General features: G+C 39.4%; 6 protein-coding genes across 16 annotated transcripts in view; 5 read left to right on the forward strand and 1 right to left on the reverse strand.

The window, feature by feature from the left end:
- Window positions 1–21,202: 21,202 nt before the first annotated feature.
- Window positions 21,203–68,527, forward strand: RANBP3L (RAN binding protein 3 like). Of its 5 annotated transcripts, none has more exons than XM_082835134.1 (15): window positions 21,203–21,549; window positions 43,829–43,887; window positions 44,985–45,024; window positions 45,526–45,603; window positions 46,447–46,521; window positions 50,675–50,746; window positions 51,086–51,225; window positions 54,487–54,590; window positions 55,681–55,765; window positions 58,335–58,437; window positions 58,785–58,915; window positions 60,513–60,633; window positions 62,257–62,399; window positions 65,383–65,572; window positions 67,858–68,527. In XM_082835134.1, the coding sequence occupies exons 1-15, from the start codon at window positions 21,459–21,461 to the stop codon at window positions 67,899–67,901; spliced, it is 1,476 nt and encodes a 491-aa protein (XP_082691260.1). In that variant the 5' UTR covers window positions 21,203–21,458; the 3' UTR covers window positions 67,902–68,527. The 5 variants fall into 5 exon arrangements, with proteins under 5 accessions (XP_082691260.1, XP_082691262.1, XP_082691261.1 ...); XM_082835136.1 differs by having other exon boundaries at window positions 45,586–45,603; XM_082835135.1 differs by lacking the exon at window positions 46,447–46,521.
- A 6,978-nt stretch (window positions 68,528–75,505) lies between these two features.
- On the forward strand, window positions 75,506–121,867 carry NADK2 (NAD kinase 2, mitochondrial). 3 transcript variants are annotated; one of them, XM_082837016.1, is made up of 13 exons: window positions 75,506–75,943; window positions 91,066–91,154; window positions 92,052–92,140; window positions 93,226–93,307; window positions 98,513–98,596; window positions 100,409–100,545; window positions 105,416–105,494; window positions 108,447–108,512; window positions 109,863–109,958; window positions 114,854–114,909; window positions 115,039–115,092; window positions 117,251–117,374; window positions 119,565–121,867. In XM_082837016.1, the coding sequence occupies exons 1-13, from the start codon at window positions 75,644–75,646 to the stop codon at window positions 119,701–119,703; spliced, it is 1,395 nt and encodes a 464-aa protein (XP_082693142.1). In that variant the 5' UTR covers window positions 75,506–75,643; the 3' UTR covers window positions 119,704–121,867. The 3 variants fall into 3 exon arrangements, with proteins under 3 accessions (XP_082693142.1, XP_082693143.1, XP_082693144.1); XM_082837017.1 differs by lacking the exon at window positions 108,447–108,512 and having other exon boundaries at window positions 119,565–121,866; XM_082837018.1 differs by lacking the exons at window positions 75,506–75,943; window positions 91,066–91,154 and having other exon boundaries at window positions 92,086–92,157; window positions 119,565–121,866.
- A 6,154-nt stretch (window positions 121,868–128,021) lies between these two features.
- Window positions 128,022–160,291, reverse strand: SKP2 (S-phase kinase associated protein 2). Its single transcript, XM_082837021.1, has 10 exons — window positions 160,158–160,291; window positions 159,378–159,649; window positions 148,361–148,472; window positions 146,061–146,204; window positions 144,967–145,101; window positions 143,392–143,490; window positions 142,066–142,196; window positions 135,910–135,961; window positions 135,630–135,737; window positions 128,022–129,841 (listed from the first exon to the last, which is right to left on the reverse strand). The coding sequence occupies exons 1-10, from the start codon at window positions 160,199–160,201 to the stop codon at window positions 129,628–129,630; spliced, it is 1,311 nt and encodes a 436-aa protein (XP_082693147.1). The 5' UTR covers window positions 160,202–160,291; the 3' UTR covers window positions 128,022–129,627.
- A 219-nt stretch (window positions 160,292–160,510) lies between these two features.
- Window positions 160,511–211,142, forward strand: LMBRD2 (LMBR1 domain containing 2). 5 transcript variants are annotated; one of them, XM_082836916.1, is made up of 19 exons: window positions 160,511–160,610; window positions 161,021–161,212; window positions 169,813–170,049; window positions 170,307–170,404; window positions 171,930–172,025; window positions 174,890–175,057; window positions 175,972–176,182; window positions 182,274–182,348; window positions 185,015–185,128; window positions 185,494–185,677; window positions 188,783–188,964; window positions 189,524–189,657; window positions 191,054–191,159; window positions 191,822–191,919; window positions 194,796–194,899; window positions 196,114–196,160; window positions 204,594–204,699; window positions 209,068–209,197; window positions 210,130–211,142. In XM_082836916.1, exons 3-19 carry the CDS (start codon window positions 169,876–169,878, stop codon window positions 210,188–210,190), a joined length of 2,088 nt encoding a protein of 695 aa, XP_082693042.1. In that variant the 5' UTR covers window positions 160,511–160,610; window positions 161,021–161,212; window positions 169,813–169,875; the 3' UTR covers window positions 210,191–211,142. The 5 variants fall into 5 exon arrangements, with proteins under 5 accessions (XP_082693042.1, XP_082693041.1, XP_082693040.1 ...); XM_082836915.1 differs by having other exon boundaries at window positions 160,519–160,717; window positions 160,991–161,212; XM_082836914.1 differs by having other exon boundaries at window positions 160,519–160,717.
- Window positions 211,143–225,806: 14,664 nt separating this feature from the next.
- LOC309958955 (UDP-glucuronosyltransferase 3A1-like) lies at window positions 225,807–240,931 on the forward strand (the record flags this gene model as incomplete). Its single annotated transcript, XM_082835064.1, is given in 5 exon segments — window positions 225,807–225,927; window positions 228,352–228,453; window positions 233,839–233,953; window positions 240,653–240,894; window positions 240,897–240,931. Coding segments are annotated over 5 exon segments (588 nt in total). The 5' UTR covers window positions 225,807–225,833.
- Window positions 240,932–272,629: 31,698 nt separating this feature from the next.
- The window catches only part of CAPSL (calcyphosine like), a gene marked incomplete at both ends in the record, with an annotated part of 16,263 nt that continues 534 nt past the window's right edge, over window positions 272,630–288,358 (forward strand). The window contains 4 exons of the mRNA XM_082835065.1: window positions 272,630–272,698; window positions 274,229–274,326; window positions 284,649–284,826; window positions 285,116–285,325. Coding sequence (XP_082691191.1) covers window positions 272,630–272,698; window positions 274,229–274,326; window positions 284,649–284,826; window positions 285,116–285,325 — 555 coding nt within the window. The remainder of the gene's footprint in view (window positions 272,699–274,228; window positions 274,327–284,648; window positions 284,827–285,115; window positions 285,326–288,358) is intronic.

Here is a 288,358-nt window from a genome sequence, read left to right on the forward strand (position 1 = left end):
CATTGTATATATGTACCACAACTTCTTTATCCATTCCTCTGTCAATAGACATTTAGGTTGCTTCCATGTCTTGGCTATCGTAAGTAGTGCTGCAATGAACATTGGGGTACATGTATCTTTTTGAATTATGGTTTTCTCAGGGTATATGCCCAGTAGTGGGATTGCTGGATCATATGGTAGTTCTATTTTTTAGTTTTTTAAGGAACCTCCATACTGTTCTCCATAGTAGCTGCACCAATTGACATTCCCATCAACAGTGTAGGAGGGTTTCCTTTCTCCACACCCTCTCCAGCATTTATTGTTTGTAGACTTTTTGATGATCGCCATTTTGACCAGTGTGAGGTGATACTTCATTGTAGTTTTGATTTGCATTTCTCTAATAATCAGCGATGTTGAGCATTTTTTCATGTGATTCTCAGACATCTGTATGTCTTCTTTGTAGAAATGTCTGTTTAGGTCTTCTGCCCGTTTTTTGATTGGGTTGTTAGTTTTTTTGATATTGAGCTGCATGAGCTGTTTATATTTTGGAAATCAACCCCTTGTTGGTCGCATCATTTGCAAATATTTTCTCCCATTCTGTGGGTTGTCTTTTCGTTTTGTTTATGGTTTCCTTTGTTGTGCAAAATCTTTTAAGTTTAATTAGGTACCATTTGTTTATTTTTCTTTTTATTTCCATTACTCAAGGAGGTGGATCCAAAAAGATATTGCTGCAATTTATGACAAAGAATGTTCTGCCTATATTTTGCTCTAGTAGTTTTATAGTATCTGGTCTTTCATTTAGGTCTATAATCCATTTTGAGTTTATTTTTGTGTATGGTATCAACCACTCACTTCTTTACAGTCATCTAATCTACTTTTCCCAAACAATTTTTCTAGAAAATTTGGATGCAATTTCTTCCACTTGGTTTCTTAACCATGGATGGAGAAGAAATTTTCCCAATTTGGGGAATAATCTGCTAGGATCTAAACACTTGGCAGGTTGGTTATTTCATCGTGGTCTCATCGAGGAAAAAGAAAGAAACCATAACATTTTTCCTTCTTTCCTTCCTCTTCCCTTCCCTCCCTTCTTCTTTTCTTTCTTATTGGCTCCTTTCCTTTCTTCTATTTATTTCTAATTTAAAAGCACCATATAGGGACTTCCCTGGTGGTCCAGTGGTTAAGACTCCATGCTCCCAATGCAGGGGACATGGGTTCGATCCCTGGTCGGGGAACTAGATCCCACATGCTGCAACTAAAAAATCCCACATGCTGCAACTAAAGATCCCGCATGCTGCAACTAAGACCCGAGCAGCCAAATAAATAAATATATTTAAATAAATAAATAAATAATAAAAGCACCATATATTGGGCTTCCCTGGTGGCGCAGTGGTTGAGAGTCCGCCTACCGATGCAGGGGACACAGGTTCGTGCCCCGGTCCGGGAGGATCCCATGTGCCGTGGAGCAGGAGGATCCCATGTGCCGTGGAGCGGTTGGGTCCGTGAGCCATGGCCGCTGAGCCTGTGCGTCCAGAGCCTGTGCGTCCAGAGCCTGTGCTCCGCAACGGGAGAGGCCACAACAGTGAGAGGCCCACGTACCGCAAAAACCAAAAACAAAACAAAAGCACCATAATTAAGCCCAATGCACTCCTATCTTACTGAGAAGAAACATATACGTACAGGTAATTATCAGGAAATACAATATGTACAATGACAGAAATATATTCAAAATATAGTTCCAGACTAGAAGAGGGTGTGATTAACTCTGTCCTGAAGAGGGTGGTGCCGAAGAATGAATTGAAGAAGTGTTGAAGAATGAATAGGCAAGAGAAAGGGCATTTCAGGGACAGCACAGAGTATGAAAAGCCCAGGGGCATCTTTGTTGGGTACAGATTCCTATACCAGTGACTACTACATGCAATAATAAGAGGAATGGAGATGTAGAAAGGTCAGAGCTAAACAAGTATTGTATTGATATTGGCAAAGTGTGTGCTGTTTCCAAAGACAAGGGTCCTGCTGCTCTCAGCATTGTTATAGTGAAAGGTGAAGCAGCTGCAGGGATGGCTCCAAGCCAGTCCATGTTGATGGAATGACTTTTCTCTCCTGGAAATTATGATACTAAATGTTTAATTTTTATCAGTATCATTTCTATTCATCATAAAAGCTATTTGACATGGTACAAATTAGAGCCAGGCTGTATTCAAAGCATTTATTTTCTCACAAATATTTAGTGCAAGGAGAATGGGATCTTCATGATGAGTCAGAATAATCCCTGATGATGGGGATGAGGCCTAGCTCCCCAGAAGCACATGGCTGCACAAGATCAGAGTTCTGTCAACAAGGGGAGAGGAGGAAATGGCTGTTGGGCAGGCATTCAACAATGTCCACTACAGAGTGAATAAGAATATGAAGGTACTATCAGGTTAACATTTGCAGTTAGTACAAATGAGGTACCTGTGTTCTAATGAAGACAGAGCATTGCATATTTTCTCTCTTCTTTAGCACCATGCAGGTCATTATAGGTCACATGTAATGCTTTGCAGAGGATTTTTTATTGGTTTTCACTTTGTTTTACTATATCTTTATCTATAATCTTCAAAACAGTACTTTATAAATATTAGTGCTTTTAAATTTCTATTTGTCATCTGCAAGATGCAGGAGATGTAAATTTGCCTCAATTTATTCAATATCTGAATATCTGCAGGAGGCAAAAAATTTGTTTTTTGGTGTAGGTAGTCATTTCTTTAATCAAAAAAGTTAAATAAAAATGTTTCTTTTGGAACAAAATATTAGAAGCCACCAGGGTTCGTGGAGGACCTCAGATAGAGCCACCTATTCAGTTTGGATCACCTGCTCATCTCTGGACTATTATGTGAGAAAGAAAGAAATTTCTATCTTCTTTGAGGGACTATATTTTAGAGTCTATTTATTACAATAGCCTGCCTTAATTAGCAGACTTGTTGCTTTTTTGGAAGGTGGGGGGCAAATATTCCAATTCTGTCATAAGAAACTACAATTTAGAATTTTGGACAATATCTACAAGTCTTTTAAAAGAAAGGTTGATTGTTAATTCAGTATTATTTGAAGCTCTGTTTAGGCCAAAACCACATGTCAGTGGATTACCACTGCCTGTTTTGGCATTGACTCTTGTCTCTGAGATTTCTTGGCTGTATGACTAGATGCTTCTATGTTTGTGCCTTATGTTTTCCCTCTACCACAGGCACCACACAATTTGCAGGGAGGCAGAGAGAGAATCCCTGGCTAACCTTTGAAAGGAGGGGTGAAATGTAGCTTGTGGACTCTCTATGTCACTTAATTGGTATTTTATAAAGAGACTAATTTATTAGGTGAAAGTACTACAGAGCATCCAGCTCCTCAAATCAAGGGTGTAGTAGATCATGGCAGATAGAAAGATATCCTACAGATAGAGGAATGCTGAGTGGATGAGATGAGTTAATATGTATAAGGACTTAGTACTGGCAAACAGTAAATGCACATTTAAGGTTGGATATTAGTAACGTGCAGCTTGCCCAAGGTCACAACTAGTAAGTGGAGGAGTAGATGAACCTCCTACACTGAACTTCCATGTTTCAGTTTGTTTACACATTTTGTCTGCCTTTTTGCTCTGCACACCTTTGAGATTTCCTTTATTTTTACCTTCTATTCGACTAATTCTATCTTTAATTATGTTTATTACTCAAGTCGGTTTTTAGTAATTAAAAATATTTTGACAATCATATTTTTAATTTCAAATAATTTTTATATTGTCATAATAGCTCATTCTTTTCATGGTGACCTATTCTTGTATTATGGATGTAATATCCTTTCTCTCTCTGAGGACACTAAATAAAATTATTTTTTTAAAGTTCTCTTTGGTTTTCTGCATTATTTCTATTTTTTCCAGAGTAATCGGTTCTGTTTTCTTAACCCTTTGCTTAATCCTGGTCCTTTTCCTTTCTTCTACTGGTTTTTCTCAAATATCTGATGATGCTGCATTAGCCATTCATATTTATGAGTAAAAATTTAGGTCACTGCTTTGGGAGTTAGCATCACTTTTCTCTGCAGTTGCATGGGTATTTTCCCCCAGCAGGACTTCTCCTGAGGGCTGACTGCATACTTTGTGTCAGTGTGCTAGTTGTGTTGACAGACTTCACTTTGGGGTTCATGGATACAGAGCAGACAGACATCCTCCCATTACTGCAAAGGAGGAGTGACTGCAAAGAAGTGGAAGCCTTTAGTGTACTTCTTTCCTGAACAGATCTACTTTCTTCTCCAGTCTCTCTCCATATCGTTTCCAGCCAGAAGGTGAGAGAGGGTGGTCCTAGGGCATTTCCAGCTCTCCTTCTCTTTCTGGTCCCAGCTTAAAAGCTTTTCCCAGGCAGATAACGCACATTCTTAAAGGACAACTGTCATTAATCCATTTTGAGCTTATTTTTGTGTATGGTGTTAGGGAGTGTTCTAATCTCATACTTTTACATGTACCTGTCCAGTTTTCCCAGCACCACTTATTGAAGAGGCTGTCCTTTCCCACTGTATATTCCTGCCTCCTTTATCAAAGATAAGGTGACCATATGTGTGTGGGTTTATCTCTGGGCTTTCTATCCTGTTCCATTGATCTATCTTTCTGTTTTTGTGCCAGTACCATACTGTCTTGATTACTGTAGCTTTGTAGTATAGTCTGAAGTCAGGGAGCCTGATTCCTCCAGCTCCGTTTTTCGTTCTCAAGATTGCTTTGGCTATTCGGGATCTTTTGCGTTTCCATACAAGTTGTGAAAATTTTTTTCTATTTCTGTGAAAAATGCCAGTGGTAGTTTGATAGGAACTGCATTGAATCTGTAGATTGCTTTGGGAGTATAGTCATTTTCACAATGTTGATTCTTCCAATCCAAGAACATGGTATATCTCTCCATCTATTTGTGTCATCTTTAATTTCTTTCATCAAGACCTAAATGTAAGGCCAGAAACTATCAAACTCTTAGAGGAAAACATAGGCAGAACACTCTATGACATAAATCACAGCAAGATCCTTTTTGACCCACCTCCTAGAGAAATGGAAATAAAACCAAAAATAAACAAATGGGACCTAATGAAACTTCAAAGCTTTTGCACAGCAAAGGAAACCATAAACAAGACCAAAAGACAACCCTCAGAATGGGAGAAAATATTTGCAAATGAAGCAACTGACAAAGGATTAATCTCCAAAATTTACAAGCAGCTCATGCAGCTCAATAACAAAAAAACAAACAACCCAATCCAAAAATGGGCAGAAGACCTAAATAGACATTTCTCCAAAGAAGATATACAGACTGCCAACAAACACATGAAAGAATGCTCAACATCATTAATCATTAGAGAAATGCAAATCAAAACTACAATGAGATATCACCTCACACCTGTCAGAATGGCCATCATCAAAAAATCTAGAAACAATAAATGCTGGAGAAGGTGTGGAGAAAAGGGAACACTCTTGCACTGCTGGTAGGAATGTGAATTGGTACAGCCACTATGGAGAACAGTATGGAGGTTCCTTAAAAAACTACAAATAGAACTACCATATGACCCAGCAATCCCACTACTGGGCATATACCCTGAGAAAACCATAATTCAAAAAGAGTCATGTACCAAAATGTTCATTGCAGCTCTATTTACAATAGCCAGGAGATGGAAGCAACTTAAGTGTCCATCATCAGATGAATGGATAAAGAAGATGTTGCACATATATACAATGGAATATTACTCAGCCATAAAAAGAAAAGAAGTTATTTGTAGTGAGGTGGATGGACCTAGAGTCTGTCATACACAGTGAAGTAAGTCAGAAAGAGAAAGACAAATACCGTATGCTAACACATATATATGGAATCTAAGAAAAAAGAATGTCATGAAGAACCTAGGGGTAAGACGGGAATAAAGACACAGACCTACTAGAGAATGGACTTGAGGATATGGGGAGGCGGAAGGGTAAGCTGTGACAAAGCGAGAGAGTGGCATGGACATATATACACTGCCAAACGTAAAATAGATAGCTAGTGGGAAGCAGCTGCATAGCACAGGGAGATCAGCTCGGTGCTTTGTGGCCACCTAGAGGGGTGGGATAGGGAGAGTGGGAGGGAGGGAGACTCAAGAGGGAAGAGATATGGGAACATATGTATATGTATAGCTGATTCACTTTGTTATAAAGCAGAAACTAACACACCATTGTAAAGCAATTATACTCCGATAAAGATGTTTAAAAAAAAAAAAAAAAGGACAACTGTCAGCATTTATCCTGTGGCTAAATGCCTCTGTTCCACACTCAGTTTTTTCATTAATATGTGATGATTGCCCATGTTACCTATATTTATTGACCCCAAGCTTCCTCTCTACCGTGCTTGACTCCACTCTTATTGTTTAGATTCCTTCTCTTTTTTATCTTCTTGTGAGTCCTCATAGTTTCTTGTCCAATTATGGCAGATACATGAAGATAACTTTCTAATGTATAACATCTATATTTTAAACATCTATGTTTAAAATTTTTCTCTTTGTACAATTTTTAATCATTTGAATGGATTTGGAAGTGTGTGCTTGGCCTGTTATTTTGATTAGTCTTTCCTACAAGTAATTTTAAAATATCTGTTCTCTATTGCCTTCTTAAAGTTTCTGTTTAGGATTGACTGTCTACACAGGTTTACTTCAAAAAGGTGACAGTGAAGAAGTATGTTTGCTGAGGTAACTGATATGTGTAATATACAGAAAAACGTGCTAGTAGTTTCACCTAATTGTGCCAATAACACGTAAATCCAGGTTTCGGAGTTCCTGGGAGAGCTTCAAGCTCCCATCAAATCGAGAAATAATCAAATGATCAGATGTGGAAGGCTGATTCTTTCTTGATTTACCCTCTACCACTCTCATATGGTTACCCCACTGGATCTCTGAGACAATGAGAGGGATCCTATATTCTGATCCTTCCATCTTCTTCAAGCCCAGCCACTCTGGGTCCTCATGAGAAATTAGGGAGTGGTTTCAATGGCCCTGGTACTGATGCAAATGTTCAGGGAGCCCCGAAACTGGTCTAGGATTTCCCACCTGCAGCTCACTAGGAGCTGTTGTTATTTAAAGCTGAAGATCAAAGTCTGAGCTACAACACCTGATTGTCACATGCCAGTTGTGAATGCCAGGGGGATAAGGGGCATACGTGTGTGTGTGTGTGTGTGCTCACACACTCATAGATCTGTCTGTTGGGAGGCAAGAAGTATTTGTAGTTCTACAGCAAGAAGTTAGTTAATATTCATTGAATATTGTGGGCAGGCCTCTGAAGTCATGTATGTGGGAATACAAAAAGCACGTAGATGTTTTTTCCTCAATGCCTCATTAAGGAGCTGAATTTGGATGAAAACTCTCTTCCATCTTTGCAAATACAATCTGTTATGGACTGAATATTTGTGTTCTCCCAAATTCATATGTTGTAATCCCCCCAATGTGATGCTGATAGGAAGTAGGCCCTGTGGGGAGTGATTAGGTCATGAGGGAGCCCTCATGAATGGGATTAGTGCCCTTATAAAAGAGACCCCAGACAGCTCCCTCACCCTCTTTCCACTGTGTGAGGACAGTGAGAAGTCAGCAGTCTGCAACCTGGAAGAGGATTCTCACAAGAACCTATCATGCTAGTACCCTGATCTCGGAAGTCTACCTTCCAGAACTGTGACAAGAGATTTCTGTTGTGTATAAGCCACTAGTCTATGATATTTTGTATAGCAGCCCAAACTAAGACACAATCTAATTGTATTTTTAGAAATAGAAATAGCGGGAAGATGGCGGAAGAGTAAGACGCGGAGATCACCTTCCTCCCCACAGATACACCAGAAATACATCTACGCGTGGAACAACTCCTACGGAGCACCTACTGAATGCTGGCAGAAGACCTCAGACCTCCCAAAAGGCAAGGAACCCCCCACGTACCTGGTTAGGGCAAAAGAAAAAACTAAACAGAGACAAAAGGATAGGGACGGGTCCTGCACCAGCGGGAGCTCTGAAGGAGGAAAAGTGTCCACACACTAGGAGCCCCTTCGCGGGTGGAGACTTCGGGAGGCGGAGTCGGGGAGCTTGGGAGCCGCGGAGGAGAGCACAGCAACAGGGGTGCGGAGGGCAAAGCGGACAGATTCCAGCGCAGAGGATCGGGCCGACCGGACCTCACCAGCCGAGAGGCTTGTCTGCTCCCCCGCCGGGGCGGGCGGGGCTGGGAGCCGAGGCTCCGGCTTTTGTCGGAGCGCCGGGAGAGGACTGAGGTTGGCGGCATGAACACAGCCTGCAGGGGGTTAGTGCACCACGGCTAGCCGGGAGAGAGTCCGGGGAAAAGTCTGGAGCTGCCGAAGAGGCAAGAGACTTTTACGTCCCTCTTTGTTTCCTGGTGCACGAGGAGGGGGGATTGGGAACGCTGCTTGAGAGAGCTCCAGGGACGGGCGCGAGCCGCGGCTAAAAGTGCGGAGCCCAGAGACAGACATGAGACGCTAAGGCCGCTGCTGCCGCCACCAGGAGGCCTGTGTGCGAACACAGGTCACTAGCCACACGCCCTTCCGGGGAGCCTGTGCAGCCCGCCACTGCCAGGGTCCCGGGATCCAGGGACAACTCCCCCGGGAGAACGCACGGCTCGCCTCAGGCTGCAACGTCACGCCGGCCTCTGCCGCCGCAGGCCCGCCCCACACTCCGTGACCCTCCCTACCCCCCGGCCTGAGTGAGCCAGAGCCTCCGAATCAGCGGCTCCTTTAACCCCGTCCTGTCTGAGCAAAGAACAGACGCCCTCCGGCGACCTACACGCACAGGCGGGGCCAAATCCAAAGCTGAGCCCCGGGAGCTGTGAGAACAAAGAAGAGAAAGGGAAATCTCTCCCAGCAGCCTCAGAAGCAGCGGATTAAAGCTCCACAATCAACTTGATATACCCTGCATCTGTGGAATACCTGAATAGACAACGAATCATCCCAAATTAAGGAGCCCTGTGGATGAAAGGCTCTTGGTGCTGCAGCCAGGAGTCAGTGCTGTGCCTCTGAGGTGGGAGAGCCAACTTCAGGACACTGGTCCACAAGAGGCCTCCCAGCTGCACATAATATCAAACAGCAAAAATCTCCGAGAGATCTCCATCTCAACGCCAGCACCCAGCTTCACTCAACGACCAGCAAGCTACAGTGCTGGACATCCTATGCCAAAAAACTAGCAAGACAGGAACACAACCCCACCCATTAGCAGAGAGGCTGCCCAAAATCATAATAAGTCTACAGACACCCCAAAACACACCACCAGACGTAGACCTGCCCACCAGAAAGACAAGATCCAGCCTCATCCACCAGAACACAGGCACTAGTACCCTCCACCAGGAAGCCTACACAACCCACTGAACCAACCTTAGCCACTGGGGACAGACACAAAAAACAACAGGAACTACGAACCTTCAGCCTGCAAAAAAGGAGACCCCAAACACAGTAAGATAAGCAAAATGAAAAGACAGAAAAACACACAGCAGATGAAGGAGCAAGATAAAAACCCACCAGACCTAACAAATGAAGAGGAAATAGGCAGTCTACCTGAAAAAGAATTCAGAATAATGATAGTAAGGTTGATCCGAAATCTTGGAGATAGAATGGACAATAGAATGGACAAAATGCAAGAATCAGTTAACAAGGACCTAGAAGAACTAAAGATGAAACAAGCAATGATGAACAACACAATAAATGAAATTAAAAGTACTCTAGATGGGATCAATAGCAGAATAACTGAGGCAGAAGAACGGATAAGTGACCTGGAAGATAAAATAGTGGAAATAACTACTGCAGAGCAGAATAAAGAAAAAAGAATGAAAAGAACTGAGGACAGTCTCAGAGACCTCTGGGACAACATTAAACGCACCAACATTCGAATTATAGGGGTTCCAGAAGAAGAAGAGAAAAAGAAAGGGACTGAGAAAATATTTGAAGAGATTATAGTTGAAAACTTCCCTAATATGGGAAAGGAAATAGTTAATCAAGTCCAGGAAGCACAGAGAGTCCCATACAGGATAAATCCAAGGAGAAATATGCCAAGACACATATTAATCAAACTGTCAAAAATTAAATACAAAGAAAACATATTAAAAGCAGCAAGGGAAAAACAACAAATAACACACAAGGGAATCCCCATAAGGTTAACAGCTGATCTTTCAGCAGAAACTCTGCAAGCCAGAAGGGAGTGGCAGGACATATTGAAAGTGTTGAAGGAGAAAAACCTGCAACCAAGATTACTCTACCCAGCAAGGATCTCATTCAGATTTGATGGAGAAATTAAAACCTTTACAGACAAGCGAAAGCTGAGAGAGTTCAGCACCACCAAACCAGCTCTACAACAACTGCTAAAGGAACTTCTCTAGGCAAGAAACACAAAAGAAGGAAAAGACCTACAATAACGAACCCAAAACAATTAAGAAAATGGGAATGGGAACACACATATCGATAATTACCTTAAATGTAAATGGACTAAATGCTCCCACCAAAAGACACAGATTGGCTGAATGGATACAAAAACAAGACCCATATATTTGCTGTCTACAAGAGACCCACTTCAGACCTAGAGACACATACAGACTGAAATTAAGGGGATGGAAAAAGGTATTTCATGCAAATGGAAACCAAAAGAAAGCTGGAGTAGCAATTCTCATATCAGACAAAATAGACTTTAAAACAAAGACTAATAGAAGAGACAAAGAAGGACACTACATAATGATCAAGGGATCGATCCAAGAGGAAGATATAACAATTGTAAATATTTATGCACCCAACATAGGTGCACCTCAATACATAAGGCAAATACTGACAACCATAAAAGGGGAAATCGACAGTAACACATTCATAGTAGGGGACTTTAACACCCCACTTTCACCAATGGACTGATCATCCAAAATGAAAATAAATAAGGAAACACAAGCTTTAAATGATACATTAAACGAGATGGAGTTAATTGATATTTATAGGACATTCCATCCAAAAACAACAGAATACACATTTTTCTCAAGTGTTCATGGAACATTCTCCAGGATAGATCATATCTTGGGTCACAAATCAAGCCTTGGTAAATTTAAGAAAATTGAAATTGTATCAAGTATCTTTTCCGACCACAATGCTATGAGACTCGATATCAATTACAGGAGAAGATCTGTAAAAAATACAAACACATGGAGGCTAAACAATGCACTACTTAATAACGAAGTGATCACTGAAGAAATCAAAGAGGAAATCAAAAAATACCTAGAAACAAATGACAATGGAGACACAACGACTCAAAATCTATGGGATGCAGCAAAAGCAGTTCTAAGAGGGAAGTTTATAGCAATACAATCTTACCTTAAGAAACAGGAAACATCTCGAATAAACAACCTAACCTTGCACCTAAAGCAATTAGAGAAAGAAGAACAAAAAAACCCCGAAGTTAGCAGGAGGAAAGAAATCATAAAGATCAGATCAGAAATAAATGAAAAAGAAATGAAGGAAACGATAGCAAAGTTCAATAAAACTAAAAGCTGGTTCTTTGAAAGGATAAACAAAATTGATAAACCATTAGCCAGACTCATCAAGAAAAAAAGGGAGAAGACTCAAATCAATAGAATTAGAAATGAAAAAGGAGAAGTAACAACTGACACTGCAGAAATACAAAAGATCATGAGAGATTACTACAAGCAACTCTATGCCAATAAAATGGACAACCTGGAAGAAATGGACAAATTCTTAGAAAGGCACAACCTGCCAAGACTGAATCAGGAAGAAATAGAAAATATGAACAGACCAATCACAAGCACTGAAATTGAAACTGTGATTAAAAATCTTCCAACAAGCAAAAGCCCAGGACCAGATGGCTTCACAGGCGAATTCTATCAAACATTTAGAGAAGAGCTATCACCTATCCTTCTCAGACTCTTCCAAAATATAGCAGAGGGAGGAACACTCCCCAACTCATTCTACGAGGCCACCATCACCCTGATACCAAAACCAGACAAAGATGTCACAAAGAAAGAAAACTACAGGCCAATATCACTGATGAACATAGATGCAAAGATCCTCAACAAAATACTAGCAAACAGAATCCAACAGCACATTAAACGGATCATACACCATGATCAAGTGGGGTTTATTCCAGGAATGCAAGGATTCTTCAATATACGCAAATCAATCAACGTGATACACCATATTAACAAATTGAAGGAGAAAAACCATATGATCATCTCAATAGATGCAGAGAAAGCTTTTGACAAAATTCAACACCCATTTATGATAAAAACCCTGCAGAAAGTAGGCATAGAGGGAACTTTCCTCAACATAATAAAGGCCATATATGACAAACGCACAGCCAACATCGTCCTCAATGGTGAAAAACTGAAAGCATTTCCACTAAGATCAGGAACAAGACAAGGTTGCCCACTCTCACCACTCTTATTCAACATAGTTTTGGAAGTTTTAGCCAAGCAATCAGAGAAGAAAAGGAAATAAAAGGAATCCAAATCGGAAAAGAAGAAGTAAAGCTGTCACTGTTTGCAGATGACATGATACTATACATAGAGAATCCTAAAGATGCTACCAGAAAACTACTAGAGCTAATCAATGAATTTGGTAAAGTAGCAGGATACAAAATTAATGCACAGAAATCTCTGGCATTCCTATACACTAAGGATGAAAAATCTGAAAGTGAAATCAAGAAAACACTCCCATTTACCATTGCAACAAAAAGAATAAAATACCTAGGAATAAACCTACCTAAGGAGACAAAAGACCTGTATGCAGAAAATTATAAGACACTGATGAAAGAAATTAAAGATGATACAAATAGATGGAGAGATATACCATGTTCTTGGATTGGAAGAATCAACATTGTGAAAATGACTCTACTACCCAAAGCAATCTACAGATTCAATGCAATCCCTATGAAACTACCACTGGCATTTTTCACAGAACTAGAACAAAAAATTTCACAATTTGTATGGAAACACAAAAGACCCCGAATAGCCAAAGCAATCTTGAGAACGAAAAATGGAGCTGGAGGAATCAGGCTTCCTGACTTCAGACTATACTACAAAGCTACAGTAATCAAGACAGTATGGTACTGGCACAAAAACAGAAATATAGATCAATGTAACAGGATAGAAAGCCCAGAGATAAACCCACGCACATATGGTCACCTTATCTTTGCCAAAGGAGGCAGAAATGTACAGTGGAGAAAGGACAGCCTATTCAATAAGTGGTGCTGGGAAAACTGGACAGCTACATGTAAAAGTATGAGATTAGATCACTCCCTAACACCATACACAAAAATAAGCTCAAAATGGATTAAAGACCTAAATGTAAGGCCAGAAACTATCAAACTCTTAGAGGAAAACATAGGCAGAACACTCTATGACATAAATCGCAGCAAGGTCCTTTTTGACCCACCTCCTAGAGAAATGGAAATAAAAACAAAAGTAAACAAATGGGACCTAATGAAACTGCAAAGCTGTTGCACAGCAAAGGAAACCATAAACAAGACCAAAAGACAACCCTCAGAATGGGAGAAAATATTTGCAAATGAAGCAACTGACAAAGGATTAATCTCCAAAATTTATAAGCAGCTCATGCAGCTTAATAACAAAAAAACAAACAACCCAATCCAAAAATGGGCAGAAGACCTAAATAGACATTTCTCCAAAGAAGATATACAGAGTGCCAACAAACACATGAAAGAATGCTCAACATCACTAATCATTAGAGAAATGCAAATCAAAACTACAATGAGATATCATCTCACACCAGTCAGAATGGCCATCATCAAAAAATCTAGAAACAATAAATGCTGGAGAGGGTGTGGAGAAAAGGGAACCCTCTTACACTGTTGGTGGGAATGTAAATTGATACAGCCACTGTGGAGAACAGTATGGAGGTTCCTTAAAAAGCTACAAATAGAATTACCATATGACCCAGCAATCCCACTACTGGGCATATACCCTGAGAAAACCATAATTCAAAAAGAGTCATGTACCAAAATGTTCATTGCAGCTCTATTTACAATAGCCCAGAGATGGAAACAACCTAAGTGTCCATCATCAGATGAATGGATAAAGAAGATGTGGCACATATATACAACGGAATATTACTCAGCCTAAAAAAGAGACGAAATTGAGCTATTTGTAATGAGGTGGATAGACCTAGAGTCTGTCATACAGAGTGAAGTAAGTCAGAAAGAGAGAGACAAATACCATATGCTAACACATATATATGGAATTTAAGAAAAAAAAATGTCATGAAAAACCTAGGGGTGAAACAGGAATAAAGACACAGACTTACTAGAGAATGGACTTGAGGCTATGGAGAGGGGGAAGGGTAAACGGTGACAAAGCGATAAAGAGGCATGGACATATATACACTACCAAACGTAAGGTAGATAGCTAGTGGGAAGCAGCCACATAGCACAGGGAGATCAGCTCGGTGCTTTGTGACCGCCTGGAGGGGTGGGATAGGGAGGGTGGGAGGGAGGGAGACGCAAGCGGGAAGAGATATGGAAAAAAAAAAAAATCCTGCTGCAAAAAAAAAAAAAAAAAAAAGAAATAGAAATAAGAAAATAAGAAAAATGGTATAGAAGAGAACATCTGTACAGTTGAGAAGTAATGAGTAAAATGACTGTTTGTTTCTCTTTAAATGACAGTGTCATTTTCACATACGTCCAGCCTTCTTTCTCTGCCACAGAGGTTTCTGAATTTGATGATTATGGCCCAGATATTTAAGAATGTACCCCAGTGTGGTTTCCTTTGTTTATTTATAAATTGTATTCTTACACTACTACATGAATACATTATGAATATTAACATTTCCTATATTTGTATATGTTTTATAATATGTGGAGTAAAAAATGGGAAATTTGAAGAGTTTCTCTCCACATCCTAATAAATTTAGCACATTGCCTATTTCTTGTACAATTTCAATTAGATTCACTGAGTAATTATAAAACTTTTTATAGTGGAAATGTTAAAAAAAAAGTAGACATGAAAGTATAATAAATCCCATGTACCCATCCCTTAGTTTTAATAATTATCAATTTATGACCAATGTTATTTCATCTATACCCCTCATATCTTTCATTTAAATTATTTTTGAAACAAATCCCAGATATAGAATAATTAAATTAATTTATTATATATTATATTCCACCTAGCTAACATAAAAGAAATGAGTGAAAGAAGAAACAGAGAAAGAAAAAAAGAGAGAAAATGAATAAATGAAGGAAGAAAGGAAGGAAGGAGGGAGGGAGAGGATGAGGAACATAGTTTAGTTATTATTTTATTCTTATAAACGTAAACTCAAATGAAGTAACAAGAGTTTGATCTGGTGCAAGTTAGTTTGCTTTATTTTGGAAATGATCCCAGTTAATGAGTATTTACCTTCAGAGATTTCAGTTCTTCTGCAAACCTGCTGACCCTGATTCCTGGGTACTTCAAACACTTTTAGATGGAATTCAGACTCTGCAGGAACATTTGCTCTTACCCAGATGGTGGACATTATGGAACCAGAACCACTGTACTCTGTGTTTCCTTGCCACTGAAAACAAACGAACGAGCAAATTAAAACTCGGTATTTTTATGATCTTTGGCTTTATTTTGTTGTGTTTTCACTTTGGCTAAAAGACTTCAGTAAAGATAGGGAAATGTAAAGCTACAGAGATTAAATATCGGAACATAGCAATGATCAAATCACACCCATAATCAGGTAACTTTCCTACAATCTCACATAAAGATAATCATTTCCTAAGCTCACAAATATAAGACCCCATTCTTGTGGGTGCTGGATGAAAAAACATGGGTTTATCCTGAGGCCAAGGCTATTTTATTAACTGACCTTGGACTCTGCTGACCTCCAGAGGGAGCCCTATGGTAGCCATATCTGAGGCTGCCGTGAAAGATCTAAAATTAGTTTGAACTGCCAAGGCAATGTTCATGGAGTGTGGCAATATTTCTGATAACCAAAACTCAAATGTTGGCATTCAATGGTAGCAATTTCAGAATGGTGAGCAACTTTGATAAATAAGCAATTTGGTGCTATGCCAGTGTAGCCTCCTGAATCTATTGACAGGAGTAAGTATTCAAGCAAAACAATCTCTAATACAACCATCTGCATCTCTTTTGTTTCTACAAATAGCAATCATGGGAGTCCAGCTAACTGTACTACTTCGGAAATTCTTTGAGCTAATAACATACAGTAACTTAGAGTAACACAACTCTGAACAGCTTCAAAAGCCTGCCTTGATGGTACTTTGTGATATACATGTTACGTGAGTCATTGTGAGATTTTGAAACTCAACATTCTCATCTATAATGTCTTAGGTGGAAGGAAGAGGATTTCAAACAAAAAAAATCTACCACTGGCTGATACAGAGGAGCAAGGGATCTGTTATTTAAAATCAATAGAAAATCTAAAGTCTTAACACTAGTTCACCAGTCTTGAACTGCAATAACCATTTAATAATTCCTGCAGTGCTTTGGGCTCAGCCCAGGGCCTCATAGTTTTGTGTTTGGATTCTATTAAGGGTCTTTTATCTTATGCTCTAGGAATGAGAGTGATGAATGCAATACTACTGCTTTGTATATATATAATACTTGTCATTCAAAACAGTCTTAAGACCCTCAAAGAGTAGGTAAACCTGTCAACTAGGTATCATACATACTTTTGAAACAAGGCAAGTTATTATTAAACAAGTAACTCACTTGTGAACTAATGTACAATGCATGTGTAACATACAATACTTTTTAAACATGGTTCAATTGAACAAAGAAAATTCTTCTATAAACCGAGAACCATTTAGATTATAAAACTGATATCTTATGATTAGAATTCATAGCTTTCTGAGAATTCTAATAATCAAATATCAATTTTTCCAGTATCACTCCAAAAGCATCAGCTGATAAGATCAACTGTTTACCTGTGACATGCCATTCTACTCTACTCTTGTGGGAGTACAAAGACACAGGTTAAGCGGAAAGGATATGGAAGGGAAGGAAGAACCTAGACAAGGAAACTGGTGGCATCGTTTTGGCATCAGAGAGAGCTGATAAGGGAGAAAGCTTGGCTTTCAGAGGATTCTAACTCATTTTTAAACGAACTGCAAGCAAAGATATTATTCACCTGTTTCTTGACCCAGGCAGACTTCACCTTTTGTATTCTGAATTTTTGCTTTTATTTACAAGCAAAAAGCAAAGTATAACATGCCCATTGTGTACTACTAACTTGGTGGTGTGTCTGAAAAGTAACGGCTATGGCTTATTATAGCTGATACTTACTATGGTTGATACATCTGATGTTATTTCACATACAGTACTCCTATAACATACTGCTTTCAGCTACACTGGCTTATTTCCAATAGAAACTGGTGAGTCAAAACAGAGAGGCCTCTGAGAGCAGAAGTGTAACTGAACATGCAGTATAAGAGCCTGCTCTTGACTCAGTCACAGGGTCACTGCCCAGGGCTCACTCAATGATACACAACAGCGGGACATGGAGGAACCAGGCAGCAAGCTTTCCCCGGTACTGTGTCTATACTCTTAGGTCGTGGACTGGAAACTACTATGTTTAGGGAGTGTTTGTTTGGTTTCATCAGTCCTCAGGAAAGATATAATGAATGAAGTAGTGGAGCAAACCAGATCTGTTTAAGCAGGTTATGCTTGTTTACTTTGATAAGAGGACTTTACACTGATGCCATCTAAAAAAAGCCAAACTCTGAGAAACAGAATAGAGTGGCGGTTGCCAGGGGTTATCGAGTATCATTGGTCAAGGAGTACAAACTTCCGGTTATAAGATTAACAAGTTTGAGGATCTAATGTACAGCATGGTGACTATAGCTAATAGTGCTATATCATATACTTGAATATTGCTAGGACAGAGTAAATCTTAAAAGTTCCCACCACAAAAAAGAAATGGTAACTGTGTGACAAGATAGCGATGGTAGCTAATGCTGTGGTGATAATCATTTTGCAATATAAAAAATGCGTCAAATCAACACGTGTACCACCTTAAACTTACACAGTGTTATGTGTCAATTGCATCTCAATAATGCTGGCATTGGGGGGTGGGAGTTATGTAAAAAAAATACATATATAGATTTTTACTATATATATACCCCATACCCCAGACTCTGAAATTGGGGCTCAAAACTCTCTAACTTTACCATATTCCCTCGATAATTATGGTTGTCAGCCAAGTTTGAGACTTGAAGGCCTAGATTTTCAAATACACTCCCAAATTCTACTCAGATTCTCAGTTTTAAATCTATTTTTTCTTCTCAGGCTTTAGCCAAAGATAAAACAGGATACCCCTTCCCTTTCCAGGCCTTCATATCGACAGAGCAAGTGTTGAATACTTTCTTGCATTGCTTACTAAACATTTGTTTCATTTGACAAATGAAGACACAAACTCAGAGATGTTAAGTTCCTAGTTCAAGGTTACACAGTACACTAGTGGGAGTGCTGGGGTTAGAAAGCTGGCTCTATGGTCAGCTGACCATTCCTTTCCTTCTCTTTTTTCCCAGCTTTACATTCATTTGTGAGTAAGAAAAATGGAGGCATCTAGGGGAATTCTTTGAAACACTAGACCCTGCATTAGGTAAATGTAGACGTTAATTTTCAAGCAACATTTCCTCTCAGAGAGAAACCTACAGAATAAAAAAGACTTAAAGAGACATAGTGGGCTTCCCTGGTGGCTCAGTGGTTGAGAATCTGCCTGCTAATGCAGGGGACATGGGTTCGAGCCCTGGTCTGGGAAGATCCCACATGACGCGGGGCAACTAGGCCTGTGAGCCACAACTACTGAGTCTGCGTGTCTGGAGCCTGTGCTCCGCAACAAAAGAGGCCGCGATAGTGAAGAGGCCCGCGCACCGCGATGAAGAGCGGCCCCCGCTTGCCACAACTAGAGAAAGCCCTCACATAGAAACGAAGACCCAACACAGCAAAAATAAATATATACATAAATAAATAAAAGATTACTATTAAAAAAAAAAAGAGAGACATAGCAACCAAATACAATGTGTGGACTTTTGGGTCCCAATTTGAGCAAAATACCACCTGGATATTTAATCACATTAAGGAATCATGCTTAATTTTTAAAAAGGTGACACTCTTATTATGGTTCTATTTTTCAAAGTCCTTGCATTTTAGAAATACATATTGAAATATTTATGAATGCAATTATGTCTGGGATGCTTCAAATGCAGTGGAGGAGAGAGGGGGAAAAGTGGTTGTGATGAAACACACATTAGAAACAAGATTATCCATGAGCTAATAATGACTAAACCCAAGTGATGGGTGCATAGGGCTTATTATGCTATTCTCTCTTCATATATATATATATATATATATATATATATATATTTTTTTTTTTTTTTTCTCATTGTAAAACACTTTTTAAAACATTCATTTCTCTCAAGGCCTGGCTTACAGTTTTGTGGGTTATCTGATTTACCTACATGATAATACGTTTAGTGAGGTCCACAGCTAGGTAGAATATATATATATTTTTAATATAGAGCACAATTATTTTATTTCACTAATGAATCAGAAGACATTTTTGATACTATAATAAGCGTTCCAATGAAAACAAACCCAATAAGTTATACGAATACTTTTTAATGTTGTTAGATTCTGTGATACCAACAAATGTGGGGAACACATAGTGTTGGTGCCCTCTTTCACTCTTACTTAATGCCAAAATAAGCATCTTCTTTTTTCTTTTATATTTAAAATATCTTTTTAATTTTTCAATTTTTTTTATTTTTAACAACTTTATTGGAGTAGAATTGCTTTAGATAGCATATTGATAGCTTTATGTAATTCAGCAAGAAAATACCTCAGCCTCCTACCATGACCATTGTGAAGCAGGAGATAAATACCAGCCATTTAAAGCAGAAACTATGGTTCTCTAGTAACAGGAATCTCTTTCAATGTAGCCAAACACTTCTATAACCTGTTACACTCTGAGGGACCTAAAAAACTGCAATAGGTAAACTATTTATTAAAATAGTAAAAGCAGTTTGACAAAAATCATAAGAATTATGAAACAGCACTTACATTCCATAAGAGTTTTCATAGCTCAGAGTATGCTTGGGGAACCGTTAATTGCCTCAAAGTGAAATGAGGGTGCCCACCAGGATCCGGCTAGGAGGTAAATTTCTAGTTAGGGTGTCGAGCTCAGCACCAGTTTCCAAATGTGCACAGGAAGCTGCAGGTTCCAGATTTTGAAGCTAAACAGCTCTGCCTTCCTCCTTGTCCTTGCCCACCACCTCATCTCTGAATCTACAAGAGCTGTGAATCTTGAAGGGTAGGATCTACCAGCATTCATTACAACTTCAGAGGTAGCAGGTTCCTAAGTTCAATGAAAGGTGTTTGTCTTGAAGCAGTAATGAAATACGTTATTATTTCAAAGAAATATAAACGATTTTCAGTATTTCAATGAAGTATGCTATTTCAGCACAAGAAAACACTGGAAATAGCTTTGTCTTATGACCTAGAAGTAGTAATAGATAATCTAAGGGGAAACAGATATAGATCTCTGGAAAGATAATGTTTTGTGTTTTTTTCTTCCAGAACTCCAAATAATTGCCTTGACAGCAGTCTGCTCTAAAACGGTCCCCTTCTGAAGACTCAAAGGTGTTTACAGAAACTGAAAGTTCCAGCAGTAGATTTCCATGAGCTCATTAGCAGTTCCTTTAGATGTCGGGTTTACACATCAATATCCATGCGGTATAAACTCCTGCTGTGAGCCTTCGTTTTAATTACAAACAAAGTAGCAGAAGTCAGATATGTGATGACTGCAACGTTGGGGCATCTTTTTAGAATGACTGCAACGTTGGGGCATCTTTTTAGAATCCCTGCTTTGGTCACTATTATTCAAAGCAACTCCAACGCCATTTCTTGCCTGCCTCTATATGCTAATCAGCCTAGCCCACTCGGCTCCTCCCCCTTCCAGCCTCCTTTAAGAACCGTTCACTTTCAGCTGTCACGGAGGGTAACTCAGACCAGGCTTAGAAATCACTTGATTTAACTCGGCAGCACTTTTTTTTTTTCCCCCTTTGGGTATGTATTACTCTAGCAGTCGTCTCTAAATACTGGAGCCATTAGACTTCATGTCAGCAGAAGGAGTCATCATTGCAAAACTGTTAGAAATAGTTACTTTACTGGATTTTACACTATAAGGGGGGAAGTTTCAATGTGCTTTGAAATGAAAGAAGAATTAAGTTGTGTTTTTATCCAAATGAATTGGCATCTTTATATGTAGGAGAAGCTACAAGTTGGTAAATACTTATTTCAAGAGTCATGACTAGGAAACACTTGGAAGTTTATTAGAGAAGTAAATGTTTTTCCATGCAAGGACAGCATCTGCCTGTACCTCTGTGGTTCTGGGTATCGTGTGAAGACCATTCTAGGTGACTGGCCAAGGGAAGGAATACCCTACTGATACTGGAGCCACAGCCGTACTGCCAGTACCATGTCTACCATACAAAGAAAGGGCAGCAGCCACCTGTTCAACAGTTTGCGCACCTGTAGACTGAAGATTCCAGAGGACCAGCAACATCAAGGTGAGTCAGTCAGGCTAATGGGTTGTGTGTTCTGTGACCTCCTGTCCATTTGCATTTCCGGAAGGATGGTGGGCTGGGGAATCTCTGCTGTGAAATGCTTTGCAATCTTCCATTTTTAAACTCTGAGAATAGACATAATAGTGATGTATAAGGGTGAGTTAACTTGCATTCACTATTGGTTTTTAAAGGACTATAGAAGACTATCGAGAATGGAGTTGTCATTCTGAAACTTATGTGCTTACACTTCTAGCCACTGTCATTTTCCCAGAGTACTCTGGATTTTGTGTAATTCAAAACACCCGTCTAGCCAAGGCTGAATCTGCTACAGGGGAAATTTGCTGAGAGTGGCTTTAAGTTAGTCTGCAATGTTCTCCCTTGTCCTACCACTAATGGTATCATCTTGGACTTAAAGTTTAAGCCTAAATTTGTCTGGATCTCTGGCTCATTCATTTGTGGGAGAAATAAATATATTCTAGGCTCTTTCTCTTTTATGGTTCTGGAACAGATGGAGACAGACAGGGCAAAGTGTCACATTTCACATGATGGGCACTCATTCAGACTGAACTATCTACCTTGCAGCCATTTTCACCATCAGTCTTAAAATTTCAAATCCACTACTCAGCCAGCTGCATCAATTAGCGGCAGATGGTTGACATGAATAGACAGGACGATCCCTCCAATCTATTCTGTCAGGGACACCAAGGACACTTATAGAGAAGGCTGGGTGTCAGGGATGACATCACCCCCAAGAGGTTAAGGATTCACCCCAAACATTTCTAACTTCTCCTCAATACCCTCAATAGACAGATGGATCTGTCTATGTATGGATCTAGACTACAAGCTCTTTATTTTTCCATAGACACCGTTTTAGATTTCAGTGGTATGAGGAGTGTTGGCTGAAGGGCTGAAACCTCCCATTTCCAAGGTGGCATCTGTGTGCTAACATTTGTGTGAATGTGTCAGGCCACCTCCCTGCTTCAGTTCCTGGACTTCATGCTGTACAAGGCTTAGCAGAGTGTGGGTATAAAATACTTCCTATTAAGTGAAAACAGCAAAAACTACTAAGACCCTTCTGTACCATCAGGGCTCATATAAATTATTTTGAACTAACTGCCTTAGAATGTAAAGTCCTAGAATGTGCCAGGGTTTAATCACAGCACTGTCAAATGTACTTGCTTCTCTATTAATAGACAATCTAATTCATCATAGGGTTTTTGTTTGCTGTTCATTTTGTTTGAAATGTTTAAAGCTACCTTCCCTCTCCCACAATTGTTGATGTAATATTTATTATAGTAACCTTGCTAGGGGGAGCATAAAGGAGATGGTAAAAATCACCTGTAAAAATCACCACCCAAAGATAGTTGCTATTAACATCTTAATGTATAGCCTTCTAGCCTTTTCTTATATGCACATGTACAAATTATTCTTTTGCTTGATTTTTTAAAGTAAATATAGACTTATTTTGTACATAGAGTTTGCAAACTGCTTTTTAACTCAACAATAGATTATGAACAAATTCCCTTGTCATTATATATTCTTCTACAACCTTATTTTTAACAGTTGTATACTATTCCTTCATATGGATGTAGCAAAATTCTTTTAGGCAATTTACTGTGGCTGGACATTTCATTGATTTCTAATTTTTCACTATTACAAGCAACACTGTGTTTAACGTACACTAAAGGATAAATCATTGCCGAGATAAGATTATTTTCTTGCAATACATTCTTAGAGGTGGAATTGTGGAGTCAAAGGATACGCATGTTTTTAAAGATTTTTCAGGGTGGGGGAGGCAGATGGTCCTCTAATCAGCAGTGTAGAGATATAGAGTCTCAGTAATACTGGGTATTATTAAAATTGTTTTTTTCTAATTTTATAAGTGGAAAATAGTATACCACTGTTGCTTTAATTTAAGGCAGGCCGTGTTGATGGTCTCTGCCTTACTGGCCATATCCAGAACAGCCTGGAAATATCATTGTGATGACATACTTCCCAAAATATCAACAAGATTAGAAGTCTGGTCTCCTCTTGCAGACCAAAGCTTTTGCCTAGAATGTTTTGAAAGCAACCATATTCTTCCACAACTGAGTCTCAAAATATCTGCCCACATAAACCACAGTCCATAAAGTTGTGAAGCATGCTAATGCAATCCAGACTGGCCACTGACTGCTACGAGAGATGTCATCTAGAGATGTGAGTTGACAAGTGACACTGGGCAGTGTTTGCATTCCAGTTACTGTCCCAGAGTTTAAAAGTATTCATTCAGTGCAATGGTTCTGAGTTTTCCACCAAGCTATATTTGTACCTTGTTATTATGCAAAGTTCAGCAAAGGTCCAAGGAAGCAAAGCCATTTGTTTCAGAGTGAGGGCTGGCTGTGGATTTATTCACTGAGATACTCTGAGTTTGTGGCTTTGGCCTACCACCAGCCAGACTAAGAGTCCAGCATACAGGTCAGGATTAATTGACATTTAACTCTTCTGAGGCATAACCAGGTTCAACACATGCGTACTTTCCAGTCCTCCATGCTAGATGCTAAAGTGCTTTATGTTAAGTCTGAGGTATTTAACTCTTTCCACCTAGTCACTCACAAAATGTGCTTTTTGGGTGACCACATAGATAAAAGTCACTTATTCTTCAGCAATTAGCTGTACAATGACTATGCAAAACACTGTGCCAGATGCTGGGTATGTACGCTGAACTAAGCCAGCCAAGCCACATGCTTTCCTGTCCACATAGACTTTACACTCTATGGCAACAGGTGCTATACTAGTCCAGAACAGAAGTCCAGAAGGCTAATCTTTCTACTGTTGCTTCTTTTGTGGTATTTCAAATCCATCTGTCTATAACCTTGATCTGAGACCACATTTGTACACATTAATTTATATGTCTATGAATACTCAGCACAAATTTCAGTACACATTACATGTACTGGGCAGATTTAATGATCCTTACATTTTACAGTGCTTTGAAGTTCACAAAGTAGTTTCACAGACATTATCTTATTTACTTATACAGATGTGTATACACATATACATGTGTATACATGTATGTGTCTACATACATGTAGGTATGTATGCCTGTGTGTACACATGTATGTATACATCCTATTGTTCTCTTTCTCTGCAGAAACTTGATTAATACACTACTTCACCTGGTTGTTATGAGAATTAAATAAGATAATGTATGTGAGACTACTTTGTTAACCTCAAAGCATGTACATACATACATACTCTATATGTATATACGTGTGTGTGTATATTGAAATATACAGATACATATAGATAAAGAGAGAGGGAGAGAGGTTATTTTAAGGGACTGAACACATGATTATGGAAGCTAGCAAGTCCAAAGTCTGTTGTGTGGGGCAGCAGGTTGGAGACCCACGTGAAGATCCTACCGATGTGACAGCTGAAGTCCAAAGGTTGTCTGCTGGCAGAATTCCGTCTTCCTCGGGAGAGGTCAATCTTTTGTTCTAGTCAGGCTTTCAACTGACTGGATGAGGCCCACCAACATTATGGAGGGCAATCTACTTTACTCAAAGTTCACCAATTTAATGTAAATCTCATTCAAAACACTCTCATAGAAACATCCAGAATAATGTGTGACCAAGTATCTGGCACTGTGGTGCAGCCTAGTTGACACATAAAATTAACTATTACAGGTAAGCATCATTAGCCTCATTTTTAAAGATGTGGACACTAGGAATCTTCAAGGTCAAGTGATTTTTCCAAGGTTACATAGTTATTAAAATCTACATTCAAGGCATTTTCTGTTATATACAGCTGTCTCATAAAATCCACGATTCTTAGTGTTACCATGATTAATTTTCTTCATTGGTCCATATTAGAAAACCTCTGCAGACCCAAGATGCATTGGGATTCCTCCTGATTTTCTTTGTGTGTTCTGACACCAATTTTTTGACACCAACTGGGTGTCCTACAATTCAATTCAATTCTAACACTACTTAGAGTTAGCAAGGACCCCAAAAGTTAAGGGCTCAGTCTCACAAGACTGCCCCCCTTCAAATGCCAGTTACAACTTTCAGATGTCTCCAAGATACCTACATTTCTGCCTGGATAACTACAAATTCAAGGCTTCTCACAACCCTCTCAGGTTTTAAAATTTGCTAGAACATTCACAGAACTCAAGAAAGCTCACAACTGCCATTTTATTATAAAGGATACAAATGAACAACCAGACGAAGGGATACATAGGGCAAGGTCTAGGCAAGTCCCGAGCACAGGAGCTTCTGTCCCCATGGAGTCTGGGTGCACCACTCTCCCAGTACATCAATGAGCTCACCGACCAGGAAGCTCCACTGAGCTTGGTGTCTGGAGTTTTTATATGGGATTTCATACTATGTGGGCATGATTGATTAAATTGTTGACCATTATTAAACTCAATCTCCAGAAGACCTACACGCACTTCTGTTTTTCTTTCACCAAAAGGGAGCTTCAAAGAGATAGTTTTGTTCTATTTGCAAAGCATTTAAAGTCACAGGTTGGTAGAAACAAATATAGATCATTTAAAAATTATTAGAAAGGGGAGAACTCATATTCTATTCACTTATCGTGTTCAACCTCACACTCAGGACAGGAATCCTTTCCATAATAAGCCTTCCTAATGGATGGCACATATGTGAGGATTTGGAAAATTAATGTAATTATTTAAACTTCACTTTCCCACCTTATACTTGTTAGGATGGTTACTATTAAAAAAAAGAAAACAGAAAATAACAAGTGTTGATAAGAGAGCGGAGAAATTAGAACCCTTGTGTTTTGTTGGTGGGAAAGTAAAATCATGCATCTGCTGTGGAAAATAGTATGGTAGTTCCTTACTATTTAAAATTTTAAAATAGTATTATTCTATGAACCAGATATTCTACTTCTGGGTATATACCTCCAAAGAAGAGAAAGCAGGGACTCAAACAGATACTTGCACACACAAGAGCCAAAAAGGGTGGGCAACCTATGTGTTCATCAACAAATGAATGGATAAACAGAATACATAACTGGATTATTATTCAGCTTTAAAAAGGAAGGAAATTCTGATACAGGCTACAACGTGGATGATTCTTAAGGATATTATGTTAAGTGAAATAAGCCAGTCACAAAAGACAAATACTGCATGATTCCACTAATATGAGATGTAGAACTGTTAAATTCATAGAGACAGAAAGTAGAATGGGAATTTCCAGAGGCTTGGGCAGGGGCAGGAAGAAGGGTGAGTGGGTAGTCATTGTTTAATGGTATACAGTTTCAGTTTTACAAGGTGAAAGAGTTCTGGAGATTGATTGAACAACAATGTGAGCAAAGTGAACACTACTGTGCTGTACACTTAAACATGGTTAACATGGTACATTTTATGGTATGTGTATTTTACCACAATTTTTTTTACAGCTATGGCTGTCAAAGCCATCCCTAATTACATTTCTGGAGTTAGACTTAAAACAACAAAAATGAAAGTAAAAATAAACAAAAAAACTCTTTCATTTTCCTACTTCTAAAACCAAAGCTAGGAGGAAATATTCTACTCATCCCTGATTCCCAAAAGCTATTTCTTTGAAAACATTAATAAAATTAATAAAATCCTAACTAGATTTATCAATAAAAAAGAGACAAAACAGGGACTTCCCTGGTGGTCCAGTGGTTAAGATGCTGTGCTTCCACTGCTCCACTGCAGGGGGCATGGGTTTGATCCCTGGTCGAGGAACTAAGATCCTGCATGCTGCACAGTGCAGCCAAAAAAAAGAGAGAGAGAGAGAGAGAGAGAGAGAGAGAGAGAGAGAGAGAGAGAGAGACAAAACACATAATCCATTATCAGGAGTGATATAGAGTGCCATTATAGATCCTTCAAATATTAGAAGGATAACAAGGGAATATTATAAACAACACTGTGCCAGAAAGTGCAGAAAAAAACAAACAAAATTCCACATTCAGTCATGAAAAATTTTAAAAGGATTAGCGATGGAAAGGAAATTACTCAACCTGATAAAGAACTTTACAAAACACAGCGTCTAACATCGTACTTTCAGTATCAATTGAAAGGCTGAACACTTTCCTGCTAAGATCAGAAGATAACAAAGATGTTCGCTGTAATTCCTTCTACTCAGCATCATACTGGAGGTCCTAGCCAGTGTACTAAGTTAAGAAAAAGAAAACAAAAGGCTTATGTATTGGAAAGAAAGAGATAAAACTGTTTTTATTCACAGACAAGTGATAGTCTATGTAGAAAAATCCTTAGGAATCTACGTCCACTGCCCCAAACACTAGAACTAATAATAATAAATAATGAAATATGTGCAAGACCTGTACACTTAAAACAGACATTGCAGAGAGAAGCTAAAGAAGATGGAACTAAATACATGAATTGGAAGCCTCAATATTATTAAGGTATCAATCCTCCTCAATTGATCTAGAGAGTCAAGGCCATCCCAATCAAAATTCTAGCAGACTTTTTTTTTTGGACAAGATGATTTAAAATGTATAAGGAAATGCAAAGGATCTAGAATAGTTCATCAATCTTGAGAAAGAAATACACAGTTGACAACTTATACTTTGGATTTTAAGCTATAATAATCAAGGTGGTATAATAATGGTGTAAGGATAGAAAATCAACCATTGCAACAGAAGAGGGAGCCAGGAAATTGAACTATTATTCATATGTGGTCAATTGATTTTTGACAAAGATACCAAGATAATTTGAAAGAGAAAAAGATAGTCTTTTCTGTAATAATCCTGGAACAAATAGATAAACATATTACTAAAAATGAACCTTAATAACTACCTCATACAAAAATTAACTTGAGATGAAATATACTAAAATGCAAAAGCAAATCTATAAAGCTTCTAAAAGAAAACAGAAAACTATCTTCACAAAGTTGGAATAGGCAGGTTTTAGACAGACAGAAAAAGTGCTAACCATAAAAATTAGACAAATCAGACCATCAACACTAAATGTATCTGCTCTTTAAAGGATAACATTAGGAAAAGAAAAGAGAAGACTGGGAGAAAATATTTGTAAAAAATGTACCTGAAAAAGGACTTGTAATCAGAATATATAAAGAACTCAATGTAAAGAATTTGATTAAAAAACGGAAAAATGATCTTGCAGGCACTTCAGAAAGAATATACAAATGGCCAGTAAGCACATCAAAAGCTGCTCAACATAACGAGTCATCAGGAACATGCAACTAAAATCACTGTGAGGTATTGTTTCACATTCGCTAGAAGGGCTAAAATTAAAAACACTGTTGACACTATGTGTTGGGGAGAATGTGGAGAAACAAGACTCCTAATCATTGCCGTGAAGTGGTATAACAACTTTGGAAAACAGTTTGTCAGTTTCTTATATACTTAAATCTACACCTACCCTATGATCTAGCAATTATATTCTTAGGCATTGTCCCCAAGAGAAATGAAAATAATGCGTCCACAGAAAGCTTGAGCAAGAATGTTCATAGCAGATTTTATTCCTGTGAGCTTCAACATGAGAACAACCCAAGTGTATATAAGCAAGGTAAATGGATAAGCAAATTGTGGTATATTCATACACTGGATACCTACACAGTAGTAGCAAGAAATGAATTACTGATACATGTACCACAGAGATGAATCTCAAATGTGTATAACAGCCTGGGGGTAAAAACAGGAGGCTGACCCTGTGGGATGAAGGACCAAGATCTTGGCACACATGTTAGCGCATACACCAGAATGCTGCCACACGTGCTGGGAACCTCGGGCAACAGGATACCTTTTTTTTTTTTTTTTTTTTTTTGCGGTACGCGGGCCCCTCACTGTTGTGGTCTTTCCCGTTGCGGAGCACAGGCTCCGGACGCGCAGGCTCAGCGGCCATGGCTCACGAGCCCAGCCGCTCCGCGGCATGTGGGATCTTCCTGGACCGGGGCACGAACCCGCGTCCCCTGCATCGGCAGGCAGACTCTCAACCACTGTGCCACCAGAGAAGCCCAACAGGATACCTTTTAACACTTATTGATATGCCATGTTATGGAAGGCCATCTTCTGAGGATGCTCTAGACACCTTAGATGGTGAGTTCCACTAGGGGACCTATAGGACCCCTTTCAAAACTAAGATTCTATGATTTGTCCATAATTATTTCATTCATGTTGATGTTGTCTCCTTAACTGTGTTGTACAAGTTCTTTGAGAGCAGTAAACTGAAGTTATACCCTGGACTACACCACAGTGCTAATATGTCACTTATAAACAAATCACATTTACGGAGTGCTTGTCATAGGCCAGACACTGTTTTAAGCGCTTGTCATGTGTTTGCTCGTTTCTCTGCAAAAGCCTCATGAGATAGGTAATGGCCAAGACCTCACAGCAGGGGTGTAGAGGCAAGATCCTAACCCAAGAACCCTGACTCCAGAGCCTTTGCTTTAATCCATGCTCACTGCCTCTTATCGGGCACAAAAATAGATGCTGAGCTAAGCACTTATGAAGGGCCTGAGTGATGGCTGGCCCTTGAACTCAATTTGTGGTTCAGTTGTTCAAAATGTGTTGTTTTTGAAGTCACCGGTTAATTTCTATATAAATTACTAACCACATCCAACTGTCTCAGAAGTGGGTATTTGTCCCTAAGAGAAAGAGGTGAGAAAATGCAGCTGTATCAATGCAAATTCATCAGCCCAGAGAAAGTGACCTGCTTGCTGGGCTAGCAGTTTTCTTTTAAACAACAGCACAGTCCGTATCTCTCACAGTGCATGAAGTGTGAAAGAGAGCAATGCACTGTTTTTGGAACTGGACTGCTATGGCCTTGGAGAAATCCTTCGTACTTCTGACAAAATAAACAAGCAGTGTCCAAAACTCCAAATTAAAAAGGGCTAAATAATAGTCATTGCTATAATTCACTTTTTATTTAAATTGAGGATTCTATTTAAAAAGTGCTGGCTCAACCATTATATTAAATCATTAACTTGACTTGAAATCTTAAACAACATTTCGGCAAGGTAAGTTTCACACCTGCGTTGCTTTTTAATGAAGCCTGTTGGCAAATCTAGTACAATATCCAAAAGTCAGGATTTAATATGCAATCAATACCTGTATTCAGTAGGAAGCTGCATTCCTTCTACCCAAATGTCAGACAGCTCACCCCCTGTGGATGGCAATAAACAAGCAAGGCAGAAGTCATAGGTATAAGATCTGGACTGCTAACAAGTGATGATGGTCTGAAGATATATTTTGAAACTAACTAAAGTAACATCAAAAGAGCATAAAACATACATGTGTGAGCTGAGCCAGAAAGAGGACAGGGGTTAAATTGGAACTGAGGAGATGGGACCTGATCTCACAGGAGAGAGAAGGAAGAAATTTTTTAAATGGCCTATATCACCACAAAATGGGTTCAGGTCCTAAAAGAATGTAATGCTGACAGGACATAAATTCTTTTCCCTTAGCAGATCCAGAGAAACTACCAGACCTCCAGAAACTACAACTTAGTAACTTGATCATGCCTCTAGAGTAGCGATGCACCTAAGTGAAAAAACCATACTTCAGATCTATATAATGACTGGCTTAAGTAACTGGCACCAAATCCTTTCTCCTCCTGATGAAAGGAGGTAATTTGTAACATAGAGGGATGCTGCCATCTAGAGAGAGACTGTAAAGTAAGGAGAAAGTTTTTGAATGTTGGAAATGGACTATTTTGGTCTAAGGTTGGCTGTGTTAAACTTTAGTTATCTGCAGAGAAGTGAAATTGCAGATAAAGATTTGTGTGCCTGTGTGTTTTTATAAGCTGAGCATGGGTAAGACATATACCGGTGCTACAGATGATGAGGTTCTGTTTGTTCAACAAGCCCAACTTTGTCATAAGGAGCTTCATTTTCAAGCTTCGGTGTTATTTGCCATTTTTCTTTTTGAAAATTGAGTAAGCTAAAATTAATTAGTAGAAGTGATTGTTTTGTTAGTGGGATGAAGCAAAGTAGGTTTAGAGGGATTTGTAGAGAACAACTAGCTACAAATTTAGAGATAAGAAAAAACCAAAAAGATAGAGAAAACAAATCTTCAAAAAAAACCCCACCATAGGGACCACCCTGGTGGTCCAGTGGGTAAGACTTCACGCTCCCAACGCAGGGGGCCTGGGTTTGATCCCTGGTTGGGGAACTAGATCCTGCACGCATGCCGCAACTAAGAGTCTGCATGCCAGAACTAAGAAGTCCCCATGCTGCAACTAAAGATCCCACATGCTGCAACTAAGACCTGGTGCAGTCAAAAATAAATAAATAAATATTAAAAAAAATCCCCACCATAATAGATGTGCCAAACTTCTTTCTATCTTTGTGAACGTTTGTCACATTTTAAGGCTTAAACTCAAGATATTGTTCATTATCTTGCTCATAGCATGCAATTAACACTTACCAAATAAATCAATATTTTTCTTCCCCAAAATTTCCTCCGAGTGATTGAATGTTGGGGCTTCAAAGATCACGTAGTACAACTGAATTTACATATTAGAAAACTGAAACCAGAGAAGCTAAGTCATCTACTCAAAGTTAGTAGTTAGTGCAGAAAGCTGGGACTATGTGTCCATCTACATCTATCTAAGAATTTTATGATATGAGGACCATCATTATTAAAAGTATATAACATAGTTAAAAAATTAAGATGAGATAAACTTGAGTTTTACCTCATTAAAAAAATACCCATAAGAAGAGTACTTGGTATGTAATATTAATACATATTAAGCATGTAGAGAAAATGATAAGTATGTCAGGGAGGGAGGAAGGAGTAACGGGAGGAGTAGAGGGAGGGAAACGTGTAGGGAGACAAGGAAGGTGGGTGTTAGAGAGAAATATGGAGCCAAAGGGAAGCAAAGAAAGGAGGAGGAGACAAATGAGGGAAAGCTGATTTTAAAAAAAGATCCAAAATGTGGTATACACGTACAATGGACTATTACTCAGCCTTTACAAGGAATACAATTCTAACATATGCAACAACACAGATGGACCTTGAAGACATTATGCTAAGTGAAATAAGTCAGGCCCCAAAAGACAAATATTGTCTGACCCCACTTACGTTAGGTACCTAGTCAGAGTCATAGAATCGGAAAGTAGAACAGTGGTTACCAAGGGCTGGGGGGAGAGTGGAATGGGGAGTTCGTGTTTAGTAGGTATAGCATATCGGTTTGGAATGATGAAAAATTTCTCGAGATGGATGGTGTTGATAGTTATGTATTGTGAAAATACCTAATAACACTGAACTGTATTTAAAATGGTTAAAATGGTAAAATTTATGTTATTTTCACACAATAAAAAATGCTTTAGAAAAAGATATCACATAATTACAATATCTCCTCTGATCCTTTCATCTTGACTTGTCATAATAGTTCAATGATCATAAAAGCTTGAAGGAAAGAAAATGAATAAATATAAAGGATTGTTCTCAGGTTTTGGGGGTTCTTTTGAGACTTTTTCAAGTCATATACATTTGAAAACTGATCAGTTTTTATCCTGTAATCTTCTTTAGCATGGTGAACAAATGTTTCTGGTAAGGTTTACAAGTTGCTACCTGGCCTTTACTTCTCTCAAACTAGTTCTAATGCAGAGCAGTGAGACGTGTGTGCAGAACCATCTGCAGCAGGCGGCACAGTACCCGCGCCCCCGCCCCCCCCCCACCCCGCTCCATTTCTGTGCCCCGAGGGCAAGCAGGGCATTTCAGTCCTCACACACGTAAGGTGAGAGTGAATGTTGACCTCCGGGGGCTTCCGCGAGTTCCCGAGAGGAGAACGGGGTCCAGGCCTTCCGGGCTTGTGAGGGCCTTGGGTGGCAGCCCTGCTCCTTTCTTCCTGCCTAGGCCTCCGAGGTCTTGTTCTCAGTGGAATAACATGCATTTACTCCTGTGAAATGGGAAAACAAGGAGCCTTTTCTCCTGCCTGCTCAAAGGCTCAGGCCAAAGAGGAGTGAGTTTAAGGAAGAGAGTTTGGGAATTGCAAGAAGTTGCAATCAAGCTTCTCTATCCGGCCTTGGAATCCATGAGGGAATTTAAAAATAGTGCCCTTCTTTACTGACGAGGAAGAGCTTAAATGTATCTGGATTCAATATATGAAGCAGCATTTCAGCCATATCTAATAGTCTTTGTGAAGAGTGATTTAATTATTACTAATATGATATTTTGTGTCAAAATCACCTTTTTAATTTTAGCAGTGCAGAAAACGCTAGGGAATTACTTAAAATTAACAGATACCATTTTAAACCTGTACAATACTTATCTTCAACATGCCATGAAGCCTAGACTATATTTCCATCCCCTCCTCCCTCAGCAAAATGGAGAGACCCACTTCTAACATATGGAAGCATTTTCACACTGCAAGTTATTCTGAGGGGAGAATATGTGATTTATAAATGCTGTCAAATGAAATATGTATTTCCAAATGGTACCGAGTGGACCAGGCACATCACAAGACACGTTCTGCATCTTTACTACCCCATGGGCATAAACGAAGGAATGGTGTCAAGAAAGAGCAAACAGCTCTTTCTGGCATTATTAATGCAGAGGGCCCACACTTGCTGCTGACAAACATATTCAAGTAATTAAAGATTACAGGTAACCTTATCACAAAAGCATACAATAGTTTATATTCCATAAACTATAAAGGTCTATAATACTTATAGGTAAAATAACACCTTCAAATTTTGGAGAAATGGGTATGCTTTGTCAAAAGTAATACATTCTTCTGAGTCATTTTTGCCAGTGGCTGAAAATAAATATTGACATAGAGGTTTTAAACTGCTAGGCTCACCACGCCATTTGCCTGCCAACATTCTCAAACAAACCTTTTGAAAGTCAAAATACGAACAGAAAATGGTAAGAATAAGTGAAGCATCTTGCATGTTTACGGATGGCAAAACAAAAGTGCAGGAACACTCACACAGTCTGGGATGACATCTCAACTAGGCTCGTACAGACCACAAAGGCAGAAGGGCTATCACAGCTCAGGTACATCACAGCTTCATAAGAAAAGAAGCTGTAAAACAGGCATTTAACTAAGCCAAGAGGGAGCCTTTCTTAGAGGAAAACACATGAGATTCGGAGTCAGCTCTCATGTGTTTTAGTCCCAGATCTCTAAGTACGAGCTGCGTGACCTTGCACACATCTTGTAATTCTGGAGGCTTCGTTGTCTCATGATCCAAGGGTTTAATAACTTACCTCTTGAGGATCGTATCATGTAGTAAGAGCCGCGGTTTACCGAGCATTTCTCATATGCCAGGTACTGTGCTTAGCATTTTATCTACGTTACCTCGCTAAATCCTTACAACTTTGTGAAGTATGTCTTACTATTCCCATTTTACAGATGAGTAAACGTGGCCTCAGAGGGATCAAGTGATCTGCCCTAGCTCACAAAGTTAGTGAATTGAAGAGACGGAATTTGAATCCAGTCTCGTTTTTGCCAAAGTTTAGGTTTATAAAACCCTGCATTCTGGCTCGTGGTAGTCATTTACTTAGTCACCAAAGATTAATATACTTAGACACGTTTTATAATAGATGAAGTATGATACAAATATACATTTTCACATTACACATGTGCATAAAAGAAGCATCATGGGAGATCAGCGAGGTCTAACTTTTAGGTCATATGAAGTTAAACATTTCAAAAGGCAAAAGGTTAAAGAGTAGTCATGACATGCATAAGCATGTCATATGGTACTGTTTTAAGAAGAAAGAAAAAGAAATAATTCAAAGAGTCATGTTTTGACACTGAAAACAATAGTAAAATTTAATGGAGTATGCTGTGTTGGCTGTTGAAAAAGGTCTCTTGGAAAACAAGAAGGTCTTCATGAAACCGTTCAACTCACTGAACATCCCCAAATGTAAAGCACACTGCACATGACGACCATGTCCTTTGGGATACATTACAGAACACTCTCAAAAATATAAAGCCAGTTTCTTCCTTCATCACTGTATTTTGATCTGCAGAGTGATTTTGCCAGATGTTCTGTATCAAATGACTTAATGAAAGTTTTCTGTTCTTTAAAATCTGTGAAGTTCCCTATTTATAATGACATCAGTGAAGTACATGACTTTAAGAAATGAGAGAAGAATTTTTCTTCAATTGAACTGCCACAAATCTCCAGATTCTAAAATGCAAACGAAATCAAGTCGCTGGCCATAGCCCACCACCACATATGACCGGATTATAAACTAAGCAGCATGGTTTGGTGTTGAGGTTGGGGTGAGAATGCATTAAACACAGAGTTTTCAGGGGCTTGGTCCAACCTCCAGAAGGGTAGCAAGGTCTGTGTGTGACACAACCTCTAGTTCTAGCTCACATCAGACACTTTAATTATTTTTATGTCTTGGTTTTTTGAAATTGATCTGTGTCTAGATGGAGACCAATATACAAACCAGTTGAGAAAAGAGTCTAAAGTCTTTGGAACTTACAATGAATGGATCTCTTGAAGACTAGCAGCATAAGAAGCAGATGAGTTCAGAAAATCGGATGGATTAGACAAAGTTCCCAGTGGTAACGGCTGTATTCAGTGGGTTGCGAGATACTTTTCTCATCTTCTTCTCCAATGTCCCATTCTGAAAATGAGTAATTTCTTTATCAGCATGGTATTTATGAGAAAAGGGATAGCTTCCTTTGTTTTATTCTAATATTGATTCTTTTTTTTCTCAAGTATGTGCTCACATTGAATCAAAACCAAGAAATTCTAGATTTCTTAGAGCAGGCAGTTTATAATTCCATTTCCAACAAAAATTTACAGCAGTTCAAAAAATGCAGAACTGGGTTGAAAAGTGTTTTCTCCTTTTACTTCCTATAATGTATGTATTACAACACACTTGTGTTCATAGTACACAATTGGTTATAACTTCAGCAGGGACCACAAGGCTGGAATTGTTCCAGCAGGGTCCATTTATCTTGTGTCTCAAGTTGAGCTGGTGCTTTGTGAGTTCAGCCTGGCAATTTCCTATGTAAATAGGAAATTGTATGTGAATGTAAATGGGAAGTTTCCCTCTGGGGTCCTGGTTATTTTACCTTCAAGTCAGTCAGTACAAAACATCTGATAAAGTAAAATCAAGAGTGTCCCATTATAGTTAGTAACGACTCTGTGGCCCTACCACCTCCTTCTGTAAAGACATAGTTCTTAATATTTTGGTGGGTAATTTGTTGTTTAGTTCATTCCTTTTGCATTTTTACAGAATTCCTCCATAGATGGCTAGAAATGAGTACAGAATGTCTTATGCCTATAGTTCCTTCATGAATTGGCACAGATTCACTTCTGGGGCAACAATTTGTCATTTCTTAAAACTATCTTAAAATATTTTAACATAGATTTGAGGGCTTTTTTTAAAAAAAATCAAATTGTGATTCAGACCCTCTACATCCCCTCTTCCTGGGTCTCCTGCTATGATTGATCTTTTTTTCTACAGAAGATGTCATTTTTTATAGTTGAGACTTTAGATGTTTTAAATTCCTGTTGAAAAATCTTTGAACTATGACAAATGCTTTTGATGTAGTTTATGCTTTCAGGCTAAATTTTCGCTTTGCAGAAATAAACATTTTAACTGACATTTAATAATCCCAAGCAAAGATATTTTCTAAAAAAATTTCCATTACTCAGATTTCAGACATACTATTAAAACAGAAGACTCCTTGCATCGGAGAGGAAATCACTGTTTTAAGCAGAATATCTGAATGACTGATTTCAATATCAGTATCGATATTTCAATGTCCTAACTACAGGCATTTCTTTTTAGGTCTTCAGAGTAGCCCTGGACTTCACCTTACATTGAATCACAATAATCATAGTGTGTGGTTTGAGTTGTAATTCTTTTCTCATTAACTGTCAGGTTACTCAGAACGTCTGGAGATTTAGTCATTAACTCCAAGGGTCTCCACTGCCATCTTCCTAGATTTGGTCTCAGTGGGCAGACACCTGGAGGTGCTCTAGAGGACCGGTCCTCAAACACGTATACAGACCACCTGGGGATCTTGTAAAATGCAGATTCTGCTGCAGTAGGTCTGGGGTGAGGCCTGAGAGTCTGCATTTCTAACAAGTCCCTGGTCAATGCTGCTAGTCTGTCTGAACCACACTTTGAGGGGCAAGGATCTCTAAAACTATCAATGGGCCATGGGCCTGAATTCAGAAACTTCCTGATATTAAATAAGAAAAAGAAAGATAGGAGTAAAACAAGGAAAAGTGAGAAGAGAACCAGGGATAAGAATAAGGTAATGAGTGAAAGGAAAAAGAAAGACCTTTGAGGAACAATTAAGAAGTTTCCCCAGAGCTAACAGGGTAGCTAGGTGATGGCAATAACATAGGACTGGAGGAGAGGAGGGAGGGAAGCTAACTTTTATTGAGTGTCTTCTGTGCAACCTGTGCTCTGACATATTGCCATGTGTTTAGGCATGTATATGTAAATGGATATACATGGATATATATATCTGTGTATATATGGAGGATGGATCGATAGAGAGAAAGATATTCTGCCTTGTTCCAAAAAGGTTTGAAGAAGCTGTACCAGGTGCTCTTACACGCACACATTTCTTCTATCCTCATAACAACCCTTTTAAAATATATATCGAGAGAGACGAGAAAGCTAAGCCTTGCAGTAATTTTTTTTAAAGCACAGCTCTAGGATTATCTAACTTCAGAGCTCCAAAATCCATGCTTTGACCAGTCAGAGAGCCAGACACGAGTGAAAGAGGTGAAGAGGACAGTTTTGGAACGTGAGAAGAAATGAGGAAAGAGGACGTGGCAGAGACACATGGAAAAATCCAGGAAGAAAGAGAGAGGAAAATGCAGGGCATGCCAGGGCTGCAGTCCAAGTGGATAATTCTAGTCCTAGTAGCAATTAGAGGCGACCCATTTGGCAGTGTCCGCTCCTCTGCAGGAGGGTTGTTGCCACCATCTTTCCTGCCAAGAGTGTTTCCACAACCTTTGTGGCCCTGGTTGGAGTAGCCTGGTTCTATCCAGTGTGGAGAACTCAGTTTTCACCTTAATCACCCTAAACTACCAAGCAGGATGAAGCAGTCTGCCAGACTCTCGGTGGGAGAAGCCATGTAGCAGAAATGTGGGACCCCTAGGGCTTCCTGCCCCCATGCCCACTGGGACTCCATTCTCAGTCTCTTCCTCCTCTTCCGGATCTGCTTTTGGCTCAGTAGACACTCTTAAACCTTCTCCTTGGAGATGACTGAAAATCCTCCAGTTACTTTCCTACATGAAACAGGTTTGTCAGAGACTGAGTGCCAATAAAATATATTGAAAACAAAAAGGTAGGAACAAGACCTTACAACTCACCCAAAATTTGGGGGGAAAATTATGGTACATATTAGAATAGGGAGAAAAGAAGTGTATATTTACTGTTAACACTGACCATTACACTACCTTAGAATCCTGAAGAACAAAGCTCTTACATTATGCATAATGTTCTAGCTGAATTCTTGTCTGGAGATGTGAAGGAGTATTTTGAATGAAGGTGAAGGACAAGAACATAAAATGCCTTTCAGTAGATTAGACGGCATTATAAAGAGCAGATCTTTAGTTATTCAGAAGCGTGTTATTGCACTCTGAATTCAGTGAATCCATCTTGCCCACACATCTATTTCCATACATCTCTAAGCAAAGAACAGGTAGGCCAAAGAAATAAGATAATGGGTACTTGTTAAGCAGTATAATTCAATAAGAAGTCTGTCGTTGGCCAGGAGCATGAGAATTGTCCTTTGATCATGAGTGTCTGACACTACGGTAGAAAAGAAATTATTTTCAAATTTGGTTTTTATTTTTTCAAAGTTACGTATATTCATGTGGTTTAAGGGATCAAATGGTCCTACAAGACTTTTCTGGAAAAAAGTAGCAATCTCCTCCTGGCCCCCTTCCTCTGCTTTCTTTTTTCTTGGTCCCCAGAGGTAACAGCATCCAACTCACAGCTGTTTCTTTTGTATTAACCACCATATAACCAAATACCAGGCATTTAGGGCTACTTCTCTATATTTATGTTTAGGTGCTACTGGTTTGCAACTATGGAAGAATTTAGGTCCCTTTCACAGATTTTTCTGACCCCTTCAACCCACTACCACCATACACATGAATGCTTTCCATTCCCCCATCTTCCCCAAATCACTGCATCAGAAGTCTGATTAGATCAATATTCAGTATTCACATCGTCATGATTATGTAATATATTTTGATTACTTTTGTTTTCCTGCCCAACTTTTTGTTTTCTCTGGATTTAATAATTGTGTCATATTTTTGTTTTGTTTTGTTTTCTTAGTTCTCTACGTACTAGTTACCAGTCAACCCCCAAAGTCTCTCCCAATTATCTAAGTATGCTTTCAAAGTATTCAGTTACTTGAGATATTCAACTGTTTTTAGTTCCATCCTTTTGGAGACTTCTTTCCTGGAGTCTCCTCAGGGACCTCCCCCATTGTGGACTGGTTATTCTCTGCAATTGGTTTACTGCTATCGTTCTGGGCTATCCGCTCACCATCATCCTGGAGGCTGCCTTCACCTCTTCTGAGTCGGTGCCCCTGTTTCTTGGCTACTTGGTTTACTAGCTCTTTTGGTAGAGCACTTCCTTTAGAAGCATCCTGAGAATGAGTGCATGTGGGATACATACTTTGAGAGCTTACAGTTGGAAATGTTTTTATCATGTCTTTACACTTAATCGGTACATTATATTAGCATATAATTCTAGATTGGAAATCATTTCCTTTCAGTGTTAAAAGCATTGCTCCTTTGACTTCTAACTTACAGGATTGTTGTTGTGAAACCTAAAGCCATTCCGATCCCTGACCCTTCATATGTGACTTTTTTTTTAACCCCCTTTTCCATGCCAATAGGACCTTTTCTTAGTGGTGTTCTAAGATTTCATGATGTGCATTGGTACGGTTCTATTTTCATGTATTGTTGTGAGTATTGGATTGGCTCTTTCAAACTGGACACATATGTCTTTTGATTTGGGGAATTTTAATGATCTATTTGTTGATAATTTCAAGCCCTCTTTTTCCTGTATTCTCTTTCTCTATAGCTTCTATTAGTCAGGCATTGAAGTGACTCTTGGACTGATCATCTGAGTTTTCTTATCTCTTCTCACATTTTTCATTTCTGTTCTTTTGCTCTGCTATGTGGACTATTTACTCAATTTTATTCTCTAAATCTTCTATTGATGTTTTTAAGGCAACATTGATTCTACTACCATATTTTAAAGTCCAAATTTCTAAAAGCTTATTCTTGTTCTGTGTTACTCTTTTTAAAAAATAGTATTCTGTTTTTGCTTCATGGATGTTTCATATCTGTGAGGATATTAATTATATACATATTAGATATATAAAATATATATGTATGAAAATAAATTATTTGTATATAATTTTAGAAAATATATACTAAACTCTCTGCACAGTCTTTTCCCTCCAGTTTACTTTCCTTCTGTTTACTCATTCAATCACTGAATTTTATGTCTGGTGACCCTTGATTGCCTGCTTATATTTAAGAAACAGGCACTCACGAAAAAGCTCATCGGCAGCTACGTGCACTTGCACCAGGTTCTCATCATCTGGTTTGACCATTCGCTGAGAAATTTGTTTGCCAATATCTTTTGTTCTTTCCTTTCGGGTTGCTCAGACTCTCCAGAGAAAAATCTTATAATTTCCTGCCTGGAGGAAATAAACCTGGCTGCCAGCATTCTGTGAACTGAGTAGAGAGTGCTCAGACTGAACCTCAATATTTTGTATGAGTGGTAGGCAGTATAACAGCTCCCTAAAGATGTCCGTATCCTAATGCTCAGAACCTGTAAATATGTACCTTATGTGGCAAAAGAAACCCAGTAGATGTGATTAAGTTAAGGATCTTGAGACAGGAAGATTATTTTAGATAATCCAACGTCATCTTCAGCCTCATCTTATACCACTGTCCTCTCCCTCTTACCTTGCAGAGTGACTTGTATACGGTCACCCCTCAATACATATTTGTTGAATAAGTGGATTGATCAACAAATATATTAGAAAGAAGAAGGGATACATTTTAAAATATATCATTTTAAGGACCGTGATCTTATTTTCAAGTTTTCCTACTGGGTCAGGTTAGAAAACTGCTATGAACCCAATGGCTTGATAAATGTTTACTTTTGACTTTGGAGCCAAAGGACTGGTTTGAGAAAGGGAGAGAGAATCTAGATGGAAGAGGAGGTAAGGAGGTCATCTGTTTTCCAGCTAATGAGCTGGGCAGTGTCAGGGAGAGGAGGTGGCTGCACTGAGGCTAATATACCTTCAATCAAACAATGTATACCTAGATCCTAGCACAGTGGCTGGCACAAAAAGATACTCAATAAATATTTGTTGAATTGATGAAAAAAAATGGCCTTCCTACTTTACCACATGCCCTCCAAGCTACAAGTAACCCTTTATGATTTCCTGCTTAACGTTGCCCTTGAAGATCACTTCTGCCCAGTTTTAGCTCTATGTTTTGAAAGAGGAAAAGTCAACATGCTATTTGTCTATGGTTCGGTCAAGTCATACTATTTTAAGGACAACTATCCTAAGTCCAATTTAGAAGAGGCCCATTTATTATTCCACTTCATAAGTATTCCACTGCACATTCACAAAGACTATGTCCTTTCAAAGTCATTAGAGATCTCATATCTTAAATCTAATGTAATTGCCGAAAAAGGAGCTTGTTCTAAGAAAGAACAAAGAATTGAGCTACAGTTGAATAGGGATGGCAATGCAAATATATTGTTGAGCATTTTCTGCTGTGGTTCACTTGGCTCCAAGGGCAGACAGCACAGTAAGCACTTGCATAAAAAAATGAAGCTTATCTTGCTGGACCGAAAGAAGGTACCCGAGTTCACAGGGCCCCAGGAGCTTGGCAAAGGGTGGTCTGGCAGAGTTTTGACACGCTATTATGGGATAAGATTGTGGGTAACTGGAAAACCCCTTTCTGGCATATAAAAGATGTAATTATCTGGTAGTTCCTTGAAATTCTTCAGCTAGACTTATTTATTTAACCAGTGATGGCAAATTACCTCAGCTTCTATGCCGGCATGATACATCGGCAGTGGCTGCTAGAAGCCTATAATGATAAAAGTTCTGAGGAAATATTGGGGCTCATCAAGAAAGTGTTGTCATAGATTAGCAATGTCAGCTATGAGTTTTGGAATAGAGATTGGTGTCACGCCACATATTTAATATCCTTTCAGGCTTTTTTTTGGTCTTATTAAAATCTAAGTAATTATATCTAAAAATCCACATAATTTTCACATAAATTCTGTAAAGTAAGTACTGTTATAGTCTTCATTTTTTTTTTCGGATGAAGAAACTTAAGGTACAGACATATTGTTTCCAAAAGTATATTGCCAATTAGCGGTGGAACTTATATTTGAACACATGCCTCTCTAACTCCAGAGCCCCTCCAAGCTTTTAACAACCACATAATCTTCCCTAAGAATTCTAGAGTGCTGATATTTAATGCTGTTATCACTCATTTATACCCTAGAGTGAATGAGTTCCTTTCTATCCTTACCTAAGAGAGGAAAATATAAAAGATTAATAAGGTTGGCAGAGCTGAAGACAAACTACCTTCTTTACAATACTGTTTAAGACTGATTCTTAGTCTAAATATTGAAAACATGACTTAGTATATGACTAGTCAAGGAAATATGAATTATTCCTGGATTATTTAAGTACATCTGTACCATTTATATTTTGAGATCCAAACCAAGTACAAGTATTACTCTCAGATGAGATTTTTTTTTTTTTGCGGTACGCGGGCCTCTCACTGTTGTGGCCTCTCCCGTTGCGGAGCACAGGCTCCGGACGCGCAGGCTCAGCGGCCATGGCTCACGGGCCCAGCCGCTCCGCGGCATGTGGGATCTTCCCAGACCGGGGCACGAACCCGTGTCCCCTGCATCGGCAGGCGGACTCTCAAACACTCCGCCACCAGGGAAGCCCTCAGATGAGATTTTTCATCCTTTGAAATGTTTTATTCTAAAAGTAAGGATGTTAATCACTACGTCACGATGAGTTTCCAAATGCAGGTAATTGTACTTTGTTTTCCTTAAACATTTAAAGGTTGTTCTTTTAATGGGATGATCTCTCTATTTATGGAAACATATTACTATCACTTTCCCCGAATATTTATTTCTCTAATTAATTGTTAAAATCATTTGTAAATATGCGATTTACAGCATTCATGTAAAACAGTTTGGATTTTACCCAAAGGCAGGGAAAAATACAAACCCAAAAAATCTTCAAATATTTGTAGTTGGTGTTAGAAATGTCAGAGTATTGTTTGATTTCTTGCATGTTCTTTTACTTTTACAGAAAAATCTGTCATTGCTCAACCAATATTTGTTTTTGAAAAGAGAAAACAAACTTTTAAGGTAAGATCAAGTCACTTTTCTTTGATTTTTTTTTTTGAGGTATTTATTTATTTTGGCTGCGTTGGGTCTTCTTTGCTGTGCGCGGGCTTTCTCTAGTTGCAGTGAGCAGGGCCTACTCTTCGTTGCAGTGCGCGGGCTTCTCTGCGGTGGCTTCTCTTGTTGAGGAGCACCGGCTCTAGGCATGTGGGTTTCAGTAGTTGCAGCGCGTTGGCTCAGTAGTTGTGGCTCACAGGGTCTAGAGCGCAGGCTCAGTAGTTATGGTGCACGGGCTTAGTTGCTCCGCAGCTTGTGGGATCTTCTCGGAGCAGGGATTGAACCCGTGTCCCCTGCATTGGCAGGTGGATTCTTAACCACTGCACCACCAGGGAAGTCCCTCTTTGATTTTTATTTTGACAAGATTGTATTTCGAGAAGCTAGCTATACTAAATGATACCACTGCTGCATAAATTTATCCTCTGTTCTTCACTTAGAGGAGTAGTAACTCCAGCATATTTACATCATAGGGATTTACTGACAGCAATTTGGCTGAAATGGGAAGCCAGAGGCCTTATCTTGAAACTATGGATAACATGCCATTTTTACCAAATTATCTGGTTTTTTTTTTTGGAGTGACTGGGAAAGGGGAGGGGCTGAAGGAGATTAGGAGGGCTAAGGCTCATCATGTAGTCCCCACCACTGACCTAGCTTAAAACTGGATATAAAATAAGTTCTAAACTGCAATGTATGATTCAAAAGAAATCTTGAGGACTCTATTTGCTTTTTCAGCATCATACTAAAATCACTTGCCTTGAAAGACAAACGATAGCATTAGTAGCATTCTCACTTTAGCCTAACTAGTATTTTCTTGTTATTCATTCTTACTTATGGAGTAAGTTACCTAAGTAGTAGGGTAAGATACCTAGGTAAGTATCTTACCCTACTACCCACAAAACTAACTAAAGAAAAACTCAGCTCCTAGTGAGTAAAGGTGAGCAGCTTTTCCTAGCCTAGCTGAATAGACCTGGCTTCTGAGAATTCTCTTATAAAGTGACAGGGTGAAAGTCTGATTTGAAAACAGCAAACACTCAGCTCTCACTGGTAGCTTTGTTTCCTTCCAGAGACCTGCAGAAGACACCCTGTATGAAGCAGCAGAACATGGTAATGATTTGTATCCTGTATTTCAAAAGCAATCTTTATACAAAGAGATAAGTAGGCACGAGCATTTTGGCATGTGGCACAGACAATGTAAAATCGAATGGTTTTTCTTGTTTTTAAGCATGCAAGCAGACTGGCTCTTGTTTTGAAAGATGACATGTAGGTCTTTGAGAACACTGATGTTAACAACGCTAAAATCCCATGATTCTCCACTGCCTGTACTTCAACCTTCCAAAAGCATTCTCTATACAATCTCAGAATGTGTACGCAACTCCTTGCCAAGGCCACTTGTTTCTAATTGTTTCATAGTAGGATGATATGCCTATCGGTTTATAATCACCAAGTTATTAACCCCAATATCTAACACTGGGCTTCAGGAATTAACACATTGTCAAACGATGATATATCTAGAGAAAAGGAAATTCTGTTTCTCCTCTCATATCATGGATTGAGGCTAATTTGTTACTGCAATCAGTTTTACCCTTCACATTGAATTTCTTACAGAGTGTAATGATTCTTCAAGAAAGCGTGTCCGGTCTTCGTCTTTTACTTTGCATACTACAGATTCTCAGTCCCAAGGAGGTAGGTATAGCCTTGACTGTTGAGTGTTCACTGTTACGTTTACTCTGAGTGTGACACTACTAAGGGACTTTTCAAACACATAATGTTTAAAAATCTACCCATTGATAGTGTTTATAATATATTGTTGTATGAAGATAGCAGTTTATAAATGAATTGCACAGTGAGTTATTATTTAAAAATTCAATTGATCAACATTGGAAAAAAGACTGAAAGGATATAAACCACAGTGTTATCTTAGGTAATGGGATTACAAGTGATTTGGTTCCCTTGTCCATCCCCCCCACCCCCCACCCCCAGCCCACTCCACCCCCCCACTCCGACCTTTGTATTTTGCTGTGTTCACAAAGTTTCTGCATTAAGCATGTATTAGCTTTACAATTAGGAGAAACTGCTATTTCCTCCTAATTAAACTTCTACTTAAATAAACAGATGTCTGCTTTAAAAAAACACTTTATTCTAAGAACTTTATCATATGCTGTGTTTTGAATAAACCATTAACTTAGTTTACCTCTCTCCTACACTCAAAGCACTCTGGTGACTTCTTTTATGATAGATCACACTGCCCTCTGCTGCGTCATCCAGCTATTTATGTATATGTCTGTCTCCTCCACTGAGAGTTCCTTGAGGTCATCTTCACGCCTGATAGAGTGTCTAACACACGATGATCATGTAAATATTTACTGAATAATTCTCACCAGAGGCACTCTTTATTTTTAATCGATAAAAATACAAAGATTTTTCTAATCTGGTGATAAAGAAAATTTTCCAGAACAGCAAAAATCCAAATCAAAAGAAAAACAAAACTCACTTCCTTATTGACTCCAGTTTGCAATCTGCTTTTAGCGTCAACCTTGTCCCAGAAGCGACTAAGATCGTCATCCTTCACGGATCTCCCGACCTTCCCCCCTTCTGGGCCAGGTAATAAAGAACTTCTTAGAACCTCAAGCCTGACACTCTGACTTTTCCAAATCCATTCTTATTCATGACGAGCTTTCTTTTTCAGCTACTATAAAACTCTGACATTTTAGTGGCAAATAAAATAGGGGCCTTAGCAAAGTATGCATGGAAGACTACCTTCTGAATTCCAGCCCCACAAATCTAGACAGTATATCTGTTTATTTTTGGTAGAAAGTTTAAGCTTGATGACATTTTTTAGGATTTCATGTTTATGACAGTATTATTTTATGTAAGGTAGCCCTATAAAATACAGTAACTTGCTTTATTTTCCTTATTATTGTCCATCTGTACAGTTTATAATATATGCAGTACTCAAAATATACAACTATGTGTAGATTCTCAAAGTTTATGCTTTAAATTTATATTCTAAAGTTTAGAATATGATTCCTTTTGAATTTTTCACTAATTAAAACATTACCTCTTTTTATTTGAAATTTGTAGTACTTTGCTAAGTAAAACTATTTTCTCATAATAAAATATTTGAAATGGTTGAAACATGCTCTACATCAAGATTATGATTTGTAGTCTTGTATATTTTTGTTTCTACTGAACAACCAACTGCCTTTTCCGAGTTAAGCTTACCACAAGAAACAGAAAATACCAACTATTCACTTCCTTTTAGCGGATTCTACCCAGGAACCACAGAGTTTTCAAACTAATGAATTTATATTCTTATTAACAATTCCAAGCGTGACTGAGCAACAATATGGTCAGACACCTTTCACATACAGAAGAGACAGGTTCTAGTTCAATTAGCTCCATCTATATGTGCCTGGCAAGTTACGGACATTAAGAGGAATAGGGGTCTTAATCCCAGAGGATTTGTTTTATTGTATTTGTGCATAAAGTAAAGGGATGGCTTTAAATTATCTGGAAGACTGCTTCAATTCATTTTCTAAAAATCAGACACACATACAAAAAGAATGAATAAAAAAACCACTGATATTACCAAGCACATCCCATTTTATGTTGTGCAGAATCTTGGCGCTGTTGGAATGGAGACAAATAGTACAATTTTAAATGGCCCATTCAGTGTTACTTTTTAATAATAAAGATCATAAAAACCATGTAATTGAACTTTGAATTAGAGAAGCTATTCTACCCCAACATTTATAATACTTCGAAGAAGCAATCCTTATTCTTTTCTCATCTCCTTTAATCCAACACTCAAAGGTTGCTATTTCTGCAATTTGCAACCAAAAGGTGATCTCTGAGATGTGTAGTACAGACATACCTCGTTTTAGTGAACTTCACAGATATTGCATTTTTTACAAATTGAAAGTTTGTGGCAACCATACCTCAAGGAAGTCTATGGGTGCCACTTTTCCAACAGCATTTGCTTGCCTTGGGCCTCTGTGTCATATTTTGGTAATTCTCACAATATTTCAAACATTTTCATTATTATTATACCTGTTATGGTGATCTGTGATCAGTGATCTTAGATGTTACTACTGTAATAGTAATTTTGGGGGGGCACTTAAACCACGACCATATAAGTCATGATGGCCAACTTAATAAATGTGCATGTTGACTGCTCCACCAACCAGCCTGCTCCCCCATCCCTCTCCCTCTTCTCAGGCCTCCCTATTTCCTGAGATACAGCAATATTGAAATTAGGCCAGTTAATAACCTTATAGTGGCCTCTAAGTGTTTGAGTGAAAGGAAGAGTCAGATGTCTCTCACTTTAATTCAAAAGTTAGAAATGATTAAGTTTAGTGAGAAAGGCATGTCTAAAGCCAAGATAGGCCAAAAACTAGGCCTCTTGCACCAAACGGTTAGCAAATATGTGACTGTGAAGGAAAAGTTCCTGAAGGAAATTGAAAGTGCTACTCCACTGAACACATGAATGATAAGAAAGTGAAACAGACTTATTGCTGATATGGAGAAAGTTCTAGTGGTCTGGAGAGAAGATCAAACCAGCCGCAATATTCCTTCAAGCCAAAGCTTAATCAAGAACAAGGCCCTGACTCTTTCCAGTTCTGTAAAGGCTGAGAGAGTTGAGGAAGCTGCAAAAGAAAAGTCTGAAGCCAGCAGATGTTGGTTCATGAGGTTGTAGGAAAGAAGCCATCTCCATAACCTAAGTGTGCAAGGTGAAGCAGCAAGTGCTGATGCAGAAGCTGCAGCAAGTTATCCAGAAGATCTAGCCCATATCATTAATGAAGGTGGCTATGCTAAACAACAGATTTTCAGTGTAGATGAAACAGCCTTATACTGGAAGAAGATGCCATCTAGGACTTTTCATAGCTAGAGAGGAGAAGTCAATGCCTGGCCTCAAAGTTTCAAAGGACAGGCTGACAATCTTGTTAGGGGTTAATGCAGCTGGAGACTTTAAATAGAAGCCAGTACTTATTTAGCATTCTGAAAATTTAGGGCCCTTAAGAATTATGATGAATCTACTCTGCCTGTGTCCTATAAATGGGACAACAAAGCCTGGATGATGGCACACCTCTTTACAACATGGTTTGCTGAATATTTTAAGCCCACTGTTGTGACCTACTGCTCAGAAAAAGATTCCTTTCAAAATATTCCTGTTCAGTGACAATATATCTGGTCACTCAAGAGCTCTGACGGAGATGTAAAACAAGATTAATGTCATTCATGCCTGCTAACACAACATCCACTTTTCACACCATGGATCAAGGAGTCATTTTGACATTCAAGTCTTATTATTTAAGAAGTACATTTTGTAAGGCTATAGCTGCCATAGGTAGTGATTCCTCTGATGGATCTGGACAAAGGCATTTGCAAACCTTCTGGAAAGGATTCACCATTCTAGCTGCCATTAAGAACATTTGTAATTCATGGGAAGAGGTCAAAATATCAACATTCACAGGAGTTTGGAAGAAGCTGATTCCAACCCTAATGGATGACTTTGAGGGGTTCCAGACTTCAGTGGAGGAAATAAGTACAGATGTGGTAGAAATAGCAAGAGAACTAGAATTAGACGTGGAGCCTGAAGATGTAGCTGAATTGCTGCAATCTGATGATAAAACTTGAACAGATGAGGAGTTGCTTCTCATGGATGAGCAAAGAAAGTGGTTTCCTGCTCATCTAGTCCTGGTGAAGATGCTGCAAAGGTTGTTGAAATGACAATAAAGGATTTAGAATAAACTTAGTTGGGGGTTTGAGGGGACTGACTCCAATTTTGAAAGAAGTTCTGTGAGTAAAATGTTATCAAACAGCATTGTATGCTACAGAGAAATCATTCGTGAAAGGAAAAGTCAACTGATGCTGCAAACTTCATTGTTGTCTTATGTTAAGACATTGCCACGGTCACCCCAGCCTTCAGCAACCACCAGCCTGATCAGTCAGCAGCCATAGACACTGAGGCAAGACCCTCCACCAGCCAAAAGATTATGACTCTCTGAAGGCTCACATGATGGTTAGCATTTTTTTAGCAATAAAGTATTTTTAAATTAAGATAGGTATATTGTTTTTCATAGCAATAAAGTATTTTTAAATTAAGATACATATATTGCTATTGCACACTTAACAGACTACAGTATAGTGTAAATGTAACTTTTATATGCACTGGGAAACCAAAGAATTTGTGTGACTCACTTTATTGTGATACTCATTTTATTGCAGTGGTCTGGATCCCAATCAGCAATATCTCTTTGGTATGCCTACAATTCTGTTCTTGCAGCCAAGACCACAGTCTTATGCCATCAATTCACTTCACAGAAAAATGGCCTAGAATAATGGTCATCTTTACTTCTCTCTTCGGGTATCATTAAAGAGTGCGGAAGGGGCAGAATTTGCTAACAGTTTTATAATATTCTATAAGAAATATATACTAATGCACACAGATGGTTCACTACCAATTCAGAGTTTATAATCTGTAGAATTTCTCTCAGTATTCAATTTCATGATTCTAAAGAAAACTCTCTATTTCACTTGCGACCTAATTTTCACTTATTTTTCTGAGTAAAAAGACTGTAGCGAAACTCACCTTGCCATCACACTTTTTTAGCAGAATCAGCGCTCTCATGAGCACCGCCTATTACTCTGTTAGTGCCAACAGCGACATCTACTGGTGAGTTCAGTGCAAGACCGTTAAAACAGTAGAAACTGACTATAGGTTTAAAAATTTTTGTAAACATGTTTTTTACAGTGAAGAAAAACAATGTTTTTATGACATCAACTTTTGTGCAAAGGAATGTTGATATGAACAGTGCAGAACAAGGTATGTAGCTTCTCTTTATTACAAGAACCTCAGAAATTTTGTTTTACCATCCATATCTTAATCTCTGTGTGTGTGTATGGTGGTATGGTGGTTGAGTGACAAAACATGAAGGAAAGCATTTGGTAAGCTAAGTCCCATGATCAAAATGAATAGTTACTGGGTTAAAAGTAGGCAGGAAGAAAGTACCAGGCAGCTCACTGGCTATTTTGACTTTGATTAGTTAACATTAACCCCTCGTTTAATCATGACTTTAGAAAAGTAGCATTAAATTAGTAAAAAAATAGAGAGGAAAAGTATTTCACTGAAGATATATTGACCCTTTCATTCTGTTCTTTTAAGGTCCTGTGAAACATTCTGAACATGTTCTAAGACCTGCTATCTTGCAGCCACCTCAAGCTCAAAAGTGTATAAAAGTAAGAAAAGCATTTGGACACGATGTGCTGGAATCCTGCAAGAGTAGAGAAAAAAACAAAAACAAGGTAAGAAAACCTCCTATTGTAGGAATGACCTCAATTCCCCATCCTTCTTTTGGTAGATTGTTGTGGGCCCCCATATCCGGAATTAGGGGCTGCCTGACCTTTGTTCTGTTGCTGAAGCAGCTACCAGGCTGGAAAAACAGCTGGACAAGATAGCCAAAAGCCCTCAGTAACCTTATTAAACTTGTCCTCTTAAACTGGAGGTTGCTCCCGGGAACAAGTCTTGCGTTATCTCCTAAGCTGTAAAGCTGAGTCCTGTGTAGTGGGGACCTTTGAGGGTCTTGTCCTGGTGCATTGATCCCATGTGAGAATAAGGGAGCAATGCGGTGGCAGGGGCCAGGAGTCAGATGTCAAAAAAAGGAAAGGGATTTTTTTTGTATCTTCAACTGGTGGACATGCTAGTGTGGCTTCCCTTCCAGGCCCACCTTCATGGAAACAGGAGTAACGAACTACCTCCACAGTGTAATTGGGAGGGCTTGGGAAGCCTCTGGAGATAGAAACAAATTCTCTCTTCCAACTGAATCACTTGCTGTGGGCCTTTCTAAGGAGATATTCATTTTACTCAGGCCATGCAGATATGGGCTTGGGGATATTCTGTTGCTATAGTTCTATCTGTGTCTTCCAGAAGCAGACACTTGAGAGGAAGGGAACACAGGATCAACAGGGTGGAATTTGAGAGTTATTCCATCAGTCATTTGCTTCCAGCTAAACTACTGAGGGTTGATCACCTGGTTTTGGTTTTTTTCCCAGACTGAACATGAGGACAGTGACACATGCAAGTGTTAAAATACCAATCATTTAATCAATTCAGTGAAAATAATCCAATTGGTACTAATCCTACCTTTACTGCTATCTAACTGTGTTTTCATTGACACATTTAAGTGTTAAAATACCTATCATTTAATCAATTCAGTGAAAATAATCCGATTGGTACTAATCCTACCTTTACTGCTATCTAACTGTGTTTGCATTCTTAGACAAAGCACCCAACCTTCTCTTTTTTATCAGTGAAGTGAGGGAGTTGAACTTGGTCAGCATTTACCACCTTTTTTTTTTTTTTTTTGCGGTACGCGGGCCTCTCACTGTTGTGGCCTCTCCCGTTGCGGAGCACAGGCTCCGGACGCGCAGGCTCAGCGGCCATGGCTCACGGGCCTAGCCGCTCCGCGGCATGTGGGATCTTCCCAGACCGGGGCATGAACCCATGTTCCCTGCATCGGCAGGCGGACTCTCAATCACTGCGCCCCCAGGGAAGCCCTACCATCATTTTTATATTTCCAAATCTTTTTCTTTGTTAAGACATGATTTAATGAGACCCATTATGAATTTTAAAAATCATTTCATCATTTATGCATGATATATGATGTGACTTTTAGGTATAACATATTTTAAATTTCAAATCAGTATTTTATTAAACATTTTCACTTAAATATAATCATCACTATATTACATAAATTCTTTACCTATTTAAGGAGTGATACATGTTGTTTAATTTGTTTTAAAGTATGTAAGAAAAAGTATTATGTGTTAACTACTTTCTAAAATGTTATTACATTGCTTTTGATTTTGGAATGGCATGTTCTATAAATTATAGATTAAAATTTTTATTGCACATTATGTCAAAAGTTGATCAATATTTATTTTTGCCATGATTTTTTGAAATCCTGCATTGCATGTATTTAAAATAAAATTTGTAACAAAATAAAAATAAAGGGGGCTTCCCTGGTGGTGCAGTGGTTGAGAGTCCGCCTGCTGGTGCAGGGGACGCGGGTTCGCGCCCCGGTCCGGGAGGATCCCACATGCCGCGGAGCGGCTAGGCCTGTGAGCCATGGCCGCTGAGCCTGCGCGTCCGGAGCCTGTGCTCCGCAACGGGAGAGGCCACAACAGTGAGAGGCCCGCATAATGCAAAAATAAATAAATAAATAAAAATAAAGCATAAGATAAATTTTCAGGCTATTGTTTATAAGCATTTCTTCTTGAATAACTTAGTAAGGGCATAAATAGAACTTATTCCTAATAAGTGAAAAGCCTAATTGGATATGCCCATCATTGAATTTTCTCCATTGAATGATGATTTTTGAAGATCTAAAGACAAACTATATATAAGATGCTATGTCAAATGGATAATATGAACCTGCTGTATAAGAAAATAAAATAAAATTAAAAAATTAAAAAAAAAAGATGCTATGTCAGAATTCTGACACAATGTTATAATTTATAGATCTAGTAAGAATTATCTGTAGGTGAATTTTATAGAACACTTATTTTTATGATCTTTATTAACTTGTATATCAAAATTAGAGCAATTTTCATTCATCCTGTCATTAGTTTTGGTCACTTATTGCATGTAATTCAAATAATATATGCCTAATAACAACTATCTCAACCAACATAGAGTTAAAAACTACCATTTTGGCTGAGATAAATCATCTGAGTGACTGAGTCAATAAGCATGGACTTTGATCTTTGCTAACCAACGGCACATACTCTCTTGACACGTATTTCTCAGCTCTCAAATTCTGTTACAAAGGGAAAAATACTCAAAATTATTTTTATTGATTGATATAAAGTTAAAGTGGAAACAGACCCCATTTACCTTTAAAGATAGGAAGTCCCTGCAACATCTTTGAAAATCCCTGGTGGAGGAAGGGATGTGTCCACAAAACACTGAGGACACTAGAGTAGATAACAGATAGGGGCTCCTTCCAGATCAAAACCTGCTCACTCCTTCATTTATACATTAATGCAGGTAAGGTGCATATGTATATACTTATCAGATGGAGTAACTAACTGATTTAGTTACCAGTCGGAAGTTTCTAGAGGAAGAGATGGAGTTTTCTCTCACACTGGGTGGCCATGATGGTGAAGCTCTTAGGGTGTTTCCAGGGATTAAATAGTCCTGAAAGATATTTACTAATCTAGAAATGAGAATTAACTCCACTTGGCTAAAGGGGTAAAAGTAACAAAAGGAGGTGGGATTTCTGAATGTTCGCGCTCAGTCTGGTGTCAGGCAGACCCAGGCTCGAATATCAGTCCCCTTTCCTTGTTGCCCAGGCCTGCCCCCATTATTTAAGCTTGTTAGGTCAGTTTACTTACCTGTAAAATGTGTTTAATAGAATACAAAGTGTATAGAGTTGTTCTGAGGAGCGTATGAAATAATGTATATAAAATGTTTAGGGTAGTACTTGAACAAAGTAAGTTTTTAACACATTTATATATCTAGTAAGGCAGTTTAAATGAACTTTTTGATGGATTTTTTTCTTTCAGATTTCTGAGGAGAACTCCTATTTGCTAAGTGAAAATTTACCAAGTGCCAGAATTTCAGTCCAGCTGTCTACTAACCAGAATTTTTTAGGTCCTCCATCAGTAGGGTAAGTTAGTGATGGGGAAACAGGTGGTGTTCTTTCATTCTTGCTTTCTTTTATCATTATAACCATTTCCGGGAAAAAAGTTTCTGACATTGTACAGATAAAATGCCAAGATTTCTGTTTGAAAGGAGATTTTATAAATATACAAATTTAAAATGTTTTTTAAAACATCTCTAATATTTAAATATTATCATATTGATACTGGATCATCTCTATTGTCTTGTTGACTTGGGTAAGTATGTTTCAAATAGGTACAGCTAAATTTTTATTTAGTTAGGCATTAATTATTGGCTAATAGATTAGCCTTTCCATGGCATTCTTTCTTTCCCCTCTTTTAAATTATTGCTGGCATTATTATTTATTAACATAGGTTGGATAGACAACAAAGAAAGCAGTAGAAATATGCAAAGTGAAAGTTAATATTTCCTAGCATCACCAGTGATGAGGGCATGTTTGATCTGAGAGAAGATTACAACTAGCCGTGGACATTCTGGACTCGCGATTAGGGCCCACGCAGGTACCTCAGCCCCTACCTACTGTGCACATTGGGGATGTAATAGGGATCCCGGAGTCCATCTGTCAACAAACAGAGGGCTGCATGTCTTTGAGTTTCTCATTATGCAAAACACTAAAAAAAAGTTTCTGGGAGGGAAAAACCAAATTAAACCACTGCACACTCAAGTATAACTGAGAAGATAGATTGGCTTTGCTTTTGCCCTGAGATCTTGGATCGCTAAAAGCATTGGCCAGTTGGGGAAAAGGAGAGTGGAGACTGGAGACTGGAGACGAGTCAGTGCTGGAAAAGCAAAAAGATAAGGGCTGGGCAGCTCCCCTGTTGATCACACAGCCCGTTTGGACTGGTCTTGGCCAGTGCTGTAACAGCCGTCAAATATTTTGAATAGCATGCCTGGAAGTACCTATCTCAATTTTTCCTTCATTTCTTATTAACTTCAGATAAACAAAAGTTAGCAGATGTTTTTATGCTTTACATATATCTATTCAATCATCTGATTATTTCATGTGCTAAGGTTTAAAATGGCTATATTCACTGCTACTATATTTAAAATAGCAAATGCTTATTTCTTTTCCTTAGATGTCAACCAAATGAAGATAAGTATTCTTTTAAAAGTTGCAGTTCTGATTTCGTTTTTGGAGAAAACATGGTAGAAAGAGTTTTGGTAAGATTTTGGCAAATGTTTCTATTATTATATAGATAGCTGTCACTTCAAATTTCTGAAGGCAAATTAATTAAGACAATGTTAAATTGGAGCATACTTTTTAACTCCTGAGTTCAAAGGCACATTTCCTGTCTTTAACTGGAAAGGTTCTCCTGGGAAGCAAGTTCTAGTTGTTAAAATAATAGACAAGAACCACAGAGGAAGGGAATTGTATAATTATAACATTATTACTGATAAGAAATACTAAATACTTCTTTGACTTGCATTAAACCAGAGGTACCCAAGGAAATCCCAGAACTGTCTGCAATAGTTAGATAAACTCAACTGGTCATGATATTTTAATACAGTTTTTCAATAGCATTTTTTATAACAAGATGCATTTAAAATCATTTGCCAAATTTTTCTCATTAACCACAACTTCCCCCTTCAAGATTTTACACTGAAAAGCATTATTATAACTTTTTTCTCTAGCTGTAAGAGGAAAATCATAGTCTTTCACTTGCCTAGGAGAATGTACTTGCCAAGTGGAACCCCCTGATTATTATTACCATCATCCTTAATTAATACTGAGCATCCTCCTACGTGAGGCAGTTGCTGCTCTGTCCTCCACAGGGCACGTTTCTAAAACAGAGCATGATCTACAGTGGGGAATTATACAGCCAAGTGGAAGCTGTGCAGCAAATGTGCCCATGGTTTTATCTGGTCCAACACATCTTTATACTCTTTCCACTTTCACCCAGACCAGAATCTTGGCTGAGACAAGACAAGGAAGCTAGCTTGTCTCAGGGCTATTACATGAAGAATCCCACGGAGGATGTACAGATTTTAAAACCTGTGCAAGGGCTCAGAATAACAAAAGGACCACCAACTCATGAGGCCTGTTTGTTCCAAAATTTGAAGGGCTTTCACAAATCAGTTACTTTTAAGATCTAGCTTATTCTACACCTGCCTCAGGCTTAACCCCAATTCCAAGAGAAGTATCACAGCTTCTCAGCTTTGAGGCACCCTTCTGCCACTCCCAAGATGGTCAGCTCCAGCAATCCTAGAGCTGTTGACCTACACCTTTGGATGTGAACCAGAATGGACCAACTTCCAGGCAATATATTTAGGCACATTTATTCTAGATTAGTCGCAGCTTCTGTAAGATGTCACAGACACAAATAAAATACTCTTCAAACCTCATGGGATCAACTTTAACATTCAACTCATTTAACAGACATGGATTGTGTTCTTATGATATATAAAGCATTGGCATTGGTCTCAAGTTTGGTGGCATATTACAATCATCTGGTGAGCCTTCAGAGGACTTATGCCTGGCCATCTCCCCTAACCAATTAGATCAGGATCTCCGTGGGTGAGGCCAGGTGTCAGGAGATTTGAATATACAGCCAGGATTGAAAACCACCTGGGTAAGTGGTTATGCAAAGCTAAAGAAGACCCTGTCCTCTAGAGATGTTTATAGTCCAGTAAGGGAAAGAGAGAGATACCTATACAAATGAACTACAGTGGGAATTACAGATTTGGTGTGAGGAGGTAGGTACCTGTGTGCATTTCCTATGGGCGCTTCAACTTTGACTTACAAAGGAACCTGAGCTTCCTGTCTCCTTAAGCTGATAACATGCTAGGATAGCAGGAGCTGTAGAGATCACCTGTGTTTGTCCTCTAGTTGATCCTGTAATCCTGTGGCTGTGTGATTTGGGGGCCAGGATGCCCTCTTGATTTGTTTGCTGACCATGTGCTTTTAAGAGTGAGTCATTAAACTTTCTGTGCTTTAGTTTCTGTTTTCTTAAAATGGAAATAGTTACACCCATCTCTACCAATTTTAACAGATTATCTTGATGTCCAGTTAAATAATGTGAAAGAATCTTGAATTAGTAAGGGAAAAGATATAAACCCAAGTTCTGAAGTATTGTCCAATTCTCCCTGTTCTGCAGGGAGCTATGCAGGGGGCTGTACAGGAGGTTATAAATGGCATGGAAATTACTTGGTCTTTTTTCACACAGGCATTGATTACAACACATGTGCGAATCCCCAGGTACGCAGCCTTAAAAAGTGATTGTTGGCAAAAATTGTCTTAGAGGAGAAGTTAGGATTCCTTCTGTAGTGATGATGTGAGACAGCTAGTGGGTTCTTTGGATAACTTTTTAATTTTTTAAATGAACTGGAGAAAGAGTAGACTGTTGAGAATACTGAAATACCTTGAAAAAGTGACAACAGCTGCATCTCCCTCTAGGCGTCAGGTTGGTGTGGTGGTAGCATGGGACAGCTACTACCTCCTTTTGGGTCTCGAAAAGCTTTCCCATTGCCCCTGGAACTAGATGCCACCTGAAGTAGGCTGGTGGTAACTATATTGTTTGCTGAGATCAGAACCAAGGTCTTCTAATAATGGGGAGGAAAACCAAGGTCTTCTAATAATGGGGAGGAATTCTCTGTTCAGCACAAAAGGAGCCCAAAACAAAAACAGAGCTTTTGGGTTTGTTTGCCACCCTGAGAAGAACAAAAGTATCTCTTGGCTTACTGCAAATATATGGGGATAAAATTAAGTAATACATCTTTTTCCCCCACTTAGGGTACTCAAAAACTCACTCAGCCTCAACCTGAAAATGATTCATACATCAAGGAAAAACCATTCAAATTCACTTTAAAATTTCCTACCAACACTCCAAACTCAAGTAAGAATTATTTCATTTGTAAAACATCTGATTCAACTGGTGTACTTCCTGTTTTTCCATGTCATTTGTTTAATATCTATAAAATACAAAAACAATAGCCCTGTGTTTTAAAATGTTTGGTGAAGATTAAAGCATATAAACATGATATATAAGCTTTAATAATTGTTTGACTTAATGATATGTGGGATCATTAAAGAGATCTGCCTCAACTCAAGCAGTTTGATTTTTTGGGAACACTCATGTTATAAAAAGCTAAGCCTAAATGCATGTTAACAGGAGCAAGAAAGAACTTTCACAGTAGGGAAAATGGGGCATTTTATGTGTTCTTTCCCCCTATTTTCTCTCAGGAACAGACTCTCTTAAGAATATACCCCTAACTGAATCAGCTGCTGCTTTCTCTTCTAAACCATCACCAAAATGTTTGCTGGAGAAAATTGATGTCATAACCGGGGAGGAGACAGAACACAGTGTGTTAAAGGTCTGTGCCTCATGTATTGCTCTTCCTGGCCGCACCTCCATGTGTGGAATAAGCTACCCTTAGCAGAGACAGCTTGAAAAATAAAGGCAGAAGTATACTTTTCAGAAAGACTGAGATGCTTAAATAAAAATGTTACAGGCTTCCAAGGATTATACCAATATTTTGTTGTATTCTTACATTTATATGTGTAATTTGCAGGAAAATGGATTGCTGTCTTTACAACCATGCCCGTTAGTCCCTTAGAAAGAAGACAACCAAGGACCCTGCCTTAAAACAACCTATATTTTACACTTTTCATGTCAGCTTTTATAATTTGTTGTTATCGTATGATTTAAAATTCTATTTACACTGAAAGTTAAAAATGCAGATAAGATGAATTGATTTCAGTTCAAGATAATAAAAAGGTTTTTTGTTTTCCTTTAAAAGTTCCTTTTTTTAAATTGAAGTAGGGCTGATTTACAATGTTGTGTTAATTTCTGCTGTACAGCAAAGTGACTCAGTTATACATATATATACATTCTTTTTTAGATTCTTTTTCATTGTGGTTTATCTCAGAATATTGAATATAGCTCCCTGTGCTATGCAGTAGGACCTTGTTGTTTATCCTAAAGGTTCTTTTAAATAAGTTTTGAATTTCACATGAATCAAGAATTTCACAGATGTAGTATATAGTATCACACCTAGGATTCAAATGTTGAGTGGTATAGCTGTCAATCTAGGCATATAAAATGTAATTACTACAACTTAATCATTTTCAACAAAGCACAGATTTCCCTTAGCCTTTCTCCATCTGTTTTACCCCAAACTCTCTTCATTCCTATTTTCTTCCCCCTTGATCTACTGATACACTTACTGTACAGGTGTGTCTCACAGCATAACTCTCAGATCAGATTACTCCCAGATTCACTGAAGTAATCACTAGGGGTGAGGCCCTGACATGCTATATTTTTAGCAAGTCATCTAGGTGATTCTTGTACATAGTAGTATTTGAGAACCACTGGTAAGCATTAAATTATAGTATGGTACTCTGTGGTATCACATGCTAGTTCGGATGCTGTATTTGCTAAAATTTTTAAAGCATACAAATAATTCCATGATTCCTTAACTTTCAGATAAAGTACATAATTCAAATAACATTGTTTAATTTATAAGTTGGTATATACAGATATATTGTTAAGTGAAAAAGAAAGATGTGGAAAGTATTTATGGTATTCTACCATATGGTATTCTATTTTTATAGAAAAAGTAGGAGAAAAATATATACATATTGGCATGTATATACATACAAATATCTCTAGAAGGATAAACAAAATATTAGCAACAGTGATTACCTGTTGTAGGGGGTGAAAACTGGTAGATGGGGAACTAGTGTTGGTGGGGTTACTTTTCACTTTGTACATCTTTTTGCTTTTTAATGTTTGAACTATTCAAAAACTGTATTGTTTCAGAAGCTAAGTAAAATTTTAAAGCTGGCTTAGAAATCATTAACAAAGGTTATTCTGGTAAAGTATCAGACAAATAAAAGTGTTATAGCATAGGAAAGAAATCACTTTGAAAAGTTTTCTATATTTTGACATTTTAAAAAATTGTCCTTTAGATCAACTGCAAGCTTTTTATATTCAACAAAACAACACAGTCCTGGATTGAAAGGGGCAGAGGAGCTTTGAGACTGAATGACACAGCAAGCAGTGATTGTGGAACATTCCAGTCAAGACTAAGTAAGGAATCATTTTGTAAAGCGAGTCAGTATTTCTCAGGGAAATTTTTCCAATATAAGTACACATCATTTTCTGGAGATGTGTTATGTGTCAATAAATTAGACTGCTGTCAGTAAATTAAACAATATTATTTTTAATGTACTATAGGAGCTTCCTATTTAAAGTAGGCTCTGATGTCAGACTATACAGGTTCTAGTTCTGGCTCCATTACTAACTGGTGACCTTGGACAAATTACTTACTCTCCTTCTGCCCCAGTTGCATCACTTTAACGTGGAAATAATAGAAGTCCATGACTTAGTGAGTGTGAAAATTCAGTGAGATAATGCACGTAAAGCACCTATGACCGAGCCCAGCAAACACCTAAATAGTAATCATTATTATTTAAAGGAATGTGATGAATTTATTTTTGAAGTGGAATCGTTTTTCTAAAAGAGAATATTTGCCCTGTAATTTATTCTTGGCATTCTAAACACAGTGTGTGGGTTGGGATGAGAGGTCAATTTCCAAGTAAATAAAGGTGTGTGGTTATTGAATCCTTCAGGCAGAGTGTTGGTCAGAATTTGGTCAGCCAAACCAAAAGCCTGAGGAGGTTTCTGGCATCCAAAAGACACACTGGGCATTGTTCAGAGGTCCAAACTGAAAGTAAGCACAGGCAGAGATCTGGGCCGGGGTGGATGGGTTTACTGGTCAATATCGGGTGGTCAAATCTTGTGGAGGAGACCACAAGTAGAAGCTGGTAAATGGATATCTGGTGAGTTTCAGATATCAATCTCAAGAAGTGAGTAAGGAATAGAATTCAGACTGAGAGTTAGGAGCACTGGCAAACAGGTTTCTAAATAACCTGACTATCATTCCCAAGGCAGGTATTAGCTGTTTTCTACTCTGGTTTAATTTCACTACTTGCCAAAAAAATGCACAAAACAACTTTTCTTTTAATTAGACAGGTAATACATGTCCATTACAGAAGATGGAAAATATGGATCGACAAGAAGAAAAAAAATTAAATTACTCATAGGCCTATCTTCCTGTAGTAGCTAGCTTCTGTCAATAAAATATATTCTTAAGGACTTTGTATACAATAAATGTATACAATACATTGAAAAATTTGTGATAAATGGTGTCTATAGTACTTTGTAACCTGATTTTTTTTCTTTTGCATAGTATGCCATGGTCACCTTTCTACATTAATAATTATCTTTCTTTAGTATTCTTAATGAGTTCATAATATCCTCAATAGCTGTACCATCATTTATTTAACTGATTCCATTTTTTGAATGCTTAAAGTTTTCGTTTCAGTTTTCTCCATTATAAACAATTCTTGGGTAAATATTCTTCAGACCATTATGTCCTCAAAGGAATTCTAAAATTTAACCATTTTTTAATATTATAGTAAAAAAAATATAGCATTTTTAGCATTTAAGCTAATAAAAAGGTCCTCCAACATAATAAAGCCCAATTTGGAAACCAAATTATAATCTAGTCAATTAAATTACAATTTAGTAGTGACAATAGAGTCTGAAAAACAACTACCAGATTTATTTGCTTTCCAAAATGGCAAATTCCTCTGAAAGGCTAAGGAATCAACTGTTCTGAAGTCTGATAAATTCATCTTCCTATTTTAGTTATGCACAATCAAGGCAGCCTGAGGCTGATTCTCAATAGTAAACTCTGGGCTCAAATGGAGATTCAAAAAGCAAACCACAAAAATTTACGAATAACAGCTACTGATTTAGAAGACTATAACATCAAAGTGTTTTTAATTCAGGTAAGTGACAAACTTCAGTGATAGAGGATTATCCTACTATATTTATAGATCTCTGCAGTCACATTTGTTTTTTTCATTTTATTAAAATAACCTATACCATTAGCAAAAATTCAGCCATTTATTACGGTTGTTTACACTCTAATATAAGACCTAAATTTTGCATGAAATTTAGAGATTAACAACAGTTCAAAGCAGTCAATTGGTACTGGTCCCAAGACATTTGTATTGGTACATGCTGTCAAACCCCTACATTTTTCTTTACTATTAAAATTATGTCAACCATCTTACTAAATTCCAGAGAGACTACTGTCAGGATAGGCTCCTAGGAGGCCAGCAGAATCCACACCCTGATGCTTACACTGCGTGCTGAAATTGAGGCTTTGAAATCACTGGAAAGGAACCAGTGAGAAATGGAAAAACACAGGGCTAGCAAGTTAAAACAACCAGTCCAATAGCAAATTCCAATTCTGGATATGAGTCAGTCTCCAAGGTAACAGGATGGGAGCACAGCTTTAGCTGTTCCGGCAGCAGGAATGCTTGACCTCAAATACAAGATCCAGGCAAAAAAGACAGAGATGACATGAATCAGGCGAGAAAAAAGGCTGGATTTCCCCCATAGGCCGAGTCTCAGAAGACTTGAGAAGACTGAATATCTAAGCAACTCAGGTAGAAGATGACAATACAAGTAAATTGGCTTCCATATAATAATGAAAAAACAAAAGTTGGCAAGAGCCCACTGATGAAAAACCAAAGGTTTTATTAACTACCTGTAGGTGTACTGTTAGGTATAAGTGATGTTGAGTGTTAAAATCTTAGAGTAAGATGTCTAAACCCTGTTTACCATTTAGGGAGATAATACTGGATACTCTGCTAGGCCAGATGCCTCTGTCTTTGAGTGGGTAAAGCAGCCTGTCTGAGATTGAGACTATGATTAGATTCGATTAGATTTAACTATGACTAGATTCTGTGGCTCAATATCTGGCCCATGCTGACTTTTTAAACTGTAGGATAATTTTTGGAGATTAGCAAACAAAATGCAAGAAGAATCACCCAAAATTCCACTCCCAGAGATGGTCACTATTAACATTTTGGTCTTATACTACATTTTAGTATATACATGTATGTGTGGGTACATATATACATGTGTACCATACTGTACATACTGCATGACTTTCAGGCAAGTTATTTAGCCCTCCTAAACCTGATTTTACTCATCTGCCAATGGAAGACAATAATAATATACTTTATAAAGTGATTGAGAAGATTAAATAGCTAACATTTGATTGTGAAATACACATATGTAACCTTTTCACTTATCAATGAAAATGAGTGTTTTCTGTTATTAAATAATTCATTCTTCAAGAATTCTTTTATAGGTGAAAATAAATTCTGTTCTATTATGTACCATAATTTATTCCATTAATCCCGTTTTGTTAAATACTTAGGCAATTTACTATGTTCATTATTATAAATTCTGCAAGGAATTCTCTATGTACATACATGTTAATTCTCTTGGGAAAAGGTTTTGACTTGTCTTGACACGTTTATCTCCAGAAAGACTGAGCCAATTTTCATTCTCACCGGCATTTTCTTATGGTACTTCCTGGAAATTATTTTTAAGCATTGCAAATTTGTTGTCCAAAAAAATATATATATTATTGTGCTTTTACTTCTTGTTCTGAATTTGTTGAATGAAAATATCTGAATGAATTTGGCTATATATATATATATATATATATATATATACACACACACACACACACACACACACTAGTGAAAGGCATATTTAAAATTTAATGTAAAAAAGTCAAGGCAGCAGAACTGTATTTATATTTCAATTACATATATTTTCAGTATTTGTTATTAATTAACCTACTGAAGAAAAATTACACCCTTGTACTTAATATAAAAATTAAATTGGTCAAGAGTCAACAAATATTTACTCAACATCTGCTATGTAATATCTAACATAATATGAGAAACAAAAATATTTTATTTAATGTGTATTTTCTTCCCTAAAAATAATTAAGGTAACTTAATAACATACAAAAGAAAAACCATATTTTAAGACCCTTCTCCCCAAAAGTTGGCATGTAGTTGATTCAACCCTCAGTTCTTGGTTTTGAAATATTTGGTAGCTCTCTGAAGGATTAACAAAGAGAAAAATTTTCCCAGATTTTCTTTGAAATTGTGAAAAGATACAAAAATGTAAGCCACTGACATGTTACCTTAAAGAACACTGACTTTGATGACAAAAACGAAGTCCCAGCCAATCTGTCAACTAGCTGTTTAAATGCAGACAAGCTGTGCCTTTCTGAGCCATAATTTTCTCATCTGTAAAGGGAAGCGGAAACAAGTATTTACTGAATACCTGCACTATGTGCTTTTGCTAACATAAATGGAATAAACAACCTAAAATTTTATTATAAGGATTGAAAAAATAAAAGGATATTATAACAGCAAATGTTATACCAATGTTCTTGTTACCATCATTTTTATATTAATAGCAACTGTAAAAATAGAAAAGTACTGAAAGCAAGGACTTCTGATGTGTTTATGGTACAACATCATAGACTATTCAAATGAGCTCTGCTTTTCTACAGAGCTATGCAGCTTGCAGGGATGTCTAAGCAAGTGATGTAAAGGAAATGAAAGTCTTTTTCCCCCAACCCTAAAATTTTCTACAGTATAACACAGTGAAGGAAGGATGGTCTTAACAAACAAATTCAAATAGAAAATTTAAATCACAAAATTTCATTTTCTCAGTTTAAAATGCACAAATTGGGACCTCATAAAATTATCTGCTCTAGGATTCAATTTGGTTCAAGATGAATTGGCTCTTTACCCTTTAGTTTCTAGGATTATTTATATTCTAGATTTATGTCATATAATTCCTTCCTTATTAATAGTGAAAGGTTACAAATGTGTAAAGTGTGGCTATTATTAAGTTACTTATATTAACAACTTAATTTTCCTCTTGCAGGCCAGTGCCAAAGATACAGGATGTATGCATGCAGCAATACATCACCGTCTTGTTGCACTTCGAAGCTTCTATAAGCAGAAAGATGCAAATCAAGCTGAAAGCCAGTCAGAAACAGTCCTCCAACAATTTAACTGCGATAGCTGTGATGAGGATGAGGATGATTTTATCCAAGTCACTAAAACTAGATCAGGTAAAGAACTTTTTTTTTGTTAGTTCAGAGGTTTAAGAAAGAAATCTTATTCACAACCCTTTTATATGAAATAGATTTTTAAAAAGTGGAACTTGGGCTTCCCCAGTGGCGCAGTGGTTGGGAGTCCGCCTGCCAATGCAGGGGACACGGGTTCGTGGCCCGGTCCGGGAGGATCCCACGTGCTGCGGGGCGGCTGGGCCCGTGAACTATGGCCGCTGGGCCTGTGCGTCCGGAGCCTGTGCTTGGCGGCGGGAGGGGCCGAGGCAGTGGGAGGCCCGCGGACCGCAAAACAAAACGTGGAACTTGTCTGTTCAAAGTGGGCAGGGGTTAGAGCCCTAGATGTTTGCATCTGAGAGGTGGGTTTGAAAATCACTGTCTTCTGCATGTGGCCTTCATTGGGATTTCACCAAAAGTCAGCCTTATTGTAATACCTGCACATCATTTGCATATACATTTCATAAAAGACCATATTTACAATGTAAAGTATTAATTGCTACACTGAAACTAACCAATTATTAATATTTCTCTTCACTTGTTCTCATTCTCCGATTATTGGCCATAATAGAAGAAATTATAAATACTTGTAATGGAACCAGCAGGCAAATCTGGCTTATTCCCTTTTTGTAATTTGACTGTTTTATTTTCAAAGACCTTCTTTACCTGGGGCAAAAGGCGCTATTTCTTTTATTACATCCGGATTCATGAATTGAACAAGGTTGCAGTGGAACCACTGGTTAATGGATTTCTAGGTTTTAGTGCTTGTCCTGATGAGTGAATTTAAAACTAAAATTCATCATTATTTTTGGAGAAAACCATTGTCAAGGAAATAATAAGCCCAGCTTTGTGGGTTTTTAAAATAATTTTTGTTGGAGTATCGTTGCTTTACAATGTTGTTAGTTTCTACTGTACAGCAAAGTGAATCAGCTATACGTATACATATATTCCCTCTTTTTTGGATTTCCTTCCCATTTAGGTCACTATGGAGCACTAAGTAGAGTTCCCTGAGCTATACAGGTTTTCATTAGTTATCTATTTTATACATAGTATCAATAGTGTATATATGTCAATCCCAATCTCCCAATTCATCCCACCCCCCTTTCCCCCCTTGGTGTCCATACATTTGTTCTCTACATCTGTGTCTCTATTTCTGTTTTGCAAGTGAGATCATCTATACCATTTTTATAGATTCCACATATATATGCGTTAATATACGATATTTGTTTTTCTCTTTCTGACTTAACTTCACTCTGTATGACAGTCTCTAGCTCCAGCCACATCTCTGCAAATGACCCAATTTTGTTCCTTTTTACGGCTGAGTAATCCAGCTTTTTCATACAGATGTAGCTATTCCAATAAGTCGTCCAAGTATTTTCAGTAATATTTTCATTTAGCTCTGAATTCTGCTCTACGGAGGACTGACAAAGGACTTACAAAAATAGTGTGTTAGCAGGCATTTTCCCAATTTTTAATCATTTTAAATCTTAAAGCTCTTTTAATCATACATAATTTAGGAATCTATCAAACAACATGTGCAGAACTTGATGAAATAGCTTCCTTGGCCTAATACTAAAAGTGTAGTCAAGAGGAAAGATGCACAGAACATGCAGAGCAGGATCATAAACTGCTAGACTCAGTGAGCCAGAGAACTAAGCGAATATGATTCTTCTTGTTACTATTAAACAAGAGGTTTAATTTTTTTTAAATGTATGAAATGTATAAATAAAAATTATTATAATGTTTATATTGTCACAATAAAATGGGATCTATTAGAAAATGGGTTGGTATCCATGAAAAATGTTAACTTGCAGTTAGGATTAAATGGCAAAATTATTTCATCAACAAATGACACGTTTATGAATAGAATCTATATTCTACCATATTCCATTTTAGGAAAGGGGTGATATGCAACTATCTTCATACAACATGAGAAACAATGGAAATAAGGCCAAGTAAATGCCAATCTTATGAACCCATCCTCTCCCCTCCTTACTTAGTACTTTCTCTAGGAAGTGTTACACACAAATGCTAAATGTTATGGAAGCAATAAAATGTCTGACTTTTTAAACTTTGTTGCCCAGGAATTAAGGAAAGGTTTAATTATCTGAAAATGTCACATTTAAAATTAGGAACATTTCCAAACGTTACTTAAAAATATGCAGATTCTATATATATTTTATTTCCTTGCTAGTAAGCATATTCATGAATATTCATGTTCAGTTGTATTCAATATTAATCCTAAATGAATACAATATTGTACAATAAATTATTTTAAATTTATATCACAGATTCTTCTAGGTGGACCCACAGACAGTCGGTTGCCTGTTCATGAGTGCTACCTACTATAAACATGAAAACATCTACAAAAAGATCGCCTTACTGAAAAAATCTAAGCCAACCTAATAACTAAATGAGAAGATCCTATTCATTCCTGGAACAGTTTTTATAGAAAGGTCCAAGAAATATAATTTGTTGCAATTAAAATGTTTCTCTGTGTAGTATACTAATTCTGAGGTTTTATATTTTGATTATTGTGGAGAAAATGGCAGAATTTAAGAGACACATGGCCTTTGGAAGTTCAAAATTTTTCATTTTTGAAGAAGTTAATTTAGAATAAGATTTGGTAACTAATTTGGACTATTCATCACATTGATGGATACAATAGTTAAAATTATAAATTGCTGGATTTGATAAATATCTAAGATATTTATTTTTTCAGTCATATATTGTCTGGCCATAAAACAAATATTTTACAAAACTTCCAGAGTCATTTCTTTGAAAAATGTTATAACTGCACGTTAACATGTTATTAAATCATGTTTTTCTTCTGGGAAATGTGTATTTTCATTTAACCTTTGGACTTCCTAATTCTATAATATTATATATTCATGGTATGAACTCCTTTAAAGAGAATATCTGTTCTTGCACTTGTATCTATCGCACCTTCTATATGCTTGACTCACGTCAGTATCCAATATTTGTTGAAGGAATGAACAAAATACATTACCTATGTATCAAAACAGTAACTATACAAAAAGTGAAATATGTTAACTTGTTCTTTGCTTTATTTATGTAATTAAATTGTCATTAATATTCTAGTAGGTGAGGCTGTACAGAGACCTTTTATAGCCAAATGACCTTTTTTTCTTAAATGCCATTATTAAGGTAAAACACAGTAATTTCAACAATTGTGCAACAGAATTTTGATGTTCCTCTTTTGAGATTTGTTTCAGAGACACTTCAGGAGTTACACAAGTAGGGGCCACCACCTCACTGTGTGCTCACATGACCTCTTTCTTGTGGGAGCACGGGGAGGCGGTAGGGAGAAAAAGACAGCAGGTTCTCTGGTGTCTCTTTTTGTAAGGACATTAATCCCATCAGACCAGGGCCCTCATAACCTCATCCAGCCCTAATTACCTCCCAAAGCCCCATCTCCAAATACCATCACATTGTGGGGTAGACTTCAACATATGAATTTTGGGAGAACATAAACATTCAGTCCATAATAAGGAATAATTCACAGTACAAAATGATTTCTGAAAACGTTCTGAACAGTGACAACATATTTGGGATAAGAGTATAGCTTCATTTCTACTTTGAAGAACAATATTCACATGGAAGTATACATGTGAATACATATTTTTAAAAAGTTACATTACTTTATTATAGTATATACCATAGATAATAGTAAAAGCAATTATATATATGCATTTATTGTCAAATCTAATGCTTGAAAGTTTAGCATATGAAAGTTGAATTACTCTTTTAGACTATAATTTAGCTAGTATGTTATAATTGATGAAAGTTTTGCTTTCCCTATCACTAACTATAACTTAGTAAAATTTAGCTACTGAGTATTTAACTTTCATTAATTCTTCTAGTGACTCCAGAAGAAATACAGTAAATAAAATCCTTTACTTCTAAATTAAGCAATGACTCAGGAAGTGGAGAAGAAAAGTTAATGAAAGAGAGGAAGAGAGAAAAGGTTGAGAGAAGGAAAAAAAAAACAGTAAAGAAGAGCTCTAACATGAAAGGAAGAATAAAAAGAATGGAAAATCAGAAGTTTTAAGTGTTTTCTTTTTAATTCTATAAGAGTGACTCTGATGCAGAACAAACTCGGAGGAAAATTTTCATTAGAAGCATAATATAAACAGGGAGACATCTGGAGAAGATATTAAAGAATTGGTTCTCTTATAAGATCTTAGCTGATATGGGAACATTGGGATTATGCTAAATTGCTAAAGTAAAGCAGAGAAACAGAGATTTTCCTTATCTTCCTGACATGTTCATTCTTGACCCCTCTTTAGTTGTGGAGATGAATTTTCTCAATGCCTCAAACATTTTATTTAGGGATTATGACATGGCTACTAACAGCAGAAACATGATATTTAGCTTATGACTTTCAACCCATTTCCACTCTGCTATTCCTTCTTATACTCTTTATGCATATATTTAGTAATATTGTGGGGGGTAATAGAAATAGAAACATCTTATAGTTTCTCCTTGTCCTATATCTTCATCTAGCATTCTCCTTTTTGGCTTTTCTATATCCTTTGCCCCCCCCCCCTTTAGTGTGAAGTGATCAATCATATAATGACATTCATTTTCACAAGTTACTAGGTGGGTGATTTCAAAGCATACATCTTCTTCCATAGAAGCTGATTTTAAATAAATATATTTATTTATTTATTTTTGGTTGCATTGGGTCTTCGTTGCTGTGCGTGGGCTTTCTCTAGTTGTGCGAGCAGGGGTTACTTTCCATTGCGGTGTGTGGGCTTCTCATTGTGGTGGCTTCTCTTGTTGCAGAGCTCAGGCTCTAGGCGCACAGGCTTCAGTAGTTGTGGCACATGGGCTCAGTAGTTGTGGCTTGCGGGCTCTAGAGCGCAGGTTCAGTAGTTGTGGCGCATGGGCTTAGTTGCTCCACGGCATGTGGGATCTTCCCAGACCAAGGCTCAAACTCGTGTCCCCTGCATTGGCAGGCGGATTCTTAACCACTGGGCCACCAGGGAAGTCCCAGAAGCTGCTTTTATTAAAAGTTACTTAGATAAATATTCCCCAAATACACAAGATACACAAGATATATTTAATATGATATCCGATTATATATTATGATAATCTAAACATTCTTTTCTATCAACAGTACTTTTATACAAAGTTATTCGGCTTAATTGTAAACCAGCAAAATGTTCTCTCTTAAAATATTTTACAACCATTACTGCCAAAGCCAGGAGCCCTTAGTTGTCAGGGCCTAATATCCTATACAGGCCTTAGAGCACGTGCATGTCATTTTTTAAAAAGCCAGGGAGGGTGGGGCTTCCCGGTCCGGGAAGATCCCACATGCCGCGGAGCGGCTGGGCCCTTGAGCCATGGTTGCTGAGCCTGCGCGGCTGGAGCCTGTACTCCGCAACGGGAGAGGCCACAACAGTGAGAGGCCCGCATACCGCAAAAAAAAAAAAAAAAAAAAAAAGCCAGGGGCTGGTCGTATATATCTTTCAGAATCAGAACGTACATGAAGTGAGCTGGAGGGGGTTATAGGGATTGGAAAGGATAGATTGTAACCTTTGTAAATCTTCAAGTTGTGAATATCACAGTGATATATAATTTCTTCCCCATAAAATGTTGAGAACAATTAAGCTTGCTTGAGATGTGGCTACTGGGTAGGCTTGTTCACTAGGAAAGAACACCAGCCTTGTCATAGGCGGGGTTTGAGTTTGAAATTCAATAATACTACAGATTGGGGGCTTCCCTGGTGGTGCAGTGGTTGAGAATCTGCCTGCTAATGCTGGGGACACAGGTTCGAGCCCTGGTCTGGGAAGATCCCACATGCCACGAAGCAACTAGGCCCGTGAGCCACAACTACTGAGCCTGCGTGTCTGGAGCCTGTGCTCCGCAACAAGAGAGGCCACGACAGTGAGAGGCCCGCGTACCGCGATGAAGAGTGGTCCCCGCTTGCCACAACTAGAGAAAGCCCTCGCGCAGAAACGAAGACCCAACACAGCAAAAATAAAAATAAAATTAAAATACTACTACAGATTATTTTAGTTGTTTGACGGTAGTTGAAACTGATATTAAATCCATGAATGCCAACACTTTGGTTTGTTTCGCAATGGCCAGATTATACCCACAGTACTGAGTAATTTTTGACATCATACTTGGAATTGACTAACTCGAATACTTGAACATAGTTGAAATTTCTAAGATAATATTTAGAAACTATGGCATTGGAGGAGTTATTGAAATAACTGGCAAATGTTTAGCCTAATAAATACTTGACGATATAATAATTTTCAAACAATTAGAGGATTACCAATATTTCTTAATTTCTGCCAATCTAGTGGATGTAAAAGACTACTTCACTATTAGCTTAATTTGTATTTTTCTGATTTCTAATAAGGTTGAGGATCTTTTAGATATGTATTCACTGCTTGTGTTTCTTCTAAGAAATTTCTGTTCATAATTTTTGCAAAGCTAACCATGTCATTCTCTCCTTTCAGTGGCTTCCTAGCATATACAGGATAAAAGCCAAGTTCCTAAGCATGGATATAACACTTCATGTCTTTCTCCCTGTCAACCTCTCTAGCCTCACCTCCCACTGTTGCCTGCCTCTCTCTAAATGTTCTAGGATTTCAGAACTGCTATTTTATTACTCCATATCTTTGCTCATACTGTTTCCTCTGTGGAATTCCTTTCTTACTCTTGCTGATTCTGGCTAATACCTAACTCACTCTTTAAGGTTTAGCTTGAGACATTTCCAGAAAGCTTTCCCTAACTCCACTTAGGCTGAATGAAGATTTGTTCCTCCAAATTCCTATAGCACTCTGTGAATAATTTTATCATTGCACAGACTGTATGTTCTTCAAGGGGAGAGACTACTTATTTATTTCCCATTTTATCTCCAACACCTAGCAGGGTGCTTCGCCCACAGCAGGCAATCAAATATAATTTGATATCCATTGACGTGTTGTATACATAAGACTCAAGAGGTGTTATCCAACAGGAAGCTAGAAATAAGGATGTAAATCTCCGGAGATAGTCTGGGCTAAAGACACTGGTAGTAGCTGAAGTCAGGGAAGGGGAAAGGGACTAATATTTGCCAAGTGTATACTTTGTAATGAGCATGTGGCTAGGCATTTGTACATATATTTACAGCTTTATAAGTAAGCTATTACATTTTGTAAATGAAGAAGTAGGCTCAGAAAGATTAAGGGAACAGTCCAAGGTTGACAAAGGTAATAAATGGTAAAGCTGGGATTTGAACCAAGGTCTTTTTAAATCCCAAACCCAAGCTCTTTTCATTACACAAGAGTAGATAAGCTCATGCAGAAGAGTGCAGAGAGAAAGAGACAGAGAGAGAGAGAGAGCCAGAGAGAGAGAGAGAGACACAGAGAGAAAGAGAGAGACAGACAGACAGAGAGACAGAGAGAAGGGACGGCAAGGATAGGGAAGGATAGATCCCAAATATAAGCTTAGGAAGAATCCAGAAAAGGGACAGAAAGATGGGAGGACCACCATTAGGGACTGGTGTGCTGTGAACCAGAGTAAAAAATTTCAAAAGGAAATGATAACCATTTCAAATGCTGCAGGAAGACCAAGTCAGTTAAGGGCTGATAAATGTCTTCTGAGTTTACAATCACATCCTTGGTCACCACGGAAATAGCAGTAATTAGTAAAGTAGCACGGAGAAACTAGATTACAACAGGTTGACAGATGAATAGGCAGCAGGGATGTTGACCAATGATGAACCAACTACTCTTTCAAGAATCTTAGCTGTAAAGAGAAAACAAGCAATATATAAAAGCTAGGGCATAAAAGGTTTTTTGTTTTTTTTTTTAATTTAAAGATGTCATAGACATGAGCATGTTTAAACAGTGAAGAGGAAAGTCCAATAGAGAGGGATAATTAAAGGTATATTAAAGGTGATAACCTGACGGAGCAATATTTCTGAGCAGGTGGAAGGAGATGGGATCCCAAAATAACAATGGACAAAGAGATATACCAAATGAGAAGATGTCAGTGTAGACAAGTTTGTAGCTGGAAACGGGGGAGATCCAAAAATTTGAGTACTTATCTGTGAAATGGGAAGAAAAGGGGTCTGAAATTTTGCATATGCATAACAGAATTCATAGACTTTGATCCAGAACAGGTTTTCTAAATTCATTTTTTCTGTCAAATGGATCAACTGACATTCTCCTAGCCACCAAGCTTCAAAGCTCAGTGTCATCTGTGACTTCTCCCTTTTCTTCCTTCCTAGTATCTAAGGAATTATAAAGTGTTGAACTAGTAAGACTAGAAAGGACCTTGAGGATGTTCAAAGTTACAAATGAGTAACTCACATCTCACAGAAGTTAAGAGGTGTGCTTTAGGGTGCACTACGAGTCACTGTTAGCAGCTCCTGTGAGGCAAAGTTCCTGGCCAGAAGGGGTCAGTGACCTACTAAAAGCAAACATCTATCAGACTGCACTGTGTATTTCCCAGTCTAATATACTACCTGGCACATAGTAGGGACTCAGTAAATATTCAGTGAACCCAAGAGTGAATGCTGGCATTGGTGGCTAGCTGAAAAGTAAGTCACAGATTTGGAATCAATTTGGGCTTGGCAGAACCTTGGAATCACTCTAGTTCAACTCCCTCACTTTATAGATGAGGAATCTGAGGCCCAGAAAGGTGAAGCAACCTGCCCAAAGTCCAAAAGCTAGTTATTGATAGTGCTCGGACTACAAAGAAGCAAAGAGAGTGCCAAAGCAAAAGGATCTAAAGAGCAGGAGGGATAAACATTAGGATGTGCACTGCCATTTGATTCTCCTCTTGTAACAGGAGCATTTTCTTCTATTTCCATTACTTTTACTCTAGCTTCGATCCAAGAGTAACTATTCCAACAGTGCCCAAGTCTCCCTCCCTCCTCCTGCCTCCCAATTTGTTCCACATTCGAAAACCAGATCAAGTCATCAAACATTGCTCTCAGGACTCATTTCATTCCAGTTAAAAGCCTTCAAAAGGCTAACTACTGCCTACAGGATAAGGTCCAAATTATTAACATTCTCTACCCTTCACTCTTTTCCTATCTACTTTTTCAACCATAGCTTCCCATCTAGAAATTTTCCATTTGGCCAGACTCGTCTATCCATCATCCTCTAACTTTCTCAAAGGCTAACACCTCCCCTCCACCCCAATAGTTTTTTGGAGGTTAGCAGATGTACCACCTGCGCAATCCCACAGGGTACCATGCTTAAATGAGCCCGGTGCTCGGCTTACTGCTGTCTATCCCTCTTGCAATTCTTAGCAATTTCTGAACAAGGGACTGCGTTTTCATTTTGCACTAGGCCCCGCAAATTGTGCAGCTGGTCCTGAGTCCGTCTCCTCAAACCCTGGCCCAGAGCTGGACATATCAGCCATCCAATACGAGGTGGCTGAATGAACGAACAAAGGGTCTAGTCTTATGTGCAATAATAAAAGAGTCTAGTCTTACGTGCAATAACGAAAAAAAGGACTGACCCCGAGCAAGAAGCTGCGGCCTCACACACGTTCCCGCCAAGCCCTTAAAACCGCACTCGCACGGCCGGCGCAGCCTCAGACCAGTTCCAGCTGGGTTTAGCTCCAACACCAAATAGAATTCCAGCCCTTCCCCCGGCCGCAGCCAATCCCTGAAGCTCCTCAGCCTCCGAAACCGCTGCGGGTTCTGATTGGCTGGAAGCGGTGGCCTGGGGGAGGGTGGAGACCGCGGGGGGAAAGGGGTGGAGCTGGAGGTCGGTCCCCGGGCGGGGGAAGCGGCTACTGCGCAGGCGTCAATGGAAAAGGCTCCCCAAACAAACACAACCCACCACCTGGAGGCCTCCAGCTTTTCCCCGCCCACCTTTCCCCTCTCGAGGGCTCTCCCGGCTCCCAATCGCCCGGCTTTCCCCGCCCCCGTCAACGTCTGGGCACGTCCCCTTTGCGGCGCCGGCCACGCACGGCTGTGCACTTAACCTCTGCCCGCCCGGCTGGAACGTAGCGGCCGCGGCGGCGCGAGCGGCGCGCACTGCTGGCGGCTGGAAGCGGAGGCGGGAGCCCGGGCCTTGAGCTGCTGCCGGGCCGACGATGACTTGTTACCGAGGCTTCCTGCTGGGCAGCTGTCGTCGCGTGGCGGGCGGCCGGGCAGCGGCGCTGAGGGGGCCAGGGGCGGGAGGCCCCGCCGCGCGGCCGCGGCTCGGCGGTGACGGCGGCGGCCGGCGGCACCTGGGGCAGGGGCAGCCGCGCGAGCTGGCGGGCTGTGGCAGCCGCCCCGACGGCGGCTTCCGCCCGTCCCGGGTGGTGGTGGTGGCCAAAACCACCCGGTACGAGTTCGAGCAGCAGCGGTACCGTTACGCGGAGCTCTCTGAGGAGGACCTGAAGCAGTTGGTGGGTCCCGGCGGCCCCCGCCCTTGTGCCTCGGCCCGGCGCTGGTTCGCTCACTGGCTCGGCCGTGACTTTGGGGGTGCGGTTCTGGGAATCGCTCCGCAGGCCGCCCCGGGGGAAAGGGAGCCCCTGGGCGCCGCTATAGGCAGCGGAAAAGAAGCCATGGTACCGCAGACACACCCCCTTTTAGTGGGCAGGACTGCCAGGCCTGGGCACTCCGGGGAGCCGGTCTGGTTGAGCCTTTTCCGCGCTGGAACGTGGTTCTCAGACAAGGTTCCAGGAGTTTGTATCAAAAGCTCACGTGTCTCCAGTGCTGGGCAGAGCAGCGGGGAAAATTTGAATGTATGTTGTTAAGTAGCAAAGTCCAGACAAAAGGCAGGTAAACAGGGTAATTATGAAATACAGCGTCTAGGTCTATATAATATAGTAGTGCCTCCACAACAGACTATATTTGGTATAGATATTTACTAATATCTTTGCAAAGTATATAAATACACCTAAGGGGGGGGAACCCTGAATATTATCTGCCTTCACTCTTATTCTTGGAACTTCTGATCCCATGTCCCCACCCACTTTAAGGAAACGAGAGTGATGATGCTACCATGAGCAGTATGTCCAGAAAAATCTCCACTGGAAATCTCTAATTGTTGACACTGCACCAAAAGGCTTTGGAATAAATTGCCTGTAACCATAATCCTGTAGAATTCTGTGCAAGAGTAGACAGCCTGTTCTGAACTTCTGGTTCGTAATCATCAGCAATCTTTTGGTAATATTTTGTGGAGGTATCAGAATGAAATTGTAAATCATCCTTGTTTAAGTACTGACTGTTTTCAGCATTTAACTTCTTGACTGTTTAATGAGTTAATTGAGGAGGGCCCCTGTATTCATCGGGTGGCCATGCTAGGTGCAGGTTTCTCTCCTTTTCCCTAGTGTTTGAAGGTAGCAATTTATAGAAAACATTTGCATCATTTAAAGAGTAAATCAGCAAACAGTTGGAGCAGGAGGTCGGAGTAGTTGAGCTTGTGTTAGGGAGTGAAGTTGAGGGTGAGGTAGGGAATAAAATTGGAGCAAGCGTTTCTGATTTGGGAAAGAGGTGTGCCATATGGGTTGTACTCCTAATTTTGCAGACCTACTTTTTAGAAGTTGTCGGATGCCATATACCCCTAAATATGTTCTTCATACAATTTTATGGAAGCCTCTCACGACAAGTAAAAATAGTGTACTTGATTGGCATGTTCAGAGTGTGGGATTTGGGGTCAGGAGCTTGGAGCCAGGCCCAGGTTCTCTGTGGTTAACTTCCTTTTAACTTCTGTGGGCCTCCTTGGTGACAGCGATACTTTTTGTGTTGTGCTGTCGTTTTCAAAGTGCTTTCACCTAGTTCAGTGTGTGAAATACTAGGATTGGACTAGGTAGCCTCCAAGGCCCTTTCTGGTATTTTAAAACTGAAGAACTTTTACAAGGCCTCAAGAATATGAGTGGCATCTGAATTAGATTAATTCTTGGACCTCTGAACTAGATTGACACTAATCAAAACTTTTTAAACGTAAGGCAAATCAAGTCTTTAAAAATCGAACTACCTAGTACACCCACTCTGAGTATCTGAAGAGAAATCTGTAATAGGTAAATATTTGCCTATTGCTAAGTATGCTGTTTGGAATAAGAAAACTTTTGAAGTAAAACTTCTGGACTGTAGAACACAGTTTTGAAATAGTTGTTGTTGCTATCATTTCAATTAAATTTTACTGGATTTGTTTCTTACTGATTTGAGTTTTATCATTTATGTTAAGGCCAGTATTCAGAATGGCATAGTATTAGGTGGAGCCCGGACCAGAGATCAGGAACAGACCAAATAATACTAGAGTGTGTGAAGTTGTTCTAAAATGGGATTCCGTAATAGGAATGACACGATGATTAATACTGTTTGCTGTTTTCCTAGGGTAAAAGATACTAAGGTATATGAATCATGTGAATTGGATATAAAAGAAAGTGGCCAAGTGCTTACTTGAGTCTTCTGGCACCGTGGCTGGCTATGTGTGTGGTGTCCTGGTAACCTGAAGTTTTGTACCAGAGGGTTCTCTTTTGCTGTGGTGGTGGTGATTGTTTTGTGGCAAAATAGATCTCTATTAGGTCACTTGTTAAAATGCAAATGGAAGAAGAGGGATGGAGTGCTAGTATAATTTCATACCCTGAAGCCTTGCGGTTCTCTAACTTTGTAGAAACTTAAACAATTAGAGGAAATACTTCTTAGCTGATAAAGCATGTACAGACTGGATGAAAGTCTGACTTTCATTTGCTCTTTCATATTGGTTTTACATTGGTTTATTTTTAATTCTTGCATTTCCCTTCCGCCTAACCTGTCAGTGACTTTTCTTGTGAATAGAGGATTTCTACTCAGTGATTTTACATCTACTGGCTCAAGACTTGGCAAGGGCTAATTGAACTATTATTACAGTTTACCTGCATCATAAGTGATGTAGCTGTTGGTGGATGTGGAGCTTATATTAACAGAGTTGATGACACTCACAAACTAGACCTTTAGGTGACTCAAAGCTGATTGGAAAGGGTTTTGACGTCGTTAACCATGCCTTATTGGCCAAAGAGAATGTTTCATTTCAAAATATTTTAATATATACCAAATAAAAAATGAGCAGTTTCCACCCTTCTCTGCCCTGACTCCAAGTCTTACAACCCCAGAAGCAACCCCCTTTAATGGTTTCCATTTTTAGTTTTTTTTAAAAAATTAATTTCCTGGGCTTCCCTGGTGGCGCAGTGGTTCAGAGTCCACCTGCCAATGCAGGGGACATGGGTTCGTGCCCCGGTGCGGGAAGATCCCACATGCCACGGAGCCTGCACGTCGGGAGGCTGTGCTCCGCAATGGGAGAGGCCACAACAGTGAGAGGCCCGCGTACCGCAAAAAAAAAAAAAAAAAAAAAAAATTAATTTCCTAATGGGGTGGAATAATTTCATGTAGTGGTCCCTCTATTATTGGTTTACATTCTTCCTAGTTATTGCCTTCTTAGCAGATTTGGGAGTTGCTGTGCCTTGGATTTTGTTTCCATTACTCAGTTTCCTTAAAACACTGGTGTAGCTTAGGTTGTAGTTCTTGGGTAGATAATATTTTTGCCACATGTGCCATGAGTGTAGTGTATGCAATATGAGTATTTATCAAATTAAAGAACATGATCTGGAGTACTGCCAGAGAGCCTTCTAACGGAGCCTCACTCCTTTCAAATCTTCGAGACACAGGAACCAAAACGGTCTATCCAAAGTGAACATCTGGCCACTTTACTCCTCTGCTTAAAACCCCTCAGAAGCTCCCTATAACCTATAGAGTCACCCAGGGAATTTGTTAGAATGCAGGTACCTGAACCTTATTCTCATCTCCCTCAATATAAAGATTCAGTTTGTGGAGAACTCTCAGACTCTGCCTCTTTGAACCATACCCTTAAGCTTGCTGATGCTTTGTCCAGGGCTTTGCATTTTTAACAAGCTCTCCACGTTTGCAAGTGGTCCCCAGATCAGACTTCGAGAAACATTATTGTAGGTGAACCTTTATTATCCTTAGTGTGCTAGAACAGGCCTTTCATGAATTGACTCCTGTCTACCTCTTGAGCTTCATTTCTAATCAGTTCTTGTCTAGAACTTCATTTTCCATTGATTTCAAACTGCTTTAATTTCCATGAGATGTTGTGCTTATTTAATTAACTTATTTATGGATCAGTAGCATGTTAAAATGGTTCAAAATGTAAACGATACAGAGGAGTATGCAATGAAAAGTCTTTTTCTTATTCCTGTCACCAGGCACTCAGTTTTTGTCCCTGGAAGTAACCAATGCTAATCAATTTCTTGTTTTTCTTTCCAGAAATAATATATACATACAAATCAACAGAGGGAAATATTCTTTTTCTTTATCCCATCCCTTTTTACTCAATGATAACATATTATTTAAGCTATTCTTCACCTTGTTCTTTTTTTAATAGTATGTATGTAGCACTTACTGTGTGCAGATGCTTTAGTTTATTAAAATACACTGTAATGAATAATATTTGTGTTAATCAAACACTAAAATATTAAAACTGGACTTGCTGAGTCAGGAAGTATATAGATTTGAAATTTTAATAGGTATTGCCAAATTGCTTCCCTTAGAGGCTGTGCCAGTGTATACCTTCACCAGCAATATATGAAGGTGCTTGTTTTTTCATAAACAGTTTAGCATACTTTGGGGTCTTTGCCAACCTGGTAGGTGAAAAATGGTATTTCAGGGTAGTTTGATTTGCATCCATCACTGTCTTTACCTTTGTAGCCCCTTTTGCTTTGAATGCTCCTCCATCCTTTAGCCAATTCCTGTTCTTGCTGTGAGGTGAAGCTTACACATTACTCTCACAGGAAGCCATCCTTGGTAACCTTGCTGGGCCTCTCTCTGGCCACCAAGGTTATGTTAGGTATTCTTCATTGTATTTTCATAATATGATTTTGAGCTTTCCTTTTTAGTGTATTATCTGTGGTTATTTTCTTCTCTGGAGTTGAGGGCAAGGACTGTATCTTACACATCATGCTCTCTGCCTTTCCATCCCCACTAGTTAAAGGTGGTGAAATGTTTCTGAATTTAAAAAAAAACATTTTTAGTTCTTTCACCCTGAGGCTGCCAGTCCAGGGCCTTATTTCCAGCTGTCAGGCTTCCAAAAGATGTTAGTTGCTAAAAACTTAAGGTAGAGATTACTGATGTGAGTGCCCTGAAAGAGGTTAAATATGTTTGATAAACATGAGCCTAAACAAAAGATGATTTTTATTTGACTATGAGTTTTTTTTTGGGGGGGTGCATAAAATGTTTTTAATTCTGTGGAACACAACTTGGAAAATAGAGGCTTAAGGTATACTCCCGTAAATATTTGCAGTTAAATAGGAGACTCATAAAGATGTAAAAGGACTGAATATCACAGTAGATGGAATTAACCATTAACAGAATCATTGATCAATATGTTTTAGAGCCCTGATTTTCAGCCTGCACTATGTATCAGGCTTACCTGGGGGAGCCTGTAGCCAGCCATGAAATTGTAAATAACATGATTTATGTTTACGGTGATCACTTTTTCTATATTTTTAATTATATGGCTTAAGCTCTGAGTTAAGATATTATGCACATTAATATCTTCTCAGCTAGTAAAGTATAAGTTGACTTTATTTTAATATTGTTTTGTATCTTTAAAAAGTTACATCAGTAATATCATATTCTTTAGAATGTGTCTAGTTTTTAGAAATTTTCTTATTCACTATTGGTTTTGAAATTTATCTGTGTTTATATATGTTAATTCATTTTAACTGCTGTATAGTATTCCATTGTTTGGATAATTAGGTTGTTTCCAGTTTTTCCACTATTAAAAAAAAATGCTGCAATTAAAAATACAAATAATTTTTCCATAAGCATTGAATAACTCCCTGATTCCCAGTGTTCTCATGGGCACTTGGTAGACTTTAACATTTTTGCCAATGTGATGAGGGTGAAATTGTATCTTTTAATTTTAAGATAATTAAATATTAAAGAATAAGGAAGAATTTATAGGTGAAGGAGAGAGAGAACAGTACTAGTAAGACAGTGGGAAAGGTCATCTTTTTGCCAGTAAAAAGAACTCAAACATTGGTGACTTTAATTCACAGTCAGAAAAATCTTACATCATGATGTACTCATATTTGAAATAGAAGGTAACATGAACCAGTTTACCCTTGTTACATGTAGTATAGTTTATTTATAATGCTGGTTGTGCCCCATTCTAAGGGCAATTTGAAAATCATTGCTCAAGAGGAAGTACTATTGAGGCTAAACAGGTAAGTGGGCCTTATAAAGTTGTTAAATGCCATGGTTTTATCTCCTAGTGGTTTTCAGTCTTTTAGCAGCAGAACACAACTCTTGCTCAGCCCTACTCTCTTCCCCACAGGAGTGGAGGGATGGGTAAGTTTTCTGAGACGTCAGCATTCTGGGACTAGTATGAAAGCAGGCTTCGGGTGGGAGTGGTTAGATGACGAGGGGAATAGGAAATACTTTTTAAGGAAGAAACTCATTTAGAAATTCCAGAGGCAAGCTGTTGCATGAGACCAGATAAGAGTTGATGTTGCCCAGAACTCAAGCAGTGGCAGCATGAACGTAAAGAACAGATTGGAGAAACAGTTTGCAGGTATAATTATTGGACTTCGCCACTGGCCGGCTATGGAGACTGAGTGTGAAGGGAGAATTAAAGGTGACACCTGGGGTTTACTTTGTTGACTAGGTAAATGGAAGTATTATTAACTGTTATATGGGATTCAGAAGAGCAAATTAGAACGGGGAATATATAATCAGATTTAGATGGTTTTGGGGAGAGGTACTTGATCTACATGTGGGTGAATATAAAGGTAGGCATTTGAAAATTTGAGCCTGTAGCTCAAGAAACAAGCTTGCCCTAAAGTTTAATTTCATAGGTACTGGTGTGTACTTGGAAGATCAAGTCCCTAGAGTGGGGAGAAAATGAAAATGAAGTGAGAACGGATAAGAATGCCAAGGAAGGTAACTTGAGCAATCCCAACATATAAGGGAGTAAGTAAACAGAATTAAGGGGAATGCAGAAGTAGGAATAAAACAATGGGGAAAGTAAAGGTGAGAGTCTGAGATAAAGAATAAATGGAATAGAAATGATCCAAGATAAATACCAAATATAGCTGAAGAAATATTTAGGGTTCCCTGCACCTGGCCTGACCATACTAGGTAAGTAGTTTCCTTTAGCTGTCAGTTAGGTACCACTAATCCTTTTAAGGCAATTTTGAATGGTGCTTCGTGTACCATTTAGTTAAGCGTATTCTTCTAAGAGTGCTTAAATTATGCCTAGTGAGTTTACATACCAAACTGTCATTGTGTCACGAGTTGGTGAAACAGTGTGTTAAATTTAAAAAGACATATTTCCTTCCCTTACTGGAGTACAAAATAGTAACGCTCAGCTGACTAGTAAAACAAGTTTAAAAAATTTGTAATAGATTCAGTTTTGGTCAAGTAAAAATGTCTGTGATACTTTAATAAAAGTGTTTGGGCCGCTTAGAAAATAGCCTATCACCTCTGACTTTAAGGTGTGGTGAATTTCTGTCCCTTCAGAACCCTCTTTTTTTTCCTTTCATGCTGTGTTGTGTTTTAACCTCTGAGCCGCATGGGGAGAAGTGATGTTGGCTTTTGGAGATTTTATAAGAAAATTCTTTTGCTAATACTGAGTGTGTCTGCCTGTAGAGATTTTAGATTCACACTGCTTTCTCCAAGTATCCTAGTGAATAATCATAAAAGAAAGGTTTTTGTTTGTTTGTTTTTTGCTTTTTAATGCTGATAGGAACTAACAAGCTTTTGGGGGAAAAAAAGGAAGAAAATATTAAGAACTTTGTTACTAATACCTAAGGTGTAGCATTGCATAATTGAGAATGTATTCTAAATTTCAGTAATTTCTCTAATCTCTTAATTGTAAGACATTTTACAGAGAATTCATGTGTTCTTGTTTTTGTCTGATTGAAGTATGTTTTTAAATCTTTGAAGTGTTGTTATTTTCTGAGGGGGTAGCTAGAAATTCTTACTAGCCTTTGAATATTAAAAAAAAACTTTAAAAAATATGAGCCAGTTGAATAGTGATTTAAGACTTTCTAATTGATGCTTTTTATTAAAAAAAAAGCATGCTTTTTATTAAGGCATTAAAAATGCCTTATCTCTTAGCTGCCTAGTTAGCCAGTACATGTTAATGCAGCTTACTAGCCCAACCAACTAGATTGTTTATGAAAGTAATTAAAGAACTTGTATTCTCTAAATAAATGTATCGAGCATGAGTTGTTAAATAATTAGTTCACAAGAAGAAATGTGAGTGGGAATAAGAATTTATGAAGTGACATTTCTGCTCCAATATTAAGTATTCTAATGCTAAATGAACTTTGTCTTTAGATTTGGAACTTCAGTGTTGCTAACAAAACATATTAAAATCGTGGAAAACTTAGTTTTCTATTAGTTCTTTATAATTTTTCCCCTGCAAATTCAGACCTCCTTCACCATGTCAAATTGAAGTTTCATAAAACTCAGCTGCTGAGTAATCTTAATTTTCTGGAGTTTGCTGAGAGCCAGGAAGTAAGCACCAAAGCTCCTGAACCACCAGATTAGAATTAATAGTACCGATATGTAGGATTTATGTCCTTTATTCCTGGGTATATGTTCTATATTGTGGAAGCCAAAAATGGGAACATAAGATAAAAATCTGGACAGTGAATTGAACTCTGAAGGCCAGTTACCCTTAAGTTTTATTTATAGCAGGTTAGAAGCAGTAAATTTGATGAAAATATTTTAATAGACTTTTCTACCTTTGAATGGGTTCTCACTGAGTTTTCAGTGCTGCATTTAATGCATTTGATTGAGCTCAGCTAATGTTTAACTGAACACAGTAGTAGGCACTCACATATCTGAATGAATAAATTCAATTTTTTAGAGCTTAATTTCTAGCTATTCAGTGTTTACTCTTGAAATGGCTTCTTGAGAGGTAATTATTGTAAAAAAATAATATAACGTGGTAACTTATCTGCTAGAAAATCAGGGGCTTGATATTGAAGCAGGTTAGTTTGAGATGCCTGTTAGATATCCAGAGAAAGACGTCAGAGACGCAGTTGGGTACCTTCACCTGGAGCCCTAAAGATAGGCCAGGATTAGAGATTGCAATTAGGAGTCACCAGCATCAGCATACAAGATCTCTTTTAAAGCCTTGAAACTAGAGATCCCCAGGGAGAGAGCAGAAAAGAAAATCACTGTGATCCATATTTACTGAAAGGTGGTTAGTGCAGTTTTAGTTAATCTGTGGCTGGGTAATGGAAGTAATAATCTGAATATTAATGCTATGTTCATCCATATTTAGAAATGATACTCTTAGAATAGTTTTTCAACCCTTATTTACATTGATTTGTTGATCAAAGTAAATGAACGATTATCTAATTATTACCTTGCTTGCTGCTTTCCTTTAGAGAAAATATTCTTAACATTGGTTTGCTCTGTCTAAATATAATGAGGTTTATATCTAGGCATTAAACTGTTGTACAGGCTGTCTCATTTAGTATATGCGAGTTAACATCTATGGATTAATTTTTTTTTTCTGTGTGGAATTCAGTTTATTTTTATTTTCCCTTTTTAAAATTTTTATTGACGTATAGTTGATTTACAATGTGTTAATTTCAGGTGTACAGCTAAGTGATTCAGTTATATATATATACACACATATATTTATATACATATATATATAAAACATTTTTAGATTCTTTTCCATTATAGGTTATTACAAGATATTTTGAGTATAGTTCCCTGTACTGTACAGTAGGTCCTTGTTGGTTATCTGTTTTAGATATAGTATTGTGTATATTTTAATTCCAACCTCCTAATTTATCCCTCCCCACCCCTTTCCCCTTTGGTAACTATAAGTTTGTCTTCTGTGTCTGAGAGTTATTTCTATTTCATAAATAAGTTTACTTGTATCATTTTAATTTTAGATTCCACATATAACTGACATCATATATTTGTCTTCCTCTGTCTGACTTAGTTCACTTAGTATGATAATCTCTAGGTCCATCCATGTTGCTGCAAATGGCATTATTTCATTCTTTTTTATGGCTGAGTAATCTTCCACTGTGTATATATACCACATCTCCCTTATCCATTCATCTGTTGATGGACACTTAGGTTGCTTCCATGTCTTGGCTGCTGTAGATAGTGCTGCTATGAACATTGGAGTGCATTTGTCTTTTCAAATTATAGTTTTCTCTGCATATATGTCCAGGAGTGGAATCGCTGGTTCATATGATAACTCTATTTTTAGTTTTTTAAGGAACCTCCATACCGTTCTCTATAGTGGCTGCCCCAATTTATGTTCCCACCAACAGTGTAGAAGGATTCCCTTTTCTCCACACCGTCTCCAGCATTTATTATTTGTAGATGGACTAATTTTCAAATAGCCAAATATGTCCTCAGCTTCTCTTCTGAAAAGCATGTTTCCCTGTAGATTATAGAGTGAGGACAACACTATTTTAAAAGTCTTAACCCGGGCTTCCCTGGTGGCGCAGTGGTTGAGAGTCCACCTGCTGAAGCAGGGGACACGGGTTCGTGCCCCGGTCCGGGAAGATCCCACATGCTGCGGAGCGGCTGAGCCCTTGAGCCATGGCCGCTGAGCTTGCGGCCTGCTGAGCCTGTGCTCCGCAACGGGAGAGGCCACAACAGTGAGAGGCCCGCGTACCGCGAAAAAAAAAAAAAAAAAGTCTTAACCCATTATTCATAAACAAGATTGGGAAGGTAGGTATCAAAATATTCACACTAATTATCCCAAGGTAATAAGATTATATGTAGTTTTAATTTTTCATGACTGTGTCTTCCATGTTGTGTTGTTTTTATAACCTTTTTAAAAAGAAAAATACATATTATTAAAATACTATCTAAAATTGGTTTTACTTTATAATTCAGTAAGTAATGATTTAAAACAAAAGAATATAAGACTGTATTTTGGACAGGTACTTGAAAAACAGATTTTGTGTCATAAAGAGTCAAGCGTAAGGGAATTTGGAAAAGGAAAGAAAATAACATGCTTTTTTTTTCCTTCCAGTTTTATTGAGATGTAATTAATACACAGCACTGAATAAGTTTAAGGTGTACAGCATAATGATTTGACATACATACATCATGAAATGATTATCACAATAAGTTTAGTGAACATCTGTCATCTCATATAGACATAAAATGAAGGAAATAGAAAATTGTTTTTTCTTGTAATGAGACCTCTTAGGATTTGCTCTCTTAACAACTTTCATATATAACATAGAGCAGTGCTAATTATAATTACCATGTTGTCCATTACATCTCTAATACTTATTTATCTTAAAACTTTGTACCTTTTGACTGCCTTCATCCAACTCCACGTCCCTCCATCCCCTGCTTCTAGTAACCACAAATCTTACTTCTTTTTCTATGAGTGAGTTTGTTTTTGAAGTATAATTGACCTACAATGCTATGTTAGTTCCTGTTACAGAACACAGTGATTGGTATTTCTGTACATTTCAAAATGGTCACCACGTGATCATTTCATACCTGTGACCCATTTATTTTGCAACTGTAAGTTTGTACCTCTTAATCTCCCTCACCTATTCTTTCCTTTCCCCACCCCTCTCCCCTCTGGCAATCACCTGTTTGTTCTCTGTATCTGTTTCTGTTTTGTTATGTTCTTTTTTTTTTTTGATACCGCATATAAGTAAAATATAGTATTTGTCTTTCTCTGTCTGACTTAATTGGCTTAGCATAATAATACCCTCTAGGTTCATCCATGCTGTCACAAATGGCAAGATTTCATTCTTTTTTTTTCAAGGCTGGGTAGTATTCCGTTGTGTATATATAGGCAGCATAGATATGGGTCTTGTTTTTGTATCCATTCAGCCACTCTGTGTCTTTTGATTGGAGCATTTAGTCCATTTACATTTAAAATAATTATGGATAGGTGTGTACTTACTGCCATTTTGTTAATTTGGGGGGGTTGTTTTGTAGTTCTTTTTTATTCTTTTCCTTTGTGATTTGATGACTATCTTTAGTATTATCTTTGGATTCCTTTCTGTTTTGTTCATGTGAATCTATTGTTGATTTTTGGTTTGTGTTTACTGTGAGGTTTATATCTTGCAATCTGTATATACATGTGACTGTTTTAAGTTCCTGATCTCTTAAGTTCAAACTCATTTTTGCTCCTTCCTCTCATGTTTACTGTTGGGCATCATGTTTTACATCACTTTGCATATCTCTTACCTACTTATTGTGGATATAGATGATTTTACTATTTTTGTCTTTTAACCTTTTTACTAGCTTTGTACATGGTTGATTTACTACTTTTACTGTATATTTGCTTTTACCAATGAGCTTTTTCCTTTTGTAATTTTCATATTTCTAGTTGTGGCCTTTTTTTCCCCCTCTGCTTTGAGAAGTCCCTTTAACATTTGTTGTAAAACTGTCTTAGAGGTGCTGGATTCTTTTAGCTTTTGCTTGTCTGTAAAACTTTTGATCTCTCCATCAAATCTGAATGAAAGCCCTCCTGTGTAGAGTATTTTTGGTTGTGGGTTTTCCCTTTCTTAACTTTAAATATATCATGCCACTCCCTTCTGGCCCACAGAGTATCTGCTGAAAAGTCAGCTGATAGCCTTATGGGAGTTCCCTTGTTCGTAACTTGTTGTTTTTCCTCTGCTGCTTTTAATATTCTCTCTTTATCTTTAATTTTTTCCATTTTAATTACTGTGTGTCTTGGTGTGGTCCTCTTTGGGTTAATCCTGTTTGGGACTCTCTGTGCTTCCTGGACCTGGATGTCTATCCTTTCCCATGTTAGGGAAGTTTTTAGCTGTTATGTCTACAAATATGTTCTCTGCCCCTTTCTCTCTCTTTTCTTTCTGGGACCCCTATAATGTGAATGTTAGTATGCTTGATGTTGTCCCAGAGGTCTCGTAAACTATCCTCATTTCTTTTTATTTATTTTTTCTCTTTTTCTGTTCAGCTTCAGTGATTTCCACTACTATATCTTTCATCTTTCTGATCCATTCCTTTATGTCATCTAATTTAACGTTGATTCCTTCTAGTGTATTTTTCATTTCAGTTATTGTGTTCTTTTCTGTTCGGTTCATCTTTATATTTTCTAACTCTTTGTTAAAAACTTCTGACTTCTCACCCTTTTCATTTCATCTTCTCCAGAGTTCTTTGAACAACTTTATGATCATTACCTTGATCTCTTTATCAGGTTTAGATTGCCTATCTCCACTTCACTTAGTTCTTCTGGGGTTTTATCTTGTTCATTAATTCGGTACATATTCCTCTGTTGCTTCGTTGTTCCTAATTTGCAGTTTCTTTTTCTATGTATTTGGTAGGTTGGTTATGTTTTTCCAACCTGGGAGAAGCAGCCTTTTATAGGAGATGTCCTTTGCATGCCAGCAGCACACTCTGCTCTGGTCACCGGACCTGTGTGCTCTAGGGGTGCCCCCTGTGTGGGCTGTATGGGCCCTCCTGTGATGGGCTGACTACTGTGGGTGGTCTGGAAGGCGTGGCTGGTCCCGGGTCTGGTTGGTTGTCAGGCCCTGCCTTGCGTGGTGGCTGCCAGCTGCCGTTGGGTGGGGCTGGGTCACGAGGCTGCTGGCTGTGGGGCCCTGGGGCTCCTTGCGTTGGTGGGCAGAGCTGGGTTCTGGAGTAGGTGGTTGCGGGGCCAAGGGCCCTGGGTCTAGTCTTGGCCTGCCGATGGGTGGGGCTGGTTCTTGACATGACTGTCTATGGGGTCGGGGGTGTCTCAAAGCTGGTGGGAGGGGCCGGATCCTGTGGCAGTTGGTTGAGAGGTCCAAGGTGCCCCAGAGCTGGTGTTGGCCCACTGATGGGTGGGGCTGGGGTCAAGAGGATCCCCAGGCTGGTGCCTTCCCACTGGTGGGTGAGGCCAGGTCCTGGGGTTAGTGCCATCACACTGGTGGATGCAGGCGGTCCTGGAGTCTCTGGCTGCACGGCCCTGGAGGTCTTGGAGTCGGTATTTCAGCCCACCGGTGGCCAGGGCCCGGGCCCAGGGGGTCCTGGGGCTGGTGCCTACCCACTGGTGGGTGAGGCTGGCCCCCAGACTGTTGCAGGCCCACTGGTGGGCAGAGCCAGGTCCTGGGGTCTCTGATTGCAGGGCCCCGGGGGTCCCATGGCTAGTGTGAGCGTACTGGTGTGTGAGCTGTGTCTTGGGCCCTCTGGTGGACAGGGCTGGGTCCTGGGATATCTGTGGCCTCGGGGTCTTAAGGCAGCAGACCTGTGGGTTCACATCCTGGCAGTAAAAAGCTAGAAGGAGGATTCCAAAATGGTGCTTGCCGTCACCAGCATTCTCGTGGTAGAACGAGCTTCCCGAAATGACTGTTACCAGTGTCTGTGTCCCCAGGGCGAGCTCTAGTTGCCTCTTGTCTCTTCAGGAGCCTCTCCAGGATCAGCAGATGGGTCTGGCCCAGGCTTTTTTCAAATTACTGCTTCTGCCCTGGGTCCTGGAGCGTGTGAGATTTTGTGTGTGCCCTTTAGGAGTGGAACCCCAAAGCCCCGGCTCTCCTGAAAGTAAGCCCTGCTGGCCTTCAAAGCCAAATGTTCTGGAGACTTGTCTTCCCAATGCAGAGCCACTGGGCTGGGGAGCCAGTGTGGGGCTCCGACCCCTTGCTCCTTGGGAGGAACCTCTGCAATTGTAAATTATTTCCCCCCGTTTGTGGGTTGCCCACCCAGGGGTATGGGTATTGACTATACTGCATCTCCGAACCTCTTACCTGTCTTGTTGTGGTTCTCTTTTATATCTTCAGTTGTAGGTGATCTTTTCTGCCAGTCTTCTGGTTTTTTTTCTTGAATAGTTTCTCTGTAAGTAAGTAGTTTTGTAAGTAATTTTGTTGTATGCTGAAAATAACATGTTTTTTAATTCTAGCATTCACTCTAGTGGACATATTTCCTACTTGATGATTAAATGGATGTTTCTAAACTTCTCTCTCAACATTTTACTTTACAGATTATTCAGAAGACATATACTTTAAAAGAATATTAATGATAAGATAGTGACATTATAAAATATTCTAAATGACTAGGAAAAATAATCCTTGAAGTCTATATGTCTTTATATCTAAAAGTTACCCATTCTCAAGCAGCTAACAAGCCCTTTGTTTGGATTGTGTAAATTCCAAATAGAGTTCATAAATCTGAATACAAGAGAGCTGAAAATCCAAGTAGAACAAAGGTCATCTAACTGCCTTCCAAAATATTAGTTCATCTTTGGTCTTCAGTAGCCATATGCAGTATGTTAAAAATCCATTTAGGAAGAAAAGCACTCAAGCTGTAAAACATGAGATTTTTGAGATCCCGTTGACCACATGATTCAGGAAACTTACTGCTGTGTTTGGTATTAAAACCAAGTTATGATTTTCTGGAACCAGACTTTCTAATTAAGTTTATACTTGTAGGTTTCACATATAGTCATTAAAATGTATCTCCCCCCCCCAAAAAAAACCCCATTCTGCTTTATATAGGGCTTTTTAAAGAAATATAATATGTAATATATATTATGTAATAAGGCAAAACTTGTTTTATTTTGATATAGCTTGCATTGAAAGGCTCTAGCTACAGTGGACTGCTTGAACGACATCATATTCACACCCAAAATGTAGAGCACATTCTTGATAGTTTACGGTAAGTCTGTGGGATCAGGTCTTGAGTGGGACTTTCAATTTTTATTTTTACTAGCAGCTAATACTTAGATTTTTAGTAAAGATGGCCATTATAGAATCATTTTAAGAAAATTATATCATGGCTAATGGACCTGATATTATAGTGTTTTTAAGGAAATTTTTATTGTACTCTGAAAACTTCACAGATTTTCAGTTATTATTTGGTCTGCCCAAGAAGTGCCTTTTCTACAAAGAGTTAATTTTGTACACAGCAGGCTTCAACTGTAGTGCAGAATAGTGGATTATGTAGGTGTTCATTATAATAGTCTTTGAATGTCTAAAAATTACAAGTACAGAAACTTCAGTTAATTAGGGGCTAAGTGAGTCAGCAAATAAGTTTCTGTGTATGCAAGAGAATCAGTGTGAGAACACGCAAATTAGAAAGTATTTTAGTCACTTTCAGTGTCTGGCACTCAATATTCGTTGAATTTAAAATAACAGCTATTCACTTTTTTTTTTTTTTGCTATTCACTTTTATAATTTAAAAAATTGTCAATCGAGGTGTTAGTCTTCTGGGCCGTTTTGTATTCATGAATTTTAGCACCAGAAAGAGTAGAGAAAAGGAAATGCAATTCTAATTAATCAATATTGCTATTCGTCAAGGGCCTTAAAAGATGTTTTTAAAGCACATGGCGATTTGGGATAGTCAGTTTATACATATGCTTCCTATAGTTAATAGTTAATTGGTTGTTGTGGGTAAGTGAAAATGAAGCTGACATTACAAAGCTAAACATAAATTTGTTTATAAAACAAACTTGTTTATTTATTTTAAATCTCTCTTGTAATAATCTGCCTCTCAAAAAACATACTCCTTTATGTTACTGGAAATTTTATACACACTTTACTTTTTTTATCTTAGGAATGAGGGGATTGAGGTTCGTCTCGTAAAGAGGAGAGAATATGATGAAGAAACTGTTCGATGGGCAGATGCTGTCATAGCTGCAGGAGGTAATAGTTTTGCAGAGGTAAAGGTGCTGGAATATGGAAATGCTCTTTAATAATCATATTGCCAAATACCGTGTGGTCTAGCTGTGATGAAGCTTTCAGAGTCCTACCATAAGACGAATTTTTGGATTTTTAGGATCAGGTTTTAAAAGACGTGCTTTATACAACATTTTACTTTTCTAGTGAACGATGTTACTGTAAGGTTCTGTGCGTGTATTTCTGTGTGTATATTTAAAGTGTGTATTTAAGTATGATTCAAAGGATTATTTATAACTATTTTGGTTTAGTTATGCCAGTCTTTAAAAAAAAGTTGAGTTTAAGAGTTTAATGAGGGCTTCCCTGGTGGCGCAGTGGTTGAGAGTCCGCCTGCCGATGCAGGGGACACGGGTTTGTGCCCCAGTCCGGGAAGATCCCACATGCCACGGAGCCTGTGCGTCTGGAGCCTGCGCGTCCGGAGCCTGTGCTCCGCAACGGGAGAGGCCACAACAGTGAGAGGCCCGCGTACCGCATAAAAAAAAAAAAAAAAAAAAAGAGTTTAATGAGATTAGATAAATTCCATCCCTCTTTGGCCCCAGTATACTTACACTTACACTTGTTTTTTCCTGAGCTTTATTATTATGTTAGTGACTGTTCTTTATAAACCTTTACATTTTTTTTGGAGAGAAAAATCCAAATCTGGACACTTTTGTTGGATGTATTCTCATCAAAATAATTTATGAATTGGGACTGATGTTATGTGAGAGGGAAAGAGGATTGGTTAATAGAAGTGATAGAGTTAGAATAGCGGTTCCCAGCTGGAGGCTACTGCTGGCATGCAGTGGGTGGCCAGGGATACTGCTCGCCACCCTACAAAGTTCAGGACAGCCCTCACAACAAAGAATTATTTGGCCTGAAGTGTTCATCTTGCCACTGTTGAGAAATTCTGGATTAGAGTGGGAGAGATAATACAGAGGGATAGTGGGTAGAAAGGAGTAGACTGTGGCAGCCAACAGGATGGGGTGCGGGTGGGATTATTAAAAGAACTAGTGTTCAAAATGTTGTTAAAAACTAGTTTTGTAACAAGTCTGGTTATGTCTTATGTCCTTTAGGTGATGGCACAATGCTTTTGGCAGCAAGTAAAGTCCTGGACAGACTTAAACCAGTTATTGGAGTAAACACTGACCCAGAACGGTAAGGAAAAACTTTTTTGTGCTTTGCTTTGCATAGTACCTGTTTATGATAAATCTTAAATTTGGAAGCTCCTTATCCTATTGGTACAGGGTGTTTACTATGGTGCATGCTGTGTAAGTGGAAACATCACCGTTGCTGGCTATCGTGAATGTTAGAACCATGTTCCAAAATCATTTCAGTGATGAAATTTAGGCATGTAGAATTGACCTCTACCTTTAGTAGATTTCTCTTCTTTGTCGTTATTTTCAAGGACATAGCTCTGTTTTTTAGCTTAGGCATGAGAAATATATACACATTTCGCTGGCGTTGGTGGTAGAAAATTATGATATGGGATGGACAAGTTCTCACATTTGACTTCCCAGGTAGTTTGGGAGTAATATCTGTGGGAGGATAGACTTGAGCCCTTGACCCAGGTGAGTACTGGTGACTTTGGTGTTGCTGAAGATGGATGAGTTAATGATGTTCCATCTTCTACCCTTCCTTCTGGCTCTCATCTACATTCCTGAACATGCCTCCACTGATTTCCTGGGTGACTTCGTTGACTTAATAAATAGACCAAACCCTATTATCACTTTGTTTTCCTTTCCTTAGCTTCACTGACATTTATCCTCATTCTGTTCCAGCCACCCACAGCCATGATCATACTTGGACTTTGTCATCACCTAGAATTTCCCCACCTCTCAAATCACTCTGACCATAGCCGCCTACCTTAATAGCAGTCCTACTTCCTCAATTCTAGTAAATCTGCCCTTTGACTTTCAGTGTGTTTATCCCTCTATTTTTTTTCTTAATTCTCCCTTACTTCATTCACTTTCCTGACAAATTTCTTATATATTTTGTACCATTATCTTTCTGCTCAATCATGGATGAGTCTTTTCTACTCCACTCTGTACTGTCTCCAGAATAACTGATTAACATCTGTCGTTTTAACTTAGATGCTGGTGACTCCAGAATCTGTATATCCAACACTGATCTTGCTTCTACTCTTACCTTATAGTCTCTTCTCCCCACTGCAGCCACAGTGATTGTTTTGTAAAAGTTTGATATATTCTGTGACCTCTGCTCAAAGTCTTACTGTGGTTCCCCATCTAACTCAGAATAAAATCTAATTTTTACCGTGGCTGGGGTGACCAGCTCATCCTCATCCTGGTTTTCTTGGGACTTTCTCAGTTTAGCACCGGAAGTCCTATGTCCTGGGAAAATTGTCAGTCTCAGGCAAACTGGGACAGTTGGTCCCCTTCACTGTGACATTCAAGACTCTACATTATCTGGCCCCTGACTGTTCTGTGTCCTTATGTCCTATTATTTTCCCTTTCTTCATGCTATTCTAGCCATACTGGCCTCCACTTGCATGTATCCGGTGGCATTAAAAATGTAACATGTCTACAGATGAACTTATCTCCTTCCCTCCACCCATACTTGATAAATGAAATCATAATGGGTGCTGAAGCTGTGATGACCCATCCCTCACCACCTTCCCTCACTCCCTTCGTTGTATTGGTCTAGGGATTTAGTTCTAAGTTTTAGGGATCTTACCTTTGAGTCCATCTCTTCCCCTCCTCACTGAATTTAAACATAGCTTTATAGTTTGTGGTTTAAATTACTGTAGTAACTTCCAGTCTTGCTCTTTCCAACCCATTCTTTATACTTTGCCTTAATGGTCTTTCTAAAGTACAAATTTGATTGTATCCACTCCTTAATTAAAGTCTTTCAGGGTTTCCTTATGACCTTCAGGTTATATTGCAAATTCCGTAGCATAATATATATGATCTTTCACCATCTGTTGCCTATTTGCTTTTCTAGTTTCATCTACCCTCATTTACCTGTAGGCACTATACATTTTTCAGCTTAAAAAAAAAGACTGATGCCTCTCTAGGAATATTCTAGGATCCTTCCTAAAGTCTGTTCTTTGGGGGTTTTTGTTTTTTGTTGTTTGGTTTTTTTTTTGCGCTACACGGGCCTGTCACTGCCATGGCCTCTCCTGTTGCGGAGCACAGGCTCCAGACACGCAGGCTCAGCGGCCATGGCTCACGGGCCCAGCCGCTCTGCGGCATGTGGGATCTTCCCAGACCGGGGCACAAACCCGTGTCCCCTGCATCGGCAGGCGGACTCTCAACCGCTGTGCCACCAGGGAAGCCCAGGGGTTTTTTTTTAATTGTATTTTTTTCGCAGTTTTATTGAGATATAATTGACATACAGCACTGTATAAGTTTAAGGTGTACAGCATAATGACTTGACTTACACGTGTTGTGATATGATTACCACAATAAGTTTAGTTAACATCTGTCAACTCATATAGCTGGAAAAAAAAAAAGGAGGGGAAAGTTTTTTTCCTTATGATAAGAACTCTTAGGATCTACTCTTTTCATAACTTTCAAATATACCGTACACCAGTGTTAACGATAGCCATCATGTGGTACATTACATCCCCAGTACTTATCTTATAGATGGAACTTTATACCTTTTGACCACATTCATTCAGTCCCCTCTCCCCTAGCCTCTGAAGGTTGTTCTTAAGTGCAGTGTAATGTATGAGCATCCTAATGTCATGATTGAAGGCTCGCATATGGGAGTTTTTGCTCTGGTGAGGAGCTTTGTTGATATCAAGAAAGAGTTTGAAAGAGTAAGTGAAAGAGTTCTCCAGATGTCCATGTGCTTTTCATGCCTTTGTTTGTGCTTTTGCCTAGAGTGCCCTTACGACACTTACTCAATTGTGTAGTTCTTTTTCATTCAAGACTGGTACCTCTCCTGGGCTCTGACTATGATTCCTTGTACAGAGAGCACTTATCTCTTCCTATTATTTTCTGCTTGATTGTCTCTTCCATTAGACTATAAATTCCTTGAGTATAGGACTTAATTTCTCTATTGCTAGCATTTTAATTGCCTTTAGTATTCGTGCACATGTATTTTAGAACTTTGCAATGACATATTTTTACATCATTAAAGTAGGAGATTCTTTACTGATCATATTTTATACAGTTTGTTGAAATATATTTTCCTTTAAAAGCTGGCTTAATACTCATTAGCCTGTGGGGATTTTGAAACTGGTAAGCAACAGGTGTTGCTTCTCTAATTTCTGCCTAAAATGATGTGTTCTAGAAGTCCTCTGGTTTTTCTTTTTGCCCCCAGGCAGAAATGTATTAAGCCCCTGGCTTGTTGCATAATTCAGGTTGCCTGAATTTTTTTTCTTAAGCACAGAGGTGTCTCACAATCCTTAAATAAGCCCAGAAGTTAATGTTCAACTTAAGTTTCTTCTTTTCTGTAGTAGTTGTTAAATGCAGCATAACAGATCATCCCAAAACTTAGAGGCTTAAAGCAATAATAATCATTTATTATCTCTCATGGTTTCTGTGTGTCAGGAATCCAGGAAGAGCTTGGCCAGGTGGTTTTAACTTGGGATCTCTCATGACGTTATAGTCAGATGTCAGCTGGGGCTGCAGGCATCCGAAGGTTTGACTTGGGTTGGAGGATCTACTTCTAAGATGGCTCACTTGAGGACTCATCTAAATTAAATATACAATTTTGGTTTTCTCTTTTGTATTCTGTACTCACTCTACTGACCCCTGTACATAATTATGACATTTAAATGCTTAATGATCAAAATGGGATAGAGGGCATGTGATAGCCAACCTCCAAGATAGCCTCCTAGTATTTACACCTTTATGTGGTTCCCTTCCCACTTCTGTATCCAATCAGGGCCGGCGTGTGGGACCAGTAGAATATGGAATAACAGTGTGTGAATTCCAAGGCTAGGTGATAAATGGTATTGCAACTTCTGTATTGGTCTCTTGGATTGCTCATTCTGGAGTAAGTCGGCCACGGTGATGTGAGGATACCAGAGCCGCCCTGTGGGGAGGCTCACATGGAGAGAGACTTGAGGCCTCTTGCCAACAGCTAGCACCAGTGAGTGAGCCACAATGAAAGTGAATCCTCCAGGTCAGGTCTAGATTCTTCTCTCTAGAGTGTTTTAGACCTGCAGTTGACCTCCATAAGTATTCTATCAAATGTTGATTATCTTTTATAATCTTAGCACTGTAGAGAAGTATTGCAGTAAATATAAAAATTTTAAAAATTTAGTCCCCTGCCTAAGTTCTTAACCACAGTGTTGACCCTCTCAGGTAAATTGATTAGTCACAACTTTGTAAAAGCCTTTTTCTCTGCTCTTCACGTTTATGTTAATTTACAGTTATTATTAAGGTTTTGTTTTGCCAGGCCTACTCTCAACCTTTCCTTCAAGATTGCAGCATCATATAAATGATGATGATTGAACTTTCTGGACACCTTTCCTCACGTTAGGTGCCATATCCTCTCATCTTCCTGTGTCAACCTATAGGCAATCTTAACACTTTGTAATTTGCATTTAAAAAAAAATTTGTCTTCCACATAAAGTTGTTAACTCCTTGAAGGAGCTCATCCATATATATATATATAATTTATTTATTTATTGTTATTTATTTATTTATTTATTTATTTTGTGGTACGTGGGCCTCTCACTGTTGTGGCCTCTCCCCTTGCGGAGCACAGGCTCCGGACACGCAGGCTCAAAGGCCATGGCTCACTGGCCCAGCTGCTCCGTGGCATGTGGGATCTTCCCGGACTTGGGCACGAACCCGTGTCCCCTGCATTGGCAGGCAGACTCTCAACCACTGCACCACCAGGGAAGCCCCTTTATATATTTTTTGAATAAATGAAGGGTTACATTAGATTAAGCTGTGAGTTCTCTTTTGGTTAAAAGAACATCTTAAATGACATTTAAAAGGGATTTATGGTTCAAAAAACTTTCACATAAATAGTTTGATTCCTCATAATAACCTTTTAGATTGGTGGTTTTATGGCCCTTTTAGAGATGAGGAAGCTGATGCTAAAGTGACTTGCCCAAAGTTATAGTTAAATAATTTAAAGGTAAGATGCAAACACCACTATACCATTAGATAATTTTACAGGGAAATCAATCAGTGGCAAATTCGGTTTTATTTTTAGTTTTACTGTAATGTGGAAACTTAAGTTGTATTATGGCATTAAACCTGTATTTAAAGTACTATTTCGTTTTTTTTTTTTGTTCTTGTTGAAAGTATAGACAATTTGTGGCAAAATGAATTACAGAAGTAGAAATTCAAAAAATTTCATATCTGATTTTTGTAGTTTAGTTAAGTACTTTTTTTTTCTTCTTCCCTTTACACCACGCAAATTCCTTTTAAAATAAAGGTCTGAGGGTCATTTATGTCTTCCTGTTCGATACACACATTCCTTCCCAGAAGCCTTACAGAAGTTCTACCGTGGTGAGTTCAGGTAGGAATTTCTTACTATTGCTTTATCATTATCTTATTAAAATAGTATTATTATTATATAATTATATTATTAATGTGTGCCATTAAAAATGCTGTTAAACAGAACAAATTAGATAATATTTGGATTAGTCCATAGGTGTAACAGTAGCCATAAAAAATAATACATTAGCTGAGTCACAACCACATCTAACTTCCCTTCTTCCAGCCTGACTGGAGCTGTATGGAGAAACCCTGCCAAGTGCCACTTGGCCTATAATGTAATTGCAAGTAGAGGTTTTTCTCCTTCAGTGAGATAGAGGCCATGTCTCTACTCTAACCTCGTTACACGTTTTTAGCAGTTTGGTAGAAAGATGATTAAAACTGTTGGTGAAAAATTAAATGTTCAAATTCTCTGAGATTTTTTATTTTTTATCCTCATCTTCTCCCATCCAGAATGACTGAGGGTTAGATTTTCTCTAACCATGCTGAGATTCCTGGTATCTCTGCCTTACATGTTAAGTATTTCTTAAGCAGTGGAGATGTTTTTTCATATTTCTCTCACTTAATTTGTTCAGTGGTCAGACTGCCCTGAAAAGAGAAGGGTGGAAGGAGGAGCTGAGTTGAGGTTGGACGATTAATTAGAGCCAAGTTGGACTACTTTTCTTTCCCTGACTTAGCCTAGATTTTATAGAGAGAGAAAAAAGTTTTTGAGAAAACTTTTTTTCTCTAGGTATTTGTGAAATTGTATTAAATTTTCTTGACTTCTGGAATCATTTTTTTAAAATTTATTTATTTTATTTATCTTTGGCTGTGTTGGGTCTTCATTGCTGCACGCAGGCTTTCTCTAGTTGCAGCGAGCAGGGGCTACTCTTCGCTGTGGTGCGCAGGCTTCTCATTGCGGTGGCTTCTCTTGTTGCGGAGCACCAGCTCTAGGCGTGTGGGCTTCAGTAGTTGTGGCACACGTGCTCAGTAGTTGTGACATGCGGGCTGTAGAGCGCAGGCTCAGTAGTTGAAGCGCACAGGCTTAGTTGCTCCACGGCATGAGGAATATTCCTGGACCAGGGCTCGAATCCATGTCCCCTGTATTGGCAGGCGGATTCTTAACCACTGCACCACCAGGGAAGTCCCTGGAATCATTGTTTTTAGTAACGATTCCAGTTTCTAGTCATTTCAGAAATTTAGCACCTTCACAGATGACTAATATACTCCAGGCAGGAGTATATTTTTGTATACTTACCTAGTAGAATCTGTCCCACTGGCTTTTTCATATGTTAGTTTTTGATTTTGACATTAAACCTGATTCTTGTTTTCTTCACTTTTACCAAAAAGTCATTTAAGTTTTAGGTTTAATCTTAAGTGTTATAATATTTGTTATTGAACTCTTATTGTAAAAAACAGAAAAACAATATTTTTTTAGGGAAGGGAATTTTAGGGAAGGGATTTTTATCTAATCTGACCACCTTAACATAATAGTGTTTTAATTTCAGAATGCTTTCTTTTTTATATATGTGTTATACAATGAGCAAAACACAACTATTATCTAAGTATATAGGATTTAATGAATACTTGATAAAGAGTTTGACTTTAATTCAAGTTATTTGGGAGGTTTTATACAAGTACATTAGATATTGCCATTATAATAGAAAAGAGAAATAAACATCTAAATCTGTCTTTGATCAGGAACCTGTGGGTTTTAGGTGTTTCTAGTATAATAAGTTCATGGAATAACTAGTTTTTTATTATGAATTTTTTAATTTTGAGAAATTATAATGTCTAATCCTTTGTTTAATTTATTCTATTTTAATATAATTTGCTTTTCCTTCACTCTTCTAAGGTGGTTGTGGAGGCAGCGAATCAGGTTATACCTTGAAGGGACTGGCATCAACCCTGTTCCTGTGGACCTTCACGAACAGCAGCTAAGTTTGAATCAGCATAGTAGAGCCTTCAACATTGAGAGAGTTCATGATGAAAGTAGGTAGATTGGGAATTAAGTGTGTTTGGGGCAATATGTAATTTATAGTTCCTTTGATCTCTAATTTCTAGAAGTAATAATTTATAATTAACTTATTTGGGGATTTCAGTGCCACTGACAACACTTAAGGAAGTGCAATGAACTACTTGAGTTGCAAAATTTATTATGATTAGATTCTGAAATAACAAATATAGCATATTTCCATGTGAAATTTTTTTCTAGGGTGGATTTGAAAACTCATTGATTAGGGAAGGACTGTAAAATGTCCAGGAGGATAGTTGATATTTAGGGAAAGATTCTTGGCCTTAATCTTTGAAATGTCAGAAAGGAAGAAGAAAATGGTAGAAAGAAAATGAACTAATCTGTGAAAGATTTCATAATAATTATACATTTATATACTTACATTTAATTATATTTACCGTGGTTCTAGTTATTGATTAGAATCTCTCTGTTAGGAAATTTTCGCATCCCAGCTTTAAGATTTGCATTTCAAATACTTGTGTAAGATGCTAAGAGAATATTAGCATAAGGTGATATGCAGGTTTTTTGTTGTGTTAAGATGAATGCTCAGTTTTGAGCTAATTTGTGGATTATAATTTAGCAATATTTTCCCACTTTTTCCAGTAACTGTAAGACTTTTATGATGCAAGAAGATCCCAAGAGATATCCTAAATGTCTGTGGACTGTATAAAAGGATATTTTTTCCTCCTGCATTTCATTTCTTGGCTAAACTTATCAGCAAAAGCTGTCTTTACATATCTGCTTTCTGTCTTTGTTTCTGTCTTGTCATGGTATCTTGATGTTTACTTATGTTTATTTTTTTTCAGAGTTTTTCATCGTGATTTATAGCTTTATAGGTTAACATGTTCCTAAACTGAGTTAATGCCATGTTTTAAAGATGCTTCTTCTTCCCCGGGAAAAAAAATCATTTGATTTTTAGAAAGTTTTTAATTATTTTTAAAAAATCTAGACATCTTGCAAGTAATTCATAAGCATATGATTTCTTATTATCATTTTTGAAAGATTGCAGTAAATATTAAAATTTTTTTTTTAAGATATTAAAATCTTAGCTAGAAATTTTACTTTATACCTCACCAAAAGAAGTTATTGCTGTCTCCAAAAGGTGTTCAGGATTTGGTTTTTTTCACCAACAGCATTACAGGGAAGATGTAGCTTGGTATTTAAAGATTCATTGCTCAGATTCCTATCTCAGATTCACTGTTTTTAGTTTATAAGCTAAATTAATGTATATGAAACAAAATTACACATAAACTTAGTAATATTCAGGATGTTCCTATCTCATTAGTGTTAGTTCTAGAAAAAGAACAGAAAATGTTTGAAATAAAAAAAAATATATAAGAAAATTCCTAAAAACTTAGGCACCAGTTTTTGAATGTAAGGACCCACAAAGTACTTAATATAGTCAGTGGTAAGAGGTCCCACACCAAGGTATGTCAGAATACTAGGGATAAAGCAAACCTCTTGCAAGCTTCCAGAAAGGAAGTGATGGTGGTGTTGGTGGTGATTGTGGTTGGAACAGGTTTTTTGATATATAAAGAATCTGGAATCACAGTAGTTTCAGATTTTTCAATAATAACCCTGGAAATTACTTTACTTATATTAATTATTAATATTGTTATTAGCAATTATATAACATTTACAATGTCTAGGCACTATTTTAGTGGGCTTGTTAGAGGGTTTTTTGGGGGTTTTTTTTGATAAAAGAGCTTTATTTTCTGAGAAAAATTTAGAAGGATTTCAAGGATATCTCATATTTGCTATTTAAATTCTCTTCAAGTTGGCAGGGAACATTTTCTAAGAAGCTGCCATTTGGGATTTTTGAATATAGAAGTAGGTTTGAGATTATAAATATACCACCATGTTTGATCCCTGATCGCTTTCTAATTTAGAACAAAAGATTACAGAGAAAAACAATCCTAGTTTTTTTTTTTAAAACTTCAGCTTGCAAAAGGGATGATTTAACTTTTAAGCAAATAAAATTTTCTATCTAGTGTTATCTGTCATTAACTAGGTTATATTTGTATACAAGTTAATGAAGAAGAATTCATTTTTATTACCTTTATACCTTCAAGGGAAGGTAGGGTTGATTATTTTTTAAAAAACTTTTAATCACATAAACTAGTAACTTTCTTATTTGAAAGCCTGGTTGTGTTAATTTGGATAAGTGAATTGATTTGATAAACAATCCCATAATCTCAGTGGCTTAACATACTGAAGGTTTATTTAGAGCTCAGCTCACTGTCCAAGGGGTGTTCAGGCAACCTCTGAACAATGGCTCCTACCATCTTCTAAGGCCTCTGAGTCTTCTGTAGCTTGTGGGGAGAAGACGACAGTGAGAGCATGGAGGATCCTTAGGGAAGTTTTAGGAGCCAGGCCTTTTCACTACTTTTGCTCATATTCTATTGGCCATTACTAGTCCCATAGGTATACCCAATGTGAGTAGACCTGGAAGCATAGTCTAACAGTCTGACAGTGTGAGGGAATTGCACAGGGTTGCAGTCTCTGTCACTAGTATAACAATTCTGTACTTAAAAATACAAATTAATAATTAATTTTGTAATGCATTCTCTTGGATAGAAAATTGTTAATTGGTATTGAGTCCATCTTATCATGTCCTGCTGAAGCAAGTTGTAAATGAACAGTTCATGATTAGATAATGTTTGGTAGTCAATTAGCATGAAAGAAAATATAAGCAGAATTAAGATGATTAATGAGACTCAAAGCAATTTTACGTTTTCTCTTCCTTCTTTGATAAAAGATTTCAAGTGAAATTCAGCAAGCACACATAATAAAAGTGCAATACAGAAAGGAAAATTAGGATGAGGAAAAAGGGGTCTAGAGGTTAAAAAGTCAAGACCATATAAAATAAAAAGATATGGTTACAGTTTGATGGTGAGATTTCAGACTTATTAGTAATATTTAGTGAGTACTTACTGTTAGTTGAGCATTTGCAGAAAATCTGTGGGGAGATGTAAAACATTCCATTAGTGATTTACCCTATGCAAAGAAAAATAATTTAAACAATAAATTTTAACTTTTTACATCGGTAAAACTTGTCAGATGTGAAAATGTGAATATATCTAGTACCAAATTAAGAGTTTCAAGAGTTAGGTTTTGCAGTCTAAAGTACAATCAAATTCGATTAAACACAGCAAATTTTCTATATACCTTTTTGTGTCACATTCTTTCTACTATATTAATGAGATTTAGCTGATAATGTTAACCCATTACACAATTTAGTCAAATAAGTTTTAAAAGGTTCCTTGGTATTGTAACAACAGCTTATAATCGAAAGAATAGTTGGGCCACTTTAAGCAGTTATAATCCAAAAGATATGAGATACATGTAATTAATATTCAATAAACATAAATAGGCTGCAAGTCAGAGGAGAATAATAGATTGGTGGTTGTGTTGGTGACAGTGGTGGAAAGTTTTATTAGTGTATTAAGTGTCTAATGTGTATTAGATATCTATACACATTACCCTGAAACATAGAATCTTAAAATGTAACAAATTACCCCAGAATTGAGCATCTTAAAACAAAATATTTATGATTTCACAGACGTTGTGAAGGTCAAGAATCCAAGAGTGGCTTAGCTTGTTAGTTTGAGTTTAGGGTCTCTCAGGAGGTGACGGTCAAGCTGTTGGCCGGGACAGCAGTATCTGAAGACAAGATTGTGCTGGAAGATATGCGTCACAACTCATCACATGGCTGTTAGCTTCAGTTCCTCACTATGTTGGCTTCTCCATTGGACTGCTTATGAAATATCTTCCCCCAGAGCAAGTGATCTGAGAGAGAGAGTGACCAAGTAGAAGCCAGGGTGTCTTTTTTAACCAAATCTCAGAAGTGACGTACTGTCACTTCTGCCATACGTTGGTCACATAGACTAATCCTGGTGTGATGTGAGAGGGAGAGGTGTACAAGAATGTGAATACCAGGAGGCAGGAATCACTGGAGACCATCTTAGAGGCTAGCTGCTGCCACAGCTGAGGTGGACTTTTAAGCTTTGACTAAGGAAAAAGATGTGGAGGAGACAGAAAAGGGAACTTGTTCCATAGTGCTTGCCCACCAGGAGATACTTGGGTGCAATGAATCTGCTACTGGTGACATTGAGAGGAAGGGCCTGGCATTTCCATTTGGAGACTGGTAAAAGATAAAAAGTAAGAGAGACCATTTGAAGGTGACAATCACAAGTTTGATCCAGAAAGCAGTGGGAATTCTTTGGAGGATTTTGCATGATGGAGTGATGTTTAAGTAATCATCAAGGAAGATCACTTAAGCTGTGCATACAACCTTATAGAGTAAAAAATAGATGACATTTTTTTAGGAGTCATAAGAAGAGATGTGGCTCTGTTCCTCCAGTGCTGCCATTGCTAAAAATCACTCCTGAGGTTTTCTATTTGAAAAAGTAATCTGAGTTTTAACATAACTGGTTTGGTTTCCTATATGAGCCATTCATGTAATTTGATGCTTAAATCCAGAATGGCTCTCCTTTGGAAGTACTTGATCGTCTCTACTTCTGAAGCTTCCAGAGTAAAACTAAGTCAAGTGCGACCACATGAATCTTATGCTATGGATAAATATATTTTATCACTCTTGAAAAATTGTTTCACGAAGACCTAAGGTATATTTTGGAGAGACAGGGGCTTCATTGCTTCATAATGTTTAGATGATTTTGTGGGTCTGTATTATGAATACTTTAAATATGATTTAATTTATCTGTTAATAGTGTTAAGGTATAGACACTACAAAGACAAATATGAATATATTAATATTTTATAAATTTTATATGATAAAATTTCTAAAATTTAAGGAGCTGTCTTGGATTTTTCTTTCATTACCTTCAGGGTTTGAGGCTTCTGGACCCCAGCTCTTGCCAGTGAGAGCACTAAATGAAGTCTTCATTGGGGAGAGTCTGTCATCCAGGTACTTTTCAACCTGTGATCTTGAGTTTGAAATTTTAATATTTTAGTAATTTTTAAGCTATTTATTTCTACAACCTAAGATTTGTGAATGATTGATACTGTATAAGTAAGAGAAATGAATTATTTAATGAAATATTTCCAGACCTTTGTACATGTTAATACATGTTAAGAGGAAAGAAGGTGTTATTACTAAAAACGTTTGTGAAACCCTAGGTTAAACAAAGTTATTCAGATTTCTTTACTGCAGTATTTCTCAGAGCCTTTAATCTATCATATACGTGCTTTATAAATGTTTAAGAGAATGATATATAGGTGTATATTTGCAACTGATAAAAAACATTGATCTTATAGACAGTCCATATTAAAATTGCCCTACTGACTGTCATAATGTTTTTTAATGCTGATTTATTTGTTTGCTTGCTTTGGTCCAGGATGCAGGTAAGGAGAACGCATTTGGCTATCATGGCCCTTTAGATTTAAGCAAGAACAGTTCCTAGCCCCACCCCTGTTTTGTCATCTATGATTTTAACATTTTTGAATGGTCTAAGCCAATTGGTTTGTAGAATATTCCCTTTTTAGATTTGTATGATTTTTTTTTCTTCTCTGCATGGTAAGATTCAGAATGAGCATTTTTGGCAAGTATACTACATAGATAATAGTGATCCTTCTTAGTGCAACATCATAAAGCAAGTGTATCGACAGCTTAAGATTTGTAACCATCACTACCAAGAGTTAAGGTTAGTGAAGCTCTTTACTAGGAATATAAAAATATAGTATTTTATTACTGATAAAATCTATTTTGTGAGTGTTGAATATAATTTAGGCTTAAATTGTCAGTAGAATTTTTTTGCAAAAATTTTTTTGTGTGACACCAGTTACCAGTTATAAAGTGACTGCCATAATATAAAGTTAATTTAACTCTTGGTAGTATGTTAGAACTTTCCTTCTCATTTTTGTTGATGTAAGTGAATTAGGGGTGGAAGATAGAGATGAATCTGTATCCTACCTTCCTGCTTCCAGAACCATGTGACCCTTTGAAGGTCACATAATTGATTCCCTAGTTTACCGAGAGTTTCATATATTCTGAAATTCTCTTTATTATAAGTCATATCCTTTTATAGGAAGTTTAATTATGATAAGAGAAATTTGTCTTAAAAAAGCCACATTTTAGCCAATACCTTAACTGAGATAGGTAGTACTGAAGAGAGCAAAGCCTTGATTCAACAGAATGATTTGAATGATCTTTTTGAGTTGTAATTATTTTATTAATATAATTTTAAACGTATGCAATAAAATACATTGTGCACCCACTAGGGATATAAAGATGAATAAGGTAAAGATAGTGGTATCTCACATAAAGGTAGTAAAATACATAATTTAAAAATTATTAAAAGTACTCTTCAAAGAAATCAAATATATTACTTAAAGAACTTTAAAATATGGTAAAATGTAAAGATGTATTTAATATAGTAAGACTTACGCAGCAACAGAAAAACTTTGTATATAGCATATCAAGTTTGAAACAACATGGAAATGAGTAATGGATACATTTGTGTCATAAGAGAGAAGGAAGAGAATGTAACTCTAATTAGTGATATAATCTAGTCATTATTGCTAAAGAGGCAGAAGAGAACAACTTCAAAATGAGATTGGAGGAGGTCTGCATTAAAATAAATAGACGACAAAGGTAAAGATGTTTTGTGAGTTTATGCTTAATTCTAGGGAAGCCATTTAATGGCTTACATTATTCTGTTTGTATATTTTAAAAGTCATAACTTCTGAGAGCTTCTACTAGTGTTGCTTTATGATTTGTACGTACTAAAAAATAACTTATAAAAGGAGGAAAATTGGGGTCAATTGATAGATTTTTTGGAAATTCAGTGAAGTCCCATTAGGAGGTTTTAGACTGAATGCTTTTATTTTTTGTGGTGGTCGTGATTTGGTTGGTTTACCCCTGATGTCTGATGCTTGTTCTTTTTGTGATCTTAGATGCCTCACCTGATATCTTTACTAAGATAAGGGCAGCAGTGGGTTGGCTTCTGATGCTCCTGAAAAAGATTTAACTACTGGAAATGTTAGAACTTATTTTTAAAGATTCTATGACATAGAGCCTTAGGCAGAAAGGAAATGAACACTTATTGGATGCCTGCTATGTGTCAGGCACTGTGCATGTTGTGTAAGTTGTCACATGTATGCTCATAGCAGCTCTGTGAGAAAAGTAGTTGTATTGATCAGTGAAAAATTGAGCTTTGGAGAATTCAAATAACTTGCCCAAGGTCATATATTTAGTTAATTAGCATCAGAACCATCATGTAAACCCAGAATTTCTGATTCCAGATCCTGTATTGAGTTGTCATGAAAACTTGTGAAGTATTGCCAATTTTTGGACTGCCCCTGCCTGTCCACGCCTTCCTACTGGCAGTGCTATCTAAAGGTCATCTTGTATTATTTCTTATATAGCATCTTGTTTACTGCTTAAAGCAGAAAACAGCACTCTAAATAGTTGGTAATTATTATTTACTTTAAAATTTCTGACCTACCTACTAGAATATAAACGTCAAGAAGATCGTGTCTATTATGTTTGCCATTAAATCCCCAGTACCAACACAGTGCTTATTAAAACATAATAGGCACTTAATAATGTTTATGGAGTGAATAAATATTGAGTCCTGCCAAATGTTTTCATTATCTCCATTTTATAGGGAAGTCTGTGGCTCAGAGAAGTGAAATAAATTGCCCCAAATCACACAATTAATAAATAACGGAGCCAGGGTAAGCCTGTGCTCTTCTTCAGTGTATACAATAGAACTGTGGTCTTCCTGAAAACTGAAGTGCTTTGCTTGGAAAATACGAAGTGCAGCAATATTATTCCTGCCTCATTTATAATGTTCTTAGACTTAAGAACATTTTAAAAGCCCAATTTTTTTCTTTTCTCCTATTTGTTCTAACCTAGAATGTCTTATTCTTGGGCTGTAGCAGTGGACAATTTAAGAAGAAGTATACCCACTCTAAAGGGACTGTGAGTTTTATTGCTGCCTTAAAAAAATAATCTCCCTGAAGCCAAAATTCTCTGAGTTGACTAATCTTGATAAACCTGCATGTGGGAATGACACTAAATTTGTTCATTGTTTTGGGCTCAACGTCTCTCACCTGACTATACTTTCCTTCTCTTCACCTCTGCTTCTCTTCTATCCTCACTTACCTGTAATATTTGGCTCTATGTGATTCTGGCATAATAGCAGCCATTCCTATGGATTCAGATGGCTTGTCTGTGTATAATAGGCTCCTAATGTACCTAAAATTCCTAATTTTCTAGGAAGATATAACAAAGCTGTGAAATAGATTAAATGTGAATATTAGGCTTGCTATCTTTTATTTTTGTAGAGAATGCTGACTTTAGAGAAAAAATGACATGGAGTTATATCATGTAAAATGTTCACAAACCAAGAGCTTGGTAGGAGAAATGAAAGGGTTAGAATAAGAGATAAATTAGCCATTGAATGTTAGTATTTGCAGGCATGTCTAATAATTGTCATTATTTTGAAAAGCTGTATTTTGTTAAGGGTTTATTTTAACTTTTTTATTTGCTGGAGAAAAGTAACCCATTGTTGACCAGTGACATCATTATTTTAAGACATAGTTCACAAAATAAGCTTTTACGTGTTTCAAAAGCTCTTTGAATAGTTGCAAATCATTTATACATTCATGCAGTTAAAGAATAGTGTCATTATTGCTGGTGGGAGAAGACTCAGTTGATTCCATATTTATTAAATACACTAAGAAATATAAATCTTTTAAAAAATTACAGTTCTTGTTCCCTAGTTTCGTCCAGTGATCCAGGACTGGTTGAGATTTTTCTTTAGAACTTCATTATCTCTGCTAGCTTTACTATCAATTCAAAAGGCATATTAGTATGTAACTTAAGAAACAAGAGTTTAGCAGAAACTATTGGTAACTTGAAGGATTAGATGCAGACTTAGATGTAACAAGGACTAGCTACCAAGAATGAAACTCTCCTAGGAATGGTATTTTCTTTTTGAATTCTGAAATAAGGTTCTGTATGTTTCCATAAAAGCAGTAGCAGCAATGCTAGGTAAAAATTTACAAGAAGCTCCTGTTTGAAATGTTAAAGTATTGATAGAAAGGAGGCGCATATAGATCAGAGAGGGATGCAGACATGCAGATATTTTAAAATTTTTTTCACTTAATTAGTATTGAAATTAGCATCATGATGTGTGTGCCAACTAAGTCAGGTATGTCTGAGTCAAGCTGGCCTACTTAGATTTCATCAGCGCTGAAAGACTATGCTTATCTTATTTACCATGAGACATAAGTTCAGCCAATCCACTTTTATATTCTCAATTCACAGGGCTTCCTACTACGAGATTTCAGTTGATGATGGTCCATGGGAAAAACAGAAGAGTTCAGGGCTCAATTTGTGTACTGGAACAGGATCAAAGGCCTGGTGAGTAACTTGAGATGTTGCTTATCAACTTTTGTGAAATACTTTAAGTAATGTAATTTAGTTGCTATCTCATATTGGTGTATCTAAGGCCTCTAATATGCAAGAGGTAGCTAGCCTGGTGTTATTATATCGGTTGGCTCAGTTTAGCTACACTCATTGATTGGGTCCAGGAGTCCGGCTTTGACTTCTTAAGATTATAGCGCAGCCTGGATCTGGTCATTCTTTAGCTTCCCATACTAGGTTTGTAAAGAGAAAAAAGAAAATGAGAAATGTTTTGAGGGATTATATATTTTTAAAAATGAACATTTCAAGTAATAGTAAAGAAATGAAAACAAAGTACAGTACCAAAAAATATGCTGGAGGTTTGTGCATTCAAGGCCTCACTGGAGATAACCGGGGACATCCTGCAACTTGTTTACCCTGTGACCTCTCTGGGAAGTCTCTTCTACTTCTTAGTACACACATGCACATGCCTCCCAGACCTTTATCTGTAGCTGTCTTCTCTCTTGAGTATAAACTCATATTGTAAACCTACTTACTACATAGGATTTCAATAGTATTTCAAATTCAACACATTTAAAACTGAATTTATTGTCTTCAGTTGTCCTCCCCATGTTCCCTGTCTTGCTTAATAGTATCACCCTTAACCTTGACATCATATTCTCAGGAAAACACATTATTCCTTAAAACCTTGCTCTTATCTTTGAGTCTCCCTTTTCTCCCCTATCAGTCTCTAAATCCTGTCAGATATAATTCAGAAGCCCTAGCCCCCTTTTTCAGTTTCTATTGCTATTTCTTTGGTATAGGGCCCCATCTTTTCGGTGAATATTCTTTGTGTCTCACCCTTTATTCTTCAGGCTGTCATTCATACTACTACCACAGAGTAATATTTCTAAAATATAGGTATCTCTCCCTATTTCCTTCTGTGCTTTAAAACTTTCATTGACTCCTATGTTCACATTGCTCAGACTGTCATATAAGGCCCTTTAAGTATGACCTCCTTGCCAGCCTACTCCTGCCTGACCCTAACCCATCACACTGGAGACACTGCAAGCTACTTGCAATTCTTAGCACAAGCCACGTTCTCTCTGGGCTTTTTGTGTTTGCTCAATGCACCTTCTTCCTGCATTGAATGCCTGAACACTCTCCCCTTTCCATCCACTGGCTGAAAATTCCAATGTTCAAATGTCATTTTCTGTAGGAAACCTTTACTTAAGACCTAGTTCCTTTCATAAGCCTAATTAATTGATCCCTTTTTTTGCCCTTACCCAGCACTTTTTCCTCATCACACTGTTATAGCACTTAGCACATTATTAGTTTCTGATAAGCTCATACCCAGTTAGTTTGAGCAACTTGAGGCACATGGGATGGTGACTAGTGTTTTTTTTTCCTGCTTAATTTTTTGTGTGCATAGCACAGTACTTAATACAAAGTCACTTAAATACTTTTTGAATAAATGACTACATGCTCACAAATACAGCTAAAACAGTGCTTATCAAACTGACTTTAAGTTTGGATGCTTTAAAATTGAGTTTTATTTCCCCTACCACACACTTTATAGTTGAGTCCTGTGTTGATGTTGCATTTAAATAAGTATGGCTGAGACTAGAAGTTCAGTCTTCTCTGTGTTGCTTATTAAAGTCTGCTTTGTCTCCCATGCTCTAGTGTAGAACCAACTCTGTCTCTCTAACTATATCCTGTCCCTGCCACCTTGGTTAACTCAGTCCCTTTTCTTCTCTACTCAGCCCTATGTAGCTTACTTGCTTCTAACATGTTCTACTCTCCTCCCTGTCATAACTGATAACATTTCTTTTGTTACGATTGCATTTCCCATGTATCTTTTGATCCTTTTTCTCTTCAGAAAGTAGGGGGAGAAAAGAGAAGCCTAGGGGCCAGAGGGACTGAGGGAAAGTTATATGTTCTATATGTTAATTTCAACTTACTGCAGTACCATCTTTGAGCACTTTCTTTGTCCCAAGTAAGTATATTGTCTTATTTAAATTCTCAAAAATACTCTGGAATTAAGTGATTTTATTTTCATTAATAGAGTTTAAAAAGTCTCAGAAGTTGGCTGACTTGCCCAAAGCCATGTGGCTAATAAATGGTGGAGGCAGGACTTAAATTCTGGACTTAACTATAAGGTGTAGACCTCATGAGCCACAGAAGGAGGAAAAGCATGGACGGTTCCCTGTGGGAGGTTGTGAGACATGCTTAGAAGTGTTGCCCATGATAGCCACGCTTGTTCCTTTAGCTAGAGCTTAGTTACATGCTATGTGGCAAGAGGGGGTGGGAAATATAGCCTAATCATGTGTCCGGGGTCGGGGGGGAAGAGAGTTCAGGGATTAGCTATCCCATCTTTGCATTTCCAAAAATTCTTGCACAAGACATAGGATGTAATGGTTATGTTGCATAGCAAGTGTCTCTGCATTGTTGCATTCTCATCTCAGTCCTCTTCCCAGTGTGGGATGTGATCTCTAGCACACACTAGGAGAAGTTCCACAGAGCGGGATTATTTATGTTTCCATGAGTTCTTAAGACTGTTGCCAGTCCTCCTCCATACATTCTGCCCTAGCAGACTTAATTAAGGGTGAGGAGCTGTTCTTAAGAGAAAGTTTTACTAGCTGATGAAGATATGAGACTCTTTGTCTTTCAATTTGGTTGTCTTTAGTAGAAGTTATGTCCAGTTTCAAATCAGAACTCTTAGAATGGTGAAGGTTGAAGATCGAAGGAAAAAGTTGTGTGCTAGCTAACACCTGCTTTGGCATATAGTTTGTCTTTGATATAGAATGTAAACCACTCCTAAAGGTAGAGTGAATTGGCTGAGATTTAGATTACAACCACAGGAAATTAGTTTTAATTTAACCCCAATTCAGAGAACTTAGTTTGTGTTGATTTGTGGTATCTCTAATAAGTCATAGTTCTAGGAACGTTAGAGCATGTCTTACAAGACTTCCGTTCTCTTAAACTAAGTCTTAACTACAATAAGGAGATATAAGTCATTAATATCTTTTGCCCTAAACATATTTTAATTCAGTGGCACCCTAATAAATAGCTTATTTTTATGTGACTTTTAATTTAAAGTATAATTCCAAAACAGTATCTTTCAGTAATGCGTATATTCAGAGGAATTAGAGTATAACTCATACATATTCCTTACATTTGACATTTTCATTCAGTGTTGAGTTCTTCCTGTGAGCCAGGTAGTGCCTAAAGTGCCTTATGTCTTGTAGTGTGTGACAGTAATGCGAATGAGATAGGTTTTGTGAACCTCATAGTAAACAATAAGAAAGTCAGAACACTCGAAGTATTTTGCTTTATACCACATAGTGAGTATGAGCAAAGGTACAGAGGCGAGAATGAGCCTGGGGTGTTTGGAATGTGAAATTGGAGGACAGATTATGGTGAAAAATAGGAAAGGCAAGGGCCAGATTTTAGATTTTTTAGGAATTGTGTGACTATGCAACATTGTGCCTGTTCGTGTGGATTATCTACTGAGAAGAGTAAGAAGAGTTAGAGGCAGAATTCCAAATTACCTGGAAGAGTTTTTTTTCTAAAAACCTTTCCTTAACCATCTTTTTAGACCCCAGCACAGAGCTTCTTTTAAAAGTTATTGAGGGACTTGCCTGGTGGCACAGTGGTTAAGAATCCGCCTGCCAGTGCAGGGGACACGGGTTCGAGCCCTAGTCCGGGAAGATCCCACATGACGCAGAACAACTAAGCCTGTACGCCACAACTACTGAGCCTATGTGCCACAACTACTGAAGCCCGTGCATGTAGAGCCCGTGCTTCTCAACAAAGACAAGCCACCCCAATGAGAAGCCTGCGCACCACAGTGAAGAGTAGCCCAGCTCGCCGCAACTAGAGAAAGCCCACGCGCAGCAACTAGAGAAAGCCCACGCGCAGCAATGAAGACCCAACGCAGCCAAAAATAAATAAATTAATTAATTAATTAAAAAAAAAAGTTATCCATGTTTGTGTTAATGTTTGTTCCTAAGTGGTTAAGCAAGCCATCATGCTAGTAAAAGATTTCTCATCTTCAGAAACTATTTTATAATTTGAAGAAATACACATTTTAAAATACGTTAAATAATACAGAGTATACAACAAAAAGTTAGTCTCTTTCACTTCATATCTCTAGTACTAATCTCCAGATATAACCACTCTGTACATGCATATATTTTTTTAATATAAGTAAAACAGGTTAAGTTTTATGTATATATGCACACATACATACCATATAATGCTTTTGGTTTTTTAACTTAACATATCGTTATCTTTCCATTATCAGTACATATAGTTGTATTTTAGCCTTTTTAATATTTACATAGTATTCTACTGAGTGGCTATAATATAATTTATTTACCCAGCTTCCTATGGTTTTGCTATTATGTGCTTCCCAGTTGTTTTGCTATTATAAATAATGCTTCAGTAAATATCCTTGTATTTGTCTTTGTGTATTATATGTACAAATATATTTTAGGATAAACTACTAGGTTGAAGAATATGTTCATTTTAAATCTTAATAGAGCAGAATTGCCCTCCAATTGCAATCTCTATAATTCCATTAGTATATGAGAACACTTCTTTTCTCATACCCATGTCAATACATTGTCAGTTTTTAATCTTTAAAATCTGAGAAAAATCTTGTTTTAATATGTATTTCCTCAAGTATGAGTAAGATTGAACATTTTTTTCATATAGACCCATGAACTATTTGCCCATATACTTTGCCCACTTTTTAAAACTGTATAAGGTGGCTGTTGTCTTTTGGTCATTTTTTTTTTTCCTGATAATTTCTAAGAGTTTTCTGTACATTAAGTAGATTATTCCTTTTTCATTTTTCGTATGTTTTTAGAACTAAAATAAGAAAAGATGTATATGGTGTTTGTTTCTAGGTCATTCAATATTAACAGGGTTGCACCTCAGGCTGTGGAAGATGTTCTAAATATTGGTGAGTACCAAATAGCTCTTATATGTTATATTATAATATGCTAAATATATTTTATTGTATGTTAGCTGTATTGTACATTATAAAATATTTTATTTAATCAAGATATTTCCCCTTTTCCTTTTTCAATAGCAAAACGACAAGGAAATTTAAGTCTTCCATTGAACAGAGAATTTGTAGAGAAAGGTCAGTGACCAATGATCATAACTACTAACACTTTCAGTTAAGTTCTGTACATATTTTGAGGATGTTATTGTGAGGTGTACTTGTCTAATTAAGCAAAGCGTAGTGCTTTTTTGACTCAAACATGCTCTTAATATAATACCCCTTAAAATATATTTTAAACAATAAAAAGTTTAAAGCTGGAATTTTATATTATGATTTTTGTCAACCATGGAAATATAACCTCTGTGTCAAAACAGTGTGACTGCAAACATGTCCTGGGGGATAGGAAAATGTAGAAAAATACACATCTGGAAATTAGGAAATGCACACCTAAACTCAGTGTGCCATTAATATCCTCTAAATGAGAAGGAATTCACTGAACTCTGATTGCTTACCTTCACATTCACTAAAATGTTCTCTTTAACCTTCTCCTATATGTCCCTGCCCAGTTATTTCAGGGTTCCTTTAAGAGAACCAGCACAGTTGGAGGAAGGATACTGATCAGCGAATTTGAAGACTAGGTTCCAATCCCAGACTAGCCAGTCACTCACTGTGAAACGATGGGCAAGACTGTTTCTTTGCTCCTCTGCTTCCTCAACTGTGGAATGAGAGAGTGGACGTAGATTGCTGGGACATAGGAATTTTTCAAATTTATTTGTTAAATTTTATTTTTTTTAAATATTTAAATTCGTAAACTGAAAACCACATTCATTTGATTTGCATATGAAATTTTAACACAGTAAAGTCTACTCATCAGCTAGGATCATTTTCAAAAGTATGGACCTCAAACTAAAGCTAAATCATGCTGTCTCTGTTTAATTGAAGAGTATTCTAAGATTTCCAGGTAAATTATTTTTAGAAAAACAACAAAAAATCCAAACTTGTTTATAGTTGCATCTATTTACCTATGCTGCAACTGTCATCCATAAACATTTGAGTTTGAGAGTTATCAGAACAAACATGTTCTTACTGGTCGCTTTTAAAATGATTTACGATACATGATGGAGTATATTAACAGTGTGAGTTCATTTTATTTATATATTTTGGATTCTCGTAAGACTTTCTTTGTTGGGGAGATAGTTTGTCTTTAAAATATAGTTTGTAAACAGGACTAAATCTCTGCGGTTACTTTCAACTCTCTAAAATGGACTGTTTTCTCCCTCTCTCTATTTGAGACCTAAAAGATAATTTTAATCATGGCTTTGAGCTAGAATTAGTGTTAAATCTGCATCAAAGAAAGGAAAATTAGGCATTTATAGTAATTGATTCTTCATTATATAATTTAACTTAAAGCATAACGTGTATAAAACAACTGAAATTTATATCAGGTATACAAATTAAGGGTATATATAAAATACAGTGATTGATTTTTCTTTTAATAAACATACTGCTTTACTGAATTAATATTATTCCTTTGAAGATTTGACTATCTTCAGAAGCAATAGTGAATGACAATGGTGCAGTAACTGTTACAGACACTTCATTTAATTCAAATGAAATTTTGGTGTATAAGGTAGATTATCTAATAGTCTTGCAATGTCTTTTAATGTGGTGCTCAACTAAATGTTCTTTCAAGCCCAGTTTCTTTGTACAGTTGTTTTTAACCAGTTTGTGCTCTGCATGCCAACTCTTGTGTGCCTCTTGGTTAGAGAGAAAGCAGATCCGAAAGACTTCTAGAAATATCTTGAGTAATAGCAGTTTCATTAGAGAAAGCATATTGCCTGCCATTGTTTGAGACTGAATTTTATATCAAGACTATTAACTTATACTTATGAACTCTTTGGCGTGGTATTTTGTAAAGGAACTTATTAGCAAGAGATTATGGCAACTTAAGGTCCATTTTCGAGTGCCTCAAGCTAGTTTCTCTTTTTTTTGTTTGATTACTAGCTTTATAGGTACCCCCCGACCCCAGCCAAATGTACCTATTTCTGCTATATTGTGGGTGATGTAGGCTTCTGTGGGCTAATCTTGGAACATACTCCTCATTTATAAGCGTTTTTTTGTTGGTTTCTTTTTTTAATGGAATGTGTTGTGAGTTCCAAGAAACTTGCTGCCAACCAGACCTTTGGAATAGAACTGTGCTTGTAAATTGGGGATGGCATCCATTTTCATTTTGCACTTCTCAGAAGTGACTGTCTTTCATCGAATGTGCTAATATTTGTTTTTTTTTTCTTTATAGTAACAAATGAATATAATGAATCGCTGCTCTACAGTCCAGAAGAACCAAAAATACTTTTCAGTATTCGAGAACCAATAGCAAACAGAGTTTTCTCAAGCAGTCGTCAGCGTTGTTTCACCTCCAAGTAAGCTTCCAAAGTTGTCTTGTGGCTGTTTTCCTCCCTTGTAATTATAAAGCACAGTTGGCTTTAAAAGTGTTCAATTTCATTAAATTCACTCCTTCAAACTTAATCTCGCAGGGAAAGTAGAACCTGTAGAACTAAAGAGGTGTCATGCTAACCTGGCTAAAGTAATATTTTGTCTAACACTTAGGGTTCCATTTTAGAGAAACTAAAGTTTAAGTTAATAGAAAGGAGAACATAGTTATTTAATTGGGTGATGTGGGCTGTTTGTTTACTCTAGTAAGACACAGTAAGATCAAATTATCACTTCTAAAGAAGCTGACTGGAAAGCAACTTTTTTTTCACATGCTGTGGCATAAAAGCAGGACCTGCATTCATACAAAGTCATACAAAGTCTAATATAACTTCAGAGTAGGATTCATCGCTTTCAGCTTTTCCCTGAAAGTGAATCCCCCCCTCCCCACATCTATTAAATTTGCCTTGGATTGTTTTTTGAGGGGAAGAGGATATACAGAAATGTTTGTAATTTCTTATTTTGTAAAGGTTGCCCAGTTTTCCAAACTAACAAGGAAACCTACTATAATTCTGAAAAACTGTCATCTATCTCATGGCAAGCAAAGAACAGTTTAATTACAAATTGCTGCTTATAGTGTGTATATAGTTGTTTGAAAATACACAACTGAATTTTTCCAGGAAAGACACAAAAAAGGAAACTCGTCATACTTAAAAATCACTTTATCATTTGAGAGTTAATTTTGATTAATCAACGAATCTATACTCAGTTTGGGTGAAACTGTAAAGATTCATTTAAATGTTTGCTCATATAAGTAGGAGAATAGCTTTATGACTTCGGTGGTTGGAAAATATTTCTTAGCAACAAGATTGATAAATTGAACTACATTAGAGTTAAGAACTTTTGTTAATCAAGGCACCATTAAGAAAATAAAAAGGCAAGCCACAGAGTGAGATAGTCTAGCAATGGACTCATATCCAGAATATATTTTAAAAATTCCTACAAGTCAATAAGAAAAAGACAGGCAGCCCAGTAGAAAAATGGCCAAAAGTCACGGACAGGCATTTCACAAAAGAGAATATCCAAATGGCTGATAAGTATATGGAAAAATATCCTTGACCTTATTATTCATCTGAGAAATATAAATTAAAACTACATAATATGATACCACACACACCAGAATAGTAAAATACCAGTTGTTGATAAGGTGGAGCAAGTGGGACTTTTATGTCCTAACATTAGGAATAGTTTGGAAACTTGTTTGGCAGTTACCTACCAAAGCTGAATACAGCGCATGCAGTGACCCAGTAATTCTGCTCCAAGATATATATCCAGCAGAAGTGTATACACTGACCAGAAATGTGTGCACCAAAAGACATGCTCAAGAATATTCATGTTCCCAATAGGTAAAAACCCAAATGTCCATGAATAGTAGAAGAGATACTTAAATTTGGGTATTTTTGTACAATGCAAGTGTTTTCAGACAGCAATGAAAATGAACACATGGCTGCTACAGGTAATAACATGGATGATTTCACAAACATGCTACTGAGCAGAAGAAGCCAGACATGGGCATACCCATTGTGTTCTTCCATTTATATAAAGTTCAAGAATAGACAAAACTATTACTACTATGGTGATTGAAATTAGGGTAGTGGATATGCTTGGGAAGGAGGAGCTGGGGGTAGAGACTGGGAGATGGGAGTAAGAGCAGTGAGGGAGCTTCTGGGGAGCTGGGTAACATTCAGTTCCTAATTTGGGTGTTGATTACGCAAATGTGTTCATTGAGCTGTACCCTAATAATTTGTGCCTTTTCTGTATGTTGTACGTAAATAAAAAGTTTACATGAAAACAGTTACATTTTTGCTCACTACTTAAAATACTTGTAATGGTAATAACTCAACATTCAAAAGCCTATGAATTCCATCTGAACTTGTTCACTGATAAATGTTTGGGTGAATGGAGCTCTCCTGAACATTGAAGTTTTGAGATTTTTTTGACGATGTACCCATGTATTCACATAGTCACTAATTCTCTCATATCAAAGAGCAACTTGATTTTTAAAATCAAGGCCAAATGATCTCTCTGCCAATTTAGATGACGATGAAGTGTTGTAAAGAACCTGTAATTTAGGGTTAAGAAAAGTGTTGCTATTTAATGAGATGTTTCTTTCTGCTTAGGGTTTCTGTTCGTTCTCGTTGTTGGGATGCCTGCATGGTTGTAGATGGAGGAACTTCCTTTGAGTTTAATGACGGAGCAATTGCTTCAATGTTGATCAATAAAGAAGATGAGCTTCGAACTGTGCTTCTAGAACAGTGAAGGATTTCCTCAGATGACAATTTTGATTACTGGAAAAAATAGTTTTACTGTGGAAACAGACTGCCAGTCATAAGGCTACATTTTTTGGTTATTGTTGAGACTGGTTGGCCTTGGGCTCAAAGGTGATCAAGAAAGTGAGATTTGTATTATTCTGTTGGATTCTGATGGAAAAGATACTCACTGTGTAAGAAAATGGATGGACTAAATTGATTAGAATTCATACCAGTGAAATTTCTATATTGCTTACAATTGGTTTCCAGGAGTGCTGATATCTTTAAATTTAGAGAGGTAGGCTCCAATAAAAGATTAAATGTTTAAGGTTTGAAATTTAACTGTACAAGCTTTTTTTCCTTCCTTTTCCTCCTAATTTTGTGGAATTGGTCAGTCCAAACACATCTCATTTGATTAGTATTTTTTTATAGTACCTAAAATTCAAGATTTTTTAAAAGATTTGGTGATGGAGAATTTTGATAAATCCTGACATTGACCTAATTGAAGTAGGTAAATGTGTTTTTTATATGTTAAGAGTTTTCTAATTTCAGAACACAATGATATTGTTATGACGATTTAAAAAATTCAAACAATCATTTTTGAAATTATTTAGAGATGTTTTCATTTAATTGACTGTCAGGTTAATTTTGACAATGCTGGGTGAAATATATCTGGACAAAATCATGACACCGTTTCAAATGTATTAATTATCCAATAACTATTTTAGGTCTTAGGTAATTTTTTTTTTAATGATTTGAGTGTCTAATAAAGTTCTTCCTTATTTACAACTATCTAACATGGATTCAAAGACTAAAAGGATGAACTAATTAGACATATTCTATTAGGAGTTTGGTAAAACCTTAAAAAGATATTTTCATCTAGTGTAGGAGTATTGTCAGAAAGAAAATGGATTATTTAATAAATATGCAAAACACTTTCGTTTTGGAATTGCCTTACTTATTATCATGGTAGTTTTCACCTAACTCATATTCCAAGTTTTACACATTAGCTTTGGAGGATAAAATGTTATGGCTTTTCTTTTTTTCCCGTTATGACAGTTTCTTTACCTAATTCCTGATCTACTTATAAGTAATCCTAGAATTATCACAGAAAGTACCTCTTGCTGTATCATGAGACAATTGGTATTCTCACTCCAGTTATTCAAAGTTGTTTTTTTTTTCACTTGCTGTTAAAAGCTTTTCTTCAATCACTGAAATATTTATTGAATACCCACTCAGTGCCATGTACTGTGTCAGGTGCTAGATATACATTGGTAAAGTAAACAGACTCTATCTTATAGAACTTGAGTCTAGTGAGCTCAGAAGTAAATTCTGTGAAAGCTAGGATGTATTATAATCAAATCGAGTGCTCTTAGTTCTGGCAGCATTTATCATGTTCTTGTCAAAATTTTTATATAAATGTTACTATACAAAGCTAATCTAGGTTTTGTTGTATATCCAGAACAAGAATCTGTTTTTTTTTCCCCTTAGTTAAGAGTATCTGCATAGACACTAATAGCAAGGAGTTTACGTGATGCATACAATAAAAATTGGTGTTTTACCAGAGATGGATCTAATTTCTTGTTTGATTTAAAAATGATATACTTAAGATGCCACTTTAGAAAGAAGTGAAATTACACACTATAGAAACTCCCTAACAGGTTTAAAATACCTTTTTTGACAAAAATGCCAACTCCATCTTTAATATCAACGAAATCCAATTGTCCAAAATGGTACCAGAGATCTGTTTAATATGTAACATATTAATAGGTAACCTGCTATGTAAAATTGTTCATAAGCCATATTTTAAAGGTTTTAAAAATACTTAATGTGCTTCCTTTGTGATATAACTTCTAACATTTCTGCTCTGTGGTGGGGATTTATTTGTAAGAGATGATGAGAGGCAAAGGATGTTTGAATAGCAAAAATGTTTTTATGAATGAGTTAACCTTTTCATGGCAACTACATGTGAATAAAATTAAACCATTGTTATCTTTTCTTTTTTAGTTCATTTCTTTAGCTCTTATGGGTCATTATTTGAAAACCAGATTTCCCCAAAATGTTATATTTCAAGAGTTTTTTCCCCACTGCTATGTATTACTCTGTGCGCTTTGACTTCATTCACTGCTAATGTGACACAGTGCTTCCTGCTAAATGTAGACTCTTCAGACAATTTTGAGTTAATATTTTTGATGCTCCTTATGTATTTATATTCATGGCCCTAGTAAATCAAATCATATTACATGAACTGCTGAACTAGAAAGAGAAATTGTTTATTTCAAATGTAGTTTATTCTTGTTAACATTAAAAATAACCGTGAAGGGGCTTCCCTGGTGGTGCAGTGGTTGAGAGTCCTCCTGCCAATACAGGGGACATGGGTTTGTGCCCCGGTCCGGGAGGATCCCACATGCCGTGGAGCGGCTGGGCCCGTGAGCCATGGCTGCTGGGCCTGTGTGTCCGGAGCCTGTGCTCCACAACAGGAGAGGCCACAACAGTGAGAGGCCTGCGTACCGCAAAATAAATAAATAAATAAAATAAAAATTTAAAAATAACCATGAAGGATTAGTGTACTGTAAGTCAATAAGAAGGCTTATGTAAGTTTTCTACATGAAGGAAGGTATAAAGAGTATTTCTTTTGTCATGGGCTTTATTTTATGATAAAATTTTTGGAAAATTATTGACTAACCAAGGAGCTAAAAGGAAAAAATAGAAAAGAATGTTTTAAGTGTTAATTTGAATATTTTATAGGATAGCAAAGGCATGGCTTATAAATAATTTTGTTCTCCCGTTTTAAAAAATCAAACATCAACAGTTAAAAAAATTTTTCAAAACTTGGGATCCTGAGAAGACTGTTGAAGAGATCTATCTGAACATTAAACAGCTTTTTATACCAGTAGATTGTGAGTTCACAGGGAGTAGGGATTATGAGTTCTGATTTGTACCTTCTCCCAATGAATACTTGAAAACTGGCATAGCTAGAGAAGAAATTGCCTATTATGATAATAAATAATGGTTTTATTGTGCTGAAACAACATTCTTAGGGAGTCTGTGTGTGTGTGTGTTGGGGGGTGATGTATGGATAGTTGAAGTAAGTAGGACAGTATTTGAGAAACAGGTTTTTACAAACCGTTTTTTTTTTAATTTTTATTTTTTTAAATTTTTTAAAAAAAATTATTTATTTTTGGCTGCGTTGGGTCTTCGTTGCTGTGCACGGGCTTTCTCTAGTTGCGGTGCGTGGGCTTCTCATTGCGGTGGCTTCTCTTGTGGAGCACGGGCTCTAGGCGCGCAGGCTTCAGTAGTTGTGGCTCGCGGGCTTTAGAGCGCAGGCTCAGTAGTTGTGGCACATGGGCTTAGCTGCTCCACGGCATGTGGGATCTTCCCGGACCAGGGCTCGAACCTGTGTCCCCTGCATTGGCAGGCGGATTCTTAACTGCTGCGCCACCAGGGAAGCCCTCAAACCATTTTTTAAAATGTATCTCTCCCAGCTGCAACTTTTTTCTTCCCTACACTTATTTTCTTTAAACGATTGAAGAGAGCTTGAATGATTTGTCAGGTTGTCACCATACTAGACTGGTTCTTCTTGGCTTTCACAAGAAAATAATCTATTTAAAATACCTTTGGTAATTAAGCTTTGTTACATAGCTATTTCCTCCTGCCTCAGATCTTTTCTTCAAAACATCTTTTAATGTCTTTTTTTTTAATTTATTTTATTTTTGGCTGTATTGGGTCTCAGTTGCAGTGCACGGGCTTCTCATTGTGGTGGCTTCTCGTTGTGGAACATGGGCTCTAGGCATGCGGGCTTCAGTAGTTGTGGCACGCAGACTCAGTAGTTGTGGCTTGCAGGCTCTAGAGCTTAGGCTCAGTAGTTGTGACACACGGGCTTAGTTGCTCCACGGCATGTGGGATCTTCCTGGACCAGGGCTCGAACCTGTGTCCCCTGCATTGGCAGGTGGATTCTTAACCACTGTGCCACCAGGGAAGTCCAAAATATTATTTCTTGATGATTCTTCACAAAATCATTCTATTAGGTTGGCCAAAAAGTGCCTTCGGTTTTTAAGTAAAAATAAAAGACACATTTTTCATTTTCACCAAGAACTTTATTGAACAAGGTATTCATCCTTTTGTTCCACTACCTCCTGCCATTTTCAGGCAACTTCATAATTCCATCTTCCCAAAACTTCTTATCTTTTTGAGCAAAGAACTGTTCCAGGTGCCTTTTACAGTCTTCCAGGAATGGAAATTTTTTCCATTAAGAGAATTTTGTAAAGACTGAAATAAATGGAAATCCATAGGTGCAATGTCTGGTGAATACAACAGGTGAATCAGAACTTCTCAGCCAAGCTGTAACAGTTTTTGCCTGGTCATCAAAGAGACATGCAGTCTTGTGTTATTCTGATGGAAGATTATGCATTTTCTTTTGACTAATTCTGGATGCTTTTCGAGTGCTGCTTTCAGTTGGTCTAATTGGGAGCAGTACTTGTTGGAATTAATCATTTGGTTTGCCGGAAGGAGCTCATCATAGAGGACTCCCTTCCAATCCCACCATTTACACATCACCTTTGGATGAAGACCGGCCTTTGGTGTGGTTGCCGGTGGTTCGTTTCCCCCACGATCTCTTCCGTTCCATATTATGGTACAGTATCCACTTTTCATCACCTGTCACAATTTGTTTTAAAAACGGAATGTTTTCATTACATTTCTGTAGAGAATTGCATGCGGAAATAGGGTCTAGAAGGGTTTTTTTCACTTATGTGGAACCCAAACGTCAAAGCGATGAACATAAGCTGGTGCAAATGATTTTCAACACTTGATTTGTATATTTTGAGTATGTCAGCTATCTCTCGCGTCGTATAACATTCATTGTTTTCCATTAATGTCTCGATTTGATTGCTGTCACCTTCAACTAGTCTTGGTCTACCCGACCATGGAGCATCGTCCAGTGAGAAATCTCCAGCATGAAACTTCGCAAAACACTTTTGACACATTCGATCAGTCACAGCACCTTCTCCATACACTGTGCAAATGTTTTTTTGCGTTTCAATTGCGTTTTTACCTTTCTTGAAATAATAAAGCCTAATATGCCGAAAATACTGCTTTTTTTCTTCCATCTTTCGTGTGTGTGTGGTTTGAAGGGACTTTTATTTATTTATTTATTTAATTTTTATTTACATCTTTATTAGAGTATAATTGCTTTACAATGGTGTTAATTTCTGCTTTATAACAATTCTTCCATCTTCAATATAAAAATGGCTACACAAAAATTCACCAATTTTGATGTCTTTTTTTAAATGCATGGTAATATAACAGCTTGCATACAATCTAACAAAATTGTTTCAAATGATGTTAAAGACAACTAAGTGCTACTAGAGCCATCTTATGGAAAAAACCAAACCTTTTGGCCAGCCCAATATTAATCTTTTAAGTATTTCCACTAGCCTTTTAAATGGGTTGTGGATTATCCACTTTACATGAGTAAATAGTTTTGAGTAAAAATGCATTTTAAAAGCCAATGTAATATACACCAATATGTATAAAATAAATAACCAATAAGAACCTGCTGTATAAAAAATAAAATTTTTTAAAAAGCCAATGTAAATGACTATGGCCAGTTTTTGTTTAAAAGACAATATAAATGCATGGTAATGGTTGGGATGTGATACATTCCAGTGTGCCTATTCATTTAAAAATGGATGGCTATGGAAAAAGCCTGCCTTACTGTCTCATCAATCACAGCCCCTGCCATCTGAAGACCTTAAAATATAGTGATCTTAATGCTCAAATGTACATGGTAGATATCTTGATATTTGGCTTAAGGAATACCAAAATATCAGCATTTTGATAGATTCACTAAAAATAAATAAATATTAAAACAAATCCATAAAATAAGTTTAGTATAGGCTTTAGGGCTTCAACCTGTATTGTAAGGAGCTAACCTCTTGGTGAAGAGAGCTTTTGGACTTCCTGGGACATTTGGCCAGGTGGGGATGGGAGAGAGAAGGTTGCCTTTTTGTTTATTCCAAGGTTAGGGTATCCAGTGGAAAGGTGTTTCTTTCTAGTTTTCCTGGACTACTTAGTGCCTTTCCTCATGCTCTGTACCTCCCCCGTCCTCTACATTGTACATCGTTGGCCAATGTTGGATTGTAATTGAGTTCAGCATGATAGAAGGGACATAAGTCACGTTACCCAGAAATAAAAATTTTGCATTTGGCCAGACTTTACATAATATCTTGGGAACTTGCAGCTAGGGTATAGGAGAAAAATCAAGGGCCATAGGCAGATGTTAATATCATAAAAAGAATGACAGCCAGATGTTATGTGCCTCTTGAAGGAAGACTAATACTACCTATCAAGTATCTCCTTGCTAAAACAAAAAGCATTGATAGGCAAAGCCTCTAGATCAGGGTCTCTCAACACTGACACTTGAGGTTTTGGATCAGATAATCCTTTATTGTGGGGAGCTGTCCTAGATACTGTAGGATGGTTAGCAGCATCCTTGGTATACAACTGCTAGATGCCAGTAGTGCCTCTACTTGTGACAGCCAAAACTGTTTTCAGATGTTACCAGATGTCTCTCGGGTAGCAAAATCACTCTTGGTTAGGAGCTTTTTGCTGCTAGATCTAACTACCAGTTTATGGAAATAGGGGACAGATTAACATGTTAAACATTATTCCAGGGATTGATCACAACTGCAAAATCCAGAATGTGGAACACTGGACAAACAACGTAGTTTCTTCAGTAAATAAATTGTAAGGATAATAAAGAAGGGGAACTCTAAGATTAAGAGACTTAAGGAAATGTCAATGTCAACCAAATGCAATGTATGAACCATGTTTGGAGCCTGATCAAAACAAACCCATGTAAGAAAACACTTCCAACAGCTAGGGAGCTTTCAACACCATCTTGATATTTAATTTTTCAGAATTAATTCAGGATATCTTTTAGAGGTAGCTACTGAACGACTTATGAAGTCAGAGTTCTGGGTTTTGCATCAAAATAATCTGTGAGCCTGTGTGTGGTACGTGTGGGGTGGGGGAGATGATAGATGGATGAGATTGGCCATGAGTTAATGACCTTTGAAAGTGGATAATGAGGTTCATCATCTTCTCTACCTTTTGCATTTGACATTTTTTATAATTAAAAACAAAAAAGGAAACATAGTGGGGCTTCCCTGGTGGCGCAGTGGTTGAGTCTGCCTGCCAATGTAGGGGACGCGGGTTCGTGCCCCAGTCCGGGAAGATCCCATATGCTGTGGAGCGGCTGGGCCCGTGAGCCATGGCCGCTGAGCCTGCGCGTCCGGAGCCTATGCTCCGCAACGGGAGAGGCCACAGCAGTGAGAGGCCCGCGTACCGCAAAAAAAAAAATAAAATAAAAAGAAACAGTACTGATAATATCAAAAAAGAAGCAAAACTGGGTAATAATTAGGAAGAATCACCGTTGTACCATTTGAATGGACGAATTCAAAAGGAATTAATTCCTAGAAGATCTCTGGGTATAGGGTGAACTATTCAAATAGTTTCCTAATGAGAGTAAAATACACAATATAAGCTGATCAAGTCTGTATTTAAAAAGTGCTACTACCTTTTATTGATAGTACTTATCATATTTATCACTTAAATCTCAAATGTTTTATAAACATGTTAATACTATGAGAGGCACTTTAACCATAACAAGCCTGTATATTCAGCCCCTTGTCAAAGAATTATAAACATTTTAATTTGACAACACATGAAGTAGATGGGGCAAAAAGGGACCATGTTAGGGCTTATTTTTTCATTTTTTTTAAAAAACAGAACTTTTTTGGTTTTCTTTTTAGTTTTTTGGCTGTGTTGGGTCTTCCTTGCTGTGCGCAGGCTTTCTCTAGTTGTGGCGAGCGGGGGCTACTCTTCGTTGCAGTGTGTGGGCTTCTCGTCGCGGTGGCTTCTCCTGTTGCGGAGCATGGGCTCTAGGTGCGCGGGCTCAGTAATTGCGGCTCGCGGGCTCTAGAGCACAGGCTCAGTAGTTGTGGCACACGGGCTTAGTTGCTCCGTGGCATGTGGGATCTTCCCGGACCAGGACTCGAACCTGTGTATCCTGCATTGGCAGGCAGCTTCTTAACCACTGTGCCACCAGGGAAACCCTAGGGCTTGTTTTAAAGTGCCTTATTCAGAGGGCTGAGACAAATCCCACACCATACCAAATGTTCATTTTAACCAGAGTACTTAAGAAAGAGAAAGAAAAAAGGAAAACAACTTAGCTGAAGTATTCATTTTTATAAAAATGTGTTTTATTTTAAAACAAGTCTATAAAAGTAGAAATCCCATACAAAAATACAGATTACTCTGACATGTTAGCAAAGTAGCTTACGGCTGGACTTAAGTTTGGAAGTACTGTATGTTTGAGGGCATCCGGAAATCAGAGGCCAACCGGATCCTACCTCCAGCCCTTGTCACTAATCTGTAAACAATAATTTCAAGTAGTATTTAGCACTTTTTAACTACTATGGAATTGAAACCTAATCATTTCCCGTATAACACTACTTTAAAATGTTCTTCCTTAGGTCTGAGCAGATAAGGGCACTTCATACCATTGTTTCTAACATTTGAAAAATCCGATTTAGAAAAAGCAATGTTAATAGAAATGAGTTTGGGCTTTTTGTTCCATTTTGAACATACGGGGAGATCATCGATTTAAATAAGAAATTAGTGTTTTTTAAAGTAGAATTTAATCCTTTTGCTTCCACGTATCATTAAAAAAAAAATCACTGATGCCATCAAAAGTTTCAACACCTGAGCCTTAACTTTTATGCAGGTGCCAGCTGTGCTAACTGCTCTGAAACTGCGTGGAACATACACGTAATTCTGCTGTGTATTTCTGATTGAAAGGAACATGCGGTTCTTCTTAGGGAACTCTAGGTCCAGTAACCTTATAAAATGGGTTGTTTCAATCATTGTGGAAGGCCATTTAAAAAAAAAAAGGATAATTTAAAATACTTGATTCCAGAGTAATATAAAAATAACTTCAAGAACCTCAGTGATAAAGGAAAACAACAGGTAACCTCAGTTCAGCATTCCAACCATTTTAAGAATTAGAGACTGACTGGTTCCTACCACCTTTCTAAAACATAGCAAGTCACTTTAAAAGCTAAAGAACCTATGTTAACATAATTTGATCATAAAGTCAGAAGTCCACAATTAAATTTCCTCAGCTAATTTAGAATGCTGGGAACACAGTACATAAAGGAGACTTCATTAATGTGCATTAGAGGATCCCCCAGGTTAACCTGTCATAGAAAATTGCCTCTTGAGCCTGTAAATTCTAACCAATTCTATACCTCTGGTTGGCTGGTTGTTTTTTTATTTAGGTTTTAAGGTGAATGACCCGGGGCTATTTGTTTCCATATACCTAATTGCAAATCTAAAGGCAAAGTTGAAATGTGTATTTTTCTTTCTATCCTCAGCAGACTGCCGCAAATCTATGATTCTCATTCTGCTCAGCTTACAATACAAATAGCTTATTATTTTTTGCAACCTACGTCTTATAAAGCAGTACTGAGAAATTAAATAGAAGAAAGTTCAGTTGCCATATAGGCTATGAAAATGATTTGCTGGTGGTGATTTTTAAGCTTGATTCTAAATAGATTTAATAAGAAGGGCACTTGGAAGAGGTGGCTCAAATTTTGCTCTTTAAGGTATCTTGAAATTATAGGCTCACTCTCCTAAAATTTCAGAAGGCATACAGCTTAGGCTCTTAAGGATATAGCAGTGATAAAAGCTTTCCTAGTCATTTTTCAAAAGCAACACTTCATAGTTTTCTCTCCAACGGTTCTCTAATATACTTGTAGAAGGAAGGCAAGAGAAAACCAAGAATAAAAATAGCTGAGCTCCCCGCAACTGGGCTTCCTGCCTACTTTCCCTGTTCAAAGAAAAGAGGAGACACCATCTTGCAATAGATACTTCATAGACAACTGGGCTTCTGCAGTGTCAGTCGGCATCTGATGCCCCATATCTCCTGGTTCTTTTTGTTGCCAGTGGTTGGCCTAGCGATGGTGGTGAAAGGGGAACAATTAATTTGTAGATGAGGAAGGGCTTCCTTTAATAGTTGAAGGGTACTGTCTGGCACGATTCCAAAGACTTGTAGTGTTTTTAGTGTGGGAATTTCTCCGAGTTCACTGGAAAGGAAGAGAGAGACTTTCAGAGTAGCAGTATCTATGGTAACTGTTCCCCTAGAGTAACATGACCCACTTTTTACAATTTGTATTATATTTTATAAAATGCAAACTAAAGACATAATTTACAATCAGTGATTTGAGAAAATTGTAAAGGTAAATCAAACCACAAAGCACAGTCCATAGCTTGGGCAACACAGCATAAGGAAACACACAAGTGCATTTTGTTGAATATCTAATAACTGGAAAACTCCAAGGTTTATTTAAAGTCCAACCATATTTTCTTCCTTTCTCCATTCTTGGTTTAGACTAAAAAGTGTCACTGTGTTGTGAGGAGAAGCCAGCAAGCTAGTGGTGGTAAAAGTAAATGTTTTACTGTGGCATCAGATGGAGTCACCAAAGGCTACATGCAACTTAAGGATATGGACTTGACCTTTATTTGAACTAGGCTCGCCCTCTCAAAAGGAGATGTGAGCAGAGCCGATAACTTCTAAACAATGGTTAATACTCAACAAGTCCATTACATGTGATGAAACCTAACAGTGACTTCACGACGATATTTTAAGGTTATGTGTTGGGTGCAGATAGAGACAATAGACATCTTACTTCTCTACATATTACCATTTTTTTTTTCTGTCACATGTATCGCAGTCCTCTTCCTAGGTATTTCACATTAAGTGAAACACATCTCTGTCAAGAGTGAAATTCTGTTCCACAAAAAAGGGAGCCTGTTTTCCCAAAGTAAATACTCTTTGGTAATGATTCTTTTTTTTTCACCCAGGTCTGTGTGCTTAGAAATTCATCTCTCTGATCTGTATGTGCTCCAGGTTGGGACACACAGTACAAAGTCTCAGGAAAGGGAATATTTAGTTTGGAGTTTCAACAAAATCCCACTGCAGATCGATGAGCACATCAATAACCTAGAATTAGAAGCATCCTTTATATTTTCATATTGCCAATAATTACTTAAAAAAAATAAACCTTCCTGATAATAATTGTCACCTTGCCTCCAATCTTTCTTCCTTTCAGCTTAGTGTATATACCAATGACCAAGGCATCTTCGTAAAGCCTAGCTCAGACTATGTCCTTCCCATGCTCAAAAATCTTTGATACCTCCCTCATGTTTTTTTTTTTTTTTTTTTTTTTTTTGGCACGTGGGCCTCTCACTGTTGTGGCCTCCCATTGTGGAGCACAGGCTCCGGACACGCAGGCTCAGCGGCCATGGCTCATGGGCCCAGCTGCTCTGCGGCATGTGGGATCTTCCCGGACCGGGGCACGAACCTGTGTCCCCTGCATCGGCAGGCGGACTCTCAACCACTGCGCCACCAGGGAAGCCCCAGCTCCCTCATGTTTACAGAACTCAAAACACTCTGTTGGCCTTAGGCCCTTCATTACTAAACCTGCTCTCCCACTCTTTCCACTCCCCCTCTAAGTGTATTTATTCTACATTCAAGAAAGTGTTTTAAACCCCATAGGTGTTTACATACATTAGCTGAAAACAAGAGGAAGGGTAATTTAGAAAATAAAAGTACTATCCAAGTAAAATAAATATGCTTGGTGTTCCTAAGGGGGCGCTAAGATCCAGAGGTCACAACAGACTTAAAAGAAAGTCAGCAAGAACAAACTGTTGTTGTTTGTAAAGTAAGCTAATCTCTGGAACAGAAACAGGAGTGCATGGGTGGCACAGTAGTTAGGAATCTGCCTGCCAAGGCAGGGGATGCAGGTTCAAGCCCTGGTCAGGGAAGATTCCACATGCCACGGAGCAAGTAAGCCGGTGCACCACAACTACTGAGCCTGTGCTCTAGAGCCCATGAGCCACAACTCATGAGCCCGTGAGCCACAACTAGTGAGGTCTGTGCGCCTAGAGCCTGTGCTCTGCAACAAGAGAAGCCACCGCAATGAGAAGCCCATGCACCACAACGAAGAGTAGCCCCCGCTTGCCGCAACTAGAGAAAACCCACGTGCAGCAATGAAGACCCAATGCAGCCAAAAATAAAATAAATAAACTTATTTTGAAAAAAAAGAAACAAAAGAAACAGGAGTGTAATACATAGGTGTTTCTACTTAGTATCACTGAAGATGATAGCAATCCTGTCCCAAACTTAAATCTCTCTTATGTGAAATCTGAGTATGAGAACTTTGTCATAGTCATGAGAATTCGGTTTCTGCGATCTCCAGATTAGCCAAATTGTAAGACATTCTGCAGTGGATAGTATTTAAAAGAAGAAACTACAGGTGGGAGTGACGAGGAATGGCAGATGATAGAAGAGGAAATGTTCTTGCAACAGCACTTCAAAAGAGCTTAGTGAGGAAGGAAATTACACCAGACACTTAGAAGACACTCAGGTGTTTACACGTGAGTAAGAAGTGAGCGGTGTAAGATGGGATGGACGAATGATCATTCCCAAGTCGAAAAACCAGAAAGTCTCTAAAATTTTAAGGAGAACAAAAAAACGAAAAACAACACCAACAACAAGCCTCTTGTATGTGTATCACCTACAACACAGCAGAACACATATGCAAGCATCTCTTTGAAACTACAAGGTAAGAGACTGAAAAGCCAACGAAGGGAGAGTAAATAGGTATGAATAGTTTAAGAGCCATGATTTCTAACTTAAGAAGTATAAAATGACACTGATGTCTTAAAGTGTCTTTAGTTAGTAAACAAAAGGTATTTATAAACCCTTTCACAGGTTCACTGCTTACCTCATCTACATAATCCCATTTTCCTTATAAAATCTTAAATTCCTCAACTACAAATTATCCTACAGGAGTTATTATTTAGTCTCTCCTAATCTCAGATCACTTTACTATCTCCAGCTTAGATTTCTTACTTGAATGAGAAATACAGAATAATTAGAAGGACTTTTGGATATAAGGAAATCGGATCAATTAAGGAGTAAGGGAATAAATACAATGAGGGTATATGTCCTGCAGACAAAAACCCTACATTTTCCCAAGTATTTTAAAGCATTATCATTACAGAAGAAACGCATTCAAATTTTATTTTCCCACTTCTGAGATAAAAAATGAAAATTCTTTAGCACAAATGACTTTCTGGAAATTATTGTTGAGGATCCCAGAATTCTTACTATGCATTTCACGGACATCAGCCGCCAGAATGACTGAAATTGGAGGGCAAGACATTTCACCTGGAGAAACTTTTAAGGATAGGGTACTAGCAAACTCATCTTAATGGATTCAGAAGGTAAACCAGTATACTATCTACGTAACGTCTTAAGAAACATACTCTTTTTACCTTAAAGTTCAAGGACAGCATCTTTCTTCTGTCTGTTCTCACTCTATTCTGGTGGTCTGGCTTGTCACTAAACTCCTGATGCCCCTGTTGCCCTTATTTCGAGACAATATCTAGACAAATCAGTTACAACAATGCTGTGAGGGTTCACACCTAGGTCTGTGGCTTCAGGCCCACGCTCTGAACCATCAATTCACACTGCTGCAGATATTACTATGAAAGCATTGTCATCCCACTGGATAAAAATATGTGAAGGCTCACAGCCTCCCCTTAGCCTCTGCTCAACAGAAAGCATTTGGGGATTCTCTGCTTAGCTTCTTTCTCTCTGGAGAGAAAGAACAAAAGTAAGACACGTGGATAGATTCTCTTCAGAAAAGCAACCAAAAAAGAATGATCACTGCGCTCCAGGGCGCTGCACAGGCAATGAAGCTGAAGCCTAGATGGCAAGGACAGGAAAGCATGGTTGACAGAGATGCCTTTTTGGGTGGACACTGCAGGCTCCTAGGAGTTCTGGATGCTAGAAAATTCAAGTGGCAGATTTGAATGCATATGAATTGAGACCCCAACATCTGAGAGCCCTGAAACTAAATACTAGCATTCCTTTTAGGCAGTGCTTTCCCAAATGAGATACCCGCTCAGACCCTGAGCCCCAAGATTATTTAAATCTTGATTTATTAAAAAATGTAATTAATAAATCTTGATTTATTAAAAAATGTAATTACCAGATTCCCTAATTCTACTAGTTAACTCTATGTAGCTGATGTATCTGATTTATTCATTAATTCCTTTTTTAAAAAAATTATTTTTTAAAAATTGAAGTATAGTTGACTTACAATGTTATATTGGTGTAGAGCAAAGTGACTCAGTTATATATATGTATACACATATTCTTTTTCAGATTCTTTTCCATTATAGGTTATTACAAGATATTGAATATAGTTCCCTGTGCTACATTCCAAGATACTGAATATAGGTCCTTGTTGTTTATCTATTTTATATATAGTGGTGTGTATCTGTTAATCCCAAACTCCTAATTTATCTCTCCCCACTGCTGCCCTTTCCCCTTTGATAACCATAAATTCGTTTTCAATGTCTGTGAGTCTATTTCTGTTCTGTAGATAAGTTCACTTGTATCTTTTTAGATTCCACATATAAGTGATATCACATGATATTTTCCTTTTTCTGTCTGATTTACTTTACTTAGTATGATAATCTTTAGGTCTATCCATGTTGCTGCAAATGGCATTATTTCATTTATTTTTACGGCTGAGTAATATTCCATTGTATATACATGGTGTATATATATATATATCTCACATCTTCTTTATCCATTCATCTGTTGATGGACATTTAAGTTGCTTCCATGTCTTGGCTACTGTAAACAGTGCTGCTATATTCATTAATTCTTGAAACTAACTTACAAGATGCAAACCGGTAATTTGCAGACTACATAAATTCTGTGCTCCAATTCACCACTTTTCTTTGGTAGGAACCAGAAGCTTGATTACCTTCACATGGATGGTGAGTTTAAATGAGGTCAGCAGCCTAATTCAGGGCATACTGGTTGGAATGCGAAAGAAGGGCACCAGGCCAAATCCAAGATACTGACTTCTTGAGGTTTTTAATAAAACTGCTATACAGTTATATTTGAACCAAGGAAGAATTTTCCAGCCCTTTGAAATATAGGAAAACTTCTTAAAACTACAGAGATGATGTTATTTCCAGGATGACTTGGATATAGCACTTCTTAAAAGGAAGATGGACCCAATTCTGTTTTTGTTGGCACTGCCTTGATTTTGCGGAAGTTGCTGAGCAGGTACAAAATTAATCCCTGTAACAGCTACCAGATTAGATACAGACTACTTTGCACGTGTCCAGGAGACCTGGAATGCAGACCCAGCTCAGCCAGTAACTCACTATTCAGCTTTGGGTAAGTTACTTTACTCTTCTGGATCTCAATCTCCCCCCTTTTCAAAGAGAGCATCAATCACTCTTACAATACTTACTACTTAAATTGTTTATTTTTTCCATTCCTTGACCATCCAGGACAGATGCCACTAGAAGATTACAGAATTTTTCCTCTAAGCTCAGATGAAGGTTTCTGGAATCAACTCTAGTAGACTTGAAAAGTTTCGGAAACACACACACACACACACGCACGCACGCACACACGCACACACGCTGGGTCTGCCTACCCCGTCATATAATCTGAGCTTCCTGGGGGTAAAGGCTATCTTCTCCCGCTTTTGTAAGTTCTCCACAAGTAGTAGTACAGTATTCTAATATTTAAACTCGCTCATAGCTAAATAAATGTTTAGTAAACTACCTCAATCCACTCAACTTTACTAGACATTTTAAGCAAAAAATTTTGCCTTGGTATTTCTATTTTGCTAGTCTTTCCTAACCAGTGTGTGGTACACTAATTTGATGTTTAAGTAAGTTTTAAACATCTGCTGTTAATAATGGATTTTACCACCAAGGGACATCTCTTTTGGTCCCTGCCCTCTGCTTGCTTTAGAAAACAAAACTACTTACAGTAAAGTTTCAGGTATTATGTCATAGCACCGACTGAGTGATAGGTGTTGGAGGTAGTTGAGCTGGAAAAATTCCGGAAAGCAGTCACTTTTCAGCATGACACTATCGCTGTAACAGAAGGAAAAATTCAAAATCTAGCCATCAATACCAGATGGAGAAGACAGGAATAGTCTTATCGCTTAGTTCCTTCAATTCAACATATTAAGATCCTTTCTTCATTCAGTGAGGAATCATGAATTTTCATTTTTAAAAAAATATTTTGTCTTCAATAAAAACATACCTTAAGTCTAGGTGGACAAGACTGGGACATCTTCCAACTAAGGTAGAGACATCTAGAAAAAAAATGATGGTCACTATCAAATGAGGAATCAGACAAGGATCCCTGCTGTCAATACTTCATTTCACATTGTGCTGGAAATTCAGAATGGTGCAATTAGAGTCACTCACTATTAGAGACAAAAAACAAAATTATCATCTTGGCATATAAGACTTTCTACCTGGAAAATCCAAGAGAATCATCTGAAAAACTACTGGAAATATACAGTAAGAGAACTAACTGTGTAAAATGACTGGAAAACAAACTCCTTAGCTTGTCTGTGTGCCAGCAATAGCTGGCTGGAAATAGGGAAAAACAAGTCCTATTCACAATAGCAAGAAGCAAAACCAAACAGCACAATATATATAAACAAACAACATATCATAAAGGTACCACTCAGAATCAGTGGGGGAGATCATGGATTATTAAAAAATAATATGGCTACCACAACTGGAAAAAATTTACTTCTCCAGCTCAAATAAAATATCCAAATAAATTCTACATGTTAAAAACTTCCAAATGCAAAAATGAATAATTATTCATTGCATCTTGGGATAGGTAAGGAGCTTTTAAACATAAAGGGAACACTGATAGTTTACTACATGAATTTAAAAAAATTTTTTATTTATTTATTTTGGTTGTGCTGGGTCTTCATTGAGGCATGTGGGCTCCTCTAGTTGCGGCGTGCAGGCTCTACAGCACTCAGGCTCAGTAGTTGCAGCGTACGGGCTTAGCTGCAGCGTGTGGGATCTTGGTTCCCTGACCAGGGATCGAACCTGGCCCCCTGCATTGGAAGCGCAGAGTCTTAACCACTGGACCACGAGGGAAGTCCCCTGCTACATACATTTTTAAAAACTCTACCATGTTAAAGCAAAACAGAACACAAGCAGAATTAAAGAGGTATCAGAAAACTGAGAATAAATGTTTCCAACAGAGTTAGTGGTCTTATTATATAAAGAGTATTAAAAAAAAAAGGGCAAAGAACATAAATATAGACATAATAAAAACGGAGCAAGAAATGCAAAATAAAATTATTGCTCTTCTGCCATCAAATGAAAAACAAATCCTATTATAATGCCCAGAATTGATGAACTATCGTAAAGCAGGTCCCCCCATATACTAAAAGTGGATATTTAATTTTATGCAGCCTTTCAGAAGACCTGATTTTTTTTTTGAGTGCACTGATCTTTTTTAAAAAAAAAAGTGTTCAGGGTATTACACATTTAGCTCTTTGGCTCAGTAATTCCACTTTTAGAAAAATAATTAGAGATATGCATTAAGATATTCATTGTAGTGACAGTTACAAAAGCCCCTCCCCTGATTACTTTAATAGGTTAACCTTCATCCAATCTATGGAGCACAATGCTAATAGCAGCTATTAAAAAGCTTTTTAGTAACATTTTGTGACATGAAAAAATACTCAGGATATGTTGTATAGTGAAAACAAAACAAAATATATAAAATGCATTATAATCTCAATTTAGTTAAAACACACAAACTCATATTTACACACAAACACACACAGTAAGAAAGGGGGTTGGGGGTTGGAAGGCTGGAAGAAAATAATCCAAATGTTAACTACAGTCACCAATGATGGTAGGATCAGAGATAACTTTTCAGAATTTGGAAGAAAGTCACATGCAGTACTTTGTAATCAGAAAATGAATCAGTGTTATTTACTTTGAAAAATAGACAAATTTTATTGATGTTTGAGGGTTTTTTTTTTTTTTCCCCTTCTCACAGCTACATCTTCAGTCCCATCCCCTCCCCTGAATCCTAGACTTGCATTTTCAACACAGCCAACACGCCCACTGGGCTATGTGATAAGCATCTCAAATTTATGCCTAAAACCAAACGCTTGATTTCTCCTCTCAATCTGCTCCTTCCCTAAAGTCTTCCCCATCTTAGTAAGTGGGAACTTCACCAATCCAGTTGCTGTAGCCAAAACCCTGGGAGTCGTACTTGACTGTTTCCTCATATCCCACATTCAATCTGTTACCAAATCCTGTTAGGTCGGCTTTCAAACTGTGTCTGAAATCGGATCACTTCTTACTTCCTCAAATGTTACCACCCTAGTCTCCAGCAGCCTTTTCCCAGCACAGCACCAGAAGGAGACTTCAAAGGTGAGTCAGATCATTTCACTCCTGCTCAAAACACTCCAATGGCTTCCCATCTTACTCAGGAAAAAAAATGGAAACAGAGCTTTTGCCCTGGCTTAGAGAGCATGCCCCAGCTATCTCAGCTCCTACCACGGTCCTCCTTGCCTCCCCCCTCACTGGCTCCCAAACCGAGAGGAAAAAACCTCACACATTAATAAAGTTTGTCTATTTTAAAAAATAAATAACATGTATTGATTCATTTTCTGATTACAAAGTAGCATGTGTGACTTTCCTCCAAAGGCACTTGTTTGTCCTTAGTTCTAGAATGTTCTTTGCTTACATATCTACACGGCTCACTCCTTCACTCCTTCAGGTCTGTGCTCAAGTGTCACTTCCTCAGGGAGGCCTTCTCTTTGACCATTCCATCTGAAAAGAGCCCCCTACCCGCCACACTCCACCTAAGCACTGTGCTTTAAATTCTTCCTCCTTGCATTTTCACCTCCTTTCATCACATTTAATTCCTTGTTGATTGTCTGCCTTCCCCACCAGAATGGAAGCTTCACAAGGATGACTTTCTCTGTTCTGTTCAAGGCCACGCCTCCCAAGTCTGAACAGGGCTTTATGCATTATAGGGGCTCAATAAATTGGAATAAATTTGCCTCATTAGTCACTAAAAAATAAAGAAGTGCACAGCACAATTTTAAGTGACCCATCACCTCGCCAGCCAGCCAGCCACCCACAAAATCCACAACAAGATACAATCTTACTTTGCCACCACCTGGGAAAGAACGAAACCTTGGGGGATAAAACTGGTCAGTCTCTGTCTCTGGCCCTTGTTGAAGCCGCGGTCTTCCCTTGGTGGGAAGCGTTAGTAAACAGCAGTCCCTGCCAAGATTCCTCTTCCCTGTCTCCTTCATTTCACTTGAGTTAGAAGGGATCTTAGAAACCTCCTAATCTAACCTGTCATTTTAAAAGAGAGACAATTCTAGCTAGAGAAGTCCAAGTAAATCCAAGACCAAAAGCTAGGTCCTCCAAACCTCATTCAGTGCTCATCTGGGTAGAGAATGAAAACATCAACAGGCGGGCTGCCCTGGTGGCGCAGTGGTTGGGAGTCCGCCTGCCGATGCGGGGGACACGGGTTCGTGCCCCGGTCCGGGAAGATCCCACATGCCGCGGAGCGGCTGGGCCCGTGAGCCATGGCCGCTGAGCCTGTGCGTCCAGAGCCTGTGCTCCGCAACGAGAGAGGCCACAACAGTGAGAGGACCGTGTAATGCAAAAAAAAAAAAAAAAAAAAAAAAAAAAAAATGAACAGGCAACCGTTACTGATCTCTCATTATGTGCCAAGAATAATTCAACATCCTGTACACGTATTAACCCATTTATTCCTTACTCTAAGAGGCGGGTTCTGTTATCTCCATTTTATTGATGAGAAATGGAGGAACAGAAAGGTTAAGCGACTTGCTCAAGGCTCCCCAGTAAATGGCAGAGTGGGTACTTGACCCCAGGAGGTCTGGCACCAGGCTTGGAGCTAAAATACAAAATCTGTATTACCACCTAAACAATGAAATAGTGTGCGCCACTGCTGAAGACATCCATTTAAAAACCTTTGACTCCCACTGTGTAATTAAGGAAACTAACACCTCAGCTTCTACTCCGCATCTGTGTCCTTGCCCTGAAGGTGTCTAGCAGCAGGATTTTACCACCTATTATTCCTGCCAAAACTCAGTAAAAAGGCGATTTGTTCTTTTTCGGAGGAACAAAGAAAAGGGTTTTAAGCCAAACTTGGACACAGTTTACAGCAGTCTGCCTACAGCAGAGGTTCTCGACCTTGCACCCAGAACCTTGGTTCATTACAGAAAAACTCTCAATAAAGAAGTGGGAAATTCAGATATGGGCAGAAATGTACAAAGGGCACTGTCTTCTCTTGGGGATGAAGAGGGAAGAACCAGGGGTGGGATTCACTGTGAAGAGGATGCTCACTGGTGGGAGTTTAAAATCCTTGGAAGGCCACTTGGCAATAACTATCCAAAACTTGAGAACGGAACCTAATCCCTGAGCTGGCAATTCCACTTAGAAATGCACTCAAAGGTTCACTTCTGTCCGTACCAAAGTTGTTTATAAAAGGGAAAAACTGGGCTTCCCTGGTGGCGCAGTGGTTGAGAGTCCGCCTGCCGATGCAGGGGACGCAGGTTCGTACCCCGGTCCGGGAAGATCCCACATGCCGCGGAGCGGCTGGGCCCGTGAGCCATGGCCGCTGAGCCTGCGCCTCCGGAGCCTGTGCTCCGCAACGGGAGAGGCCACAACACTGAGAGGCCCGCGTACCGCAAAAAAAAAAAAGGGAAAAACTGCAAAGATTCTAAACATTCATTACAAGGAGATCAACTGAATAAGTTATGAATGAATCAACACAAATATATTTGATGGAATATCACACAGCCACTGAAAATGACATTTGTGTAGCGACTAAAATGGGGTTACCTGAAATAAAAACGTGTTACAAAGATTCCATACACCATGTCCCATTAAAAAAAACACCTTTTAAACAGGAAAAAAGACTGGCAAAATGTTAGCGGGATTATTGATTTGTTTTTGTGTTTTTACATGTTTTGGGTATATTTGAGAATGACTATATAATACTATAACCAGACTTAAAATTGTGTTTAAAGGGAAAAAATGTAGAACAGAACATTTTTCTGTTAGACACATTCTGCAAATGTTTGGTTCAAATCTTTTTAAGTATATTAAAAACTATAATAAATAAAAACACTTATACTCAGATGAGCTGACACCACCATCAAGACACGAGGGTAGGGCTGAGGTGTGTGGCTGGCTTAACTAGGCTTTGTGCAACCCACAGCCCAAGATCACGAAGGGAACTGTGAAAATGCTAAGTGAAATAAGCCATACAGAGAAAGATAACTACTGTATGCTATCACTTATATGAGGAATCTAAAAAATACAACAAACTAGTGAATATCACAAAAAAGAGGCAGACTCACAGATATAGAGAACAAACTAGTGGTGGCCAGTGGGGAGAAGAAGGGACGAGGGGCAATACAGGGGTAGGGGATGAAGAGGTACAAACTGTTAGGTATGAAATAAGCTACAAGGATATATTGTACAACATGGGGAATATAGCCAATATTTTATAATAACTATAAAAGTAGTATAACCTTTAAAAATTGTGAATCACTCTGTTGTATACCTGTAACTTATATATTATATATCAATTACACTTTAATAAAAAAAAGACCTTGCCATTTGCAAAAACTTATCTTTGCAAATTAAGATTCTGTCAATATTGGACAAATAAGACAAAGCATAACTGAACGTTCAGGCTTATAAAGACTTTGTCACACATCACCCCTGATTTCAAAAGTCTGTGTTTGTCTAAAAAACCTCATTGCCTTCGTAGACTGAATTGAGAGGAGTTAGTTATAAATATGAAAGAGGGTTTATAAACAGGGTTTTCAACCTTGGCGCTACTGACATTTAGGACCAGATTCTTTTTGGTGTGTTATTCTGCTGTCCTGTGCCTTGTTCACCAGCATTCCTGGCTTCTACCCACCAGATGCCAGTAACACCCCTGCAGCCGCGAGAGTCAAAAACGTCTCCAGACTTTGCCAAATGTCCCCTTGCAGGCAAAATTATCTCCAGTTGAGAACCACAGCTTAATACTGATCAAACGCTGCACCGATTGATTTTTATGTTGGGGTTTTAGCTAACAATTTAGTTAATGAAAAGAACTTCTTCTGCTTAAACATAAATTGCTTTAAAGGATAAAGGTTTCCACTTTCAGATTCTGGATTCCAACCCTGCTACCCACTAGCTGTTGGCATTTACCTGACCCTTCTGATCAGCCAGCTGCTACCTCATCTGAAAAATAGGAATAGGAACACATGCGCTGGATTAAATGAGACAATTTATGGAGGACCACGCCTAGGAGATGCTCGAGAAATCAAACCTGCTGTTATTGTCGTGGCTGCTGTGGTTAAGGGGCCGGCAGCCCGGCAGGTCTTACCCGATCTCTGCAGATTCTTTCGGTACCCGCTGAGATTCAGCTGGGTGACAGTCTCTGACACATGTGCGACAGCCACCTGCACATGCTTTTCAGTGAATTCATAGCACCAGGAGAGGTTCAGTTCATCCAATCTGCACACAAGAGGGATGATAAGGAAAGCGTGAAACCGTTACCCAGAATGAGTTCTCGACATAGCACCGCCTAAAGCTGCAAACCAAGAATATACAAAGCCGTCGATTCCTTACCATTTTCTGCACAGAACCCCTGCTCCTCTAAGCAGCTACATTCGCTCACCTGAAACTGCTTTCTCCCATCTTGTTCCAGTGTGTTCCAGAAACTTGTCAGGGGATGTGAGCCAAGGGCCTAGTGAATGCTGCCCCCTTCTGGAAGAGGAGGGAAGCGCTCTCCTCTCCTGCTCAAACCTCATTGCAGGACTAGATGGAAAAATTCTAGTCTCTATGCTTTCTTTCTCAATCACCCGGGTTGTTAGCAAACAACTACACAGTATGAGCAAGCGCCCGAGATGCTTTAAAAAACTGTTGGATTGTACCGGGGATTCCTAATAAAGAGATGCTGACATTACAAAAATCCACTTTACCTTATTGGGCCTCTGCTAACTGAGCAAATGAGGGCTTCAGAGAAAGAGTCCAACCATTAAACTATACATCCCAATCCTGGCACTGCTGAGAAAATGTAGGGCTACCATTTTATCTCATTGATAACATTCTTAGCCAAAGGCAATCTACTTTCAACAGATCATTAAGTAGAAATAAGTACAATGCTATTAGCACAGAGACCAAGAGATAGTAAAAAGGACACAGACACAGACACACACACAGTACTGGGTATTCTGTGAGCCATGTCCCCCCTCACTTATTAATTTCTATAACTCTGTAACCTTATTTATATACTGATATTACTACATAATATAAAAGATGTTTTTAATGGAATCACCCCAATTCATGGTGTATTTTGCAATAACAAATTTAATCCAAACTGTTAAGTTAGGTCTACAGATACTATAGGGAAAAACGCCTGACCGTAAAGTCAGGTATAAACAGATACTGTTTGTACATACTGTTAATAAACACACTACTACATTTTCTGTATTTTAATAGTCACAGAAAGAAAAGGATCACTACACAAGTATCCTTTGGAAACTTAATTGATTTGGCTTCTGAGTTTGGATGGAAAGTTTGGAGGGCAAAAGGCATTGCATTATCCAAATCAAGAGCTTGGAGAGTTAGGTATAGCTTAAAAATGTTCCTTGATTCTATCCTGATGTGAAACAACAGTTCTATAATCAAAATCTCAAATCTCTCCTACCTGCAACAGCTGCTCAGCAAAGTCTTCAGGGCAGATTCAGAGAATCCAGAACACCCAGAAAGGTTTAATCGCACCAAATTTGTGTTCTGAGCAAGATTGCTGGAGAAAGAAGACAAAGTCATAAGAACACCAACAAGACACTCACTCAGTCAACAAGCGTGAGGCTAAGTGAGATAGTTAAAAGCACACAGGCCTCTGCGTCAGAAGTGAGTTTAAATTCACATCTTACTATCTGGATGACGCCAAGCAGGACGTTTTGCCTTAGTTTATTACCATCTGTGAAATGGCAAGATCAGTACCTTTTTTGGTAGGGTTGTTAAAATTAAATGATATAATGTAATAAAGGCCTTAACAGTGCCTGGCACAGAGAGTCAGTCCACAACAAACACGGATCAATGTACTTTAAAAAAAAAATACAAAAAAAAAACCCAGCAATGAAATAAACATTTTTCCATTTCACCCACAATTGGTAAACTTCTACTTATAAAGTCACTAGGTTCTTTCAATCTTGCCCTCTCCTCTACATTCCCAAATGCCTCATGTTAGTGAAATAGTGATTAAGAATGAGAGTTCTGCAATCATACTATATTGCCAGGTTCAAATCTAGGTTCTGCCACCTACTAACTGTGTGACTTTGGACAAGTTATTCAGCCTCTCTGTTCCTCAGTTTCCACATCTGTAAAAAGGGAACAATAAGAACATATTTCATGGAGTTGCTGTGAGGATTAAATCAGAATACCTCTAAAGAATCTAGTATCTGGCACATAGTACATGCTCAATAAATGCTAGCTGCTATTATTATCATTATTCTATTTTTTTCCCATCAGGCGTCATCATTTCTTACCTGAATGAATACAATAGTATCTTAACTAATCTAGTTTCTTTTATGTCTGACTGACCCTCTGAGATGCCCAGTGAGTTAATTTTCTAAAATTCAACTCTGACATGTTCCTTCCATCCTTAGAACCACTCTCCTCTCTTCACCACACTTCCCTCTTCACAGCGCACAACAGAATCCAGACTTCTTCCAGCGTGGCAGGGGCCCACTCCACTATGATCTGGTCCCTGACCACCCTCACCTGTCACCTCCCTCACTGAGCCCCACGCTCCAGCAATTCCCGACCACTTCAGAGTTTAGACCCAACCAGACTGCTTCCTTCCCCATATCATGCGGAGAACTCCTACCTACGTATTTTCAATACTCAGCTTAAGAGTCACTTCCTCTGAGAAGGCTGCCTTCTCGAAATTTAATTAGGTCTCTGTGTGTTGCCACACATTCGCCAACGCACCTAACAAACACACAGCACTGTAATTACTTGTTTCTCCCATGAATGAGGGAGGGACCATGACTCGATTCATCCCTGTATGTCTAGAACCTAGCACGAGCCCTGGCAATATAGTTAGCATGCAAACTTTGGTTGCCTAGGTGAGTCCTGGAAAGTTTTGCGGAAGCTGGAACACTGCACTGGATATTTTCTGAGTCCATCTGGATATGGACAGGACACCCCAGGTACACTCAGGAAACAAAATTAACAAAACAACTGCCTTTGTGACACGCTCCTGGCTGCCACTCACTTGACAATGGGATCCGAAAGCTGTAGGCCTTCTAGACTGAGATTCTGCAACTTGGAGCAGTGAGACAGAAGGCCGTGGAGGGTAGACACATCGATCACCGAGTTCGACAGGTCCATGTGCTGTACACGAAAAGGGCTGAACACAGAAGGAATAAAAAGAGGTTCCACAAGGTGGCTCACACCAGCAAATCCAGATCACATCCGACCCTTCTCCTCCCCACCTGGGCAGTCCATCACAGACAAGACCCTAAATACTCATTTCAAATATTAGCTATAGTTTTGGTCATAAAATAAGTTGCTACTAGCTAATTTCCACACTCGTTTGTTTTAAAATTCAAAAGCATTTTTGCCAAGTCCAGGTGTTGTGCCAATATAGTCCCACGTAGAAAATTAATTAATGGGCACCGTGAGAAGGAGCTGGATGTGGATGACAAAAAGGTTATGCCGGGCTTCCCTGGTGGCTCAGTGGCTGAGAGTCTGCCTGCCGATGCAAGGGACACGGGTTCGTGCCCCGGTCTGCGAAGACCCCACATGCCGCAGAGCGGCTGGGCCCGTGAGCCATGGCCGCTGAGCCTGCGCGTCCGGAGCCTGTGCTCCGTAGCGGGAGGGGCCACGACAGTGAGAGGCCCGCGTAACGCAAAAAAAAAAAAGTCACACCAAAAGAGGGCTTTTTTTTTCTGGATGCAAATTTGTCCACAATAGGATCAGAAACTCAAGAGTAACAAAGCCTGAAAGGATGCCTCACATTTTTTCTTGATCAGAAATGGGCAGTGGGGAAATAGCTAGGCTGCCTTGCATCTGTTGGTGAGGGCTCTGCTTGGCTCCTGCCTCATGGGACTCCGGACACCCATCTACTGAGGACCCCAAGTACATCTAAGACCCTGGGAAGAGCCCAAGAGCAACCCTGCGTTAAAATGGGAATGATGTCACTGAAACCTGTGCCATGTTTCAACACAAAGGCTACGCGGCAAGATATGCAACTAACTCTCCATTATGCACACGTAACCTGTCATAGGGCATACAACTGAATATAGGAAAAAAGACATTTTGATCTGTTTTCCATCCCAAGATTTTCCAGGAATTTTCCTTTCTTACCTGAAACGTTCAACAAACGGTTGGTCCATAAACGATCGTGGGCAGCGGAAGGCAACCACCCCTCGAGACAGCAGCCGACCAACCACATCTGGGTGGAGGTTTCTGCCCGTGAGGTCTAAGGTCTGCCAGAGAGACTCGTCAAACCTGGGAAAGAGGAGGTGCTGTGTTTGGTAAGCCGGGACACTGGTTACTGGAGGCCCTCAACACCGTTACTAACATGAGGACACGGCCACTAAATTGCCTTGAAGCAAATTCCGAAGGCATCTTTGTTTTTGACTACACAATTACCTATGATATTTTTAAGGCATTATTGAATAGCTCTTGGTCCTATCACGCATAAGCTTTTATCTTCCTCTTTATATGGATTTCCAATTTAGCTGGTTCAATGCTATCAGGTGCAATGCAATGATCTAGAACCAGAGAATACAATTGCAGGATTCAAATCAATTCGATAACTTTAAAAGTGATTGTTCAAATCACTCAACTGATTATCGAACGAGTAGATAGGTTCAAAACGGCCCAAAGGATCCCACTTGCCATTTTTGTGAAGCATGAACAGGCTACCTCTATTACCCTAACGAACGTGTAAATGTACCTAAAAGAAGGAAAGTTTTTACAACTTTATTATGAGACATAGTTATCAGACATCTATTAGGAAAAAGTCATAGTTCAGCTCTGTTTTACAATACCTTAAAAGCTTAAAATATATATATAGGCACAAAAATATAGGTATATACATATGAACTAATGGGAAGGAAAAAGGTAAAAATATTTAGATTTTAGATAGTGTTTCTGAAGCAAAAACGAGGTGCCAAAATGTACGAAACAACACGATAAAGCTTTAATACCCAGAGATTAATTCAATTTAACAAAAACATGAGATCAAGCCCATGAGGAGACATTTTAAATATCTACAAGAATTTTACTTTTTAATACTGCTTGCAGACCACTGGCTAGAGCTTCGAAATAATTCTACACAAATTGTCAACATGTTATTCAACCTCTATTATTAAGAAGGCAGGACTGCAGTGCCTGGCATATAACAAGTGCCTAATAAATGTCAGTTATAAATTTTATGACAGTTGAAATGAAGATTAATAGACTCTGCATGGAGAAGACAGCCGGCGGAAAAAGAAAATCAAGATGGGGTCACTTGGGCGGGGATAAGTGAAAGTCAACCACCATTTACCTGCTCCAGTATTCCAGGTGTGCAGACCTCTCTGTGGCTCTTCTAAGCAGATACAGTCAACCCTCCCTATCCACGGGTTCTGCATTCGCGGATTCAAGCAACCACACATCCCCGGATACAGAGACAGACTGTCCTACGCCATTTTATATAAGGGACTTGAGCATCTGTGGATTTTGGTATCCACAGGAGGTCCTGGAACCAATACCCAAAGGATACCAAGGGACGACTGTAGCCCACTCCTGTAAATACCTAGAGTGTCTTATTTCCAGCACACCCGTGAATGGGAAGGGTAGGGGCTCCTGCTGTCTCACAACGAGAGTCCTAGATGTGTGGAGGGAGAAGAGAGACAGATGGCCTTTGAACACAAAGCGAAGTATGGCCAGAGGTTAATGGGTAGGAGAAAAGGTGAAGATGGAAAGGCAGTCATTTCCTCCCCGCTTCTGGCCCGTCACTGCCATCCCAGCTCACCAAGACTCCCCCTGTGCAGCTCACTGTCCACACTTGAAAAGTGCTGCCCCTGAACCAACAAAAACCCCAACAACCGTCGGCTGCCACGCGCTGAACGTTTCTACGAGCTGAGCACTGCCCTGGCATCTTTATACCGCATCCTCACAGCGGCACTGTCCTGAAGGTACCGTTACCCCCATTTAATATATGGGGGGGGGGACTGAAGCTCAGAAGTGTCAAGAACCTCGATCAGGTTCCCCCAAAGCCTAAGTGGCAGAGGCTGGCTTCCCACTCAGGTCTAATGCCAGAGCCTCGAGTTCTCTCTCACTGCACTCACTGCCCAGCCCAGCCAGTGGGTGGGCAGCAGCTATGCCTTCGCGCACGCCCATCACTCCCCTCACTCTCGGTACGTTGCCCAATAAACACGGGCTACACTGAATACAGGGAAAGGAGGTTTTCAGAAATGGGGTAAGTCACTTCCGGTAGCTCCCTCCCTTCACTCTGAAATAAGACACTGATTATTAATGAAAGGGAGAAGATACCTAGTTTGCTTTGTGCTGCTATATTTTTCTTGGTTTTCAGTTTCACCAGACCCAAATGAATAAATAAATAACCCTTCTTTTCTCCTCATCCACATATAGCAGAAGGGGTGAAAAATACTTACGCTAGATGATACCATCTCTTACAAACACTGGAGACTTTCAGAAGTTCAGGGAGGCACAGACAGGAGAAGATTCCTAAGAGCAGCTCGTCTGGAAGGGAGTCCCATGAAACACCTTTGAGGGGGGAAAAAAAAGAAAAAGTGTCTTCCCATCACCATTCTTTTGCCCTATCAAGTCTACTGAGCCTTTTCATGCACTTAAAGCATATACAACACGTTGCTTAAACAGGGGAATTTAATGTTAAATGAATTCCTCATCCTCACAAATGTTTTTCTGTTTACCCACTGTCTATGTACCCTGAAGTGGGTACCATACTTTTTCAGCAAAGGAGAAAAGAGAATATCAAGAATACTTTTCATGGGCTTCCCTGGTGGCACAGTGGTTGAGAGTCCGCCTGCCGATGCAGGGGACACGGGTTCGTGCCCCGGTCCGGGAAGATCCCACATGCCGCGGAGCGGCTGGGCCCGTGAGCCATGGCCGCTGAGCCTGCGCGTCCGGAGCCTGTGCTCCGCAACGGGAGAGGCCACAACAGTGAGAGGCCCGCGTACCGCAAAAAAAAAAAAAAAAAAAGAATACTTTTCATAACATTCTTCTCTTCAGTGCCCACCAGCCAGTCTTAGGCAAGAACGATACTAACAGTGGTTCACAGCAAGTCCCACGCCGCTCAGATCTCAGACAGCAATGTCTAAGACATCACGATGCTTTTGGTTGCTAAGGAACGCCTCACTTCTCTCTGAAGTGGATGCAGTGGTGGATTTATCAAGTAGTGACCTTATTTAAAAGGCAAAACGAACCTTCCTCCCTCTTCTTTCAGGTTTACAGAAAGCACTCAGAAGTCAATTTACCTAAAAGTGCAATATCAAAAAGGTGTTCTCATCTATTAATTCAACAAATACGTACTGAGCACTTAACTCTGACGCCAGGGATCGTTTCAGGTGTTGGAGCGAAAGCAGAAAACAAGACAGACAGAGTACTTTTTCACGGAACTTACATTCCGGCGGGAGGAAACGATCACATGATATTAGATGATACGCTAAAAATTGTTCAATATGTTAAAAAGTACATGATATGTTAAAATTGATTAGTGCTATGCAGAAAACGTACGTGGGATAGAGGACAGGATGGGGAATATGGGGGCCAGTTTTCAAAGTCTGAGCACAGTGGCCAGGGAAGACCTTACCGAGCCGGTGATCACTGAGCAAAGGCTGAACAGAGAGGGGGCCAGCCTTGTGAGTCTCTGGCGTGTGTTTGAGGTGCAGGAACAGCATGTCTGTTTTAAGGAACAGCAAGGAGGCCAGTGTAGAACAGAGTGAGCAAGTTGTGGGAATGATGGAAGAGGTCAGAGAGATGGGGGGGGCCGGGTCAGGCAGGACTTGAGGAGCCTCAGCTTTGACTCTGAAGGGGGTTCTGAGCACAGGAATGACGGCATCTCACGGAGGTTTTAAAAGGATCACTCTGGCTGCTGTGTGCAGAATAAACTGGAGGGAGAAAAAGGTGGATGCAGGAAAACCAGTTTTCTTAGTCTTATAAAAGCAAACTCTAAACAGCTATTCAACAAGTATTAAACTCTCACATATGAATGTACAGATTAAGCCACAAGATCGGGTTAACAGGACAATGGCCTAGAAGGAAATAAGTGTGCACCAAAGAAATACTGAGTGATTTAGATTAGATTTAGAGTGGTTAGATGAGTTCAATAACTTGCCTTCTCAGTCTCTCTCTACCTCCAATCCATCTGCTACACCAATTCTAGTGCTATCCTCTCCTCTCTGTGATGGTTAATTTTAGTATCAACTTGACTGGGTCAGGGGGTGCCCAGATATTTTGGTTGAACACTATTCTGGGTGTCTCCGTGAGGGTGTTTCAGGATGAGATGAACATTTGATCAATGGACTGAGAAAAGCAGATTGCCTTCCCCAGTTGTGGGCTTGCCTCATCCAATCCAAGGCCAGGTTAGACCAAAAGGCTGATGAACGGAGAACTGTCTCTCTCTCCTGTCTCTGAGCTGGGACCTGGGTCTCCTCCTGCCTTCAGACCTAGATTGAAACTTGTACCATCTGCTCTGCGGGGTCTCAGGTCTTTGGGACTGAAGATCTTGGGACTTTTCAGCTTCCAGGACTGCGCAAGCCAATCCCTTATTAATAAATCTCCCTATATCTCCTATTTGTTCAGTGTCACTGGAGAACCCTAACACTCCCACCTCCCCATTTAAAAGGTGTCAGTATTTACTGAACACGGACATTACACCAGGCTCTGTGGAGAACACGATGGAGAGCTGGAGAGAGCATGAAGGAGAGTGATAAACATGGCAGTCCGACTCTTTTCTCCTATTCCTGGGCAATCTTTTGAAAACGTCCATGCCCGTCCCTCAATGAGACCCTTCAGTAGTGTCCCTTGAATATTCAGCCTAAAGTCTATACTGCTTAGCATGAAATTCAAAGCTTTCTGGCAGTGCCCCACTTATTTTTCTAGGTTCGTTATCTAGAAATATGCTCCAGCCATTTGGAGCTACTTGGAATTCTCAGAATGAGTCATCCTTCGTCACATCTCAATGCCTCTGTACATGCTGTGCCCGCCCCCGACTGCTGTTAATTTAACATCAAGTGGCCATTAATGCCCCAACTCCTATGGATGGCTTCCCATGACATCACCAAGAACAGGTGGCTTTTTAAACCACGATTTCATTATTTGCTTACTCACCTGTGTAGGCCCCCACAAGGCCATGGGTTCTTGAGAATGAGAACCCGATTTTTTTTCTTTTTTTAAACAGTCTTTGTATTCTAAGGACACAATGTCTGATACATTCATCCATTCATATATTTATTGAACATATACTATATGCTGGGATGTGTTCTACAGACAAAGATGAACAAGGCATGGCCTGCTCAGACTTTCAGAGACACAGACAAATAAACAGGAAATTCCAAGTAAGTATCAGCATGGGCTGCAGTAGGGTTCAGGGTGCTGTGCTGTGCTGCGCAGGGTATGGGGGTGGAGCAGTGGTCAGGGAAGGAGCCTCTATGGAAACATGAGGAGGAGAGATGCAGCTGCTCAATGAACCCCTGCCCCTCCCTCTCTAGAGAATAAAATAAAGGACTGACTGAGGCTCTGAAACCTAGGGGCAGATGGAGGAAGGCAGATAGATTGTCCACGCAGAGCCTGGACCATGTTCTGGGCAGGTAGCTCCAACAAACCTCCATCACTGCCACACAGCTCCTGGTCCAAGGTCAGTGTGGACAGAGCTTCTCCAACAGGGCTCCTGTCCTGCTCCCCAAACTGGAGACAAGTTTTTCTTCCATTAACTCTTCTTAACTCCCTGACCTCTGCTGCTTCTCGCGTATACAGATCAGATGCTGGCATTTCATTCGGCAGAAAAATCACACACTTAGTCACTTCGAACCTAACATGTTGAGATTTTTACTATGATCTGCACAGACCATCCTGACACCACGTGCTTGACCCCCGCCACAAGTGTAAGGACTACTGGATTGAGGAAGGAGCACAGCTTCGACTGGAATTCGACTACGTTGCCTCCAAGACTACGAACCTTAGGCAAGTTACTCAATCCCTCTGGGGCTCGGTTTCTTCATCTGTAGGAATGGGAATCAGAAGGTTTATCTTGCAAAGTTGTTCACTATGAAGATTAAATAACTTATGACAAAAGGTTAAGCAGCGGAGAGTCAAACTTTCTCTTTCTTGCCTCTATTCCTGTCCTTTCTCCAGAAAATCTGTACATTTTCCTCTTGTAAACTTTTCTTTTCAATGCTGCTTGGAATTTTCACCTACGTGAAAACACCCACGGTGGGAGTAGGGTTTGGACAAGGGCTGCCTGGTATGATTTACTGAGACCCCCAAACTGTCCTCTACCCAAGTTTGGGACCCCCAGAAGCAGATCCTGAGAACATGAACTAAAGTAGTTTATTTGGGAAGTGATCTCAAAAGTACTGGAAAGAGTGAGGCGAGACATGGAAGGGCAGGAAGCCAATTTGGGTATGTGAATAAGCAGATTACCGCTATGGGCAACTGGGTTTCAAATCTGCAGGGCACTCCGGGGAAGCATATGGCACCTGCCCCAGAGTGGTCCCAGCCAAGGGCACAGGTGCTGGGGCATTAATCCACCAACTGCTGTCAGTCATTGGTTGGCGGCTTCTGGGAAAGGGCAGGAATGTTGACTGCCTAGCACCTCTGCCCAGAGGAAGCCCTCAAACGCAGTGTCATCTACATGGAGGAGAAAGCCTTTGGCATAAAAGGGAATGGTGACCTTCAAGGAGCTATGGATGGGGCACCAAAATGTCTACCAAAGATGGTGAGGAAAGGAAATAGGGAAGCTAGTTGTGAAGTGTAGGGCAGGAGAAATAAATAATGAACTTGGTGCTTCCCATTTTATTAGAAAGACATAAGAAATCAAGAACAATTAGAATATGAGATCAGTCATTCCCATGCTAGAACGAAAATGTGGCAAGCGATGAATGCAGATGTTTTCCGAGGACAGCAAAGCCAGGCAATGAAGCCACACAAGTAAGCTAAGTCTAGAATTAGGAGGGCTTTGCACTGCAATGTCCATCTTCACCTGCCCAGCTCCTAGCCATCCTTCAGACCTCAGCTTAAGTGTCACTCTCTCAGAGAAGCATTCCCAGGTCACCACCACAGCCCCCATACCCAGATTTGCACATCTAGCACCCAGCACAATACCTGACACGTAACAGGCATTCACTAAATCATTGCTCAATGCGTTATACCTTTTACTCCCCCTTCACGCAAACTGTGAATGTGCTAATTCTGTATCTGTGTGACCGGTTAACCTTCCTTAACCGATTAACTGCTACACGTGGTGCTTAGGACAAACCTGGCGATGAACATTAGAAAGTACTCAACTGATATTACACAAAGGAATGACTGACACCCAAGAGAAGAATGCTGGCTTTATTTTATAGACAGGCAAGATTGTCGGCCTCTTAGGACCAGTTTCCTCATTTGTAAAATGACAAGGCTGGCCTAAGGCTCCACTTCGATATACATTCCTGGGTGACTAACTAATGCACGGGTGTGTAAGCACAGTCCCTGCCTGGTGGCCTCAGTGGGAGACAAACTAATAGACAAAAACATAACCTGACATTTAAAACTGCCATTTACCGAGAGCCCTAAAAAGTCTCAGACGTTTATTAATTGATAATAAATTAATGATTCTAATGACTCCACTGATTCTAATGATTTTAATGACTCCACTGATTCTAATGTGTCCGTGTCCTAAGTCGTAGTATCCCGTTTTATAGATGAGGAAACTTGTCTTAGCGGGGTTATTAATTAACCTCACCAAGGTGCTATTAACGATTAGGTGGCAGAGCTAAGAGGCCAACGTGGGTCTCTTCTGTCTGTTTCCAAACCCCACACCCTGAGGTGAAGGCACAGAGCCACAGAGGAGGATGTCTGAAGGCTGGCCAGGTGGTACGGGGCACAGTACCTGCAAAGGAACGGCACGGCCCTGTAGGTGTGTGGGGGGGATGAGGCTAAAGACAGAAATCCGGGGACACAGGTAGTGGCCTCTGCCAGTCTTGGAGGTGGGGGGGAGGGGCTTCACGAGAAGATGTAACTGTGACTAAAGGGACAGGTCACACAATCAGCAAATGGCAGACTGGGAATCCAAACCCAGGTCTGACTCCAAATCCTGCCCTCTTTCTACCCTAGGATTCTCTCTCCTATTCTGAGTACTTAATTTTCTACAAGTTTTTTACAAGGTGAGAATTAAATCTGACTTGCTACAGAAAACGGAATCTATCAGGGCTTGGGAGGGAGGGGAGAGCGGAGAGGGAAGTAAGACAAAGATGCCGAGAGCTCTCAGCGGGTCAGCGAGCAGATGGAAGGCGCGATGGCCGAGAAAATGCACAGCCTCGGCAAGCAGCCAAGTACCCAGGGCTCCATGGAGCCGATCACAGGACCACACTGACGCTGATTCTAGGGCCCCTGGTAGGGGTGAAGGCCAGGGGGCGGGGCAGGGGGCGTCTCACAGCCTGAAACTGGGTGCTGTTCCAGCAGAAGAGGCAGCGTCTGTCTTCATGTAGCTGCCCCCGGGGCTGGTATCCAGGCTTGGGATATGCTTAATCTAATTTTACTTCCCATATTTAATTCTCAAAACATCGACCATCTGTTTCCTGGATTCCTGACTACACTGCTGCCTGGTCTGTCTGCCCAGAGAGGATGAGAAAGTCCAGAGCGAGTCTTTCCTCCACTCACCTCTTCTAAACCCTCCAAGGCTGCACACCAGACCTGCACAGTAAGGAGAAATCAACCCCAAGGACTCTAGTCTTCAACGACATGGAAGCAGTTCAACATACTTCGGAGCCTTGAAAGGTGAAAACTGGCCAGATTCACAAACTTGTTAGTCACCACCCTCAGCCACCAGTATCACCACTTATTCCTCCAGTGTAAAGCCAGCTGTCCACTTCTGTAACCTCATCACCTCCCATCCTCTCGAAGTCCTCTGGAAACAGTGCTTGTTGAAGAGTTTTCGATGCATTAGGACTTTGCAGTATAGGTCACACTTTACTCGACATGTTTATTTCCTGGAACATCACCTATACTCAGATGCAAATTCAAAGTCATCTCAGTCTTTGATCCTTAAAGCCACCTGTCTCTTTAAGCACAGATAAACAATTATACGTGAAGGATAAGCAGGTACAGGTATTCACATCTACTGTTTTCTGGGGTTTTTGTTTGTTTGTTTTTTAAGGGTGGAGGCTCACCTCATGTTCATGCTTCTGCTAGCTTGTTTTAAGTATTAACAACTCATGCTTCCTTTCTGGGAAACTACAAACAGATTCTGCCATCCGGGATGAGGTTTCCTTCCTCTTCCTACAAATCATTAAGAGAAACACTAGACCATGCTAGCTCTTGGTATTTTGGGTTTTTTATTTTTAATTTTTGGCTGGCTAGACAAAACTGAAAAAAGCAAAACAGGAAAAAACTACAACTGGGGTCCTCGATGACCCCTCTCAACCCCATATTTCTATGCTCAACCCTGGGATGTGGGAAGAGTAACTAAGAAACCATGGAAATTGGGATTTGGAGAATTAGGTACAGGGTACGCGCTCTAGGAGAGCAGGATCTTTGGTCCGTTATGTTCACTGCTGGATCCCCAATCTCTAGAACGATGCTCCATCAACATTTGCTGAATGAATGAAAGGAAGCTAGAGGGCAAAGAAAAGGTTCTTGGGAGGGTCCTGTAAAGGCTCTTTCAGAGCTGAGTTTTGGGAGCTGCGGGCTGAGATTCATTGGTGAGTCATGAGATCAATTTATTTGATGAGCATTGTTTTGAAAGAATGGAATGGAAGAGCATAGGAAATACCTTAGTAAGGAGAAATCTAGTTTTGTGAAATTTTGGTTCCAGATACACACCCAGCATTGCAATGTAAAATATATTTCTTATTGGTTATTAAAAAACAAAAAGGAAAGAACGAAAGGGAGAGAAAGGAGGAAAAACGTTTGCCTGGGGATATTGAAAAGCAGATTCCCAGGCTCAAGGCAGGACTTCTGGGATCAGAATCTCTGGAATTTTGCACTTTGAACATGTTCCCTTGGGGATACCAGCAGGCTCTAAACTTTGGAGTCTCCAGTCTGAAAACCACTGTGGGGCTTGGAATCTGAAGCAGTTTAACAGCCACGGGAGAGCTGATCAACAAATCAGTTCAAGAGCATTTCCATGGCTGTGCCCTGTTTGGGAGGTCGGGGGTGGAGAGATGGGGGGTGCAGAAGATGGGGGACCAGGACAGGCATTTAACAACCATGAATAAGATGCAGTTGTTCTCTTTCTGTCCATTACTGACCTCATCACTGGGCCATTTCCTCCTCCCGACTCCTTCTACACACTCACCCCAAAGGTCAATCAGACCTGTCCTGGTATGGGTTGGCCACAACGTTTTCGTCTCCCAAACTAAACAGATGAAGAGGATTTAGTCACCAGATGTGAGCCTGGCTTGGGGCCGGCAGAAAAGAGAGACTGCCGAGTGAAGAACCAAGAACAACTCACACAGCCCCAGGGCCACTGTCATCAGAGAGCAACGGAAAGCAGGTGTGGCCTGTTCCAGCCGAATCCTGCAGCGCTCTTAGCCACCTGTCCCGACAACTGCAGACAAAACTCGCTTGCATGATGATCCAGCACCACTGGAGGCCCAGGGGGAACCCTCTACACCAGCTGTCCCTCACCCTGCATCCTGGCTCTAACCCTCCCCCTCCACACCAATTAACCAATCTCTCCCGTGCGTAATTCCACGCACAGACACAGCATAGAACTGGTTTCCCTCCCTGCCTCTCTCTTAGGTCACAACAAACATAAAACTCACGATTTTTTTTCTCTTACTTCAGATAAATATATATTTTTGAAGTCAATTTTAACAGTCTAGACTCAGTGACTGGACCATTTCCAGATCCTTCTCTCTTTTCTCAGAGCCTCCGCTTTGCTGAGTAGAAGGAGGAAGCGTGTCTACATCCAGTTGGCATCATCATGGAAGCTTTGGGTCAATCTGGCACAAGGGGCTCCCTCCCTCTGGCCTCCTAGAGCATCTGCTGCCTGAACCACTCAGCAGCTGCTAGTGCGTGAGCTGCCATCTTTTGCTGTGAGCTTCTCTTACTATGTATTCTCTTTTCTCCTCAACTTGACTTGCAATTTCCTAGAAGACGGCAGCCATCCCTTGATCTTCTGTCTTGTTTCCATAATGCCTTGCTTTAAAAATGTCATTTGTATTTCCACCCGTGTGTGTGAATGTGGAAGGACACACAGCAATCACTCCATGTCAGAAGCTATCAGCACTAAAGTCATCAAAATCTGCTCATCTTAGCAGGAAGTGTCTTTCACCACATTTGGTTAGTCAAGCACCAAATTGTTCGTGCTGCATTCCAGACACTAAAAATAGCAGTGACATTCAATTTTGAAGCAAAAAGATCTACGTGAACAGGGTCAGGCGAACAGGATTAAGGACGAAAGACAAGTGAAGTAGCCTCTCAACTGGGTGTCATTTTGTCCACCAAATTAACTGGATTTACTTGTTGAGTGTTATGTGCAGGCAGCATGCTAAGGGCTCTATGTACACTCTTTCATCTAATCTTCACAGTATCCCATGAAGTGGGTATTACTATTCCATTTCACAAAGAAATTAAGGAACAGATAGCTCAAACAACTTCCCAAGGTTGGGATTCGAAGCCAGATGTGCCTGACTTCACCATGATCCTTCACTGCCTTTCTAATTAATCCAACACCAAATATAGAAAAGGTCAAAAGCCAAAAAAACAGATTTTTTTTTTTTTTTTAAAGCAAGCGAGCAACCAACCAACCCATGAACCGTCCTCAAAGAAAGCCAGATGGGGGAATTCAGGAATATACTTATTTACCTTGGCTCTGCTAGACTTCATCTTTATTTCTTGACTCTGTCTCTTCTTCTCCATCATGACCCACCCAATTTCAGTTTAGACTGTGATAACCTCTTCTACAGACAATTTCAAAGTCTCCTAAGTCTGTCCACTCTAATGTCAGGATCTATCCAGAAGCTGACCGCTGCTTATACTACTCCCACACCTCTCGACAAGTCTCTAAGCTTTTACCCTCAACTCCCCAAAGTTTAGTCTCATCACATCAGTATGTCCTTTTAAAAGGTCACATCACAACTCTGCTCAATAGCACCTCTAGCCCGTCTCCCACTACTCTCCCCTTTGCTCATCCACTCTGGGAATATGGCTTCCTTATTGTTCCTTGAACAAACATAACCTTCCTCTGCCCCAGGGTCTTTGCACTAGCTGCTCCCTCTGCTTGGGGCTCTCTTCTCCAAGATACTTGCATGGCACATTCCTTCATCTGCTTTAAGCCTTTGTTTAAAGTTCACTGTCCAAGCGAGGCATTCCCTTAATACCCTACAAACCAGCTTCCCGACCCAGGACCTCCAATCCCTCTTGGCTTGTTCTATTTTTGTTTTTAGCCATAGCACTTATTCTCATATACTACACACCAGACTTATGTTTACTGCATCCTCTCTCTAGAACAGAAGCTCCATGAGGGTAGAAATGCTTTGTGTTGCTCACTGCTATATCCCCAGCACCTAGAACAATGCCTAGCACACAGAATGTGCTCAGCAAATATTTGCTGAATTAATGTTTTACATGGCTTGCCAGCAGGAAAAACTGATAACCCCGGGTCAATGCACTATGTTTACCTTATGGGCTTTGAGTACTCCCGGGGCTCTGATCCACTCTGGGAGGCATTTATTCACCTGCTTGAGAAGCCTGGGAACTGGGAGCTATTAAGAGCAGAATGATGTGGTGAGTTCTACATTTTAATCAGTTCACTCTAGCTCTGGGGGATGGATCTGGGGAGGTTAAGGCTGGAATTATGAGTCCATTCCAGTAATCAGGCAAGAGATGATGAGAGCCTGAGAAATATTTAGGAGACAAGAGGGAAAGATTCAATGATTGGTTGGATGTTGGGGGATGGTGGGAATCTGACTAACCTTCAGGTTTGGGGGTTGGGGAACTGAACAGATAACACGGTTAGTAATGAAGACAGAGCATACAGAAGAATCTCACTTGGGAATGGACCTGGGAAGATAAGTCTCCTCCCCTTAGTTCAACATTCACTTTAGCAGCCCCTTGACAAATAACTAAAGTGATTACGGCAAAAAGCTCAACCAGGGCTACAGAGCAGCAGAATATAAACAAAAAGAATCCTAGAGGATCATCGCTTTGTTCCCAGCTGTCAGTGGCAGTGAGCTGGCCTTTGACCAGGCAGAGTCCCTCCTAAAGAAAGAGTATGGAGTGTCTTTTCATGGGTTAAAAGTCGGTCGTGCCCCTTAAGAGATACACACACCAACATTTCTGTAAACTTCAGAGACAATGAGTTGTCCCATTTCTTTGGAAAATAACTTCAGAATTCAGCAATTTTAAAAGGGCCCCATCCTAAAGGCCCCTGAACAAAGGTTTACCAACAAAATAGTTTAATCCACCACTTACTGGACTGATAGTTTTACCCTCATACCTTACCTGGAAAGTTCTCTCGATTTAGCTTAGGTCTGAGGACAATCACAAAGTCCTTGTCATTCCCTTTGCTCTTTAGCCGTTTTCGTGGGGGGCTCTGCGGGTGGCCCAGGTTTGAAAGCAGTTCCTGGGGGATGTTCTCACTGTCCACCTCCTCCTTCTCCAGGGCGGAGACCCCCATGCCTGAAAGCAGTTCAGAAGTCTTGCTAGAATCCCATCCCCACGTGAAGCTGGTGGTAACGTTGCTACTCTGGTCGGGAATCTCCTGGAGGTGTTTCCTGCAGAAACGCACAATAGCCCCACGTTCCTTTCAAAAACACACCCGTAAATAATTCCAAGGTAGGCCTAAAGGAAGCTGCAAGTTATGCATTGCAGAAAACTTTCACAGCAGCTAACTAAATTGCATTTCTACGCGCCGGCGGCGAGTTCCCAAGAATAAAAGAGAAAATAACCAAACAAATCGAACACTTCGAAAAGTCTTTTCGATTCACGATCATGCAGAAGGCCTCAAGAATTTCTTAAAGTGGAAGGAACAGACAAGGAAAGAGGGAGGGCAATCATACAGTGATTGAAAACAGCAGCCGGAAAGCCCAATAAGGGAAGCCAAATAAAATCGCACGCTGATCACCGCGCTAAAGCATCCACCCATCCACGTTTTCCCAAAGAAGAGGCCAAGCAACCATTCACATTACAGCATTACTAACAATATTAGCAAGTAGCAAAATTCGCGGCCTAAAGGAATTAAGACGGTCCATTCATGTCTGCCCCTTTTTGCAATCGGTTTACCTGTGCATGGCGTCCGCAGGTTCGGGAGTTTTAAATGCGTGCATTAATTGCAGAGGTGCCCGCCTCCTGGATTCCCGCTTTGGCGCGCGGCGGCGCACTGCGTGCGGCTCCTGCCCCCAGCAGCTAGACCCGCGAACTCTATCAACGTTCCATCCCCGCCGCGCGCGCAGAATTCTTCTGCCCGCTCTCCTCCGCGGCCGCCGTCTGCTGCCCCGCTGCCTGCTGGGAATTGTAGTTTCTGCCCTGCCTGGTAGTGCGGCTGCCTCGCTACTACTTCGTTTCCTTATAGCTTTGCCCGCCTTCAGGATACCCACAACCCCCCGCGGCTACGGGACCGGACTGCCCACAGGGTAGGCGGGGAAGCGGAAGCGGGCGGTGCTCGGGCTGACTGGGAAATGTCAGCTGCTTGATCGGCGTCGGGTTTTCCTTTCCTCGGAACCCGCAGGCCTTCAGGTGACCGCCACCGCCGTCGCCAGGGAGCGTGGGTCCCAGACCCTGGACGGCTGTGGCGGACGCGGGGTTTCCCGGTCTTTCTGGACGCTGTACGGCGAGATCGGGCGGTGAGCCTGAAGGGGAGAGCGTGAGGCACTTTGGGGTCTGGGGTGGAGCGCGGGCGGAGAGAGAGGGACCCCGGAGACCCAGAGAGGCCGCCGCCGCGGGGCCCACGTCCCCGGAGTGGAGGCGGTGACCCGCTCCGCCAGCCAGGTGAGAGGTTGCGGCCGCGGGCGTCACACCTGCTCTCCCCGCTGCCCGGAGCTGCGTTCTCCACCGGGGAGAGGGCGGCCCTTAGCACTAGTTCTGTGGACAGGATCCTTTCTTCATCTGTAAAATAGGCACTGTGGCAAGCGACGCTCATTTCACAGGCTTGGAGTCGGGGTCAAATCGGATAACGCGTGTGAAAGCGCTTTGTAGACGAAAACGCGGTTCAGAAGAGAGGCGGCGGTTTAATTTTAGGGCAGCAGGAGATCACGGTGGTTCCTGTGTGCAGTGGCAACGCTGAGCATCCCCTTGCAGCCTCGAGAAGGCTCATACGTGCTAACATGAGAACAAATAAGGTGAGTAATTGTTTGCAAAGGGCTTTCAGTGCAACACTAGGCGCCGCCAGCAAAGCTATTCGGTTGCTCACTCTCAACCAGCTTCTTTCTGTTTGCCTCGCCTCCTGAAAGCACGCTGCTTTTAGCCTCTATCCGCGGAGAAGAGTTTGGAGCTGGTTGGAGTAGAGAGAGTGCCATACTCCGGGTAGGATGACCGTGCGAAATGCATTATGCAAACTGTACTGTAACTGTGACCCTGGGAAAGCAGTGGAAGAGAGATAGGGGAATAGCTTCCAACCCTAATAAAAATGGAGAGGATGTATAAGGTTCAGAAGTAAGCAACCCAGCGTCATAAATATATTAGAATATTACTTAAGTATGCTGTGTAGCATGCCTTTTTATTTCTTTTTTTTTTTTTTAAAAAAAAGCTTCGATTTACACTGGAATTAAACCTCCCTTGCTTGGGTACGTGCTTGTTTCAGACTTGATGCTTAGCTTGAAAAATAACCACTACTTAAAAAAGTTAATTGAGGGGCTTTTTAAAAATTTTCTTTAAAAAAAAAAAAGCTTCGATTTACACTGGAATTAAACCTCCCTTGTTTGGGTACGTGCTTGTTTCAGGCTTGATGCTTAGCTTGAAAAATAACCACCTTTTGACAGAGGAAAGCATTCATGAACCTTTAGTTTGTTCCTGAAAGTAGGTGAAATTGGTGTAAAGAAGGGATCTGTTCACAGATTGAGTCTGATTGAAACCAGGTGAAGAATACGAGGCTGAATGTTCACAATTCATTAAACTAATGTTACCTGGAAAATACTTTTAAATGCAGTGTTCTGATTTTTTACATAAAGTGACCTTTAAGCAGTTACCTTCGCTTGAAATCTACATCCTTTTCCCTTAAAATTGCAACTCAGAGGAAATATTTTTAACATAAAAAAGTTACAGTCTCCTTCAGGAAAGTGAACAAGACAGAGGGCGCTTATAAGCTAATGGAGGAGAAAGAACAAACAAGAAAAAAATATTTAAAATATTTGAGAATAAACAAAGTTTTGAGGTATAAAGTAATTGGGAGAGGCCACTTTAGATAGAGGTCTTATAGATAGGAAGTTCTAACAGATGGGATGATTCTAAATTTAAAGATAAGAAATATCCTCATACTAGGATTTAGCCTGAGAGCTAGGGAACATTTCTAGTTTTCAGAATACTTGGAATGTCTGAATTAGTGGGCACACGGTCCTTTATAGGACTTCAGAGAGAGCCTGTCAACTTGGAAAATCAAAGTCTTCAAATTGTAGAATAGATATTTCACTAACAGTTTGCTCTGGCAGCAAAAATAGCTTACTAAAATGGGAATAATTTTTTTCTGCATTCCTTCTAATAATGGCTGTTCTCTTAATATAGTAAGTAAAAGTTTAACTTGGTAAATTGGTACTTTAATATAAGGAATTGTGTCCATTGAAGACTTGAGATTACCAGCTACATAGAGGTTGCTGTTTGGTCTTTTCAAGAACTGCATTATGATTGCTACTGATGTGGATTATTTTGTTTTCCTGATTAATTTTATTCTTTTAATCTACTCAGCACACCCCATGTCCCATTTTAGTGAGAGAGGTATACCATATTTCTAGAAGTAGAATTACTAGATCAGTATCTAGGACAAATCAATTACATTTTTTTTTTATGTCTGCAAATGACATTAGAGTGAGTAATTTCTAGTACTCTTTAGAAGTTTCAGATAGAGTACAAAGTGAGTTTGTAAATTGGGAAAATGTTTCTCATACAAGAGGCAAGAGCATAGTTAGTTACAGCGTATTCAATATTAGGGCATAGGACAGGCCAAAAAGGACTAGAAATTACATTCAGCTATAAGCTATGTATATAGCTTATATGTATATATATATTCAGTAGTATATTATTGTTCTTTTTGAAAATCAAATGTGACAAAAGAGATTCTATTTAAATAGAAGTGTGATGTGCTTTTTCCTTAGTTCCATCATAGCATGAAGTAAATCTTAAGATTTGTTAGTGTTTTTTTATGTTATTTAGCTTAGGTGAACAAAAGACTAAGAACAGTTACATAGCAAGAAGTTTTTATCTGCTAATCAAGTTTCAAAAGATTCCTTTTCCCTCAATTAGTTTTATTTTTATTTATTTATTTTTAATTTATTATTTATTTAGTTAGTTTTGGCTGCATTGGGTCTTTGTTGCTGCACGCGGGCTTTCTCTAGTTGCGGCGAGCGGGGGCTACTCTTTGTTGCGGTGCGTGGGCTTTTCCTTGCGGTGGCTTCTCTTGTTGCGGAGCACGAACTCTAGGTGCACAGGCTTCAGTAGTTGTGATGCGTGGGCTCAGTAGTTGTGGCACACAGGCTTAGTTGCTCTGTGGCATGTGAGACCTTCCCGGACCAGGGATCGAACCCGTGTCCCCTGCATTGGCAGGCAGATTCTTAACCACTGCGCCACCAGGGAAGCCCCTCAATTAATTTTAAAGTAGATCTAAAAGATCTACTTTTTAAAGTAGTTCTCTGCAGTTTAATACTCTCTATAATGGGCAGATTGGGGCAAGAACAGAAGGGCTCTTTCCCAATTCTGATATGCTCTGTTTTCTTTTTTACTTTCCCCATGTAGATTAGAGTCATATATTATACTTAAGTTATGGCAGCCTTAAAACTGCAAAGTTAAAAAGGCTTAGTTAAATTCTATATTAAACATGACTTTATTAGCACTGTCTTTATATATATAAAGAAATAACTGATAGGAGAACGTTTCTACTTTGTTCATTGAAATGAACAAATGAAAACTGAGCAAAAGAAATGATTCAAACAGTCTAAATTGCATTGAGAAAGTATGTCTGGACTGGAGCAGAGACTCTGGTATCCTAATTGTGAGCCTGGCTTTGTAGTCAGGATGCCTCTGAATCCCACTTCTTACCCTCTCTGTGCCATTTTCTCCTCTACTAAATAAGGATACTAACCTTTCTTACTGGGCTGTGAAGTGTAATTCGATACAGCATGTTAAGCGCTAGCACAATGCTTGGAATCTAGTAAACTCACACAAAATATTAACTACTAGTTTTTTAAAAAAACTATTTTGTTACTAGGAAGGATTCTAAAGATTATTTTCTAATTACCAAAGTAAGTCTTCTAATCTCTTTACCTAAAATCTTTAAGGATCCGTTACAGTTCCAGTTGTTTTCTTCTTGCCTACTTACTGGTTGCTACCTCTCTCATGCCTTGCCAAAGGTGGAACAGTTTGTATATGTCCATCTTTCTTCAAAAGGCTTGTTGCTCTTTGGAATTCACTTCACCTGGTTGGTTTGCCAACTCAGCTCATTTTTTAAGATGGCTTCAAAAGATATTACGCCTTTTTTGCATTTTTAGAGTGGGAGTTACATTCTTTTGTGGTATTCTATCTGTATCCTAAGCTGAATTCTCCTTATACCTGAAATCGTTAAACATGGGATTAATGATTATCTTTGGAGGGTTTAAATTTTGATTGGTGGTAAAGAATTGTTGACTTTCATTATTTACATCTAGTTCTGATTCTTTTGATTTTTCATTATTTGGATCTCGAGTTGTCTCCTAATTTTTATTCACATGTCTGAGTAAAGATACATATTTAAGTTAACACAGTCTGTCTGATGAATCATTAGGTTCTAGTTGGAAATTTTTAATTCAGTTCAGAATCTTAGGTTTTGGCAAAATTTTTGTCCTGTTCTCTTGTTCAATTGATACCAATCTTTCCTTCCTGTCTTTTTCTTTTCTTCCCCCACCCCCCTTTTTTTTTTTTTTTGAAAATATTTGGGATATTTCAGATTCCAAAATGATCTTAACCTCTAAATTTTCTACTTAAAGTGTGTTTAGCCTGAAAAACTATCATCAACCATAAAATACTCAGGAAATAGTACTCCAAGTCAGTAACATTAGCAAACTCATGAAAGGCATTTGAAGGTAGTATTGTATAATATCTTGATGATTGGTAAAAGACTGAATTGGATTTTAAATGTTTAAAACTTTCAGAACTGATATTTTGAAAGGTAGACTGTGCCTGCGTATTAGGTACTAAAATATGAGTGAATGAATTGGCATTTTGATTTTAAGTAAAATCTACTTTTGCTGCTGTGGCGTTAATGCCCACCTATGATAGCTTTATGCCTCTTTTTCATTTCTAATCACATGGAACTAAATTTGGATTTGCCTCCAAATTTTAGCATTTTCTTGTTTTATTTTTGCCTTTTAGCCTAAACACATTATTTTGATAAAGAATATCATTAGAAGGACCATTGTTGTGGTCAAAGGAATATTTGCCCTTTTGCCCCCAAGTATATTTTTGCATAGCTGCACATCGTTACAGTTCAGCAAATGATCCATTTTGCTTCACCTCCATTTTGATCATTTGCCTAGAAGAATGGCAATGTCTCTCTATATGACGTTGGTGTGTCAAGTGTACCTTCTTGACATGGCTTTGAGATGTGTTCTATCTCTTCACGATGGACAGAACACAAAGGACAGATGAAGGGGTGTTTGGGCTATCTTACAGACCTAGAGAGGTAATCCCACTTAGGTGAGGCAAGGGGAGCAATTTCTGTGAACATGAACATCATTTTTTGTTTTATAGGAATGAGTGTGGGTCCAAGCTGTGGTAACCACAGAGAATGAGAAACAAAAAGCATTTGGTATCCATCCATTCATGGTTTTTGGGGGGTTGGGGGGGAAGACCATTTAGGGTAAAGCTATACTTTGAGACCATTGAGGCAACTAGTTATCTTCTGGAAGCTCACGGTATGAAGGAAGTGGAGATTAGCAACTAGCATTTATTGAAGATCTACTCTGGAACTCCTATTGGTGTTTTATAACTCACTTGATCTTCATAGCAACCTGTGTGAGGTGATCATATATCCTCATTCAACAGCTTAAATTGCATACAATTACACAATTATTAAATAGAGTTGGGATTTGGAACCCAGGTTTACCATAATATAATAAAACATTTGGGTTTTAAAATAGTTGTAATTCTAGGCACTTGGTAACAGTACAGCAAAATTTTTCATTGTCTAGTTGCTATGTGTTTTACTTTCATATTACTACACTGATTTTTAAATAGTATTAAAATTACAAAAAAATACACTTATCATTTGAAATTAAAAGCACACACATACAAAGAAAGAGCAAGAAAGAAAATAGAAGTCATCTCTTTACTACGTTGTGGCACCACTTAGCATTTTGATGTATATTTGTCCATACATATATGTGTGTTTCTTATGTACACTCCCTAAGATCCCACCCATGCCCCTTTTTACATCTCTAAAGTGTCCCTCTGGGTCTCACGTTTCTTCTGGGCCCCTTTAATCATTGTCTGTAATGGAGTCTTTCTGTTAGGTGGTCCTTGACTCAGACACAGATCCCTGCTCCCATAGGTCATGGCCAGGTTAGCGGGATTAGTGATTTATGAAACCCTTGGCTGCTTTTGTCAAAAAGGTAATGGACAACAATGAGACTGGTGGACATTTTTAAGACTTGGTGAACTATTTAGTACAAACATTTAAGTTGTTTCTATGTTTTTATGTTTAAATAATGCTGCTGTGAAAAATAATATTGTAGATAAATCTTTGTTCCCATTTTGGTTTTTCTCTAAGTTATTTGAAGACGTGTTGCTAGGGCCGCAAGGATATATACCTTTTTTAAGTTCTTCGATACCTAGTGCCAAATTGCTGTCCACCCTGGCAATGAGTTTTTTTTTAATACACCAAACTTGAGTTGTCCAATCTTTATTTTTATTCGATTTTAATTGATAATTATTTTATGAATTTAATATACAAATAACTAAATCAGATGGAGAATACAGCACCCTTAGCTTTGAACAGAAAATTATTCAGTTGAAAACAACTAAAACAGGCTATAGGAATTCGTAAGGAACCTTGGAAACTACTATCACTCTGCACTGTAAAAAAAAATTCCTTATTTAAAATTAGGTACAAGGTCAAAGATATGTACTTTAAAACTATTATTTTCTCATCTCAGGTTAGGGAAATCCCAACTTTCATTTCTAGTTTCATGGGACCCCCTAGGCATAACCTTGTGTCATAACAAGGCAACAAGTGCTCAGTTTGAACTGAAATAAATGGTGTGATGAACAGAATAACAGACCCCCAAGGATATCTATGCCTTAATCCCTGTGGAACCAGTAAATAAGACTAGATTATCCAGGTGGACCCAGTGAGATCAGATGAACCCTTAAAAGCAGAACTTTCGTCAAGCAAAGGGCAGAAGAGAAACTTAGCAGTTTCAAGCATGCAGAGGATTTGATAAGCCATTTCTGGCTCTGAGGTATATACGGCTGCATGCAAAGACCAGAAAGAAGCCTCTAGAACTAAGGGCAAATGCTAGCTGACAGCCAGCAAGGAAATGAGGATCTCAGTCCTATAACCATAACAAACTGAATTTTACCAACAGCCTGAAGGAACTATGGATTCTTCCCCAGAGTCTCCAGAAAGGAGCCCCTGCTGACACCTTGATTTCAATATTGAGAACTCAGTTGAGCCACACTGTGCCTAGACATCTGACCCACAGAAACTATGAAATATCTAACCTTCAGAAACTATGACACGTGGGTGTTGTTTTAAGACACTAAGTTTACAGTAATTCTTTACAACAGCAATAGGAGACAAATACACTGAGTATGGGAAGAGATGTAACCAAATCATTTCTTTATACTAGAATAAAGAATCCATAATTCTTTTTATTCACTATAACATTTAAAAGTACTATGAATCAGACTGAAAAACTGACAGCTGTTGTAAAAAAGATAGTAACTAGCAGCAAGTTTATAACTGATTGTTTTATAACTGATTGTGTTGTTTGCTTATACCCATAATCTTATTATGTAACTATTATCGATGTTTCCACATATTTCATTGTTGTTCATTCATTCTTATTTTTATGCATGTTATGTAAAAATCTGTGAATCTAGTTTTTCAGTTAATGTTATGGTAGTTTTCTAATGTTATTGAATAATCTTAACAAATATCCTTACTTATACTTCAGTAATAGACCATCAACGGTTCTGCCATGCCTTAGCATTTCCTTGCTAATCTCTGATATCCATTCTTTTTTCTATGGTTGTCATACTCCTTGCACTGGACAATTTCAGGCAAAATAAATATCGAGGTCCAACCATAAAGGGATTTTCATATGATAATTATATTAAATTCACATTGAGTGATTTTTTTCTTAAAAAAGCTGTATCTTAAAGATGGTAACAGTTTTCATCAGCACATTCTACATTGAGCTGTCATCTAACCACTTAATCTATTAATTTTTTTTTTGCGGTACGCGGGCCTCTCACTGTTGTGGCCTCTCCCATTGCGGAGCACAGGCTCCGGACGCGCAGGCTCAGTGGCCATGGCTCACGGGCCCAGCCGCTCCGCGGCATGTGGGATCTTCCCGGACCAGGGCACGAACCCGTGTCCCCCTGCATCGGCAGGCGGACTCTCAACCACTGCGCCACCAGGGAAGCCCTAAATGTGATTTTTATTTGTGATATTCCATATAGAAGTATTTCTTATGTAAATTTAAATTTAGACTGTTAAAGTACCCAAATTTCTTTATTCTTTTAATAACTAGTTTTGGTTGGAGATCTTTGTTAATTTGACATATTTTATTGATTCTACCTTATTTTATTTTGGTGGGTTGCATCATAATCTTGATTCTCTGTGTTAAGATGTTGATTCATTCCTTGGGATACTGTAGTTAATCCATAGACAAAGAAAAATGCCTGACATTGATTTTATAGAGGTGAAAAGCACATATATTTTCTTCAGTTAGTGAAGGTAAATTATTTTATAAGAGTAGAGAGACATCAAATAAACCATTTTCTGCTATCTGTATCATCAACATCTATAATTAAAAATATTTTCAAATGTATGACTTTATTCAGTAATCATTGATAAATTTTTCTGCCTATAAAATAGGTGAAGTAACTTTAAAGAAAGTAAGATTTGTATAGATAGATGGAAAGTGGTGAGTATATTGAGTTTATTTTGTGGAGCAGTAAATGAATAAGAATTTCAGGTCCCAAAAGTTAGACAAGATTAGGATGAAAGAAAGAAAAATACTGTTTCAAACAAAGGAAACATTACTTTCAAATGGTCTCTCTCTTTCTGGCTCTCCCTCCCTCTCTTTTAGAAAATTTAAGTAGTGACTATCGATACTTAGAAAACTTTATTTTACAAAATATCTAATTTCCTAGAATCCAGTCACTAGTGTATTTAATAGAAAATATTCTGTTAGGGCTTATAATATTAAGGAACAAACTTCAAGTGATGCTGTATTGAAACTGTTCATATCTAGTATTCTTACTTTGTAATATTTTTGGAACTAGTGTGGTTTTTGCTAAAATAGTTTTTTTCCTGAAGATACAATTTATGTGAAATTTTCAACATACGATTTAAAAAATAAGACTAAGTACTTGAGAGTAGGAATTATCTTTTTCATCTTACTTATAGTCCAATGTAAAGCCTGACAGTTTTCTAAAGAATCTATTAGTACAGTAATAAAAAAATAATTAGGAGATTTCCAAGTGGTCATTTCCTATGTTAACACTTTTTTTTGTTTTTTTTTTTTTTCAGTTTACAGATATGATCCAAGCCTGTATGTGAATTACTTTGGTTAATCAGAGCAAACATTGAATAATGAGTGGTGCAGCTTTGGGACTCGAGATTGTTTTTGTCTTTTTTTTGGCATTATTCCTACTTCATCGATATGGAGACTTTAAGAAACAACATAGACTTGTAATTGTTGGAACACTGCTAGCTTGGTATCTCTGCTTTCTAATTGTCTTCATACTGCCTCTGGATGTTAGTACGGTAAGAGGTGAAACTGATTTTCACAATTTAAAAGGCAGTTGTAGTCATACAGCATGTTTGAGATATGTTTTTAAGACAACCAAGTCATGTAAAAGTTAACTTATATTTTAAACTTAAGAGTTACTCTATGAATTTGATTACTAAAAAGCATAGCCAGGAAGGTACTTTTGGGTAGATAGGTTGATACACTTCAATATCCCTTAAGTACTTGGTAACTTTTTGGTTTTCATTTTTAAACCATACCTTCATTGCTTTAGACAATATACAACCGGTGCAAACATGCTGCTGCAAACTCGAGCCCTACTGAGAGTAGCAACATTACAGGACTGTATGCAGCTGCTACCCCGGTTCCAAGGTACTTTCTTCTTCTTTTTTTTTTTTTTTTTAAATATTGTAGGGGGCAATTTGTTTAAAACTTGTCGGTTTTTACCATCTGGATTTTATATTTATAAAAGTTTATCCTTGTTCTCTATTCACCTCCCTTCTTCATCCTTTGCTAATAGACTTTTAATTACCTTGTATCTTATTTAAGTTTAAATCTTTTTTTTCTTTTTCTTTTTTTTTTTTTTTTTTTTTTGCCGTATGCGGGCCTCTCACTGTTGTGGCCTCTCCTGTTGCGGAGCACAGGCTCCAGACGCGCAGGCTCAGCGGCCATGGCTCACGGGCCCAGCCGCTCCGCGGCATGTGGGATCTTCCCGGACCAGGGCACGAACCCGTGTCCCCTGCATTGGCAGGCGGACTCTCAACTGCTGCGCCACCCGGGAAGTCCCTTAAGTTTAAATCTTAAATAAATTTTAGATATTGGTAAACAAGGCCTTTCAGTAGATGCTAATGAGAAGCTTGGAGAAGACCTGATTTTTTTTAGTCCCTTACTAAGAAAGTAACTTCCAAAAGCTGTTTTTCCTCTCAGCCTCTCCCCGATCCAAAAAAAAATGGGGCATGCATTTTCTCATTTGCCTTAATTTACAAGGTTGTAATAAAGGACGAGGAGATTATTCTGTATGTAGGATATTCCTTTCATATTGCACATCCTTTGATATCATTATAGTTTTAGATTGAGAATAAAGTTCAAATTATCAAAAGGTTATATTGAATTCATATCAAACTTCCAAGTAAAAAACTAGCAAATATTGGTTATAGCTTTTACCAATGCTTTAAGTGGTGTTTGCATGCTTCTTTATGCAGCTTTTATTTTATTTTTTTTTAATCAAAGCTGGATAAGGGTAAATTTTAAATGTAGTTGTTATTCCCTTTTGAAGAGCCATTGTGGATTGTTGGAAGCCCTTGGACTAAAGGATAGCCTTACAGTCTAGGCAGGCTATTACTGGAAGAATCTATGGGCAGATACACATATATTCAGAAACTTCAAACAGAATTATGTATAGATGCTGGCATCTATCTCCATAGGAGATATGCTATATGACTGATGAGTTAGGGTTCCAGTTTCTAGGAATTAATCACCTAACGTCTTTCTCTCCTTCCTGCCATAACCAGCCCCACAAATGGGGTGAGTGTGTATCTTAAAGGTAGTCATCAACCCTAAAGGTAACCAAATCAGAGATTTGATTTCATGATGCATTTGCTTTTAAAGACTGTCACTTTATTAGTCTATTAGAACATTCTGTCCTCTTTTACTCAATGACTAAAAAAACACTGAAAGTTGAAAATTTAAATGCATTCCTCTTTAAAACAGTTTTATTCCCTTTTTGTATGTTTTTTCAACAGTCAGCTTTGAATTTTAAGTTTTCTATGAAATTTTACAAATTAGAATCAATAATTTAAAATCTGAATATAAGTGAACTTTGCCACACACAAATTAATTGTGCAATTCATGTAAATAATCATTTATGATTAATTGGCTTTAAATTGTTATTAAATAGCCAACGTCCGTGTTTCAAGCCATGGAGTTATATTCCTGATGGAATCATGCCAATTTTCTGGAGGGTAGTATATTGGACATCACAATTTTTAACATGGTAAGTGGTAGTGAAGGATAAAATTTTTGATACTTTGGCTAAATTTTTAAAAGTGATTATTTTTCCAGTGAACTTCCATATTTTAGAATTTATTCAAGTGTCACTTTTTTTCCCTCAAATCTGTATCCTGTCTCTTTCTGCTCATTCAGGTCTCTCACATCTTAAAAGGAATGAAAAGAAAAAAAGAAGAAATAGAGAACAGAAACAAAAAATTCTCCTCGTCACCATTCCCTTTTAGTAATTGCCTTCTCTCTGGACATTCTTCAGTTCAGTTTTCTTCAAGTCCCATTGTTACGTGAAAATGCTCTCTTGCTAAGGTCATCATTATCCCCTGGTTTTCTTTCTATGTGCTTCGCCCAACCTTCTGAATTTCCTTTATGGGCTCCATTTCTGTGGCGCATTTCCTAAAGGTTGGTGTTCCCTAGGGTCCCATCTTTGGTCATCTTGTTATCTGACTCTCCCTGAACAACTTTAATTATAGCCATGGTTTCATTAACCTGTGATGCATTCCAGATCGTTCTTTCTACCTGATATAGCTTTGTCTTTCTGCTGTGCTCCAGACTCATACTTTTTCCACTGCCTACTGAGCATTTTAGATATTATGCGGGTAACTAAGCTCTAAAACTGGAGGTGGTGAACATTGCAAGAGAAAAATCACATAGCAGAGGGTAGTGCCCCTGTAGCATGTTCACTGAACTTGACTAGGCCCTCAACATTGCCAGACTTTCATCTTTTGTTTCTCTCGTCTGCTTGCTCTTCATTCTCCACAACAAATCTTTCCAATCACTACAAACCTCAGCTCTTCCCTTTGTGACTCTCTCTCACATCCTAGAAACAATCGCCTTTTGTCATTGCAGATGACTTTACTTCCTGCCTCCCGGTGAAAAAAGAAGTCATCAGATGGCAGCTCTTTTCAGCTTCTTACCAGCAAACCTACCTACCTATCCATCCTTTCTTTCTTTCCCTCCAAGAATGGAAGAGTCCCTCTTCCTGAAGTATGGACCCATCCCTTTCAGCTCTCGTTACTTATACTTCTAGCTTCCAGTTTCAACCAAGCATGTACAATTCTCTCATCTTTAAAAACAAAACAAAACTGTCTCAAATCAGAACCCTTTCCAGTTTTCTATCTTCCCCCTCAATGATCTACTCATCACAGCTGAATTTTTTAAGAGAGACTTTTTTTGAGTATGAATTAGTACAGTAAATTGCACAGATCGTGTTTAGTTTGACTTTTTTCAAAGTGAATACACCCATATAATCAGCACCCAGATCATGATATAGAACATGAATATCCCCCGAAGCGTCCCTCATACTTCTCTCCCAGTCATTATGCTCCCCAAAGGTAACCATGATTCTGACTTTGATCACCATAGATTAGTTTTGCCTGCTTTTCAACTTTATAAATATGGACTTATATAGTATGTACTTTTTTGCCTCTCTCTTTTTGCGCACATATTTGGAAGATTCTTCTATGTTGTATGTCTCAGTATTCTTTTCTTTTTTATTTCTGTAAAACGTTCCATTTTGTGAGTATACCATAGTTTATCCTACCCAGCCAAACTTCTTGAATTGTCTGCATCAGTGTCTCCATTTGCTCACTGCTTACCCTTTCCGCAACCCATTGAACCGTATTTTCTACCCTCCCTTCTCCACTCGCACATACAAGCTCTTAATTTACTTGACCTCTTGGCAGCATTTGATTCTATTGTTTTCTCTCTCCCTTTCAAATACTTTCTTCTGGTTTCTGCTCCATATACTCCTTAGTTTTCTTCTGTAACTCTTGACTGCTCTCTCAGTTTCCTTTGCTGGTCTCTCCTGTTTGTTGGCCTTTCCTTTAAAAGTTGATATTTCTCAGGGGTTCGTCTCATATCTTTCCTTATCATTCATTCTAAATCAGTTTCTGTTTTTTGAAATTTATTTATTTTAAATTTATTTTATTTTTGGCTGCATTGGGTCTTCATTGCTGCGCACGGGCTTTCTCTAGTTGCAGCGAGTGGGGGCTACTCTTTGTTGTGGTGCGCGGGCTTCTCATTGCGGTGGCTTCTCTTGCTGCGGAGCATGGGCTCTAGGCGCGCGGGCTTCAGTAGTTGTGGCTCATGGGCTCTAGAGTGCAGGCTCAGTAGTTTTGGCGCATGGGCTTAGTTGCTCTGTGCATGTGGGATCTTTCCAGACCAGGGCTTGAACCTGTTTCCCCTGCATTGGCGGGCGGATTCTTAACCACTGCACCACCAGGGAAGCCCCTCATTCATTCTATATACTCACCCTTCCAGCTTTCATCTACTGATGTTGTTTCACTACCATTGATATGGTGATGACTCTAAAAGCTACTTCCTGTGCACCTTCTTTGGGATGTGTCCTAGCTACTTCAACATCAGTATACTCTCTCCTGCTTCTTAGCACAGCACCACCCCTTACCCTCTCTAAATAGTTCCAGTTTTGTTCCATTTAAGTACATTCTCCATGTTGAAGCTTTATCAGTCCTTAGAAAACTAAAATTTGATCATGTCTCCTTTCCGTTAAAGAAAATGATTCCTCATTATTCTTTGGACGCAATCTAAATTATTCATAAAAGCATTGAAGGCCTTTTTTTAGATTCATTTTAAGCCACGCATACTGTTGTACTCTCTCTTGGTCATCGTGGCCTCCTTTTGCTCCCAGGAATGTGCTTTGCTCTCCCCAAAATTTAATACTAGGAAAATATTCAGCTATCTATTATAGTTTGGTTCAGTATTAATTATTACTCAAAATCATATTTATTCATGAAAAGAACTGCACATTAAAATTGAGATTCACATATTTTCAGTATTTTGAGATTATACAGACATGTCAAGTGTTTTTTAATCATATTCTTTCTTATCATCCAGGATTCTGTTACCTTTTATGCAGTCGTATGCAAGATCAGGAGGGTTTTCCATTACTGGAAAGATCAAAACTGCACTGATTGAGAATGCAATCTATTATGGCACCTACTTGCTGATTTTTGGAGCATTTTTAATTTATGTAGCTGTAAACCCACACCTGCACTTAGAATGGTAAGAAAAACCATGTTCTTAACATTGTTTCTGTATACAGTTGCATTTTTGAAAATTAATTTTTATCTCATATGCAGGTTAACAAACATTTCCTTGAGAAACCTACCATTATATGTTTTATAGATTCCCCCAGAAGAATATCATAATAATATATATTACTAAGAAGGAAAATATGGAATAACATCTTTGAATATACATATTGGACAAGGGACTGATGCTTTGTCTAAGAGCTATATGTTAAAAGTATTAACTCCCATGATTTTATGATAGACTTTCAAATTTTGTGTATGACTAAATACCTAGATTTCTTTCTCATTGGAACTTGTGAATACTTTTCTTTTGTTCTGACTATAATTTGAGGGCATATTTCTCTTTAACTTTGAATTTATCATTGCAATAAAATTGAAATCTGTATTATACTTGTGGTCTCTTATACGTGAAGAGTCAGAGCTGAGAAGTTTAGGAATGGAGTGGCAATGATAATCCTTACTGTTGCATTCTTGAGGTTTGCGTGCATCTGCCTTAAAACAAGTTAAAATTTTTTCAGGCTTAAAATTTTTTTCAGGCTTCTCTTGGTTAATATTAAATAAGAAAGCACCTAATGAAAAATATATTTTCTTCAGGATAATTCTTGCCATGAATTTTCCTAGATTCTAATTTTAACTATAATAGAAACCGTGTTTCCTGTGTTAAAGTCTATTTCTGCAGTCACACTCTAACTTTTCATTAAAACACGTTATCTGCTGTTACTAAAAGAGTAGCTGAGGATTTGAAGGTCGAATTTTTTCATATAAAATTGGAGCCATCTTGTAGGGCAGTTGTTTTCTGAGAAAACATTTAACACTAGTTCCATTTAACATTTTTGTTGCAAAAATTTATCTATCACAGCTATCTGCTTATGTTTTCTTCCTTAGGAACCAGCTTCAGACAATTGGGATAGCTGCTGCAAATACATGGGGTCTTTTTCTTCTGGTGTTGTTGTTGGGGTATGGCTTGGTAGAAATCCCTCGCTCATACTGGAATGGAGCAAAAAGAGGTTATCTACTTATGAAAACTTATTTTAAGGCAGCCAAATTGATGACGGAGAAAGCAGATGCAGAAGAGACTTTAGAAGATGTCATGGAGGTAAGTAACTTTAAACCGTGGAGTCAACAGTCATCAAGTTGTGTGTATCTCCTTTTGGATATACTGTTGGTTTTGTTGTTGTTGGCACACTGATGGGCTTTAGAATAAAAATTTGGTGATGTACAGTTATTAAGGATGTCTCATCCATTTGAATGACTTCTTATTGGCAGTTCAGCTTCATGAGATATCATCTCCATCTTCTAACCGGCAGAGATGCAGGGAGAATATATTCAACAGTGCAGTGTTATGCTTGTTGTCTTGGGGTGACTTTTATTTTTATTTTATTTATTTTTTTGGCCACGCCAGGTCTTAGTTGCAGCACGCGGGATCTTCGTTGAGGCATGAAGGATCTTTCGTTGTGCTGCGCGGACTCTTCGTTGTGGTGCACGGGCTTCTCTAGTTGTGATGTGCGGGTTTGCTCTCTCTTGTTGTGGTGTGCAGGCTCCAGGGCACGTGGGCTCTGTAGTTGTGGCATGTGGACTCTGTAATTTGCGGCACGGGGGCTCTAGTTGAGGCACGCTAGCTCAGTAGTTGTGGTGCGCGGGCTTAGTTGCCCCGCAGCAGGTGGGATCTTAGTTCCCTGACCAGGGATCAAACCCATGTCCCCTGCATTGCAAGGTGGATTCTTTAGCACTAGACCACCAGGTAAGTCCCCTGGGTTAACTTTTAATAGTTCAAAGTTAAGACTCAAAAGTTTCCCAGACTAGATGATAAGTTATATGGTTACCGTGACATAGTAGAAGTGAAAATAGAAATTAAAGGACGCATCTTCCTGAAAATTTGACCCAAAGTAATCCCACCAAGTCTGGAAACCTCTTTAGAGACCAATATACATGGGAATTTGTGTCCCTAAGTTTCGTTTCCTGTCTGTAATCTTAATAAGGCACTTCATTTTACTCACTTGTAAAATTCATATGACTTGAACCAACTTCACAAAGTTATTGAAAGTATTAAATTTCAATAATATACACAAAAAATACAACAAATTATAAAATTTTGCTGTTTAATAATTTCGTTGTTGATTTTAAAAAAGGTTGTAGTCACCTCAAATTTTGCTCTTCTGCGCAAATATGCTATTCCAATAATGTTATTCTTCAGCATAAAACCTTATGTTGAAGGCTTTCGTTCACTTTAGAGTAAAGCAAAATGCTGTAATGTGGCCTACCAAAACATGATTTGGCCCACGTCTAGCTCTCTCTTATCTCTCTGTCTTCCCCATGCTGGTCAACTTTGGTTCCTCAAACTTAGTAATGGTGATGATAATAGCAAACAAGTATGTAGGCAAACAAGTATATAGAGTCACATATTTGCCTATGACTTTCTAAGCACTTTATATATATTAATACATTTAATTCTCAAAACAACCTTATAAGGGAGAAGTTTTTACCCTTGTTTAATAAATGAAAATGAGACACAGAGAGGGTGAGTTTGCCATGTTCACATGGCTACTGAGTGATAGAGCCACTGTGACTCTAGTTCATGCTTTAACAGGGATTGACAAGCTTTCGGTAAAGGGCCAGATAGTAAATATTTTAGGCTTTCTGTGCCATATGGTCTCTGTTGCAACTACTCCATCACTGTAGCATGAAAGCAGCCACAGACAGTATATCAATGAATGAGGAATGGATGTGTTCAAACAAGAACAGATGGTGGGCCTGATTGGATCTGGTTTGCCGACCCCTGCTCTTAACCGTTACGTTCGTTGGCACTCTATTCTGCCTTTGAGTATGCTATTCCCAAACTCTTGGAACGCTCATTTCTCCAGTCTCTTTAGCTAATTCCTACTTCATTTTCAGGTCTCAACACAAGTGAGAATTCTTCAGCGGAGGCTTCTGTGTTAGTTTCCTGGGGCTGCCATAACAAAGTACCATGAACTATGTGGTTTAAACAACAGAAATCTATTGTTTCAGAGCTCTGGGGGCTGAAAATCTAAGATCAAGGTGTCAGCAGGGTTGGTTCCTTTAGAGGGCTATAGGGAAATTTGTACCATACCTCTCTTCTATCTTCTGGTCGTTAACTGACAATCTTTGGTGTTCCTTGGCTTGTATTATAGATCTCTGTCTTCATATTCACATGATATTCTCCCTGTGTGCCTGTGTCCAAATTTCCTCTTTTTATAAGGACACCAGACAGATTATGGGCCCACCCCATTCCAGTATGACCTTATCATAATTTAACCAATTATATCTGCAACAACCCTATTCCCAGACAAGATTACATTCTAAGGTACTGGAGCTTGAGACATCAACATATGATTTTGGGGGGATCACTGTTCAACCCAAAACACCTTCTTTGGTCCTCCAGATTCTTAGATACTCAGCAGCCATTTTTAAGTGAATGAATAAATGAACAAAAGAATGGATACTGATTCTTTAATTGTGGTTGAAAATTTTTATGTTGACTTCTTGCATTTATTTATAAAATGTTAAGAACTGTAGCAGAAGACATTGATTCAAAATATGGAGTAAATCTCCTATAAATAATACTCTATTACATTTCCTTAAGCATGTGATGGATGTTATTACATTTTTCAAAGGAAGTTAATTTGTTATTTTTTATATTTGATATATTTGAAATTTTGAATTTTGAAAAAAAATTTGAAAATTTATATTTGATAATAAAATAATTAAAAGGAGATCATTTAAATTTGATAATGTTCCCCTCAAAAGTTGGTATTAAATTCAGTTGTTTCAGATTTAAGGAATATGGATTTCACCAGTTCATTCAAACTTCCTTGACCAAGTATAAATTAAATGCAGTTTATTTTAGATCTGGATTTTGCTAGGAGGACTCTTCAGTGAATAAAGATAGATTTTGTTGTTGTTAAATGGGAGTCCTCTACTTAGAAATAGGATGTGGAAAATTAAGGATTGGAATTGATGCTTTCTTTGCTATTTTAGTGTAGGTTTAAGGTGTGAGGGATTTAAAAAAATTTAGATAAGAGAAATTTTTCCGTGTCAATAAGAAACCACTATTTTTATTGAATATATCTGACGTAAAACATTGTGTAAATTTAAGGTGTACAAAATGTTAATTTGATCCATTTTTATATGGTAAGAAACTACTCTTTTCTTAATGGATCTTTTGAAAATAGCAGGAAGTCCACATACATAGCAGGAGAACTCTAGCCCTTTTTTGCCCCCTCAAAAAATGCATGATTTAGCAGGTATGAATTTCTTTGTCCATATGTTTAAAGGGCATTTGGGATCCTTCCTGTTTTTCTGAATGTCTGAAAATTTATAAACTTGTGGAGAAATTTTTTTCATCATTTTTTAAATACCTAGTGTCTTCCTGCCATGTTAAGTGCTATGTGGAACTGGCCATTAGGATACTAACGGTCTAGAGTAGAAAATTGTACAGTCCCTCACAGTATATGATAAATGCACTGTAAATGATACATGCTCTAGTGTAGAGAAATTTCGCTTAGAGGAAGAGGTGAAATGGAGGAAGTGAAATATGACCTGGGCCTTGAAGAATGGGTAGAATTTTCATAGCTGACAGCATTCTGGTCAGGTATCAGGAGGTTTTAAAACTAAATTAATTATGCATAAGATAAAGTTTACAAGGTTTGAAAGATAGATAGCCAGATAGCACGGCCTTGAATGTCGGACTCAAAAGTTCAGTGTATATTGAAATCAGTGAGGAATCATTGACACCTTGCATGCAGGGAAGAGACATGATCCTGTATGTGGTTTAGGATAATCAGTCTGATGGAGGTGCGCAGAATAAAGCATGGACAAGAATACTGATAACTTAGTTTGAGAGAAAACTTTTAAAATCCACTGGTTTTGAATACATCTTTTAAGAGATCACAATCACCTTTTTTTTTTTTTCTGGTAATTACTAATTATATTTTTCATCTATCCATAAAATCTTCCAAATGCAGTTTTATAAAAACCAGTTTAGTGTTTTATGATATGTTTTCTATGGAGTGAATGTATACATCTGTGTGTCTGTTACTTTTCTTTGAAGCATTAATAAAACTTATAAGCCATGTCAAACCATTCAAAAGGAATTTTTGCTAGATGGCCAGAGGTCACCTCTACCTGCTGTCATTTTTCAAGGTAGAGGATTTGGAGAGGGACAAATAGCTACTTATTCCACTGAAAATAATAGAGTTCTATTGTCACAATAATGACAGAGTTCAAAGTTATGTTATTTGATATGAAGAAAATAAGCTATTATTCAAATACATTCCACACTTTATAAAAATTATGAACCTTGAAGGAAACTTAAATTTATAAGCTATAGCAAATATCAACGTTCCAGTACTTGCTTTTGTTTAATATGCTAAAGAATTTAGAGGAAAAATATGATTTTCATATATAATATATAATCAGACTGTATAGTTTGTATTCAAAGTTATGCTAACTAGTCAACAAAACTTTGTAGCTTAGAAATGGAAGAGTGTAATGTAGTGATGCTTCAGGCACCTTTTAAAAACCCAAGTCCTGTCATTCCGGTTTTAGGCCTTACTCATTGACCTCAAAATGAAATGTTATTAAGGCCTTCTGGAATACTTTGCTCTTACTCTACAGCCTGATCAAGCACAGCGCAGACCTTTGCTCTCCTTTCCCGTTAGTCACTGGAGTTTCTTTTCCTGAAACTCCTTGTTCACTTCTGCTTGGAGGCCTTGGTACATGCTGTCCCTCTGTCTGGAATATTCTTGCTCCTTCCTTTGATCAGCTGACTCCTATCCTCAGTTTAGCTTTTTATCTCAGTTTAAGTAATCGGTTCATCAGAAAGTCTTCCACACTAGATTATACAGCAGTTTTCACACCATTTCTATTTGAATAATGTCTGTTTTCTTCACTAAGCTAAGCTCTTTGACAGGAGCAGTGTCTGTTGGTACAGATTATTCATGGGGTCTGCATATTTTAAATTTTGATGGATATTGCTAAATTATCTTCCAAATAGATTACATCACATTTTACTGTGTATAGGGAGGCCTTTTCCCCCACAATCTTACCTCATTATATAAGAGCAGTTTTTTATAATTTTACAAGAAAACTGTCCTCATTTTAAAAAGTTGTAGTTTTTTTTAGTGGGATTGAACATCTTTTCAGATATTTATTGGCCAATTGCATTTCTTCTGTATCTTCCCATTTTTCTTTTGATTTTTAAGAGCTCTCCATATATTAAGGATAGTGATTTTTTTTCCATATACGTTATACTTTTTCACAACTTTTTCTATATGCCCTATGGTTTCCCTGCCCCCCAGTTTTACATCTCTTAAGGCCATCCTCTGCTCTATAATCAGACTGTTATTTTTAATATCCTGGTTGGTTCACTCTTGCCTCCCAGCCTTTGAACATGCTGTTTCTTCTTCCTAGAACAGTGGTTCCAACCTTCTCAAAAATTTCATTTATATTATAGAATATCGTGATTCTTTTAGAACTACTGATTCTAAAGATTCCCTTCTCTAACCCCTTTATTTCTTTCATATGCATTAAATTGTTGATTTAATTGTCTCATCACCACACTGCAATCTTAGTGAAAGACTTATAACACCATGTCTTCCCACTCCACCCTCCAGTATGGATTGTGGTGACCTTACACCTAGCACAGTGCTGGCACATAGTGAACTCTTAATTTTAAAAATGTGGGATGCATCATTAGTTGTGACTGCTGTAAAGTACTCTCTCATTGGAAAGGAGCAGGTGCTTTGTGACATTTTTAGCCTGTTCTGCTTCCTCTGGTTTCTCTGCTGTATTTTAGGTAATGAGATAATTGAACTTGAGGAGCAAGATGGAGAAATGCAGTCCTGTTCTTTTAGAATCTCAGTTTGCCTGATCCTTCATGACTTTTTATAATGTTTATTCATCTCTGTGTACCAAGTAAGCAAATGGTAAGGCAGTAAATGTAGAAAGTTATAAAAAGTGTGAGGGTATAGATACAGCTGTTCTGTAATTTTGTGTTTTTATTTGTGTTCTTAAGAGTTTTTATTCAGAGAATAGAACTTTATTATATGCTGAGTAATTTGGGTTGGAACTAAACTTGTGAGAATATATATAGTACCTAGAGCATCCTGATTTGAAACATCTAATCTACAGAAATGGAAATATTTTTATTTCTCTTACTGTTTTCATAGGAAGTTCGTAAAGTGAATGAGAGCATCAAGTATAACCACCCACTGAGAAAATGTGTTGACACAATACTTAAAAAGGTAATTAAATAATATTCTCATCTATTTTCTTTTGAAATGTAAATTTACATACTATATTATAATAAAAGCATCAGAAAAGTATGCAAACAGCCTGTGATTGAAGTCTTCCAACTCCTTTCCATTTTCATGACAATATTAACCATAAACCCATAGTAATTTGTACATAGAATTTGTTCTTTTGTTACTATAGGTTTAACATTATTTATTGGCAGTATTTTCCATTGAAATGTGGCTATAGAGGTTATGTTAAATAATGTAAAATGATTGCCGTGACACAGTGATGGAGATGGACCTTTATAGGTTGTAAAAGTGTCATTAAGGGCTTCCCTGGTGGTGCAGTGGTTGAGAGTCCGCCTCCCGATGCAGGGGACACAGGTTAGTGCCCTGGTCCAGGAAGATCCCACGTGCCGCGGAGCAGCTGGGCCCGTGAGCCATGGCCGCTGAGCCTGCGTGTCCGGAGCCTGTGCTCCGCAACGGGAGAGGCCACAACAGTGAGAGGCCCACGTACCAAAAAAAAAAAAAGTGTCATGAAATGTGGTCACTAAAAGCGTATTTCCTATAAGGAAATAAATTAGGTCCTCAATAATCACATTTAATCAGCTTTGTACGTGGTATTTTACAATATATTTCATAAAATGAATGACATTATGAGATATTTAATAAGAAACCATACAATTAAGGTTTTGATGCATTAGTATTGAATTAGAGGTATTCATATACTTCCGAAAATGATTATTCCAGAAATGAGTTCCCCAATTGTCTTCTCTGCAACCACAGAGCCCCTGAACTATTCCTTTTCTTGTATTTAGTTTATTTTTAAAGACTTGTATGTAAGCCTTTATTTTTTTATTGAGGTAACATTGATTTATAACATTATATGAGTTTTGTGTGTACATTATATTTCTACTTCTAGATACCCTATACCATCCTTATCACCAAAAATTTATTTTCCATCAGTCACCATACAGTGGATCCCCTTTACCCATTTCACCCTAACCCCCACTACTACTCTGTTCTCTGTATCTACATGTTTGTTTTTATTTGGTTTGGTTTATTCATTTATTTTCTTTTTGTTTGTCTATCAGCTTTTTATATTTCCCATATGAGTTGAATCCTATGGTATTTGTCTTCATCTGACTTATTTCACTTAGCATAATACCCTCAAGGTCCATCCATGTTGTTACAGATGACAAGATTTTATCTTTTTTTAATGGCTGAGTAGTATTCCCCTGTGTGTGTGTGTGTGTGTGTGTGTGTGTGTGTGTGTGTGTGTGTGTGTGTGTGTGTGTGTATCACATCTTCTTTATCCATTCATTCACTGATGGGCACTTAGATTGTTTATCTTGGCTATTGTAAATAATGCTGCAGTGAACATGGGGGTGCAGATATCCTTTAGGATTAGTATTTTCATATTCTTTGGATAAATTTCCAGAGGCGGGATAGCTAGATCATACAGTAGTTGTAGTCTTTTTTTTTTTTTTTCGGTACGTGGGCCTCTCACTGCTGTGGCCTCTCCTGTTGCAGAGCACAGGCTCCAGATGCGCAGGCTCAGCAGCCATGGCTCACGGGCCCAGCCGCTCCGCGGCATGTGGGATCTTCCCGGACCGGGGCATGAACCCATGTCCCCTGCATTGGCAGGCGGACTCTCAACCACTACGCCACCAGGGCAGCCCCGTAGTCTTAATTTTTTGAGGACTCTCCATACTGTTTTCCATAGCGGCTGCACCAATTTACATTCCCACCAGTAGTGTATGAGGGTTCTGTGTTCTCCACATCTTCACCAACACTTGTTATTTCTTGTCGTTTTGATAATAGCCATTCTGACAGGTATGAGGTGATAATGTCATTGTGGTTTTGATTTGCATTTCTTGAATAATTAGTGATGTTGAACATCTTTTCATGCACTTGTTGGCCACCTGTATGTCTTCTTTGGAAAATATCTATTCGGTTCCCCTGCCCATTTTTCAATCAAGTTGTTTGTTCATTGTTGAGTTGTATGAGTTCTTTATATATTTTGGATGTTAACCTCCTATTGGATATATCATTTGTAAATATATTCTCTCCTTTGGTAGGTTGTCTTTTCATTTTATTGATGGTTTCCTTTGCTGTGCAGAAGCTTTTTAGTTTGTTATAATCACATTTGTCTATTTTTGCTTTTGCTTCCCTTGCCTGAGGAGACATATCTAGAAAGATATTGCTAAGACCAATGTCAGAGAGCATCCTGCCTATATTTTCTTCTGGGATTTTTATGGTTTCATGTCTTACAGTCAAGTCTTTAATCCATTTTGGGTTGATTTTTATGTATGGTATGCAATAGTGGTTTAGTTTCCTTTTTTTGCATATGGCTGTCCAGTTCTTTTCCTATATTTTAAATCTGTTATACTAATTATTAGCTAGTGCTCCTTTTGGTTAAGATGATAGTCATGAGAATCAATTCTCTACATTTCTCTTATATTTGCTACCTTTTGAGATCTATTCAGGGAGGTTAACCAACTTGCCCAAGTTCATAGAGGTAATAAATGACTAATAGTGGTGTAGACGACTTCAAATCTGGAAGATGTTTGCAAGAAAATTAGATATGCTCAAGAATGAAAGCTTTTTAATAAAAATAAAATTTTAATCTTTTTTGCAAATAAAATTTCTAAATATCTACTCGTTCCTTGTAGTGCCCTGTAGAGTATCAGGAAAAAATGGGTAGGAACATGGATGATTACGAAGATTTTGATGAAAAACGTAATACCTATCCAAGTGAAAAGAGTCTGGTAAAACTACATAAACAGGTAACTTTATATAGCCTTTTTACCTTCTGATGATTTTAGTTAGATTTGTAATTACTGCCCACAAAAAAGGAAGTTTGAGTGAATGTGTATCAGAAACTTCCTTTGATCCTGTCCTTATCATTATTCTTTGAAGTGTTTTAACTTTGTTTTTCTCGACATGGTTACTGTTGGAATTTGGGGAGGGAGAACTATTCACTAAGCATGAGTGTTATATGTATTATAGAATATTAACATCCTTGACTCCACCCAGTAAATGCCACGACCCCTTTCCTGTTGTTGTGACAACCAAAACATGCTCCTTAGTGGGGAGTTGAATCACTGTTGGATCAGAACACTGACAGGTATACCCCCGCTCTCTTTGTTAGGTGATTTATTCAGTTCAGAGACACCGTCGAACTCAAGTACAATGGCAGATTCTTTTGGAACAAGCATTTTATCTAGAAGATGTAGCAAAAAATGAAACTAGTGCTACTTGTCAGTTTGTTCATACCTTTCAATCGCCGGAGCCAGAAAATAGATTTATTCAGTATTTTTATAATCCTACAGTTGGTATGTAATTTGATGTACATTTCAAAGTTTAATGCTGATAATTTTTCTGATGAAAAGTGTATATTTTCACCAATGCAAAGTTAAATTATAATTGTGTTATTTGACTTATGCCATATGGTAATACTATGTATTTGATAAACCTCCCCCCAAAAACTATTTTACTTGTCATATAACATATAAACTATTAGCTTCCACTCTTTCTTCACAGATAACCAAAATTCTATGCAAAAATATATGCAATACATCAAGCATATCTTGTATACATAATATATACTTAAAACAATTAGAATTTTAAGCAGTTTTATATCATAAGCGTGGATCTCTTCTTTAGTCTTGACATACTACTAAAATGTTCCCCTAAGATGTCCTCTTTGATTACTTACATTTATTAGTCTATATACAAAACCTACATTCAATAGTCATAATTATTTTATTCTCCTTTATGATTATTTATGACACTTTCTTCAAATGTTATCAAATTTAGTATGAAGAACTTAATGAAAATATCAAAGTGTCACAGTATTAGAACTTCTGTTTACCTTATTTATTCAAATAAACTGTTAAGTTCACTTGATTTTATTTTACATGTTTGGTCTTGAGTATGAAAACATAATGGCCATAACACATGTCTCAATGAAGATCTTTTTTTTAATTAAATAAAGGAATGATGTGATACTTGTTTTCATTCATTCAACAAACATTTGAGCCTATATATGCTGTGAATTGTTGGGTGCTTGGTATATATCAGTGAACAAAAAAGACAAAAATTCCTGCCCTTGCAGAGTGAGAAAAACAGGCAATATATACATAAAGGTATGAACAGGATGCTGAGTAGTAGGTAGTTGGCTGTAGATATTGGAGTTCAAGGAAGAAGTCTGCTCTGCAAATATAAATTAGGGTATCGTTAATGTATAGGTGGGCCATGGGTTAGGATAAAGTCAGTGAAGAAGTAATGGGATAGAGAAAAGAGAAAATCTGAGGACCAAGCCTGAGGTACTGCCAATTTAGACATCAAGTTGATGCGGAGGAACCAGCAGAAAAGACTAGAAAAAGAATGGCCGGTGAGATAGGAGGAAAACCAGGAGAGTGAAATGTTTTGAGAAAAAGGTTGTATAAAGTACCTTTTCAAATGTTTCAGATAGGTAGATTATTATGAATATTAAGGCTTGACAATGGGATTTCAGAGAAATGAAGTGGGGGGAAGGGTAAAAAAGCCTGATTGAAATTTGAAAGAAAAACGAGGGAAAGCAGTTAGAGACACAATAGAAAACTCTCAAAATGTTTTCTTTATGAAAGGGAATAAAGAGGGAGTAGCTGAAGGAGAGTGGTAGGGTCAAGAGAAATTATTGCATGTAATTTGCAAATGACACCTTCGAGGAAATATGTTGAGACAGAAGAGAATGGCTGGGACAATGTACATTTACAGGCGAGATGAAAAGGGAAATAGTGAATAGTGAGGAGAAAGGCCTTAGTTTAGGAGGTAAAGCACAAATATACTTGAGCAGATGTGAAAAGATGTAGTGGCGGGCACTTGGGGAGGTTCTGTTCTTCCAGCTTCTGTTTTCTCAGTGAAATGCTGAGAGTAATTATAAGGCAAGAGATTTTGGAAATTTGAGGAAAGAAGGCGCAAAATAGTTGCTTAGAGAGAGTAGGCATGGGAGAAGATTGGTGAATTATAGTACGCTAGCCAAGCAGTGCTCAGGGTCCACTTGAAGCTATTGATTAAGAATTTAAAGTGAGATGAGTCAGAAGAGTTGCGTGTCTTACTCTTGCAATGTGCAGTTCCATGGGTGCAGGCTCAGGGTAGCCAAGGAGTTGAATCTAACCAGAGCGTGGTTTAGCTTAGCAAGTACAGGGAAGCAAGAGAGGCCACGAGAATTGGGATATTGGAGAGTGATTATCCTCAAAGACTATGGAACCTGAACTGGGTAAAGAAAGTAATAAGGACATCAGGTTAAGTGGCAGGAAAAATGTGGTAGAATAAATGGACTGTCGGGGTAAAGTCAGTCAGTGGAGCTGGAATAGTAGATGAAGGTGTTGCTTGGGGACAGGGATCCTATTCTTTAATGAGATTATAAGGGTTGGAGTTATCGGTAATAAAAGATTTAAAGGATGAGTAGTTGAGGTAAGTTGGAGGACAGACTCATTGGAGGAGAGTAGGTCGAGGAAGTGAAAGACCAGGGTATTGAAAGGAGGATCACCTGTGTGGATATTGAAATCACCAGGAACTATCCTGTGAGTAGGTTTGAAAAGATTTAGAGTGAGCCAGGAGCTCAACTCTTCAATGAATGAAGTATAACCTTTTCAATTTTGTGAGTTTTCTTCTTTTTTTTTCACTTTTTTTTTTTTTTGCCTAAAGTCAGACTTAACAAAAAGTTGCCAGAATAATACAAAGAATTCCCATATGCCCTTCACCCAGATTCCTTAAATGTTAACATTTTACCTTATTCATTTGCTTTATCTTTTTCTATCTGTATACATATTTTTCCTTTATCTTTTCAGAGTTAAATCCAGACATGATAACCTCTTTACCTCTCAGTGTTTCAGTGTGTATTTTCTAAGAATAAAGACGTTTTTGTACATAACCAAGTACAATGTGATCAAAATAAAGAAATTAGCATTGATACAGTACAGTTATCTACAGACCTTGTTCAGATTTTGCTAATTGTCTCAATAATATTCTTTGTAAAAAAATCCCAGATCGTGCATTGCATTCAGTTGTCATGTCTCCTTAGTCTCCTTTAATCTGGAACGATTTCTGTGTCTCTGTTATTATTTTATGACATTAATGTTTTGGAGAGTACAGGTCAGTTTTTTATTGAATGTCCCTCAATTTGAGTTTGATGTTTCCTCATAATCAGATGCAGGTTCTACATTTTTGGCAGGAATACCTCAGCAATGATGTGTTCTTATCAGAGCATGAGGCACATAATATCAGTTTGTCCCATTACTGCTATTCATTTGCTTAGGATGGTGTCTGCCTGTTTCCACCACTGTTTTTCTCTTTGCAATTACGTATCTTGTATTGGAGGTATTTTGAAACACTGTAAATACGCTGTTACTCCTTTATGGTTTTCCTAATCATTTTTTTCTTTTATCTTCCAGAGTGGTACTGGGAATGTCTTTTGCGACCGTGGTTTTATAGGGTACTTGCTGTGGTGTTGTCCATCTTCTCCGTGATTGTTGTGTGGTCAGAGTGCACATTCTTTAGCACTACACCTGTCTTATCCCTCTTTGCAGTCTTCATACAGCTGGCCGAAAAAACATACAATTATATTTATATCGAGGTCAGTTTATTTTATATGGGTCGTAAATAAATGTCAGCCATAGTATAATCCTTAACTGTTGTATCTTTTCTCCATATATTTCTTCTAGTAATAATGAAAGCAGTGAAGTTTCCCACAGTGTTATTATTCACACTTCCAAAAATGAGCTTCATCATTTTACCCAGAATATAAAAACTAAGAACTGTATTTGAGGAGAGATGAAAAGATGCAAAATAGTGCAAAGTACTTCTCTGAGAATGCTTTGATCCTCTTTATGCCAGTGAAGCTACATAACTTATAGTCTTCACGTGAAGAGTTGCCAAGGGAATGGGAGAACAGGCTCACTTCAGGAGGTAGCTTTGAAACTTATGGATAGGATGTGGGACTGATTAAGATGTAGATTTTTTTTCATAATTTCATTTTATGAAAAAATGAAATTAGGCGGTTAAAAATTTATACTGTTACTGTGTATAAGTTTTAGAATGTCAATAAATGTTAGCTGGAATTCAAAGATAATGCTTGTGATAGTATATAAGTATTGAAGTCTGTTAGTCTGAAACTGGGTTCTTTGTTTTCTTAGATTGCTTGCTTCCTCTCCATCTTCTTCCTCAGTATCTGTGTTTATTCTACTGTGTTCAGGATTCGTGTATTTAACTATTATTACCTGGCTTCACATCACCAGACTGATGCTTACAGCCTTCTTTTCAGTGGCATGTAAGTAGATTGTGTGTAGAAACAAGGGAAATGTCTCCATTACATGTATTCTTATGGATCTCTCTTTTATTTCTTTTTGTTTATGGGTCTTCACTAACACCTGTATTTCTATGAACTAATTGATTAGGTTTAAGTATTAATTAGGTGCTTGTTGATGGCTAGCTAAATCCTCCTTGAAGTTTAGGGTTAAAATGGGTATGCTAGATTAGGAAGGAAAAGAAAGACATAGTGAGCCTGGATTTACCAATTAGAGGGTCAATAAATAGGTTAGTAATAAGAAGAACATTTGAGAGTTTAGAGACTAAGTCAGACCTAGAAAGTGTTCTGAGGTTCAGTGGCCTCAAACTGAATTGTGGAGGACCAAGAACACCAAAAGAATAATTCTTGCTGAGAGATTTAGTAGAAGTTTAGAGAGATGGTTCCAGCTTGGGCTAGGTTGCACAATCTACTATTTGTCCGTATTGTTAACTTAGTTATATTAGGTTTTTAGGGCTGGACTTTGGGAACTTCAAGAGGAATCAATATCTGAGGCATCTCTAAGACTTTTTTTTACCTTTTTTTCCCCAATAATTATAGACTCAAAGGGAGTTGCAAATATAATACAAAGAGTCCTAGTAACCTTCACTCAGCTTCCCCCAGTGGAGACATTTTATATTGCTGTTGTACAAACACAGACACACTACTGTTAACTAGACCACAGAGCTTATTAATTTTCAGTAATTTTTCCTTTATTTGTGTGTGTGTGTGTGTGTGTGTGTGTGTGTGTGTGTGTGTGTGGATTCCCGTAACCACCACCACAATCAAGATACAGAACTATTCTATCACCACAAAAGAACTCATATTACCTCTTTCTATTCACACCCTCTCTTCATTTTTGTCTCCTTCTACTCTCCAACTCTGTAGTTCTGTAAGGTTCTCTTTTTATCTGGTCAAAACTGAGCTCCAACTATTATTTATACCTGTAATTGTCAGAGTTGACATACTTTGATAAAACTTCAGATCTTTTACGTACTGAGTACAATTCACCTGAGGATGTTACTGTCCTCGTCACGCTATTGAGACAGATTTAGATTACACAGATGGTAGGCGTGGAAGAGGCACATACAGAGGCACTCTGCAAATTCTTGGGATAGAGCAGTGGCAAACACCAGCGAAGGAGATAACCTGAGGCTGGAGTTTTGCCTTGTAGGTGTTGGTGTTTTTAAGGAAGATGTGATTAATAGGATTTTCAGAATGTCTCAAAAGTAAGGGCAGTTTGTATTAAGAATTAAAAATACAAATGGATGAGAATAATAGTTACAATGATCTGAAATGTTCTTAATGTAGTTCAACATAATATATAATGTATCTTCCTGCTTTAATTTTTATATATTGTGTTTATTAATGCTTACTGCAGGTTATTTTGCCGTTTGACTCCTCCTTTATGTCTTAATTTCTTGGGTTTGACCCATATGGATTCATCCATCTCTCACCAGAATACACAGCCAACTGCTTATACATCTGTAAGTATTGTCAAAAAAGAGTTCTTTAGATTCATTATCTATATAGGGTGCTATTATTGTGAAATTTATTTTTACTGCTGGCGGAAAAGTTCTGTTGCATTATTAGGATCTTTTTAAAAATTACTAAAACTTTCTTTTACAGATAGTATATGTAATTACTAATGACTGAATAAAAGTGATATTGCTATATCTTATTATAAAAAATTAATTTTTGGTTCATATAGGTTGTCCAGCTGAGCAATATCAATAGACCTGACCTATAATAATATTAACCTTTATGTTTATGGTCTTAATGTATTTGATGATTTTCAGTAGTATTTATAAAATATTAATATTTGAGGGAGAAAAATCTTAATAAATAAGCAAATTAAGATATAATAGACATATAACATTGTATTAGTTTATGGTGTACAACATAATTGGTATATGTATATATTGTGAAATAATTATCATAATAAGTTTAGTTACCATTCATCACCTCACAGTTACAATTTCTTTCCTCTTGTGATGAGAACTTAAAAATCAGTCTATTTAGTGCTTCATTTCTACTTTTTTGAAAACTCCGAATTAATTGATATAAATGGTTATGGGTGAATTTTCTAATGATGAAAAAGAATGAAAGCTATAGAAGTGTACTGATTTAATTTTTTCTTGCTCCTCAGATTATGGGTTCCATGAAAGTTTTATCCTTTATTGCAGATGGGTTCTATATATATTATCCTATGTTGGTGGTAATTCTCTGCATTGCTACTTACTTTAGGTAAGAAACAACATTGCTTATTTTCCACATATGCTTAGCCTGATCTGGATAACTTTTCTCCTTAAAGCTCTTTTAAATATTCACTGATTGGGTTCTGGTTGTTTGTTTTATTGTGACTTTGTGGGTGCTGGGCATAGTTTAAAGGGGTCGCTTGAGTGACTGGGTCAGGTTCTCCCTCCAAAGATATTTTCAAGAAAAGAGAGAGAGTTATTCTGTTACACATATTTAGTCTACAGAGTGATAGGATTAATTACAGAATGTTAACTCTGAGTCCTGGCCTGTGGTACTGGCAGCCAGTGTAGTTTATGAAGCACCCCCATACCCAGCTTGTATCCAGAAACATATATTAGTCTTAGGGCTTTCCCCACAATCATTCTTGGGTTTCTAGATATTTCAGATCATAGCCAGAACAGAGGGTCAGGTGAGGAACAGTTGAAATCAGACAGTACGTGTAAGGCAGGAAAGTACATGGGCTGCTCTTTTTATAGGATCAGAAAAAGTGGTAGAACCTTGGCAGAGATCAGACTCAAAAGGAGTTAAAAGACAGGTGTGCTTGGCTTCTAGACCCCTGTCTTCCCTACTTCCACGTGTTAGGTGCCCACATCCTGTACTCTGCCTACCCTCTTCACTGCTTAAGTGCTCCATGACACACCAAAAATGCCCCTTAAAAAAAAAATTTTATTGATAATAAGTTTCATCCAACCACTTTTCATTTAAATCTTTCAGTACCATTATATAGTTATTGTAAATAATGTACATTATTGTACTGATATTCTAACACTAGGATATTGAGTAAACAGAAAAGTTTTGTTTGAAATAAATTCTCTATTGAATTTTGTAAAACATATATATTTTACCTTCTCATAAGTAAAGGAACTAAAGGATTATAATTTAAAATAAAACGGTTAATTTGAACTGACAAAAAAATCTAATATTTTCAATTTTTTTCCATAAGGTAGAAAAGACAGAGGTTTATACTATGAAAATGATGTATTAAAGGAAAAGACCAATCATCCTTTGGATATCCAAAATTATATTTTTACTATATGCTTATTCATTTTAACAGTTTATAAACTACAAATGGAACATTAAGAGCTTGTGATGTATAAATCATATCTTCTCATGTTAGTAAGATTAGCATCTCATCTTATTAGATTGTTATACTGATCGAGGAATAGATGGGTGGGATAGTGCCTTGTCAACTATAAAATCTTAAACAAATGTAAGGAACTATGTCTAAAAGGAAAATTGTTGAACTTAAAAATAATTCCTTAAAAGTGTTGTTTTAGAGTTAATTAAGATAAATTTTGAGTGCCCGTTTGTCTTTAAGAGAAAAAATGGTCATATTCCTCAATTTTCAAATTATAAAAATACTCTATTATAGGAGTATATGAAGCAATGCCTAGCTGACATTTCAATGGTAACTTGACTTTATAGGTCAATTTTCTTTTGAAATGCTGGTCTAATGCTGGTCTAAAAATTAGTCTAATTCCCATATTACTAGCACACAGCCATACCCAGAGCTAATATTCAGACTTAACTGCCTAGAGAATATAAAGCTGTTTCCTGACACTTTAGACAAAGCTAAGACCTTCCCAGAGACAATGATCTCATCCTGGAGTATAGTATTCCCACAAGAACATGAAGATGGTAAGGGAATATTTAAAGTCATGGAATTAGCATGACCATCTACCTGAAACCCTAGTTTTACTTACCGTTAAGTCATACAGAGCATTCCTTATACATTAAAGCAGGCAGATAATTTATGAATTAGCCAGATTTTTACACATCACTAATGTAAAATGGGAGATCTTCACTTTTTTTAAATTGCTCCGCTGTTTTCTCTTCCTCCTAACATACACACACACGTACTTCTTCTCCGTTTCTCCTTCTTCCTCTCTCCCCCTTGCTCCATGTATGGTGTTGAGGGCATATGTGAGGGCATTAGCCTGCTGTGCCCCCCTTTGCCTGGCAAAGCAATAAAGCTATTCTTCTCTACCTCAAAAGAAAAAAAAAAAGGAAATCAATGAAAACGTTTGAGTACTAAGGTAATAAAAAGAGCTTGGTCTTTGTTTTGTCTTGGATTTAAATCCTCAGGTCTAAAATTTATTAATTGATCTTTAGCAAGGTTTTTAACCCCTTGTACCTCTGTTTCCTTATCTGTAAAGTGTTATGTATCTCTTAGAATTATAATAAGAATTAAATAAGAGTATCTGTAAATTGATGCATAATAGGAGTTTAACAAATATTAATCCTTCCTTCCTTGCGTGCCATATTTTCAGAGTATTTCTGTCCTGTACAACAGTGAGGTCTAAAGTAAATAGTAAATAAGATATAAAATGATAACCCCCAGATAAGCTATAGTAATGAATTCTGAGTTTATAGTAACACCTATTTAAATAGAATTGAGTAGTTCTCAGGATAAAAAAAACATGAAAATCAATTTGCATAACTAAGACTTTCTAAGCCAGAATATTCTGCACTTGTAAATACTGGTTGTGTATGTGTATTTTCAGTGTTAATATTGCTGTTTGAATATAAGAAAAGAATAAATTGCTTTTATATTATAGCCATTGTTTAGCATCCTGCTATAGTAATCTTCTGAAGGTATGCTAATGGCCTAATTTAATTTGTGTCTGTAAGAAATATGGCTTTGGTGCATACCCTAGTCAGTGGAGTACTGGGCATATAAGCTTCTTAGAAAGGGAAATAAGTACTTCTTAAAGAAAGACAAATGTAGCTCTAGGTAACTTGACATGATAACTAGTAATAAACCATAGGCTTCTGTGGGGTGCAGATACTAAAGAACAATTAACTTATCTTAATGTTTACAGTGTGAAATAATGCTTATCTTTTTGAAAATCGACTTTTATTAGCTTGGGAACTCGTTGTTTGAATCTACTTGGTTTCCAGCAGTTCATGGGAGATAACGATATGACATCAGACTTAGTTGATGAAGGAAAAGAATTAATCAGACGAGGTAAGATTTGTCTTTTAAAATGAATGAAGGGAAAGTGCTAAGACTGAGAATACAAAATTAATGTTTGTATGATTTGAAATTTTTAATCTATCTTAAGAAATTACAAATTAATATGTTTTAGCTAAAATTCTACAGAAAACTTTCATAGCAAAAATAATTCAAAAACATAAATGATTGTTTCATCTGTCTTTAAGAAATTCTGCAGAGGTTTTAATAATTAATATGTCTGCAACTAAATAACGCCCTTGCTTGGTGTTGGAGTCATTTTCCTGTTTGCTTTGAAATAGATTTGCCAAGTTAAATACAGTTAGAAAACTCATTAATTTAAAGAATCATCATTAAAAACAAGGTAAAGAATCATCATTAGTTTAATGCTGCATAGGAAATCATTCAAGCCAAGGCTGGTTTTTAGAATGTGGTAATCATTAACAACCTGTTAGAATACATGGCACTCTGTTAGAATCTAATCTCAAAACTGAGTGTATCAAATTTTCTGATGTTCAAGTGATGGTAGAATAGGAGGAAAAAGAAAAACAAAACTTGAGTCTTGGGACATTGGTTCTTAGACATTCTCCCTACTTGGGTCTGGGGTTTTTGTGTGATCTTATTTAAATGTAAGCCAAAATGTACTGTGGCTCTAAAATAGGCCAGCGTAGCCTTCACATGCTCTCATAGGAAGGTGGTATCTAGTTAATGTAATAGTTCTGCTGCTTTTTGCATTAATTAGACTTCATCTGGAGTATCATATCCAGTCCTGGGTAAGATTTTCAAGAGTAAGACTGATAAGTCAGAAGGAGTCTAGGACAGCCAGAATGAGTCTGTAGGGCATATCTTATGGAAAAGAACCACTGCTGAGTATATAGCCAGAAGAGAGTAATGGAAAAGACTTTTATGCAGAAAGAAGTATGAACTTAATTTAGAAGACAAGACATAAAGAAAAGGGAGAAGTTTCAGAGAAACAAATTTCAAGTCACCATGGGGAAGAAGTTCTTCCCCACTAAAGCTATATATAAAGGGCCATCTCCAACAAAAGTAGAGAAAGTATTCTCTGTGGAGTTAGGTGAACTCTCCAGTTCTTTCCAACAATAACCTATTACCTTTGACTTTGTAGTAATTTAAAGGAAATTGGTCATAGCCTGATACCTTTACTTCAGTTACTCTACATCTAATTAAACCATGTTATACCAAATTTGAGACCACTTTTCTGTCTCTAGAGAAGAGAAAAAGGCAACGGCAAGAAGAAGGTGAAAGTCGACGAAGAGTAAGTACCGTACTTATTAAATTTCTGAAACCTAAAGATTAATGTGAAATATCATAAGAATCTTATTGATTTAGAATAATTGGCTAAAAACAGTGGGAAAAAGACATAGGATATACTTTTACAGAAAAGCAGTTTTAATAGTTTCAGATGTACATGTAGGTATCCTGTCAGACCTGTTCTAAAAAGTCATTAGTAGTAAATTACTTCATGTCCAACATCTAGCAGTTTCTTGCCTAGAGTAGGTGCTCAGTAAATATTTATTGGATAAGTGAATAAATTCATGCAGTCTTGCTATTAAAGTGATTTTGATTGCTTGACAATTATGCTTTTTTTGTAATATGACATTAATTTTATTCCTCTTTAATTTTTCCTTAGTCCTTCGTTTCCTGAGGCAAACTAACCTCCTAGAGAATTGAAAAGGCAAAAAATGAGAAAAATCTAGTCACAGTTACCACAGGTTTTCAACATCTGAGTGTGTCCATTACCAGAGAAGTGAAGACTCAGGAGACATGATAGTTGTCTTCGTGTATTTTAGTGTATGTTATGTAAAGGGAGACTTGGTCTTTATTTCAGAAGGCATAACTAGAACAAAAGAGCAGAAGTGACTGGAAATAGAGTTCACCTTTTTGTGAAAACTTCCACAGTTTACCAAAATTGCAGTGGGATCATCACACATAGAAATTTCCATGTCTTCTAGTAAGAGGGCCAAATGGTATCTGGCACGGTTATTTTAAAATGAAACCCTGCACTGCATGGGAGGCTTTATTAGGACCTCTAAAGTTCCTTTCAATTCTACGAATTTAATGAGTAGAATTCCAGTTAATAAGGTTTTAGTGCAGTTAAGACACAATGCCACATGAGTCATTACCTAATTATGTTTGTATACAACTCTAATTTTGCTATCAGAAATGACTTTTCAGGTCTCTGATTTGTACTTTATTTGGATGAGAGAAAATTTTATTAACATCTCATTAATTACTATGAGTTATCATAACTCTTACATGGTCAAGGTAACTTATTGTAGTTGTAAAACTATTTTGACATTTTAGATAGAATTCAATAACTTAAAAGAATCATAGCTAGCAAAAATGTCTATAAATATCTTCATTCAAGTTAAGTTTGGCAACTATTAAAAGCATTTAGAGATAAGAGAAGTAGTTATCTATACTTTCCTATTTTTTTTTTACATCTTTATTGGAGTATAATTGCTTTACAATGGTGTGTTAGTTTCTGCTTTATAACAAAGTGAATCAGTTATACATATACATATGTTCCCATATCTCTTCCCTCTTGCGTCTCCCTGTCTCCCACCCTCCCTATCCCACCCCTCCAGGCAGTCACAAAGCACCCAGCTGATCTCCCTGTGCTATGCGGCTGCTTCCCACTAGCTAGCTATTTTACGTTTGGTAGTGTATATATGTCCATGCCACTCTCTCACTGTCACAGCTTACCCTTCCCCCTCCCCATATCCTCAAGTCCATTCTCTAGTAGGTCTGTGTCTTTATTCCTGTCTTACCCCTAGGTTCTTCATGACATTTTTTTTCTTAGATTCCATATATATGTGTTAGCATACGGTATTTGTCTTGCTCTTTCTGACTTACTTCACTCTGTATGACAGACTCTAGGTCCATCCACCTCATTACAAATAGCTCAATTTCATTTCTTTTTATGGCTGAGTAATATTCCATTGTATATATGTGCCACATCTTCTTTATCCATTCATCCGATGATGGACACTTAGGTTGCTTCCATCTCCTGGCTATTGTAAATAGAGCTGCAATGAACATTTTGGTACATGACTTTTTGAATTATGGTTTTCTCAGGGTATATGCCCAGTAGTGGGATTGCTGGGTCATATGGTAGTTCTATTTTTAGATTTTTAAGGAACCTCCACACTGTTCTCCATAGTGGCTGTACCAATTCACATTCCCACCAGCAGTGCAAGAGTGTTCCCTTTTCTCCACACCGTCTCCAGCATTTATTGTTTCTAGATTTTTTGATGATGGCCATTCAGACTGGTGTGAAATGATATCTCATTATAGTTTTGATTTGCATTTCTCTAATGATTAATGATGTTGAGCATTCTTTCATGTGTTTGTTGGCAGTCTGTATATCTTCTTTGGAGAAATGTCTACTTAGGTCTTCTGCCCATTTTTGGATTGGGTTGTTTGTTTTTTGTTATTGAGCTGCATGAGCTGCTTGTAAATTTTGGAGATTAATCCTTTGTCAGTTGCTTCATTTGCAAGTATTTTCTCCCATTCTGAGGGTTGTCTTTTGGTCTTGTTTATGGTTTCCTTTGCTGTGCAACAGCTTTGCAGTTTCATTAGGTCCCATTTGTTTATTTTTGTTTTTATTTCCATTTCTCTAGGAGGTGGGTCAAAAAGGATCTTGCTGTGATTTATGTCATAGAGTGTTCTGCCTATGTTTTCCTCTAAGAGTTTGATAGTTTCTGGCCTTACATTTAGGTCTTTAATCCATTTTGAGCTTATTTTTGTGTGTGGTGTTAGGGAGTGATCTAGTCTACTTTTACATGTACTTGTCCAGTTTTCCCAGCACCACTTATTGAAGGAGCTGTCCTTTCTCCACTGTACATTCCTGCCTCCTTTATCAAAGATAAGGTGACCATATGTGTGTGGGTTTATCTCTGGGATTTCTATCCTGTTCCATTGATCTATATTTCTGTTTTTGTGCCAGTACCATACTGTCTTGACTACTGTAGCTTTATAGTATAGTCTGAAGTCAGGGAGCCTGATTCCTCCAGCTCCGTTTTTCGTTCTCAAGATTGCTTTGGGTATTTGGGGTCTTTTGTGTTTCTATACAAATTGTGAAATTTTTTGTTCTAGTTCTGTGAAAAATGCCAGTGGTAATTTGATAGGGATTGCATTGAATCTGTAGATTGCGTTGGGTAGTAGAGTCATCTTCACAATGTTGATTCTTCCAATCCAAGAACATGGTATATCTCTCTGTCTATTTGTATCATCGTTAATTTCTTTCATCAGTGTCTTATAATTTTCTGCATATAGGTCTTTTGTCTCCTTAGGTAGGTTTATTCCTAGATATTTTATTCTTTTTGTTGCAATGGTAAATGGGAGTGTTTTCTTGATTTCACTTTCAGATTTTTCATCATTAGTGTATAGGAATGCCAGAGATTTCTGTGCATTAATTTTGTATCCTGCTGCATTACCAAATTCATTGATTAGCTCTAGTAGTTTTCTGGTAGCATCTTTAGGATTCTCTATGTATAGTATCATGTCATCTGCAAACAGTGACAGCTTTACTTCTTCTTTTCCGATTTGGATTCCGTTTATTTCCTTTTCTTCTCTGATTGCTGTGGCTAAAACTTCCAAAACTATGTTGAATAAGAGTGGTGAGAGTGGGCAACCTTGTCTTGTTCCTGATCTTAGTGGAAATGCTTTCAGTTTTTTACCATTGAGGACGATGTTGGCTGTAGGATTGTCATATATCGCCTTTATTATGTTGAGGAAACTTCCCTCTATGCCTACTTTCTGGAGGGTTTTTATCATAAATGGGTGTCGAATTTTGTCGAAAGTTTTCTCTGCATCTATTGAGATGACCATATGGTTTTTCTCCTTCAATTTGTTTATATGGTGTATCACATTGATTGATTTGCATATATTGAAGAATCCTTGCATTCCTGGAATAAACCCCACTTGATCATGGCGTGTGATCCTTTCAATGTGCTGTTGTATTCTGTTTGCTAGTATTTTGTTGAGGATTTTTGCATCTATGTTCATCAGTGATATTGGCCTGTAGTTTTCTTTCTTTGTAACATCCTTGTCTGGTTTTGGTATCAGGGTGATGGTGGCCTCGTAGAATGAGTTTGGCACTGTTCCTCCCTCTGCTATATTTTGGAAGAGTTTGAGAAGGATAGGTGTTAGCTCTTTTCTAAATATTTGATAGAATTTGCCTGGGAAGCCATCTGGTCCTAGGGTTTTGTTCGTTGGAAGATTTTTAATCACAGTTTCAATTTCAGTGCTTCTGATTAGTCTGTTCATATTTTCTATTTCTTCCTGATTCAGTCTTGGCAGGTTGTGCATTTCTAAAAATTTGTCCATTTCTTCCAGGTTGTCCATTTTATTGGCATAGAGTTGCTTGTAGTAATCTCTCATGATCTTTGGTATTTCTGCAGTGTCAGTTGTTACTTCTCCTTTTTCATTTCTAATTCTATTGATTTGAGTCTTCTCCCTTTTTTTCTTGATGAGTCTGGCTAATGGTTTATCAATTTTGTTTATCTTCTCAAAGAACCAGCTTTTAGCTTTATTGAGATTTGCTATCGTTTCCTTCATTTCTTTTTCATTTATTTCTGATCTGATCTTTATGATTTCTTTCCTTCTGCTAACTTTGGGGATTTTTTGTTCTTCTTTCTCTAATTGTTTTAGGTGCAAGGTTAGGTTGTTTATTCGAGATGTTTCCTGTTTCTTAAGGTAGGATTGTAATGCTATAAACTTCCCTCTTAGAACTGCTTTTGCTGCATCCCATAGGTTTTGGGTCGTCGTGTCTCCACTGTCATTTTTTTCTGGGTATTTTTTCATTTCCTCTTTGATTTCTTCAGTGATCACTTCGTTATTTAGTAGTGTATTGTTTAGCCTCCATGTGTTTGTATTTTTTCAGATCTTTTCCTGTAATTGATATCTAGTCTCATAGCGTTGTGGTTGGAGAAGATACTTGATACAATTTCAATTTTCTTAAATTTACCAAGGCTTGATTTGTGACCCAAGATATGATCTATCGTGGAAAATGTTCAATGAGCACTTGAGAAAATGTGTATTCTCTTGTTTTTGGATGGAATGTCCTATAAATATCAATTACGTCCATCTTGTTTAATGTATCATTTAAAGCTTGTGTTTCTTTATTTATTTTCATTTTGGATGATCAGTCCATTGGTGAAAGTCGGGTGTTAAAGTCCCCTACTATGAATGTGTTACTGTCGATTTCCCCTATTGTGGCTGTTAGTATTTGCCTTATGTATTGAGGTGCTCCTATGTTAGGTGCATAAATCTTTACAATTGTTATATCTTCTTCTTGGATCGATCCCTTGATCATTATTAGTGTCCTTCTTTGTATCTTCTAATAGTCTTTATTTTAAAGTCTATTTTGTCTGATATGAGTATTGCTACTCCAGCTTTCTTTTGGTTTCCATTTGCATGGAATATCTTTTTCCATCCCCTCACTTTCAGTCTGTATGTGTCTCTAGGTCTGAAGTGGGTCTCTTTTAGACAGCATATGTAAGGGTCTTGTTTTCGTATCCATTCAGCCAGTCTGTGTCTTTTGGTGGGAGGATTTAATCCATTTACATTTAAGGTAATTATCGATATGTATGTTCCTATTCCCATTTTCTTAATTGTTTTGGGTTTATTATTGTAGGTCTTTTCCTTCTCTTGTGTTTCTTGCCTAGAGAAGGTCCTTTAGCCTTTGTTGTAAAGCTGGTTTGGTGGTGCTGAACTCTCAGCTTTTGCTTGTCTGTAAAGGTTTTAATTTCTCCATCTAATCTGAATGAGATCCTTGCTGGGTAGGGTAATCTTGGTTGTAGGTTTTTCTCCTTCATCACTTTAAATATGTCCTGCCAGTCCCTTCTGGCTTGCAGTTTCTGCTGAAAGATCAGCTGTTAACCTTATGAGGATTCCCTTGTGTGTTATTTGTTGTTACTCCCTTGCTGCTTTTAATATGTTTTCTTTGTATTTAACTTTTGACAATTTGATTAATATGTGTCTTGGCGTGTTTCTCCTTGGATTTACGCTGTATGGGACTCTGTGTGCTTCCTGGACTTGATTAACTATTTCCTTTCCCATATTAGGGACGTTTTCAAGTATAATCTCTTCAAATATTTTCTCAGTCCCTTTCTTTTTCTGCTCTTCTTCTGGAACCCCTATGATTCGAATGTCGGTGTATTTACTGTTGTCCCAGAGGTCTCTGAGACTGTCTTCAGTTCTTTTCATTCTTTTTTGTTTATTCTGCTCTGCAGTAGTTATTTCCACTATTTTATCTTCCAGGTCACTTATCCGTTCTTCCGCCTCAGTTACTCTGCTATTGATCCCTTCTAGAGTATTTTTAATTTCATTTATTGTGTTGTTCATCGTTGTTTGTTTCATCTTTAGTTCTTCTAGGTCCTTGTTAAATGTTTCTTGCATTTTCTCTATTCTATTTCCAAGATTTTGGATCATGTTTACTATCATTATTCTGAATTCTTTTTCAGGTAGTCTGCCTATTTCCTCTTCATTTGTTAGGTCTGGTGGGTTTTTATCTTGCTCCTTCATCTGCTGTGTGTTTTTCTGTCTTCTCATTTTGCTTATCTTACTGTGTTTGGGGTCTCCTTTTTGCAGGCTGCAGGTTCGTAGTTACCGTTGTTTTTGGTGTCTGTCCCCAGTGGCTAAAGTTGGTTCAGTGGGTTGTGTAGGCTTCCTGGTGGAGGGGACTAGTGCGTGTGTTCTGGTGGATGAGGCTGGATCTTGTCTTTCTGGTGGGCAGGTCCGTGTCTGGTGGTGTGTTTTGGGGTGTCTGTGGACTTATGATTTTAGGCAGCCTCTCTGCTAATGGGTGGGTTTGTGTTCCTGTCTTGTTAGTTGTTTGGCATAGGGTGTCCAGCTCTGGTAGCTTGCTGGTCGTTGAGTGAAGCTGGGTGTTGGTGTTGAGATGGAGCTCTCACGGAGATTTTCACTGTTTGATATTACATGCAGCTGGGAGGTCTCTTGTGGACCAGTGTCCTGAAGTTGGCTCTCCCACCACAGAGGCACAGCACTGACTCCTGGCTGCAGCACCAAGAGCCTTTCATCCACACGGCTCAGAATAAAAGGGAGAAAAAGTAGAAAGAAAGAAAGAAAGAGGATAAAATAAAATAAAATAAAGTAAGGTAAAATAAAATAAAGTTATGAAAATAAAAAAATTATTAAGAAAAAAAATTTTTTAAAGTCAGAAAAAAAACGGACGTATAGAACCCTAGGACAAATGGTGAAAGCAAAGCTATACAGTCAAAATCTCACACAGAAGCATACACATACTCACAAAAAGAGGAAAAGGGGAAAAAATAATAAATCTTGCTCTCAAAGTCCACCTCCTCAATTTGGGATGATTCGTTGTCTATTCAGGTATTCCACAGATGCAGGTACATCAGGTTGTGGAGATTTAATCCGCTGCTCCTGAGGCTACTGGCCCTTTTTCTTCTTTGTTCTCACAGCTCCCGGGGTTCAGCTTTGGATTTGGCCCCGCCTCTGCGTGTAGGTCGCTGGAGGGCGTCTGTTCTTCGCTCAGACAGGACGGGGTTAAAGGAGCAGCTGACTCGGGGGCTCTGGCTCACTCAGGCCAGGGAGAGGGAGGGGTACGGAGTGCGGGGCAAGCCTGCGGCGGCAGAGGCCAGCATGACATTGCACCAGCCTGAGGCACGCTGTGCATTCTCTCGGGGGAGTTGACCCTGGATCCCGGGACCCTGGCAGTGGCGGGCTGCACAGGCTCCCCGGAAGGGAGGTGTGGATAGTGACCTGTGCTCCCACACAGGCTTCTTGGTGGCGGCAGCAGCAGCCTTAGCGTCTCATGCCCGTCTCTGGGGTCCGCGCTTTTTGCTGCGGCTCGCGCCCATCTCTGGAGCTCCTTTAAGCAGCGCTCTTAATCCCCTCTCCTCACGCACCAGGAAACAAAGAGGGAGGAAAAAGTCTCTTGCCTCTTCGGCAGGTCCAGACTTTTCCCCGGACTCCCTCCCGGCTAGCTGTGGCGCACTAACCCCCTGCAGGCTGTGTTCATGCCGCCAACCCCAGTCCTCTCCCAGCGCTCTGACCAAAGCCCAAACCTCAGCTCCCAACCCTGCCCGCCCCGGCGGGTGAGCAGACAAGCCTCTCGGGCTGGTGAGTGCCGGTCGGCACCGATCCTCTGTGCGGGAATCTCTGAGCTTTGCCCTCCGCACCCCTGTTGCTGTGCTGTCCTCCTCAGCCTCGAAGCTCCCCCGCTCCGCCACCCGCAGTCTCCGCCCGCGAAGGGGCTTCCTAGTGTGTGGAAACCTTTCCTCCTTCACAGCTCCCTCCCACTGGTGCAGGTCCCGTCCCTATTCTTTTGTCTCTGTTTATTCTTTTTTTTTTTGCCCTACCCAGGTACTTGGGGAGTTTCTTGCCTTTGGGGAGGTCTGAGGTCTTCTGCCAGCCTTCAGTAGGTGTTCTGTAGGAGTTGTTCCACATGTAGATGTATTTCTGATGTATCTGTGGGGAGGAAGGTGATCTCTGCATCTTACTCTTCCGCCATCTTCCCCCCTCTCCCTATCTATGATTTCTAAAGGCACTGTGCTAATTATACTGATTATCTGATGAATTCCTGATGAAAAAGAATTAGATTATATTACTCTGCATATGTAATCTAAATCTGTTATCACTGATGAATTATTTTCTGACTGTGTGTTCTTGTGTTATATAATCATTTGTTTTTCTTTCCTAGGAATGGAAAGAACGTTATGGACACAGTAGAGAAGATTCCACTAGAAACAGAAATGTTCATATTGACCCAAAAGAGTCAAACTTCTCAGATATTAGTACCAACCGATGTAAGTAGTTTATTGTCTAGTTTTCTAAGAAATTTTTTTCTTATGCTTGCTTGCATAGAGACTGAGGATTAGTTACCCATCCAGAAATGCCTTTAGAGAACTATAAATGTGGTTCTGCAGTGACTTTACTTTTTTCATCCCTCAGTGTATGAGAGGAAGGAGAAACTCAAATACACATTCTGGTAGGAGAAGGAGACATCTGGGACATCAAGTGATTAGTTGTAATTACACTACCTAAATAATAGTACTTATCCCAGGCACATTGTAGGCAGGTACTGATTTCTGTTTACCTAGATGTTTTTCAGGCTGTTCAGTCATTTTTATAATAAGTTACTGATTGACCCATATATATCAGGTACTTTCCCAGGAATACAGGAATACAAAGAAGATAACTTCCATCCTCGGTTTGCCTATAATTTAGTGAGGGACTGATATCAGGCAGAAGACATTGGTCAGTCGGTTGGGTTAGGAAACCTCCCCACATCCTTGACCCTGCCATCTGCTTCTGGGAATGCGAATTCCCAGGATCCAGCACTGAGTAGAAGGCAGAGGTTGTTTGTCTTTGGGGGAGATGCAGGGATGCTGAGAGAGTGTAAGGGTGCATGCCTGATGCTGAGAGAACTCAGCTCAGGGGATGGAAAAGAATTCTTTATTGGGAACAGATTTCTGTTATAAAGAAGTACTGTTTAGGAATAAGTAGTACTTAGCCAGGTGAAGGGGTTTTAGGCAGAAGGAAGAATGAGTGACATGAGAGAACCTTTGGGGAAATGTAGGCTTTTCTCTATGACTAGAGCCTAAAGTAGAAGCCTGATGAGAGGCAAGGCTGCAGAGATAGTTGGGAAACAGGTATTATCATGCTTAGAAGTTTAGATTTTATGCCAAAGATAAGATTTCAATATGGAAAGAAGCATGCTCAGATTTTTGGTTTAGGAAGATGAATTTGACATCTGTATAAAGCATGATTTCCAGGGAAGTGAGACAGAAACCAGTTTAGTGTCTGTTTTAGTAATGCAGTCAAAAAATGATGAGGGCTCCCTCTGCACTCATTCTTATTTCCCTCTCAAATCTGTTCATTCACCCAAGGGAAACTAGAATGCTCTTCTATACCAATAAATCTGATCATATCACTTCTCTGCTTAAAACTGTACAATGACTTTTCATTCTTATGGAAAGCCCTTCTGCGTGTGAGGCTGGATCTCTCCCCATGCTCCCCTGGCCCTCTCTGCTCCGAGCACACCTTGCCTTCTGCTCACTCAAGCAAACACCATTCCTTCTGCTGTGCTGTTTCTCTGCCTGAAATGCTCTTCCTGCCCTTCTTCACCGCATTAGCTCCTGCTCACCTTGCAGATCTCACCCCCAGAGCTTCCTCAGAGAACCTTCCCCAGACCTCTCTGACTAGGCCAGATCACCGTCATGGTTACTAACAGGTGACACTCCTCTTAAACACACATCAGAGTTACCATTTTACATTTGTGTCATTATTTGATCATGGTTCATCTCCCTCACTAGATTGTTAAGTTCCGTAAGAACAGGGACCATACCTGGTTTTGCTCACTGTGGTATCACTAGAGCCCAGCCCAAAGCCTGGCATACGGTACCTGCTCAGTGGAGACTTGTAGAATTGAACAAAGACAACCATATCTGTAGTATATTCTATTTTATGAACGTATATCCTCAGTCACCCTGGTTTACAGTTTTCACAGATACCCACTAGTTGTTTGTTTTTTTTTAATTGAAATATGGTTGATTTACAAGGCTGTGTTAATTTCTGCTGTACAGCAAAGTGATTCAGCTATACATATATATATATACGTTCTTTTTTATATTCTTTTCCATTATGGTTTCTCACAGCATATTGAATGTAGTTCCCTGTGCTACACAGTAGAACCTTGTTGTTTATCCATTCTATATATAATAGTTTGCATCTGCTAACCCCAAACTCCCAGCCCATCCCTCCCTCCCTGCCTCGGCAACCACAAGTCTGTTCTTTATAGATCTCCACTCTTTTTTTTTTTTTTAACATCTTTATTGGAGTATAATTGCTTTACAATGGTGTGTTGGTTTCTGCTCCATAACAAAAGTGAATCAGCCATACATGTACACATGTTCCCATGTCTCTTCCCTCTTGCATCTCCCTCCCTCCCGCCCTCCCTGTCCCACCCCTCCAGGCGGTCACGGGGCACCGAGCTGATCTCCCTGTGCTGTGTGGCTGCTTCCCACTAGCTATCTACCTTGCGTTTGGTGGTGTGTATATGTCCATGCCTCTCTCTCGCTTTGTCACAGCTTACCCTTCCCCCTCCCCATATCCTCAGGTCCTTTCTCTAGTGGTTCTGTGTCTTTGTTCCTGTCTTGCCTCTAGGTTCTTCATGACATTTTTTTTTCTTAAATTCCATATATATGTGTTAGCATACGGTATTTGTCTTTCTCTTTCTGACTTACTTCACTCTGTATGACAGACTCTAGGTCTATCCACCTCATTACAAATAGCTCAATTTCGTTTCTTTTTATGGCTGAGTAATATTCCATTGTATATATGTGCCACATCTTCTTTATCCATTCATCCGATGATGGACACTTACAGTGACACCTAATTCACATAATTATCACTCTGTTGAGATCTTTCTTCCTTTGTATATTTGTTTTGTAGTCTGCAGTGTAGCATTGCAGCTCTATTTACAATAGCCCGGAGATGGAAACAACCTAAGTGTCCATCATCGGATGAATGGATAAAGAAGATGTGGCACATATATACAATGGAATATTACTCAGCTATGAAAAGAAACGAAATTGAGCTGTTTGTAGTGACGTGGATAGACCTGGAGTCTGTCATGCAGAGTGAAGTAGGTCAGAGGGAGAGAGACAGATACCGTGTGCTGACACGTGTATGTGGAATTTGGGAAAGAAAAGATGTCATGAAGAACCTGGGGGTAGAGCAGGAATAAAGACACAGACTTACTGGAGAATGGACTTTAGGATATGGGGAGGGGGAGGGGTGGGCTGTGACAAAGCAGGAGAGAGGCATGGACATATGTGCACTACCAAGTGTGGGGTGGATGGCTGGTGGGGGGCAGCCGCATGGCACGGGGAGACCAGCTCGGTGCTTTGTGACCACCTGGAGGGGTGGGATGGGGGGGGTGGGAGGGAGGGAGCAAGCGGGAGGGATATGGGAACATGTGTGTATATATAACTGATTCATTTTGTTGTGAAGCAGAAACTAAAAAAAAAAAAAAATGAGGGCATGAAATAAGCACCCTTGAGATGACCCTGGAGATAAAGAAGAAAGGATGTGTTTGGATGAGATTTAGCGTAGAAGAAATAGGAGGAAACTAAAGTTTCAGTTAAAGCTAGAAAATAGAGGGAGGATTCTACAAAGAGATTTGGAAGTTTATCATGGATTTGGAGTTAACAGAATGCAGAGATCTGGGAGTATGGAGAATGGTTAAGAGAAGAGGAAACACAAAGCCTTAGGATGATGAGTTAGAAACTGGCATGTGGTAGGCAACCAATATTTGCTGAATGAATGAGAGAAACGGTAAAGGGCAGAGTCCAAGATGACAAAAATATGAGAGAATTGGCTTGCCTTAGATTTTCAAAAAGACCTATATTATAGTTTGTTTGAAGCTGTTGAGCTGCTCAAAATAACATTGTGAAAATTTAGGTTGTTTATGAAGTAAACCCCATTCACGTAGAGAAGGGATTAGTTCTCTAGATCTGTGCTGACCAGGGTGGTAACCATTAGCCACATATGGCTGTTGAGCATTTGCAGTGTAGCTGGTGCCCCATATTGAAATGATAATATTTTGTATATACTGAGTTAAATTAAATATATTAAGATTAATTTCACCTATTTCTTTTTACTTTTTTAATGTATCTACTAGTAAAAAGTAAATACGGGGCTTGGAATTTATTTCTGTTGGACATTACTGCCCTAAACTATTGCTTCATGGGAAAAAGACTCAGGCCTTTTTGAAGAGTTTGAGTTGATTACACCTTAAAATCCTAGCCGAGAAGTGAGATGTAGCACCCCCTGTATTCAGTGTGCAACCAGCTGAAACTTAATTTGATTATGAACAATTTCACTGTTATGATACCATAGTTAAATACTAATCCTGATTCATATTAAGTCTTTGCACTATAGCTGCTTCTGAGCTTAGACTACATACAAGGGAGAACTTTTCCTTGTTATTTTCTGTCATACTGTTAATCATTTTAATCTAATTTTAAGATAACTACATAGTTATCTTTTCTTAATATTGTCTTTACAATCAAAATTCACATCCTTTATAAACTTGACTTTTCTTTCCGTGAGTCCATAGACTGTGACCCATAAAAACAATAGAAAGTGGACATTTTCTTCTTCTTTTGCAGCAGCATCCAAATATACCAGGGCTAATAATAGGACTGAAAGGGACCGAATAGAACTCCTCCAAGATGCAGAACCTTTGGATTTTAATGCAGAAACATTCACTGATGATCCTCTTGAATCTGAATCAGGAAGGTAAGTTCCAGCTTATCATTTTGGCTCCAGCATTCCTCTGAAATTTTAATAACATTCTGACTTGACGAGATAAACATAAGGAAAGTATTCATCTTTACTACTAATAAAAAGCATATTAAGCAACCTTTGAAACCTTTTAACACCTTCTAATGCTTTTGTATTTAAAAAATTATAGCATCTAGTGGTGGTGATTGAAATTAGTATCTTCGCAAACTACTACTAGTAGTATGATAAATAACAAAAAGAATTGAAATCATTTGGTAGAATCTTAACAATATTTATATGCCTATTTCTGACAATCCCGTTTATGAAATGTATCATATTTTGCAATAGTTTACATAGGTGTAACTGGGTGGCACACTATTCTAAGCACTTTAACAACAGTAATTGTATTTTATGGTTGTCAGTCCAATTGAATTTGCATCCAGAGAGGCTCAGTAACTTACCCAGGATCACACGGCTTGTAAATGACAAAGTCAGGCATTTAAACCCCAGGACTCTGGCTACAGAGTCTGTGCTTTTAGCTACTATACTATGTAGAAATAATTAAACAAAAGCAAATCATCATATGCATGAAGATATTTGCTATAGTATTGCCTATAAATAACAAGAAGAATATTCTATTTATATTCAACAATCTAGTTATTAAATCTGTTAAGTTCCATGATGTATTTTACATCTCCCCACTCCTTTCTTTTTACATCTTTCACCCCGCCATATGTGTCATATGTCATAGGCTCTAAAACCGTCATTGGTTGATTTATAATTAGGTAAATCCCTTTGGGATAACATTCTTGGCTAAGTTCCTGATTTCAGCTACTGAATAGATTTTACAGTTCTTACAAATTATGTAGCCACTTCCTTTTAATGTGTCCTTGTTTTTCTCTCCTTTATTTTTGATGCCTTGGATCATTTCTTTATCCACCTTTCAGGTATCAGCCTGGTGGACGATACCTCTCAATGTCTCGCAGCCGAATATTTGATGATGTTTAAAATCTGTAAGAATATATGGAATAACTAACCAAGATCAACACATAAGTTCAGTCTTTATGAACATCTGTATGCCCTAGAATTTACACTGAACTCTTAGTGAAAAGTGTCAGGATAAAAAAGGCACTAAAAATTAATGGGATCTTAGTAATAATAGTTTATTGTTCATTGAATAGAGTATCATCTTTTCTAATAAGGTTTGTTACATACCATTCCTGAAGTGTCTGCCTTAGAAGTACAGTTACAGTGGAAGGATTTAATTCATGATTAAGATCAGTGTATGTTGAAAACATGTAGTTCAGTTTGTTTCAGATAAATTTTTTTCAGGAAAGTTGTTTCAAAGGTCCAAGGAAGCCATAGTTGTAACTGAATAATAATATACAGTTTTATTATTGTGACTTACTATTTTCTGTTTCTAAAGAGTATGTTGATCCTTTATTTCTCAAAGAGATGGACACCTCAATAACAACCATACTTACAAAACCCATGTCTTAAAACATGGCTTACTTACCAGACATAACTGAATGCTCTTTTTCAATACTGTATGCAAATTAGTTAGGTTTTTGCATGTATAATTAAGATTATCCTTCAACTGATAGTGTTTGTATCTTCAGCATGTGTACTATAATCAGGTGATGTATTCTTTCAGTCTTTGGTGGTAACTGGAAATTGTCTTATGCTTTTGGTATTGTTTTGTAAAATTTTCATTTCAGAGAGAGGTGTTCACCTTTGACATTTAGCATATTGATTTGAGTTGATTATTCCATTCAAGAAGAATCGTAATTATTAATGGTAAATAGTGGGGGGTTTTAATAACCAAAGAGTCCCACAAAATTCTCTGCTTTTGAAAGGTGCCTGTTTATTCCTTTTGTAAAACAATATCTGGTTATTCAAAGGTAAAAAGTCAATCCATTTACTGTTATTACTAACAGTTAAATTATGATTTATAGAAAACTAGTTGAGAATGGAGATGTGTAGTAACTTGTTGGTTAAACATGTTATTATTTAAAATTGAATTTTTTAAACTTTGTGTTTAAGCCAAAGTTAGGTATTATATTTTAAATCATCAGTGTTTTATTTCACAGTGACTATAGTTGAGCACAACATGTTTGCAGAGAGTTATGTCCCTGAAATATTTGCAACTCTGAGAATCCATACCTTGGATTCACCCAGTGGTGACTGTACTTGAGCTTGCCCATGGCTGTCTTAGTTTAACACCTATTATCTCGTGTAACTTTTAGTAGTGGCCCAGTTTGAAGATGAATTATATAGTCAAATTTGATTATATGTTTCTTGAGGGTAGTTTTTCCCTGAATCATATTTAAATGTTTTATTTTCCTCTTTTCGTAATGTTATCATTTAAATTTTTTAAAAGCCACAGTTTTATGCAGATACTGAGAGGAATAGTGTATCATCCTAATTATCTGATTTTCTTAAATTTTTATGAACTTTGAGATTAGATCCCTTTTAAAATATCAATGGATAGATTTTACTCTCAATCGAAGATTATATAAACTGCTTATTTAAGAACACACACACACAGCCTTTTATTGTGAAGCATGGTTAGAGAGCAGTAGGCCAGGAGCAGAGATAATTTAACACTGTTTGAAATTTCATGATTGACCATTGAAACCTTGGGCAAATCATGTAACCATTCAGTGCCTCAATTTCTTCATTTTCAAAATGAAGAGGACTCTTGCTATTTACCTACTGATCTACCTCACAAAGCTATTGTGAGGGTATTGAGTTGATGTTTATATGGTGGCATTTAAAAAGACAGAATAAGTTGTTAGCTGTGCTGGTTTTGTTATTTGAAAATAGTGGATGGGAAAAGGATCACCCCAGGAAGGGGTCCAGTTTCTTATTATTACAGAGAAGCTTACAAGTTCCCAGAGCAAAAGCTCTTTTGAGAATAACTAATCAAAATCCTGTGAAAATAATATTGTTTTATTTTTCAGTCTTTGGGTTTACTTTGGAATATTTTCCTTAAGTATAATGTTGTTTCTCATCAGATTTTATCATGAAACTCAGATGCTATTGTAGAAATAGAATCAGAAAAAGAGAAGAAATGATCCAGTTACTTTTATAACTTATAGTACCCTAAGATATATTGATAGAAATAAGTAAAGGAATGTACTACTTTATTTTATTGTTAAATTTTTTATGATTATAATAACTTTTCAGTTATTTCCAAAATAATTTTTGGTTGTTTAAGTGATCCAGAGTATTCAACTTTTTAAGCAGAATTTATCTTACAGGATTTCAAATATGATCATATAGGAAGGTTACCTAGCTAGGTAAATTTGTGTTTAGAAGGTAATGATTTAACCCCTGAGGACTAAGAGTTCATTGCTGGGGAAATGAGCTAATGTTCATTAAGCCACCTTGTAAAAAACTGTAATAAGAACAAAAGTTTTCTGTTTTGAGAAGCTTATTAAAATATAATGATATCTACTGCAAAACGTTACTACTAAATTCATAACACTACATGCAAAGTACATTTCTTGAAGAATTACTTCTGGCAATTACCTTTTGAGGTGTTTCTTACATAATAGTAGATATCTGGTTAAATTTTCTAAATTATTTTTCTAAATAATGTTAGGTAAGGATATTCTAAGCCAGTAGTTCAAAATAACCATTGCAGAAAATAACAATTAATAATCTATTAATTTCATGAATCTATAAGTTGCTAATTAACTTTTGTTACTACATCAATAATTTCTTATTATCAATAGAGCACTTTTGTAAAAATCATTATTAAAATAAACCTAATTATTAGAATTTGTTCTCTTACCAAATGAACGCAGGGGCTTTGGAATAATTTCATCACGCAAGAGGCCCTCATTTCACAAGAGTGGTAAGGGCTAAATAAGAACATTCAAGGGTTTTTCATTTATAAAGAATAGATCAGAGAGTTTGACAATCGAAACTTTCTTAAAAAAAAATGCTGCCAGTTGATTTGGTTTTGGACACTACTATTTGATTAGATTATCAGTTCTTAAATTTATGCTGGTTGTGTGCCCAAATGAAATTAAATGTGGATAGGAAAGTCAGTGTGAGTGTTTTTTAAGTATATTTTAGAATATCAATGAAGGGATTCATTGATGTACAATAGCAAACCTCATTTTTTATACCTTTAGTAGATTTAGAGAATGTTCTTGATTTTTGTGTTGATTACTATTTTAAAGGAAAAATAAACTCTCCATAATTATAATTCACACTGTTCAGTAATGTGAGTTTTATACTTGTGATTTGTGTGGGCAATGCCTGAAAAATCACAGGGATAAATATATTTGCACTAAGAGGCAAAACATGTCCCTGAAAAATCTTAACATACTTGAATCTCCAAAATACAATGGATTGTATTGTATTAAATTCTAAATGTTGAGAAGTAAATGAATTTAGAGTTTTATCTTTCGTTTCTTTTCTTCCTTCTTCCCTTCATTCCTTTTATACCTTCCTTCCTATCTGAAGCCTCTCTGTATAGTATGACTTTTAATGTGCTGACAGATTTTTTTTCCGTTTGTTCTTTGTGTACAGTTGTTTTTGATGATCAGTGCACTCAGAAGGTTCTTACTACAGATCCCACTACTTGAATAGCAGTATTGCACTTAAAGTAGTGAAACAGATTTTGCTAGACAACTAAGCAACATCTGAATATAAATGTGATGGATGCTAGCTCAGTGTGTTGTCTTTTTCGCCACTAAGTAGGACACTTCAGTAAAATGAATTATTCTCAGTGTAAATGTTTTAGCATAAAATTAGACTTCCAAAACCAGTAATTGTTAAAACAAGCAAACAAACCCAAAACATTAAGAACCTTGAGGCCTCTTTTTATGAAAAAGAGTTCGTAAATAATATACATCATTGTCAAAGTTTTCATTAAAGAGAGGTTGGAACAATATGAGAGGGTTACAGGAAGCCTTCTGAATTGTGAATTCCCTTTGTGTGGGGTACTTCTTTCCAACTCAGTGACTTTTTTCCTGCTCAGAGACCTGGAAGACTAGGCAGTGTTATCCCCTGTACTAACTCCTGGAGACCAGGTCCTGTGAGCCGTCTCCACCATCAGAGCAGCCACTAGCCCTGCCCCATCCCCAGTCCCATTGCAATGGGAACATACCCTCACCCCTAATTCCTTTCATGTTCAGCCTGGTTTTCCTAACATTTTATTTTCACTTTCAAAAGATTTGTCCATCGAGGTTGATCACAATTTTAAATTTGTTAATAAAGCAAGAATATTGGCATGTTCCTCTTCTCATATCCTAAAAGACTTTTGTTTTTAACACACTTCCTGGTGTGAATTAACCTTTTTTCCTGTGAAAATCTTTTCTTTTGTGATTATCCTGATCTCACATTATTTTGCAAAAGGAGATTTTTACTGTACTTAGTACAAAAGGGTAGAAAGAATGGTTTACTGTGGCAGACATAGGGAGAATAAAGTCATAATTTGTTCATCTGACTGTACAACACCATTTTGAGTTATTATTGACATAAATCTTATCAACCTAATCACTTAGAGCTGTATTTCTCAAAAGAATGCTGGCTAGCATCTTCCCTACTTAGTACACCAAATTGTAGGGGAGAGACTATTTTTTTTTTTTAAAGCAATCCAATGGATTTGTTTGTCCATATTTTGAACACAACTTGAAGGATTTTTCTCATTTAGAAGATAGAGAACATGTGGACCTGTCTTTTAAATTACTGTAATCTCATATATATGTTTATAAATTATAGCATTGAAAAAAGAGCTCTAATATTGATGTTGTTACCTTCTGATATTTAATTTTTATAAAATGTTTTTGTAAGTAACTAATTGTAGTATTGCTTTTAAGTAGTTTAAAAATCTTTCTCAAATAAGTTCTGCCCAGAACCTATTTCCTTAGGGCAATACTCTAAAGTTCAGTAGTCCAGTATGAGTTTGAAATACTCCTACATCTCTTCAGTATCTTTTTATATATACCAGTACCCAAGCAAAGTATACCAAATGCCTAATTTCTGTGTTGCATTAATAAAGTACTTGTTATTTATCTAATTCAGTGGATTAGGTGAAATAGAAGATAAGTCTTTCAAATGTGCATCTGATCATAATTTTCAAAATGTACATTATGTTCATTTTTGGTGCATGATGCCAATTTATCTTTAATCAGCTACTACTACCTGGTGTGTAATGGCAGATGTTTTCCTTTCTGACTAATGGGTTGTAGATGTAACTATTTTTCTCTGCAGATTCTCACTAAATATGTATTTGAACAAACCTGCAAAGTGCTACCTATAAGTAAGTTAGCATCTTTGGCCTTATCTATGCATAATGTTCTCTTAGTTTGGTTTTGACAAACTCATGGACTTGGAATTGCTTTGTAGTATTTTAATTTATTGCGATGTAATGAATTTTTTGAAACGTTTATTTGATTAGCTGTTAAAATATAGGAAATTATGTAGCTTTGCATGAAATAAAGTACATTTCTACAAGTTACTAAAAATTTTGCTGATTATGTGTTTTACTTCATACCACCTTTGAGATTAAACTCTTTTTAGTAGACTAAGGCATGTTTTGTTCCTTACAAATTTATTAACAGGTATCACAAAAGAAATGTTTTAAGGTAAATAATTCAATACTGTAGGTTCCACATTACTTTATCTTGTGTTTATAATTAAAATAAATAATTGTTATAAAACAAATACCATATATTAATGCATATACGTGGAATCTAGAAAAATAGTACAAATGAACCTATTTGCAGGGCAGGAATAGAAAAACGCAGATGTAGGGAATAGATGTGTGGACACGGGGAGGGGGGAGGGGAGGGTGGGATGAACTGGGAGATTAGGTTTGACATAATTACACTACCATGTGTAAAACAGATAGCTAGTGAGAACCTGCTGTATAGCACAGGGAGCTCAGTTCGGTGCTCCGTGATGACCTAGATGGGTGGGATGGGGGGTGGGGAGGGAGGTCCAAGAGGGAGGGGATATATGTATACATATAGCTGATTCACTTCACTGTACAGCAGAAACTAACACAACATTGTAAAGCAATTATACTCCAATTAAAAAAAAAAAACTAGAGTAGAAATCAATGAAGTTGAAAACAGGATAACAATAAAGAAAATCATTAAAACCAAAAACTGAGTGTATGAAAAGATCAATAAAACTGATGAAACCCTAGCCGGGCTGACAAAGGAAATAGAGAGTTGCTTACCCATATACCAAAAAGAACAATGGAAATTTGAAATTAAAAACACAACACCATTTACATTCATCCTAGCTAATACAATAAGAAAAGAAAAGGAAATAAAAGATATACAGGTTTGGAAGGAAGAAATAAAACCATATTTGTTTGCAGATGATATGATCATCTATGTAGCAAACTAAAAGAATTGACCAAAAAAAAAAAACTTCCTGGAATAAGTCATTATAGCAAGTTTGCAGGATATAAGATTAATATGCAAAAGTGAATCACTCTCCCTTTTACCAACAATGGAGAAGTAGAATTTGAAATTAAAAATACCATTTACATTAGCACCCCCCAAAATGAAATACTTAGGTATAAATCTAATAAAATATATCTAAGATCTATGTGAAGAAAACTACAAACCTCTGTTGAAAGAAATCAAAGAATAAATGGAGAGAGATTCCATGTTCATGGATGGGAAGACCCAATATTACTGGGATGTCAGTTCTTCCCAAATTGATCTATAGATTCAATGCAATTCCAGTTAAAGCCCCAATAAGTTATTTTGTGGATATTGACAAACTGATTCTAAAGTTTATATGGAGAGGCAAAAGACCCAGAAGAGCCAACACAATACTGAAGGAGAGCAAAATCGGAGGACTGACACTACCCAACTTCAAGACTTACTATAAATCTACAATTATCAAGACATTGTGGGATTGGTGAAAAAATAGACAAATAGACAAATGGAACAGAACAGAGAGCCCAGAAATACACCCACATAAATATAGTCAATTGTTTGACAAAGGAACAAAGGCAATTCAATAGGGAAAGGGTAGTCTTTTTAACAAATGATGCTGGAACACTGGATAACCATGTGTTAAAAAAAAAAGTCTAGACACTAACTTTACACCTTTCACAAAAATTAACTCAAAATGGTTCATGAACCTAAAACTATAACACAAAACTTCTAGAAGGTAACATAGGAGGAAATGTAGGTGAACTTGGGCTTGGCAACCAGTATATATATCACACAAAAATGTGTGTGTATGTGTACCCAGAGACATGTACAAGGATGTTCATTGTGCTACTCACAGTTACTTCAACCATAAATAATTCAATCAACAGAATGAGTTTATTTATTCAACATGATGGATATATGCATGAATAAGTAGAAATGATTAATTATAGCTATGTAACAACACGGATGAAACAGATAATGTAGATCCAAAGGATTCAGATGTGAAAAAATAATACAGTGTGATTCTGTTTATATAAAGTTAAAAAAAGATAAAATTAAATTGTAGACTTAAAAGATGACTGCTTTGTAGTAAAATCATAAAGAAAAAAGAAACAAGGAAAGATTACCATACGTGTCATGCTGTTGCTTACCTTTGAGGAGAAAGGGATTAGTGATTGCAATAGCACAAGAGAAGTTTCTGGATTGCTGCCTGTGTTCTCTTTCTTGGGTGGGTGGTTTTACAGGTGTTCACCTGGTAATGAATCACTGAATAGTACGTGCTTTTATGTGTGCTTTGCTATATGTACCTTTTATTTCATAATAAACTTAAAAATATAGAGATTTAAATTACATAACTTATACCATGTAAGTTGGGAGTGGAGCAAACTGCATTATAGTGTTCTAAGGGAGGAGTAAAGAGGTTGCTTAAGCCAGATTTTCAGTTGAGGATGCATGCTACGATAATCATTAAAAGAACAGAAGTAGGATATAGATACAAATAAAGGAAAAATGGAATGATAAAAAATTCAAATCAAAACAGCAAAAGAACAAAAATAACCCTAAAACTAGACTTTATTGTTTCAAAATGCATACATAGTTGAGAAAACTATAAAGAAAATCATGTGAAGTGATTTACTATATAAGTCAGTATGCTTCTGATAGGGATGGGACATTCAAAGGTATCACTCAGAGAGGCTCTCAGGTACTAAGGGCAATGTTTTTTTCTTATACTTGGGCATTTTTTACAAGCATTTTTCTATTTATACTTATTTACTATACATTTATATTTTATGCACTTTTCTGAATGTGTCTATATTTCAAAATGTAAAAGGTTTCTAAAAAGAAAAATCAGTTTCTGTAAATCACATTAATAGTTGAAAGAGTAAAAGTTCTATTTTTTAAAAAACAATTTTTTTCTGATGAAGAATGGATATCTGCACGCATATGTATAGACATGTATATGTATAAATAAGAACCCCAAACTACTGCAAAACAGTCTTGAGAAAGAAGAACAGAGATGGAGGAATCACACTCCCTGACTTCAGACTTTGCTACAAAGATACATAATCAAAACAGTATGGTACTGGCACAAAAACAGATACCTAGATCAATGGAAAAGAATAGAGACCCCAGAAATAAACCCATATACTTATAGTCAATCTATGACAAAGGAGCCAAGAATATACAACAGTCTCTTCAATAAGTGGTGCTAGGAAAACTGGACAGCTACGTGTAAAAGAATGAAATTAGAATATTCTCTAACACCATATACAAAAATAAACTCAAGAGGTATTAAAGACCTAAATGTAAGACTGGAAACCATAAAACTCCTAGAAGAAATCATAGGGAGAACACTCTGACATAAATTGTAGCAATATTTTTTTGGATCTGTCTCCTAAAGCAAAGGAAATAAAAGCAAAAATAAACAAATGGGACCTAATTAAACTTAAAAGCTTATGCACAGCAAAGGAAACCATAAGCAAAACAAAACAAAAGACAACCTACAGATTGGGAGAAAATATTTGCAAATGATACTACTGACAAGGGATTAATTTCCAAAATGTACAAGCAGCTCATATAACTCAACATCAAAAAAACAAACAACCCAATTTAAAAAATGGGCAGGGACTTCCCTGGTGGTGCAGTGGTTAAGAATCCGCCTGCCAATGCAGGGGACACGGGTTCAATCCCTGGTCCAGGAAGATCCCACATGCTGTGGAGCAACTAAGCCTGTGAACCACAACTACTGAGCCTGTGCTCTAGAGCCCGCGAACCACAACTACTGAAGCCCGCACACCTAGAGCCCACGCTCCTCAATAAGAGAAGCCACGGCAATGAGAAGCCCATGCACCGCAACAAAGAATAGCCCCTGCTCGCTGCAACTAGAGAAAGCCCATGTGCAGCAACGAAGACCCAGTGCAGCCAAAATAAATTAATTAATTAATTTATTTATTTTTTAAAAAATGGGCAGAAGACCTGAATAGACATTTTCCCAAGGAAGGTATATAGATGGCCAACAGGCACATGAAAAGATGTTCAACATCACTAATCATCAGGGAAATGCAAATCAAAATCACTATGAGCTATCACCTCATGCCTGTCAGAATGGCTAGGATGTGGAGAAAAGGGAGCTCTTGTACACTGTTGGTGGGGATGTAAATTGATGCAGCCACTGTGGAAAGAAGTATGGAGGTTTCTCAGAAAACTAAAAATAGAGCTACCACATGGCCCAACAGTTTTACTCCTGGGTATATATCCAAGAAAACACAAAAACACTAATTTGAAAAGATACATGCACCCCAATTTTCATAGCAGCATTATTTACAATTCCCAAGATATGGAACCAAACCTAAGTGTCCATCAACAGATGAATGGATAAAGATGATGTGGTATATATACATACAATGGAATACTAGTCAGCCATTAAGAAGAATGAAATTTTGCCATTTGCAATGATATGGATGGACTTGGAGGGTATTATGCTAAGTGAAATAAGTCAAAGATAAGTACTGTATGATATCACTTATATTTGGAATCTAAAAAATACAACAAACTAGTGAATATAACAGCAAAAACAACAAAAACAGACTCACAGATATAAAGAACAAACTAGTCGTTACCAGTGGGGAAAGGGAAAGGGGGAGGGGCAATATAAGGGTATGGGATGAAGAGGTACACACTATTATGTATAAAATAAGCTACAAGGATATATTGTACAATAGAGAGAATATAGCCAGTATTTTATAATAACTATAAATGGAGTATAACCTTAACGAATTGTGAATCACTATGTTGTACACCTGTAACATATATTGTAAATCAACTGTATTTCAATTAAAAAATAATAAATGAAAAAAGACAACAATGAAAATATAAGCATTCTTTTCTTTTCTGATAAAGGATGCATATCTACATGCATATATATAGACATATATATGTATAAACATGAATGCAAAACTACTGCAACTGTCATCCTTCATGCTATAATCTTTACCTTTAAGACCCAGAGCAAGCCACTTCTATTCAGCATTGTATGTTCCATGATCATAAGAAGAGAGAAATAAAAGGCCTAAGAATGAAAAAAGAAGAAACAAACTTTTATTTACTCTGACATGATTATGTATGTGGAAGATCCAAAAATACACAAATCATTAGTATTGAAAAGAAAGAGGCATCTCTTAAGGTGGTGTTTGGAGCCTCTGAACCCTGGTTAAGTCACAGACCTCCAGTAAACCCAAACCTCAGTCTCATATTTGTTTTAAACAAGGGGGAGTGGTGAGTGGATGGCTTATAATACAGTGCTTATCAGTGTGGCTGTGAGGATTATAATCAAATAATGTACTTGCAAGTCTCCAGCAAAATGTTACCCCACAGTAGATATTCATTTATTAAGAAACACCAATCATCTGTGTGGTTAAGCTCTTCCTCTTCCTTCAGGCTCTTATCTGGAAGTCATTTCTTAGGGAACATCCCTGCTTAATTTTTTCTTCCTAGCACTTAACACTATCTAACGTAATATGTGCTATTTCTCATCTCTCTTCTCAGACATAAGCTCCAAGAGGAATTATTTTTGTTTGCAGAACCACCTGTGCCTGACCCATAATAAATGCTCAATAAATTTGTGTTGAATCAGTAGATAGATGGGTTAATTTACACAGTCACCATCCTGCCCTGATCTGAGCTACTGCATTATAGTAGGTAATGGGGAGTATTTCCTAGGATACTAAATGGGAGGGGCCTTGGGACACCTTTTAAACCTCACCACCTGTCAGTCTCTTCCCTGTGGAGAGAGGGGAGGGTTGGAGATTAGATGTGTGACTATTAGAATTAGTAAGAAGGGTAATGGAGCGCACAAAATTTGGGAGAGAGATCCAGAAAAGGAGACGCGGGATACTGAAGGCAGACTCCGGGTATCCTGAGTTGGCATTCTGGGCCAGTGCTGCTCAAAGTGTCACTTGTCCACCTTGAAGAGGAACTTTTCTTTTCTCTACATAAAGACTTGCTTTTTGTAGAGACTCTCCAGCCCTGGATTTCTAGGCAGGATTTTTCAAAACTATCCCACGTGTTTTTAACTGTTTTTTGTTTTTTTGCGGTACGCGGGCCTCCCACCGCCGAGGCCTCTCCCACCGCGGAGCACAGGCTCCGGACGCGCAGGCCCAGCGGCCACGGCTCACGGGCCCAGCCGTTCCGCGGCACGCAGGATCCCCCCGGACCGGGTCATGAACCCGCGCCCCCCGCATCGGCAGGCGGACTCCCAACCACTGCGCCACCAGGGAAGCCCCTTAACTTTTTTTTTAAGCATAATTAAAGTCTCCCAACTGATTTACATGAAATAAGTAGTAGCATACAGACAGAATCACTATACTAACTGCTAATTAGATTGTGACTACACTTTCATAATGCCTAGTTCTTTCCTTTGAAACCCTTAACATACTGATTATTGTTTAATGTGTTATTTTTAATGATTTGCTCAACATCTCTTTCCCAGTCAAACTGTAAGCTCCATGAGGACAAAGGTCATGTTTGCCTTGCTTACTACCAGGTCCACAGAATGTATCATAGTGTACAGCACATAGTAGGCAGATGGTAAACATTGACTGCACTATCTAAAGATTGAGATTTATAGACATATTAGACCAAAGTATAAATCACATCTTTCTTGACTAGGATTTTGCAGTTAATGAAACCTTTGCTACTGTTCCAGGTATAACTTGGAAAATTATTCTCATTCAGTCACTGAATTCAAGAAGACTACTTTCACTATCTCTTTCTGGCCTTAAGCTAACTGTCTGCTTTGAACTTTGAAAGCATACTTATGTCTGGGTCCCATTTCAGAATGTCTTATGTAAATGATTTATGGTGAAGTCCAGGCATAGATGTAATTGTAAAGGCCCCCAGGAATTATAGGCCACAAAGTAGAGACTCTACCCTCCACAAGCCATGTCTCTATCTTCCCCAACATCTCTTACCAGAGAGCACAGGGCAGGGCTGTCTCCTCAGGGTTTTCTCTAAGTGTCGGGCCTTCTCTTTAGCAAAAGTGGTCATCGTTGACTGCTGATCATTCAGTTCATCAGTTGACTGCTTGATTCCTGGGCTTGGGAAGTGAGAATCTCACTTTTCAGCCAATTTGCTGCGTCCTGAGATCATAAGTGTAGAACCCCTTAGGTGGGACATTTGTCAAATGCTCTATAAACTAGCAAATGTTCAAACATTATTAAAAGAAAAGAAAATGAAGCCCCAATAAAGTAAAACCTCAAGTAAAAGCTGACACAGCATATTAATCCTCAGCAGCATTTTCAGAATCTGCATCACAGAAGAGGCCCTTAGGGATGAAGAAAAATATCAAGTCCTCATTCACTGCCTCTTAAACAGGAGCCCCAGGCAACAGTGACTTTTCTGAAGGATTTGCTGCCAATGGAATGTGAAGATGTCTGTTGGCCCAATAGTTGAAAGCAAGAGACTGGCAGATGTCACTGGCACACAGCTTTTAGAGTCGTTTATCAAATTAAAAAAAAAAAATTGCTGTTCCTTCACTTGTGTTCATGAGACCGTGTAACATCTCCCAGAGCAGGAAGACCATTAAATTGATGGGTACAGTTTAGATGAGGGGAAGAAGAAAGAAAGCAGGAACACTCTAAGCACCAGAGAGAATTGTAGCAAAGACAAAAACAAGGAAATGGGTAAATGCGGGTTTATCACTTAAGGAAATTGCTGAATAGTTCTCCTACTTTTGGCCATGTACACATCCTTACCAACATTTGGTGGTGTCAGTCTTTTTAATTTTAACCATTCTGGTGAGGGTGAAATGGTACCTCTAGTTTCAGTTTTCATTTCCTTCATCTCCAATGATGTTAAACATTTTTTCAGGTGTTAATAGCTGTTTTTATATCTTCCTTTTTGAAATGTCTGTTCATCTTTAGCTCCCCTCCCTTTTTTTTTTTTTTTTTTTTTTGAGTTCTCTCTCTCAGATCCTGCTCAGGTCCACACACTCAGCTCCAGAAACCTCTATCAAAGAGGAAGTCATGTCAGTCCACCTCTTTCCTTCCCCTTTGCCATATAAAACAAAAACAAACCAACAAAACAAACAAAATAGCCCAGTTTTTAGTTAGGTTGTTTGTCTTTTTATATAGTTTTGTAGAAGTTCTTTTTATGTTATGGATAGAGATCTTCCATGGATTGCCTGTTTTTTTTCTTACTAGTCTTTTGATGAACAGAAGCGTTTATGTTTGATGAACCCTGGTTTATCAATTTTTTTGTTTATTACTTAAGAAATCTTTGCTATCTCCAGATCAGAAGGGTATTTGCCTATGCTTTCTTTTTCTATAGGTTTTATAGTTTTACATTTAGGCCCATGATCCATCTTGAATTAAAGTTTGTGCATAGATGTTTTAGGGGATTATGATCTTTTTAAAAATATAAATATTTAGTTGTATTGTCTTCAAAGCAGCTTGCTGGGATTGTGTGTGTGTGTGTGTGTGTGTGTGTGTGTGTTGGATTTATAGACCAGTTTTGGGAGAATAGAGATCGTAACAGTTTTGAGCTTTCAGAGCCATTAACATTGTACATCTTTTGATTTTGGTAATGCTTTGTAGAGTGTAGAGGTCATGGACTTTTTTTTTTTTTTGGCTAGATTTAATCTTAGGCATGTAAAGTTTTTTATATTTCAATTTCCATTAGTTTTTGCTATTAGATAGAAATACAACTGATTTTTATATATAAACCTTGAGTCCTGCAATTTTGATGAACTGACTTATTCTATTGTGACTTTTTGTAGCTTCCATGAGGGTTTTCTGTGTACACAATAGTGTCTCTGACAATATCAATTTTCTTCTTCCTTCCCGATTATTTAATTAATTAATTCATTTATTTACGAACTGGCTAGAGTTTCTACCATGTTGTTGAATAAAAATAGTAAGAACAGGCATTTCTGCTTTGTTCCTATCTTAGATGGAAAAAGTTCAATGTTTCACAATTAAGTATGATTATAGACCAAGATTTTAAAAAATATATGCCTTTTATCACATTGAAGAAATTACTTTCTATTGCTAGTTATGCTGAGAGTTTCTATCATAAAAGGGTATTGAGTTTTGTCAAGAAAACAAAGATTTTTTTCTGCATCTATTGAGATAATATGGTACTTCATTTTTACTCTATTACTGTGGTGAGTTATGATTCATTTTGTTGATGGTTTCCTTTGCTATGCAAAAGACTGTAAGTTTGATTAGGTTTATTTTTGCTTTTGTTACTTTTCTTTGGGTGTCAAATCCAAAAAAATCATCACCAATACCTATGTCAAGGAGCTTACTGCCTATGTTTTCTTCTAGGAATTTTCTTGTTTCCGGTCATTGAGGTCTTTTTCTGCCTGTTTCAGAGTTGCATTAAAACCCCGCACCGAAGCCAGTCTTGTTTTGAGGATAGAAAATGCAAAGATGACTTCTGGGGTTTGCATGCCTTGTCCTTCCCAGGGTTAACATTACAAGGTGGCAGAATTACAAGATGGCCTCAACTTGTACCTAGGGAGACTGTGGAAAGATCCCTAGTCCTATTTTATGAGGCTCATTCAGGATTAGAGCCTCAGCTTTAGAGGTCCGGTCCTCCGGGTGAAGACTTGGACTTCAGAGTTAGGACTCTAGCACCTCTTCATGAATAAATTACCTCCTTTTAAAAGGCCATCAGAGCTATAATCCAGGAATAGTAGGTCAAGTTCCCTTGGGGATTTGCTTAGGGAGGTCTTGAGTTTGCTACACTAGCAGAGATTTTAAGCAGGTACCTGGGGAAGTGGAGCGTGGATACAGCAGTATGAAGTATGAGAGCGGTTAGGTGGAGTACCATAAGTTTGGGGAAGGGTCCATAAAACTGAGATGGGTCCAAGTCACCTGGAGGTAGAGTTGTCATCCACGTGATTTCTAAACGTCTCTACCATTCCTGGTTCAGAGTTATCTCCCAGGCAGGGAGGGCGGAGATTATGTGAACAGCACTGGATCAGCTGACTAACCCCTCCTTTCTGCTGCCAAGGTTAGGGAGGGTGAGGAGAGACTGTCTAATGGTTTCCTCACAGAGGGAGGAGGGGCCCAAGGGCGAGAGGGGACAAACAGAACGGAAGACAGACAGAACCACTCTCTTATTTCTCCCCAAGCCCTCAGCCAGCACCTTTCCTTCGCTGCCTGCGCATCAGGTCCCCTGTGCGGGGGCGGGGCAGGGGTCTCGGCCCCGCAGCTTCTACAGGAGCAAGGATGGCGGGGCAGCAGGCGCTGCTTCTAGTCGGATTCCTACTGCCTGGCCTCCTCCTCTCAGAGGCTGCCAAAATCCTAACTCTGTCCCTGGTGGGTAAGTGTTTGGCCAAAGATCCAGAGACAGGCAAACGGCGCTTGGTGAGAGAGTCGTGTGTTTTTCCAGTCTGGAGCAGGTTTGTTACCCTGGCCGGCGGATGAAAAGGGGGGAGCCATTTGTGCGGGTAGGAACGGGGCTGGGGCCAGAAGTTTGAGATCCAGCCCAGTGCAGGAGGCCCCCGGCCGCCTCCTCCAGGGCGCGGGCTGGACATTCAGAGGCGCACCCTAAACTTCTGGAGGACGCACAGCAGTTGCCGGTAAAGACTGGGGCTAACTAGCGGTTTGCAGTTCTCGGAGGCCAAGGAAAGGTGCTCCTGGGAGCAGCAGTAATAATTTTCTGAGGGTGCCCAGGAGCCAAGGTGGAGCAGGGAAGATACTACAGTGACAATTAGGAGAGTGGAGTGTTTCACCCCGAGGAATATATCAGGATACAGGGATAATCGTAGGATGGAGCTTCCCCAAGACTTTATTTTAACCCATAGTGGGCTCTCTTAGGTCACTTTTACATCACTGAGAATCGGGATCTTAGAGCTGCAAGGAACCGTAAATCATCAAATTAAGTCCCCACTAGGTTTTCCTGAGCAGGAAATGAAAGGTCAGGGAAGTGAGGTGCCGATGGCAGGAGCATACGGGACCTCCCTAATGGAACATACCAAATATTTACTCAGGATTTCCCATCCCCAAGATCATCCTCTCCAAGTGGGGAGTTTTAAAAATCACTTTATCTCTATTTGAAAGCTTTTTTTCTTTTTTCTTTTTTTTTTGGCCGCACTATACGGCATTCGGAACTTCCCCAACCAGGGGTGGAACCCATACCCCGCTGCAGTGGAAGGGCGGAGTCTTAACCACTAGACCACCAGGGAAGTCCTAAAATCTTTTTTTCCTGCTGACTGTTTGTAGTAATAATGCAAGAGAGCTTCCTCACCCCCTAAAAGTACACTGTTCCCCAGCCTCAGGCTCTGAGACGGAGCTGGTGCGGTTTGTGAGGGGCTGGACACCCAGAAGGCACTGGAGTCCCCAAGACCCTCCATGAGCGGATGAATGTGTAGTTGCCCTTCATCCTGCCCTTTCTCCTGGGTCTTGGGATTAAAATGTGGGCCAGAGGTGTGGGGAATTTGTATTTTATCATTTCCTGTTACGTCAGGCTGTACAATGCTGTGTATTAAAAAGGGTTTCCCTGGTGGCGCAGTGGTTGAGAGTCCGCCTGCCGATGCAGTGGACACGGGTTCGCGCCCCGGTCCGGGAAGATCCCACATGCCGCGGAGCGGCTGGGCCCGTGAGCCATGGCCGCTGAGCCTGCGCGTCCGGAGCCTGTGCTCCGCAACGGGAGAGGCCACAACAGTGAGAGGCCCGCGTACAGCAAAAAAAAAAAAAAAAAATTAAGAAGTAGCTGCACACTTTTTCTCCTGCACCACCCGGAGCAGGTTTGTTACCCTGGCGGGCGGACGAAGAGGGAGGAGCCATTTGTGCGGGTCGGTGGGGGGCAGGGTAGGTACTCCATCCCTCTAACCCCAGTCTCCAAACCCTTGCCATTTGCCATTAATTTCTCTCCTGATTTAGCTTTCTCTGCTGCTGAGACCCTTAGATTCAAGCAAAGTGCCTGTGTTGGTGCGGGTTCGAAGAGGAGACCTTAGTGAGATGGAGCCCCTCTCCCAAGGATTGAGCTTATGTTTCCTTAGGATCCCAGGATTGTCCTCGGATAGACGATGTCCCAGACACTCACGCATATAGGATCCTGCAGGCCCATCCCATGGACCCCACAGTTATCCTGCAAGTCTATCCCCAAGTCTTAATGGATGTGAAACATTCAGGCCCCAACTGAGAAACTTCCTGCCAAATATATTTGAACTGCAAGCATTTTGGCTCCAACTGATAGCTCCACGTCCTTCTGCTGGAATGGTTGCTTCTTGGACTCTTATTCAAGCACCCATATTTCTGGTTCCTACTCTTGCATACTTTCCAAAGAGAAGGATCCCAGAAATAGCTGTGATTGCTTGTCCATTAGGACCCCTTCACACTCACATGCACGGCACCATGCCACAATTTCCACCAGTGCAGTTATTTCTTTAGGACATGGTGTCTCCATAAGTCCCCGGCTGAAATGCAGTATGTACCTTAGGATCAGGAACTCCTTAGGGCCTAAGTCCCAAGAAGCTTATCACACTGACATGGAGGCCAGAGTTACAAGAGGAAATCTTTGATGGAGGTTTGCCACTTGTCAAGGAGCTGGGCCAGCAGGCTCTGGGTGAGTGGGCTAGGGCTTACTCAGAATGCGATGGGGAGACTGACTGATGACGCTCATTTCCTCTACTCCCTGGCAACTTTCTGCTTCCCTACCCCTCCTCTCCTGGATTTGTCAGCCCATCAATCTTAGAATCTCTACTCTCATCATTACAAAAATAAAGTTGTGCACTGTTCCTAGGTGGAAGCCATTTTCTACTGATGAATCGGGTCTCTCAGATTCTTCAAGATCATGGTCGTAATGTCACCATGCCTCTCCAGAGAGGAAATTTATTGCCACCAGTTATATTCCCCACTAATTCTTGATTGGGTGTATTCCAGGCAAGGAACAGCAATAGCAATGCCTTTTGCATAGAGGGTCTTTTCAAAGAGTTTCTTCAAATGTAACTGGACTGAAAGAATGAAAAGGGTGAGTGTGTGCATGTATGTGTTTGTGTGTGTGTCTATGTAAGGTGTAGGAAAACTTCCTGGCTCTTTGCACCAGGACTCCATGCTCTGTAGTTCTATGTTCTCCTCCTGTACCTGACTTCCAGTCCATCTCAAGCAACCCTCCACACATTATCACAGACCATTTTGGTAATGCTACTTTATAACTTGGCTTGAAAACCTGTTGAACAGATGTGTTATCCATGTATAAGATTTCTAATAGGTAAGGATCACTTTTTTCTATGGCATAGATGACTTCTCCTCTTATGGTATCTGAAATTTAAGGAAGTTTTCTCAGGAGGTCCCTTATTTACGCAACTAAGATCAGAATCTACCATTGAGATGATCTTGTTTTCTTGAAAATTAGTGACTGCCCGTGAGTTTGTGCCTACTGATGTAGGAAGTGCCTAAATCCAAAGAGTTTAGCTAGAATGAGCTCCTATATCTTAGCAACTCCTCTCTATTGACAGAAAAGGAAACAGCAGCCCTAAGAACTTGAACAATTTACTCAGGGTCACACGGCAGGTTATTAAGTGTGTTGGGTGGGTTTAGGACTTTAAGCTCTGGATTGCTCATTCTGAAGTATTGCTCAGGCTTTGATTTAAGAAAAAAATGCAGTATTAAGCGGACTCTTTGAAGAATAAAATTGTGAGAAATTATAAAACTTTGAAGGTGACTTCAGGCTTTGTAATTGTTCAGATTGTTTTAAAATAATTCTTTTTCTGTAGAAATTTCTTTCACGTTTTTTATTGTGATAAAATATACATTACATGAAATTGACCACTGTAACCATTTTTGTATAGAGTTTAGTGACTTTAAGTACATTCACACGGTTGTGCAACTATCTCTGCCATCCACCTCCAGAACTTTTTTATCATTACAAACTAGAACTCATTAAAAATAACTACTCATTACCCATTGCCCCAGCCCCTGGTAAACACTAGTCTACATTACTTCTCTAGTAATTTGACGATTCTAGATACCTTATATAGGTGGAATCATACAATATTTGTCTTTTGTTTCTTGCACATTTCACTTAGCATAATATCTTTTAGGCTCATTCCTGTTGGAGTATGTATCAGCATTTTCTTCCTTTTTAAGGCTGAATAACATTTTATTGAATGTATGTACCATATTTTATTTGTCTGTTCATTTGTTGATGGACATTTCTGTTGTTTCCACCTTTTGGATATGTTAGTAATGCTGCCATGAACATTGGTGTACAAATACCTGTTTGAGTCCCTACTTAAAACCATTCTAATCACCTTCTAGATTAAGTTCTATATGCTTCAATGAGCATCTTTTATATGCGTATCCTTTTGCACTTTCCTTGATAGCAGATCGATGAAATAGCTGTAGTGTATTAAGATCTAATTTTTAAAATTGTAATTTAATCTAATGAAAATTTTAAATTAATTTAAATTAAAATTTTAGATTAAAAAATACATTTGGCATGAACTTTGAGAAACTACTGAGCTTCTACCCCTTTAACAAATGTATGTACATCAAAATCTATAAACAATTCAGGGAGTTTTTAGATCCATTCAGTCTTATTCTTAGGTTCCAGGTTTAAGTGTCTAGGGTTTCTTTCAATATTCCCTAATCATGGGCATTCCTGAGGCTTTGAAACAGCATATTCATTCTTTTTTTTTTTTTTTTTTTTTTTGCGGTACGCGGGCGTCTCACTTTTGTGGCCTCTCCCGTTGCGGAGCACAGGCTCCGGATGCACAGGCTCAGCGGCCATGGCTCACGGGCCCCAGCCGCTCCGCAGCATGTGGGATCTTCCCGGACCGGGGCACGAACCGGTGTCCCCTGCATCGGCAGGCGGACCCTCAACCACTGCGCCACCAGGGAAGCCCCAGCATATTCATTCTTTACTTCATTAGAAGAGCTAGGCTAGGTGTCTGCAAATCAGGAAAATACATGATTAGGTTATTATTTCTGACCTGATGCTCATTTCAGTGTATGGAATATTTGAACCATATATTAACTATTAATTTGAACACACCCATCTTGCTTATTTATTAACAACTTTAGTGAAGAAATAACCTCAGTGGCACTGAAGAAACAAAGATCTCTAATAATCATAAGTTCCAATCATTATGTGGAATCACAATTGGGTTATTGATAGAGGCTGAAAGGATATTGAGGACATGATAGAAAAAGCCTAGATTGCCTTGAACACACTGTTAGTGGAAATGCAGACGTTAAAACTCTGCAAATGAGGACTGCCTCCAAGGGCAATGGCTGCCCTTGCCCTGTTCAGATGCAGGGCTGTGTCTGAGCCGCTTCGTTCCCCCAAAGTGCACACTCTCCTCGGCAATAGCAGCCTTCACTCTAGTGGGGACCGCACTGGAGCAGGAGCCTAGTGCGGGCCTGGTGTGCACTGGGCTGGTCCCAGGAAACCGGCCAGATCCCCAAGAGTTTCAATCTGCTTCCTCTGCTTTGTTCCTGGGAGTGAGCAGGCGTGTATACACACTCTTCATAAGCGAAGGCTTGGTTTCTTACAGCCCTCTGGTAAGTCCCACTGGTTTTCAAACCAGCTAAGGGGATTCATCGTCCCCGTGTGGGACCCCAGGGCATGATAACTTTTATGGAGAACAAAGAAGAACTCTGAAGATGAAGCAGTAAGCCCAGAGGTTAGAGCTTCAATCTCACAGGGCTGAGTTTCAAATTGCAGAGGATTGTTTCCAGTCCTTAGTAAGGAATTTTGACATCCAAATGGGCCAACAATATTAGTTGGCCCATTTGGATGTCAGAATTTCTTATGACCAGTGACTGATGCTTTCCTTCCACTTCGTTGCATTTAGATTAATAAAATCAGTAACCAGTGTCTTATACCTGCCCCACTGTTGTTTCTTGGAAGCAGAAAACTTGTTTCCTGATTTCATAGGTCCACAGATGGAGAGAAATTTTGCCTCTGGGTTGATCATACCCAGACTCTCACCCATACTTATTAAATTATTTGGATGTTATAATTTGGGACATTTGAGCCAATGATATTTAGATGAGATTTTGAACTATGAGTTGGTAGTGTAACGGTTTGAGACCTTTTGGGATGTTGAGATGGGGTGAATGCATTTTGCATGTGGGATGTACATGAGTGTTTGAGGTGCAGAGAGCAGAACATAATAGTAGGCAGATAATGCCCCCCTCCACAAAGATATCCATGTTCTAATTCTTGGAACCAGTGAATGTTCTACCTTACAAGGCAAAGGGACTTTGCAGATGTGATTGATATAAGGATCTTGAGATGGGGAGATTATCCTGGATTATCCAGGTGGAGTCAGTGTAATTACAAGAGTTCTTCTAAATGAAAGAAGATAACAGGAGAATAACAGAAGGAATGTGATGGTGGAAGGAAAAGTCAGAGTGATGTGATTGCCAATTGGAAGGAGGCTATAAGCCAAGGAATGCAGGCAGACACTAAAAGCTGGAAGAGGCAAGGAAACGATTGTCCCCTTGAGCCTCCAGAAGGAATGCAGGCCAGCCCACATCTTGCTTTTACTCACATAAGACCCATTTTGGACTTCTGATATCCAGAACTGTAAGATAATAAGCTTGTTTTTTTTTTTTTTTTTTTTGCCACTAAGTTTACAGTAAATCTTTGCAGCAACAATAGGAAACCCATGCAGCCATCATAGGTGGTCAGGTCGCTCCAGGAGGCAGGAGAGCAGGTTGCTAAAGGCAATTTTGAGGGGCACTAATTTCAGTGCCTATTGTATTGTGATTTGGACAGATTCTAGATGTTTTGTTATTTGGGACCGTATCCAAAGTGGGCTGATTTTCAAGCAATGAGCATACATGGACTTAAGTAAAACATATAAATGAGAAATATGTTGTCTCCAGAATGCAAAAAGAACTAAAAGATGTTGGACCCGTTGAAATATTATGGTGTCAATAGTTGTTTCTTGACAATGTCAGTGATAGAAAAACCTTAGACTGACCAAATCTTTCCCAGGAATTTCACTTAGGTACTGGGTCTTGAGCTTTGTGTAGGGACAGTGGCACATCCCTTCATGTGAACTACTTTGAGAATGTTTGTGCCCTGAGTGAGTGTGTGAAATGAATCTCCTTGGAGGAGGATGTCCTTAATGTAATTAATACCTATGCTCCTGGGGAAAGTTGGATGTGGTTAATATTTTGCCAACAAAGATTGTGGCCAATGGTAGACCTGTTGAAATGTCCCATTGGCAACCAGTTAGAGGTATACTGTGCCTCTTCCAAGGTGAAGGCAAACTGCAGTTGAGAGCCTGGTAAAATAGGTACTGAACAGAACATATTAGCCAAATCTATGACTGCCAAGTATTTTTTAGTAGATCCTTGGATAGAGTCAGTCATTTCACTGAGGTTGGATATGGGAGCTATAATGTGCGGGACCATGCAATGATCTGTTCCCGGTCACTATGCACAATTTGGTTGGACGTCATGACTGATGTAGGCACAAATGCATTAAGAAGAGTATGGAAGGTTTATTACTCAAATAATAAGGACTTTTTGAAAGAACAGGACAGGTTCCCAAGCCCCTGAAAAATGGCTGTCGAGAGTAGGGAGGGATGACTAGCTTGAAATTTTATTGTGGGCAGGGGGTTGGGATGCGGTGAGGGTTCCGCCTCATGGGCCTGACTTGCATGGTTTGAAACTCCCACTTAGGGCCACGGGAGGGAGCATGCAGGCTTTCTTACCAGTTTGCCCAGGTAATGCACAGAAGAGGGAATGAGAGATAGGGCTTGAAGCCTGCTAGCGGTCAAACATCAGCATCAAACATCAAACATCAAACTCATGGGTAATCGAGGAGAAGCCAAGTTGGTACGTAGAGGTGCAGAAGATTACTATTTTAATTAAGCCATTCAGTACTTTCTACGGAATCACAAACTATTTGGATATATCACTTTAAATAATGAAGTTGAATTTTTCTAAAGCAGAAAGAGCAGAGGCTCTGGAATCAACCTTGACAAATTATCTTAAACTAATTAACTTTATTTTCTCAGCAATAAAATGAGACAAATAGCTATACATTCAATTAAGGCTTTAAACGGAAGTTTCCATAATTTAAACTAAAAAGCATTCCTGAATCATTGTAAGGTTCTCAAGAAATACTTTCATATACAAGATTGAATAAGAAAGCAACCAAATGGAACAAAAACAATTCAAAAGACACAATCGAATGTTGGTATCATCATTCTAATGTTAATCCATGTTGTGTGACACATTTAACATTTAACCCATTGGTGTTTCTTAGGTTTTACAGAGGAGGAGAAATCATACAAAGTTATTAACTGGTTTCTACCTGAAGACGATAACAAAGAATTTAAGAAGTCTTTTCATTTCTTTATGGAAGAAACTTTTGAGGGCAGGTAATTTTTTAAATGATTTGAACTAAAGAGTCACAGTTTTGGTAATATAAGTGAATGGGTGGATGCTTGGACTGAGGATGTGATAAAGGGATGGTTGGATGGATGGAGAGGGGGAGGGAGAGAGGGATGAATGATGATGATAGTTGGGTAAACAAGTTATTTCACACCAAATCCTCCATTCCAGCCATTGGAGGCTTTCCCTTGCTCTGTCCTTTCTCTCTTCTACTATAAGCATGAAGGTATTCCTGTAGCAACTGGGAGGTAGTTTCTTCTGGGACTTCCTTGCAACACTTCACTTGCAATCTTTGTCTATAATCTCCCCAACACAGAAGGCATAGGTACCTCAACCTCTCACTGTTGGTAGGGAAATCAAAGACACCTTTCCATTTATTTTTTTCCTTTCTCCTCACATGTATTTTTTAATGGAGAAGACTTTTAAACAATGATTTTTTAGAAGTTGAGCTTCTGGCCATATAAAGTCCTTTTAAAATGCAATCAACCTTGTGCAAAATAAGACATGAAACTGACTCCTTTTGCTTCATCTGGAATGGAAAGGAACACATAACTCCTTACTCACAGACATAGAAGTGAAAAGACAGAAATCCATGCCTATCTGGATTAATTACAGAGGACTAGTCCCCTCTTTTCTTCCTGAAAATCTATTTACTAATAAAGGTACTGCTTAAATCTGACTATTTCCATAAAACCTCCTTTCCTCACTCAAACTGGAAGACCATAGTCCCTCTGGGATAGGTCTGACCTAACCTACTCATCTGATACTTAGTCTGTATCATCTTGCGACGTTATTTATACATTTTAAGTATATGCTTTGTCTATTCTCCCCTAATTTCATATTTTTGAGGACAGATATAGGTAACCATGCATTCTTGATATTTTTCTATTTGTTAGCTTAACTTTAACTATGATTAACAAATTATATTTTAGGAATTTTTACAGCATTACTGAAGTTATCCAAAAGTTTTAGTAACCACTCCTTTGTTATGTGAAATCTTTAAAACACAGCAGGGGATGATTTGAGACAATCACTTGCATTGCGTGACTTGAAGTTAACCCTGAAGATCAGGCAGAGAGATGTATATTGCTAATGACTTCTCAGCCTCTGTACAATCTCTACCTGGGGCACAATTGTGCAATGGTGGACAATTATAACTATGCCAGGGTACCGATTCTCTTGGTCCTCCATGCAGCCAGGAGGCCTCTGATGTCTCAAGCCCTTGCACTTATTACCTCTAGTATGTTAGAGTGCAGATGGATATCCTATTTCCCCATATGTTGTACAAACAGGAAACAGGGTCATAATCTATATAGGCAGTGATGGGAAAGCGTTGCAAGAAGATAGGTTCCTGGAATAATCCCGTAAGCAATGTCTTAATTACATGTCAGAAAGCTTTGCCGTTATCTTCTCTGTATACCTTAGCCTGCACTGAAGTGGAAAGGCTAATCATATGTTTCAGAACCAGGTTTCTTTTCCCTTTGTTTAACCTCTGGGCTAGCTGAGATTTTGTTCTAATATGATCAAATAATCCCTTGGGTGAGGAAATCTGTCATATGTGAATACACAGTAATTTTTAAAAAATAGCCTATATTGTCAGTATTTATGGGATTGTGTCATCAAGTGACTTGCACTGTTTTGCTAAGTAAACAAGAAAACCACTCATAAAAGTTCAGTATGTAAGTAAAGTTTAAGGAAAGTGTCGCAGAATTTATCAAGTAGAAAGAGATCTGTGAGGTCTGCTGTGGTCAAAGAAGCCTCCCAGAGCAGAAGCTCCATTGAGGGCAGTTCATTTTCTGTTAACATAATGCATCTGTGCCCATGGATTTCAGGAATGGAGAGTTCACAGATATATTTTCTAAGAACTGGCATAGAGAGTGCTGGGAATTTGGAGCAGTGAGGAAAGGGAGGGGGGACGAAGGGAACACTCTCAAGAGCAGAACATCTGCCCAGAGTGACTAAGGTACATATTTATGGACAGTGTAGAATAGGATGGCTGCTGTTGGGTGTGGTCTTACCTACCTGGAATATTTTCTTTGTATCCCAAGATTCTTTTTTTTTAATTGACGTATAGTTGATGTACAGTGTTTGAGGTATTCAGCAAAGTGATTCAGTTCAGTTATACATATATGTGTATATATATATATATATTCTTTTTCAGATTCTTTTCCATTATAGGTTATTACAAGATATTGAATATAGTTTCCTGTGCTATACAGTAGACCTCTGTTATCTATTTTATATATAGTAACATGTATCTGTTGATCCCAAATTTCCAATTTATCCCTTCCGCTGCTTTCCTCTTTGGTAACCATAAGTTTGTTTTCTATGTCTGTGAGTCTATTTCTGTTTTGTAAATAAGTTCATCTGTGTTATTTTTTAAGATTCCACATATAAGTGATATCATATGATATTTGTCTTTGTCTGACTTACTTCACTTAGTATGATAATCTCAAGGTCCATCCATGTTGCTGCAAATGACATTATTTCATTCTTTTTTATGGTGAAATAATAGTCCATTGTATATGTATAACACATCTTCTTTATCCATTCATCTGTCAGTGAACCAAGGTTCTTTTATGTATTGTGATATTAACACTTCCAATGAATATTTATCATTTATTTATTTTTCTTACAGAAGCACATTTGAACACGTTTTAGCTATTTTGGAGCAACTAGGGCTTCCGTGCAGTCATTTGCTAAGGAGAAATGATACTATGAATTCTTTAAAGAATGAGAACTTTCAGGCTTCCCTGGTGGCGCAGTGGTTGAGAGTCCGCCTGCCGATGCAAGGGACACGGGTTCGTGCCCTGGTCTGTGAGGATCCCACATGCCGCGGAGTGGCTGGGCCCGTGAGCCTGCGCATTCAGAGCCTGTGCTCCGCAACTGGAGAGGCCACAACAGTGAGAGGCCCGCGTACCGCAAAAAAAAGAATGAGAACTTTGACCTGGTGATAGTGGAAATTTTTGACTACTGGCCTTTCTTGCTTGCTGAGAAGCTTGGAAAGCCAGCCCCCTGTCTTATGTGCCAGTATTCTATTCCTTGTTAACTGACCACATGGACTAATGGGGCTGAGTAAAGAATTCCCTGATGTTCTTTTGCCCTTCATTCTTTTCTATCCCAGGCCTGATGTCTGCAGCCATCAAAGTCACAGTGACCTACTGCTTTTGGTCTTGAACAAGGTCACCACAAAATAATCCTAAACCATCTGTGAGCTCTGAGAACGCATACCAGGGGGCACATTGCCACTGTATTCAGTGCTTTATGTGCACATGTTCACCCATGTTCCCTTACACACTTACATACACACAGACACACACACATATCTTCCTTAGCTACTAAGGTGTGAGCAACTCATACATTCACGATACTGATGCCAATGTACCTGAGTGCCAAGCTGAGCAACCTCCTGGCCAGTTATTTGGCACACTGAGTCTCTGATACCAGAGAATTTTCTCACCCACAACAGGTTATCTCTGTGCCTAGTGCTGCTTCTTAGAGACCCCTCACTGCCATAGCCACTGACTGGATCAGAGGCTCATAACCAAGATTATGACAAAATAATCTGTAGAATTTTAAAAACATTCCTGTTTCCACATCTGCAAATGTATTTCTTTAAGTCTTGGACATGGGATATGATTCTCATTTCAAAGAAGAAACAAGGAGGTGCTTATGCACATCCCAGTTGGCCAACACAGGCTGAGATGAACTCTTCATTATCAACAATCACCTTAGTTATCTCTAAGTAAGCAAAGGCTAGCAAATACCGATGTGCAGAGTCCAGTCTTTGCTTTCAAGTGATTTCTCATATATTTAAAGAGAACAACACATACAGTGTAAGTTTTATGAGTGCTACATGAGTTGTGATGTCAATGAATGTGTCAGGGATTCAGAGAAGAGGGATATTATTTGGTGGGTGAGAAAAGTTTGCTCAAGGAAAGGAAGAGACAGAGAGAGACAGAGATAGACATAGGGAAACACAAAGAGAAAACAGATGAGAGAAGCAAAGAGACATGAGGGGATAGAGAGAAGGAATGGAATGATGGAATGGATAGATGGAATGATGGATGGATGGATGGATGGATGGGTGGGTGGATGGATGGATGGAGATATCAGCCTTGCTTAGCACTATTCTCTACAGAATTCCCTGGGTTCTGGCTGAGTCTTCCCTGGGTTCTGGCTGAGTCAAGGAGTCTCTATACAAAGGCAAGGCTTGGAATCCTTGGGTGTGTAGCAAGCAAAGTCATCTTCACAATGGCTCCAACACACTTTAAGTCCCATTGGTATTTTCTTCTGCCTTTTCTGCTTTCCTTGTTCTGAAACTTTTCATCCTGAAATGCTCTGCTGCCTTTGTTATTTGCAGCAGGGCACCCTCACGTCCACCTTTTTGTCACTCATGGTGGGATAAATAGTGTCATGGAGGCCATCCAACATGGCCTGCCCATGGTGGAGATTCCCCTCTTTGGAGACCAGCCTGAAAACCTACTCCGAGTAGATGCCAAAAATTTCGGTGTCTCCATCCAGTTAAAGCAGATCAAGCCTGAGACATTGGCTCTGAACATGAAGCAAGTCATAGAGGACAAGAGGTGTGCAGCTCTCTGGGCTTGTGGTTACTCACACTGAATGAAGATGTAAACCACAACGGGCACCGTGTGGGTCTTTTTTTCAATAAAACTGCAATTTCCAGGACGTGAAATAATATGTGTGTGATGCTAACAGCTGACTTATTTCCTATGAGAGGATGACTAGAACAGTTTAGGTTAGATGCTGAGAATGATTTTATACCTTCTAGTTGTGAGGAACCTGAACTACTGACACAGGGTGTCTTTGAGAGGTCTTCTACTTTGGAGGTGCTTATAGTAGAATTCCAACTGAGGCAGGAGGTTGCCTTTCTGTTCCCAATATCCCACACTGCTCCCCACCTCAGCCGTTTTGACTGTGCTGCTCCCTAGAAAACACGTTCCCTTCTCTTCACAGGGTTGGCTCCTTCATGACATCGAGGCCTCATCCCAATGCCACCTGCTCAGAGAGACCATCTTTCTCTGATAGTCCCAAAGCCTTTTCTCCTATCCACCCCAATTATAGCATATTATTTTTTTCTTAGCACGTCACAGGATCTGTAATTGCCCATTTCTTTATGTTTTAATATATTGGCTGTCCCCCACACTAGAAAGTAGAAAGTAAGCTCACCCAGGACAACAGCGCATGTCTCCTGTTTTCTGCTATGTTCCCAGGGTTCAGCACAGGGCTTGCCACAAAGTAAGTTTGAATGGATTCCTGTTAAGTGAGTAAATACAAAGGGGCCCATTGACCTCTTAAGAAATTTTCCAACCAGCACAGTAATCTCATGTGAAGAGGAAAAATATATTTTCTTTCTTATAATGAAGAAGGACTAAAAAACTTAGAGCTTCAAGGGCACAAACCCGAATCATATCTCAAGACTTAGCATTACTGCACAACGTTGTGGCACATAGGAGACCTGCAAGTAATTCTTGTTAGGTGACCGAATAATAACCACATTGCACGTGACTCCTAACCCCAGAAAAGTTGTTAAGCTCTGGGGGTCAGATAACCCAGAAACTTTATGCATATTTGGTATCTCACTTGTTTAAAATATTCATTTTCTGATGAATGGCTTCATAACTTTCACTGGATTTTCAAAGACCTAAACCCCAAATGTGCAGGATCCACTGGCCCTGTGATGGAGTCATCTGGGCTGGGCTGGTCCACAGACATTGGACATCACATAATTCATGTGCCTTTATGTGAAATGTGGAGATCCTTGTCATAAAGTTTAAGGATTTCAAGAGGGTGACAGCAGAGAATTAAATCAAGCACAGGCCCATTTAAGGGTGGGGCCCTGTGCAAATATGCAGGCTAATAGCCCATGAAGCCAGTGCTGGTCAACATGATGCTTTGAAGGAGCAGGAAAACACAGATGTCTTCCTGGGCTACAGTCCCCAGAGTCACATTTGTTATCTAGCCCAGACACCAGCACAAAGTAGATGCTCAATAAATATAATGGTTTCCTGTAGTATATCTTAAGCCTCCTTGGGGTAGAGATTAGTCCTTACAGACTTAGTCACTTTTTTTATAGTTTAGCACTTCCAGCACCAAGCATGGATCTTTGCATGCAAATATCAGTTTGAACTTTATTTTTAAAAATTTCTTATTTATTTATTTATTTTTGCTGTGTTGGGTCTTCGTTTCGGTGCGAGGGCTTTCTCTAGTTGTGGCAAGCGGGGGCAACTCTTCATCGCAGTGCACGGGCCTCTCACTATCGCGGCCTCTCTTGTTGTGGAGCACAGGCTCCAGACGCGCAGGCTCAGTAGTTGTGGCTCACGGGCCTAGTTGCTCCACGGTATGTGGGATCCTCCCAGACCAGGGCTCGAACCCATGTCCCCTGCATTAGCAGGCGGATTCTCAACCACTGCACCACCAGGGAAGCCCAGTTTGGACTTTTTAAAGGGACCCAACTAGACCATAGCAAGGCCAAGCCAACAACTTTTCCTTGAAAGGGAATCTTTCGTGCATAATTTGGAAAATGTGTGTGTGTGTGTGTGTGTGTGTGTGTGTGTGTGTGTGAGTGAGAGAGAGAGCGAGAGAGAGAGAGAGAGAGAGAGATGCAAGGTCTCTAAGACTTCTGAGACCACTTGAGTAACACCTCCATCTGTCTCTGCCAATAGGCAGAAATCTGCCATGGTCGACACCAGCATCACGAAGCGCTCCCACCCCCTGACCCCCAGCCAGCGGCTGGTGGGCTGGATCAACCACATCTTGCAGACAGCGGGTGCGGCTCACCTCAAGCCCCACGCCTTCCAGCAGCCGTGGTGGCATGAGCAGTACCTGCTGGACCTCTTCTCGTTCCGGCTGGCGGTCACCCTGGGCACCGCGTGGCTGTGTGGGCAGCTGCTGGGCCTGGTGGCCAGGTGCTGTGTGGGACCAGGAAGCTAAAGAAGGCCTGAGGCCAAGTGGAGCCTTGGAAGGTGGTGTGTTTGGGCAGAGTCAGCATTTCTTGGCATCTCCCACCAGTTTTGTCAACCCTCATTCTCCACATCCTATCCACTTGCTATTTTGCTACAAATTCCTGCTCACTGGCTTCTTCCCATTGTTGACTTAAAAAAATATATGCACAACGTGAGAGTTGTGAGTTAAGTTTTATTTGGGGCAGAATGAGGACTGTATCCTGGGAGACAGCATTTCAGATAACTCTGAGAAACTGTTCCGAGGCAGCGAGGGGAGGTGCCAGGATATTTAGGAGTTTTGCAACAAAGAGCAGGTAATTGGGAACATCAGAAGATTGTTGTTAAATAAAGAAAACCGGATATCTCGTTAAGGAATTTACCACTTTTTCTGTGTATGGGAAGATGCAAGAGTCTGGGCTCACCGAAATCATTCCTTTGATAATGCACCTTAGCTGTCTGGGGCCTGTATTTTTACATCCTGAGTTTCCTCAGGCCTCACTGCAGGGAGTGGCTGCAGTCTGAGGACTGCTAGATGGCAGGTATTTTCAGCCCTGAGTTTCCTCAGGCCTCACCAGCTCACCGTGGAGGGCTGCAATCATTGGTGACTGTGACATCCTTTGTTTATTGATATGGCAGGAAATAGTCCATGTATAAATACTCCATTCCATTTATAAATAGTCCATTTATCACCATGATTAGAATACTTTACTGAGCCCTTGTGGCCTTCTTTATTTTCAGTCAGCAAAGGCTGTTCTGTGATTCCGTCCCTGGATAATTTGGACCAGTGCCCCTCAGATCTGAAGCTTTGAAGCCACCTTCCTTATCACGCCCTTCTTCACGGCACTGAGCCTGAACCATTCCAGCCTCCATGCCCAGCATCTTCTCAGCCTCCTTCCCTCACTCCACTCCACCATTTATCATGGAATAACCCCTAAGGCAGGCACTTTGCGGATTCTTTTGTTTTCTATTTGCTTCTCCTGCAAACTCTTGTCAAAGCTCAGGAAGCATGTCTGGGGCGTGCATTCAGTGCCAGACACACCCTTGCCTGTGTCCATGGTCTCTGCCTTGGTTTCTGCTGAACACTCCTTCTTTGCAGATTGGGTGTGGAGACTGCAGGTTGGTCATGGGCTGAAATGTCCCTGGTCTCCACTTTTCATAGCTGTGAGCTGTCTTCTCACTATTCCTATTAAAAAAAAATGAAGTCATGAGAAAGAAGATAATTTCTTCTTTAAACTAAGAAGAGCCTCTCCATAGCTGAGCCTTTCTGTACTTGACATACTGTTGGGAATCGCATTCACCTGATAGTAACAGAAACCAGAAAAAAGTGACGGGAACAGCTTAGGGTTTTCTTTTCTTTCCTTTCTTCTTTTTCTCGTGTAAAAGAAATGTGTATTGGAATTCCCTGGTGGTCCAGTGGTTAGGACTCTGTGCTTTCACTGCTGAGGTCACGGGTTCAATCCCTGGTCAGGGAACTAAGATCCCACAAGCCATGCAGCGTGGCCAAAAAAAAAAAAAAGAAAAGTGTAGGTAGGCAGGCCAACCAGGGCTGATGTGGCAGCTGCGTGATGTAATCAATAGTCCGGATTTCTCGTGTGGTTGCTCTGCCTGCCTTAGTGGGTGGCTTCATCCTCAAGGTCACCCTGATTTTCAAGGTGGTCATTTTAGATCCAGTCAGCACATTGGAATTTCAGGCAAGAAAAGGGAAACTTAAGGAAAGGGCGTAAAGCAGGTTCATACCAGCTGAGTTAGCTTCTTTAAAGAGGTTTCCCAGACACCGCAGCTACCCAAAGACTTCCAGTGAAATCTCATAGACAGACCTGAGTCACGTGACCATTCCTAGCTGCATAAAATGTCTAAGAAGTGTCCTCCAGCCCCGACTTCCCTGCTGGGTACATTACTACTCCAAGTAATTGGGGGGTGGGGGAGGTGGCGAAGAGGTGTTAGAAAGAAAAAAAAGGACAGTGGATAATGGGAGGAAAGTACAGCCTCGGACACATGTGGAAGGCAGCAGGGAGGGGCTGGATTGGCTGTTACGTTTCACCTGTGACCTGGTGACTCAGTGGCCTCAGGGACAGTCTTATACCCACTGTAACTGCCTGTGGGTGGAAAGCAGACCTTTCCGAGTAGTGAACATTCAAAATAAGAACAGAAATCTTTTACCAATGTGACATGTGTTATGCTTTCCAAGTCCTTTCGTCTCCTTTCTGCCATTTAACGGGATACATGTGTCTAATCCATTCAACCAGAAAGAAGCAGGTACCACGGGGGCAACCACAGAGAGAGAGGAGAGCCACTGTGCAAATTAAGACAACAGCAGTAAAACTTGTCCCCATGATGGATGCCTCCTCCCGCCAGAGCACAGGGCTTGGAGAGTGGATGGGCTGATTTTAGCCGCACTGGCCCCTCTTGTGAGCACCTCTTTGCCATGAATAATCTGCCCTACCACAGGGTGGTCCTGGCTGGTGTATCCCTCCCACCCAGGGTGATTCCATGCACATGTATGCAGAAGGCGCTTGGATCCGCTAAGGAATTCTCTTGGGAAATTTTGTCAGTTTTTTTTTTTTTTTTTGCCCCTAAGATCCAGGAAGGCTCCTTTCTCCGTGCTGGGCTTTAAATTAGTTAATCATTTATTTTTTATTTTTTATAAGTCCTTAAATGCAATGTTCCAAATTTAGAGACACACATCTGTCAGAGTGGATTTTAAACAAATTTCATCTCAAGGTAACAGTAAGTAATAATCAGATAACACTTGCACTGGTGATTCAGTCCCTCGGGTTTTATTTTTTTCCTGATTTAAAAATCCAAGATGGTACAGATGAACCGGTTTGCAGGGCAGAAATAGAGAACAAACACATGGACAAAGTGGCGGGGAGCTGGGGTGGTGGTGTGATGAATTGGGAGATTGGGATTGACATGTCTACACTAATATGTATAAAATAGATTACTAATAAGAACCTGCCGTATAAAAAAATAAATAAAATTAAATTAAAACAAAAAAATCCGAGATGAATTTCGAGAGATCTTTTTGTGTTAGAACATGTACAAAGGAAGGGAGGTTCCCCAAACAAGGGCTGTGGACACCTCCTGGTGGCGGGACCACCTCCCTTGACGGTAGATGAGACCCTCAAGAACAATGGCACCTGGTGACAACTCTTCCTTTCTCACTTGTGTTATTGAGAGCTGAGCTGCGTCTGTCCTCTAACTGATTTTACAAATGAGTAAGCTTACAAAACATAGCAGAAAAGTGTGCCAGAGCTTAAGACCAAATAATAGTTCATTTCATTTCACTCCTTCCCCTTTTTAAAATTTATCTCATGGAATTTTATTGAGCTAAGGCTTGCTATTCCATCTTCCTTTAGTGACCATTTACGAGCTTCATATCATCTCAGATGAGAGTTACTATTACTAGAAAGTCAACTGCAAGCAGTAGCAGGAAGCCTCAGTAGAGTAGCTTAAGCCAGTAGCCTTCAAGCTGGGCTACCTTCACCATAATGTGTACATGAAGATTTCCCAAGGGCTACATGACACAGAGTTTGGAAGTGGTATATTTCCACCTTTGTTGACTCTAGTTTCCTAAAACTGGTCTGCCTGACAAGGTGTTGTGTTTGGTTGGCAGATCCTCTGTCCTGCCACACTTTTCACAATTCCCTGACTCTTATTTTACAGAAGAAATGGACACCCTTCACCCACCCCCATTCTCCACATGGTACATTGCCCCAGGGTGGAAAAGTAGGGGTACCAAATGAACAATTCAAAATCTAATGACTGAGCCAGAAAGTGTTTATAATTCAGATGATTTGTAATTCTTTGTTTTTAACAAAATCCAAAGGTGAATTGTGATTTTTCAGCTGACCTTTAAAAGTAACTTTTGATGGTAGACTGCTGTGAGAATAGCATATTCACGTGGCATGTTATTCTGAAGGTGTTCAAAGAATGAAGGTACATCATTTTCAAGGTGGTTCATAACAAAACTCAGTGCTTCTGCTACTTATTTATGTGAATAGTTCTTCAGTGTTTATGTAACTAAGAGATATTGATCCAAAACTGTCTCATTTCAGAAGTAGATAATGTTTATCTACAGACATATAAATTAATTTTAAAAGAATTGAAAAAACAGCCCCTCATCTCATTGTGAGATATGTCTCCAATAAAATTTTATAGTTTGTGTTAGGTGACTAAATGTTTTGAAATATGAAATATGTTTATGTAGCTTTGGCCAATTTAATGCAAGTATTAAAACAAAGAATGATAATTTAGTACAAATATTAGGCTCTTAGAGGCTTATTTTTATAGGAATTATAAATATTAATTTGAATACGTATTTTTGATGCTTAAGGCTATGAGAGAATACTCTATACAATTCTTTTAAGCATAAAGATACATAGACTAGAAATAAATTCTCTGGGGAAAGTGGAAAATAAATAAAAATTCAAGAAGAAAATGGAATGATGCAAAATTTCCCAGTGAAAATGAGCAGTTCATTATCTATGTTAAGAATGAATTAAAAAAAAAAAGAATGAATGGTGGTATCAAACTGCTGAGGTGTTTACAACCCACTGCATACATTTAACAGAGTGATGCAACTGTTTATTTTTAAATCATATAATTGCAATGACTGGAAATGACATCCTATTTAATTATTAAAACTTATGATGAGACATTTTAGATTTCAATTAAAAAATTTATTCTTACGATGTATTCTGTTAGGTATAGTTGAGAAGATCTCATTTTTTTGCCATTGGCTTACACAAAAAGAGGGTTATTTTTCCTACATGAGAAGTAGATGGGAAGGAAGTAGACAACTGATGGCATTGGTTCAATAGCTCTCCAATGTCAGGAGGAGCATGTTTATAATTCTCCCTTTTTAACTCATGGTTGCAGGGTGGCTGCCCAGCTCCAGATATCATGTCCATGTCCCAAGGAGGACAAAAAAGGAGAAGGGGCAATATGAGCTAGCAAACATTTTCACAGAATTATCTTTCCTCCTCCCCTTGCCAAGAGGCTTCTTTCCTCTTGCCTAGAATTCTTTCACCGGACGACTCAAGGCTGTAAGAGGAGCCGTGAAAAATCTCTGCATTGGCAGCTGGTGAGGACTAAAAGACCTGTAAGGGTGTTGGGTTCACCAACCTGCAGTGTTTGATGCACATGGCAAAGGGCCAAAAAACCCTCCACGATGCTTGACTCATCGAAGAAGAATTTTCTGTGCTTTGATATTTTGTCCTGGTCTGTATTTATACAGCAAAGCATCCAACAATCTTGGGCATAATGACAATAATAACTTTCGTCTCTTGGTTACAGTTTCTGACTGGACCTGAGGAAACATCTGGCTCAGAGTTGACCTCAGTGACTTTCTAAATGTGATGGGGACCACGGCAGGGAGAGGCAGAGGACGGTTTCCGTCACAGAGCCCCGGCCTCGATCTCTGTGCAGGTGAAAAGAGGGAAAGGAATTATGACTGTTGACTCCAACGACAGTACAGAGAGGAAGGTGTGTGCTGTCCATCAAGGGACTGTTGCCACAAACGAGTGGGAACTAAGCTTTAGTGGTTTTAGAAGGGTGAAAGTTACCTTCTTTAGAGTTCTGTAGAAAACGTGATTTGCAAATGGATTCTCTTCAGTCAGCATGGCTCTGAAAACTGTGCAGAAGACTTTGTACTAGTGACTGGGGTAAGTATTAATAACAGAATGTCCTCACATGTGCGGGAGAACGGGGACTTTAGACTCATCGATAGGTGCCTGACTTAACCTAAGCAACCTCATTAAGCCTGCCCCACTCTTTGCTAATCTCCTTCCCTTTGCCTGGCACTAAGGTTTGTAAAATGCTGGAGTAGGTATCAGGATTGAGGAGATGGAGCATGCCACAGGGGCTTTTCTCCTGGCTTTGCCCTCCACAGACTACAGGGAATCCCATGCCATTTACACTAGAAAGCAGTTCAACCAACAAGAGCAAATAAAACCCACACCGTCCCGTAAGTGGCAAACTAAACATCAAGTTTTAGCAGCGCTCTCTCCTGAACTCCTGCTACAAAGCTTTGTGGAGGGCTAGTGAGTCCAGAAGAATAGTACAGAAAAGAAAACAGGGACACCGAAGGCCCAAGGATGAGGTAAGACTGTGCTCAGAAGGAGGAAAATCTACATTCTGCATAAAAATCCTGAAAAAGAGTTTTGGTAGATCAAAGCTATGACAACAGGAGAGGGGCACGAAAGCATGAGGGACCTAAGGTAACAGTCTTGGAAATGCTTCGTTTCTGAGGGAGGAGAGGGTGAAAGGGAAGGGAGGCCCTCTTTGGATATTGGGTAAAAAAAAAAAAAAAAAACAACCAGGGAAAATGTGAGTCCTGAAGGACAGCAGGAAGCTTGACGCTTGGACAATACAAATCCCTAAGCCCATCACCAAGAAGCAAAAGCCATACATTAATGAGACTGTAGTTGCAGATTATTTGCTATAGAATCCTGCATATCATTAAATATCTACATCTGTGTGTCACTGGATATCTTTATCATTCACCGTGTTATGAACAGGAACATGAATGAAATACTGTAGTGACTTTTTTCACAATTAAAAAATTTAATTAAATATATATGTACAGTGTATGTAAAGACTCACATGTCTGACCTGTTTCATACCTATCAAAAATGAGCACATTTAGAGTATTTTGCCTGATAATTTATTTTTTTTATTTATTCATTCATTTATTTATTTATTTTTTGCGGTACGCGGGCCTCTCACAGCTGTGGCCTCTCCCGTTGCGGAGCACAGGCTCCGGACGCGCAGGCTCAGCGGCCATGGCTCACGGGCCCAGCCGCTCCACGGCATGTGGGATCTTCCCGGACCGGGGCACGAACCCGTGTCCCCTGCATCGGCAGGTGGACTCTCAACCACTGCGCCACCAGGGAAGCCCTGATAATTTATTTTTGATCAAATGTGAAATGGCGTATTGAAGTTGTGGTAAATGGCTCCATTAATTGGTCCCAAAATGGATTGGGATATGGAAACTAAGAAACTATGGAAATTGACTACTTAGAACGTTTCCTAGGACCAATTATTAGCCACAGATCTCTTTTTTTCTCTTGATAATCTTATCTATTCAATAGTTTGAAAATATAAAAATGTACTTGAACTTTCCATCATGTTCAAATGCAAATACAGTCATGAAAACTACATTTTCAAGACAGTGAAATGGAAGTAACAGACAGTTATTTTCTAACACAACTATGCTACCAGAAGTGAGTCTGCTGGATTTCTGGTTCCAGAAACGGCAGGCCAGGTGGGCCACTTACGAGGTTTCTCAACTTTGAACCCACCTTTCTTTGCCCTGCTTTGTGACGCTGCACTCTGCCAGATGCATCCCCAGCTCCCTCCCTCTCGGACTCTGCTAACAGGGGACACCAGAGGTAGACTGGAAGGCTGCAGGGACAGGTGGGGATTTGGGCCATCCTGCTTGCTCCCTGCTCCTGCCAGCAACACCACAGCTATGGCTTTTCATGGTGGCAGTGATGGTTTTAGTATCAGAAATGGTTTTCTGTTTGTAGCTCTTCCGAATTACTGGAGTTAGCCTCATTTGTCCCCTCACAGATATTAGGACTAGCAGGATGTGACTGCCCCTTCCAGGTCTGGGTTTCAGCTCTGTGGATTTCCCTTTTGAGTTCCTAAAGCATCGACACCAGATAAGAAAGACCCTCTTTCCCTCTCCTTCTAAGCTTTGCACAACTCCCATCTTCAAGACTCTAAATTTTATTAATTCTCACTCTTTGTTTCCTTAGCACAAGGGGTGGTGGCTGCTTTCCGTAGCTACTAACTCTGTAATGCCTCAATATCTCTTCATTTGGTTACGGAGTTCTCCAAAATCTGGTGGAAAGTCTTTATTTTAAATTCTCTCTGTTAAAATAACTGAAGAGATGAACAATGGCCTGGGCTTTTCTCTTCACACTGGATTCTGACTGATACACTAGGTCATTCAGACTATCCTTCCAGTAGAAAACAAATTGAAGAAGCTGGATAAAATATAAAAAAACAACCTTCAAAGCATCAAAGGACTAATAGGTTAATAAGGAATCATTAGGCCAAATTCAAAATGCAAGCTGGAACTCTGGGAGGCAAGGAGAGGAAAGCATTTGCCCTAAGGGGATTTGTTGATCCCATCAAATGTGGATTGAGGGTTTGGCAGACTGACTGGTAAGATTGGCAAGAGCAAAGACCTTGGAACTGAAAAGGTCCTATCCTTACATTAAGGATGAACCAGAGATAATTCTGCCCCTGCCCTGCCACCTGTGTGGCAAGGTCTGTGTGGCAAGTTGCCTTGATGCTGAATAGAACAGGGGTAATATGAAAAGAAAAGATTAAAAAAAAGATTTATCCCTGGGAAGCTGTCATCATAGGCTAGCCCCTGTTTGGGAGGAGAGAGAAAATAGGGAAGGATTATGTGGAGAAATAATGAGAAATTTTTTGAGAATTTCCTAGAGCTGACCAAAAACATCAATTTACAAATTCAAGAGGCCAAAGTGAGAGACACATTATAGAAAAAGTGTAGAATTCTAATGACAAAGAAAATCTTTAAAGCTGCCATGGGAAAAAATAGATTAACGTTCCTGAAGCCCCAGTTACTCCCAACTTATTTCTCACGTTAAACAAAAGTGGAGACTAGAAGATGATGGAATGTTATCTTCAATGTGCTGAAAGTAAGTAATAATCAATTTAGCTTTTTTATGGGGGGGGGATTTTTTATTATTACTGATTCAACTTCATTACTGGTAATTGGTCTGTTCATATTTTCTATTTTTTCCTGGTTCAGTCTTGGGAGATTGTACATTTCTAGGAATTTGTCTATTTCTTTTAGGTTGTCTATTTTATTGTTGTATAATTATTCATAGTAATCTCTTATGATCCTTAGTATTTCTGTGGTGTCAGTTATAACTTCTCCTTTTTCACTTCTGGTTTTATTGATTTGGGCCCTTTCTCTCTTTTTCTTGATGAATCTGGCTAGAGGTTTATCAATTTTGTTTATTTTTTCAAAGAACCAGCTCTTAGTTTCATTGATCTTTTTTATTTTTTTATTCCCTCTTTCATTTATTTCTGCTCTGATGTTTATGATTTCTTTCCTTCTACTAACTTTGGGTTTTTACTTTTTTTAGTTCCTCTAGATGTAAGGTTAGGTTGTTTATCTGAGGTTTTTCTTTTTTCCTGAGGTAAGGTTGTATGGTTAGAAACTTCCCTCTTAGAGCTGCTTTTGTTCCATCCCATAGATTTTGGATTGTTGTGTTTTCATTTTCATTTGTCTCTAAGTATTTTTTGATTTCCTCAGTAATTTATTAGTTTTTTAGCATATTGTTTAGCCTCCACGTTTTTGTGTTTTTTGCAGTATTTTTTTTTCTTATACTTGATTTCTAGTCTCATAGAATTGTGGTTGGAAAAGATGCTTGATATGATTTCAGTCTTCTTAAATTTACTGAGACTTGTTTTGTGGCCTAGCATGTGATCTATCCTGAAGAATGTTCTATGTGCACTTGAAGAGAACATATATTCTGCTGCTTTGGGATGGAATGCTCTATATACATTTATTAAGCCCATCTGGACTAATGTGTAATTTAAGGCCAGTTTTCCTTGTTGATTTTCTGTCTGGATTATCTGTCCATTGGTGTAAATAGGGTGTTAAAAACCCCTACTATTACTGTGTTACTGTCAATTTCTCCCTTTATGTTGGTTAATATTCGTTTTATGTATTTAGGTGATTTTATGTTGGGTCCATATATATTTATAATTGTTATATCTTCTTGGATTGATCCCCTTATCATTATGTAATGTCCTTCTTTGTCTCCTGTTGCAGTCTTTGTTTTAAAGTCTATTTTGTCTAATCTAAGTGTTGCTACTCCAGCTTTCTTTTTATTGTATGGAATACCTTTTCCCATCCCTTCAGTTTCAGTGTGTGTGTATCTTTAGATCTAAAGTTAGTATCTTGTAGATATAAGACATATATATATCCATTTAGCCACTCTATGCCTTTTGATTGGAGCACTTAGTCCATTTAATTTTAATGTAATTATTAATAGATATGTATTTATTACCATTTTGTTAATTGTTTTGAAGCTGTTTTTGTAGTTCTTTTTTGTTCCTTTCTTCTTTGTTTGCTCTCGTTCTTTGTAATTTGATGATTATCTTTAGTGTTATATTTGGATTCCTTTCTCTTGCTTTTTTTTTTTTTCTATGTGTGTGTGTATCTATTATGTATTTTTTTGTTTGTGGTTACCATCAGGTTTATATATAGCAATCTGCATATATGGGGTACTGGGGTCAGTGCAGTCTTGCTGGTGGGTGGGCTTGGTCCTGACATAGTCAGCTGCAGGACTACAGTGGTTCTGGGGCTGTTGTTGGCTAATTGGTAGGTGGGGCTGAAGCCCAGGGGGTCCTGGAGCTAGTGCCAGCCCACTAGTAGGCAGAGCTGAATCCTGGGGTCTCTGGCTGTGGGGTCTTGGGGGTCTCAGATTTGGTATGTTAGCCTGCTGGTGGGTGGAGCTGGGATCCAGGGGGTCCTGGGGTTGATGTCTTCCCGCTACTAGATGAGGCTTGTTCCAGGGCTAGTGCTGGCCCAGTGGTGGGTGGAGCCAGGTCCCAGAGTTTCTGACTGCAGGGCCCTGGGGATCCTGGAGTTGGTGTCAACCCACTAGTGGGTGGGGCCGGTTCCCATTGGCTGGCTGCAGGGTCCAGGGAGTCCTGGGGCTAGTGCTGGTGCACTGATGGGTGGATCCAGGTCTCCTGGGTCCTCTGGTGGGTAGGGCTGGGTCCCAGAGTGGCTGTAGGCTCAGAGGGTCTTACAGCAGCCTGCCTGCTGGTGGGCAGGTCTGTGTTCCCACAGGCTAGCTGCTTGGCCTGAGGCATCCCAGTACTCCTGACGGGCTGGTGAGCAGGGCTGGGTCCTGGAGCTAATAAACTAGAAAGAGGATTCCAAACTGGTGCTTATCAGCACCAGTGTCCTTGTTGTAGAATTAGTTCCCCAAAATGACTTTCTGCCAGTACCTATGTCCTCAGGCTGAGCTCCAGTTGCCTCCTGCATCTCTGGGAGGCTCTCTAAGATCAGCAGATGGGTCTGACTTAGGATCCTTTCAAATTACTGCTTCTGCCCTGGGTCCTGAAGTGTGTAAGATTGTATGTGCACACCTTTTAAGAGTGGAGTCTCGGGCTTCCCTGGTGGCGCAGTGGTTGAGAGTCCGCCTGCCAATGCAGGGGACATGGGTTTGTGCCCCGGTCCAGGAAGATCCCACATGCTGCGGAGCAGTTGGGCACATGAGCCATGGCCGCTGAGCCTGCGCATCCAGAGCCTGTGCTCCGCAACGGGAGAGGCCACAACAGTGAGAGGCCCATGTACCGCAAAAAAAAAAAAGAGTGGAGTCTCTATTTCCCACAGCCTTCTGTCTCTCCCAAAAGTAGGCCCTGCTGGTCTTTAAAGTCAAACATTCTGGGGGCTCATCTTCTCAGTGTAGAACCCTGAGCTGGGGAAGCTTGATGTGGGGCTCAGACCCCTTGCTCCTTGGGGAGAACTTCTGCAGTTGCAATGACCCTCCTGTTTATGGGTTGTCCACCGGGCATATGGGTCTTGACCATATTGTGTCTCCACCACCCCTCTCTGTCTTGCTGTGGTTCCTTCTTTATATATTTAGTTGTAGAAGAACTTTCTGCTTGTCTTCCTGTCTTTCTCATCAATAGTTGTTCTGTAAATATTTGTAATTTTGGTGTACCTGTGGGACAAGGTGAGCTCAGGGTCTTCCTACTCTGCCATCTGGCCACTCCCCTGTCAATTTATCTTTTAATAATGAGGGTGAAATATAACCACTGCCAGAGGCAAAAGGAGAGAATTCTTACCAGCTGATTCTTGATAAAGGAAATACTATAGGATATACTTTAGGAAGAAGTGATCCCATAAGGAAGGTCAGAGATGTAAGAAAAAAAGAACAAAGAGAAGGTATATGAGCAAATCTAAGCAAGCATTGATAGACATAACATTTAAATATTAATAATTTTATAATTAAATTATTAAATTATGTATAATTCATATAATATACTTGAAGTAAAAAATATTGTTTTCTGAGGTTAAAAATACAGACTCAAAATGTGTAACAAAAATAGCATGTAAGTCAGGAGGGGGTAAATGGAACTTCTAGGGTTCTTGTCTTGCCCCGAAGCAGATAAAGATATGGATTAATTTTTGACCTTGACAGGTTGTAAAGGCATGCTGTGAATCTGGGATAACTTATCTGAAGAAAAGAGATAAGACAGAAATCATTAGAGGGAGAAAATGGAGTGACCAAAAATATTCCAAGCTCTAAAGGAAGACAAAACAGAGAGGAAAGAAAGAATAAGAGGGAGAAATAGAAACATGGTAGATATAAACCTATACACTCCAGTTCAAATACAAAGATTGACAGACTTGCTTAACAACATCAAGCTGATTGCCCTTTCAAGAGGCACATCTAAAACATGAGGATACAGGAGGGTTGATTATAAAAGGACAGAAAAAGACAGGTCATGTAACACTAATGGAAAGTAAGACCTGAATAATTAGGAATAATATCAGACAAACAGACTTGAGGTGAAAAGCTTTACCAGAGACAAAACTGTACTTTTGTAATGAAGGTTAGTTATTTCACTGGGAATGTGTGGTACCTGAAACTATAACTGTAAATGGGTATGTATCTAATGATGTGACCTCAAAAACTGAAACAACAAGAAAAATTAGAATCATAGTGGGAGATTTTAAAAACGTTGTTAAAGACAAATTTCTAATATTTGTAAAAGCAGAACTTCCGCATGCCCAACAGGTAGCTTCAATGATTATAAACTCCTGGCAAATTTTCTTTCTTTTATATTCCCACCCACTTTCAACTTTGCCTCTGTCCCCTGCCCCAACTTATTCTGAAGTCAATCCAAAACATCATAATACTCTATCTGTGTCCCAGAATGTATCTGAAGAGCCAAGGTATCTCTTTTTAAATAACCATAATAACATTGTGATCCTTCTCCAAATGAATAGTAACTATTTAATATCGTCAAGTATTGTGCTCCTATTTCTCTGATATTCATAAATTTTTAGAGTTCGTTTGAATGATGTCATCTAAAATTTTAATACTCCTGACATCTGGCCCTCACATCTCCTTCCTTGTGTGATTTTCTTAGCAGCATTTACCATTAACATACTATATATTTTATTTATTACTGTGTTTAGCATTTGTCTGCCTAGCAGAAGACTACCTGAAATAAAATTGGTTAGCAATATAATTGTTGAATACAAATAAAATTGGAGTTAGACAAAAAAAAATTATTTTGCTGATATATTATGAGAGGTACCAGATAACATTTGGGCTGCAGACTTGTAATGCCTATAAAGGTCCACTTCTCTCTCTCCTTCATCACAATGGCCGTGGTTGTGTAAAGGATGCATCATCAGGCGCTCCCACCCCCTGACACCTGCCCAGCACCTGGGTACCATCCTCCAGACAGGGGATGCAGCACACCTCAAGCCCCACACCTTCCAGCAGCCATGTTGTGAGCAGTACCTGCTGGACGTCTTGTTGTTCCTGCTAGTTGTCACCCTGGGCACCTCGTGGCTCTGTGGGCAGCTGCTGGGCCTGGTGGCCGGGTGGCTGTGTGGGACCAGGAAGCTGAAGAAGGCCTGAGGCCAAGTGGAGCTTTGGAGAGGGTGTGCTGGGGAGCCACTGGTTCTTTGAAGGCTTCCCGCAGCACTGTACACCGCTGGCATCCTCCCCTTCACTTTCTCTTGATAGGACACACCTTTCTCCTATTTTCTGACTCTTTAGAAATCTTTATGAAGAACTCTTGGGTTTCTATTTTAAAATATTGTGGTAAAATATACACCACATAAAATTACCGTTTAAGGGAGGGTATGGGGAGACAAGGGAGCGGTGGTGAAGAAACAATAGTATAGCCTTGGGGGCAGGGTCCTGATTCCCCCTGAAGAGATATACAGTAAGTCCCCTACATAAGAACCTTCAAGTTGCAAGCTTGCAAAGATGTGGACGCGTGTTCCATCAACATCAGGTGTGAGTGAAATTGCAGCCTGCCCTCCGTCTCCTATTGCTGACAATCCTTCAGCTCTACCATCTCCCACCTCCTCTCCCTCCTCCAGTCAGTAACTCTTCTTGCCTGTTCACTCGATGCCAGCCCCTGGATGCCAGCTGTTGTACTGTACTACTGTACTTTTCAAGGCACTATACTGTAAGACTAACAACGTTTATTTTTTGTGTTTGTTTGTTTTTCATCTATTATTTGTGTGAAAAGTATTATAAACCTATTACAGTACAGTTCTAGCTGATTGTGTTAGTTGGGTACCTAGGCTGACTTTGTTGGACTTACAAACAAATTGGACTTAAGAATGCGCTCTCGGAACGGAGCTAGTTCGTATGTAGGGGACTTACCCTGCATAACGTTATCTGTGAGCTCCTCTGCAGAGCTAAAACCCCCACCAAATGGAAGACCTGACGAAGCACTCTTCGTTCCAGAGAAGGTCACAGTTCGCCCATCATCACCTGATGCCAGATGATCTCTGGCTTGAAGGAATGCGGGCCCTGCATACACCCTGATCCTTATCAGCAAACCCGCCCCTGGATTGTAAGACTCCCTCAGGCACCCCCCACCCCTGGGTCAGGACACACAGTTCTGAGGGCATTAGCTCACTGTGGCCCCCGTTGCCTGGCAAAGCAATAAAGCTATTCTCTTCTACTTCACCAACCCCTCCCCCAGATATTGTGGTAAAATGTACACCACATAAAATTACCATTTAACCATTGAGTATACAGTTCAGTGGCGTTAAGTACATTCACATTGTTGTGCAAATGTCACTACCATCCAATTCCAGAACGTTTTTCACCTTTCCAAACTAAAACTCCACATGGGTTAAAGGATAACTCCCCACTTCCCTTCCCCCTTACCCCCCACCAAGCTTCTAAGCAGCCCACAATCTACTTTTGTGTCTCTGAATCTGAACGTGAGCGTCTGGATTGCCCCCGACCAACGGACACCTCTACTCAGACCAGCCTGCTTCAGCCTCTCTGTTCAGGAGGCTTCTCAGGCTCTTTCCCAATTTCTCCTTCTTTCACTTTTCATAGAACTCACATGAGCTATTTGTCTGATTCTTCCATGCGGGCCTTCTTCTTGCAACTCTTTGCATTTCACCTCACAGCCCGGGAAGCCTGGTCTCCGTCCTGCAGGTCAGCAGGGACACCCTGTGGGACTCGAGGGACATTGTTCCAGCTAATGATTAAGAACTCTCCAGACAATAGGGGCTTCTTAGACAATGGGTGAATTTCCAGGATGTCCGGCCCCCTTCCGAGAAGGAGGGAGATAAACAAAATGTAAAAAAGGTGTCTGTCAAAGACCAATCAGGCAGCTGGGGACAAGTTCCCTCTCTGGTCCGAGCCTAAGCCGGGACCAATCAGCAGGAAAACACAACCAAATCTATAATTTACATACGGGGAGGTGGGAACCTATAAAACTGACATATTCGCGCCCAAAAGGGGTTCCTTCTTCGACCTCCTGCGTGAGGACCAAGGAACCCCGGTGCACCGGCCTTCAATAAACCTCTTGCGTTTTGCATCGGCTTCCGACTCTTGTTGTTTCCTGGGCGAGTCGAAACTCCTAGGAGACCGCGAAGGTCTAACATTTGGGGGCTCGTCCGGGATTCCACTCGCCCCGGACCACAAGAACATCGGGAGTTGGAGGTACCAGGTAAGCTCGAGCTTGATTGTCTGTTTGTCCCTTGTTCTTTGTGGGCCATTATCAGAGGAAAGCCGTAAGAATCGGCTTATTATGGAATCTGTATCGGACCTCTGGCTAGGCAGACGTGCTAATAGCCGGCGTCCATGAGCCCTAGGGGACGCCCTGGTGGCTCATCTGGAAGGAGAGGCAAACTCTGTCTCCCCTTCACTCGGTTTCGGCAGTTCCCTTGGTGATAACTGCCATCTGAAGAGGTTTCGGTTTTGAAGCGAGCTCGCGGTGGCCCATGCGTATATGTGTTTCGTGGAGTTTTTAACTGTTTCTGTATTGTGGTCTATTCTTCTTCTCTGACGGACGACAATGGGACAAACTATGACGACTCCTCTTTCCCTTACCCTAAGCCATTGGACCGAAGTTCGGGCCAGAGCCCATAATTTTTCGGTAGAGGTAAAGAAAGGAAAGTGGCAGACTTTGTGTGCCTCTGAATGGCCAACATTTCAGATAGGATGACCCCCCGAAGGATCCTTTTTATTAGACAAGATTAAGCTGCTGAAGTCTAAGATATTTAATATAGATCCCCACGGACATCCAGACCAAGTACCATATGTCTTGGTCTGGAAAGATTTAATTCTCTCCCCACAAAGGGTCCGGCCCTTTGTTTCCTCAACAGGTACGTCCGCGCACACATCAGCAGCGTCGGAGATATTAGCCTTAAAGAAAAACCCCAACACGGAGAAGCTACCCGACGCCCCGGATCCACCGAAGGCGATTTATCCTGACCCGCAGTCCGATTTGCTTCTTTTGGATTCCCCACCCCCTTATCCTCCGGCCCCAAATCCCCTACCACCTAGAGGACCCCCAGCTCCACTGCCCTCGGCACCAAGGGAACCATCCATGATGGAAGAAGAAAAGGGTCCCTCAGCGGGCACTAGGAGCCGGAGGGCTATCTCCCCGGACTCCACTGCCCTACCTCTTAGAGAATATGGCCCCCCCGACGGCCAAGGGAATAGACCTCTCCAATATTGGCCCTTTTCCTCTGCAGATCTTTATAATTGGAAAATGCATAACCCAACTTTTTCCGAAAATCCACAGGCCCTTACCGCTTTAATAGAATCTCTTGTTTTCTCCCACCAGCCCACATGGGATGATTGTCAGCAGCTGCTTCAGACTCTCCTAACGACTGAGGAGAGGCAACGGGTTCTTTTAGAAGCCAGAAAAAAATGTATTAGGCACCAATGGGCAACCTACCCAGCTGCCTAACGAGATTGATGCTGGTTTCCCACTCGTCAGGCCAAACTGGGATTTCAATGCCCCGGAAGGTAGGGAGCGCCTGAAAATGTATCGCCAGGCTCTGGTGGCGGGTCTCCATGGAGCGGCCAGACGGCCCACTAATTTGGCTAAGGTAAGGGAAGTCACTCAGGGGCCCCAGGAATCTCCAACTGTGTTCCTGGAACGTTTAATGGAAGCCTTTAGACGCTTTACCCCTTATGATCCAACTTCGGAGGAACATAGGGCTACTATAGCACTGGCTTTCATAGATCAAGCGGCCCCTGATATTAAGAAAAAATTACAGAGGCTAGATGGCTTGCAGGGATTTTCGCTTCAGGAGTTAGTAAAAGAGGCAGATAAAGTATATAACAAAAGAGAAACAGAGGAAGAGAAGGAAGAAAGAAAGCAGAAAGAGCAGGAAGCCCGTGAAATAAGACGGGATAAGAGACAGGAGAGGAATTTAAGTAAGATACTGGCCACTGTGGTTGGAGGAAGAAATATAGGGGATAGGAATAGGCAGAAAGGGCGAACGGCAGACAGAAGGCGGCCATTAGACAAGGACCAATGTGCCTACTGTAAAGAAAAAGGACATTGGGCGAGAGAATGCCCTAAGAAAAAGAGTGGAGGAAGGCCAACCAGAAACAAAATCGTAACATTGGAAGAAGACGACTAGGAAAGTCAGGGCTCGAACCCTCTCCCCGAGCCCCGGGTAACTCTTAAAGTGGAGGGGGAACCTGTTCAATTTTTGGTGGATACCGGAGCCCAGCACTCCGTCCTTCTCCACTCAAAAGGTCCTATCTCAGCTAAAAGGTCATGGGTACAAGGAGCCACTGGGAATAAACAATATTCATGGACCACACGAAGGACAGTAGATCTTGGGATTGGACGAGTAACCCATTCATTTTTGATTATTCCGGAATGCCCCTATCCTTTGCTGGGAAGAGATTTACTCTCCAAAGTAGGGGCTCAAATCCACTTTCAGCCGGAAGGTCCCACCATAACTGATAATAAAGGAAGGTTACTTCAAATATTGACTATGAAATTAGAAGATGAATATAAATTATACGAGCAGCCTTCATCCTCACGAGTTAATGTTACAGATTGGGTAACTCGGTTCCCTCAAGCCTGGGCAGAAACTGCCGGTATGGGGATGCCAAAAATCGGCCCCCGGTGCTAGTGGAACTCAAGGCAACTGCCACCCCAATAACGGTCCGTCAATACCCCATAAGTAGAGAAGCCAAAGACGGTATCCGTCCCCATATACAGAGGCTACTAGACTTGGGCATCTTAATAAGATGTCAATCAGCATGGAACACCCCTCTCCTGCCGGTAAAGAAACCAGGAACAAATGATTATCAGCCGGTGCAGGATCTACGAGAGGTAAACAAACGGGTGGCAGACCTCCACCCCACAGTTCCAAACCCTTACAACCTCCTGAGCACTCTTCCACCTCAATATACGTGGTATACTGTTTTGGACCTTAAAGATGCTTTTTTCTGTTTAAGACTCTCTCCCCTGAGCCAACCCTACTTTGCCTTCGAATGGAAAGATCCAACATCGGGAATGTCTGGTCAGCTGACATGGACACGGCTACCTCAGGGATTTAAGAACTCCCCGACCATCTTTGATGAAGCCCTCCATCAGGATTTGGCATTATATAGAGAATCAAATCCCCAGGTAACATTACTCCAATACGTTGATGATATTTTATTAGCTGCTGAGACCCAAGAAGATTGTATCAAGGGTACTGAAAAACTGTTAACGGAACTTGGAACCCTGGGATATAGAGCCTCAGCCAAGAAAGCACAAATATGCCAACAACAGGTCAGTTACCTGGGGTATCTATTAAACGGGGGGCAAAGATGGCTCACGGAGAGCAGAAAGGATACGGTGGCCCAAATTCCGGCTCCCAAAAGCGCCAGGCAGGTTAGAGAATTTTTGGGGACGGCCGGATTCTGTAGACTATGGATTCCAGGGTTTGCTGAGCTGGCGGCCCCATTGTACCCCCTAACCAAAAACAGCACTCCTTTCATTTGGGGCGATAAGGAACAACGGGCTTTTGACCAAATCAAACGAGCTTTACTTTCAGCTCCAGCCCTAGGACTGCCAGATGTAACCAAACCTTTTCATTTATATGTGGCCGAAAATAAGGGCATTGCAAAAGGAGTATTGACTCAGAAATTGGGTCCCTGGAATCGCCCAGTTGCTTATTTGTCAAAAAAATTGGACCCTGTGGCATCAGGATGGCACACCTGTTTAAAGATAATCGCTGCAGTAGCCGTTCTAGTCAAAGATGCTGACAAACTAACTTTAGGACAAAATCTAACGATAACAGCTCCTCATGCCCTGGAAAATGTAGTCCGTCAACCACCGGATAGGTGGCTAACTAATGCCAGGATGACCCATTACCAAACCCTGTTGCTAAACTCAGATCGCATCAAGTTTGCTCCAGCCACAGGACTCAATCCAGCCACCTTGCTACCTGATCCTGACTTGGAAGGCTCCACCATCATACATGATTGTCAGGAAGTACTGGCCGCAGCACACGGCAGTAGGCCAGATCTGATGGACCTGCCCCTCCCTGATGCTGATTTCACCTGGTTCACGGATGGGAGCAGTTTCCTGGAGGAAGGTAAGCGTCGAACTGGGGCAGCCGTGGTAGACGGAAAACAAGTCATATGGGCAGCGGCGCTACCACAAGGGACCTCAGCCCAACGAGCTGAATTAATTGCCCTGACAAGGGCATTAGAGATGGCAGAGAATAAAAAAGTAAACATCTACACAGACAGTAGATATGCGTTTGCTACCGCTCATATCCACGGTGCCATTTACCAACAGAGAGGGCTACTAACTTCAGGTGGCAAAGAAATTAAAAACAAAGATGAAATCATGGCTTTGTTGACTGCACTCATGCTTCCTACTAAAGTCAGTATCATCCACTGCCCTGGACATCAAAAAGGAAATACCCCAATAATTAGGGGAAATAATATGGCTGACCAAGTAGCCCGAGAAATAGCATCGGGAGAAGTCATTCTAGGACTGTCAGATAAAGTTCCTGAAAAACCAGGCCGCGACGAAGAAATCATCCCGGCCACAACAAAAGGAACTTTGTCCCCTCAGCAAGCAGAATCCATGTTACAACAGATGCACAGATGGACACATTTGAGGACTAAAAAGATGGTAGCCTTGTTACAAAAAGCCGGGTACGAAACCCCTGGAATGACAAAATTAGCTGAACAAATTGTGCAGGAATGCGTCCCATGTCAACAGGTAAATGCTCACAAAGGGAAACTTGAAACTGGAAAGAGACTCAGGGGGGACCGCCCAGGAACTTACTGGGAGGTGGACTTTACCGAAGTGCGTCCTGGAAGGTACGGTAATAAATACCTTTTAGTTTTTGTAGACACTTTTTCAGGATGGATAGAGGCTTTCCCAACAAAGAAAGAAACAGCTGCTGTAGTAGCCAAGAAGATTTTAGAAGAAATTTTTCCTCGATTTGGAGCACCAAAGGTAATAGGGTCTGATAATGGTCCAGCCTTCGTTGCCCAGGTAAGTCAGGATGTGGCCAGATATTTGGGGACTGATTGGAAATTACATTGTGCATATAGACCCCAGAGTTCAGGTCAGGTAGAAAGAATGAATAGAACTCTAAAAGAGACCCTAACCAAATTGTCCTTGGAGACTGGTGGTACAGATTGGACGGTGCTCCTTCCTTTAGCCCTGTTCCGGGTTAGGAATACACCTTCCCGGTACCATCTTACTCCTTTTGAGGTGCTATACGGGGCCCCACCTCCCCTTCTCACCTTAGGAGAAGAAATAAAACCAGACTGTCAAAATAACACTGACTTGTATGCTAGGCTATTGGGACTCCAACTGGTCCAAAAGGAGATATGGTCCCAACTCGCCGAGGCCTACCAACCGGGAACACCGGGAGAAACTCATCCTTTCCAAGTCGGAGACTCCGTATACGTCCGTCGGCATCGAACCCAGACGTTGGAACCTCGATGGAAAGGACCATACACCGTCCTCCTAACCACCCCAACGGCCATAAAAGTGGACGGCATCGCTGCCTGGATCCATGCTTCACACGTGAAAGCTGCACCAGCGGCGGCATCATCAGGATGGCAGGCCCAAAGAACCGACAACCCGCTCAGACTCAAGCTTCTACGAACCTAAGACTTATAATTTTGGTTTTACTGCCTTTACTGACTGTAAGTGATTTTAGCCCTCACCTGCCCCAACGTCTAACTTGGCAGGTAATTTCTCAAACTGGAGATATAACCTGGTCCATTAGCCATACTGCCCCTCCCTGGACCTGGTGGCCAGACCTTTTTCCTGATATCTGTAAACTGGCCATAGGAGCTCCCTATTGGGATCTAGAGAGTTATTATGATCAGCATAATGCTCCGTCCCAACTTCTAACTAAAGCTGATTACTCCGGAGAGGGTTATAAAAACCAGGTCCGAAGAAGTTGGCTCAGAACCCTCTCCTTCTATGTATGCCCCGGGTTCCATCGCCCCCGATCCCTGAATTATAAATGTGGGGGAACTGAAAATTTATATTGCCAAAACTGGGGATGTGAAACCACAGGAGATACTTATTGGAGACCCACCTCAACTTGGGATTTTATTACAGTAACAGCCAACTACACTCATACTTCTTATAGGGGTCCCCGACCCGTCGCCCCCGAATGTTCAGGATGGTGCCACCCCCTCAAAATTTCCTTTAGTAATCCTGGAAAAAGAGATAAAAAATGGGTAAATGGCCACTCATGGGGCATTAGATTTTACAAGAATGGATATGATTTGGGAATATTAATGACCCTTAAGCTAAAGATTGAGACTCCTGCTCCTATATCAATAGGCCCAAATCCCGTACTTGGCCCCCCTTTGCTTCCCCCGGCCCCTTCAACTACGTCAACAAAGAATGAGACTAATGAAACCTCTGGATCCAAAGAACCCACAGTTAAGCCTGGGACTCCTCAGGATAGGATGCTTTCTTTGGTGCAGGCAGCCTTTACGGTTCTCAATGCTACAAACCCAGAGGCTACAAAATCATGTTGGCTTTGCTATGCTGCCCCTCCCCCTTATTATGATGCTATAGGATATAGCTCCAACTATACTAATTCTACCTCCTCAGACCAATGTCGATGGAAGCAAGAAGGGACCAGTAAATTAACCCTGTCCTCAGTTTCTGGAAATGGTACTTGTATAGGAACACCTCCCCAGTCCCATAGACACCTTTGTCATGATTTTAGCCTCCCTTCAGGCTCAGGATATCTTGTACCTCCTCAAGATGGATGGTGGGCATGTAACATGGGGCTCACCCCTTGTGTCTCTTTAGAGGTTCTTAATACTTCAGCTGACTTTTGTGTGTTAGTGCAATTAGTCCCTAGACTTATCTACCATTCAGACTCATCCTTTTTAGATGAATATGTAGGAAAAACAAAAAACAAAAGAGAACCTGTAACCCTCACATTGGCTGTCCTTCTAGGACTAGGAATATCTGCTGGGATAGGAATAGGAACCACAGCCCTCATACAACAACCCCAGTATTATGCAAGTTTAAGACAGGCTGTAGACATCGACCTTCGAGCATTAGAAAGTTCCATAACTCAACTAAAGGAATCACTCACCTCACTTTCAGAAATGGTGTTGCAGAATAGAAGAGGCCTAGATTTGCTGTTTCTTAAAGAAGGGGGATTATGCACCACTCTAAAAGAAGAATGTTGCTTTTATATTGATCATTCAGGAACCATTACCAAAACCATGGATAAACTAAGGGAACGCTTAGATAAAAGGCAAAGGGAGAGAGAAAACGAAAAAGGATGGTTTCAATCATGGTTTGATAAGTCCCCCTGGTTTACCACCTTAATCTCTACTCTGTTGGGACCTCTTATTGTTTTATTGTTGATTTTAACTTTTGGACCATGTATTCTAAATCGCTTGATAGCATTTATTAGAGAACGTATCAGTACTGTACAAGTTCTAATGTTAAGACAACAGTACCAAAGTTTACGAACAGAAGGTTGAGATTCCATGATTGGAATCAATAGTCACAAGAAAAAGGGGGAAATGTGGGACTCGAGGGACATTGTTCCAGCTAATGATTAAGAACTCTCCAGACAATAGGGGCTTCTTAGACAATGGGTGAATTTCCAGGATGTCCGGCCCCCTTCCGAGAAGGAGGGAGATAAACAAAATGTAAAAAAGGTGTCTGTCAAAGACCAATCAGGCAGCTGGGGACAAGTTCCCTCTCTGGTCCGAGCCTAAGCCGGGACCAATCAGCAGGAAAACACAACCAAATCTATAATTTACATACGGGGAAGTGGGAACCTATAAAACTGACATATTCGCGCCCAAAAGGGGTTCCTTCTTCGACCTCCTGCGTGAGGACCAAGGAACCCTGCTGCACCGGCCTTCAATAAACCTCTTGCGTTTTGCATCGGCTTCCGACTCTTGTTGTTTCCTGGGCGAGTCGAAACTCCTAGGAGACTGCGAAGGTCTAACAACCCCTCCCAGGACCCCGTCTTTGGTCTCTGCCCGAGTCCCCTCCTGCACAGAGCACCTCCTTTGCTGTCAGTCCTGGAGCCTTTGGTCCACAGCTGATGCTGCTCGCTTCCCACTGTTCACAGTTGCCTCCTCAGGATCCCCACTCGAATAAATGGGGTCCCGGAAACCTAAGTGGAGAAATGGAACTTACATGTAAGGTTTGGGGTCTCAGGTCCAAGAACCACGGCCGTGCCCAAGCCTCTTGATTTAGGAAACATTCCATCTGCCATCTCATGGAGCAGAGAACATCCCTATGTGTGGTAAACCCTTAAGGATGACATTCAGTTCCTAGTAACAGAAACAAAAAAAACACTCCGGAGTTTTTGGTTATTTTTTCTTCCCTGGACACAACCTGGAGACGGGACGTGGAAGGCTGGTGTGGTGACTCATCCTGCTGTCCACAGGTTTTTTCTTTTTTTTTTGGACTTTTGACCTCCTGTCTCATACTATTCTCCAAGTTGCCTCTCGGGTTTGTTGCTCTCATGAAATATTTTACCTTCAGTTATCATGTCCTCCTATTTGCTTTTGCATTCTGAAATGGAATTATATTCCTCCTTAAAAGTTCTAGTGTATGGTATCTAGTAGATTACAACACGGTGAAGAAAATATGAGAAACAAGGGATGGCCCTGGAAACTGCAGTTCTGGATTGCTTAATTCTGGGTGGTGAAACACATCTTGGAATAATTCAAATGAAAACGTGACACAGTTCCTACAAATGCTCCCTGCAGAAATAGGAAAATGCCCACACCTGCCAGTGACGGGATGGGATTTGCCTGGGTGTGTGGATAGCTGGGTGCCTGTTCTCCACCCATTTCTGTGAGTTCTCATGCTGCAAGTGTGTCCCACACAGGAGCATGTCACATGCAGAAGTGTGTGTGTGTGTGTGTGTGTGTGTGTGTGTGTGTGTGTGTGTATGCGAGCTAAGGTTTTATTTCCACAATTCTTATAAAATCTATTAAACTGGTCTTTGGCATAAGTTCCTTGAGGGACAGATATGAAGCCCTCTCTGTGTTGTCATTGGAATGAATGGCCAGAATTGTATTCCCCTCGTAAGCAGCACAGGGACCTAGGGATGAGGCTCCCTGGCTTGTAACTCCCTCTCTCCTGCTCTCACTACAAAATCCTTCCTGATCATCTGGTATCAGTGAGGCCAACTCTTTCTGGTGCTTTCTAGGCCCCGCCCCAATCCATGAAATCTGATCAAGAGCAGCCAATGAGCCAGAACGATGCCTCCAGTTTGTTTCTGCCAAGCATCCTACACAGGGCTGGCTGCCAGCATGGCCTTGATGACCTGGAAATCCGATCTCATCACTCTGTGATTAAAATCCTTTGTTGGCTCCCACTGCAGGGAATACAAGGCCTCTGTGATGTCTCTCTGGCTACCACAGCAGGCACGTCTCGAAAATTCTGAAATAGACCCCCAAATATGTTCAGTTGATTTTTAACAAAGGTGCAAAGACAGTTCAATGGAAAAAGAAAAATCTTTTCAGCAAACTGTACTGGACGATTGCACTGGGTTGGCCAAAAAGTTCGTAGTTACCACAACACACCTACTAGAATGGCTAAAATTTAAAAGGCTGACAATACCAATAGTTGGCAAGGACATAGAGCTACTGGAATCCATACGTTCCACTGCTGATGGGAACATAAAACGGTACAGCCACTTAGGAAAATCGCCATACAATTTCCCCAAAACAGTTGAGCATCTATGTGCCAAATGACTAAGCCATTCCAATTCTAGGTATTTACTCAAGTTAAATGAAAATGTGTGTGCACCTGAAAACTCGTACACAGATATTGTAACAGCCTTAGCCTAAGAAAAAACGAAATGCCCACAAACAGGTGAATGGATAAACAAGTTGTGGTATATGCATAAAAAGGACTATTGCTCAGCAGTAAAAAGGAACACGCTACTGATGTACACAACCATATACATGGATCTCAAAACGATCTTGCTGAGCAAAAGAAGCCGGACTCAAAGAAGTGCCTCCTGCATGATTCACTTACATAAAATTCAAGAAAATGTAAACTAATCTCTACTGACAAAAAGGAGACTAATGGTTGCATGGGGCTGTGGGCTGTGGGAGGGTGCACTGTGAATGGGGTGATGGAAATCTTTGCAGTGGTGGCTTTGTAGGTGTATATATCTATCAAAACTAAGTGGATACAGTTTGTTGTACACAAGTTAGACCTTAAAATTGATTTGAAAATCTCTATGGGTGAGATATGCTTTTAAGTGTTTTTCTATTTGCGTACCTTAAATTTTAGTATTTGGGAATTATTGTTCCATTTGAATAGAACTGAAAATGCAAATACATTATAATTTCCAAAACAGTAGAGCTGGTACAGTTTTGAAAAGGGAGGAGATATGTGTGTACAAGAAGTAAGGTCATTTCCTGGAGAATCAGAGGGACTAATGGTAAAAGCCTAGGATTAGGGGTCAAGTTCACATACTCAGACCTAATGCATGTTTATTTTATGAGTGGAACCTGGGGTCTTCCATAATTATAACACACAATTACGCATTTGAAAAATTATAAGCACAGGTAAGACATTTAATTTTTGAGCTTTAATGGACATTAAACATGATATAAACTAAGGATTTAGGTATAAAATACCTATTCTTGGAGTTGCATTTTAAGATTCTGAAAGGAAGTTCAAGATGCCATTTATATTTCCTTTCATTGTTCTGCTTATCTGTTTCTACATTACCACCATCTCATATTGATTCTTTGTGTACCTGTCTACCCCGATGCTCTGTAGATGTGGTTTTACCTCATGTCAATCTTTCGTTGTTTTGGTTATCACATCCTAATTGCAGGCTATTAAGAGATGGTTATGTTATTTATTTAAATGTCAAAAAATTATTCATGTAAAAGGAAGTAAATGAAATGTCTATGGTCCTACACAAACTTCTACTTAGTACAAGGACTTAAATACTTCTGAAAAGCAGACTTTGTATTTAAAATGTCCTTCATATAAAGACATTTTATCCAGTTCAAAAATTTGATTCAACCAACGACTGATTTCATATCCGTACATGGTACTGGGCATTTTGGAAGATGCAAAGATGAACCAGACTCTTTCCCAGTCCTCTAAGAGCTCTCAGTTGGCTTTCCATTGTCTTACTGATTAATTAAAAGGCAGATTTATCTGTCATTGGTAGTGCATCTTGTCTAAGTGATTGCTCCTTAATAGCCTATTAGTTTAGCTTAATAATTTCACTTAGTGAAAGTCAAATGAACGGCTTGATACCATGAGGTCAGCTGCAGCAAGAAGGGGTATTTTGGGATGAAATGGCTAATGGTGTGTGGAGAGGAAACTCAGAACTACCCTGGGGTGGCGGTGGGGAGCACATTCTAATCCATGTCAGTGTCAGTACCATCTTAGTGCTTGGTAGTGGTCATGGGCCATAGGCAGGAACCCTCTGGAAACAGTATCTAACCCCCAAAGAGAGAAAAGGACATATTTTTGAATGAATGGCTTTTTATTTGCACCTCAAATCACACCCTGTTGGAAATCCCCTCAACCAAGACAAAACTTCATTAAAATTCATAGAGAACATCACCCCCTTGACGTCCAGGGCAAGTCTGAGAAGTTGACAAGGCAGATATAGAGTCTATTCTAGAGACTGTAGAAGTCAATAACCACACTTGCCTGAGAAGACATGTAATGTGAGAACAGATCTTCATAGTTCTAGTCTCCCGTTCTTTGCATGACTTCATGATGGAAGCAAGAGAAGCAGTGGAAATGATGAAGGTAGGAGAGATGTCATCGGTACAAATTAGAGAGAGCATGATTAAGGTGGTTTTTTCCTAAAACAGGGCCACTTCTCCTCTGGCAAACTTGTTGTTAGGGAACAAGTGTAAAAAAAAGACAAGAAGTGAAAAAAAAGAGGAGAAAGGTGAAAAGAAGACACCAAGGATGGGAAGAGTGGGAAATGAATCCTATCAGTGTGTGGCTGTGGAGAAGGAGGGAGGACTTTGAATCACCTGTAATTATACCTGCCTGCTCCCGTGTATTGTGGTTTTAAGTCTTACCTGATAATTAGACGCCATCTGGAGACAACAGAAGGGCGGAGAAGAGTTACCTAAAGAAGTAAGAGAATTTTCTGAACATTATCTTATACAACCGGAGGCAAGTTTTGTGTCCTTCTAGAAACCAAACAACTGCCGGCCAACTCCCTGTTGGCTTCTCTCCTAAGGCCAACAACCTGAGTTTTCACAGTCACTGGATTTCCAAGGCAACAGAAGTGTAAACTTGAGAAGAGGCAGGGCCGGGATAGGGATTGACAATGAGCTGAGCCAATGAGGCTGTAAGTTTGCAGCAGTGATTCCTAGACATCCAATTGGCAGGAAGAGGGTGGACCAGGAGGTGTGAGGACAGAAGGTAAGAGGGAGGAGGCAAAGGGGGATGGGAGGGGACTGGTCCTCCCAGATGCAAAAGGGAGCGTCCATAGTTTCAGTTCAAAGCAACTGTTGGCAACAGGTTACCATTCAAGGTAAATCAAAGTTTTAATCTATTATACTGATTTGATCACTTTTGTTTCATTTTAGCTAAAGAAGAAAGAAGACAGTAGATGTTACCTTCTAAAAAGAAAATCAAAAAGTTGATGAGCCTTCTTGGCTGTCTGTCTAGGGAGGAAATAACTTGGTACTGGGAGAAGCCTTTGTCATCTTTGCATAGAGGTGCTCAGATAAAAATGTACAAAAATAAATTTCTTTCAGTAAAGGGGAAGGAAATAACCATCACTGAGCAGTCACTATGTACGGGGTACTTAAGTGTGAAATGTCTGGGTGAATTACTGTAAGTAGCCTGTAAGACCATTGATAAAAGTGAGCTTCAAGAAGGTTAAATATCTCCAAGTCAAAAAACAATGAAAAATTCGAGCTTTGGTTCAGACTTTGGTTTATCTAACATTCTAAGTTGTGCTGTTTCTGGGGAACCCTGCCTGCTGAACTGACCACTTAGATCAGAATCAGAATTCTTATTAAACTGACACAGCATGTTAAAAATTATATTAGAGAGTTGATTGGATTGATCATGAAGTTGAGAAGGACCTTAGGAAATGGCAATACCATTTATCAAGGTGTCCACCTCACTTGCCTCCAGTCTGGGGCATAGTTAAACCATACTAAGTAGATGGAATTCTTTCTTGTTTTTTAAAGCTCTTATTTCTTCCTCAAAATCTTACAACTACAGAAATCTTTTAAATTTGTAAGTGTGCATTTTAAATAGTGAGGTTTAAATTGTGAACGTTCATTTGTATTTATATTCAAATAGTAATTATCTAATAACAATAGCAATTATTAATTCCAGTAAGTAGCAGTCTGCTAGTATTCTGTTAAGTGCTGAAGGAGACACAAAGCATACAGCCTGTGTCTTTAAGGACCTTTTAGTCTAGTAGGAGAGGCAGTCCTGAAAGCAAAGAGTTATGTCATAGTGCAATGTGGATGTATGTGAGCTCTGCACAGATTATACAAAGGAAGATGCAAGCTGTTTTACTCTGGAGAGAGAGGTTATAGGAGGTTTCACCACAGTGATTCTACAGGGAAGAGTAGGACTTCCCTAAACCAACAAGGGAGGGAGGGTGTTCCTGAAAATGAGACTCCCTGTACAAAGGCACAGAGATACAGAACAACATGGTGTGTTTGGGGAATGTGAGTGCGTCTAGATGCAGAATAGATTTTGGAGGGGTGGAGATTAGTTGAAACGGCTGGAGAGAGAGGCAGGGCCAATGTATACATCAAATGCTAAGACATTTGCTCTTTACCTATATACAACCAGGAGCCACCAAGGGGTCTTAGAGTATGAAGTTTGGATTTCCATCTTATAAAGATCACTCTGCTAGTCACCTGGAGGCTAGATTGGAGGCAGGGAACCAGCTAAGGGGTAATTTCAGTAATGGAAATGGGAGAGGACCAGGTCCTGGATTAAGGTGGTATCCATGGCAAAGGAGGCAGAGGAAGGAACAGATTCAGGAGGCGTCAAGATGGTAAAAATTTACAGAAATTGGCTGATAATTCAAGGTACAGGGTGAAAAGGAGTCTAGGATAATGTTCAGTTAATGACTTGGGAAAATGGTGCTGCCATTTCCTGAGGCAAGGAATAAGGAGGAAAAGATGATGAATCTGGTTCCGGAACATTAAACTTGAAGTGTCTGTAGGTCATTAAAGTGTACATTTTGTATGGAAATTTGAAATATGGCTCTGAAGCTTAGGAGACTGGATGAGTTGGAATAAACATTTGGGATGAGTTGTGATAAACGGTGGATAAGGCTGAGATTACTACGGGATTTATGAGAGTGAGAAGAGGATAAATAACTGAATCCTAGGAAACAGTAACATTTAAAAAGGCAGGCAGAAGACAAGGGAGAGACCAAATAGGTCAGATCTGAGAGGAAGGGAGATAGGAAGTTAGATTCATAGACATTGAGAGAAAAGAGTTTCAAGAAGGAGGAATGAATTATCATAAGAGTCAACTGCTGGGCAAAGTGAAATAGGGGTTAAGAGTGACTGTTGAAGTTGGCAATCAGGTTGGCAATGATGTCCTGAGAGTATGTTCTTTGGAGTGACAGAGTGGAGACCAGACTGCAGTGGACTGAAGTATGAATGGGACATGAGAAAGTAAAAAACTGAGACTATTTCAAGTAGTTTGGCTTTGAAGGGTGATAGCTAGAAGGAGTCTAGGGTTGAGGGACCACTGCAGATTCATGAACTAAAGGGAGGAGCTGGTTATAGATATAGAGGCAGGAGGAGAAATATAGGGATGGGGGAGTGAGAGGTACAAACTATTAGGTGTAAGATAGGATACAAGGATGTATTGTACAACGCAGGGCATATAGTCAGTATTTTATAACTGTAAATGGAGTGTAATCTTTACAGTTGTGTAAAAAATTAAAGGTTTTTAAACATAATAATTATAAAATAAAATCCACTGCAAGTACAGAAATAAATAAAGGGGGGAATTGGTGGAGAGGAGGAAAGGGCATACCTGATGGCTGAGGGTCCAGGAGAGGTTGGGATCTATGCTGTAGATGAGGTGATTATCCTTCAACGGGAGGAAATTCAGCACTCCCTCAGGGGGAGGGAGGACAAAGTCGAGTCTCAGAGACAAATACCTTTGTAGACTTGGAGGAGAGTGGTGTGAGTGATTCATATCTGGTGGATCCATTTTTACTAAGAATTTCAAGATAAGGTGTGTAGCAAAGGTTTGAATTAACCTCTGGAAAGATTGGAAGAAGAATCTAATCAATGTCATGTAAGAGTAGAGCTGCATGTTTCTGAAGGCACTTGTTCACCCTGGCATGTGGGTTTGTTCAGATGCACTTTATAGCCTGCCTTTAAGGAGAGGACTTGTAGACAAATTGAGCCAAGTCAGGCATTCCTAAGGCAGTGTGGGAGATTGACAAGGGAGGGCTGAGAAAGAAGGCGCAGGTTAGAAATGGTCAGAATGTTGTATTAAGGTGTCTACAATGGAGAGGGAAGGAAATGGGTCCGGAAAGGAAAACAAGGTAGGAAATGGCTGCGGAGAAAATGCAGGGTCAGGAGTCTAGAGGTCTTGTAAGGTCACAAGTATCTACGGCTGGAAGAATGAAACTGAAAGGTGGAAAGAAAGTAAGTGTTGAATTTTGAACTTCGAGAAGAGACTAGCATTGACTGGTGACAGAATGTAGGAGAGGATCTTCGGAAGCCATGTGAAAAGAGTGAGCAGATGAAGTTGCTAGAAGTCAAGGACCTCCAGGAACCTCATGGCTGCATGTTGGGTGGGCTGTCTAGATAAGCTCTGAGGTTTCCCAGATTGATGGGGCTACTTGGGTTTGAGAGGAAGTCTGTGAGGCAGGATGCAGAGTTTCAGTGATTTAGGAAGTGACAGAGCCAAAGAGGGACAAAGGGAGGATGTTAGGCTGGGCTGTGCTTCAAAGATGGATGTGAGGATGGTCATGATGTAGAGGTGAAGGGATGCATCCTTAGTACTTAGCATTTGGGGTGAGAAGTATCTTCCTATGAGAAGATTGCTGGATTAGAGGTCCTTATACAAATTCAGGTACCAGTCAGACTCTTGGCAGGAAATGGACGGCTCGGTCAAAAAAGTTTAATGAAGGACAATTTACAAAAATGTGGATGGGGCTCAGGGACTTAGATAAGTGATGGGGAAATGCCCCAGGGCTGCCACAGTGAGGAGGGTGAATCGTCCTTGGACCTGGGGTGGCAGGAGGAGGAACAGGTATCTGATCGCAACAAGAGCTGCCTTTGGTGGAAGATTGCAGTCACTGACAACTGTGGCTTGGCAGAGAGGAGACCACACTTTCTCCTCTTGCCCTCTGATCTCCTGCTGGTGCCTCCCATGGGTGGAATCCAGCTGGAAGCCTGAAAGCAAAGAAATCAGGTTTATGCAGTTCATAGAGGTCAACCTCCTGTAGCACAGATGTGGCTGGAGAACGGGTCAGGGGAGGGGCTGGGCAAACAGAATACTGAGCTCAGCAGTGAAGATAATTCAGAGACTGAGGAGAATTAGGAGATTTATAGAGGAATAAGGGATTGAGGAAAGACTGTGTGTCTCTGCATGGCAGGAGCTCTTGGTCTTGAGGGCCACGCCTCGCCTGGTAACTTGTGGTGATGGGTGCACAGGTGCAAGGAGGGGGGCGTTTAGTTCCTGGTTTCAGCTATTGCTTTCATCTCTTTAATTGATAAATTCAACAGACTTTACCCTACTGAATTTTCCTTGTAAAATTTTGGTTTTTATTCTGGTCTCAGACAGTACTGTATATTAAAAAAAAATCAAGGCTCATAAAAGCAGTTTTCTATATTTTAGAAACAAACAAGCTGGCATTTGGGAGAAGATAGTGTTACAGGATGATTACTGTGTTAGAGAAAGGACCACAGCTGCCTTATCCTGACACCCTAATGTCCATGAACATTTTCACCGTTCATGATATTCTTTGGAGCAGATTTTCTTATACATCTCTAGCCATAATTCCATTGTCATCCCGGATCTTGTTTTCCCTCCAGTGTCCCTACATCTTTTCAAAACCTGAAGTTAAATACAATCAAGGTTTTCCAGATACTTCAATGTAGAACATCATTTGAGTGAGCAGGGCTGTCCTTGGTTGAGAGGTGGATTAAAGATGCTCTTACTTTCTTTGGAAACTCTTCTTTTTGTGTATCACCTCTATCATTGACCTTGACCTCAAAAAGAGCTCTTCACATAGAAGAAAGCCATAGGCAAACGCTCTCCAGTAACTTACAATGTCAGTTGTTCTTACTAAGTGTGCTTTGGCTGCAATATTGCTAATAAGCTTGTCTCCGTTTTTATATATGAATGACTTGTGGTGACTACATGGTTCCTTGTGTAAAAAAATGAATATTTCTTGAAATGTTGTGGGTGATTTACAAAAGCCCCTTGGAGAAGTGGCAGGCGCAGAAGATGCCACTCAGAACTTTGGTTCTGCTCCTTACATCTGAACTGGGACAACCCCTCAATCTCTTTGTACCCCGGTTTCCTTATTTTGTGAAATAGGAATAGTTCCCTCTAATGCATGTAAAAGCACTTTGTAAACTATCAGAATTATTATCAAAAGTTACCTTGCACCAGACACATTTTCTGTTCTAAACAAACTGATAGTGAATAATTTGTAAAACACAGGCTACATCTTTAGCAGACAGCCTGACAGAGCCCGTGCCCAATAAATGTCCCCTCTTGCAGTTAATGATATCTTTGTGTGGTCCCAGGGGGCTGCACGCTGTTTCTGCACAGGACCAGATACTAAATAGTTCAGGCTTCGTGGACCAGAAGGTCTCTGTTGCAACTATTCAGCCTGGCAGTTGCGGGGTGAAAACAGCCACAGGTAACACGTAAGCAAACATGTGTGGCTGTTTTCTACTAAAACTTTATTTCCAAAACTAAGCAAAGGGGCATATTCAGCCTATGGGCTGTGGTTTGATGTCCCCAGGTCTGGTTCATTTTAGATTATGTTTGCCTAAACTCTGGGTGTCCTTGATAACTGGCTGTGTTAAGGTGATCTTATTCATTTTGGAAGAACAGAGGTTGAGGAGTGAGAAATCACCAAGGTGCTAATGTTTGCTCCTAGGACTTGGCTTCGTCTTCTCCCCCGGGGTGGTCTGGCGGCTCTAAATGCCTCCAAAACTCTCAGGCTCCAGTTGATGTTGTGGAAAAAGCTGATCTAGAAGTGCTTACACAGTTACTTTCTGGAAGGACTCTATTTTTTTCTGCCAGGCTGTTCCTCTTTGTAAACAAAACCTGGAGGATGGCAAAGTCTCCGGCCTAAAATTAGGTTTCCCAGCTGTCTTAGATCATTTGGGCTGCTGTAACAAAATACTGCAGACTGGGTAGCTTATGACCCACACATAGTTATTTCTCACAGTCCTGGAGGATGGAAAGTCCAAGATCAGGGCCCCAGCATGGTCAGGTCAGGGCCCTCTTCCTGGTACCATGATGGCTTCTTGCCGTGTCCTCACGTGGTGGAAAGGGTGAGGGGTCTCTCTGGAGCTTCTTTTGTAAGGCACTAATCCCATGTATGAGGGCTCTGCCCTTGTAACCTAAGCACCTGCGAAAGGCCCCAACTCCTAAAACTACCATCTTTGGGACTTAGGATTTCATCGTACAAATTCTGGGGGACACAAACATTGAGACCATAGAACCAGCCTCCTTTGCAGGAGTGGCCAGTGAGATTTAAGTGAAAGGAGTTGGGTGGAGTCTTCTGGAACCATTTTACAAAAGGCTGACTTTGCTGGGAAGTGCATTCTTCTTGCCCTCACACCTTTCTCTTTTCTGCTGCCTGGAGTGTAGATGTAATGGCTAGAGCTGCTGTAGTTATTTTGTAACTTTAGGCAACTTTGAGGGAAAAAAACAAAACATGGTAAGGTAAAAAAAATAGTAGTTTCTTGAGATGTTGATGACTACTGAACTGTCTCCAGACTTCTTTTGTATGAAAGTATACCTCTACCACTTTTAGAGAAAATTATCTTGTTTCTGTTATGAGTAGCTGGACACAATCCCTACACTGATGTTGGCATTCTGACATTGAATTTTTATCCATTAACACTTCTTTGTTTTCTGGAAGTATCAATTAATACCATGCAGGTTGAAAATAATTAGCTGGGTTTCTAGGTGGCTATAAAATAAACATTAAATAGACAAATGATTCCAAAAGGAACATTTTAAGTGACTGTAAAATAATTATTAAGTAGGTGATTTTGATGACTAATATTGCAAGATGGCAAATGGTAGTCAGAGCTGAGGCTTTACTCCCGTCTAAAAGTGGACGAAGATGTACACTTGGGGTTTGTCTTTGTAGTGGGTTCGAAATCACTGAGGTCAAGACCTCATGGCACCTGAAAAATGGGCTATTTGGAAGTTACATGGTTGGTTCTAAGAGTGTAATCATAGAAACTAGGGAGTTCGGAAGAAAAGTTTATTTATTTATTTATTTGCATTTTGTACACAAATCCAGCCAAAGCTTTGCTTACCTTTGTGCAGTTTAGTTATTTTCTTACTCTGCTTCTTTAAGATCTGGCAGGCTGCCCGACTCAGAATAGATTGCAAGTAATTTCCTGGTAAAATCCCCAGAGACTCAAGGCAGAGCAGAGGGGAAGAGCGAGATGGAGAGAGAGACAGCAAGGAGAGTGCTGTTAAGACAGCTGCTACCTCCAGGTATTCCCAGGGGATGCTCATTCTGACAAGGACCCCTTAACCCTGGTGCCTCTGTGTTTATCTAACCTGGGCTTGTATCACACTGTGTTAGTTACATGGGTCCTTGAATATCATGCTAAGCAGCTTTTCCCACGCTCTTTCATAGCCCAAAATGCAGCAGAGGCTGCTAAATGTTGATGAAATTCTCCTGAGAGAAGAATTTTACTTTACCTTTTCTCCCAGTTCTCAGGGGAAGCTGAGGCTCTCCTCACACTGGATTGCTAGTTATTTTATCCAGGTAAAGGTAGAGATCTAGGGTCAACCCAAACACTGCAGGAATAAGCTTTTGCCAGTTATACCAGTTAGGAATACTTTCGGCTGCAAGTAACAGAGGACCTGACCAACAATGTATTAAGCCAATAAGGGCTTATGTTTCTCATGACAGGGGTGTGGAGTCAGGTAGTTGGTTATATCTGTTCAGTAGTTCAGTGATGTTAGGGCTGTAAGTTGATATCTCTGTGATTCCCTTGGCCCTTTCCTCACAACTGCAGAAAGCCTGTCACAGCTCCTGGCGTCATATTCTTGTTTAAGGCAGGAAGAGGCAAAAGAGATGGGAGAGCTCTCCCAGAGCCCTCAGCACTTTCAGTTAAGTCTCTTTGGCCAGAGAGACATGGCCACCCAACTGAAAGTGGAATATAGCAGAGAAAAAAGATTGGAATCAGCCAGTTGGCAATTCTGGAAAATCAACTGTAATTCAAATTCAACAAAGCTAAAACTACCCTGAGGAATGTGAACTCCTGGAAGGGACCTTGGTTATCTCACTCATTGCTGTTGTGTGGCACACAGTAGATGTTCAATAAATATTAAATATATGTTGAATTCAAGACCAGAACTAGGGTGAGGCAAGGTAGGTCCCTGGGGCAAAATATTTAAGGAGACACTCACTTTCAGCCTTGAGCAAGTACAAGGTTGATGTCTGTACAATCCTGAGATTTGAGGGTCACCTTAAACATCGTGCCCCAGCCATGTACCTTACCTAGCCCTAATCTCAATCCTGGTTGGATGATTATAAAATGAAATTTCAAGAAGATGTGTGAATTAAACACTTTATAACGATAATATTTATGAAATATTATTCTTAAATTGTGCCATATCATAAACATTAAATAAGGAATTAATTCACATTCCAAAGGTTGGAAGAAAGAATAAAAGACTATGATTTATCAGACATGGGCTCTAGGGAAACCTGCATATAGACAACAGCTGAAACATGAGTTTTAAACATCTTGAGAAAATGTATATCTGTGCAGAGAAAATTTGGTAAGATGCCAGACTTCAATGACATCTTATCTCCACAGTGTACTTACGTCATTAAAGGAGAGATTAAATATTGTCATATTTTAAATCTTATGCAGAGGTTGGCAATCCAAACAAAAAGCAGATTTTTCATATATTCATACATTGCAAAAATAATTTTAATAATAATTTGTGGGGAAAAAAACCACCTCACACATCACTTAAAACAAGCGAACAATCAAGTAAACACTACAGCTCTAAAAGGAAAGGACTAAGTGAAATTGTTCATCTCTACCAGAAGGAATTTACACTGAGCCTTACAAGCAAGGACCCCGAGGTGAGACACAGGGTCCTGTTTAGGACCCATGAGTGCCCTGCTTTGCTCTGCACTGCTGTCCCCTGTCCTCCTCTGCCATGAAATCCTTTCAGCTCTCCAAGGAATCTCTTCCTTGAAGCCTTGTCTCTTCTTCATCTCATTTCGTAGTCCTTCTCTGAATTCCCAAAGCAATTTCTCAGCCCCTTGCCGTAGCTCTTGAACACGGCGGCTTTGACAGAAGTGGAGATCAGTCTTGACTCTGCCACTGTCTCACGGTACATTTTCAGGCAAGGGACTTCTATTCAATAAGACCCTCCGTGTGAGTTGGCGTGCTGATGTTGTGCAAAGCATGGAGCAAGGGCTTGGTCCCTGGCCTGGTTATAATGGTCATTCCTGTCCTCTGTTCATGCCTGCTTCTTACCCTGTGCTATGCTATAACCTTCCCTCTAGCCTTTCCCCTCAAGGTCTTGCTACTGCCACTCGAGGGTGACTTGGCGTCTCTTACAGCTGAGGTTTTCAGGCTTTGGTGTGCGTTAGTTGAGACCATCTGGAAACGTGAAAGTGCAGATCCCCTGCACTCACACCTAGAGATGCTAATTTGCTGTGTTTGGGGAGGAGGGTGGGCATCTTTATTTTTCAATGGTGGTCTCGGCACCCCTGCTGGTCCCAGGTCTTTCTCTACAGCAGGGCTTCACCTGAGCGTGACTGACATTTTGGACTGGAGAATTCGTCAATGTCAAGGGCTCTCCTCACATGTTTAGCAGCATCTCTGGCCTCTACTCACTAGATGCCTGTAGCATCCCTCACCCCTGTTGTGACAACCAAAAATGTTTCCAAACATTGTCAAATGTCCCCTAGCAGGCAAGATCATACCTATTTGGAACCACAGCTCTATAATATCACCTGAAGAATTAGCACAGTCCCTCGCATAGCCAGAGGTGCTAAGGGTCTCTTTAGTTGAATACAGTTCAGCTGGGTTCAGTGAGGGAACTCTCACAATGTCAACAACATGAACACACACCTGTCATTGTACTTTTCCTGGGGTTTCCCAGTCTCCACTGCAGAAACCACGTCTCTCTTCAAACCGTCTAAATCTTTCATTTCAGTCTCAGGCTACTCTGAGCACTGGGATCTAATATTTATTCCAGAGAGGCACTTTCTAAGGGGAAACGTCCTGAGAAGCCACTTTTTTTGTTTGTTTGTTTGTTTTTTGTTGTAACTAAGATCCACCTCTGTGTTGCTGGTTGTTGGTTGTACACGCTACCCACCATGAGAGGGGGAGAGGGGATGGGAGGGAAAGAGGGAGGGAGGGGGAGAGAGAGAGGAGGGAAGGAGAGAGGGAGGGAGGATGTAATTCAGCGTATTACCACTAGAGGTCACCAAAGAAAACCCAAAAAAGTGCTGCCTGGGGCTTGAGAGTTTCTCTCTTCCCCAAAGATTCCGCTGAAAATTTTCTCTGAATTCAAGCAAGAGAAGTTCCATGAACCTCGCCGAGAATCATGAACAGACAGACCTCCATGCATGTTCAGCTTTCCACAACCCATTCCACACAATTCTCGAAAACCAGGCAGAGAGCTTTGGCAGCGGCAGGCAGCTGCGCGCCAGGACAGTGGGATGACGGAGCCTTAACCCGGTCCAACGCAAGGAGGCCTGGTGACCATTGCCGCAAAGTCTCCTTTGACTGCTGCCGGCGGCTCCACTCGGCCTGTGCCCCCAAATCTCCAGGTCTCAGCCTCACGGGGGTGGGTGTGGGGAGTGGTAAGCAAGAGCTCTGGGTAGACCCCCTGGGACCTCTCTCCCTTCGCTGCCCGGGCAGTTACTCTCCATCTCGGATCTCTTTATCTTCTCTGTCCCCACCGCCAATACCTTCTTCGAGGCAGCATGACCTCTCACCTGGTTGTCACGAGCGTGGTTTCACCTCCCACTGGCCAGCCTGTCCCACCCTCCTGTTCATTTTCCACACTTTATCCAGAGGGGTCTTTTACAGTACAAACTGTCGCCCGCTCACTTGAAACCCTTTGTGGTCTCCTGCTGCTTTCAGTACAGAATCCAGACTCGCTACCATGGTGTCTCAGCATCTTGGGGATCTGATGCCTGCTGACCTACCTGCCCAGTTTCACGTTTCTCCAAATTTCCACTTTCCAAATTTCCTCCCAGCCTCCACGGCTCTATCTCACCCCCGCCCCTACATACACCCCTATCCTTCAGTCAGACTAAAATACTTGCGTTTCGCTCGTTATACTCCTTTCTCTCTCACTTTGACCTTAGCACTTGGGAAACAGTGCTCTCCCTTCTCCTATCCCCGCGACCTTCACCTGGATGACCTCCACCTCCTTTAGGATTAAAGGTTAGACATCAGCTCCTCCTCCGACAAATCTTGAGGAAGCTGCTTAGCCGCCTCTCCTGAGCTGCCGCGGCTCAGCTGTGGGATTGCTGTAAGCATTGTCTGTCTTTCTCCCTCTTCCCCCGACTCCTAGCACCGCGCTCCGCACTTATTAGACGTCTGTCGAAGGAATGGACCGAACTGGCGCCTGACCCAGGGACCTGCGCAGACGCGATGCCAACACGAGGTGGCGCTGCGGCCACGTGCATCGGAGGGCAGCCTCCTTCCTGCCTTGCGCAGGCCCGCCTGGATGGGCTCTGATGTCACCACGCGGGCTCCTCCGTGCTCAGAGAGGGTCTTCTGGAATCAGGGACGCTTGTTCAGTGCTGTGATGCCGGTGACATATGTTTGGGAACAGGCTCTTGCCCTGGTGCCCTCATGCAAACTTCAGAAACTCTGACTATGGCCTTTCTTCACCAAAACCCTACCCCATCCTTCCTTCTTCCAAAGCCCCCAGTTCTTAGCAAATTTTATGTTTCCTGCCTTGCTTAACTAGGGGACTTAAGTACTCAAGTTTACGGTTCTAAGCTATTCATTCAAGGGCTTGCTTCTTGGAGTAATCTGCTCCAACTGTTGCCTTGAAAATATCACATGATAACTATTACCTATTTGTTGATGAACTGGGTCATTAAATGATGAAAAAGGGTAGCTAACATGGGCATTTCAAGTACCATGATAGGCTGGGTGGCAGGAGAGGATGTAATTTTTTTCTGGATATATCAGATTAGACTCCAGAGGTAACTGCTGCATGGTCACTGGGAAGGGTCGGCTGCAGAGATGGGTCAGGTGGGGTGTTTTCCAGGACTCCACCCTGCTCTCCTCTGCGTGGGTACCATCACATTGTGCTTTGAGATGCTTCTGTAGTATTTCACAAAGGCGGTGGAGTACAAACAGCCCTGCTTGGTCTGAAGCCCTGAGCTTCACTGTTGGCCAGGATTTTGGGGCAAGTTCCTTGACCCACACAAGCCCTAGTTTTCAAGTCGCCAGAGGCAGGGGTGGCACTCGATGACCTTTCAGGGTCCTACAGTCCTAATGGTGTGTGAATTTCTGTGAGCCACACTGACCGTGGGACCTGGACAAATCGCCTGATTTTTGTGCTTGTCAATTTCTTTATCTGTGAAATATGAATCATAGGAGTAATTAAGTCATAGGGTTTTTAAAAATTGAGATGAAATTCACATATGATAAAATCAGCCATTAAAAAGTGTACTGTTCAATCATTCTGTTGTGTAACCACCAGCTATATCGTGTCATCACTCCAAAAGGAAAGCCTGTACCCATTGAACAGTCACTCCCCATTGCCCCCTCCTCCTAGGCCTCGGCAGCAACCCATCTGTGTTCTGTCTCTGAATTTGCCTCTTCTGGATAGCTCATATACAGTAAGTCACCTACATATGAACCTTCAAGTTGCGAACTTTCAAAGATGTGAACATGCATGCCAGCCTGAGCTGTGGGTGGTGGGAAGATGGAGGAGAAAAGCAGGGTGAAGCCAGATGAGGCGAATTCTGGCGGTGTGGCCTCGGGCACTCACTCACTTCCTCCTGGGTTCTCAGCTCCTTGTTTGTAAAATGCAGCGTTTGGAAGCACTCATCTCTGAGGTCCCCTGTGACAATTTTTGGTTCTTAAGTGCAGCTACTGGGACGACTTGAGGTGAAGGTAGAAGCGTGTCTAGGTATTAGAGACACCTAGCAGGGCAATGAGAGAAACACTCCCTAAAGCTGTGGCAATAGGGGCCGAATCATCCCGAGATTGGAAATAGTTCTCTATGCTATACACTAGGACCTTGTTGTTTATCCATTCTACATGTAATAGTTTGCACCTACTAACCCCAAACTCCCAGCAGGGCTCAGGAGAGGCTGAGAAATGCCTTCTGCATGCCCAGAAAAGGAAATGGATATGCTATAGAAGTGTTCACTGAGCTTAGGGTCAGAGGTCTGGTGTGAATAAATATGGAAAGTTCTCTAATCTTAAAGAAATTAGGGGCCGAATTAGAAGAAGGAGGAAGGAATACTGATTTAGATGCAGTTGCAGGTTTTGGAGTTCCACTTGTAGCACTGGTGTCTCCATCACTTCCAGGGGCTTCGGAATTGCCTGTCAGATAATCAACAGCTCGCTGCCCATGGGATTCCCCCAGCTCCATAGGAGAACAGCTTCTGTTCCTGGCCCTCTGAGAGTGGGAGTAGCCCTCAGGACTGAGAAACCTGAGTGGAAAGAGATTGTAAGCATCCCGAGGGCAGGTCCTGAGCATTCTCTCTTTCCAACAGACTAAATCCAGTGCCTGCCATGTGCCAGGCATCGTGACATCTTGGGGGATTCATGGGTGAACAAGGCTTCCCCTGGACTCATGGAGGACTTAGACTCAGGACGCTGAGAGCCACAAAAGTGGGAATCCTCCTGGTGTGAGAGTTATATGTTAGGGAAATGCAGGATGCCACGCCAGGGGCCTCCAACCTCCCATCTGGAGGCTGCGGCAGGCTTCACTTCTACTGAGCTCTGGAATGTCACTTTCCACAGTCCCCTAAATCTCAGACCAAGTTGAGCTCTGTCAGAAGCCCAGGCTGTAGCCAGGCTGTCACAGTCCAACTGGAAGACCAGTCCACTTCCCTTTAATATTGTATCACTCCACCCTCTACCTCTTTCATCCTGGGGCCATCCTCGGTGCAAACCCTTCATGACCACCACCCACGGTCCACTTCCTGGCCCATTCAACTGAATGCCTCCTGCCATCTATGCCATCTCCACCCCACACCCTTACCACCCCTCCCACCGTGAACCAGTTTATCGTGAACAGACACCGTCTCATCCTTGGCCGTTTGCTTGAACGTGCCCTCTGCCACCTTGCCTTTACTGGCCTTGCCCTTCCCTAAATTTCTCCTCAGCTCAAGGGTTGGCTGCCTCTTCCCCCTTTTTTTCTTATTATTAGACTGGGATTTTGTTTCTTTGAGGACCACAGAAGTAGAGTGCCATTTTCATCATGTCACATCACGGATGCATGCGTGCTATCAACATGGTTTATCCCTACTGAAGTTGACCTTGGTCACCTGGCTGAGGCAGTGCCTGTCTGGCTTCTCCAGTGTAGAGTTACTCTCCCCGCTGCCTTTCCATGTTGACCTCTTTAAAGGGAAGTCTCTATGCAGAGTCCTACTTAGGGTGTGGGGAGTAGGCTTTGCTCCTTCAGGACAGAGAATGAACATAATTTATTTGAAATTCTTCTGCAGGAGAAACGTCTCTCCTCTCACATTTATTTATTCAATCATTTACTTAAACCAATATTAACTCATGGATATTCATTTTATACTTTGGTTTATAATTGAACGCTACTTATTGCTCCAATTGGTCCAGTTTTGGCCTTGGGAGCTCTTCAGTTGGCTTCTGTGTCCCTTTGAGGTATTCCCATCCGTGTAGAGTTTTTTCCCCCTTACTTTCTGGTATAAGGTACTCCAGTCTCATCTTGCATATTTCCTGCCCCAATTCTAGGATCAGAGATTTCTCCAAGAAAGTCAGATACTTTTCCTGGAGAATTGTATTAGAAACCAAGATCTAGGCTGTAGATGTGCTGGTTCTTACTGGGTTGTTACTTCCAGGTCCTCTTAGCTAGAACAAGGAAATATATGTGTTTATACTAACCCGTGTGTGTATGTATATGTATATATGTATGTAATCATGTATACATTATATATTAATCATCTACGTTTATAACATGTGTTCATACTGATGTCTCCAACTCAATCCTCTACCACATGGATCAGATCCTTCTAGCTTACTGCCCTAGCTTAGCTATAAATCCCCATTCCAACAGTGAGAAGCCTGGCTCCCACCGTCCACCAGCCATTCATTCAATTGTTCAGTGCTAGGGTACCCGTATAGCAATATGATAATTGTTAACTCATATCTCCACAGGAAATACCTTTGTCAACTAGAGTACAGAGGTTAAGTGCAGTTCTTCTTGTCTTTAGTCTTACAAACTCTACTCGTTTCCAGAGTTACTTAAGTCGGCATCTTCGTCTCCCCATCCCCCTTCAGTGAGATTGCCTCAAACTTTTAAACAACAGTTAGATTCTCTTGTCACGGTCTGCATTCCTTCCTGGGATCCGCTGAACTCCTAACTAATTTTAATGTATGCGTTAAAGTGCACTCTTTGTACTGTGAGGTTCTATGGGCCTTAGCAAATGCATGTCCTGTATCTCCCATTATAGTATCATACAGAGTAGTTTCACCGCCCTCAAAATCCCCTGTGCTTCACCTAATCTTTCTCCCCTTCCCTTCGTCTTTTTACCACCTTTATAAGTTTTGCCTTTTTCAGAATGTCATATAATTAGAATCATACGGTATATTTTTAAAGGTTTGTTTTCTTTTCTGAGAGACTGGGAAGAGGCTCACCAAATTTGGGAGGAGGGTACAGAGAAGAGTCTAAGACTTGTCTTTTACTTCAGAAAAACCTCGAGAGTGGTTTTCTTCTGAAATCTTTATTCTTACACCTTGTTCTCTGTGTTTTTTCTTCTTCTTTTGTGTGTGTGTTTTATCTTCAGAGTGTTTCGAATTATGGATGACAATAACAACAGAACCCTTGATTTCAAAGAATTTGTGAAAGGGTTAAATGATTATGCTGCGGTCATGGAAAAGGAAGAGGCAGAAGAGCTTTTCCAGAGGTCTGATAAAGATGGAAATGGAACAATAGACTTTAATGAATTTCTTCTTGCATTAAGAGTAAGTGGTCCCATGAATCACCGTATCTACTGGGTTTGGCTTTCGAGTGGTTTGGGTTGGCTGTTGTGAGGCTTGGTTTTCAGAAGCTGTTAGCACACCGTGGGGGAGGCTGGCAGGAGACCGAGTGCAGGCTCAGGGATCTTTTGGAGCAGTCATAATGCACATCCTTTAGCAGCACACAAACAATTGCACGTCACTGAGAGGAGTAAGATATTTCATCACAGATGATACAGGAAAAGCTCATCTGCTTGTGTATGTCTGTGTATGTGTTTCTTTCCTACGTATCTAGCCTCCAATGTCCAGAGCCAGAAAAGAGGTAATTATGCAAGCTTTTAGAAAGTTAGACAAGACTGGAGATGGCGTGATAACAATTGAAGACCTTCGTGAGGTGTACAGTGCAAAACACCACCCGAAGTACCAAAACGGAGAATGGACAGAGGAGCAAGTGTTCCGGAAATTTCTGGGTAACTTTGACTCACCCTATGACAGAGATGGAGTGGTGAGTGAAAGAGCTTAATCTAGTGAAATTTCTTCTATCCGATCTGTAATTGTAAATGGGAAACAGACCAAAAACCTTAAAAATACTTATACCATATTTTTTATAAATAGAAGTAAAAGGTTTCCTTGGTGACTATCTAGAAAGCTGAGAACAAAAGTAGTAAAAATGTGTGTGTGTGTGTGTGTGTGTGTGTGTGTGCACATATATTGGTAGGGGAACCACATACAGCGAAATACCCATCATCTGAAGACTGTGGTATTTTGGTTAAATGTTCTATTTCATGGTTGCCGTATGTACCATACACAACTAGCCTAATTCCAGGGAATTTGATGATAATAACGTACATTTAACTTCAAGATGAGACCATAATTCAATTTTAGAGAACATGATTCACAGAGCGTTTCAGGATGCTGCATGCCTTTTGCATACACCCTTACGAGCATCATTTGTCATCACACTTTGCTACATGGAAATGCCATTTCAGGGAAGTGTTCAGTAGAGGGAATGCCAGATAACAAAATTCACTTTGATTTAATCTTTGGTGGGCTTCGGGATGAACTCGCATTTCTAAACTCCAGTGAACTTAAGGACAAAAGCACCACGCAGCTCCAATAACTGGTGTCTTCAAGTTACAAATGTGCCACTTGGTAGGGTAAGGAATTATACCTCCATAACTGTGTCCGGGCTCAGATGGAAATGTCCTCTGTCTTTTATCAACAGCCAGAAATGGAATGTTTTTTTTCTTCAGTACGCGGGCCTCTCACTGTTGTGGCCTCTCCCGTTGCGGAGCACAGGCTCCGGACGCGCAGGCTCAGCGGCCATGGCTCACGGGCCCAGCCGCTCCGCGGCATGTGGGATCCTCCCGGACCGGGGCACGAACCCGTGTCCCCTGCATCGGCAGGCAGACTCTCAACCACTGCGCCACCAGGGAAGCCCAGAAATGGGATTTTTAACCCAAGATCAGTTCTGCCCTGAGGTGTCCTGAAGGTTATGGTTATGAGGAAGGGAGTTCTCTGCGTGGCTGAGGCAGCAGAACCCTGGGGAGGGTTACTCCTGACCCCTTAGCCACACAGGAAGGATTTAGTGGGACAGTGAGCTGGAAGCAGAGATGGTAGAAAGAAACAAGCCTTGTCATCCTGAAGGGAATTTCCCCCAATTTTTTTTTCCGTGAAACTTTGTGGTGAGTCCAATGAGCGAGGGTTGAAGAGGGCAGGAAGGAGATCTTTCTGTCCTTTCTGCTGACATTTTCCTGCCAGGGACAGAGAAATACCCTTCATTTTAGCCTGAAGTGATTGCAGAGGTGGATAAAAAAGGAGCCTAGCTTCTGTCGGGCAGCCAAACGCGTAGGGACAGAAACAGCAGAACCGTATGTTTTCTTCCCATATGGCTGCCCTTTGATCTCTGAGATGGCAGTGGAAAAAGAGTCAACTGCCATTTCCCCAAATTAGCCCAACTCTACATGGGATCCCAGGGTGTATTTACCTCTTTTCTGCAGGTGGTTCCTCCTCGTTGCTGGGGAAACCTCAGCTGCCCTTTTCTCTAACCCAAGTCAAAGTAGCCAGTTGTTGTGATTCAGCTGATTTAAAGCTCTCACCCCATTTCTTTTGACATTTATCTTTGCAAGCCACATGAGGTTCTCAAATACTCGTAAGGGTTACTGGGGTTTTTAGCAGTTACAGCATTTGATGTCACCTGAACTTCACAGACCCTGCATAAATCCCCAGCTCTGTGCACGTTCACCATCTGGGGAATGGATTTGTAATGCAAGTTGCTGGCTGCCCTGAAGAACTGAAGAATCTGATTTTTTTTGTGCTGGGCGTGGGGGGAACAGATGAAGCTCAAGGATTTACAGTTTTAATAAGTATCCCAAATGACTCTTATTCACAGTTGTATTTGAGATCCTTGCCTCTAAAAGATTCAGAAGTGCCTGATGTAATGACTACATACATTATGCACAGGAACCTCATTTAGCATAATTATGAATCTAAGGGATATTTATTGAGTGCTTACTGTCTCCCAGCCATGGTGCCAAGGACTTTACAGGGATATTCCATTTAATAGACATAATTAAAATGTTTCTGAAAAGTGACATGCGATTCACACTTTTCCACGTTGAATCATTTTAAATGCACAAGGAACTGTCAGTATAAAGGAACTCCAGATGGAGCTTAAGGTTGGATAACCGGGGAATGCAAAGGAGGACAGAAATAAAGAAATGCAAGAAAAGAGACATTAATGATATTCTAATTTTTACCAAAGCTATGTACATATATTATTTAATTCTACTTCCAGACACTGATAAGCGCAGCTCAATTAGTAACTCCATTCAATGCCTTTCTTCCTACTACTTTTTGCTATTTTGCGGGGACAGACAGGTGGAAGAGGTCAGTACAGGGAGAGAACTGTGGATCCTGAGACTTTATTCTCTGTTCACTTATAATTTCAGCAAAGAAAGTAAGTGGGTCATTCAGTGGAAGAGATAGCTATGTTCCCAAAGACTCGGGGGGAGAGGAGTTTGCTGTTATGGACTAGAAAGGGGTTTTGAATTGTTTGCGGATTTCACTTTTTGTGATGTTTTCAATCTCTCACGACACTGAAATTTGAGGGCTAACTAGAAAAACAATAAATTTCCAAAACAGCCATCATTATTGTGTCTGCATTCTCCCATATAAGCAAGTCTATACTTGGGGCTACATTCACTGGTTATAGAGATCAAACCAGAGGACAATTATTTCCCTCAGTCAACCAATTGTGTCAGCCAATATGGTTGAATTAGAGTGTACGTTTCACCTCCACCTCTTAAAGAATAAATTGGTAACAGTTTTTTTCTTTTTTCTGGAAGGAAAGTAAAGTAAAATCCTAGCACAGATAAAAATATTAGTTGAAACAGGCATGGGAGAAGAGAGAACCCAAGGGGGCATGGAGCAGGGGGTATCTTTTTAACTTCCTCTGTGCCTAGAATGAGTAATATGTATCTTAAAAAAGCATGAAGCCCAGGAGTGTTTAACAAGAAATCTGTTTCCTTACCCATAA

The sequence above is a fragment of the Leucopleurus acutus genome (assembly GCF_964270905.1).
Source record: "Leucopleurus acutus genome assembly, chromosome: 3".
Classification (NCBI taxonomy): Eukaryota; Metazoa; Chordata; class Mammalia; order Artiodactyla; family Delphinidae; genus Leucopleurus; species Leucopleurus acutus.

Excerpts from the sequence above, each read along its gene's own strand:
- LMBRD2 (XM_082836916.1), top strand. The coding sequence starts at position 169,876 with ATGAGTGGTGCAGCTTTGGGACTCGAGATTGTTTTTGTCTTTTTTTTG. Across the intron at positions 172,026-174,889 it reads ACATCACAATTTTTAACATG|GATTCTGTTACCTTTTATGC; the intron begins GTAAGTGGTAGT and ends CTTATCATCCAG. Across the intron at positions 194,900-196,113 it reads AAAAGAATTAATCAGACGAG|AGAAGAGAAAAAGGCAACGG; the intron begins GTAAGATTTGTC and ends TTCTGTCTCTAG.
- RANBP3L (XM_082835134.1), top strand. The coding sequence starts at position 21,459 with ATGTCTACCATACAAAGAAAGGGCAGCAGCCACCTGTTCAACAGTTTG. Across the intron at positions 43,888-44,984 it reads AGAGAAAACAAACTTTTAAG|AGACCTGCAGAAGACACCCT; the intron begins GTAAGATCAAGT and ends GTTTCCTTCCAG. Across the intron at positions 58,916-60,512 it reads CAGAACACAGTGTGTTAAAG|ATCAACTGCAAGCTTTTTAT; the intron begins GTCTGTGCCTCA and ends ATTGTCCTTTAG.
- NADK2 (XM_082837016.1), top strand. The coding sequence starts at position 75,644 with ATGACTTGTTACCGAGGCTTCCTGCTGGGCAGCTGTCGTCGCGTGGCG. Across the intron at positions 75,944-91,065 it reads AGGAGGACCTGAAGCAGTTG|CTTGCATTGAAAGGCTCTAG; the intron begins GTGGGTCCCGGC and ends ATTTTGATATAG. Across the intron at positions 108,513-109,862 it reads ATACCCACTCTAAAGGGACT|GGCTTCCTACTACGAGATTT; the intron begins GTGAGTTTTATT and ends CTCAATTCACAG.
- SKP2 (XM_082837021.1), bottom strand. The coding sequence starts at position 160,201 with ATGCACGCATTTAAAACTCCCGAACCTGCGGACGCCATGCACAG. Across the intron at positions 146,205-148,360 it reads AAGAGATGGTATCATCTAGC|GTTTGACGAGTCTCTCTGGC; the intron begins GTAAGTATTTTT and ends CCTCTTTCCCAG. Across the intron at positions 145,102-146,060 it reads CCGTTTGTTGAACGTTTCAG|CCCTTTTCGTGTACAGCACA; the intron begins GTAAGAAAGGAA and ends TTCTGTGTTCAG.